Source organism: Ascaphus truei, chromosome 5 (assembly GCF_040206685.1).
Source record: "Ascaphus truei isolate aAscTru1 chromosome 5, aAscTru1.hap1, whole genome shotgun sequence".
Lineage (NCBI taxonomy): Eukaryota > Metazoa > Chordata > Amphibia > Anura > Ascaphidae > Ascaphus > Ascaphus truei.
In genome coordinates, this window is record NC_134487.1 from 265,244,662 (window position 1) to 265,533,019 (window position 288,358).

At 44.1% G+C, this 288,358-nt stretch overlaps 3 protein-coding genes and 1 long non-coding RNA gene across 8 annotated transcripts; all 4 read right to left on the reverse strand.

Moving 5' to 3' along the window:
- Positions 1-69,525: 69,525 nt before the first annotated feature.
- Positions 69,526-191,350, reverse strand: DIAPH1 (diaphanous related formin 1). 2 transcript variants are annotated; one of them, XM_075601987.1, is made up of 17 exons: positions 190,858-191,350; positions 106,275-106,301; positions 103,414-103,569; positions 101,039-101,140; positions 98,124-98,254; positions 97,285-97,362; positions 91,445-91,508; positions 90,544-90,683; positions 89,837-89,945; positions 89,030-89,140; positions 86,581-86,699; positions 83,657-83,773; positions 80,685-80,800; positions 79,671-79,735; positions 72,174-72,353; positions 70,568-71,179; positions 69,526-69,663 (listed from the first exon to the last, which is right to left on the reverse strand). In XM_075601987.1, exons 1-17 carry the CDS (start codon positions 190,984-190,986, stop codon positions 69,541-69,543), a joined length of 2,379 nt encoding a protein of 792 aa, XP_075458102.1. In that variant the 5' UTR covers positions 190,987-191,350; the 3' UTR covers positions 69,526-69,540. The 2 variants fall into 2 exon arrangements, with proteins under 2 accessions (XP_075458102.1, XP_075458104.1); XM_075601989.1 differs by lacking the exon at positions 106,275-106,301.
- LOC142495896 (uncharacterized) lies at positions 157,545-161,217 on the reverse strand. The gene is made up of 2 exons (XR_012801845.1): positions 161,137-161,217; positions 157,545-157,716 (listed from the first exon to the last, which is right to left on the reverse strand). It is a non-coding gene; the product is annotated as an uncharacterized LOC142495896 (long non-coding RNA).
- Positions 191,351-226,145: 34,795 nt separating the features above from the next.
- Positions 226,146-252,976, reverse strand: HDAC3 (histone deacetylase 3). 2 transcript variants are annotated; one of them, XM_075601993.1, is made up of 15 exons: positions 252,840-252,976; positions 250,607-250,689; positions 249,150-249,292; positions 247,410-247,491; positions 246,774-246,830; positions 246,636-246,691; positions 245,783-245,916; positions 244,786-244,866; positions 244,525-244,598; positions 242,845-242,909; positions 239,848-239,937; positions 235,547-235,605; positions 235,031-235,110; positions 233,724-233,881; positions 226,146-227,656 (listed from the first exon to the last, which is right to left on the reverse strand). In XM_075601993.1, the coding sequence occupies exons 1-15, from the start codon at positions 252,892-252,894 to the stop codon at positions 227,587-227,589; spliced, it is 1,287 nt and encodes a 428-aa protein (XP_075458108.1). In that variant the 5' UTR covers positions 252,895-252,976; the 3' UTR covers positions 226,146-227,586. The 2 variants fall into 2 exon arrangements, with proteins under 2 accessions (XP_075458108.1, XP_075458107.1); XM_075601992.1 differs by having other exon boundaries at positions 252,825-252,976.
- Positions 252,977-253,741: 765 nt separating this feature from the next.
- On the reverse strand, positions 253,742-272,866 carry LOC142495898 (protocadherin gamma-A4-like). 3 transcript variants are annotated; one of them, XM_075601996.1, is made up of 4 exons: positions 272,753-272,866; positions 262,805-262,863; positions 260,797-260,885; positions 253,742-257,731 (listed from the first exon to the last, which is right to left on the reverse strand). In XM_075601996.1, exons 1-4 carry the CDS (start codon positions 272,753-272,755, stop codon positions 257,517-257,519), a joined length of 366 nt encoding a protein of 121 aa, XP_075458111.1. In that variant the 5' UTR covers positions 272,756-272,866; the 3' UTR covers positions 253,742-257,516. The 3 variants fall into 3 exon arrangements, with proteins under 3 accessions (XP_075458111.1, XP_075458110.1, XP_075458109.1); XM_075601995.1 differs by lacking the exon at positions 272,753-272,866 and adding an exon at positions 271,087-271,460; XM_075601994.1 differs by lacking the exon at positions 272,753-272,866 and adding an exon at positions 268,837-271,460.
- Positions 272,867-288,358: the final 15,492 nt, after the last annotated feature.

The following is a 288,358-nucleotide window of genomic DNA, read 5'->3' on the forward strand; positions in this document are numbered from 1 at the left end:
ACTAAAAAAGAATAAGGCAGACTATGGTAGACAACCAACAGTGTGTAACTAGAACCCACAGCAAGACTAAAAACAAACAGAAAAGTTATAATTATAGTGGAATTTAATATTCACTCCATGGGACATGGTGCCCCCAAATATTTACATTTCCTTATGTCATCCCTCACTCTGTAGAGTAAGCAAATTACAGCGAGTTATAAACTGTCATCAGTAATCACAGAATTAATCAAATGTGTTCCTCAATAAGCAGGGGCAAAAAGAAACTTCAGTTATACAGCAGTTTCAGGAATGGATTAAATGAACTCTATTAATTTAAAATGCCTTATACATGGACCATGCTGGGAACTATGAATTCAAGCAGAAGCATGTGTTTGCCTGTCCTACATACATGGGAATCCTAGGCACTTTCTGGGCATGAAATGTTCTGTAGAGCGGTGCATTCCTAGGGCACTTTACATTTTCCACTCACTCCGTGCCACTCCCATGATAATGGTGCATATTAACAACTTTAAAGAAGCTCAAACAAATACGGGCAACTATTGCCCACAAGGTTTTAGTACCATTACAGGGTATCAAGATCATATTATCCAGTCAGACTTCCATATTCACTCAAGAACCCCCAAATATTCTGTTAAAATAACATGTTTATTGAATCTCTCTCTCACAACAAAATCACCCATGTGTCCAACTTGCATATCTTTTTTTATTTCTGAACCCATTTCCTTTATGTTCCTAGTTGATCCTTGATCCCCTTGGATCAGGACTCTCTTAGAAGGACCTCCTCACTCACTGCATCATTGTACTGTATGTACAGTATGTGTAATACAATTGTGTCAAACATAGTATAATAAAAACAGGGATACCATAAGTTAATATATATATTTTATAAATCATACAGGATTCAGGTGGATACTATGGAGAAAAACTATCTTGGATATCAGGAAAATGTATGTACAAAAAGATAGTATAGTCTGCAGGAGCCAAAGAGAGCTAATCCCAGAGTACCATTTAATACAAAAAGTAACTAACAAGAGAGATCGCTTACATTACAAATTTGAGATATCATTGGTGATAAAATACCCCAACTAAATGAAAAACTCCACCTTCAAGATAATATCTCTTCACTATAACAATAAGATCTACAATAAAACTGAAAGTCAATATTATTTCAGTTGGTGAGGACAGAGCTAGAGAGTGTGTGTGTGTGTGTGTGTGTGTATGAGTGTGTGTGTGGATGTGTATTGAGTGTGTGTATGGATGTGTATGAGTGTGTGTGTGGATGTGTATGAGTGTGTGTGTGGATGTGTATGAGTGTGTGTGGATGTGTATGAGTGTGTGTGGATGTGTATGAGTGTGTGTGTGTGGATGTGTATGAGTGTGTGTGTGGATGTGTATTGAGTGTGTGTATGGATGTGTATTGAGTGTGTGTGTGGATGTGTATGAGTGTGTGTGTGGATGTATATGAGTGTGTGTGTGTGTGGATGTGGATGAGTGTGTGTGTGTGGATGTGTATGAGTGTGTGTGTGGATGTGTGTATGAGTGTGTGGGTGTGTGTGTGTGGGATTGTGTGTGTGTGGGTGTGTGTGTGTGGGATTGTCTGTGTGTGTGGGATTGCGTGTGTGTGTGTGTGTATGCATGGGTCTGTGTGTGTGTGGATGTGTATGAGTGTGTGTGTGGATGTGTATTGAGTGTGTGTATGGATGTGTATTGAGTGTGTGTGTGTGGATGTGTATTGAGTGTGTGTATGGATGTGTATTGAGTGTGTGTGTGGATGTGTATGAGTGTGTGTGTGGATGTGTATGAGTGTGTGTGTGGATGTGTATGAGTGTGTGTGTGGATGTGTATGAGTGTGTGTGTGGATGTACATGAGTGTGTGTGTGGATGTGTATGAGTGTGTGTGTGTGTGTGTGTGTGTGTGTGTGTGTGTGTGTGTGTGTGTGTGTGTGTGTGTGGATGTGTGTGTGTGTGTGTGGATGTGTATGAGTGTGTGTGGATGTGTATGAGTGTGTGTGTGGATGTGTGTATGAGTGTGTGGGTGTGTGTATGAGTGTGTGGGTGTGTGAGTGTGTGAGTGATTGTCTGTGTGTGTGGGATTGTGTGTGTGGGATTGTGTGTGTGGGATTGTGTATGTGTGGGGGATTGTGTGTGTGTGTGATTGTGTGAGATCAGGGCTGCCAACAGAAATCATGGGGCCCAGGACAAATGAAAGGAGCAGCCCCCCCCCCCCCCACCCATAGCGCACCACCACGGACATATTTTATTAGCGCGTAACTTTTACTTAACCCCCCAATACATACAAAAACACACCCCACCCCCCAATACATCTAAAAATACCCCACCACCCCCCCAATACATCTACAAATATACCCCACTCCCCCCCAATACATCTACAAATATACCCCACTCCCCCCCAATATATCTACAAATATACCCCACTCCCCCCCAATACATATATAAAATACACCCCCAATACATATACAAATCAGGCTTGCCTTGGGGATTATCACAGGGTGGTTCCGGTGCCTGCATGGGGGAGGGCGGTGTGGCGATGGGGGTGGCTGGCGACTTGGGCGGTGGCGAGGGCCCAGCGGCTGGCGGGACTGCGGGGGGGGGGGTGTGGCGGGGCCCGGCAGCTGGCGGAACGAACTGCGGGGGGCCAGTGGGTGGCGGTAGCCCGGCGGCTGGAGGGACTGCGGGGGGCTGGCGGTGGCAGGGGCCTAGCTGCAGGTCACAGCAGTTGCTGCCGGCCCTGCCCCGCTGCAGGCACCTCTCAGTCCCACAATGGCTGCTCGTGTGTGCACCGGGCCTCCCTCTCAAGCTTAGCCCAGCTGATTTCCGCCGCTACCGACCTAGCACCGGGTGCAGCGTTTTATTATTGGTGTTGTATTTTTATATGTATTGGGGGGTTGGAGGTGTATTTTTATATGTATTGGGGGGATATGTAAAAGTTGTACGCTAAAATTTGTTTTTCCGTGGTAGGTGCGCTATGGGTTGGTGGGGGGGGGGGGGGGGGGCTGCTCCTTTCATTTGTCCTGGGCCCCATGATTTCTGTTGGCGGCTCTGATTGTGTGTGTGTGTGGGCCCCATGATTTCTGTTGGCGGGTGTGTGTGTGTGTGTGTGTGTGTGTGTGTGTGTGTGTGTGTGTGTGTGTGTCAAGTAAAACACACTATATGAACAACTTTAAAATAGTAAATTCTCCCGTAATTTAAAGTAAAAGTACTGTAAATTCAGCATACAAACAGAAATTACAACTCCTCTCCATTTCAACCTTCCCCCTTGCTCTTGTCCCCACTCCTCTGCCTTCTGTCACTCCCCTTGTAGCTAGAGACGTCTCCCAAACTCAAATTACAACTTTCGCTTGGGCTACGGAGACGGGAGACATCATCCGTAGCCGTAGCTGGCACTATAAGCCCAGCCTAAGACACAGATAGCCATAGCAATGTGTTTTTAATAAGTAACAAAGAATAACACTTAAATGCAAATCACATCCCAATCTGTACTGTACTTCAGAGGCACCCAGGCATGAGTGCACTCAGTATTTCCTAATTGTAAGTTTAGGATCTCTACATTAAATAATTATTTGGTCCTCATGGAACATTGCATAGCCTCTTGCACTGTATTAAATGCTTCAGGGCAACATTAAAAAGTGACTCCATTACCCAAACAATTTTGGGTCGATTTGGGGTAGTGGCAGATCTAAGGTACTCTTGAATATGGAGCTGTATGTGTCCTTTACTAATAAACAAGTTAATGCTGCCACTGTGCAGTGACCCTATAAAAAGAATCCATTAGTTGTGTAAGCAGAAAAGTTGAATACATGGATATAACAATATCAAATTAGTATTAATCATGCAATTTAGTATATAGATTTTTCTAATTTTGCTTGAAATGGGGAATGTTTTTGGAGCTTAACTGCAGATTTCTCATCAACAGGAAACCCATGGTCCAGGAGAAATTCACAGTACAGAAAGTGGCTACCAAAATCAGTTTTAATGTCTCAAAAAAAAAACATACAGAGGTCACTGCTACATTTCTTCTGAACCTTGAATCTGTGTGTGAATAGAAATCTGTGACTCTGCTCAGTGGAACTGCAAGGTTCAGATAACATAAAAATGTTTATATGCACAAAAATTCCCCATCCTCTCAAAACGTGTGTGGATAACTTCTCTCTAAGAATAAATGGCATGAAACAATATTCCACAGCTGTTGAAAAATAACCAATGGGTAACCAGGAAATCTGCAGGATCAGTTCTGTACAATGGTAGGTGAAGGAAAACTTTAAGTGATATGCTATAAATGGATTGCTGAGAGGATGACAGCACATACATAATTGACATAGCTTGTAATTTGTGAAGCAAATTATGTCTTTTTCACTTATGAATTAGACGATCCAGGGATGCGATTCCACTCTCATATTGATTTTACTTGTGTATCTTACACTCCCTTATAAAACAATGTTGTATACCACTTATTAAATTGCTGAGTACGGCAGCAGTGCATTGTAAACACTATTCGAATTAAACGATTAAAAAAAGAGTGCTCTTTGAAAATGGCCTTCAATTTCCCTCTTACGTCAACCAAACACCCGACTGTCAAATGCCTTGAAACTCCGCCCAAGTAACACAACTCTGAGATCAGAACATCTTACCTCATTTACAGTAAGTGTGATTATTTAATAAAGCCCCGAGAAAAGCAGTACGTTTTATAAACTCTGTGGAACGTATTCTTGTTGCTTCAGAAATTAGGCTTTTGGCTTTGATTTTCTGAAGTTTTACAAAAAGATTGGAGCGACTTGCTTTGCTGCTGGGTTTCAAATCTTAACAAAGGGGCAAGTAATACCCAAGCAAACAATGCTTTGTACAATGTAACCATAAATAAACACAATGGAAAATGACCATGTGATTGCAGTAAAACGGTATGCTGCAGCTAATCGATCTTGGAGAGAGGGGTTGTGCACGTCTAGCAAACAAGATTTAGGGTTTGAAAAATTGCTTCCCTTAAGTTTGCTCATGTATGTATGTATGTATGTATGTATGTATGTCTTTATTTATATAGCGACATTAGTGTACATAGCATTTCACAGTAGTAATACACGTGACAATCACATAAATAACAAATAATATAAACAACAGATCATGGGAATAAGTGCTTCAGACATAAAAGTAACATTTCGGAAGAGGAGTCCCTGCTCCGAGGAGCTTACAATCTAATTGGTAGGTAGGAAGAATGTACAGAGACAGTAGGAGGGCGTTCTGGTAAGTGCGTCTGCAGGGGCCAAGCTTTATGCATCATGTGTCTAGTATTATCCATGGTGCTACTCATATGCTTCTTTAAGCAAGTGTGTATTAAGGTGGGTCTTAAAGGTGGATAGAGAACACTTAACACTGAAAGCCTAACCTTCAGCACACTGCTGCTTTTACAACATGCAAGTAGGGTGCGGGGTGACTGATTCTTGTGAAATACATATGTAATATGCATCATGATGTATAGCTTTGTTTATTTTCACAATACTATTATCATCAGGCATTTGTTTATGATTCCTTAGTCAGGGCCTGTCCTCTGCAGAGATTATAGGACATGCTGACATGTTGACATGCTCTCCAGTCTCTGGGCAACTTCATTGTGAAATCTGTTTTATTATCTGCGTCATTCACTCAAAATGGAGAGTATCACTAAAATGGCCCAGTGCAGTATAAAAACAAAAAGCTCTGCAGCACAGCTCAAGTGCACACCCCTGCTGCTTAAACAGGGGAAGTGCATGCAGCTTTCTCCCTCTGTATATCTCTCTTCCTGATAGAAATACAAGGCTTCTTTTCTTCATTTTCTATTTACAGATCCTTGTCAGAAATCAAGGGTAATTGAGATATGACGAGAATAAGTAAGAGCCTTAGGTTGTGTCCAGTAGCCCTGAGGTTTGGCATATTGCAGAAGTAATAAAAATTCCCCCAAACTATTATTTGGGAGCAGGCATTTAGAAACAATGCCGTGTTTAATCGGAGAAGTGTGTGTGACAATTCAATGAAACAACCCCAGAGGGAATCCCCTTCATGAGACAGATTGTTGGCTGTCCTCCAAGTCAATGTGCTCTGCTTTAATTCTCCTAATAACTATATCTTTTCTTGTGCACCCTAACACAGCCCTCCTGTTGTCTACAACAGACGTATAAATGGTTGCTCTCCAAAAAAAACCCTAAGCTGCTGAATTGGTCAAAATAGAATGCCAACATTTGTAAGTATCTAGTACCTCGTGACAGAATATGTTTAGTTTACAGGCATTCTGTCAGCTCCAAGTTATATTATTTGTGGCTATACATGAGACACATGCTTCAGTAAAAGATACAATTGGTCACAAGTATAATATTAAAGTTTTAGTCAATTTGTAGAGCTATGTTGCTACTTAGTGATTGCCAAAATGATTATCCCATCCCTGCTGGTCCGCTAAGACGAGGCCTCTAAAGGGCTGTAATATACAGCATGCTGCCGTGCGTTCCTATGCGAACGCGCGTGCACGTGCCGCATGCTTTTCGTGTATATAGTGCCGGGAACTGCAGGTAAGGTGTATGTGTGTGTATGTGTATGTGTGAGTATATGTGTGTGCATGGGTTGTGTGAGTGAAAGTAAGTCCTAGATAAGTTTTTTTTTAAAGAAAAAAAAAACGTTAATTTTTTTTTTTTTACTTCTGCAGTTATTTACGCACGCACGCACGCACACCCATCCATCCATACAAACGCACACCCATCCATCCATACAAACACACATCCACGCATACATTCATACACACACACACACACACACACACACACATTTGAGCGCAGGTACCGGCGCGAAAAGATGAATTTCCTCATCTTTGCCGCTGTCTGTCGGCTCCCCTCTCCCTGCCGTGCGCACGCGGCCCTTCTATAGAAAGGCTGACTGACGTCAGCCAACTAAAAAAATGCGCACGCGCCCGGCACTATGGAACGTGCCTAATGCTTTATGCAACTCCTAGAATTTTTAAACCATCCGCATGTCCACTGTAAAGCACTGTGTACATGGTTAGTGCTATATAATAATACAAAATAATAAAATTAGTAATCATGTCCCAGAGAAAAAAAGGGGATAATATGGCCTCACGCAGTCCTAGACACAGTTGCAACCCAGTTTTCTGTTTTTTTTTAAAATAACTTGTGAACGTCCTGGCCCCACAGTAACATTTGTGAAACACTGTCCTTAACAAAAAAAGTGTTTACTCATTGCTTGTTCGGAGATAATCGTTAGCATGCTTTCCTAGTTAGGCTTTCAGATTTCATTTGCGGAGCTATAAAACACATCCTAAATTATAAAACCACAAAACAACTGTTACAAATGGTAAAGCTGTTACATGTCTGAGTGCCATCATTCTTTTACATCACCAGCAGACATTGCTGTGGGGAACTACATTATTAAGGTGGAGAATAATGCATAATGCATAAACTTTATTGACACGTGACCCAACAGCCTCACACAGTGAAGAGGTTAATTACACTTAGAAGTTCCAACAGAACAACAACTTTAAAGACTACTGAGAAAAACATATCCAAAGTCAGTGTTTATGCCCAGAAGTGAGATTTTACAGAACACACAAACACCCAGGCTTTAAAGCATAAACTATTTATTAGAGCTGACAGCAAATACGTACACAGACACCGTGTTTTTGCTGCAGTCCTTTTAGGAATGAAACCGTGCAGGCAGAGGATATAATAAAATGATCAGGGAATCCTCAATAATTACTATGTATGTATGTATGTATGTATGTATGTATGTATGTATGTATGTATGTATGTATGTAGTGGCTCAGTGAGTAACGACACTGACTGGCCCTGAGAGTGTGAAGCAGGGGAGCCTTGTTCAATTCCCAGTATGGGCTCCTTGTGACCTTGGGCAAGTCACTTTATCTCCCTGTGCCTCTGGCACCAAAAACATAGATTGTAAACTCGACAGGGCAGGGACCTGTGCCTGCAAAATGTCTCTGTAAAGCGCTACGTACAACTAGCAGCACTATACAAGAACATGCTATTATATAAATATGCACACACACATATAAAGCAACTGTAAATATTACTGTATATTCATTTTACAGTTGCTTTATGCTTTACTGTGGAGGGTTTTTGTCACTTTTTTACCCACCATAACATACATACATACATACATACATACATACATACATACATACATATATATATATATATATATATATATATATGCAACTGGCAACACGATCATTGATAAGTGTTCGGTAAAGCAGTGTAATGGAAGGGTGTGGAACACAAATCAACAAATGGTTAAACCTGAGCCTAAACCTCCTTTCTTTCATTACCGTACTCTCTTTACACAGGAAGGTTGATTTTTTTTTTTTTTTTTTAATGCTATCTGGTTTCAACGAAAACCATCAACTCCGGTTGCCTTGCAGCACACACAGGAGCAATTTCTGTATTGCTTTTGTTTTAATAAAGATAGATTTCAGTAAGGTTGCCATCAGGAAAAGTGCACGGTTACACAATAAAAACCTTCTGTTCTGCAGCTCAAGTAGCTCCGTATAATATGCTTGAAATCTAATCTGAAAGGATCGATTCATACCCACAAAAAAACAAAACCCTGCACTGCAAAAGCATAAGAAAAGAGAGCATGTGAGGTTTTAGAAAAGAAAAAATTGTTTTAAATGAAAGATTGACAGCTGGGAAGGCACCGCAGCCTTCGCCGGCATTGTAAGCTGCTGTTCAGCATTCATTGTTTTTGTTATAAACATGGCGCCTTGCATTCCTCCTCTCTTTGTCTCTGTGAAGGAGGAAGGGAAAGGGTGGGGATCAGAGAGAGGGGGGCGAGCTGCTCGGTGGAAAGTAGGACGGGCAGTGACCTTGGTTACAGAAAGTCACCTGACTTTCCCACCAATCACAAAGTGCTGACCTCACCGCAGTAATCCGAGCCAAAAGTAGCTCAACTGCGCACATCTGGTGGCTAAAAAGAAGTAATGCAGGGTTAAAATAAAATCTGTGCCAATACTACAAATATACAGCAAACATTGAAAGAATAACACATTTTTCCTTCACAAAACACATATTTCTTTGAAAAACAAATTGTACATTCGTCTTTGGCAAAAGATCAATCCAGGGGAACATACTAAAGAATATAAACATTGTAATAAAATGTAAACAACTATGCAATTTAATATGCTTCAAATTAAAATAAAAAAAAAGCATTCCAGGTATGGTTAAAGAATGCAGAATATGTATAGGAATATATATATTGTATAATATTATTTAGACCTTTTTGTGATTAATTAGAGTTATAATAATACATACTGGGATGGATAATCTATGAAGAAATTACAGAGAACTCTTACAGAGCACACCATAGGACCAACTAAAACGTAACATTTACTTATTTACTTATTAAAATATACCATAAACATGACCAACAAAAGTGCTTTACAAAATAAGAGAGAGGGAAGGAGAGGCAGGCGAAAAGGTGCAATGTATCCCAGTCTGGGAAATTATTTAAATGTTCTGGGTACAGATCTAGAATAGTTACAAGGGAATTGAAAACACACCTACATAAGTAGTAGAGGCATATAAGGTATTCCTGCATTTACAGATGAGGCACTTACATTGTACAGATCCCTGAGCCCGGTGTCTACGGCACTATATAGAGATATAATCCCCAAAGTATAGCCAATACAATTTTAAATCAATATATGCAAGATGTGTTGTATTTAGGCATTTTGAAGTGGCTAATTTAAAAGCAGGGGAATGCTCATAATAGAACTATTGTTCATGCCTGCAGAAAGTCCAGCAAGGTAGAGACAGAAAGTAGAAAGATTGAGGAAATCCCCTGAAAAAGCAGACTACGCCAACTGTCCCTATATACGGAGCTATCTTTAAATCAATAAGGCCAAGAGCTATAACTTCAATGACTCTGCTTGAGAAAGGACTTTCAATACTAACCAGTGAGTGCTGCAGTTCTTTTGGATTTTTGTGGATTATATATATATATATATATATATATATATATATATATATATATATATATATCACACACACACACACACACACAGAAAGGGGGAACATTATATTTCACAGATTTGCACAATGAACAGGTAGAAAAATGAAATCTGTGGGAAAACAGGTAGAAAAGAGATGTGAAGGAGAGAGATGCGCAAGAGAGCGACAGGTAGACTAGAGATGTATGGGGAACCAAAAAGGTATGTGGGGAAACGGGTATTATTCAGAACAAGATAGCAAAAGGCAGTATGTATGTACATCTGTATAGCGGCGTCCATGTACATACCGTTAACCGCAGTAATTCACTTGACAAAATAATAGAAGACATAATGAGAATAAGTGCTTCAGACAGAAAAGCAATCTTTAGGCAAAGGTGTCCCGGCCCGGAAGAGCTTAAAGTTTAAGAGGTAAGTAGTGAGAACTTACAGAAAATAAGGGGGGTGTTATAGTAAGTGCATTTGCAAGGGGTCATGGTAACTGCATATGAGATGTATAGTACTTGCCAAGGGAGCTACCGAAATGCTTCATTAAAGAGATGTGTTTAAAGAAAGGTGGAGACAGTGTGTGCTTGTCGATAGAAACATTAGGACCATCAGGATAGTGATGATTGGTGGAAGGGGGAGAATGCCATGCAGGTTAGAGAAGTGTGGGGAAGTCTCAGGTAACCCCCATAAATGCAAGGAACTCCAGGTACTATAGAGATTGGCTAATGTAGCTACTGTACGGAGGAGTCTGGTACCAATTCTGTCAACAGGCTCTGCACACTTGAAGATGGATGAAGAGAGATTTGCATGAAGTACTTAGCTGAAAGTTGTGGTACCTATACAGTCTAACTATATGCACTGTTGTAATTATAGGAATGTTGTATGTATGCTCATCTAACATCTATGTATATTTGGTTCTGGAAGTGGCATTGTAGTGGCATTGTGTGGGAGAAGGAGTGGTTCAGTGAGTAAAGACACTGACTGACACTGAGATTGCTGCAGGGGAGCCTGGTTCAATTCCCGGTGTCGGCTCCTTGTGACCTTGGCCAAGTCACTTCATCTCCCTGTGCCTCTGGCACAAAAAAAACCCATAGATTGTAAGCTCTACAGGGCAGGGACCTGTGCCTGCAAAATGTCTCTGTAAAGCACTGCGTACAATTAGCAGCGCTATACAAGAACATGCTATTATTATTATTATGTGCAGTAGCAGGGTATGTGATGACATTGCAAGGAATTTTTTTTTATACTGTGTAGCCACAGCCAGTACTGGATCACTCTGGGTTCTGATTCAGCCTTATAGGGGGGTTGTATTGAGAGGAATATAGACCGTCTAATAGCAATGCTGTGTTTGTGAGGTACTGGTATGGCTACAATCTCTTCATTCTGGCAGAAAATAAATGCATGCACAGGGCACACAGCGTATGTCAAAAGTGATTAAGAGATATTATATCAGTAAATGGGACTGATCAAGACAATATCAGCAACGTCCATACAATGGTACGACAAGCATTGAAGTGATGCATGTGAAAACCCTGGTCCTATCTGCAGATGTTCCATGCACATGACAATTTGTATGCAGGAATGTATAATTGGAGACCTTTGCTGCGCAGCTTGGTAGCACCAGTTCAGCATAGTCACTGTTTGGCCAATAACAGTGGGTGACATTCACTAAGCACCGATGTGGGGTATTGCCTCCTGATTCGGCGTTAAGTCAATGGCGGTTAATGCCGCATCGGCGCTTCGAGATTCCCAGTCGAGGTGTTTGGAAGTAAAGAGTGATATTACTCTAATACTCAGAGACGTGCCGTCTCAAATTAGAAAGCATAAAAAACATCCGTACTAGCACATAACATCTATAATGATTTTGCTGCAGACAAATAGGTTTTTGAGTATATAGAATTAGCACCTATGTATTTGTTGGCTCTAGAGCGGGTATTAGTGATCTATGGGTGTAGTTGATATCACCGACAATAGCATTAGCCAATAAAACATTTTTGAAAGGCAATGTTTAGAGTGAAATGGCTGCCACCAGATTCAAATGTACGTGTCACTCTCTTGGTTCAAGATTAACAGTATTGACATACAAGTGCTGTCTATAGAAAGTTGTACATGACCATTTGGGTAAACCCCATCAGTACCTATACCAGAACTACAGCAAACAGTATATGAATAGGATTATGGCTGCTGTATTTGTAAATACGGTGTGCGCAGAAGCAAATCTGTCTTACTAGGAATGTGCGTTAATAGATGTGGTATGGAGCCTGTGCAAATAAAAGAACATGACAGTTTACCAACATGTATACTATTTGGACATAATGTACCAAAAACATATACAGAACCAATTCTGCCAAATATAAAAAGTTACACCTATGGTACTTATACAGACAGGTATGACCAAAGCGCTGCTAAGCCTAAAGCACCCTATGCCCGGTTTACTTTAATGGGCCATAAGGTGCCTTGTGGATTTTGTAATAATTAGTAAATATAGCCCGTGGTCCTGTATGGGCCAGTAGAAATCTTGTTCTGGAATTACATAGAGAGTCGGCAGCACATGTGGCTATTCTGAGATGTCTATGGAGTAATATCCGTGACTACATTCTAAGTATTCAATTCAGAACCACTACTGGAGACACACACACACACACACACACACACACACACACACACACACACACACACACACACACACACACACACTTGACTGTGTGTAGAACCAGTGCTGATTCTACTTTTGTTTCACGTATTGGTAGTATTGTTTCCAGTCTTTGTATTTTCATTGCTGGGAATATAGAAATGTATGATTGCAGATCTGGCACAAATTCTGTCCATGTGTGTCATTGTTTAAGGTATTTAGTCTTATTGTGCTCTCTATATAATCATATTTAGCAATATTGAGAAAAGTGGGCACATAAAACACAAGTTCTGCTTATGTGGTTCTGCTGATTCCATGATTAATAAATATATTGTGTGTCTTCGTGCACTTCAGAAGTCCAATTACTAGATAATTCCCCCACATTAGCTTTGTCTTTTAAAACAACCTCCTGTTAAATCCTGAGGCAAAATGGAAGAGAAAAAAAAAACTGATGCGTGTTTCATCACTCCTGAGTCACAGGGTGGGGCGCAGGATGCAGAAGCAAGTCATTGCTCCACCTGGTGTTAAAAAGGCAGAACATCAGGCACTGCTTAAAGTATCATTTATATTTTGTTTATGTACACATTTAAAACATTTTAATAACTTTATGGTTTATTTGTCCTAATTGCACTCATCTTTTTTAAATAGTTAACCAATGAAGACATATTCACAAGAGACGTTATGTAGTATCGGACAGTCCTCTGCTTTCTTCTCCAGACCAGACTACCAAAAGTCCTCTCTCTGTCCACCAAACCTATTAGCCAGCAGCAGAGACCCTTCCCTGTGCTCCAGTATAATCTACTATCAAATTCTGCACACGGCTTTTAATTATTTTATTATTTGCTGAATTTGGCACAGGTTATTTCTATTTTTTATTTTACTAATTAACTCCCAGTTTTAAACTGCGACACTAATAAATTAGAATCTACAAATGAGAATTTCTGCTTACATAAATATATTAAGTCTTTGCATTTTGTGCGTTTCTTTCAGATGGTTATGTTTAATTTATTAGGACGTAGATATAATGCAATAGCACATATCGAGATAAAGGCCTATATATACAGTAGATATATTGATGTACACACACATAGAAATGCAGCTAGTACACAAAAGGTTACTTACTAAGCTATTAAACTAAAGGTTTAAAAGGAAGGGATATACACGTATCCCCCATAGTATGTAGTTTTCTAAAGGGCTGCATACATTGTTGGCACTGTATAACAACTTATACATGTGTTAGGCAAAGAGCCAGTGTGGTTCGAAATGTCACGTTATTTGATACCTTTTGGATGGATTAAACTGATATTTTACTTCTTTACTTGGAGTGCAGTGGTCCTCTTGTATTTTATTTTTTTGGTATATTTTTTTGGAACTGGTGAGGTTTTCCTGGTTCGTCCGCTGGCACCCCACTAAGATGAACTGGCACCCCACTAAGATACTGGCACCCCACGAAGATGAGCGGTGACTTCTTTTCTCTTATTGCGAGAGAGAGGATATCGGTGAAGTAAGGCACTCTATGCAATAACCAACCCAGGTGCCACAGATGTGAAAGGATGGGCATCAATTCAGAAATAGATCCAGCATTCTTGAGACTTTCTTTTAATAAATATTGAATGTGGTGATTGGCGTTTCAGTCCCATTGGGACCTTTGTCAAGACTGAAATGTCGATCACCACATTAAATATCTCTTGAATGAAAGTCTCCATGAGTGCTGGATCTATTTTTGACACAGACACACACAGACACAAACAGACACAGACACAGACACAGACACAGACACACACTTAGTGTTTCATTGTTGCATAGAATAATAATGTTATAAAATAATCTTAATACACTTGGCGTTTACAGATATGGGATGTGTGCGTTAATCTTGTCCTGTATTTTAATTCCAAACATGAATATGATGTAAGATACTCTCACAGTGCTGCACATGGTACGTATGTGTGAAAGATTCTGTGTATATTCTCCTGGTATGTGTTTGGTCAGTCAAGCAATTTACTATGATATATACATAATCAGAAGGGCCATTCTTAGACCAGAAAAGTCACCTGTTAACCCCTTCACAAATCCAAACACAAGCACAAACAAGGGCATGCTTCATACATCGCGCTCTGTATGTAGCTTTACAGAATTGTGTGTGCACAGGAGGTCTTGGTTTCATTATCCCTCAATTACAGTCTCACAGCTGGACTATGAGCAGTGCTCAGAAACACGCTGAGCAATGTTGATCAGTGTCAGTCTTCACCCCCTGCTCTTCCCAACACACAGGTTTCTAATCAAACAGCACAACGCGGCAGGGGAGTTATTGATGCCATCATTCCTCAGTTTTAAAGCTTGGGTAAAAACTGCAGGAGTTTGATTAATATCAGATAATCGCCCTAAACGGAGGACTGATTGTAACAAAAGTTTGTCGTCTCAAAGCAAAGGAACAGTGTGTGACGCAGAAAGCCGGCAGTCAGGGAAGAGTTAATGCTGTGCCTGAGAACAAAGACAGATTATACGAAGAACAACGCTTTATGGAGTGTGCTTTACATTAAACACACTCAGATCCTATTAAAAAATGCCTACGTCAGCCTAACAGAGACATGGGTTAAATCTATAATTAAATACATTGTTTTCATCACTGTTGAATCATCTTTAGGGTGGGGATGCAGGCGATGTAAAGCCATTACTGGTATCCCTGCGCCATCTGGTGTTAAGAAAGCAGAATGGCAGACTAAGCTTTATGAATAGTTTCTGAAATCACTAGCAAGAGTATTTATCAGTTCACATGTTGTACTACAGAAATAAACCTTTGTAAAAATATCGTCAACATTTATTCATTTTTCTAGGAGATAAAATTCATGGTGGCTACTTCCCTTCATTAATTGAGATCTGATTTTGCACACTTCACAATGCTTCTTTTTTTTTTTTTGATCCAGTGCAGACTGTGCATATACTAATCTTAGTTTTTAGAAGGATGCATCTGATGTGTTATTAGCACATCAAATCAGTAAAGTAAACCAGTAGATTTACTTTAGTAAAACTATGAAGACACAAAGGCCAATATTTGCTACATAGTCTTCTGCCATAAAACACAGTCCAGCTCTGCAAGGCAATTTACAGCCTGTTACAGTCAATAGGCTGTAAGGTATCTTCCAGTACTGGAAGGTGACTTATGGCAGAATAAATTTGGCCCTACTTCTGCTATCATTAAATGATCGTCATGTATCCTTCAGAGACTTGCAGCAGTTAGGGGGTTTTCCACTCAAGGTAATGTCTTAGAAAAAGTTTCCGAATGTTTGTAGTGTACATTTCAAAGTTAAGAGATTTGGGTCAATTGTTTTTAGCCAACTTTAAAAATTAATAAAAGTGTTCTAACTAATATACCAAAACCCTCTAAAAACAGTTGTGTAAATCAAAAACTAAAGCAAACATGCCATCTTGTGGTTATATGTATGTACTGCATAAAAGCTCTAATTCTTACAACTAACATTCAAACACATGCAGTAATATTACAGTAGAATAAATATCAAGTTCTTATTTAATCCAATTGAAAACGCCATGCTCTGGGTATACACATGAAATTAAGCAGTGATAGCTTCTTCCTCTTTTTTTTGGACAGAATATCTGTGTGTGTACAAGTCTTTACAGGTGCCCAAATCTGCTCCATTTATCCCTATATCACATCATACAGCGATTAGGCTGCAGACAAGGATTATGGGATTCATTTATCAGAGGCCGCCCTAAAGCTTAAGATTTCTGCTGCACCAAGCCGCCTGTCCACCCATGCCCAGCTTCAGAAACGCCCATTAAGAGATCAATTCCTGGCATTTGCTAAATGAATTAGTTGTATGATATCTGACAGACATGCATGCACTGTCTCTCAAGGACTTTATCAGTTTAGTCCACCTCAACCTTGCTGTATCTTGTTTGCAATTGTACACCATGTTCAAAAGAAAGTAAGCAACAGATTATACCTAAAATAATTTAAGTAGCGGTATATTAACCTTTAAAGTGCCCTTATGACAGAGGTAGGTTTTTTGCTCATTTTCTATGGTAAGATGGAGTTCATTGAAATGGAAATAGATGGTACAACATTTCAGTAAATCAACGGGCTAGCCACAACCACGAATTCGCTACCGAAGCGATCACATGGACGCAATCCCTAAAGTGGCACTCGGTGCTGCTGGACTTCCACCATCGTAAAGTTACGGTGCCTAAGGGGTCAAGGGCTTATTGTTTGGCATTTTAAAATGGCTACTCCCATTGGCAATAACCATAGGATATTTTCATGTGCATATTATAAAGTGGAGCCTGCAGAGGATTACACAGTAAAAACAAAATACGAACAATTAATGTGAAAATCGTGCAAATACCTTAGACATTATCTAAAAGAAATTAATATAATTTTTTTTTAAATATAATTGATGAAAAAGGTTTTCCTTCTAATAAAGTCCCAATGTAGACAATGTAACAGTCACAGGGAACAAGAGTTATTTTGATTACAAAGTGCCAAATATATTTTACTTGTACATGTCAAAGTTTCAGTAACGACTCCCATCTTGATCAGGACTTCATGTCATAACAAACCGACATTGCTCCATCTCATACTCTAATGCAGGGGTGGCCAACTCCAGTCCTCAACGGTCATCAGAATGACTGGGCCACTGATAACACCTGGCTGGTGGCTCTTGAGGACTGGAGTTGGCCACCCCTGCTCTAATAATATGTTCAAATGGCTAACTAATGTATCCTAGTCCTCCCTCTGCTCCCGATAAACACACCTTCTTAGTACAGCCCCCCAACCCCCCCCCCCCCCCCCATCTCTATCTCCAGTATATTGTTCGCCCTCATTTACCTGCCCTAGTTAATTAAGCCTTACTGAAATCTGCAAGATTTAGTTATGGTTGTTGAAATTATAGGACCATGGACATAGCGTCAAAGCAAAGACAAATATCTTCAGTCAAGCTGAACGCCCCCAAAATCATGAATATGCCATCATTGTTCCCCATAATCTTTCGAGGGTATGAGTGGAGTGGGGGTAGAGAAGGGGTTTAGACTCAGGTCTTAGGAATTTCAGTGTTGTAAAAAAAACTACTTTGTGCCTTTGTCTACTTTTTTTATTTATTTAATAAAAATGAATATAAACCGAAATTGCCTCACTGCTGTTTTTTAAATTTACTTCCCTTCTGTTCGTTTGATATAAATACACTGAACGTTTTCAAACTGATGTCTGAAGAGCTTTGCCCTCCTGTTTAAGAGGCTTGAGCACATCAAATTCAATAAACGAATTACTCTTTTTTTAGACTCTACAAACCAGAGGGACCATCAATTGTTTTTAGCCCTCATGCCTATTATGATTAAGGCACGTTCCATAGTGCCGGGCGCGTGCGCGGATTTTTAGTTGGCTGACGTCAGTCAGCCTTTCTATAGAAGGGCCGCGCACGCGCACGGCAGGGAGCGGGGAGCCGACAGACAGCGGCGAAGATGAGGAAAATCATCTTTTCGCGCCGCTGCCTGCGCTCAAATGTATGTATGCATGGATGTTTGTGTATGGATGTGTATGGATGTTTATGTGTATGGATGTGTATGGATGTGTGTTTGTATGGATGTGTATGGATGTGTGTTTGTATGGATGTGTATGGATGTGTGTTTGTATGGATGTGTATGGATGTTTATGTGTATGGATGTGTATGGATGTGTGTTTGTATGGATGTGTATGGATGTGTATGGATGTGTGTTTGTATGGATGTGTGTTTGTATGGATGTGTATGGATGTGTGTTTGTATGGATGTGTATGGATGTGTGTTTGTATGGATGTGTATGGATGTGTGTTTGTATGGATGTGTATGGATGTGTGTTTGTATGGATGTGTGTTTGTATGGATGTGTGTTTGTATGGATGTGTATTGACGTGTGTTTGTACGGATGTGTATGGATGTGTGTTTGTATGGATGTGTATGGATGTGTATGGATGTGTGTTTGTGTGGATGTGTTATGGATGTGTGTTTGTGTGGATGTGTATGGATGTGTGTTTGTATGGATGTGTGTGTGGATGTGTGTGTGGATGTGTGTGTGTGTGTGTGTGGATGTGTGTGTGTGTGGATGTGTGTGTTTGGATATGTGTGTGTTTGGATATGTGTGTGTGGATATGTGTGTATGTGTGGATATGTGTGTATGTGTGTGTATGTGTGTGTATGTGTATGTGTGTGTGTGTGTGTGTGTATGTGTGTGTATGTGTGTGTATGTGTGTGTATGTGTGTGTATGTGTGTGTAGATGTGGGGGAGGGGGGTGTAAATAATTGCAGAAGTAAAAAAAATAAAATATTTATTAAAGTTTATTTTCTTTAAAAAAAAAAAAAAAAACTTATCTAGGACTTACTTTCACTCACACAACCAATGCACACACATATACTCACACATACATACACACACATACACATTACCTGCAGCTCCCGGCACTATATACAGGAAAAGCATGCGGCACGTGCACGCGCGTTCGCATAGGAATACGCGGCCGCATGCGGTATATTACAGCCCTTATTAGAAACATTAAATTAATGACTATTTCTTTTTTGAATCTAATATACAGGGAGAAGGAATAGAATAGTGCTATGGTCACTCTATATAAGGTTATGTCCCTGTGTTTTGGGCACCAGAAATTAGATGATAAACTCAAGGTGGGAAGAAACAGAAAAATACTTATGCAATTCTGGGCACACAACCGAGCTATATCATGGGGGGGGCGGGGGGGGGAGGGAATGTTCAGTACACTATACTTCGCCATCATTTGCAAGAATTTTTGAGCCATGGTTTAGGGCATTGGAATCTTGTTTAAAATATGCTATATAAGACTAAGATAAAAAGGAGAGAGATAATGACTTACTGCACCCTCGCTTCCCCCAACTGTCTGCTCTTTTTTCCGGTTTCTAATCAGAGAAAAGTGCCCAGCCTGCAGCTAAATGAGAGCCCAATTAATTAAAACTGATTGTAAGCAGAGATTGTAACGAGCAGAGATAGCAATCTCGGTAAGCAGTGTCTGGCTTCACCCCTCTAACTGTCAGGCATTCTAGCAGCCTGCAGGGGTGAAGGAAACATTTTAATCAGAGAGGAACAATCAGCTTTTTGGAAGAGATCACGCTCACTGAACTTCCAAATTTGCTGAAGAAATTAATACGACTGAATAAACCAATCGCATACTGAGCGGTTACCTGGGCTTAGTGACCGTGATGAGACGTACAGTACCTAAATATTTTTAAAGACCGTGCTGAAAGATACATGAAAGTGTATCAGAAAACAGATATGGAAACGAAGCCCAAGCTAATGCCACAAAGTATGTACTTCTGGACCACCACAAACCTGCCGCCTTCCTTCGTGTCCACCAAGTGTTTCAAATTGTAGCACTTGGAGAAGAGGACATGTTTTTGCTTTTACAAAACGAGTAGGACTTGGGGGAATTACCGAAAAATACAAACTAAACAGAAATCGTTCTGATCCTTCCCATGTCAAATCAATGGTGCCACTCTCACTACTACAAAGGAGAAATCAAGAACAAAGTTGACATATAATTTAGAATGTTTCTTCATGTGTATACAGATAACTACCTACATACTCGGGTCACTAGCAACCATCCAAACAGTGGTGCTCCTATGCCATGCAATTACTGGAATTAAGAGATATAGCCTCTAAAAATATGATTTTGTTGAGCTCAGTATAGAGAGTATATACTGCCTAGCTATAATACAACAAGCCTCCCATAGTGAAAAAAATGGCGACTCATAGCATATAGTTCCAGGCCCTGAGCGTTTGAACAGCTGTATCTCTGACCCACGATCAGCAACAGTCCCCCTCAACATACAGAATGCAGAGTACTGTACTTGGGGGAAAGTTACACTAATGCTTTAAACATGTCCTGTCAGAGGGAGAGATTGAAGTTAATTATGTCTTGGCTGAAGTTAATAAATATCCTGATTTACCTGGGATAGTCCCAGTTTGCAGAGGTCTGTAGAAAAGCCCATACAGGACTGTAGACTGCAAAAAAATAATAATAATAATGCTCGTTAATCCACCAAAGCTATGTTTCCTGTACTGTAAATGAAAGTATCACAGATTATATTTTTAGAGCATTCCCCTACTTTTATCTGCAATATACTACTGGCTCACAAAAAACTGTCTCGGTTGACTCATCCAGAATTTGGGCAGTTTTAGTCTTGGAATCTATGAAAACTAATTACATTTCACTATGTTTAGTGACCTGAGAGATCTTTTGGGCCAGAAACATTTGTGCCAGCCACATGCTGGGCTGTTCCAGGGTGTATTACATTTTAACGATTATTTCCAGCATTTATTTACAAGGGCCCAACATACTCTGCAGTGCAGCAGATAACATACAAAATACACGGTAAGGTAGAACAAAAGATTACATTAATACAAACTGGTACAATAGGTAAGCGAAGTCCTTGCTCTAAAGAACTTCAAAGATGTAATTGTACACTAGCTTTCAAAACCTCAGAAGTCTTTCATATCTGAAAGTCCTTTGATGTTTTAAAAGCTTGTTTACAACTATATCCACAAGGAACTCTCCTTTAAGTACATTGAAATGAATGATCATCAGAGAAGAAGTCAAACTCTTTCTGGCCCAATGCAGCTACTAAGCCCCCCCCCCCCCCCCTCCTCCCGCCCTCCTCCTCCTCCCCTAAGCTAACGGTTCCCAAATAATGTTCAGCATACTAAAGTAAACATTTTCATTTTGCTACAATACCTGCATATCAGTGTTTTATTATTTTTTTGTGTGTTACATGGCAGATCAATGCACTCACGCCACTGTTATGTTATCTCAGCCACACTTAGATTGTAAGCTCTTGGGTGCAGGGGATCCCTTTCCTAATGTTACTTTCATGTATGAACCGCTTATTCCCACTATGCGTTCTAATATTATTTCCTGTGTATTACTGATGTGAAGTGCTATGTACCTGGATGACGCTATATATTTAAAGATATACATACATCTCTCCACGTTTTTCAATATTCTGATCGGTCTTTGTTAAATTCAGCTTTATGAAACCTTAAATATTAACAACCATACTATTTTCTGAAAATAATCTGAAAATATTTTGAGAGATCTATCCTTAGTATATGACACCCTCACTAATATCATCAAAATTACTGAAACTGTATGTATATAATCTTTGTAAGAATACCTATCCAATTAAAAAAAATAAACATGTTCAATCCTGATCAAAGAGCACCACCTTGTGGACAGTTGATGTAAATATGTAGATGTTAAAGAATATTTTTTCTTGTTCCGTGTGTAGAAGTGTTTTTTTGGGGGGTTAAGGTACCCTATAATTATATTGTGAAATTCTGCAGAATCTCAACCCTCTCTAATAGCGAGTGAGATCATATGCATTTTAAGGAACCCCAACCCTCTCTTAATAGAGTGTCAGAGATCAGATGAATTGTAAATTCTTCATTACATTATCTGAAAATTGCAGGGAACCCTTTAGAGATGCTTGGGGGGAACCGAAGGGTTCATAAGAACCCCTGTAGAAAAACAGATTAAGTAGTACTACCCAATCTCACACGTACACAATAATCTATGCTTCCTAACATTATTCTCAAGGAACTCCCATTCAGGCAGTGTGGGAGGGATAACCACTATATTACAACTATATGTCAAATAAATGCCTGAATGTTTACTAATTCCAACTTACCAAACTGAAAGTACAATCAAATGAATACACTCACATTTTCTACCACTTCTGTCAATCGTTTCAAAATATCCATGTAATGTTCTGCTTTCCTTAGGTTCCCAGACATTACAAGAAATCAATGTCCAAAGTTAAGAGAACTGAAGTGATCTAAGCGGCTTTAAAACAAAATGAAAAATATATTTTTTTTTAAATGGCTTCCACGCGAATATATTTTCAGATCAATATTTCTCTAAAACAGAAAAATGTCACACTTAAAGCTGCAGTTCAGTCAATAATCTGCATGTGTGTTTTTTTTAATAAATCAGTTCTGTAGTAAGAAAAAATACTTTTAGCATTTTCTGTTTTTAAAAAAACAACTTTGAAAGACCAATTTTCTTGTATTCTATTTTAACAGCCATTTGCTAAGGCACTGCCCCTTCATGTCCTGTCACAAGCCCTGGCACACCCCTTTGTCAGCCCTGCCCTCCCTCTAGCACATGTCAGTGCAGGAGTGCTCATGAATATTCATGAGCGTCCACTGACTGACAGAAGCCAATAAAAACATATGCCAGCTCTAATTATGTAACCAAATTTCGCCTATCAATACATGGAGAACGAATTGACCTGCAGCTATACAGTTCTTTAGGTAATTAGAGATTGCACACATGAAACTATTGAAGTAAAAATATAAATTAAAAAAAAAAAAGAACAAAAAGACTGAACTGCAGCTTTAACAAGGACGTGGGATAAAATGCAAAGTCCCAAAATAGCTCTTTTGATTATTCTTTACGTTGCGTGTGCCTGGGATGCGCCGAGGATCGATTGGAAAAATGACTGCTTTAACAAAACTATTAGGCTGGGTCCATGGTGAGCGCGCGCTACTATGCACGTGACGTCACCCACGTTTTAGCTGCAACGATTTCTGCCCTGGATAGATGTGACGGAATCGGCGTGTCGGCGGCGTGGCCGTGACATCACGGAGCTGGTTCACCCACATTGGGCAAATCGCTCACGTGACCTGGCCGTCGCAGAATCAAATTCAACCGATTCTTTGTGCACCAAGCGCCCCACCGCGCTGGCGCATGCCGGTGCATGGTCGTGATCATTGCCTTAAGGCATTGTGATCGCGCTGTGCGCTCCCCCTCTTCCGTGCGGTCTCGCCGACCATGGACCGGCCTTAGAGGCGACTGTTTAAAGCAACATGTTACATGAACATAAAGTTGCGTGTACAAAAAGGTTACATAAATTCGGGTTATAGTTCCATTTTTTCTTCACCACAAGAAATATATCAAAAGGCTATTTGGCGCCAAGTGCCATGTAAGTCGACACTCAGACAAACTTCAAAAGTGAAGCAACAGTTGATGTGCTGCACCTCCGTACCATTAATAACCAAGTAGGAATACATGCATATCCCGGTTTAAGGACACTCACTTGAAGTACATTCGCAAGTAAGTACATATCGCCCAATAGGCAAACGGCAGCTCACGCATGCGCCTGTCAGCACGTACTGAACAGCAATACCGGCTCCCTACCTGTACCGAAGCTGTGCGCAAGCGGGGAGACTATAGAGCCTGTTACAAATGCGTTTACATCAGTTCTGCACGTATATGACGATTGCAGTACGGTACATGCATTGATAAGTGGAAAAAAGGTAGTGCTTCACTTTAAGTACATTTTCGCTTTACATACATGCTCCGGTTCCATTGTGTACGTTAATGCGGGGTATGCCTGTACACAAATGCAACTTAAGTGGTGTGCACAACTACTTGCCCCCAATACGGTGTCTCAAAATGCGCTTCAGGCAGCTCCTTCCTGATGGCACAAGGGCTTCTCTATTACTGCATTCAAATCGCTGGCGAGAGTGGGTGTAATAAATCTGCTTTTCACATCCAAGTCTAGTACTGTACATCGATAATTATCAGAAAGGGTGGCCAGTCTTCCACACACCACCACAAAAGAGCCTCGCCAGTTATAAAAGCAAAGAAGTCGGTTTAAAGAACTTTGTTTCCTAGGTAGTTATTTCCTCTAACTCAGACTTTTCCCCCTGCGCACCCCTGCCTGCTCTCCTTACCAAGATGCACCCTCCATCTCGTCTTTGGTGTCAAATGACGCCGTGGGTCACGTTTCCATAGCAACCTGACCTCACGTGACCCCGCGGCGCTCTGCATGCGTCCGTCATGACGGTGCGTTATGTTTCCGAGGGGCGTGGCTTAGCCCCGATCCTGACAGTACCCCCCACTTCAGGGGAGACCTCGAGGGATATTTGCGGTGGAAGGCCTGGATTAGCCTTGAGGCGTGTACTTGTTCCCGGGAAATCCACTCTCGTTCCTCATGACCGAAACCTTTCCAATGTACAAGATACTGAAGTCTTACCCTTGAGATTCTGGAATAGAGAATAGCCTGGACCTCGAACTTTTGTTGACCCTCCATCAAGATAGGTTGAGGAGGTGAGTCTCGAATCGGTGAGTAGGGATCTTGAATGAAGGGTTTCAAGAGAGACATGTGTAACACAGAGGGAATTTTCATAGTCAGCGGTAGTCTCAACCTATATGCGACAGGGTTGACCCATTTTCGTGATGAACCTCGGTGCCAACTTGGGAGAGGGTACCTTCAGGCGGATTTTCTTAGTTGACAGCCAGACCTTTTGTCCAGGTGTGGAAGTCTCACAGCGATGACTGTCCGCTTGTCTTTTCTGTATAGAGACGGCGTTTCTAAGGCTTCCTTGTATTTTCTCTCAGGAGTTCTGGAGGTATTGAATCCTGTTTTCAGCAGCAGGATCCCCAGATCTGGAAACTGTGGTGGGGGGAGCTGAAGGCTAGAAACCATAGTTGGTAAAGGATCGATTAGGTGGGAGTTCCTCGGCTTGAGCCTTGTCGAAGACGTCCCAAAATTCCTTGTAAATCTATGGTAGTTACGCTTTAACCTGCTCCGGTAGCGATACCCCCGCTAGACCTTTGAAAGGAATCAGACACTTATCTTGACATTGAGGACTCCAGGAAAAGGGTAGGGACTCCGTCCAAACAATACGGGGATTGTGTAACTGGAGCTAAGGTAGACCCAGAATGACGTCTACTGACGGCATATGGATGGCGTCCAGTTGTATCCTCTCAGAATGGTCCTCGCCGACTTGTAAGGATATTGGTACGTTTTGCAAAGATATAAAGGCGGGTTGCAGTGGGCGACTGTCTATAGCTTCGAGCCCTACGGGGCGATCTTTGTATATTAGGGGTATCTTGTTCCTCTCTGCGAACCCCTGGTTGATGAAGTTCCCGCCTGACCCGGAATCTAGAAAGGCCTGTGTTGTGGTTCTGAAGGTGTCTCCAAATAGGACGATGGGAACGAAAATCCTGGCAGAGAGTTTGGGAGGAGATGAAGATAAGGTTCCCAGCATGATCCTCCTGGCTGTCACTGGGCTTTGGTGTTTCCCGACTTTAGTGGGCAGACGACAACCATGTGTCCAGTATCACCACAATACAGACATAGGCCCGCGCGACGTCTGCGCTGTTTTTCGCCAGCTGATAAGTGGTTACCTTCCAACTGCATAGGCTCCTCTACGACCGGAGGCGAAGGATCCATAGCTCATGCAGGACGAGTAAGGAATGATAGCATACCTCGTTGGCGTCTCCCTCTCTCAATCCTTCTCTCTAAGTCGTTGGTCCATGCGTAAGCATAGGGTCACGAGATCCTCTAATCCAGCGTGACGCTCTTGAGCAGCCAATTCATGCTTGAGGCCCTCGGACAACCCTTGCCAGAATGCTGCAGTCAAGGCTTCGTCATTCCAGCTGATCTCGGCGGCGATGGTGCGAAATTCGACCGCGTAGCGGGCCACAGAACGGTTACCCTGCAAAATATTTAAGAGAGATGACGCAGCGGTTACCTTGCGCCTGGGGTATCGAAGACTCTCCGGAACTACCTGATGAAGTAGTTAATGTCGCAGGTCAGATCCGGTGTTTGCTCCCAGAAAGGTGAGGCCCATAAAAGAGCGTCGTCTGCCAATAGTGACACGATGTATGCCACCTTAGAACGTTGAGAAGGGAAGCAGGATGATAAAAGTTCAAAATGGATGAAACATTGATTCAGAAATCCCCGACAGCCCAAGGGATCACCTCCATAACGATTAGGGGTAGGTAACCGAGGCTCCGAAGCCGGGGTCAAAGGGATGGGAGCAGGAGCAGCAGCTGCTTGTGGAGCAGTAGGAGAAGAGAGGCCTTTGATCTGGTCACTAATGGTTTGTACTGAGCGTTGGAGCAATTCCATTCACTGGTCATTTTGTGCCACAAAATTCTCCACTTGCTTGAACATACCGTCGTGTTCATACAATCCTCGACCCACCTCAGCGGGGTCCATGTTTGTTGGGCTGAGCATATTGTAACGTGTGCTCACCACAATTGGGACTATACCGCGGGGCTGAGGTGGGGATGAATATAACCACCGCCCTACAACCAAGAGACCAGGTCTGGATTGCAGAGTCAGGGTCGTGTAGCCAGGTAAGGGTGGGAGAGTTCGGGTAAGTCGTGGTACTTGCCGTAGTCAGGGGTTGGAGAGGAGAGAGTAGTCGTAATCCGTAGTCGAGGAGAGAGCGGGAGTCCAGAAGCAAGCTGAGGTCCAGGGGCACAGAGAGAGAAGACCAGGTACGAGCAGGGGTCACAACGAAGGTCAGACAAGGCACAGTAACAGTAAGGAACAGAAAGCAGCAAGCACGGATACGAAACAGGGGTTTATGCTCAGCCAGTAGCCATAAGTCTGACTGAGCCTAAAAAGGAATGAGGGTCAAAAGGAAGGTAGCCAGAGGGAGGGATTACACATAGGTTGTGTGTTGATATGTGGAAAGGTAACGGTATCAGGTGAGCAGCAGCTGAGGTTTATGTTGTTTACAGCGCAGCGTGCATGTGCAATGCGGCGTGCATGTGGAATGCGGCGTGCATGTGGAATGCGGCGTGCATGTGGAATGCGGCGTGCATGTGGAATGCGGCGTGCATGTGGAATGCGGCGCCCGTGTTACCGTTGGGGCTGTCCCCTGAGGTTGCATCACGGGAGCAGAGTGTAGAGACCGCCCCTCCAAAGAGCCGTCTCCCTGCAGTGCGGCGTGTTCGTGAGGACGGTGCTCTGCGCGCTTCCGCCATGACGGTGTGTGACGTGTCCGAGGGGCGTGGCTTAGCCCAGATCCTGACAGTGTGTGTGTGTGTGTGTGTGTGTGTGTGTGTGTGTGTGTGTGTGTGTGTGTGTGTGTGTGTATCTATATATCTGACTGAACTGGGGGGGCACACACAGAAAAGTTTGCGCACCCCTGGGATACATAGATACATATACAATATACATATATAATGTACAGCAGGGCCCCGCTTCTCGGCGCTTCGCTTTTCGGCGATCCGCCAGTACAGCGGCACCGAGAAGGGGGCCGCCATCTTTGATTCTCCGTCGCGCATGCGCAGAACGGACGGTTGCGCCCTGCGCGCATGCGCAATCCGGTGTCTGCGAGCGCAGGCCATAGGTCGCGCATGCGGAGAACGGCGAAAACGCCGTTCTGTGCATGCACAGAACTGAAAATCGTCGGATCCGCTTTCCGGCGATTTTCACTATATGGCGGGCCCCTGGAACGGAACCCGCCGTATACCCGGGGCCTTACTGTATATGTATCTATGTATCCCAGGGGTGCGCAAACTTTTCTGTTTGCGCCGCCCCAGTCAGCTCTCCCCCCTGCTCCCGCCCCTTCCCTTACCGGCTCTGAGCTCGTGGCATCATATGACATCATGACGTCACCGAAGAGGCAGCTCAGACCAGGTGAGAGAGATTTACAGAGGATTTAAATGTCTGGGGGAAGAGCGCAGGGCCTCTGTAACCACCGCGCACACACCCTCCCCCCCGAAAATCTGATGTATCCTATTGCGGCTTATCTGGACAAATTATATTATGTAAATGTATATGTGAGCTTGTATTACATGTACAATGTATCTGTGCTTGCTGTCTTTGTTCCCCGGGCATGCTAGGCCCAAAATAGGTGATACACTTAACCAGCCTACATGCCCAGGGATGCGGGTTTAGCTGGTTCCACGAGGGGATTGTGGACAAAGGAGAGTGAGGATAGGCGGGCCTATCTGGGAGTAAATTGTGTGTGTGCGCGTATCTTATGTCTAGCACGGCTTTGGAAATGAGTGACAAAAGTAAGAGCTAAGAAGGGTAAAAAAGCAAAAATGTAATTTAAGATACAGATCTACACGGTGAAAGAAAGGCAGCATTGCACTTTTGCAGCCTGTAATCTGTTCATAGGAGAGAGAGACGGAAGGGACAGGATGACACAAAAGGATTTAAACAGCTTAGAGATAAGAACGGATATCAAAGGACGAATGCCAAAACCCAGGCTGAATGCAACCAACTATTCCTTTAAAGGAGCAATACGCACAAAAAAATAAAAAAAAATAATCAGGAAACTAAACCCCTCTTTTTAAATACCTCATGGAAAAGATTTCATGAAGGGGCATTGGAAAAATCTATTTCCATGAGAAAAAAAGTAGTATTTGTTTTTACAGCCCAGGAGAATAGAACAAACATCATTGATCAGATCTTTAAAAACAAACAGAACTGGGACATGTACTTCTGTTCTTAGAGGAGTCTGAGATGGGTACGCTACAAAGTGCCACATTGCTCTATTAGAAATACAGTAGACCCTTTCCATTGTGAACTATTGTAGTAAATCCACTGTGTTGATGCAGAGTACATTTCTCAACTCAAGTCTTTCTAACATACGGTAAGGGGGAACAAATATGACAAACAGGATTCCAACTATTACAATCCATTTACACTTACTAACCAACCACATTAGGTGAGATGGGGGGTGGGGGGGGGAAACCTGTTAACTCACCATTCAGTTAGCATAAAGAAAATAATTCACTGCGTAATGCAAATGTAAGATATAAGTGGTCGAAAATATGGTTATGCACTCGCTCTCGGATTTGCTTTTTCTATGCTTCAAACACAAATTAGGATGGAACCTGCAGACACTAATGTCCCAAACATAATGATCTTTTCTTGTAGAAAATAGGAACTTCACAGTAAAGTATCAACTCTTTCACCAAAGGTTAATGAGAAGTTGCATTAGCAAAGCTGGTATTAATTCTTTAGCAAGGATTTGTTTCCCCTTTGTTAATCTACTTCCTACAGTTGCTTTCTGGCACATGTGGGAACGATAATGCTGGCAAGTTATAGTAGAGAATGCCTTCAAAAAAAAAAAAAAGAAAAATTACAATCCCCTTTATTAATTATTTAAAATGGAAATGAGCGATTCTCCATCGCATGCATGGTGATTAGAGACTTGCTACTTCAGCCTTAGATGTGTTATTAGTAAGATAAGCAATAGGGAAATTAGAACACAGGCAGGAGGGCAAAGTGATCCATACATGCCTCCACATGGAGTTGGATTTAATATAGGTCAGCACAGTGGAAGGATCACCGGTCGCTGCAATAGCCCTAGTTCTAGCCCTCAACTTCTTTAAAAACTGATGAAATCTAAACTCTGTGTTCAACTTGGACAATTACAGCACCAAGGATTACCACACACGGGAGTGTTTGGGCTGCTTTACTATTGTCTTAAAGGAGGACACCCGTTTTCAGATTGGATGCATAAAAAATGCTCCCCATCATGCAGTGTTCATATTTCCATGAATTGCAAAAAGACTATGGCTACATCACTACTTCATTCCCTCCACTCAACTGTTACAGCCAATTCAGGCAGTGAAGAGGTTACATATACATTATGAAGTTATATCATCTTCTACCCAATCATCCACCAAATCGCAGATATAGTGTGGGTGCGGGGAACTCAGTGTTACCAGGTGTGGTGCTTTACCTGTTAGGCTCACAGGAGGGCTGAGCTTCCGCCACGGGGAACCTGGGGCAATTATATAGAGAGTAACCCTGTACTCGGTGCAGCGCCTCCACCTGCGATGGTTCCCAGCAGAGCGGGAATTGTTCCTCGCAGGACACATACAAATAACCACATACACTGTATGTATAATAACGAATACATTTACTTGGGAACAGCATACAACACAAATACTGTCAACATAGAATAACGGGTGTCCCTCTCTAGAGGCGACACGGATTACGGCGTCGCGCAGGACGCTTCCCCAACACCGGATGATCCCACCCCATGTCCATAGGATCCCCACCCAATGTCCCGCACTCTTGCAGAGAGAGAATATGGGTGACTGCGCAGTCACTATTAAAGCTAATGGCCAGCTGGTGCACTTGTGACTTTCAAGTACCTGCCCGAGCACTCCAGTGCTCAGATCAGCAACGGCTTCGCAAAGGATCTGTCGCTCGGTGATTCCGTCTGATCCCAAGCTGGTTCCTTGCACGCGGACCCCAGGGGCGATCCCACCCTGGAGATAGTCTCTGTGGGCCCCGACTTGAGCCCGAACCTCTTCACGGGAAACGCAGCGTCCGCTGTGTCCCTATCTAACTCTAGCGCACTGTGACAGGGTCCCTAACCTAGGGCCTGTCCCTGTAGCACCACAAACTGGGGAGTGAGGACCTATCTGGGACCTAAGGGGTTAATGGCCTGCTCCGTTCCCCTAGCTCTTCCCGGTCCTGACTAACTGATAACTAGCACTCGCAGCCACGCGCTACAACCTACTGGGTGCGTACAGCAAACGTGCTGCACAACCACTGTGCCTTCTTGTCAGACCTCACAGCACTGACAGCCGTGACCCTGACAAGACAGCACACACACACTCCCTAAGGGCAGGGTCCCTATCTGGGGCCGTCCCTTAGCAATTACCCACTAATCTGGTGGAGAGTTGGGGCCTACCTGGGCTGTGGGGGACCTTACGCGGTGCAGGAGCTTCACTCGCTCCCTGCACCCTTCCTTCCCCTTCTGCTCCCAGCTCCAACTAACTAACGTGGGCTCAGCGCGCGAAATGTATCCACTTGCCTGCAGGGAGATCCTAAGCCCTATTGGCTCCCTGGCATCACGTGGGGCGCGCAGAGGCTCATGGGACCCGTAGTCCCTGCCTAGAGCCTTCCCTGGTAGGTTAGGGTTTCGTGGGCTCTCCTCACGCTCCCGGCGCCTGACTATCACTGCGCATGCGCAAGCTATTGCGAAATGGCGGCGCACTCGCCGCCCGGCTTCAAGAGCGCCGGGAGCCTTGTGACGCGATCGCGGCCTTGACAACCGGCCGCACGCGTCCCCGGCAACCCCCGAGCCGGAGCCTGACCGCCCTCACCCCTGTGATCGTCTGGCGGGGCCGCCCTTGGACTCGGCAGCACCCGCGATCGCCAGCTAGGTGAGGGGGGTGCTGACAGGCAGGGGAGACCTGGCTACATCCTCCCCCTGGTGAAAAACCCAACGACCCCGCTTGGGGAACGACATCACACAGCATAAGTTTACACAATAAAAAATTGCATTGCATAAACGGTACACTTAGCAGGTTGACTATAACATCACTGAAACAGGACATATCACATAGGATAACTGAGGTGAGCTGAGACCATTTGTGGGGTGCCCCTAACTGATCATGTGGAGGTACCTCACTTTTGTGTCCGTGAGATTCCCTTGGGTGAATCTCTTGACAGTCATGCTCAGGGGTGACTGTCACCGGTTCCGTACTCATTCCTCCCCCTGGTGGAAGGAAGAGTACAATGTCTCTTAACCAGGCCTTTACCTGGCCATCCGCGGCATGGATGCGGTAGGCCAGGAGGCTGGGACCTTTCCCGCGGTCCACCACATGGTGAATGGAGCGCTCCTTTTTGGTCATAAAGGAGGCAACTTTCCCTGAATCCCTCTCCACACAGTCTTTGGCCCTACATACTTGCGAGGCTTCCACTGGGAAGCGAGCAATGGACAATGTCTCTCTCCTCAAAGTCTCTGTTTCACCTGGCAGGGAGTAAAGGGTAGATACCTTACCACTGTGGTGATTCACGGTGGCCAACAGGTCCTCGGGGACGCTGTCAGTTCCCACCTCGGCTGTCTCGGGACCTGCCCCCGGCACTTCTGGGGCAGTACTCTTACTTGCGGGAAACTCGGGAGCGTTGGATCCCAGTCCTGGGACCATTTGGGTGGGCGCGCATGGGCTCACACTCTGTTCAGTTATAGTGACACACGGATGTCCAGCTACGTTCTTCTGCTCCGCATGAACTTTAGTTGGGGCCTTTTTCACTGCCACTTCCACCGGAGCCTGTGGGGAGTAAGGAGGTTCCCCACCACTCCACTGGCTTGCGATGGGTTCCTCTTCCTCTGGAACACTGTCAGGTACCCTCTGTGCTTCACTGGACACCACGATGGGACTGACGACTCTCTTCACCTGGACGATAGGCGGTAGGTACTGGTCCACTCGCACAACTGGACAGCTATCTTCTAAGGGAGACACCTCCGCCAAGACGCGATGCCGAGTGGAGCCATTCGCCCTGGTGGCCAGACTTAAGGAGCTATTGTGCTCCGCGGTCACCTGGAGGCTCACACCCGACAAACCTGGGGCAATCAACTCACCCTTGTCTTCGTTAGGTACTGATCCCAAGCCTAGGACCGACGGTACCATCATCTTAGGCCGGACTGGCCGTAGTAGGGCACACGGACCCTCCACAACCTCTTCTTCGGAGGTAGGTGGGCTAGCAGCGGCGTTGACTACTGGGGTGGAGGCATCAGGCGCCTCTTTCTCCACAGGTTCCGCCCTCAGAAGTTCCTGCTCTACCGCTAGGACGTCCCCTTTGAGAGGGTCTGGAACTGTGGGTAGAATGCTCAATTCCTCCGAAATTTCTATGAGAGGGGTAGATTGGTTAGCTATACGGACCGTCTCCGTATTAAAGTCGACCGCTTCTTCCCCGGCTGCTTCTGCAGGCTGCAACAGCACAGGCTTCATGTACTGCGCCCCGCAGTCAACACATCTGTCTCCCCAGTCCAATGTACAAAGGGGACAATCATATCTGTTACAGACACACCGTATGCACCCGTCCTCGCTCACCCATGCCACCTTGTGTGCTATCAGTCGCTTGAATACATCATACTCCATACCACCAGACGTAATAAGGTCTTCTTGTAAGCACTGACACAAAAGAACGGACACATCCCCGGCCTTTGCCCGCCAGACTCCAATCTGTAGAGGGGGTATTTCACAGCATCCGGTATCTCCCTTATGGTGAGCAGAAGTTACTGGTTGGGGATCACTGGGCTTGTTCCCCCTGGTGGAATGTAAAGGAGGGGCGATTCACTCTTTCAAGGATTGTTTCTGGTTCTGCACTAAGTCACTCAATTGGCGGGGTTGGGCTTAGGTTTTCCCGCCACTCCCGGACAGTTTTCTGCAAAGTCATTCTGTGCCTTGAGCGCGGTACCACGTGTACTCTGTTCACTTGGGGAAAGTTGCCATGGCGCTGGGTCAGTGAATACTAAAGGGTAACCCTCAGAGGGGCCCCCGGGCATAAGCAATGCGGACGGTGCCTCTGATAGGCATATACCCCCTGAGAATGTTACCACAAAAAGCAGCGATCTCCACGTGGACGGGGAGTAAGGATCTATATCTAAAATAATGGCGTGCTGCCACCCGGGGATTTTATGCATATGCTCATAGATCTCTGTCTCCAATATAGTGGCGGGAAGGCTTTCTAATACCACCACACGGCGGGGATTTAGATTCCTCCTCAAGGCCCAAGTGAGGACCTCGTGTCCAGACTTTACAGACATGGTGAAAAATATGAATTGGACAATTTTGAAAAAAAAAAATGGAACAGGGCACCCCAGGTCTATCTCAGCAGCGCCTCCAAATGTAACGGGTATTCCACTCCACCCAATCGCAGATATAGTGTGGATGCGGGGAACTCAGTGTTACCAGGTGTGGTGCTTTACCTGTTAGGCTCACAGGAGGGCTGAGCTTCCGCCACGGGGAACCTGGGGCAATTATATTGAGAGTAACCCTGTACTCTGTGCAGCGCCTCCACCTGGGATGGTTCCCAGCAGAGCGGGAATTGTTCCTCGCAGGACACATACAAATAACCACATACACTGTATGTATAATAACGAATACATTTACTTGGGAACAGCATACAACACAAATACTGTCAACATAGAATAACGGGTGTCCCTCTCTAGAGGCGACACGGACTACGGCGTCGCGCAGGACGCTTCCCCAACACCGGATGATCCCACCCCGTGTCCATAGGATCCCCACCCAATGTCCCGCACTCTTGCAGAGAGAGAATATGGGTGACTGCGCAGTCACTATTAAAGCTAATGGCCAGTTGGTGCACTTGTGGCTTTATAGTACCTGCCCGAGCACTCTAGTGCTCGGATCAGCAACGGCTTCGCAAAGGATCTGTCGCTCGGTGATTCCGTTTGATCCCAAGCTGGTTCCTTGCACGCGGACCCCAGGGGCGATCCCACCCTGGAGATAGTCTCTGTGGGCCCCGACTTGAGCCCGAACCTCTTCACGGGAAACGCAGCGTCCGCTGTGTCCCTATCTAACTCTAGCGCTACTGTGACAGGGTCCCTAACCTAGGGCCTGTCCCTGTAGCACCACAAACTGGGGAGTGAGGACCTATCTGGGACCTAAGGGGTTAATGGCCTGCTCCGTTCCCCTAGCTCTTCCCGGTCCTGACTAACTGATAACTAGCACTCGCAGCCACGCGCTACAACCTACTGGGTGCGTACAGCAAACGTGCTGCACAACCACTGTGCCTTCTTGTCAGACCTCACAGCACTGACAGCCGTGACCCTGACAAGACAGCACACACACACTCCCTAAGGGCAGGGTCCCTATCTGGGGCCGTCCCTTAGCAATTACCCACTAATCTGGTGGAGAGTTGGGGCCTACCTGGGCTGTGGGGGACCTTACGCGGTGCAGGAGCTTCACTCGCTCCCTGCACCCTTCCTTCCCCTTCTGCTCCCAGCTCCAACTAACTAACGTGGGCTCAGCGCGCGAAATGTATCCACTTGCCTGCAGGGAGATCCTAAGCCCTATTGGCTCCCTGGCATCACGTGGGGCGCGCAGAGGCTCATGGGACACGTAGTCCCTGCCTAGAGCCTTCCCTGGTAGGTTAGGATTTCGCAGGCTCTCCTTGCGCTGCCCTGCGCATGCGCGAGCTGTTTGGAGTCTTCCCAGCGCCTGACTATCACTGCGCATGCGCGAGCTATTGCGAAATGGCAGCGCCCTCGCCGCCCGGCTTCGGGAGCGCCAGGAGCCCTTTGACGCGATTGCGGCCTTGACAACCGGCCGCACGCGTCCCCGGCAACCCCCGAGCCGGAGCCTGACCGCCCTCACCCCTGTGATCGCCTGGCGGGGCCGCCCTTGGACTCGGCGGCACCCGCGATCGCCAGCTAGGTGAGGAGGGTGCTGACAGGCAGGGGAGACCTGGCTACATAGAAAACAAAGGAGGAAGGGTAGGGAGTGATCAACTAAACCATACTACTTGTGATATGAAAAAATAGTAATTTGCAATCGCTAATTGTAAATGAAAGTAGGTGCAACTGTGAACTGAAGTGAAACAGAAAAAAGGTGAGGGTACACAATGATTGTACTCCAAAAGAAAATTCACTTAAATGCACACTACCAATTAATAAAATATAACTTTTAATACTATATACTTAAAACATATATTACCGAAGAACTAGTGTAATAAACAATAAAAATGAATTAAATAACGTAACGTATGCACCAAGAATCACCTCTCATGTATAAATACTCCAGTGTATAATTAAAACTGAAGTCTTAGAGGTGCAAACAGCCATGGTGAGCATACGTTACGTTATTTAATTCATTTGTATTGTTTATTACACTAGTTATTCGGTAATATATGTTTCAAGTATATAGTATTAAAAGTTATACTTTATTAATTGGTAGTGTGCATTTAAGTGAATTTTCTTTTGCAGTACATATCATCTTCTACTTAAAATTTGATGGGTGTCTGTTACTACAGATCCTCCAAAAATTCGATCAGCTGTCAAAATCCCCTTAATCTCCTCCTCCCCTCTCAAACCCATATGGTTATTATTTGCTTGGATTAGAGAATAGAGGTGAAGAAAGAAACATTTAAAATCAATCATTTAGGCATGCATGCAGTGCAAACCATTTTTTTTATTCTACTTCTTTACTAAAGATGTACAATACTCATCATTATACAATGTAACATGTTAAACTTTTAAGGAGCTGCAGATTTAAACCCCTCACACCCTTTTAAGCATGTGTCATTTTAATTTAATAATCCAATATTTATTTCGGATGTTATTATACTTGTTGTTCCACTGTATACCGAATAATGACCTTACAAATTAGCCTGGCTAAGAACAGAACCACAGCGTTGCCATTTGCACATACCGTAAAACAATCTTTAACTTCAGTACTAACAGCTGAGCTCATAGGAGTGCATCAATTAGACAGTGACCCCTACAAAGAAAAGGACAAAGCAATAGACAAACGAATGGCTTCTTGCAGACAGTCCTTGCAAAGTCTCAGTCAGCTCACCGTGAAATATAACAATAATAACTCAGAAACACACATTAGAGGCCTTATCTGAAAAGACAAAGCTGCTTCGCTGAGAAGGCACTAACTCTGCCCTTGGACTGGAAACTGCCGCAGTCGTACAGGACTGGCATGGACAGAATAAAAGATGAGCTACAGTAAAAAAGGAGAGGAAATAATTCAGGGGTTGAGGTGACCCCCATAAACATTGCGAAAGATGCTCACACCACTTCCATATGAAACACTTCCACTTGTCCTTCACTGCTTTTTGCATCCGTTAGATGTTTGCAGGACTGAAATTCAGTGGAAATGTCACATTTTGAAGATAATCATGGTTATGGTACACACAATAAAAGGTTCTATTAGGAGGACTTTGCCAGGTGCTGAAAGCATAGCAAGCACTTTGCAGTGCTGCAGGAATATAATAAACGAGAAATAAAAAGCTTAGAAAAACCAGATGGCAAAGGCAAAGAAAACAAATTTAAACAGAAAAATAGGAAATGAATTTTTGAATGTTTTAAAGACATCCATTTCATTTTCTCTAGATTTCATGCTATTCTTCTATTGGTGCATATTTCTGAAGCATTTCCTAGTGCCTGCTGAGCTTTTGAGTTACCAGCAAGTATTGCCTTACTGAATTCTAATTGTGTGCAGCCTGGCCATGGTTTTTAATGTGACATTTCCAGCTGAATTTCATTCAAGCACACAACACATCTAACACCCAATATAAGAGACTGGGGGTGGGGGGGGGGGTGTTCTCTTTTGAATTTCACATCTTACTTTTAAAACACAGATCAATTTATTTGAAGTTGCCAATCAAAAAATGTGTTTTGCAACTGTATTCATTTGGTCTATCAACGTAACATGTTTCCTATCATCTTAATAGTTGCTTTATAATTGCTTTGCAAATTCATATGCGACAGCCCGACTCCGAATGAGGTCTGAAATACCACCAACTATTTAACTTAATCAACAGTCTTAGGGGTTTGTTGGATATTATGGTCAATATGAAAAATATTTATGCTAGACTCGCACACTACAAAACAATATCTTAATACAAGACATCACAGCTCTTTGGGCAATATTCTAAAAGATTTAGGGATGCAATAATGACACAGGAGCAAAGTTGATGATAGAGGCAGATATTTGATAAGGATAAACAGGTAAATAATTCCCCTTGAAATCCAGTTCACTACTACAACCCCTCTATAATTTGCTCTGTGCCCCAAATACATTTCTACACAAGACTTAAAATGAAAACCACAAATACACAGAAGAGAAATGAAGAAAAAAAATAAAATTCTTCCACATAGATTTCATTTGGAAGGTGCAATCTCACCTAAAATGTTTACTATGAAAAACGGCCAATAACGAAAACTACCCCAAATCTGCTTAAATTACAAACATCTGTAGTTTTTAGGGTCACTAGTCAGAAAGCAATGCTATGGGGCAGATTCACCAGGTGCCAGTATGGTTTAGTGTATTCCATTGGGCTTCAACTCCAATTCAGGTCAATGAGCGTTAACAGCACATCAGGTCCGCTAACTGCTATTGCCGCTTGATGAATCTATCCCTATGGTGCATACAGTATATAGCAGATTTCTACGATTTCCTCTCCCAGACTTCTTTGTCTCATCTGTTTGTCGCTCTTCCAAGTGATGGCAACAACCATATTAGACTGGAACTAACGCTTTATCTCGTTCTATTCTGGCAAGCTGTTTTATTACAGGCAGCAGGAATAAGAAAAGATCAGGGAAGTTTAAGGGGATGAACCTTTACTAAATAGATGGCACCCATCAACACCCTGCCTGTCTCACTTGCCAGCCACCTCTTCATAGCTCACTCCTCTCTTGAAACACATACATAAACACATATATCCCCCTCTCACCGACCTTTTCCCACACACTTTCCATTGTTCCTCCCCAAGCCCTTTTTCTACCAATATTAAATTTTTTAGCAAAATTTAATCTTTAAGCCTCAGTCTGCTATAAAGGACAACAAACAACCTAGTGTAAACTATTTAATAATCTAATCAGAGGCCATAAACTTGGCTTTGTTTCTCTGGAAATTAATTGCACATGGCATTTCTCAGTGGCCCCTGAATGAGGGGAATGTTTGGCAAATCAAGTTTCACCTTCACACCGTTTGCTTATTAGAAAACCAAAAACAGAGGGGGTGGGTTTCTCTACCTGTGCAAACTCTTGTTGAGCACAAAGTGCCGTCAGATAAAAAGGGAGTAGCCAGAGGAAATCAAACCCTCCCAAGTCTTGGCTCACCATATGTACAAAACAACTATAAAAAGGATTTAAAGATACATAGATGTGTTTTTTTGGGGGGGAGAGAAAGGGCATCAACCACCCAGATGTAAACCCTTAAACATTTTACCGCCACTTCGGTCGTATGAAAGGATTGCCCTATAAATAAGCCAACAGTCATAATAATAGCAGAATTAATAGAAATCAGAGGAATATTTGTCTGAATTTAAACAAATGATATTGTTCACAGCTATTGTGGAGTCACCCCAGTATATCATTGTGACGGTAGGGGGTAACCAGGCTCTCAAATAAAGGTTAAGCCTGTTTTTGGTAACCCCTGATCAGAGTTTAAGGGTTCAAGAGTTAGTTCTTGAGCCCAGTAACATTGCATGTTTAAAATGTACTTTGCGCAATGAAACTATTTTTTGTTTTTTCATCTTTCCAGGCATGTCAGCGAGCAAGGATTGCTAGGGGATGAGTTTCAAGGGGGATTTTGCGGAGGAATCATGGTCACAATGTGCCTAGGTAGTCGGGGTCCGGAGTTGTCGGTTCCCCATAAAATGTACTCCCCGGGAGTAGTAGAGAATACTATAAGAAATGTCTGAGCCAATGAGAATTGACATTCCCAGTAGAAAGACAGGCTTTTCAAAGTTGTCTTGCACGAATAGCCGAGCAACCGGCTTCGATTTCAAGCCAGAAAAGCCTGCCTGACAGATTGTAACTCCCGACTTTTGCAACCAAGTTCTCAAAATCGAATGTAGCGGTCACGGCTGGGATTTGATGCCGATTTCGGTTCCAGAGGATCGGTGGTAGCTCGCAGTCAAGAATCTAGGTTCTCAGAAGAAGGGAGCGGGTGGCATGTGGAACTTCATGCCGATTTGGGAACCAGGAGATTCCGGGCTATGTCCCGGTCAGGATAAAACTCTTATTTAGAGATCCCTGCACCTAGGAGAGTCTAGTTTTTTTTTACCCCAGACCCAGAGTAAGTGTGTCTTTTCGTCTGAATTTTGTGTATCATAGTGTATAAGCGAATTTGTGCGAATAACCTACAATTTATTTCATTACCTTGTTTTGCTCAGTGAATGATCCTGATTAAAAAAGGAGTAAACTGCCTGGTCTCCCATGACAATCATTAGTGCTGAAAGTGATATGTGACGAGCAAAGGGGGAAATCCCTATTAAAATTACTCTTTGTGACCTTTCAAGTCCCTATCAGGAGATCAGAGATGAACACCAAGCACAGCTGTCAGCTGGGAGAATGTATTAAGGTTACCACAAAGTTTTCTCAGCCAACAAAATCACTTGAAGTTTGACATTTGCAGAAAATTGGAAGGAATACAACATATTTTTTAAGGCTGTTCTATCGAGAACAATAGATTCCCAAACTTAATTAAAAGGTCTTTTCAATATGTAGCAAAACAAGATTCAATATAGAAAATGGGACCTTGGTTGCCAAGGACAGTCAAGAAATATGAAAACATCAGAAATATGAAAAATCAAACAACAATACAGGGCGTCCTTGTGACAGAATGTGTATGTCACTTGTGTTGTAATCCATCCTGAGACTCAACAACACAATATGAGCATCCCATATTCTGTTGTAATGGTAATGGAACAGGCTTTGAATTTGAGCATGTACGCATATGTTAGTATATGGTAAACAAAGGGTGGCCAACTCCAGTCCTCAAGGTCCATCCAAGGGTCAGGTTTTAAGGATATATCTGCTTCGATACTGGTGGCTCAATCATTGAGCCACTTATGCTGAAGCAGGGATAGCCTAAAAACCCTGACCTGTCCGTGGCCCTTGAGGGCTGGAGTTGGCCAACCCTGTGGTAAACCCTTTGGCACAAGTATTCATTGCACTTTTTTAGTTATATGCATGTTAATGTATTCCCTGTCTGCGCTATTGAAAAATACATTCTTAGAATCCCGTCCCTTCTTGATGATGGTAGAGAGACTTTATACTCGATACCAACCCGTCGAAAGAAGACCATCTACGAGAGATGTTATACCATTTGGCCCTAAGTATTTTTCTATTTGCGAACAGTATTAAAAATACCCAAAATGTGTGAACAGACTTTGCAAAGTATATTTAGTTTATTTTGCTTTTCTATTGACAATAATTGGAGTTCAGGACACACCAAACAGATTTTACTAGCAGAACCTAAAGGTATACTTTGATTTGCAGGAACAAAAACAGGGATTCATGAGTCAGTTAAAAGCCTCCAAATTATTGTATGGATTTTGTTCTTTGGATTGTTACTGGATTAGCAGGGAGAAATTCTTTAAACGGTCTACATAAAGATGATAAAGGCAGTAGCCATGCTCAAACAAATTCCTAAGGGGAATGAAGAGGTGGGTGGGATAGTGTCTTAACAGCCGCTGAAACATTTAATAAGATTGGACAAAACCCTCCTGTCCAAAACCACTTCCTGCTGCAGTGCTACCTGGACAACCGCTGTTTCAACAGTATCTCATCCGCAGCAAGCTGTGAAGCCTCATATAATAGATTTCACTTCTTTACAGCTACGTCTGCAATTACTTTGGAACTTCATTTAGAACCTGCCACAATGCCCCTGTTATCCATCATATGTTCACGCACATCTCAAACGAACATGACCAGTGTTTGTGCCCTACATTGCAGGTGTTGACTGCTGCTTTCTTTATAAACTGTAACTAAACTCAGACACATTTTCTCAAATCAGTATGCATGTAAGATCACATACAGTATACGCTTTTACAAATGAAGCGCACCACAGTACTATAGTAAACACAGCAGAATAGTATTAGATTCGTGTTTGAGAACCAAGCTGAAAATGTACTTGCAGCATCTTAACAAGTATTGAGAATACCATTAAAAAAAAAAAAAAATCTCCCTGCCAGCCTGGACATTACAAGCTAGTTTATTTTTTGCTTGATGGCAAAGCATACAGAAATACTCCATATAATTACACAGTGCACACTTTTTCAGAAGAGCAGAGAAAATTAATTATCTCAACCAAATATGAAATAGCGTTTTAATACAGCCCCACACAAAAGAATTGTCTGACAACTTTGATCATAAATGGTCTTATTATTTTGTTAACCGTGCAAACCCGTTTAGCATCATTAGGTTTTCTGCTTAAACCATTTTCTCATTGTTTAAACAGTCCATTTGTATAAAATTGCCTAACACAAACATATTTAATGTCACAATGTATTGTCTCTCTTGTATAAATGTTCCAGCTTCTCTTTTTAATGTATGCTGAAGAAGCTACCAAACTGGTCCTGAAATTATTCTTTATATATTAGACAAAAAAAACGCATCACTTCAAGCCTACATGTGTTATATTTCTCAGAAAGGTTAACACAACACCTTATTTCAGTGCGTTGCAACTTTTTTAGGGGTTAAGGAACCCTATAATTATATTCTGAAAATCTGTGGAACCCCAACCCTCTCTAATAGTGAGTCTGAGATCAGATGCATTGTAAAAAAAAACCAACACTCTTGATCAGATCAGATTATAAATTCTCCTGTATTTGGCACAATTTTAAAATGACCTCAGATTATAGTGGCCTCAGGAGGTTCAAGAGTGAGGTGTCCCTGGACACTTCATTTCCTGCACCCGGTCACTATCGGCACAACGGGCCCCCCGCCCTGGGTGAGTCTAATCCTTATAATTTGAAGATTTCATTGTGTCCAAATGGCGAATTGCTACATACTTTTAGTGGATTGAGTTTTTTCCCTACACTTTATTATACTTGACTTTGGCAGCATCAGTTGTTTTGGGTTCACTCCCATATTTTCTGGCACCAGGGTAAGTGTGCTCGGGTGGGAGCGCGTGTCTCCCGCGTGGCGGGTGGGGGCTCCGGCCGTAATCGGGGGGCGGGTGCGCAGGTTCCCCCCGAGCGGTGCAGCCTCCAGCACAGCAGGAGGGCTGTGGTGGTGTGTTTGGGGTGGGTGGCGCCGGGGGAGCCTCTGACTAACGGCCTACCCACAGGCCCTTCGTGCCGGGGACCGAGGTGAGGGGGGGGGGGGGGGACACAAGCACCGGGACAGAATAACGCTAAGCCCACACCACTCACCGCTCACAGCCGCCCCACACGCACACAGCCACTCTGTTGTTCTCCTCCTCACCCCGCGGGATGGGACGCCGACCGCCGCCGACCAGGGTGAGGTGGGTGAACGGTCACGCGCGCCGGAGACCGAGGTGAGGGAGGGGGGACAAGCGTCAGGAACATTTGCGGAGCGCCGCCTTCTCCTCCTCATCCGCGGGACCGGGGGGGGGGGGGCGAGGAGGGGGGGAAGGAGTGCCGGGGACAGGGTGACCCCAGCGCCGGAGAGAGGGGGGTGGGAAAACAAGCGCAGGGGACAGGGGAGGGACAGTGATGAGGGCCGCAGGGGGGGGAGAGTGATGTGGGGTGCAGGGGGGGGGAGAGAGTGATGTGGGGTACAGGGGGGGGAGAGTGATGTGGGGTGCAGCGGGGGAGAGTGATGTGGGGTGCAGGGGGAGTTCAGGGGGGGGGGGAGTGCCGTCTGGTGCAGGGGGGAAAGACTGATGTAAAGTGTCCCGGGGGGGGGGGGGGGGGAACGGAGCTTAACGGGGGGGGGGGGGGGGGAACCGAGCTGGGAAGGGGGGGGGCAAATAAAGCTAGGAACGGGGGAGGGGAGCGGAGACAGAGGGGGAGCGGGAAAATGTACTCCCGGGCAACGCCGGGTATATCAGCTAGTGTATATTAAAAAAAGAAAAGCGTAATACAAAGCAATACAATAAACAGGGGGGGGGGGGGTAGTTAAATAATTAGAAATCAAATTAAAAGCATCTTTTTAACCACAGCTGTATTTTTTTGTAGTTATACCTTGTTCCCTAACAAGAAGAGAACATGCACACTTTTTGGCCTAAAATTTGAAAAGCGATTAAACACTTTAAACTCCACTTAATATTAAATATGGTCGAAAATGTGTTATTAGGTTTTAAGATTTTCCCAGCAATGAGCTGAAGGCAGTAGCGGTGTTATAGCTACAAACAGTTAAACATGTCACTTCTTACTGAACTTCTAACACTGAATGCTTGTCAGGTTGGATTAACCCAAACCAGCCATGCTGAGCAGGAGAGGGACAACAGTTTCAGTTCAGTTGGGGCCTGAGAGGCAAACCTGCAGACGGTTTGAAAGCGGCTTTAACCCCAGTGGGGGTCAGGAGAGCTCAACTCAATGGCGTGTGAGGATTGGAGAAAAACAAAAATCAAACAAAAAATGGTTCCAAGGATGGCAGGGAGGTGGAACAGAGCCACGCAGATAAGTGTAGGCACTCCCAACACACATTAATTTTTAGGCAGGTTTTTCACAAAGGTGATTTGCGCTACATGTGTTTTCAATTACAGTTCCCCATCTGCAGAGCTGGAGGGGCTCTGAACAGAAATCGTGCGATAGGCCATGCGTAAGCTACCAAGATGGAAATGCACTTACATATTCATCCCACAGGCAGAAGTTTAAAACATACCTGGTTAAACTCACAAATGTCCTACAGTATATACGGCACAAATTAAAACAACATGCACAAAACTCTTATAAGGCGCATACAGGAATCTCTTTTGCATGAGGGAACATTGCTGTTTGTATTTCAGTAAACTGAAATAGGTTTTCATGTTCAGGGCCAAAAAAATTAAAAAGAAGTGCGCTGCACAGTATTATTGTATTGAGGATATTTATATACGTACAGATACCAAGCTGCTACTCCTCCTTACAGGAAATATAAAACTTACAGTAACTCATCCAGTGCTACATAGGCATTAAACTAGCACCAAAACAATCTACAATGTTGATTTGTTTTTTGTTTTTCCGAGTTGTTTCTCTTGTTGGTGTTTAGAGAGTGTTATGGGGCAGTAGTTGGTAGTGCGTTTACAGCTCTGGAGTGAGAAGCCACAACAGGTACAATTCAGACAAAGTCAGACAGAATCCTTTCATCATCGTCGTCGTCTTTTAGATTAGCGTTTTATGGCAGATGATTAGCCTTTAATGCGACAATTAATATATTGGGAGTGCAAGGTTGGCGACAATGTTCGTTCACTATTTTGCTTTATCTTAATGTCCCTTGACAGAAAATATATTTATCAAGCACAATGATGCCCTGCTGCATAAAGCTTTTTAGATACTATGTACAGGGCTAAATACTGTACATTACCAGCGATAAATGAACATAAAAAGTGGCTCATTGAGTAAAGACACCGACTTTGAAAACAATGACACAGAGTTTGAATCAGGGCAACCTTGTTCAATTCCTGGTGTCAGCTCCTTGTGACCGTGGGCAACTCACTTTATCTCCCTATGCCTCAGGCAACAAGAACAGATTATAAATTCCTCCGCAATATAACTAAGATACGCCCTTTCCTCTGTTGCTCGACTGCTAAAACTCTAACTCAGGCCCTCATTCTCTCCCGTCTTGATTACTGTAACCTCCTGCTGTCCGGCCTTCCTGCCTCTCACCTGTCTCCCCTACAATCTATCCTTAACGCTGCTGCCAGAATCACTCTACTCTTTCCTAGATCTGTCTCAGCATCTCCCCTCATGAAATCCCTCTCCTGGCTTCCGATCAAATCCCGCATCTCACACTCCATTCTTCTCCTCACTTTTAAAGCTTTACACTCTTCTGCCCCTCCTTACATCTCAGCCCTAATTTCTCGTTATGCACCATCCAGACTCTTGCGTTCTTCTCAAGGATGTCTTCTTTCTACCCCCTTTGTATCTAAAGCCCTCTCCCGCCTTAAACCTTTTTCATTGACTGCCCCTCACCTCTGGAATGCCCTTCCCCTCAGTACCCGACTAGCACCCTCTCTATCCACCTTTAAGACCCACCTTAAGACACACTTGCTTAAAGAAGCATATGAATAGCACTGTGGCTATTCTGAACACATGGCACATAAAGCTTGGCCCCCTGCAGACGCACTTACCAGAACTCCCTCCTACTGTCTCTGTACGTTCTCCCTACCTACCAATTAGACTGTAAGCTCCTCGGAGCAGGGACTCCTCTTCCTTAATGTCTAAAGCACTTATTCCCATGATCTGTTATTTATATTATCTGTTATTTATTGGATTACCACATGTATTACTGCTGTGAAGCGCTATGTACATTAATGGCGCTATATAAATAAAGACATACAATACAATACAATACAATAAACTCATCTGGGTAGGGACTTTCTGTAAAATTTCTATGTGCCGCCTACCGCATGCTATACTCCAATTGTGAAGCTCTTTTTGTCCCATTGGGATTAAAACGCTATATGAAATAAAGTTGTGATTATTACCATTATACAGAATTATTGAATAATACAAACAGTAGTATCACACAGCTGGAAGCATGAAGCCATACCCCTTAGTATTGCAACAGGTTTAATTTGAAATATAATTTACAAAAACCATGCAAGAACTCACTTTTGAATGTAATACTAACCCCTTTTGGATGTTCCTCTACCAAACAAAGATCATGGACATGAGAATGTTAACTCTCTCATGGTTAGATCTGTTAAACAAGAATAACATACCACCTTGGGCATGGATAAACAGAGAACCCAAACTCGAAATCCCTGGAGAAATAAGTTCTACAGTGGAGTGATTGGGATATGGAGGGTGAATTGACATTTAGAATGATGCCTTCTGCAATTATGTGTGTTAAGGCAAGTTCCCCGACAGAGCATTAATGAGATGGAAACCCAGCCCTGGGGTTTTATACAGTCAGGGAAAGCAACTTCTCCAACACTTCTAACCCTGTGACCAATCCTCTAGCACAAACTGAAATGGAATCTCTCTAAAAACATTTCCTTTATCTCTAATAGCAAGCCAGTGACAGTAAACAAAATGCCTGTATAGTAAATATATCATGCAACCGAGACTCTCCAGCACTGCTACATGTGCAAGACGTGCAAACTAAATAGCGGTTAATGTTAATATTAAAATAGCATTTAAGGATATGTTTACTAAACAGTGTTATGCCATAAGACACATCGCAGCCCATTTGCTTAAAATCGTCCATAAAGGGTCTTACCGTGTTGCACCACTTAGTGAATAAAGGCCTTTGTATTTGGACGGAAAGGGATTCACTAATCATACTAATCATACTAAGCATCTCCAAATAATTCTAACCTCCCCACTCTAAAGACTTCTCAGGAACAGGAATACCCATCCACACAACAATGGTTTCTAGGAGGTATTTTAGAGGGACACCATGGGCATTAAGGGATAGCAGTAGGACAAAAGCTGCATTATGAATGTATAAAGCAAGGTTGCATAGACCATTTTCCAGTAAGAACACAGTGAAAATTAATATATAAGGTGAAACATCACTGCCTAAAAGCTTTTATATCAGCTAGTTATCATTCAGAGGACATTTTCACAAGTGGTTTCTTGCTTTGCTACACTCTCCAACTGTCTAATCAAACAATAAGGATCAACACCTATTACCAGGGGTTGGCAATTATTTTGGCTGGAGGGGGCACTTCCCTGAGCTTTGGTAAACTTTGGAGGCCCCCCCAATGTAGATCAAGTGTGTGGCCCCAAATGTTGCCCTCCTCACCAGCTTCTGCCCCACATGCTCCCCTTACCCCCGTCCCTTTCCCCAAACCACTCTCCCCTTTTATCAATATGCTCCTACATGGTTTTACAATAGTAGAAAGGCATGTGACCTAGAGCAGCCAATAGGAGCATATTGTAGTAGCTGTGAGTTGTGCATATCCGTGTGGTAAGAGCCCTTTCTCTTTCTGTTCGGATTTGCAGGGTTTTGGTATTCTGTAAGCTTTTTTGCATGTCCAAACTATGCAGAAAAGGATTTTTTAGAAGCAGTTTTATTCCGGCGGTGCAAATCGGACAGAAATTAACAAAAAGGCTGAAACGCGCTTGAATTGTAGTATTCCATTAAGTGCAAATGGTTAAACCGCTTTAAACAGATTTTTGAAGTGAAACTTCCATGCTGGCACCTACCAAATGAAAATTGGAGTAAATTGCCTTGTTGGTGACGGAAGTGCAGTCCCGGAAGTGACGTCACTGCTGGCAGAAGAGGCCATTATGGCATTAGGCGTGGTGCACACGCACCACAGGCGCAACGCACAGACAGAGAGAGAGACACACACACAGGTGTACACACAGACACGCCTGCGCAGTAGCTGCCGACACACACACACACACACACACACACACGAGGAATTCACAATTACTATACATATAGAAGTACAAATAGGAAAAACAGAGGGTGTGTGCCGCGCATGCACGTTCTAAATCAATCTTCTTTGCTTTTCAGCACTGAAAGTGATGTTTTTAATTAAAAATCAAAACACAATTTCACAAATACAATTTCTGCTACAAAATAGTTGCAAAACACAAAGAATTTTCACTTAAAATGCACGTGCGCAGCACACAAACACTTTTTACGCCACCTCATGTAGGTGAGGTTGGAGGGGAGGCGGCGGGGGTGGTCGGGGAGGCGAGAGAGGGAGGAGGGAGAGGGGGCGAGACGGGGCAAGAGCGATCTAATTTAGTAGTTTTAAATTGTGTGTGCCCAAAGAAAGAGGAACGAATTACTGAGGCGTGAACCACAAGAATTCGGTATCTTTAACTTATCTTCTCATGTACTCTCCTCATGTCACATCTCCCTACAAGCTAGGGCCTTTCATTTTCACCTACTAGTAAACCAGAGGTTCGATTTATAGATCTCAATCGATTTATTCGCAAGATCACTTTGAGGAGGCACTTTTCATTAAGAGACTTAAGGGAACAGCCCAATCCTCAATTTAATACACAAGAGGAAACTTGTATCCAGGGACTCACTTCCCTGCTGTTGGAGTCAGATCCCATGTAGGGCATACAAGCGATCTCTGGTCCTATGGAGTCACAATTTTTTAATCAAGGTTCTTTATTGGCTCTGGCCCCATCTGTTGGTTTCGCGTCTACATAAAGTTCTCCCATGCAGTCTCAATTCTCAGTTCATTCGTCCCAGGAAGTCTCTACTTTAGAGATCATACATTCACCATTTGGATCTAAATCCCTGTATTTTCCGTACCAGTCATCGGGTGGCTTCATTGACACCTTTTATACACTGGTACTATAGGATCTGAAAAATCTTTGTTCCAAAGCTCCTGGCAATAGGAATAATTTATCAGGAGATGAATTGGTGGCCCTAAAGGAATTTAAAGATCTAGATCACATCATCAGGCAGGCTAATAAGGGGGGGTTATTATGGTCCAGGATAGGGATACCTATATTCACGAGGCAACTAGACTGCTTCAAGATAGTGCATCCTATCAAATACTAAACTATGATCCCACCAATGATTTTCAAATATTGTATTGTGGACATTTTCTACATGCCAGAGAGATGGGAGTGATCACTAAGCCCGAGTTCCTATATCTCTATTTGGAGCACCCTAGAATCCCCATGTTTTATCCCCTCCCCAAGGTACATAAATGTTTAATGAACCCTCCAGGTAGACCCATTGTCTAAATGTCTAAATATGTAGATCATTTTCTACAGCCACATCATCAGACTGAGGTCCTATCTGAGAGACACGCTGCATGTCATAGACTCCATCTCAGGGATATATTGGAAGAATTCTTATCTATGGGCTGCCTGCGACGTTTCGTCGTTCTATGCCTGCATAGACCATCAGAAAGGTCTAAATGCAGTCCAATATTTTCTGGATCGAGACAGGTCATTACTTCTAACACAGAGGGATTTTTTTTGTTATCCAGCATCTTGTTTATTTTACAACATAACTATTTTCTTTTTGAAGGGTAATTTTATTTACAGATTTGTGGAATGGCCATGGGCACTGGGTTCACCCCCAGCTATGCTAACCTCTATATGGGGTTGTGGGAAGACCTTCATGTGTGGGGTAATGCTAGGCTGTGGGCTGGCCTGGTGTTCTATGGCCGTTTCATTGATATCATTTTGATCCGGGATGTTGAGGTTGAAGAACTATCTGGGATTGTGCCCTCTTTTAGTGATAATGATATGGGACTCAGGTTCACTTCCATGATTTATTCTACATATATAACATTCCTTGATCTTGAACTTTTTGTTCTAACAGGAGATTCTAGGGTACATACTAGAACTCATTTCAAGAATGTAACAGTCAACAGTTCATGCCTCTAGCAACCACCACCTCAAGTAGTTGGAGAATATACTGCACCTAGAAGCCAGTTTTTCAGAATTAGAATAAACTGTACTTCGGAAAAGGACTTTCTTGAACAAGATGCTGGTTCAAAAGTTTGTAGACACGGGCTACGATAGGGTAGAGTCTCTAGGGCCTTTGATTAGGCGAGGTTAGCAGATAGACAATTTCTATTAGACAAATTCAAAACTAAACATCTATCTAACACTACTGGACAGGGATCTAGACAGGCGAGGGACTTTCCCAGATTCATTACTCAATACAACCAGGCAGCTCCCTCCATCAAGGTGGTCCTCAAGAAACATTGGAATATATTATTGAGTGACCCTATACTGGGTCCAATGATGCCTCCAGCAGTCTCAGTATTTTATAGGAAAGCCAGAAACATCAAGACTATGGTAGCACCTAGTAGACTGAAAACAAAGGCCGGTCATTCCTCCAGTGGTTCATCTTGTGGCAATTCTGTTAGGGGTTGTTGCCGGACCTGTAAACATCTAATTATATCGGATTCCTTTGTGTCATTGTTTTCAGTCAACCGTCTGTCCTCATATGTGGTTTACATGATATTATGTTCATGTGGAACACAGTATGTGGGCCGTACGATTCGTTCTCTCAGCACCACATTCTTGGTACATCGGCGTAATGTTATAAATGGGAACATCAAACACAACAAGGACACTGCCTCACTCACCATTATGGGACTTGAGCATGTCCCCCCATCTCTTTTGGGGGGGTGACAGATTCAGGCGACTCTGTACGAGAGAAACGTATTGGATTTATACATTGGGAACTCTCGCCTGGGGGATTAATGAGTGCCTAGATACAACTACACTTATACAATGTAGGACTGTTTCATCTCCTAGATCTTATATGCCTCTAATCTGGTCATACTGGTTTTGTTGTTTTTACCAGTCTTGTTGTTCGCATCACCATCTTGGTAATGGTACCCTAGTGTTTTCCAGGAGCCTGCTTCCCCTTGGGTAGTATGATCTCTCTGTGTTTTCTTTTTACCCTTCCTTTAATATTCACACTAATTCATTCACTATTTAATAAACATTCCATGTTTTTTTTCTTAATTAAAAAGAAATTCACTATTCTAATCACATATCGTATTGAATCACATCACGCATAGTCACTTCACCTTGTTATACATTGCTCAAGTAAGGGGCTGTGGAACCTGACCTGTGAAGCAGAGATACCAGAGGAAGCTATAGGCAGTTGCGTCCCTTGGCCTGTATCCGGAAGTGGTTCTTCCAGGAGTGGTGTTCCCGGCTCTGGTCTCCCTCATTTCCTGATTTGATGGCATCTGGATCTGTCCTGTCTTGCGCTTATACCAGCAGCGTTTGTGAGTTGCTGGATTTTAACTATTTAAACTATTTTTATACAGAATCACGCTATGGAGTGCGCGCGCACACATACACATGTATCTCTCTCTCTATATGTCAGCCAGTCAGACAGAGTCAGCCAGTCAGACAGAATCAGACACCTCCATCCAAATAATATAGGGGAGAGACACCTGTGCTTAAAAGGGAGCACAGCTGAAGGTACCTGCAAGATATTCTAAAGAGATGAGCAAAGTATATTTAAATGAGTAAAACCCATTAGGCCAAGGTGGCGCCTCTAAAGTTCTTACCATCTCCTGCAGCATCACAGCATTAAAATGATGCTGTGTACTCACATGGTGTCACTTTGCCATGGCATTTGACACTGCAACGCTGAAGGAGGATGGTGGTGGTGCTGCAGGAGGCTGCGGCCCGGGCGGCACCAAGATACGTGCCTATGAGCGGCGGATTTTTAAATTCGTCACTTGCCGCACCCCACACCCCATAAAATATTTCAGTAAGACCGATACTGAAAAATCTAAGGCACTTTGTGATAAAGGAGGTACTAGTGTCAGGCCCAACAGGATCAGAACCCACAACCTCTTCTATTTTGGGCAGCAGCTCTACCATTGAAAACCAGATGCTGGAAGCGCTCTACTGCCCCCTCTCCCCGCCCCCCCCCCCCCCTCCTGGATGGAGGTGCGCACCACCTGCACGTCATTCTATATCAAAAGCAAGCACAATCCGGGTGGATTGGCCGTTTAACCGTGCGGTTTATCACTTTTTATAGACGCAGTTTAAACAATGCGATCTGCAATACGGAATATGGCTAGTTGTCAAATTTTATTCCATGACTTATGACCATGTCAAACTGTGCGATTTTGCAGGGACAAACATGCAGCTACTAGAATATGCCCCATAGAGTGTGAACCATATAGTAATAGTACTTTAAAAAGGGGGGGGCATCATTTTACACCCTGTGAGTACCAATGTCCTCAGGTGGGTTTTTGATAAGTGACAAAACCAATCCCAAAAAAGAACAGGTGTGGCCTGGTAATACCGGATACCAGAGTGTGTGAGATAGCCATCTATGGGGAACTGGAGCAGGCATCACATCTGTTCTACTTGCTTCCTTTGACTTCTTTTTCAATTTCATTTATTTCCAGTTGAGCTGCTGTTTTGGGTCTCTGCATTCCCAGGACGAGTAATGAGGATGTGCCGAGATGAAGTACCATGTCTTGTGAAATGTGCCAGAGGTTGGAAGCCTCTAAGGATGAAGTAGATCAAAAGGAGAAAGGGGGGGGGGGGGGGAATAGTGGCTGCCAAACTGATATTGCTTGTAACATTAACCCTGTGAAGACCAGAGGGTCTGCAACACATCGACAGCACTTATTCCTTGACCTGTTGTCTCTGTAAGTTCCGCTCAAACCTTAGATTGTAAGCTCTACGGGGCAGGGATTTCCTTTCTTATTGTCCGATTCTGCTGCAATTATTGTATTATAATTCCCTGTACTGTATTCTTTGTGAGGTGCCGAGTACACTTTTGGCGCTATATAAATAAAGACATACAATTACAGTGAAGGTCTCTCTGGCACAGAATCATTTCCATATTCCAATAGTTTTACTTACATAAGATGTACTCACTTGGTAAAACGCGAACAATAACTTATATTTTATCATCTCTTAAATGTGAAATAGACATTTAACCATGCACAGACTGTTTGGGGATAGTATATTAATGACCTGGAGGTACACACTTATTTGTTCATTGATCTTATTCGCAAGTCCACAGAGAGACGCCATTGAGTGCTTAGAAGAAATGCATTAAAACTCAGCACTCGTCCCAAAAACGTTGCAGTTACTTTCTCTATTAGACAAGAGCCACTACCAAACTATTAACAACAGTAGCATGTAGCAAGTATACCTTGATCTGAAGAGCTACTGTATTCATTTAAAATATAGCTGTACGGTTTTAAAATGCAATTTAAAAATATGTGAGTACTGTACTTTCACAATGCTGCAACTCCTGTGTATGCAACCAGCCTTTACAGTACTAAGAGCACTTCCCCCTACTTTAAAGACAAATGTAACTCAGCTATCATCAAGGCATTAGTTAGATCTCATAGTTGAGGAAGTTCAACCCTTTCAACTTTCTTTCCTAAGACCAATTTCTTTAGATCTAGAAGATGATAGCTTTACTGTTCCCCGGTCTCTGATTCAAAACTTCTTTCCTCTCTTATCTTCTGATTGTCAAGAGAGAGGGAGGGGAGGGGGGTGGAGGAGGGGGTTGGGAAGAAAGCCTGTATTATTTTCCGGCGCCAAGGTCTATTATTCTGTATGTATTTATGTAAAAACAAACACAAATATTAATTTTTCTATGACAAGTAAACAGAAGAGACACATAAAAGAGAACATGGAGTAGAATTAATAAGTAAAAAGGAACAGAAAAAAGGTAGAAAATTCCCTATGGTAGAACAAAATCTGAAACTCATGTCAATGGGGCTGCATCGGAACATCGATATAATGGCTTGTAATGAAGAACCTTTGAAAACTCAGCCCATCCATATTCAATGTGTCACCTTGTGCTGATTAACGGTGGAATGACATTCCGAGAGTCACTCTGGAAACTGCTGTTAAATGTCAAAAGGTACACGCTTTTGTCCCTCTTAGGAGCTGGTCGTTCCAACGCTCTTACCTTTTTTTTCTTAAGTGATATTAAAAATAGGCACTCAACATTTAAATAATTGAACTGTCACCATTGGTTTGATGGACTAATTGAAAGAAAATCTGGTCGAAGTTGGATCAGCAGCATGAAACGGAAAGAAAAATTAGGGTGAGGCTGACATTTCATTTTGCTTCTAATTTAAATGAAAGAGTGAATGAAAGAGAAAAATGAAAATGAAAGAGGAAAAGAGAGAGTCTGGGTTTCGTTTACCCTCTAGACAAGAGAAAAGAGGGAGAGAAAAAAAAAAAGATATTAAAACTTTGAAATAAAGTACTATAGTACTGAAGTTAAAAGCAGCAACTCCATGGAGTGCTGCTAAGGGAAAAATATGGCTGAGTTAAATAGTTTTCAATGCCTAGTGCAAAGAAGCTGAATAGGTTGAAAGAGGAATAATTGTAAGAAGGAAGAAGGGGATAAGCAAGTATGATTGTACCTTCATAAAAGACAGAAAAAGCTTAGGAGCAGGTAGGTGTATATTATAATGTCTCTTAACAGTGCAAAGATCAGCAAGGCTACGGCGTTAATATGGAAAGCTGATTAAAAAATAAAACTACAACTCTCCAGGCTAAAAGGACAGCTACATATGGAACATATATATGCAGACTGACCGAAACTATCTTTATGCGGGGAAGCTTAAAGCAGACAGACTTCGCATAATAAAACCCCTGAGCTTTCTCTGATCTAATGCAATATTCCTTTTCATACCACTTCCAGACTACTTGTGTTCCCTTGACACTTCTTATGCTTTTTTTGTATGAATTTGGCATTCATTATACAGCTTATGGGTGTACTATAAATGCTTTTAAGTCTAGCTCTTCTCTCATAGAGAATTATTTTAAAGCAGACACAAGCAACCCAGCATTCATTTGTGTACAGATAACTCAGAATGCAGTTCAAATAAACAAACAAACATCAACATACTGTATCCCCGGTTCTCTTATATTCCCATACCTTTCCTTGGTATTAAGTACATTTATGTAGTTCTGCTTTTGTTTGAAACTCCATAGAAGTAATACCCCAGTACAGGGGTGCGCAAAAGGTTTTTTTTTTTGCGGGGGGGGGGGGGAGGAGGGGGTAGTTACAGAGGCCCCACACGATCCCCCAAGGCATTTAAATGAAAAGTCGGGGGACTGTGCAAGGCCTCTGTAACTAACTTACCCTGGCTTCCAGCGACGCGTCATCATGGCAACCCAGCATCAAATGACGTTGCCTTGCCATGGCAACGCGGCGTCACATGACTACGCGGCACCGGAGCCGAGCGGGGGGGGGGGGGGTTATGGGGGAGGAACATGAGCAGGGGAGAAGAGAAGGCAGAAGGCGCAGGGGAAAAGACTGCGCACCTCTACCCTAGTACACAGAAAAAGAATGCAGGAGAAATATCGAGGCAGTCTTAAAATATTTAACATTATACAATACTTCACTTTCTAGATGCTCTTAAAATGAAAAAAGTTATTAGAGAATGACAGTTCAAAAAGGATAGAGTACTTTTACTTCTTGTTCAAAGAAAAAAAATGTTTTATGAATCTATTTAAGTGCCAAATGTTTTTAAGAACATAAATATAGAAAATATGAAAATGAGGCCGAAAGCTTTATGCTCTCCTCAAATCAAATACAGAACCACAACTTTTTGAAGTCCATCGTCTAACCCAGTTGTTTTCAACTTTTTTTGTTAAAGGAACCCTATAGTTATATTGTGAAATTTTGCGTAACCCCAACCCTCTCTAATAGCGGGTCTGAGATCAGGTGCATTGTAAGGAACCTTACCCTCTCTAGTAGCGTATCTGAGATCAGATGCATTTTAAGGAACCCCAACCCTCTCTAATAGTGCGTCTGAGATCAGATGCATTTTAAGTGTAACGGATTTTCTGGCCTAGCCTGACCCACCCAATCTCACATTGGCCCCTGTGGTCTAACCAGTCCCCATTACAGTGTAGTGTCTGGTGGTGCACCTGTTGGCAACAGGATTCCTGAGTCTCCCGCATGATGGTGTGTGGGGATTGCCAGCCCGGACAGGCAGCTGAGGTAGTGTGCATGAGTCCCACCTATATCCAGTGCAGCGCCTCCACCTCATCAGGATCCCTGCGTCCGCATGGGGATGATTCTGATGAGGAACTCCTCTGTGGTGCCATCCTCGGTAGAGTAATCCCAGACTCACACACGAAGATATGTTTGAATAAGGTCATTCTTTATTGGCATGGTGATATGGGCCAGCTGCCTCCTCATCAGTACTATATCCCCTATCCTCATCAGTGGAACCCATCTCAAACTCAATTTCTCCCTCCCTTGGATGGTGGAAATAAAGTAACAGCTTTTGGCGATCCCTGGCAATTCTTGCCGACACTGGAGGTACATAGGGTGTTCCCCGGGCAATAGGCACAACACGAGCAACTTTACCCAAATCCCCAGACATCCCACTGGTATGAGTGTGTATACCATAACGATTGACTTCCCCGTTAGCCACAGGCTTGATTACAGTAGGAATCACCCCAGGAGACTTCACTTAGGTTAACACTTCCCTCCCCGATCTCTCCTCGGATGTAAAGCAATCACCCCAGTCCAGGTTCTCCCCAGTCCGTTCATCAGCGCTGCCCTGTGACTCCCCAGACCAACCTTGGCTCGATCAGAACCCACAGTAAAGAGTGACAGGGGCAGGGGCTTTAACTATGGCCGGGGGTTGGGCATAGGGAAATACTGCCGGCATACGCGGTGCTACGACCCGCAACTTTTCGCTACCTTGCCCGGTACCATCGGACTGGCACTCCGGTTCACTCGCGTCCTTGTTCCATCCGGTTCCGCTGTGCCCACCGGAAATGATGTCATGGATTTCGCGGGATTCGCCGGCGCCATCTTGCGTTGGGCTCCCAATCGGAACCTCTTCCTCCAGAACGACATCCGCCGCCGGAAATGATGGTTCTGCTCTCCGTTCCGGTTGTCTCCGCACAGGCGATCTTGGCACCTCGAGACTCCGCTCCGCTGCGACACAGGTGAGTGCCTATTCTTTTCCAGTACCGCTGTAGTGGTCCGCCGGTAGGCGCATCACCACCGTCATTAGGGTCGCTTGTTCCTCTTTCGAGGAGCCGAACTCCGACTCGGGGAGTGGCACTCCCGCAGGGGACCGACGGTGAGGTTCCCGGGTTCTCACCGCGGTTGCAGGCCCCTTTCTCTCTAGGCTGCGTTGCAATCATTAGGAGCGATCCCCATACTCCGGGATCAACAGGTTCTTTCCGGACCACGCACGGGGCTTCAGCCGTCAGCATGGCTGTGTCCGCTCCCGCCTCCTCGGTCTGCCCTGGTACGAAGGGCTGCATGGCCCCTAGGTAGTGGGTGCCACATTGGGGACACCTAGCTGTTGTGCTAGCTTCTCCGCCGGGTAACCTGCACTGCATGCACAGGCACCGCAATGCCTCTTTGTCCCCAGCCTTGACTACCAGGAAGCCTCCTGGCAATGAATAGGGATATACCCCAATGTCCATCTCGCTCTTTGTAGTGCTGGTTACGGGAGACACTTTGCGCAGTGATCTCTCCTGTTCACCAGCTCCTCGCACTTGAGGAACAGGAAGCTCACATCCAGCTCCTCCCTCAGACAACTCGGGCCTCGCTTGGCAGAGGTAGAGACCCCTCCCCCTGGTGAATATTTGGGGAGGGTCCCACAAGTTAATTGGATGCCCCGGCACAGGGGCTGAACTTTTCACAGTCCTGGGAAGCGCGTCCTCCGATTTCGCGCCACTACCCCCTGAGCGTAACTCCTTATTTGGCGCCAATCCCGGCCAATTTCCTGCAGCCACCTTGCTTGCAAAATCCTTGTCTTTCCCGCATACAGCACCATTTGCAGGAACTACTTTCTGTAACAGCACCGCCGGCTCACCAGCTCCTTGCTCCGCTGGATTCATGACCACGGGGCATAATTGGAAATCACTCCCCCTGGTTGAGATTAGGGGGAGGTCCCATAGATTTATCGGGTGACCCAGCACTGGGGCTGAGCTGGTCATAGTCCAAGAAGGCGCGGCCGCAGCTTTCGCGCCATACCCCTCATCAGGGCGGGGTTTTCCTGTTGGCGCCACTCCTGGCCAACTCTCTGCAAGTCCCGCATTTGCAGAATTTTCTGCAACTGGCCCACGCGGTCTCCCAGGGAAGTTGGAGCCGCCATTTTGATTTGCATCGCCAATCTCTTTAGCAACTGAGGTAGCTTTTTGTGTGTTGTACGCTCACTGGCAAGCAAATTCACCATTCTCCCCACACATTACGACAATGTCCTCCTCGCTATCATCCGGAGTAATACTCCGCGGCCCTAGGCAGGACCAGAACGGCGCGGCCACAGCCTTAGCACCACTCCACAACAGGCTCGTGAAAGTCATTTCCGTAGCATGCTCTTCACCCGCACACACGCCATGTGCGCTCTCTCCATTAGCCTCCGTCCGCCATCTTGGACCTTCCGCACCGCGCGGATCCTCCATTCTAGCGGTCGCCATTCTTTCACTGTACTTAGAATTATTGTACATGGAGCTCCTCTCTGCGGGGCAGCTACCACACCGGTACAATAAAGATTGCCTTGATGCACCACCTTGTGTACCTAATGTAGGCTGGACTCGTGTTTGCACTACCTCAGGCTAGGCTCACTCTCTCTGTGTCTGCTGTATCTCCTTCCTCCCAGTCTGTGCTCCATCGGTAAGTGGTCTGGAATGGGCTAGAGTACTCTGGCTCTTCCATGCAGTACTTGGGCGTCTACCTACTGTTGGCTAGCCTAGCGCAGACCCTCTCCAGAATTCCTGACCACGTTAACAGGCTATCCCTTTAGGCATCCTACCAACTAGCACTGCCTCAAGGTGACTAGGACAGCTATAGCCCGGCTCCAAACCCCCAACTCCTTCCAGGCCCCTAGGTCGTCCCTGCAAACTGACAAACTACATCAGCCCCCTGACTACCCCTAGGTCCGTCCCAACACAGCACAAAGTGGCAGCAGACACTCTCCCTGTTTCCCAGTGTGCCTAGAAAAAGCCTGTCCTGTTGACAGGTCTCTCAGCAGTGCCTCCAAATGTAACGGATTTTCTGGCCTAGCCTGACCCACCCAATCTCACATTGGCCCCTGTGGTCTAACCAGTCCCCATTACAGTGTAGTGTCTGGTGGTGCACCTGTTGGCAACAGGACTCCTGAGTCTCCCGCATGATGGTGTGTGGGGATTGCCAGCCCAGACAGGCAGCTGAGGTAGTGTGCATGAGTCCTACCTATATCCAGTGCAGCGCCTCCACCTCATCAGGATCCCTGCGTCCGCATGGGGATGATTCTGATGAGGAACTCCTCTGTGGTGCCATCCTCGGTAGAGTAATCCCAGACTCACACACGAAGATATGTTTGAACAAGGTCATTCTTTATTGGCATGGTGGTATGGGCCAGCTGCCCCTCACAGCTATCAGCTTAGCTGCTCATTCCTTTGCTGCACTCCATCTGGAAAGTTCCTCCTTCTCCTAATGGAGTTGCTTTCCACCTCTCCCCTTAGGGAGATTCAACAGCTTCTCTGTCTCTCTGCTCAGAGCTGCACAGACTCACAGCTAGCATGAGACTACTGCAACACTGTTGCAGACCTTCACGTGCCTCTCACTGAACAGAGGCAGCACAACACAGGAAACTGAACTCAACTAACTTTAGGCAGTGCTGTGTCTTATATCACCTAGGAACAGACACATCTATGATGTCACTAAGGGTGGACACCAAGCATGTTGTCCCTTCCTTTGGGACATATGACACCTCACCAGGGTTTAAGGGCAAACCTCCATGATGACTACTGGCAATCCTGCATACTTACCAGGTTTACTGCCAGCATGAGAAAGAGATATGTACACCAATTTTACACATGGCTACATAAGGAACCCCAACCCTCTCTATTAGCGCGTCTGAGATCAGATGCATTGTAAATTATTCTGTATTTGGTACAATTTTCAAATGACCTGAAAATTGTAGGGAACCCTTTAGAGATGCTCGGGGAATCCACGTATTCCTAGGAACCCCTGTTGAAAAAGACTGGTCTAACCCAGAACATACCCATCTCAAATTTGATAAAACATGGGAAAAACAGCAAGAATCCTTTGAGAATGTACATAATACGAAAATTAAAAATGTGGAAATAGGTTAAAATTGATACAAAGAGACAAGTTGGCATATTCTGCCAAATAGATAGTAATATGGCAGTTAAGCTTTTCTGCAATTACCATTGAGACAAATAACCCTAAAAATAACATGGTTTTTTTTCACCGACTACAAGGACAAGATGCAAAATGTGTGTTACTCTAGTTAATGGGAGTCTAAGAGGTTTACAACAGCCACAACAGTTTTTAACACACACTTTAAGAGCACTTGTGCAGTCTTTTGTAGCCATTTCAACTTCTTAGCATTTAAATGCAAAGCAAATGTCAAACTACTACCATTAAAGTTGCCTAGGCAACATCCAAGGCAGCACTGCTGATTAAGGGTGCTCTCCAATAGCAAAAATTATATTTGCATATCACTAGTCTGAAAGGCAGTCTTAAATCAGTGTAATCACTAGAAATGAGGCACATCTGGCCAATGTAAAGGGATATTAATACATATTGTGTGGAGATACTTAGCATGTCTCTTTCTAAACAGTTACAGTCATTTCCCAAGCCCTGAATGCATATAAAGTATAACAGAGGTGGGCAGGTTTTTTGTGGGACTTGTACTGTACCATCCATCCTCATAGCTAAAGCTGCCAACAGTCCCTGTTTACACAGGTACGTAAACCTGTCCTGTTTGAGCCTTCCAGAAACTTGGTAGCTTTTTAACTAAGGTAATAACCAACAGGGGAGTCCTTACCTACAGTATGAATTCTCACTCCCCCCCCCCCCCCCCATGAGTACCTGAACCTATTGCTAACACGCAGTCTTCTAAATTGCTCAGAGCTCCAAAATAAGTGTTATTTGGCCAGTGATTTAAGTATTTCTATTTAAAAAAATGTTTATATACATCGTATATTTTACTGCAAGGCTGGTCTCTTTAGTTTAGTCTAAGACGGTTAGCAACACACAACAGCAATTGAAAGGGTTAATTCACAAGATACGGGACCACCAGCTTGTTATGTACCAGGAAACTTCAATGATTGTGAAGTTATCAAAGAGACAACCTGTCTACAAGAGGGGGGCATGTACTACATACACTACAGTATATCAGTAACATTAACTCCAGGCTAATTATTTTGCTGGTTTCACACATCACAACCAGATAAAAGACTTTGAAATGCAGATCTTCGTTAAGTAAATACTCCTCAGAGGTAAGCAGACTGTGCTTCAAGTTACTTAGATGTTGAAGAGTTTGGCCCACTCCAGTCTCCTCTGAGGAAACGTTGGCAGAGGGAAACCACAACTTATGCCTACTTGTCCTAGAAAAACAGATTGTTTTCTTCAGTCTGCCGAGCTGAAGCATTTAGAAGATTAGACATTTATGCAGCTGCCTGCCCTGAATTGGGGCATCAGCTAGCCCCTAGAGCAAAGGCAAAATCCAAAACATAGAAGGATTGAAACTGTTGGGTATTACTGGATTAGAAGAAGTGCCTTGAGGTCACATATGCCATCACGAACACATTACTGTTTAGTTCCCCTTCTCCCTACTCACATTACTTGAGGTACTTTCAACCTAATTATCACCTCGTAACAGCAATCTAACCTCACTACTGCATACTAATTCAGCATCTGCACTATGTTGTACAAATTTAGAACAGAGATATAGAATTCTAACACTGCTCCATAGCTGGAAACTTTGCAATGGAGTTAGAGAGGATGGGGAGGGATATTTATATAAACCCATATTTTGCAAGGTTTGTGCCTGTGTTATTAAGACTGTTAAAATAATTCTTAATAATTATTAGTGATGCCCCTTCTGTTGGTATACCGTACATTGGTTTGCATACTGGTGCTACTAATGGTATTAACCAGCTACTTTGATGTACCATTCTTAGTCTCGACATGGGCTCATTCATTTTTGTTCTTTGTTTTTTTAAGACTACCTGAACGGAGGGCTTTCCTGAAGCTGATCTATGGTCCCACGACATTTGGGGATCCCCAGTTCTCAAATCGCTGCAGGGTCATGGCTCGCTTCAGAAGCCAATGGAAAGTTGCAACGTCATCACAAGAAGCAGCCATATCTGTAGCTTTTTTATGCTTTAAAACTAGCACAAAAACATCTCAGGAACCACACAAAAGTATGTCCTAAAATAGAGTTTTTGTAATAAACAGAATACATAAATGTAGGTCTCTTAAACCGACAAAAAAGTGATAATGAGCTCTTAAAATCTACTGGCAAGTTTCCAATATCCCAAAATATTTTCCAGAAACTGGTTGAAAATGCATTGCTTCCTAATTCTAATTTTGTATAGAAGCAACCAAAATAACACACTCGATCTGATCAGGGTTCCTTTTTTTGCTCCAGCCCCCCCAGGGTGGTTATAACATTTTACGGCTAAAGTAGACCAAAATTAGAACCTTCTCAAGCTGCTCAAACATTTCCCACAAGTATGACAAATGCAGATGCCGGATTTTCATTTTCTCGTGTAAACAGAGTGCCAAAGTTAGGCTTGTTGGAAATTTGCAGTTACACGGTCTTGCAAGGGCGTTGCATTAATCCACTCAGCCATGGAAAGACTGAAAATATCCTATTACTCCTGAGGCCATACAAAAGTGAAACAGAACATTTACCAGAAAGTGTTTTCTTTTTTTTCTATTCAAGGGGAAGGGGGAGAAACCAGAAGAGAATTTGATTTCCTCAATAACACATGCTATTTTTATAATCAGATATCAATATATAATCAGATCTCAATAAATATTTGCCACCACATTCATGATGCAAAGATCTATAATGTAACATATTTCCATAGTTGCACTGCTAATTGTAGGTAGTCTTTACATACACATTTCAGTTCACCCCCCAAAGGAGAAAAGCTATAGCCATAGAGCATCGTTATATCTATAATGCTCTAGCAATAGAGGGAGGAGTGGCTCAGTGAGTAAAGACACTGACTGGCACGGAGTTTGAAGCAGGGAAACCTGGTTCAATTCCTGGGGTTGGCTCCTAGTGACCTTGGGAAAGTCACTTTATCTCCCTGTGCCTCGGGTACCAAAAACAAAGATTGTAAGCTCCACAGGGCAAGGACCGTTGCCTGCAAAATGTTTCTGTAAAGCGCTGCATAAAACTATATACAAGAACAAGCTATTATTATTATTATAGACAGACAATAGACATTATTATGATATTTGACAAAATAAATTTGTTCATGGCTGTCCGTGACTAAAGAGCATGAAAATGGGCCTCACGTATGCGAGATATTTGCATGAGACCCCTCAAACACAAATGGAGCAGCAGATCCAGCTGGAGTAGTGTCTGACACACCAGAAGGTAGGGGGGTGAGTGAATGACATTTGGGGTGTGATCCACGGTGTTATGATTGGGGGTGCCTTAAGACTGAGACAGCACAAATTATGTGAGACTTGACAGGGCTATTTAAGGCGAAATATTATGTTCACCCAAGAATATAACCAATAATTCAAGCAATATAAATCAAAAAGTAATGTCCTTCAGGCTCTTCTGGTTTGGAACGGGTTAATTGCTTTCAGTTTATTTGAAATATTGCCCATAACATTGTTTTTTGTCTGTCCTAAAAGCTGTGCTATAACATTCATAATCCAAAATAGTTTGGTCATGACAATTCACCTGCAATTTAACAACTGCTTTCTCAAGTCAATGCCTTGAGAGGGAAATGAAATGTATATGATAGCAAAAGCACACAGATCATTTTCTTGTCCTAGGAAAATTAGACTCAGAAGGTTAAGCACTCCGAAAACCTAATAGATTTAGTTTACATTACACAGTGTAATTTGGTTTACATTACGTCGCATTCCGGTCACGATTGAAGGGGGTGAATATTTAAAGACGTCTATTTCACCCTGAAACATGTTATTTCTCATATTCCCCCCCCCCCACCCCAATAACACAATGTGTGTGTATCACACATGCACTGCCGTCACAGTGACTAAGTTGAGTCAAATTTCTCTATGTATACAGTATATAGATACTAGCTGATATACCCGGAGTTGCCCGTGATGTAGTTTTCCCGCTCCCCCTCTGTCTCCGCTCCCCCTGTCTCTCCGCTCCCCCCTCTCTCTCTCCCCATTCACTTCTCTCTCCCCCTTCCCCTCTCTGCCCCCTCTCTTTCTCCCCTGTTCACAGCAATCCGGTCCCCCCCGTACATGAATGCGGCCCCCCCTCCCTTCACAGCTCCGGTTTCACCCCCCCCCCCCCCGGTTCACAACTCCGTTTCCCCCCCTCCCCACGTTCATAGCTCTATACCGCCCACCCCCCCCCCGTTCACACCTTCGCAGCTCTGTTCCCAACCCCCCCTCCCCCCCTCCCGTCACAGCTCCGGTCCCCGTCTCCCCCTTCACAGCTGCGGTCCCACGCCGGTCACAGCTCCGTTCCCCCCCTTCACATCTCCGATTTCTCCCCCCCCCCTTCACAGCGGGGTATCTCCCCTCTCTCTGTGAGTGTATATAATATATGTATCTCCCCTCTCTCTCTGTGTTTTTAATAACGTCACAATGCCTTGCACTCAGAGACCTCGAGAGCCAATGACAGCCAAGGCCCGCACTGCAGTCAGCCAATGGGAGAGCTTGACAGCCAATGACAGCCAATGAGAGCAAGCACAAACCCACAGACAAACATCTTTTGAGTTTTATATATATATATAGATAAGGGTTGAAAGCAAGATGTAGCCAGACTTCTATTTCTTGTTACAACAATTTGCACAGTGCAGGAAAAAGCCCGACAATGGGAAAGCTGTAGCAATATGGCACATACATTTATTTGCAACAAATGTTAAACAGGTGTCCTCTTATCTACAAATGTCTGCTTCATAAAAAAAAAAATGTATCCTAAGTTCTTGACAAAGGCCCATGTGGGGGCCAACTAAGGCCTCGATTATACTTTCTCCGGCTGAGTGCGCGCAACCTCGAGACGTCACGCACATGCGAAACCTGCACTGCAGGCTGGCAGTATCGGCAGGCGTGGCCATGACATCATGAGAGGTTCGCCCTCATTGGCTGAGTCGCTCATGTGACGCGTCCGTCGTGCGGCAGTATCAACTTCAGATGCCTGCTCAAAATTTGCGTGCTTGAACGCGTCGCTCGCGTGCGCTCAATTGAAAACATTCATTTGTTTTGGCGTCGCAATTATAATCACGGCCTTATTCTTGACAAAGGGGCTGAAACGTAGAAAGACATGTTCACCTTTTGCACAAGTCCACTGGTTGCGCCTATTTTGGGAGGTATTTCTCTCAGTATTATCACAGATTTCTTTGCCATAGCTCAGGGGAAGTCACGTTTGTGGTTCGGTTTCTCTAGAAATTTCCAACACATTTATCTGTGGGGATTAATCAACCTCCCCTAGGATTGACTAATAAACAGAGCATGAGGCAAATTGGACAGAAGAACTGTAATCATTCCTGCATTCCCTATTATTGGCTCTCCACAGGTTAATTCTGCATTCAGAGGCAAGGATCTAATTTTTATACTTTGACAGGAATTAAGAGGAGCCGGTTCCAGCTGGCGTTTCCGCACAACATCATCAGGAGATAATTACAGAAAGGAGGACGGCACACACCTTTCACTGCAAGACAGGTCTGAATAAAACACTAATGAAAAGGAGGCGAAAAAAAGAAAAAGAAATAATTCCTCCAATGCAGGACCATTAACAGCACATTCATGTTATGCAAATGTGTGAATCACTTCCTTCAAACTGCCTGAAACAGCTCTGAGCCTGTCAGGCTTTTTATTGAAACAAATTAAAGAGCAGCCCATTGCTATCAGATCAGCTAAAGAGGGAAAATTATAATGTCCATAAATATGCTAATTCCACAAAGGGGGAGAGGAGGAGGGAAAAGATTGGAGTATTCTGAAGCTACCCTTATTAGTTTCACTCATCGGGGGGTTAGATGAACATCTAAATAAAACAGAAAGAAGCAGAAAGCAGACAAAATACTCATTTATTAGGAAGGCGGCAATTGTTATCTCGTCTCAGTCTCAAGATATCACAAAGGGAGAAAGTGGAAATGAAGAGTCCTCTTTAGAAATAGATCAGGCTTTACTGGCCAACTTGATGCATAGCCAAACACAGAAGGCTATACACAAAAAACACAATAAGATGCAGTTCAGCTTTTATAGTCAAAGCTCTAAATCGGAGTTAACGTAATAGCAAAAAAGCGGTGCACTGCTGATCGGTGAATAATAACTTACCCAAGCACAATTATTCAAAAATAGAACATGTAATGTGCAGTAGAATTACACATCCCAACAAACTGACGCGTTCCGTTCCAGTGTCAAATCGGAGTTCACGGCCACACAAAACAACTTGTTGAGATGCTATTCAACAAGTAGAAACTTTCTATCTCCTGCTGTGCTCGACAGGAAAGTACTTTCAGAAGACCTTTAGGCTACGCTTATAGTGCCGGCGACGGAGACACGACAGTCAGGCGACGGTCGCTGGAAAATCAAATAGAGATGACTTCCGGCGATCGTGACCAATTCGTCGCGCCGTGCTTACTATAAGCGCACGCGACGGCGGCAATGCATTTGTTTTGCCGCGACTTTGCATCGCTGTCGCCGGCACTATAAGCGCAGCCTTACGGAGGTCAAACAATGATTTCTACAATCTGTCATCACTACTAGACACCCTGCAATCTCAGACACACAGCATTGTACGGTAAAGCACTGCCCCTATCTGCAAATTTCTTATCAAAATCGGAAGGCTTACTGAAGTAAGCAAGGGGAGTACCTTCTAGAGAAAATACTCAACAATCCTTTCGAATCTCTGCAAAGCTTAAAGGAGTAGATGCTGCCCCCCAAAAATGTTTTTTCTACCCCTAGGTGGGAATCAGGGGGGTCTACAAAGATGAACCGTGTTGATTTCAGCTCCAGAGACCTCCTGCTGCCTGCGATACTTACCTCCGTAGGTGATGCCGGAAGCAGCTCTGCAGGTTTAAATGTCCTGGTCACATGGGTCAATAGACAGCCGCAAGGGATGACATCACAGCTTCCTACTGGCTCGCGTGACGCAGGAGCTTTAAATCCGCCAATTCCAAAGCCCAACACAGAGCAGCTAGAGCTGCTACCAGCACCCGCTACAGAGGCAAGAATCTCGAGAAGCAGGGGGTCCCTCGAGCTGAAATTAACACAGTTCAGCTCCCGAGATCCCCTGCTTCAATCCTATAACTATACATATTTTTTTTAAAAACGCAGGATTGCTGCTTCTGGTCCCGTGTTTTTTTCTCCTGTAGCCTTCACAAAGCACGTACAGTATGTCTCTTTATAGCCTGTGCATGAAGCAGGGAAGGTCCAATTAAAAATAACTAGCCAATTTTCAAATTTGTGGGAGTAGCACCAATATTATCCTAATGAGATGTGCAAGAATGCCAAAATGCTAAACAAAAGTGGTATCTTCACTCACGGTCACGTACGTCATCATTGTTTAAACAGGATGCAGAAACCTACATAGTATAGGGGAATCATTTGCTCAAAACGGTATAATATAAAGCTTTTTGAGGGCTGGAATAATTTATGTTATGCTTACTGGCCCCCTTAAATCAACTAATGTTCCCCCCAAGAGCTTTACAGAGCACAGAGGGATAAAAGGAGAGTGGAGATCTACGGAGAAGTAAACTGACTTAAGTACTTCAAATTTCATGGACACCTAGAGGGCAAACTTTAAATTACAAAGCACTTTAAGAGTGCCATTCTCTGGAATTTTGATTTCTACTAGCATGTGTGCAGGGCCCTCTGTGTATTCTGTAGTATGCCATGTTTTCAAGAACACCTTCCTCTTGGGAATAATGTCACTATCTCTGCAGTGTCTTGGTAAAAGTTCAAATCCGAGGCACTTACCCTTGGTAGCTGTAGACGAGACCGGAAATATTCATACAACATGCCAAAGCAAAAGGAAACAAAGCAAAAATGTTAACATTCATGAACAGTCTGCATTCTATCACTGTAATGACACTGAAGCTGAATATTCCAATGCAACCAGAAATCTTAGCAGTAATACTACCACCCGGAGATGTAATACATTGTTAAAGAAGCAATTTATGCTCAGGGGGAACCTTCCTTCCCTTGATATGTTCTCTCTATATGGTAAAATGAATATTTAAATTAGCAACCACTGTCTCCTAAATGTTCTGCAAGTTAATTTTAATTGGTGTATGACCCGGAGATCTTTTTAACCTGGGGTGACAGCAAATAGGGAAGTAAATCCCAGGGTAATGGCTTTCTTTTTGCTATTTAGAGGCCCATGAGGGGTATTTGGAGGGCACTGGGCTGAGGCAGTAGTTGTACGCCTTGAAAGCTCTCTGTTTCTTTTTGTCTTTAAAACACTTCCAAGTCAAAAGCCAGACTATTAAACAAAAAATAATCCAGTTAAGTCAAATTAAACAGAGAGTCCATTAACCAAAGGGCTTTGGCAAACATAGTTGATTCTCTGTTTACCAAGCTTCTAAAGGGGAAGAATATGTAGTGTCAGAATATGAAGCCATATGGCCCTATTGCTTTCCCCCCAATATTTTCATATTCATTTGGTGGAAAAAAGGGATGAGGTCCAACATTAACTGTACTTTAAAAGCTCATTTTCAGATTTTCTGTAAATTAAAATGGATACCCTCTGAATAGAATATGTTGCCTATGCCGACTCGTGATTACATTGGTAGTATAAATCACTAGTCCCTTAAATATTTACTCTCATAAATCCCTCCAAACTTCTTTTTTTTCTTCCCCATACATGTCTATGCTGTATGATCTTCCACGTTTCCTCTTCTCTATCCCTTCAAAATCTGCTAAATAAAGTGCTACAAAAAGATACAGTACTTCCTAAACACAAAGATAGCCAAGTGTCGGTATGAAGAGAGTAGATGGTGGGATATCCTGCCCCATAGATGTCCTGTTCTGTCTTCTCCTTAGACAATTCCAGTGTTGACCACCATTAGTACAAGGATGCTGGGCTTGACAGGCTCATTTACTCTGATGTAGCAGAGATAGTGCTTATGTATGGGTGTCAATAAATGACAATCTACACTCCACAAATTATTAAGGGGAGCAACAATAAAAATAGCTTTTTAGTTGCTTCAATACACTAATCAAATGTAGTTTCCTCATCATTAAACAGATCCTTAAATGTTTAGGAACGCTTCGCTTTCTTATCATGCAACTTTTCTGCCTTATTGACAGTCTGCAACTAAAATCAGCATGGACTAATGCTTCCCCAGTGAGCTGCCAATCAGAAGCCATGTTCAAAGGAAAAAAAACACCTTAGATCACTCACACTTGGTCTGTGCAGAGAAAGTGAGGGTTATTTTTGCCAACAGCTCGTCTTTTTCAAATCTGTCTTCTTTTGCCTGGATCCAAAAACATTTCTCCGAGAACTCTGTAGGAGTAATCTGAAAAAGCAATTATATGTTACTTTCATGGAACAAGTACAGACTTCAAAATTTGAATTCCTTTAAGAACTTTGCCATGTGAATGACTGGTAAAGAACTATTCTTTGGATGAAAGAACAACGGAGCACATTACGGATTAGGGGTGTGGGAATGTGTGCATGTCAGTTCTGAGAAACCAGTGCTTTGTTGGGCTTAAGGAAGCTGTGAGAAGCAAGATATTAACTATGATTGTAAAATAAAGTGGAAACGACTGGATATTTGTGTGTGCCAGCCAAGCAGTTCCCATACTAAGATGTTGCTAGTTCCTTGGAGTGTGACTGCAGGATAAGGATTCCAGTGATATGCACATTAATTATCTTTGTCCCAGTTCTTTATAAAAAAAAAAAAAAATGCAATTTAAATGACAAAAAGAAACCAGTCCTTTTTACAGAGGTAATTATCCACCGCTTGCATATTTTAAATGGAATGCGATTATTAAATTGTGCGTTACCATGGTGCTGGCTTTAAAATACTTCCTACAAGGCAGAGGGCACAAAACATTAAATAAATAATAAAAAGATGAAATTAAGTGAAATTAAATACGAGAGTCCATTAATCAGGTGCTTCAGGCGGAAAAAAAAAAGCAAGCGTAGGAGCTTCTCTGATGTTTAACAATCCCAGATCTTTAGAACTTCACTACAAAGTAAAGGAGGAGAATTCTGGAGCACCTTTGACAGAATGTTCTCCCTAAATGGCTCCAGTGTATTGTGTATATTATGCACAGAAAAAAAGGAACCGCTGGAACTTCAAGCCGGAGTGCCACTTCGTCTCTATTTTGATAAGGAATAAGGGAGACAGTAGGAGGCTACGCCAATCATAGAGGCAAAACAGAGAGCGTATGCGGCTTGTAGGTGACTCCACATACCTTTGACCAGTTTGGCCGTTTCAGTTGCACCTCGGGCTTGTATACCTTCTTTGGAGCTAATCCATAAGGTAGGACTGGAACTGAAGGTACACCCCAGCCTCCAAGTCCTGGTGGAGGAGGACCTCTCATTCCTGGAGGAGGAGGAGGCACTCCTGGACCCCCAGGGAATGGTGGAGGTGGTGGTGGAAGGCCTGGACCTCCAGGAAATGGTGGTGGTGGAGGAATCCCAGGTGCACCTGGTAGTGGTGGTGGAGGGGGGATTCCAGGTGCACCAGGCAATGGAGGTGGTGGGGGAGGTGGTGGAGGACCAGTAAATGCACCTGGGAGTGGAGGAGGTGGAGGGACCCAAGAAGCACCAGGGAGAGGTGGAGGAGGTGGAGGAGGAGGAATGCCACCACCACCCATGAAAGGAGGAAGTGGAGGTGGGGGAGGGGGGCCTCCCCCTAAACCACTTGGAAGTGGAGGAGGGGGAGGAGGTCCAGGGGCAGGCAACACTGCCCCTGGTAGAGGAGGTGGTGGAGGGGGATGAGGTGCAGAAGTTGAAATAGATGAGGTTGAAATAAAAGCCATTTCTTTTTTCGTATCCTCAAGTTCCTTTGACAATTTGTTAACCTGCAAAAATGTGAACCAGAGCAATATAATGAACAATAAGGTTTAAAGTACATAACCCAGACCTAAAATAAAAGTACCAATGTACAAGATACCCAATACAATTATAAAAACTACAGAAAATACATCCATGAAAAGGCAATTGTGTATATTTGTTTATCTGCAGCACATTTCAACTTTTTTTTGTTTTTTTAATAAATGTTGGAAACTTAAAACACACTCGTGCATTTTTTTTGTACAGAGATTCACTCATTATTAATGCTGTAGCATTTGAAGGAGCTCAAATGTTATTATTAGGGTCATTACACATTATTAATTTATTTCACTTTAAACTATGATTGTTCTTTCTTTGTACAGTCTAAGAATATTATGATATAATACATAATATTACATACACATACGCGACACCGGAAAGAGACATTTTCATTTAGCCGTCTCGTCAGAAGCTGTAAAACGTTTTATGACATTATGGAAATCCATGTGCACTAAAGTTGGAGGCTTTGCGGCTAACTTAAATAATTATTATTACTTCATTTCAAATGGAGAACACAGGGCTGGATATTCTCCAGAGTGCTTTTCTTTTCTTTGCTGCTCTAAAAAATATTTGGGGAGTGATTTGTGCTTCAGAGTTTTAAATTGAAATTGTTATAAAGGCAGAATTTTTGTAATTATATTTCTCTCAAGCATTGCATCATTACACATTTTAAGCCTTTAGTAGCAGGTCAAGGTGAATGGTTTGTACAAATTTTTATTCCCATCTTCTCATTATCAGCTACTGACATAAATGAGTAATAAAGATTCAAGAATAAGGAAGAGAAATCTATGGGGCCTGGCAGTATATTTTTTCTTTTTTTTACTTTTTTTAATTTAAGCAATTCACGGAATTTGACGGAGTGCACCTTTGCAGAAATTAACACCCAAGGACAAAGTTGTCATTAGTGGCAAGTCTATACCACCTCCCAATGGGCCCCTTTTCCAAAGTCTGCCCAACTGTTACCTCATCTGCTAGTTGTGTGACTTCAGTCTCAAGTTTCTGCTTCTCTGTGACAATTTCCTTCTTTTCAGAATCTAATACTTGTTTCTCCCCCTGCAGCAAAGTTAGCTTCTGCTCAAAGTCACTCTCTTTGGTTTTCATCTCCACCTGGAGCTCATGCCGTGCCGATAGCTCTGAATCCAACTGTTGAAAGCAGAATTTCAAATTAAGAGGAACCTGGCTGTGAGAGGCCAAGGTGAGCAACAAAAGTATGAGAAACGTCATCAAACCATGCTATGGGGGACAAGGAAACAGATCTGTCCTGAATTTTCTTTATCTGAGTAGTAAAAGATATGGAGCCAACTTATTTTGACAAAAGCAGATTGAAGAAATCAACATTACAGTACTAGAATTCATAGTTGCCATGTAAAACCTTGTAACATTGCCAAAAGAGTTGGAAGCCTTTACCTATAGTTACACCATCATGGCTTCAAATTCTCTTGTGCAGGATGATACTCCATTGTGGACAATTAAATTGTGCCAAATGGAAGCAGGTACTGTATGTTCAAAAGTGGTTTTCAACCTTTTTAGATTGTGAAATTCTGGGGAACACACGCTCAGACAGAGAGACAGACAATCACGCCCAGACAGAGAGACAGACAATCACGCCCAGGCAGAGAGACAGACAATCACGCCCAGGCAGAGAGACAGACAATCACGCCCAGGCAGAGAGACAGACAATCACGCCCAGACAGAGAGACAGACAATCACGCCCAGACAGAGAGACAGACAATCACGCCCAGACAGAGAGACAGACAATCACGCCCAGACAGAGAGACAGACAATCACGCCAAGGCAGAGAGACAGACAATCACGCCCAGACAGAGAGACAGACAATCACGCCCAGACAGAGAGACAGACAATCACGCCCAGACAGAGAGACAGACAATCACGCCCAGACAGAGAGACAGACAATCACGCCCAGACAGAGAGACAGACAATCACGCCCAGACAGAGAGACAGACAATCACGCCCAGACAGAGAGACAGACAATCACGCCCAGACAGAGAGAGAGACAGAGAGAGAGACAGAGAGAGAGACAGAGAGAGAGACAGAGAGAGAGACAGAGAGAGAGAGACAGAGAGAGAGACAGAGAGAGAGACAGACAGAGAGAGAGAGAGACAGAGAGAGAGACAGACAGAGACAGACAGAGACAGACAGAGACAGACAGAGACAGACAGAGACAGACAGAGACAGACAGAGACAGACAGAGACAGACAGAGAGAGACAGAGAGAGACAGAGCGAGACAGAGCGAGACAGAGACAGAGCGAGACAGAGACAGAGCGAGACAGAGCGAGACAGAGACAGAGCGAGACAGAGCGAGACAGAGACAGAGCGAGACAGAGCGAGACAGAGACAGAGCGAGACAGAGCGAGACAGAGCGAGACAGAGCGAGACAGAGCGAGACAGAGCGAGACAGAGCGAGACAGAGCGAGACAGAGCGAGACAGAGCGAGACAGAGCGAGACAGAGCGAGACAGAGCGAGACAGAGCGAGACAGAGCGAGACAGAGCGAGACAGAGCGAGACAGAGACAGAGCGAGACAGAGACAGAGCGAGACAGAGACAGAGCGAGACAGAGACAGAGCGAGACAGAGACAGAGCGAGACAGAGACAGAGCGAGACAGAGACAGAGCGAGACAGAGACAGAGCGAGACAGAGACAGAGCGAGACAGAGCGAGACAGAGCGAGACAGAGCGAGACAGAGCGAGACAGAGCGAGACAGAGCGAGACAGAGCGAGACAGAGCGAGACAGAGCGAGACAGAGCGAGACAGAGCGAGACAGAGCGAGACAGAGACAGAGCGAGACAGAGCGAGACAGAGCGAGACAGAGACAGAGCGAGACAGAGACAGAGCGAGACAGAGACAGAGCGAGACAGAGACAGAGCGAGACAGAGACAGAGCGAGACAGAGCGAGACAGAGCGAGACAGAGCGAGACAGAGCGAGACAGAGCGAGACAGAACGAGACAGAACGAGACAGAACGAGACAGAGCGAGACAGACAGAGACAGAGCGAGACAGACAGAGACAGAGCGAGACAGACAGAGACAGAGCGAGACAGACAGAGAGAGCGAGACAGACAGAGAGAGCGAGACAGACAGAGAGAGCGAGACAGACAGAGAGAGCGAGACAGACAGAGAGAGCGAGACAGACAGAGAGAGCGAGACAGACAGAGAGAGACAGGCAGGAGAGAGAGACAGGCAGGAGAGAGAGACAGGCAGGAGAGAGAGGCAGGCAGGAGAGAGAGGCAGGCAGGAGAGAGAGGCAGGCAGGAGAGAGAGGCAGACAGAGAGAGAGACAGACAGACAGAGAGACAGACAGAGGCGCCCAGGCAGAGACAAGCGCGCCCAGGCAGAGACACGCGCGCGCCCAGACAGAGACACGCGCGCGCCCAGACAGAGACAAACGCGCCCAGACAGAGACAAACGCGCCCAGACAGAGACAAACGTGCCCAGACAGAGACAGACGCGCCGAGACAGAGACAGACACATCAGAGACAGACGCGCCCAGACAGAGAGAGACAGGCAGACAGACGCGCCCAGGCAGAGAGACAGACACACGCGCCCAGGCAGAGAGAGACACGCGCCCAGGCAGAGAGAGACAGACGCGCCCAGGCAGAGAGAGGCAGACACACGCGCCCAGGCAGACACACGCGCCCAGGCAGAGAGAGACAGACACACGCGCACAGGCTGAGAGAGACAGACACACGCGCACAGGCTGAGAGAGACAGACACACGCGCCCAGGCAGAGAGAGACAGACACACGCGCCCAAGCAGAGAGAGACAGACACACGCGCCCAGGCAGAGAGAGACAGACACATGCGCCCAGGCAGAGAGAGACAGACACACGCGCCCAGGCAGAGAGAGACACGCGCCCAGGCAGAGAGAGACAGACACACGCGCCCAGGCAGAGAGAGACAGACACATGCGCCCAGGCAGAGAGAGACAGACACACGCGCCCAGGCAGAGAGAGACACGCGCCCAGGCAGAGAGAGACAGACGCGCCCAGGCAGACACACGTGCCCAGGCAGACACACGCGCCCCGGCAGAGAGAGACAGACACACGAGCACAGGCTGAGAGAGACAGACACACGCGCACAGGCTGAGAGAGACAGACACACGCGCACAGGCTGAGAGAGACAGACACACGCGCCCAGGCAGAGAGAGACAGACACACGCGCACAGGCTGAGAGAGACAGACACACGCGCACAGGCTGAGAGAGACAGACACACGCGCCCAGGCAGAGAGAGACAGACACACGCGCCCAGGCAGAGAGAGACAGACACACGCGCCCAGGCAGAGAGAGACAGACACACGCGCCCAGGCAGAGAGAGACACGCGCCCAGGCAGAGAGAGACAGACACACGCGCCCAGGCAGAGAGAGACAGACACACGCGCCCAAGCTGAGACAGACATACACACGCGCCCAGGCAGAGAGAGACAGACACACGCGCCCAGGCAGAGAGAGACAGACACACGCGCCCAGGCAGAGAGAGACACGCGCCCAGGCAGAGAGAGACAGACCCGCCCAGGCAGACACACGTGCCCAGGCAGACACACGCGCCCACAGACTAACCCAGACACACACCCACCTACCCACAGCCCTACCCACAGACACGGCAGAAGCATGGAGTAGGTACCCACAGACACCCACCCACCTACCCACACCCACCTACCCACACCCACCTACCCACACACACCCACAGACACAGACCCACAGACACAGACCCACCTACCCACACCCACCTACCCACAGACACCCACCCACCTACCTACAGACACACACACACCTACCCACAGACACACACACACCTACCCACAGACACACCAACCTACCCACAGACACACACACACCTACCTACAGACACACACCCACCTACCCACAGACACACACCAACCTACCCACAGACACACACACACCTACCTACAGACACACACCCACCTACCCACAGACACACACCAACCTACCCAGACACACACACACCTACCTACAGACACACACACACCTACCTACAGACACACACACACCTACCCACAGACACACACACACCTACCCACAGACACACGTATTTTGTCTTTAAGGGAGCCTGCACTCGCTCTGATTTTCCTCTCTCTCCTGTCAGCCGGAAGTTGACGGCAGAAGCATGGAGAAGATAGTCCAGTGAGCTGCCGGCTGCTGCTGCCGGGTCACTCCTGTGTGGGGGTGCCGCCGCGCTGCCGGGCCAGGGACAGCTGGGAAGAGTTATCCCAGCTCTCCCCCTCTGGCGGCCGCGAACCAGGGTTGAAAATCACTGTTCTATCCGAAGATCGCAGCGGGTGTCACGCAGATATCTGAGCAGTCGGGGATTTAGACAAGGGACAAAATACCTCCATTGCAACAATAGGTTATATTTGCAGAGACTTAAAGCTATCTGTCCCCTCTTCAGTCCTTGGGGGGGGGGGGGGGGGGGAAGGCGAGGGATTGCAAAGTAATTAAATAAACCGAAAGACATGTCTAGAAGATCTAATTCACATACAACTGTTTAGTGCTATTTTGTGGCATAATCGTTAACCTAGTGGCGGTACGAGCAATGTTTGAAGTTGGTTTGAAACTCATTGACAGCCACCAATGAAAAGCCCTTTTAACCGCATTTTTGTACCTTCAATTTAAGGCTATGCTTATAGGATAAATCAAATTGAGATGACTTCCAGCGATCGCGACCAAGCCATCGCGCTTACTATAAGCGCACGCGACGGCAGCAATACATTTGTATCGACGCAGCGGCGTCGCGTCAAAACAAATGTATTGCCGCCATTGTGTGCGCTTATAGTAAGCGCGACGGCTTGGTCGCGATCGCTGAAAGTCATCTCAATTTGATTTTTACAGCGACCGTAGCCTGACGTCGCCGTCACTATAAGCACAGCCTAAGGGGGTGGGGGGGGGGGGGGGGAAGAGAGGTTGAGGCAATCAAGACGTACATGATCCTTTTCCTTGCAGAACAGCAGCACATTGAAATGACTTCCATTACATTGGGATGATCTGGTATACAGCACTTACCATAGTTGCATAAAATTGGCACGTCAATGTTTGTGCCAAATTAGTTATGATACAATTTTTCTATGGCCAGAGGCAGTGTGCCTAACATAGCTGAAATGTGTATTGATGCATGTCTCCCATTTTACAGGCTGGGGAGGCTAGTGCCTTAGTACCCAAGTTACCACTTAAAATAGCCTCATTATTGCAATATGGGTGTTCGAAACTACACTTTACATGTAGAAATGGACATTTAGTAGAAAACCAATTTAGAAAACGTTCCGAGCTGCTTGCAAACCAAAAAACATTATTTGTCCAAAAGTGTGTGTGCAAGACAAACACCAGGCAGGCTTGCTGACATGCAGCTGGCCTTCTAATTACATCCCAGTCACAACTTCAATTATCCCCTATCAGCCTGGGGCCTGGAGGTCACTATCAGCCCCATCGTGCTTGGGAATGAAATTTCCAGGGTGAGGCCACCCGACAGCTCGGCCACAGCACTATCTCTTCTCACGCTGACAGCTAAATTATTTTTTTTAAATTGAAAAAGTAAACATGTGGGCTCCGTTCTGCTGATAAGGGTCAAAAATGCTGAGCTGCCAAGCTAATAAACACTGCTATTTGTGAGCCTCGCCAAGAGAAGGGAGAAATAAATAAATAAGAGAACAAAGGTTATGAGGTGAAGGTGTCCTAGACAGGACTAGACTTTTATTCCAAAAGCATAGCCCTGTCTAGGAGTATAAAAGCTTGTTCATGCATCCCGGTTACGGTCACTCCAATTGACCACTGGAGGGGGCTCATTACACTACAGGCATACCCCGCATTAACGTACGCAATGGGACCGGAGCATGTATGTAAAGTGAAAATGTACTTAAAGTGAAGCACTACCTTTCCCCACTTATCGATGCATGTACTGTACTGCAATCGTTATATACGTGCATAACTGATGTAAATAACGCATCTGTAACAGGCTCTATAGTCTCTCTGCTTGCGCATAGCTTCGGTACAGGTAGGGAGCCGGTATTGCTGTTCAGGACGTGATGACAGGCGCATGCGCGAGCTGCCGTTTGCCTATTGGGTGATATGTACTTACTCGCGAGTGTACTTAAAGTGAGTGTACTAAAAGCGGGGTATGCCTGTAATGTGTACTGCTCCCTACATTTGCCTGATGCACGCAGGCCGGGACTAGGCATTCTGTGAAAACTTCTAAGACTCCAATCAGCTAATTAAGAAAAGCTTTGCATTTGGTAACAATCTTTACAGATTATACTACTGTCAAGGGTCTGAATAAAAGTGTCAAATTGTTGTGCTTTATGTTTCAATTATTACTATTTCAATGTACATACTGTAGGACTTTTTGTCAAATTGACATCTTTCTGTATGTTTTTCTTCCACTGCAAATCCCTAGATGGTGTTCAGCACAACCAGGAAAATGCTAAACTATATTGTTCACAGCTTAGATTGGCTGTAAAAAAAAAATTTTTATAAGCACATTATTTATTTTGTTATAGTGTATGGATTAAAAATAAAAACATAAGTCCCATCCCACTATTCTCACTGTCATACACTTTTGTTCTCAAAAACACGAGCTCTGAAATCACACAAGTTATGTGTTTTCACAAACATAGAGCTTAAAAACTTTTAGAAGGGGCCTATGTTGACCGAAAAGGCCATGTATAATATTAATCTACAAGAAGGGAGAAAAAAAACGCTTTCTGCAGGATCAGTAATCTAGGTCCAGCCACCAGTTCAGCTATTTGACAGGTGGGGGCTACTTTCAATGGAGAAGCTTGAAGCTTTTGTGTTTTTAAAGACAGAAATGTGAAAATACAGTATAGCTATTTCATTAGCATGTAGGTGTACTAGAATAAAACTACCGAGCTCACACAGGTTACAGAATTGAAGATTTTGCAAGTAGTACAGTATGTGATCAGAATGCAAAGGAAAAAAAATATCTAAGAAAATGAAAAAAAATGTATATAAAATAATGGTGTCTGGACTATGTGAGGCAGCATCTAAAAATGGCAAGAGATAATAATGCATTATAATGATAATTTGACTGTGAATCCAACCTAAATAATAACCCAGCAAAGAAAAACGACGGTTTTGGTTGTGCTACTGAATCCACCCGTTTCCTTTTTGCTCTTTATCTTACCTTTCACTGGCTTATTGGCTTATAAACACCATGGCCCTTATTCTGTAAACTGCAATAGGATGCTATCGCACGGAGAGCACCATTGACTGCAAACTGTCGCAGTTTACAGAATAAAGGCCTACAGTATGTCAAAGTCTCTCCTCCATATACTTATTTTATCAATGTCTTGTACTGTAAATTATATAAGAACGGGAAGGGGTGGAAGAGTTTTGAAAGCTAAAGTAGTCAGAGGAATAACACACAGCCGGTCACAATCAATAAATTCATTGATAGATTTCTTATCAGTCTCTTACCTTCTTTTCCAAATCTCTTGCTTTGGCCTCACTTTTTTCTACTTTCTTCTTATCAATCAAATGATCTGCATTATAACAAAGAAGGTCCATAATGCTTTAAAAAAAACTGTCTGACTTATACAGCACTCTTCTTTTCCATTAGATATATACGAGATATAGGATAGTAACTTTTTCAAAATGGTATATGTAGATATATATAGATATATAGTGCCTTCTTTTGCCATCCCTGCGGGTGGTAATATATATATATATATGAAAAACTGTATTGGGCATCTGAATAAAAAAAGATAAGTCACCCAATCCGACGTTTCGGTCCTGGAATAGGACCTTTCTCAAGGGGGTGCTTGAAAGGTCCTATTCCAGGACCGAAACGTCGGATTGGGTGACTTATCTTTTTTATTCAGATGCCCAATACAGTTTTTCATGATTACTGAACCGAGTGCAGTCTTTCTTTACCGGACGAGAGAATGGTAATGTTGTTTTTCTATTATTTGAGACTAGCACCTGTCTATATGAACCAGTACATTGAGTGCAAGCTGTGATGTTTGTTTTTATATATATATATATATATATATATATATATATATATATATATATATATATATATATATATATATATAGTTAAACTCAATCTTTTATAATTCAGAGACAAGCCTTAGCAAATCTAAAACAGTTATCATTTGTTATATGTTGTTAGAGTAGACTACCCTAAATGTACTCCAAAAACTATACTCTGATCTGTACATAAAGAAATACAGAACATACTCTGTAGGTTACAAAAAAGGAAAAGCCAAAATGTAGGTGTGATTCCACCTTGGGTGTTTTTGTGCGTTTGTTTTAATTGGTATAAAAGCAGGGGGTCTCCAAAGCTGAAGCTCATTCATTTCAGCTCCTGGGTCCCTCTGTTTCCAAAGATACTTGCTTCCGAAGGTGCCCCCCGTAGCATCCCCGGCTGGGTAAACAATAGGGAGGTTTAAAGTTCCCTAAATCTATAGAAAATACTGGATTACTTACCTATCAAACCTTCAATTTCTATGCTTAAATGCTTGCATTTAAAGTCAGGATCAGCTCCATTTTTGTGAAGGATGACCTGCGATACACACTCATCTATCAGCTTATAGTACTGGGGTCTACAATGCAAAAAGATAATTTATTGAGAAATTAGATTAATACTGTCCCTGTGGCCACTGTGCGAACACACACACACACGTATGTATGTGTATATATGTATGTGTATATATGTGTGTGTGTGTGTGTGTGTGTGTGTGTGTGTGTATACATATATACATACTTGTGTGTATACATACGTGTGTGTGTGTGTGTGTGTGTGTGTGTGTGTGTGTGTGTGTGTGTGTGTGTGTGTGTGTGTGTGTATATATATATATATATATACACACACGTATGTATACACATAAGTATGTATATATGTGTATATGTATATATGTATATACACACACACACACACACACACACACACACACACACACACACACACACACAGTTCAAGTGTACAATTAAAATTCGATCAATTTTGTGCATACACCATGTAATAATAATAATAGTTTATTTTCATGGTGTAATCTTGTCTAAATCATACTACGAGCCAAAAATCTGCCTGATGTCCAAGATTTGAACATTTCTCTCCCAACATAAAAAGGATGTTACATCTGTGTGTATATTGTGCATATATTGTCGTTGTAGACGTAAAAGTCATTAACTACATCCTTTGAGTACTGAGGAAAAGGCCAGTGCCGTCTTAACGCATGGGCACGCTGGGCAGTTGCCCGGGGGCCCCACGAGCATAGGGGCCCCATGCTAATCTATGCACACACCAGAATTTAGCACAAATTTTTCCGATCACCCGTCTCAACATTCAAATCTCCCGCTAACTCGGTAGAAGGAGAAAAATTACGACTTGTAGCGGAGAGTTGGCATGTCTGCATTCACGAGATAAATTTTGCAGGGCCCAATGCACTGCTTTGCCCGGGGGCCTATAATGCTGTTAAGACGGCCCCGGAAAAGGCGATTACATTTTCTTTTTGACAGGAAAAATTCTGTATTTAGAAAAGGAAGGTATAGTGATATGACAAATTCTGAAGATTAGGTGTCTTTAAGTTTACTCAGGACTGGCCCAATTTGCACTTTGTCAACAGAAGATTACAACTGGGTCAGGAATAAGTGTAGAAAACATCAAGACCCATATATACTAAGCAGTCTTCTGCCAGAAGACACCTCCCAGCGCTGGAAGACACCTTACATCCTATTTGACTTCAAGCGGCTTCAAGGCGTGTTCCAGTGTTGTTCCAAGTGTCGTATGACAGAAGACTGCTTAGCAAATATTGCATAAAATGCTTGTATAAAATCGCCAAACCCATAAGTATCACGTTACATTTTGAGACCTGCCCTCTTCTCCGTATTGAGTATAATACCCGTCCCGGTTTAGCCTTCCAAAAATTTGGCAACTTTAATATCAAATGTAATTACTTTTTAATGTGAAAGGATAGAGGAAACATATGTTAAATGTAATCATTTTCACTTGATATTTTGTTAAAGATAATATGTTCTAAATGCTGGAAGAACTTCAGTACTGAATAGGTATAAAATGGAAAATGTTTGGAAATTAACACGTGGGCCGGGTTAAAAAAAAAAAAGAACAACAAAGCAAGACACTAAACGGATATCGAAACCTTCTTCAACTAAGTCATGCAAAACAGTGTTTAAAATGGCAATTGTGTAATCTTGCCACTTCGATCTAACATTTTGGATAAAAAATACCATTATTAAGACCAGAGTTGGATCATTAACTACGCAACAATCCAGTTTGTGTAAGGATTTTATCCCTCTACAGCAGTGGTTCTGAACTCCAGTCCCCAAGATACCCGCCCGGCCGCCCTTTTCTCTCCCTCCCCTCCCTCCCCCCGCCCCCCCCCCTCCCCACCGGATCAGGTTTTAAGGATATCCTTGTTTCAGCACAGGTTGCTCAGTCACAGAGCCTGCTTCAGCACAGGTGGTGAGCCACCTGTGCTGACACAGAGAAATCCTCTAAACATGACCTGTCAGGGGGGTCTTGAGGGCTGGAGTTGAGAACCCCTGCCCTACGGCATTACCGAATTAGAGATCCTTTACATGGGAATTTATTTTTTAAATAGCCAACTCAAAAGGTTAGTACATGATTCTGAGTACAGTACATGTACAGCTAAGACAAACCCTAGAAGCAAGCTTATTGGTGGAGTAAGAGTGACATCTCCTGGTGAAAGAAGGATTTCTCTCTAGTAGCTGTGTATATGCTATTATTGGAGATGAGAAGTGTGAACATCAGTAAGTTTTTCAAACCTTACTTTTCTTTGCGGCATGAATATGGCCACAAGACTATTCTCTAGATCAGGGGTGCGCAAAGTTTTTCGCGCGTGCCCCCCTGCCTTTGAGCTCCAGCGGGTACTGTTCACCAGAGATGAACCACCTTGAAAACCCTGATATCTCTCCACAACATCGCGTAGCAACTCAGAGCCTCCTGGATTACCAACAGGTATGCACAGCACCAGAAATACACAGGTAGCTACCCTAATCTCACATAGGGTGGGGGAACAGGTGCTACAAATTATTATTATTTTCCTCCTAACAATGTCAAGGAATTACAATTAAACTTCTGAGTCTGTGGGCCATATTTACTTTCACTTGAATGGACCATAAGTTGTCCTATAGCACTGTAATATGTCTTACACACTGCCTATTACATATGGATTTAAGTCTTCTGTGTCCATCATCTAATACAGTGGTTCTCAAACCTCTCCTCGGGTCCCTGAGCCAGGCCCGGTTTTTGAGACAACCACATTCTATACATAAGCATTTACTGCATTCAACTGTGTTTAAGTGCAACGGTTTATTACTGAAGCCTGGTGCGGCAGATTGCCCCCTACAAGGAGTTTGAGAACCACTAATCCAATGTGCTCATTTATTTTGCCCTCAGCATGTTGGCAGGGTCCTACCTGGCCTCATAATCATTCCGGATTAGTAGAAGATGTTGTAGGATGGAGAGAAAGAACGGTTCTGCCGTGGAGTCCTTCACCGTGTTCAGAAGAATCTGGAAGACTTCATTGAAGTCAGTAAGTTGGAGGTTAAGGGTAAAACATGACAAACAGAAATTTACAAATATAAAAAGAAAATGGGTAGTGTGCTACTAATGCTATCACTTCCCAAGAGAGAACAACAAGTGCATCAATATAGATGGTCCAACTTCAACTAAAATCCAAATAAAACATCCTATATAGTAAACTGCCAATCAGTAGTCATATGGCTACCAGAACTCTACCCTAGACTAGGACCGGCCTTGGGCTGCGGTCCCACTAACTACTACATTGCACGCCTCGGCGTGCGCTGTGCGATCAAGCCCCGCCCCCCCAGTTCCTCCAGTCCCAGTTCCTACCTTGTCACGCACCTTTCCCCAGCGGTGCGCGACAGGTTCAGGCAGGCAGGGGAAATTGAGATTGGCATTTGCGACGGAGGCAGTTCAGCCAATGAGGGCGAACCAGCCGCGGGACGTCATGGCCACGCCCCCGCAAACCTACCGCCATGCCCCCCGCCATGCCCCCTCCCGTCGCAAACGTTCTCTCTCCCCTCAGACTGCAGATCGCAGTGTAGCGCTGTGCACGCGCCGCCCCCCCCCCCGCCGGGCGCGCGTGCCACAGTGCTGACTGGGGACTCAGCCTTAGGGTGAGGCGAGCAAGGCAGCCACTTGGGCCCCACATCTTTGGGGGCCCCGTGCTTCCTATTTCCCTCCTGTCTGCGCCATGATCCAAGTTTCACCCGACCGGAGGGGGGAGCTGGAGGAGGAGCGCGGGGCCCCCGGTCCAGCAGAGAGGTGGTGCGGGGTGTGTGCACAAGCCCTCTTACCTTCTCCGCAGTGTCGCGTTGCAGTGACGCTGCCAGAGGAGGGCTGCTAGTCTAGGTAAATCCCATGTATTTTTTGCCTTTTTTTACATGGGGGCCCCACTGCCAACATGACGCCTTGGGCCCCGCAAAAAAGGCCAGCCCTAGGTAGCCATAGAAACATTAGTAAAATGTTGACACAAAATATAGGTAGGACATACATGCACACATTTATTACTGCAGAACACATTTTAGAATCTTAAAGGCAAGCCTATTGTGCCACCTTGTGGTAAAATTGCAAATTAGAAGAGTACTATAACTAACACCAATACTAATATTTTGTCACTCAAATTGTTTCTGCATAATACGTTTGGAGAACAAAGCTAATTTTAACAAGTGAGCTTTATTGCCTGTCTGAACATTTTTCCTCAAAGACAACTATGGAAATGGTAACGATAATTGTGATGATAGGCCCCATCTATTCAATGGTCTACCACTTCGGCACATAAAAGGTTACAAGTTATATCTTAATACTGTACATGTTTTGGTTTATTAACTTGAAACTATTTTTGGGGTCAGGACAGAATGACTCTAGCCCATTTTATGTATTTATCTAAAAGTGGGGTTATCATATCATTCATCTGAAAATTATCAACCAGAGCACCAGATCTTAACCTAGGATTATTATTAATGGCTCACTAAAGTGATGTGTATATTATGGAGGTCTAGTGACATTACCCAGACCTACCAGAGGCCCTGGGTGTCATCCTCAAAGGGGAGCATATGTTCCTGATTCACAAGAAGAACGAATATATATTTGTGATATTTGAAATCAGACAAATTAAAGGATGCTAAACAATCGGTGATTGGGTGCAAAGGTCAGATTGTTTGCTCTGTCAAGATTCATCTCTACATCTGCAGCAACCTCCCCTGCACGCAATAAGGCGGGTCCCATTTTTTCAGTTATTATAGAAGATTATGGGGTAATTGTTTATTCAAAAAACCATTTGTTCTCCCTAATCCTTTAAAATGTCAATAGGGAGTGATGAGGGGGAGTTAATGACATGCCCCAGAAGACGGGCTTATTCAGTTCCATTGCAGTATTTTTTTTATTTAATTTTCTTGAGAAAAGTCATGCATTTGGGACATGAACTTAGAATTCAACAGAGGTGCATTTGATGCCAACAAGATACGTGAATTCTCTTATTTCCAAATCCACAACCTCTTGGAGGATTCTGATATTGTTATGGGGTAACGTACAAAGATCTTCTGTTTTGATCCCGGTTATTTTGTGAAATATATTATACTGTACATTTGTTGCAACATTATTTTCTGTAACTACTTGTGTATATTAATTCTAAAATGTAATAAGTATTTTCTTTGGGCTCTAATTGAACTTTGCACACGGAGAGTAACTGCATTTTGCTACATGTTGCTACAAAAGGTTTTTGTGTGATGACATCTTTTTCTTAGTACACAGAGACCAAAAACCCTGCAAGTAAAACATGATACTGTACTATTTTTGGTGGTGGCAGCGATTTAAAATATATATATATATATATATATATATATATATATATATATTGTGTCGGATTGAGGGGAGATATTAATAATTGTAATACATCTCCTGTGTGGAGATGCAAGTCAGCTGGATACAGGTGCGCCGACGAGTATTCTAAAACTTGCCTTGGAAATTCCGGGGCAATATCCAGGTAATGCTACTAACATTTCAGTGAAATTAGTGCAGACAGACTAATGGCCCATCGGATTAAAACAGCGGAGGTCCCAGGCAGTCCCATTCAAACTGAATGGGACTGCCTGGAACCCCTGCTGGGCCATTAGTTTTTCTGCAGAAATGTCACAGAAAATGTTGCAGCATTACTGGGGTATTGTTGGTGATTGCCCCAGATTTTCCAGGGCAAGTTTTAGAATACTCGTCCTCGCACCTGTAGCTGTGTATCAACCCTCGTTACATACACAAGTCACGTGCCGTTCATGACAATTAACTCCTCATGCATTGCACATTTTTACAGTGTAAGGATATTCCATCTCAATGCGAATGTCGTCCAAGCGCCCCCTCAAGTCATCAGAGTCCAACTCGCTGTGCTCATCAAATACACTGAGCTGTAGCTTTAGCTCATCGTTCTCCATGCCATGCAGTTCCTAAAGACAACATCTTGGGTTAGCAAACATTTCCCCAAGTAAAGACATTGCATCCCTTCATAAGACGACAAACAAGTCATTTCCTAAACGTCATGAACTGGCTCACGTAGTAGGCTGACACGGTCATCTTCTAACACACACATATTTTATGTCCTATTGACTTATAATATTAATAAATATATGCATTTAAACTAAATCAGAGAGTAAAACATTCTCCGTGGCCATAGGAAACTCGCCCACCATAATCTTAAGAGACACTTCTTATATGTGCATTTGAAACACAAAAATGAAATATTTAAGCGCACACAAAAAAAAAAAAGGCAGCATTAACAATAAAAAAATATATTACGAACAGTTATGCCTCCTGTTGTGTTAATAACTGTGAGCACTCATCAATCTATCATCTTCCTTTCCTATCACAGACAGACTCAAGTTGTAAAAAGCAGCGGGGAGCAGAACTTTGGACTATACTAGAGATTAAGGCCCAGATCCACAAAAAGGGTGCCAAACGTTAGCATGACTTTACTCCCATTCATATGAATGGGAACGAGTTGTGCTAAAGCTTAGCAACCTTTTGTGGATCTGGGTCCAAGTGCACTAATTAAAGGAGGCTTCATGTGACTATCAGGCCTCATGTTTCCCATCAACGATCTAGATCAGTGGGTTTCCAACCTATTTTACATTACGCACCCCATATTATTAAATCGTATTGCCTATGCATCAGATTATTGCAAACAAAACAGGTGTCCTGAGCTCGTAGGGGAAACACACGCTTAATAAGGCCCCAAACTGCACCTCACTGTGTAAAGACAGCATGGGTGATATAGCTGTCAATTACGACAGGAGCTTCCAAAGTCACGCTCCACAATGCCTTGTCACTGTGGATGCACAGCATGGTGGGGAACGACTTTGGAAGCGCTTGCTGTCATTGACCGTAATATCACCCATGTTAAGATGCAGTTTGGGGCCTAAGTGTGCAGTCCCACCATAGGCTCAGGAACACACTTGGCATTCGTGTCTGAAACGCGTAGGAGGCTTTACACCTCCATAGGGTGATGTTTTGTATTCAATAAATATTCTTTACTTTCTTACCACCTGACCCCCGGGCAGTGCGCTGCTTTCTCCTTTTTTCTACCATTGGATTTCTTTATCAGCGGCTGGACACGCCACTACAGACTTATTAAGGCTCAAGGAGTGGGTAAGATTTATTCAAGATATCCAATATTGTGAGTTATGGACTATTTGATTACCAGTGTTTGTCATGCTTTCTCCAATGAGGTTACCTCAAGGTGACGATCAGCATTTTTGATTGTTCCCTTCAGTAGAGGTAATATTCATCACTGACTGGTTACTCGCTTATTTCACACCCACTCCATACTAGAGTCATATGAGTCTCACATATAATTATTATTGATGATGATAACGTTCGGATATTCCATTGTCACTGGAGCACCCACTCTTTACATACATCAGGAACACAGTATACTGCCTGGGATCCACCACCATATTTTTTTTTGCAAACGTCTCCAGAAACCCTAGGGGCTCCCGAACCCCCTGTTGGAAATCACTGATCTAGACTATATTTATCATAGCTTTGAAAGTGAAAGTGTAGCAAATTATGATTCGTAAGAAGTAGCATAAAAGATTATAAAATAATCACTCACAATAAAATTACTAATATAAACATATGAAGGGAAGTTCTTATCTCCACGCCTCATGTGACTCTGCTCTGACTGCCATTTCAGACACATGTCGTCATCAACCAGCACTCAGGCAGCCACCAATAGTCAAAGTGTTTCACAAGATGCCTTCATTAAGGGGAGAAGTGCATTGAGATACTGTTGGTTACCAGTTGATGACCTCAGGTGTCTGCGATGGTAATCAGGGGGGTGGGGAAGTCACGTCGGGCATGGATATACAAGTTTCACTTTATGGTGAGTGCACATTTTATAGGCTTTTATGCCACTTGTGAATAAAAGCTTTCTATACAATGAGTGGCCTCAGGGGTGCTTCTGCTTTGTAAGGCCAAGAGAGACTTAAATGCAGAGGCAGCACAGAGCCACCAAACACACCGTTGAATTATGGAGAGCCAACTTCAAAAAGGTGCTTGAGGCTGTGTGATATCAGGAAAGGACTCTATCCTAAGCTTCTAAAAATACCTTTTGTCGAGAGACTCAAATACTTTTCTGTTATATTTACTATATTCCGGCCAAATGCTGCTATGGAGGACTGAAACACTGAAAAAAATGATGCTTTATGGAGTTAACATGTTTACTAATAACCTTTTTTTGCGTGTGGAAATTTAAGAAAAATAAATCTTAACTAGTTACCTTTAGAATGTGACTCAATCCAGAGCGCATCAATTCACTGCGAATGTGAACTCGGAAATCCAATTCTTCTCCTTGGCTGATCAAAGCGTTGATTAACAGCAAACAGCTCACCTAGAGTACACAATACTCCATTAGTTAAAACTATTTTTCAAATTCCCCATTGAAATTATAAGCACAGATTATACACAACAGTTTAACAGAACATGGCATATTCTTAAATCACTTGGCTTTTAAAAGATTCTGTGATGTCATAAGGATAATTGTTAATTAACTTAATTTTTGGGTTTCTGCTAATAAATAATAAAAAGCAGTGCAGCATATAGCTGTAGATCTTTATTTAAACAAATAAAAGCATAAAAAAGAAATAGAAAGAAATGGATTAAGATAGACCACACCATAACATATTGGGATATTTAAAATGCCGATGAGTTAATTTAAATAAACGGTTTATTTTCTGAGGTTGGGAGCATATTACTATGCTGCACAGTATTATAATAATAATCTCAATGCACATACAGTTCCACCACTGTATCCCTATCACACACTGCCATGTTGGTGATGGCCTGTAATATCTAATGTCCCTCGCTCGGTGATCAAGAGCATTGTGATGGCACTAGGGTTAACAGCTGGAATGTTTCACATGGACTACTGACTTTTTTTTTATTGCGCTTGTCTCTAAATAGTATCCCCAGATGCTTTACAAGGGGTGGTCATGAACTGCTGCTTTATACAACCAAGAAAAACAAATGGACCCTTAAGGACACCAAAAGTAAGAACAAAACCATTTTAAGAAAGATGGAACAATACCTTCAGTGCCACAGGAGTTCCACTTTTCAACCCATCCAGAAGAGGTTTAAAGCGGTCCATTTCATCCATCTCTGCTCGCTCAGTCAGTGCTTCAAGAACACGCTCGTGCCTAAAAGGACAAACAGTCAATAACACACAAAATGCAATCTGGACATTAATGACTAATAAGGTTAGTTCTTGCAATCAAGTGGAACAGATTGTATCCGTGTTTTAACAATCTGACTTTGTTTACATGAAATACAAATTACGTACTTTATTTAATTTCACTTAAGGCACATCATTTTTGTTTCTAACTGGAAAAGAAAATGTTCATCTGGTGCACCTTGGGTACCATTCATTTTAAAGCAGCTGTAAAACTTACTAGACAACTAAAATGTGTTGGGTATGTAGGTTTCGAGCACCTGCTAATAAGGGATCAACTAAAGTGCACAACTCGGAAATGTTATCTATCTCGGTGCATCTCAACACCAGATGCAAATGTTAGTTCTTGTAGAACATGGCTTAAGACACAAGCGGATGCTGGCAGCAGTTGAATTACTAACCAAATAAATGTTATATGTTTTCATTCTGCCTCTAAATTTGATAAAGCTTAATATGAATGCAATATATTAACAGGGTCTAAAAAGGGACTAATAAATTAGATATATACAGTGTAAAAGTGGATGTGTAATTGATACACTGTACAAAGGAGTTGCAAAATATCCTACATGTCCTCTGGTTGCGGCAGGATGCACAGCGCAGAAAGCAGTCTCAAGGCGTCAATCATCATGGCAGGAACAGAGGGATCCACGGCCCTTGCCAATAGCACAACCCCATCTTCAGTGCCCAACATTGTCTTAATTCCAAACTAAAGAGGGAATGTGAAAATGAATAGTGAATACTTAACTCAACACTTCCTTCGGCATGTCTGTGTGTAGTAGTAAAAAACATCCAATCCAAAAAAGAAATGACTTGGTGTGCAAAATGTTTCTTTATCTACAGGTACCTTCCAGTAAATGTGGAGTCCGTACCTCTGCCCTGTTTATATTTTTCCCTAATTTATGGGTTCTAATGTCAAAGCAAGTATTGTTTTAATTTCTCAACAACTTCAATTGTGAGACTGTCATGTATCTGAAGCATTACTATTATATGCCCCTTACATTTGTCCACCCTCCTCTCCACCATGCAGATTCAGAGCATGGTTTCTGGTTCTGGAATATCTTTCCATGGCTTCTCTTCTAGGCATACCATTAAGTTTCTTGAAAGTCTCAGTCAGTTCCTCTCTTCTCCCAATATGTGAAGGTGTTCTTAACTACGTACTATTTTAGCTGCTCTTTTTGAACCACCACCACTCTACAGGATGACAGTGACCGAGTACCATCAATAATAGCAATGATATGATCAAAGGAAATTAATCAACCCATAAAGAGGCAATGCAGTTTGTTAAATTTCTGTGGTCGCTTTCTCTGTTGCCCCTTCTCATTGCTGGGTATATTCACGAAGGTAGACCAACTGTTGACATTGGAATGCCCATTAACGAATAACATCATGATCTACTTAACTTTAGGAAATATACCAGTGATACTTCATTTGTACAAATGAAAATACCAGCAAAAAACATTTACTTACATTGTTATTCATGAAAGCCTTCAAACATCGGATGATCTCATGTTGGCTTCTGGTATCACGGGATCTAAGATAGAAGCAAAAACCATCAATCAATAAATGTATTTTGAAACCTTTCCAAACAAGAAGAGGACAGTGGTATCAGGAATGAAATAAGTCAAGCACAAGAAAAATAAAAATGGTTGTGCTATATGTAGGATCATCTAAATGTCTAACAAGTGCAATAATATTTAAGGAAACAGGTGTACAACACCAACCAGTACTTTAAAAAGTTAAATCGCAACTTTGTCTAATGCAAACTGCCCAGGAAATCACTTGGTCAAGCCTACTTCGACGACTTAATTCCTGTTAAAAAAATACTTAAATTGATCAAAATGATATAGTGTGTGTGGAAGAGTGAGTGTGGAAGAGTGAGGGAGTGTGGAAGAGCGAGTGAGTGTGGAAGAGCGAGTGAGTGTGGAAGAGCGAGTGAGTGTGGAAGAGCGAGTGAGTGTGGAAGAGCGAGTGAGTGTGGAAGAGCGAGTGAGTGTGGAAGAGCGAGTGAGTGTGGAAGAGTGAGTGAGTGTGGAAGAGCAAGTGTGCATAATTTGTATAAACTGTTTTGAACAGAAAAACAATGGGAAAAAATAACTAAAGGGACTTATTGTGAGATGCATTTTATTCCCCCACATACTTTAATCATAATTAGGGAAAGGAAAAAAATAAGTTTGTCGTACGCTAATGCTTATACAGTATATAACTATTAGTGTCTGTACAGTATACTGCATGTATGTGTTTGGGGGGTGTAATATTCATGCATGTGTTGCGGCTCTCTGAACATTTTGGACAAATCATTTTTTTAATAAAATGGCTCTTCTTCCTTGAAAGGTTGTAGACCCGTGGGATAGGATAATATACTGCATTGCACGTTCCATACCATGGCTCCTCTACAGCCATCATTCATTTAACAATTTTACAGTTTTGAAAATCTTTGTAAAAAATTATTAACACTCAATGAATCCAGTTAAAAATAAGCAGAGTGGTATCGATGTTTTATGGTATATACTCCGTAAACGACATTGCTTCATCTTTTATGCGTTGTGGAGGCCAGCGGCAGGATGTTCAATACATCTAGTGATTCCGCACCATTGATCTCGATATAGGGCGGCTTTTTGGGCTTCGACTACTGTGAAGTGGAGCGGATTAAGATCTTGCGTCACCTGGTTCGACCATGTTTTCTTTGGAGCATTTCGGTCCACTTTCCAGCCTATGGGTCATGTGGTGTTGAGGCGCTGATATGGTAGTCTGATGATGTCCATACGGCAGACGTGGCCAAAACGTCTTTGTCGCTTAATGTACTGGTCGATTGTGGATTGGTTTTGACAGGCTAACCATACATCTTCATTTTTCCCATCCGTCTCGTGGCGTAATTTGGAGTATGTTACCTAGACATCTTAGTTGGAATGTTATATGTTCAGGGAAATTATTTGTGCTATTTTGTCAAGATTGCTTGACAAACATATAGTGTTTTTAAAATGAATAGTCTAATCTCTGTACTGCTGATTGCCTTAAATATAAATGAATTATATACAGGTATAATGTACACATTAGCCCACCTGTCTCGATGCACCGATGTGTTCTATTCAGATGTACAACTGTAGCCAAGTCACTGAATTATCTGGGGAATCTGTGATGTCATGATATACATTGCAATATGTGTCCATGACATGTGGGCTTATAAAATGTGTGCCTATGTCTTTCATTCATACAGTATACATGTGCTCTTTCATCTACTGGCAGTACCATCACGTGTTACTGGTTGATCATAAGCAGTGTTCGACAATTCATTATAACTACACGCCCGTGGCGGGTGGATTTTGGCCGCTGGCAAGTAGTTGCTGCGGCTCTATGAATTCCCCTGCTCGCGCCAAATTTTTTTTTTTTTTTTTTACATAAATAATCCCCCTCCCTGATTGGGTTAACTCTCTCCTCTCCCTCCTGATCTCCTCCCCTCCCTGGGGTGTCCGCCACCTGGGATGCGGGAGATGGGGGAGGGTTGTGTTGCGCGGCTGTGCACGTGGGTGGGGTGGTTGTGGTTCCCGCTCCCATGCGGCCCTTTCCCGTGTGCTGCCCGCTCCCATGCGCTCCCCTCCCGTGCGGCCCCCTCCCGTGTGCTGCCCCCTTCCGTGTGCTGCCCCCTCCCGTGTGCTGCCCGCTCCCGTGTGCTGCTCCCCTCCCGTGTGCTGCCCCCCTCCCGTTTGGCCCGCTCCAGTGGATGCACGGGGTGGGATGCTTCCCCCGTCCCCCTCCACAAACGCGACCAAGAGCCGGGAGCAAGATGGCCGACACTGCTCCGTGAGGGAGGGTGAGGTGCCTGTGTTCCTCCGGAGCTGACACCGGCTCAGGGGAACCCCGAGGAGAGGCATCATCTGCTCCGGAGATACGGGGTGAGTGATGTCATCAGCCCACCAACATTTAAAGCACCACTCAGTGTGTGTGTGTGTGTGTGTGTGTGTGTGTGTGTGTGTGTCTACCCAGTCAGTCAGTCACCTACCCAGTCAGTCACCTACCCACCCAGTCAGTCACCTATCCACCCAGTCAGTCACCTATCCACCCAGTCAGTCACCTATCCACCCAGTCAGTCACCTATCCACCCAGTCAGTCAGTCACCTTCCCACCCAGTCAGTCACCTACCCACCCAGTCACCTACCCATCCAGTCAGTCAGTCAGTCACCTACCCACCCAGTCAGTCAGTCACCTTCCCACCCACCCAGTCAGTCACCTACCCACCCACCCAGTCAGTCAGTCAATGTCACCCACCCAGTCAGTCAGTCAGTAACCTACCCAGTCAGTCAGTCACCTACCCAGTCAGTCAGTCAGTCACCTACCCAGTCAGTCAGTCACCTACCCAGTCAGTCAGTCACCTACCCACCCAGTCAGTCAGTCACCCACCCACCCAGTCAGTCAGTCAGTCACCTACCCAGTCAGTCAGTCAGTCACCTTCCCACCCACCCAGACAGTCACCTATCCACCCAGTCAGTCAGTCAGTCACCCACCCAGTCAGTCAGTCAGTCATCTACCCAGTCAGTCAGTCTCCCTCTCTCTCCCCCTCTCCCCCACTCCCTCTCCCACTCCCACTCTCTCTCCCACTCTCTCTCCCACTCTCTCCCCCCACACTCTCCCCCCACACTCTCCCCCCACACTCTCCCCCCACACTCTCCCCCCACACTCTCCCCCCACACTCTCCCCCCACACTCTCCCCCCACACTCTCCCCCCACACTCTCCCCCCACACTCTCTCTCTCTCTCTCCCCCCACACTCTCTCTCTCTCTCCCCCCACACTCTCTCTCTCTCCCCCCACACTCTCTCTCTCTCCCCACACACTCTCTCTCTCCCCACACACTCTCTCTCTCCCCACACACTCTCTCTCTCCCCACACACTCTCTCTCTCCCCACACACTCTCTCTCTCTCTCAACCCACACTCTCTCTCTCTCTCTCTCTCTCTCTCTCCCCGCACTCGCTCTCTCTCTCCCCGCACTCTCTCTCTCTCTCCCCACACACTCTCTCTCTCTCTCTCTCCCCACACACTCTCTCTCTCTCTCTCTCTCCCCCCACACTCTCTCTCTCTCTCCCCCACACACTCTCTCTCTCTCCCCCCACACTCTCTCTCTCTCTCCCCCCACACTCTCTCTCTCTCTCTCTCTCTCCCCCCACACTCTCTCTCTCTCTCTCCCCCCACACTCTCTCTCTCTCTCTCTCTCTCCCCCCACACTCTCTCTCTCTCTCTCCCCCCACACTCTCTCTCTCTCTCTCTCCCCCCACACTCTCTCTCTCTCTCCCCCCACACTCTCTCTCTCTCTCTCTCCCCCCACACTCTCTCTCTCTCTCTCTCCCCCCACACTCTCTCTCTCTCTCTCTCCCCCCACACTCTCTCTCTCTCTCTCTCCCCCCACACTCTCTCTCTCTCTCTCCCCCCACACTCTCTCTCTCTCCCCCCACACTCTCTCTCTCTCCCCCCACACTCTCTCTCTCTCCCCCCACACTCTCTCTCTCTCCCCCACACTCTCTCTCTCTCCCCCCACACTCTCTCTCTCTCCCCCCACACTCTCTCTCTCTCCCCCCACACTCTCTCTCTCTCCCCCCACACTCTCTCTCTCTCCCCCCACACTCTCTCTCTCTCCCCCCACACTCTCTCTCTCCCCCCCCCCACACTCTCTCTCTCCCCCCCCACACTCTCTCTCTCCCCCCCCACACTCTCTCTCTCTCCCCCCCCACACTCTCTCTCTCTCCCCCCCCACACTCTCTCTCTCTCCCCCCCCACACTCTCTCTCTCTCTCCCCCCACACTCTCTCTCTCTCTCCCCCCACACTCTCTCTCTCTCTCCCCCCACACTCTCTCTCTCTCTCCCCCACACTCTCTCTCTCTCTCTCCCCCCACACTCTCTCTCTCTCTCCCCCCACACTCTCTCTCTCTCTCCCCCCACACTCTCTCTCTCTCTCCCCCCACACTCTCTCTCTCTCTCCCCCCACACTCTCTCTCTCTCTCTCCCCCACACTCTCTCTCTCTCTCCCCCCACACTCTCTCTCTCTCTCTCCCCCACACTCTCTCTCTCTCTCTCCCCCCACACTCTCTCTCTCTCTCCCCCCACACTCTCTCTCTCTCTCCCCCCACACTCTCTCTCTCTCTCCCCCCACACTCTCTCTCTCTCTCCCCCCACACTCTCTCTCTCTCTCCCCCCACACTCTCTCTCTCTCTCCCCCCACACTCTCTCTCTCTCTACCCCCACACTCTCTCTCTCTCTACCCCCACACTCTCTCTCTCTCTACCCCCACACTCACTCTCTCTCTCCCCCCACACTCACTCTCTCTCTCCCCCCACACTCTCTCTCTCTCTCCCCCCACACTCTCTCTCTCTCTCCCCCCACACTCTCTCTCTCTCTCTCCCCCCACACACTCTCTCTCTCTCCCCCCACACTCTCTCTCTCTCCCCCCACACTCTCTCTCTCCCCCCACACTCTCTCTCTCCCCCCACACTCTCTCTCTCTCCCCCCACACTCTCTCTCTCTCCCCCCACACTCTCTCTCTCTCCCCCACACTCTGGATCTGGATCTCTTATTTACCCTATATATCTTAACTGCCCTATACTACACCGAAATAACCTATACTGCTTTCTTCCAGATCTGACTCAAGCTTCACACGGAAGACATCAGAACCCCCCTAACCCAGAAGACAGGTAGGGAACACATCCCCTCCAATGTATAACATTGCGGGAATGAGGGTACCTGGACATTGAGGGACTGCGGATCAGGTAAGATCCCAGGTGGGATTGCTGCTTTAGATATTGTGAAGCGGGGACGTCCAGACACTGGTTAAGGGGTTCAGGAAACTAGTCATTCACACCTGGCTTTTATTTCTAGATCCAACATTTACAAACACACACACACGTAACAAGGACTAATTGTAGTATAATGTAATACAATAAATACATTTGTCAAAAACAAATATTCTGACTAGGAATTTATTACATGTATTTTATTTATATATTTTATTTTAAAGCGGGGTTGGGGGCGGGACTAGGGGCGGAGTTGGGGGCGGGACTAGGTGGCGAGTAGATTTTTTGGTTGGGCGAGTAGCTTTTTGGGTGATTTGTCGAACACTGATCATAAGTATATAATCAATACCCCCCACCCATTTAAACTTTGTTGAATAACAACCAAAGAATAATGTACTACCTTAAATCAAGTACAGCTGTATAGCCATTTTTAGAAACATTTATCTTTGAATGGTAAAAATGTACTGTATTCATATGCATTCAAATATTCCTATAATCCTAGACCATTCCCAAAATTAACCCCTTTAATTACATTGGCGGTTCTTCCTGCAGTCTCCGGAGGATTTCCAAAAGGCACGAAAGACCCTCCGCACCGAAATTCTGTACCCAGCTGGAATCAAAACAAAGTAAAACAGAAAATCAGCAAAAATATGCTTTCCATTAATCATCTTTGTTTCGAGAAATGTTGACATTTTGCAATTCTAATAACTAAATAAACAGAACAATATATGCAACTACAGCATTTGCCTGCAACATGGTCCGCGGATCGCTACCCTGATCTTTCAGGGCACAATATTAATGACCAATGGGCGATTCATCAAACCTGAAAATAGGTGAACTAAAAACTTGTTTTGCTACAGCTACCACAAGTTTACTGTGAGGCTTTCTCCATCAAAATCCTCTTAGACATGTGGGCGTTAGATTGGCCTGATTTTAAGAACATTCAGGGAAAACCTAAAATAATTTTGACACTGACATAAACTTTGTTTTCCCGACATTTAAATTTTCTAATTCCACTATTTTAGTTATCATTTAAATAAATCCAATCTTGATATCTTGATGTCAATTTTATTTTACTACTATTGACCCAACTGCCAAAATCTAATAACCCAACTGTCGGCCGCAATGTTTGCTTAAACCAACATTTCAACAATTAGGTGACGTATCTATTTTTCCTTAAACTGTATTATATTATGAGCGCTTTCTTAATATCTGCTTCGTTTTGGCAATTTGAACAGCAACGCTGCGGACCATTTTCGGTCCTTCTTTGGTATTCAACAAGCGCAAAGATTTTATGGTTTAAAAGATATACATGTGGCTTCCAAACTGACGTGTGAAGTTCACACCTTTTCATTGGACACAATAGTTTACCTGACAGGATTGTTATTGAGAGACACTCGTAGGGACTCTAAGCAGGCAAGGAGATTTGCATCTCCCAACCCAGATTTGAGTTCGTGGATGTAGATAAGTGCAGACCTGGAACTCTCCTTCTTGTTCATCGCCTAAACTCCAAACAAGGGAAATAAATTATCAACGGTTTGATATAAAGGGCTAGCAGTCAACGTATGACTCTACAGGGAAATCTATCATCGTAAAATAGACGCCAATAGAAAATTAAGAGGAAAAGTATGGGGGATCCTCAGGCGCGTCGTTCTGCTTGGAGCTCCAGGGCATATGTGGAGGTAGAAAAGATAGGGGACCACAATGAGGAAAATTTCAACATAGATAGGTGCCTTTAATCTTTGGGAGGATAAATGGGGAAAAGGAGACACACTCACATTAAATATTTGGTCTTGATCAGATGACTGATCCTCTAGTGTAGATGGGGGGGAGGGAGGGGAGGGAGGGGGAGAGGGGGGGAAGACTCCTCTGATGATACCTCAAACAGGGAAAAGGAAAAATAAGGGGAAAATAGTGTAATACCGTTTATTAATATAAAATAAATAGAGATTAAAAACTCACAAGCGGCCAAACAATATTGGCATGAGAGGAGATATGTTCAGGCTTTACAGAGCGTCCCCCTAGGAGATGGGTAGTCTTGTGTGGCCTGGATTTCAGCTGGTAGGGTCTTTGGATGGTGCGTGGTGTTCAGCAGATAACAGGGAAAGTTCCCACGAGCCAGTGCACGGGCTGGGTCCTCCTCTGTCTGCTTCTCTCCTTACACACTTCCTTCACGGCTCCCGTTCCGTTGCGCATGCGCATGCGACCCAGGCGAGATGTGTACCAAGCTGGAAAAACTTCACTTCCTCACTACGGTGGCCAAAGCACTGTGTACAAAGGCAGCCCTCCAACACACTGGCAGTAACTTGTTACCAAAGCCAACCCAGCAAAGAAATCACGTGATTTCTATGCTGGGTTGGCTTTGGTAACAAGTTACTGCCAGCGTGTTGGAGGGCTGCCTTTGTACACAGTGCTTTGGCCACCGTAGTGAGGAAGTGAAGTTTTTCCAGCTTGGTACATATCTCGCCTGGGGCGCATGCGCAACGGAACAGGAGCTGTGAAGGAAGTGTGTAAAGAGAGAAGCAGACAGAGGAGGACCCAGCCCGTGCACTGGCTCGTGGGAACTTTCCCTGTTATCTGCTGAACACCACGCACCATCCAAAGACCCTACCAGCTGAAATCCAGGCCACACAAGAGTACCCATCTCCTAGAGGGACGCTCTGTAAAGCCTGAACATATCTCCTCTCTATGCCAATATTGTTTGGCCGCTTGTGAGTTTTTAATCTCTATTTATTTTATATTAATAAACGGTATTACACTATTTTCCCCTTCTTTTTCCTTTTCCCTGTTTGAGGTATCATCAGAGGAGTCTTCCCCCCCTCTCCCCCTCCCTCCCCCCCATCTACACCAGAGGATCAGTCATCTGATCAAGACCAGATATTTAATGTGAGTGTGTCTCCTTTTTCCCATTTATACATATCCTCCCAAAGATTAAAGGCACCTATCTATGTTGACATTTTCCTCATTGTGGTCCCCTATCTTTTCTACCTTCACATATGCCCTGGAGCTACAAGCAGAACGACGCGCCTGAGGATCCCCCCCCCCTTTTCCTCTTTCTACAACAATACAGAGGTTGGTGAATCACCTCTGAGAGACTCAGGCAGCGGGACTGTTTTGTACGAAGGACTGAAGCTACGAACTTTACAGGAGGACTTTCGGCGCAACTATTCCATTTCTTTTAAACAATAGAAAATTAAACCTGCACAAATTATTGAATGGTCTGCTTATGGCCCTCTCTTTTATATGCTATTGGAATTTCTAAAAACAAAATCTGAAATACAGTACACAGAAACGGGAACAAAGAAATAAATGATCTACAACCAGAAGTGGAGATAAATTGCTGTTTGTCATATTCGTTACTTGTCTTTATTAAGTGGTTACGTGCATAATTCTATTAAAAATAAGAACAATCTTGGAACGTATACCCCCAAAATTGAACAAAAAATAGAAAATTAAGTTACATTGTTCAACTATATTGTTCCACTAGATTGTCCCAGCCACACTACATACTGAAAACGTTACTGAAGCCTCTTTTGTTGAGTCAGCAGTAGGCAGAACATGTGCTGCATTTCCTGGGTTCCAGTAGCTTTCACTGCTCTATCCGCCATTGATTAGTAGAGCGCAAACTGTCCTATTTCTTATCTTCTTCAACAATTTAGCTAAAAATTATGTTACAGAAACAATGAACCGTAGCTATAAATCCCGAATACAGGAGATACCATTGAATAAACAACCAGAAAAACTATGACCAGAACTAAATTATAATTTAAATGGATTTCTAATACACCATACAATGTTTTGGACCACATCGACATCTCACTTATTCATACAACTCGCATGAGGCCCATGTTGATGGTGGTAAAGGATAGGGTTACCAGATGACTTCTCTAAAAATACTGAACACAATGGCGAAAGGTGCGAAGTGCTCGAGACACACACACCTCACCCCGCTCCATGCGGTTTCCTCCACTCCTTGGCCCCACTCCCAGGCTCCTGATAGGCTACTGCTGGGTAATGCAGCCAATCCGAATGGAGTCAACTGCCCAGGCCCCTAAAAACTGCCCTACTCTCTCCCTGCTCACGCAACTTCCGTGGCCCCCAAGCCGGTCAGGTCACTATGCCCAGAGAGGTAATACCGGACACATACATGCCCAGTATTACCTCTAATTTTTTACTGGCCAGAGTATCCAAATACAGGACAGTCCAGTTCAATACTGGACACCTGGGAACCCTAGCACGGACACAGACATCATACACATCGGCAGTTAAATGCAAAATTTACTTACAGCTTTGGAAGTGTGAAGATACTGAGACACCATTTCCCTTTTGATACCGATGTCTTTTGACCGCAAAGGTTGCTGTTTCTCCTCATTGAGGTTCATGTCAACCTAGACACGTGCATGGAAGACAACACATTAAAAGCAGTACTAATCCATTTGAAAAATTATTTTGTTGAAAATTACAATTCTACAATATATATATATATATTTTTTTTTTAACAACTCATCGTCCTCTTATGTTAATATGGGAGGGCCACAGAAACATTTTCTAATGGAAAATTAAGTTAGGACTTTCAATGCCTAAACCAGGGGGGAAAAAACTTTTTATTAATAGGAGATACCTTTGTTTTGTGCCAAAAATATATAAACATCCAAAATTAAAAATGTACTAGATAGAATAAAATTGTAAAAAATGACCTTATTGTTTTAATGGAAACTTAATGCATACAGCAAACAGTTGACAATACAGCTGTTCAAGGGACTGCATTTACACAGTTATCCAAAAAATTAACTGACTTCCATATACGTTTATTTAGGATGAAGACACCTGACAGCACGACATTGGTTGACCAAATGAATTATATATGCCCCCCCCCCCCCCGCTTGGGATTACCATATGGGTTTAAGGGGTTAAAGAGTTTGGAAGAGTTGGATATTGAACACCTGCCCCCTCAAATATTATGTTGCAAAGAGACCAGGCAGGGGCCTGGCCACTACCTGTTGCTGTGTTGGTCACCTGATCTAAGGTGACTCAGCAGAAGCCTAGCTCTGTCCCTTTTGTGCCTGGAGATAGGAAGAATGGGGATACGCTATAAATGGGGGGGGGGGGAGAGAGAGAAGAGCTTCACCCTCAGATCCCTGGAGGGGAGACAGTGGAGGGGTCTCACCTGTATATAGCAATGTAAATTAGTAGCATCGGGTAGGCATCCTCTTTATTTTATACATAGGGAAGTGCCCTTTGAAGTAAGGCTCCCTAGAGGTGAGAAGAGAAATACCGTCTCCCAGATGGGAGGTCTGTGTCCCCTAGGGGTTACCCAAATAGTAACCCTGTGACTAGCATGGTGAAGCAGTAACTTGGAGCCCCCTTGACTCATTCCTGTGGGGAGTATCCGCCGGGAATAATAAGTGGGGCACACTTAAAAAGGATCTATCCCTGCCTCCCCAGCACTGAAGCATGTATATGGGAATGGCAGGACACAGAGCAGAAATCCAGTCCTCTTTAATAAAGAGAGGGAAGCCCAAGGTAGGGACCCAGGAAGTAGTAGAATAAGAATGCCATAGGATGTTTTATAGCCAAGCAACTAACCAACTGTTCAAAAAATGTGCCTCTCCAGGAATGCAGTAATGCATCTGGGAGAACAATCTGTATTACTATGAAGTGTAAATAAAGACCGTCCTGTTTATAAATATAAAATTCCTGGCGCCCATCTTTTCTCCAACGCCACCCAGGTAATACACTGATAGACTATCCGATGTAAACTCCCTAGTAGCCGGGCAGAGAGGGTTACATTTATTTTCCAGTTTCCAGATGTTCTCTGTTACAGGTGGTGGCAGGTGTAGGCTAAGTGGGTGGGAGTTCCTATGGCTGTGTATGTAGAGCTTCCAAATATTGGGGCAATAGGTAGCTGCAACATCACTTGAGGTTTCCTATTGGATGGCCATTTAAATCCCCTTTAAAAACTAGGAAGTAATGCCTGTAACTCTGGCTACAGGGGCCCACTAGAGCGGAAAATACTATCCCTAGTTCCAATCCTATTAAATAGGTTAGTTAGGATGGATTGTTCCTTTAAAGTTCTTATGGGCCATGTAGAAGGCTGTGTGTGTTTTGGATCACTTTTTCTTAACCTGTAATCCTTTAAAGAATTGTGCAGATTGCTTTACTCCTTTACTCCTACATCTATATTGTATCCTGCCTCCCCAGCTCTTTTTTCCTCACTATTTTTTATTCATCTCTTATAGCACAACTCTTAAAACAATTTACAAGCTTGACATATAAAACTCCACAAAGGAGTCATTTCAAACAGTCATTTCAAACGGTTAAATGACATTTGCACTTATGCTTCCATTTTATTTTTCAGAGGCAATTTTTTGATGCTTCAATGTAAGGGATACAAACTGAACTCTCACTGTTTTGCTGAATATGCTAATTCAAAATGCAATAAAACATTGTTTTGTCCCATTATGATTGACTTTAGTTCTCGTTGTTGCTCTATTTTCTGCAACTAGTGGTAGTAGTAGCACAGAGGGCAATTTGTACTAAAGAAGGATGCCTCTCTTTGCGAGGCAGCTGAAGAAGACTACAGGAAGAATATGGATTATTGAGAGTCACATTTGTATAGATGTGTTGGAAAGGTAAACTGCTCTGCAAACTTGTAACTTACCAGCATTTGTTCAAAAAGCACCAACACATTTTCATCTGGGAGGTCGTGCAGAGTTTGAGCAGGATTGGCCAAGTCTGGGTAGTTGGCAGAGTTTCTGTGTGACATGTGAGGCTTTTCCTTTTCCTTCTTTATCCTCATACTGGTAAATCGTTCAAGCTGAAAGACAGAATATATGGATCATCTCCACCCCACTTTCACTTAACAATTGTAGAGCTCTTCTGCCAGTGACTAATATTCCTGAAAGGTATTTTTAGTTTCAATATCGATGTACTTCATCATACTACAATCCATTCAAACAAGTCACTTCAGCAAGCAGCACAATCATTTTAAAGCAGGCTTCATCGGTTGCATATGACCTCCCCACATGCCAAAGCTCTTCTCCCCAGCAAGTTATTACAGATCGCACAACATGATTTACTTTACTAGTAGCTAAATTAACCGGTAAAATGTAAATGTAAAAAATAAAGTTAGACGTTCCCATGTGGTCTTCTACAGAGATTCCTCCATGACGGGTCACATAACACTGAGACAATGTCCGCATTTCATGAGGAACCTCAAAAGAAAAATGTGTCCTGTAACATGTCAAAATGAACTGCAACTGCATCACGGAAATGTGCATGAAATAAGGAAATCTCTTTACTGAATTCAGGAGAGGTCTATGTGATCTATGTGGGGGGTTGCTACATAAAATGTTTTAAAGTGTAGAATGTGCTTAATAGCAACTATTCACAATTTTCCTTTTTTGTTGGATTTTGTAGCCAGGTTAAAAGTAGAAAAAATAAAATAAAAAATAAAATATTTTTTTCTATGTGCATTGCAATAAAGTTGTTAATGTTTTTTTTTGTTTTTTTTAAATCCATTCAACACTGCTTTCGAGATCCTTCGTTATTCATGGGAGAGCAATGTCAGTGCCTGCAGTCACCCTGAAACCGGAGTTTAGTACTTTGCAGTTGCACAAAGCAGGTGATATCTGAGCATTAAAGGAGCAATCCAAGCCGTTTTTTAGTTTCTTATTTTTTTTTTACCTAGGATGAAAGGAGTGGGTCTCTGGAGCTGAACCCCGTTAATCTCAGCTCCGGGGACCCCCTGCTTCCAGAGATACTTGCTTCCGAAGGGGGTGCCGGTATCTCCTGCAAGTTTAAAGCTCCAGTGTAACGTGGGCCCATAGGAAGCGCAGCAGATGACATTACGGCTTCTATTGGCCTGCAGACCGCAGGAGCTTTGAAAGGCAGCCTTTATGTGAGCCCTGGTAGCCAAGCTGGAGTGGCTACCAGCACCCCCTACAGAGGTCTGTATCTCCGGAAACTGCGGGTCCCAGAGCTAAAATGAATGGGGTTCAGCCCCGCTTCAAACCTATGTTAAAAATATAAATAAATAATGAAACATAATGGGGACAAAATGGGCAGCTTGTATTGCCGCTTTAACGCAGACAGTGCCAGAGAACCAAGAAAGGAAAGTCATTATGAGGCATTGGTTAGTAAACTGTAGGAACGACTCTATATTGTAGCATTGGTGAGAAATCACACTGGAAGACCTCAAAAGGTCTTAGTAGTAAAGGGCATCCTATAGAGGGTTAAAGCACCAAGCAGCAACAACACAGCTTTTGACAAGAAAGACTACATTTAGGGTTATATGGTGTCGTGTAGAACAGGGGAGCTCAACTCCAGTCCTCAAGCCTCCCCCCACCCCACAACAGGTCAGGTGTTCAGGATATCCTAGCTTCAGCACAGGTGGCTCAATCAGAGGTTCAATCATGGACTGATTGAGAAGGGGCTGATTGAGCCACCTGTGCTGAAGCATGGATATACTGAAAACCTGGCCTGTTGGGGGCGCATGAAGAGTGGAGTTGAGCACCTCTGGTCTAGAACACACACACACGAAAATGTGGTTATAGGCTTAATTGCCACACAAATGTAAACCTTATAAATGCAGCTGTTAAAAGGAGGCTCTAAGATCCTTCTTTTGTTGGGTAAACAGGTTATCGCTTTAAGGAGTAGATGAGAAACAATCACACGACACTGTGTAGGGTTTTAAAGAACAGCTGACATATTACGGTAGGTTACAATGCTTGTTCAACATGTGTTCAAGATGTGAAGTATGCAGAACGGTGCTTTGAACAAGACACTGTTATAATAGCAGGGGAATAAATGCTTAATTGTTAGCTATACATATCCAATGGTTGAAGTGTGATACTGACAAATGTATTGTTATCTCTTATGTTCTAAAGAGAATGAAACCTATTGTAAAAGTGCATTCATTCATAGGTTGAAAATTAATCATGCGCATATGATCTTGAGATCATTCACTTTATTTGTTACAGAATGAATGCCAATACAATATTTTTTATTAAAGTGCAAAATGCATACTCCTTGGTCATATATGTGATTTAAATTAAATATACGCGCTAAATCTCCTAATTTGTTTTCTGGCCTTACTTTTTTTAATTTCCTGGTAGAATCAACAGACTGATGGAGATACATAGGATTGCAGGAGTAAGGTTGGAGTCACTTTTACTCACAATATGCTTTGTTTGCCCTCATATTATCTCATTAAAAAGAAAATCATGGGAGCCAGAGAGATTTTATCAGTCAAGCTCAATCTATACTTGGAATGAATACACCCTTTTAGAAGGATTTCACTTTTATTCCTCTTTGGATGCAAATTTCAAATGGTTAATATGCATAGTACTGGTCTTTTGATTAACAGTACATTTCCCTGAAATTAAACTCAGAACCCCACATATTACAAAATCACACTTCGACCAATGTATGAATCTCACGTGCTTAAGATTGCCCGGACAATGAAAGGTAGGTTACACGAGAAGAAACCAAATGACAAGACCAAAGAAAATATGTTCTTACCTCATCTACCATCAGCCTCTTAAAGGTCTGTTATAGATTTAAAAAAAACGGAGAAAAAGAGAAGGAAGAAATCAATTGGAGAACAGAAATCACCCACAGATTACACCACATGAACAACACATTTAATGGAAAGAAGAGGTCAATTAAATTAACTGAAGATTAAAAGTAAACCCAAGATTGTGACAGGGTTGTGGTCATGCGGATAGAGCTTAAAGTATAATTATACAACACAAAGAAAAAATATTATTTGAAAGTCTGTGAAACTGTAACCATATGCAAAAGGAAGTGTGTTTGTGGAAGAGTATTTTAAATGGTAATTAATAGCAGAAGTCTATTCTATTAGGATCACATGTTTATAACTTTGGAAATGCCAATAATGTTGCAGAAATTCTGGATTCGAATACTAGATAAACAAATTACTTGATACATTTGAATAAAATCACTTTTCGTTCTTTATAGTCTTCTACCTGTTTTATAAGGGGGAGAGAAATCAACCGTAGCGAGGCGCAGGCACTGAAAATTACAAACACTTATTGGTTGATAATCCAATGTACATTTAATCTAAAGGTTGGAGGTACAAAATACATGACATTTAATGAAACGTACAAATTCATTACAAACTACTAAACCTGTACACGTATCACGCAACATTGGAGGTTGGCTAATAAGACTGTAGAAATAAAATCGCCAGCTGTTATACTGAACTCTTCTCCTTCCAAAGTGTGACAACTTTTATGGAACCAATGTGATCGCTCTCCATAGGTGCACTTTAAGTGTACAGAGTTTTAGAAACGTTGCAGGTCTCTTCAACTTCACTTTCAAAACCTCACATCAATACACTCATAGCCGACTTGATGGCCCTGCCATCTGTGCAGTCACACCGAGCTCCGCGCTCACCCACACGACATTTAAACTGTTGGCCTGAGGGAGAGCTCGGGGGTCTCTGTAAACTCTGGCATCTCCTCCTGCTCATCATCTTCTCCTTGCAACTCCATGATAAGATGTCAGATGACGCAGTATCACAGTGACATTGCCACAACGTCACATGATGCTGCGATGTCCCGACAACGTGGCTTAACTGGAGTTGCCGGAGATGAGGAGCAGGGGAAGGCAAGAGGTCACGCGCTCTCCCCCGGCACAAAACCCTGTCAAACTCCTAGCAGTCCCCAAGTACACTGGAAGATAAGTCAGGTTTTTCAAAATCTCTGTAAGACATTTCAACCTATGAAGAACCCGCAAAAGGCTTCACCATCAACAACAAATCTACATTTCTCCAGGGCCAATAGAGCTACAAGGACATGTTCTTTTTTTCTCGCTTGTAATGAGCAATGAATTCCATGAGAGGGCAGACAATAGCCACTATCAATATTCGGATGCAATGTTTAGGGAATAGCAAGATACTGTACATTTCAGAAATTAATTTTGCAGCAATAATGTTTTTTGCCAAGACGTCTGCACTGTTATAGAATAAACAAAGTTGAAATCTAAAATCAATGAAGAATTTTACTTATCTATATATTTTGAATAAAAATCGAGGCTTACTTATTTGAGAATGATTCCCTAAAATAGCTGCGAACAAGAATAAAAGAATATGGCCATCAGCTATTTCCAGGATGTGTCTTTGAAATTATACTTTGTAGGCTATTCTTCTTATGTCTTTATAATTATCTAGAGTACACTGTTTGGAAAGGGACTAGCCATCATTTACACGTTATTAGGAATCTGGAATTTGGCATATTACCACACTAGTGTTGTACCGAGTACTGAGGATTGTCGGGTACCGGGTATATGGGGCAATTTGCAGGCTTGGTACCTGGTACCCGGCCGTGTAGCATTGGCTTACCTGCAGCCGGCGGCGGAGGGTGAGCAAGACCGTGGCGGAGGGTGAGGAGGACCACGGCAGCATCGTTGGACTAGCAGCAGACGTTCAGCCGGCGGTGGAAGCAGCAGAAGTCCTTGTTCAGATGGCAGGAGCAGCAGAACCCAGTAAACAGCTGATTCTGGTGGGAGCAGGGGAACCATGTGACCAGAGCAGGAGCGTTCCTATTGGACAGCTGGGGAGCAGCTCCCACCAGCATCAGCTGTGTGCTGTGTTCCACTGCTCCCGCCTGCTGAACAAAGAATTCTGCTACCGTCACCGCAACCAGGACGTCGTCTGCTGCTGCTCCAACGATGTCGCCGCGGTCCTCCTCACCCTCCGTCGCTGGCTGCAGGTAAGTGTTGAAGTCTTTTTCAGCTGCTCTGAAATTTCCTGGTGCCGGTTCCGACCCGGTGCTGGTCCCAGCTCTCTGCTGCCTGGTCCGGTTAAGTTCTGGGTAGCTGAAAAACTGCCTAGTTAGGCCTTGATTATGCAATGCAAGGCGGCAGCGCTATTCTGTGACGTCACCCAGCACTGGCGCAAAGCAGCATATTCATCTTGATTATACCGACCGTCGCCAGCGGTATGAGCAGTTTCATTGGATTTCTGCAACTTGTTTTGGCGCTGCACGCATTTTGGGTATAATCACGGCCTTAGCCAGGTACCGGGTAATTGGTACATCACTACACCACACAGTTTCCATCCATTTGATCTACAGAATAGATACTCCAAACACAACTGTGGTTAAAACTTCCAACACTGACTGCTTCTTTTGCATCCTACCTTATAAAAAACACAAAAGCAGTTTCTCCAACCTTCGCCTCAGGATACACAAGCTTGGTCCTTGGTTTGTGAATAACAATCCGACCCTCCACAAATGCTAGAATCTCTATATTTTCCTACCCGTTCCTTTCCAGGGACTACTAAGAAAAGAGGGTAGAGCTGTATTTTTCAACCCTTGGGTTCCCCCGGGAATCCCTAAAGGGTTCCCTGCCATTTTCAGGTCATTTGATGATTGTACCAGATACAGAAGAATTGACAATGAATCTGATCTCAGACGGTCTATTAAAGAGGGTTGGGGTTCCTTACAATGCATCTGATCTCAGACGCGCTAGTAGAGTGTGCTGGGGTTCCACAGAATTTCACAATATAAATTATAGGGTTTCTTATCCAAATGTATTGGCTAGGCTACGGCATGGGCTGTAACATTGCACAAAAGTAGTTAAAACCCCTTCCAAGGTGTGTGTGTGTGTGTGTGTGTGTGTGTGTGTGTGTGTGTGTGTGTGTGTGTGTGTGTGTGTGTGTATATTGCAAAGCAAGTATAAACCAACCTCACACTGATACCCATCAAGGTTGAAACATGTATGTGAGTGGTTTGACTTGCTTTGCTAGTCCCATGCTGTGCTTAAAAGCTGTGTGAACAGTGATGCATTTGCTTAAATGGGCTCCATGTGAAGGGATATTCCAGTCAAATGTGGCACATTGTATGCTCATTTGCATTTCATTTCCCAGAATCCCTTGCTGCAGTGGGAGCACTGTATGCTAGGTGATAATGGTTGCAGATCTGTCTAAGATGTGCTCACAAGTGATATTCTTGGATGGATAGATGGGATAGATGGGATAGATGGGATAGATGGGATAGATGGGATATCTAATACTTTACCATTCAGCAGAACAGAAAATAAAGAGGCAGCACTCACAGACAAGTATCCAAAAAAGTGTATTAGAACAGACTCACAGTCTAATACACTTTTTTGGATACTTACCTGTGAGTGCTGCCTCTATTTGCTGTTCTGCTGAACGGTAAAGTATACGCTACATTTTTATGGGACTAGCACCTTGCCTTACGGATTTTTTTACTTTGAGTGCTTGAGATATAGATGTAGAGAGAGATAGGTAGATAGATACTAAGTTGCAAAGCCAGTACAACCAACCTCACACTGATGAGACCCACAAGGTCGAAAGAGTCGGTCTGTGAATGGGTTTATTGGCTTTGCATCTCATCCCAGGCAATGTTTAAAAGATGTGTTTAAAGCAGCATTCATTGGCTTAAGGGTTTAACCATACCATGTGGTCTTGAGACAAAAGGTGGCACTGTGTGCTCATTTGCATTTCATTTCCCAGAATCCCTTGCTGCAGTGGAAGCACTGTATGCTAGGTGATAATGTAAAGTAATATTTTTATATGCTATATAGATATATAGTGTTGCATGCTGCGCTCTCCACTCATTCCTCTGAACGCCTCTGGAGGAAATCTCACACTCTCGAAGACTTCCTTCACTACAAATTTATGCTATCCTGTTTCAACTCTGCTTTCTCTCAGGCTAAATAACCCTACGTTACTTCACTAATCAACACACACAAATCTAACCCACGCCGACTCTTCTGTCTTTGACTCTCTACTGAAACAACCCCCAGCTGCCTCGTCTTCCTCCATTTCACCCCAGGACTTTGCTGACTATTTCAAGGAATGAATGTGTAAGGAGAACAAGAACCAGGTGCTGGCACTCAGTGCCCAAAATGAATGTTTTGTGAATGAAATTAAAAATATCTTTAATAATCATCAATTTAAAATAATGGAGTTTAAAAGAAATCCAAAATTACAAACACAAATTTATTCCTATGTTGAGTGGTTAAGGCACTCGGGATTATATATGATGGGAACTAGCGAGTGGAATTAAATCAATGTTCCCTAGGGAGCTGATATGCAGTTTCCCTAATTAGGGTGTAATTTTTGAACAACAGGGATAGGGCAGAGGAGAGGAATAGGGCTAAACATGCACTTATGTGGTCGTTGTAGTGTTAGACCTCCTATAAGTGCCAATCCTATTATATAGGTGCGCTGGTTAAGTAACAATAATGTCGATTGCAGAGACTGCCACTGCACGAGTTAGGCTGCGAACCCGCTGTGGCCGCGGGCCACCAGACCCTAACCCGAATGGTCCTTGCCCCCGCTGCCTCCTTCCGGCAGGGCTGACTACGAACTGTGACGCATCAGCCTGCTGGAGCTACAACCTCCTTGTGCTTTTCAGCGCTGACGCGTCACGTGGTAAGCGAGTCAGCCAATGGGGAGAAGGAGAGGGAAGGAGCTACTGATGGGAGGCGGCTTGGGAGGGGAGCAGGGAAGGAGCTGCGGGGAAAAATGTGTGAGTGTATATGTATGTGTTGTGTGTATGTGTTGTGTGTGGGGGTGGTGGTGGAGTGGTGGACGTCACCACGATCTGGCAAAGTTTTACCACGCCGCCCCCCTCCCGCTCCCTACAGACCGCATATCGCGGTCTGTGCCTGTCAGCAGTGCGGGCGCGCTGACTGAGGAAGCGGGGCCTTAGCCTAAGTCAAATCAGTACTTACTGCATCAGTAGTAACAGTGGATGAGTAGAATACAGTACCCATAACGTGGTGTGGCTATTTGGGTATGCCTATGCCCATATTCATGAATGGGCTCAACAACCAGGTACTAATTTAAGCTACTTAACAAGTCCCTATCCGTATGCAATATCATGAATGCCAGCAGTACACTGCTACGGTGTGGTCATGTGCTTGCCTATGTCCACATTAATGAGTGGACTCAACCAAGCAGTGTACCAAGCCCAAACCTATGCTCACTCGCCCCTACCTACTGTCTGTCAAGTAGAATCACCTTCGCTCCTATGCAAAATTCACTGCACGAACGCTGGGTCTGGCTGCTGCTCGCAGTGCGAGACTCAAGGCTGCCACGTGAGTACTGACCCTGCGCGTGCACGTATGTGGGGCCGACGCGCGCGTTTCGCGTAGGAAACGCTTTCTCAAGGCTGTAAGGAGAGGGGAGGTCCCATAGATGCAATCCGATATTTATGTGCTGTAGAGTGTTTCTATTGGTCAATTAACTCACTCCCATAGCTTCCTTCTGTGATGTTCCTTTAGTGTATGTCTAGAACACCTATTTTGAATCAATTTAATAACAGGGGTGGCTACAGAGCAGAAGTGTATATGAACTAGTTAATACACTGCTGCACTTGACTGGGATACATATAAACGATGTTCACACAGTTCAAAACAAAAGTGCTATATTGGGTCATTAACGTATTTTAAGACCCTTTTGGGGAGAATGGTACTGTCACACACTCTCACAAGATGTGAGTGAGTATAGATATATTTTAATATGTGATGATCACTATATTCCACTATGGTATTTATGTGGAGTTAAGGCAGATACATAATCTGCCCTACGTGGATTAATTCATCCACTATAAATGACATTATAATTAATTTTTACAGGTAAATGAGATGGCAGGAGTATAGCCGTCCTGATAGCTATTTCCTATTTCAAGGAAAAAGTGGAATCCATTCGTCAGAACATCACCTCTGTTTCCTCCTCCCACCCTATACTGCTTCCTAACTCTCCTCCTGCCTTCCTTGACTCTTTTTCCGCTGTCACAGAGGAGGATGTTACTGATCTCCTCTTCTCCCTCTACCACTTGCCCTCTTGACCCCATTCCCTCCCATCTCCTAAAACATCTTGTTCCTACTATAACCCCTACGCTCACACACATTTTTAACACCTCCCTCTATTCTGGTACCTTTCCCTCCTCCTTCAAACATGCAACAGTTATACCATTACTCAAAAACAGCAAGCTTGACCCTACCTGTCTTTCTAACTATCGACCGGTCTCCCTCCTGCCTTTTGCCTCTAAACTCCTTGAACGTCTTGTATTCTCTCGCTTGCTCCACTTTCTCAACACCCATTCTCTCCTAGACCCTCTGCAATCTGGCTTCCGCACTGCTCACTCGACTGAAACAGCCCTCACTAAAATTACTAATGACCTCCATGCTGCCAAAGACAGAGGTCATTACACTCTGCTCATATTACTCGACCTCTCTGCAGCATTTGACACTGTGGACCACCCCCTTCTCATCCACATTCTCCATACTCTTGGTATTCATAACAAAGCTCTATTCTGGATCTCCTCTTACCTCTCCCATCATACTTCCATTGTCTGCTCTGCTAACACCTCCTCCTCCATAGATCTCTCTGTGGGGGTGCCGCAGGGTTCTGTCCTGGGACCTCTTCTCAATTCTCTGAACACACTTTCTCTAGGTGACCTAATCACATCCCTTGGGTTTAAATATCACCTCTATGCCAACGACACACATTTACTTTTCAACCCCTGACCTTACACCTGCTGTACAGACCAAAGTTTCTGAATGTCTCTCTGCGATATCCTGGATGGCCCTCCGCCGACTTTAACATGACAAAAACAAAGCTCCTCATACTTCCTCCCAAACCTGACCTTACTACTTCCTTCCACATTACTGTTGGAAGTACCATCTTTCACCCAGTAGCCCAAGCACGCTGCCTAGTGGTCACACTCGACTCCTCTCTCTCACATTCTCCTCTCACATTCAAAACATGTCCAAAACCTGTCACTTTCCGCAATATTATAAAGATTCGCCCTTTCCTCTGTTGCTTGACTACTAAAACTCTGATTCAGGCTCTAATTCTCTCCCGTCTCGACTACTGAAACCTCCTGCCTCTCACCTGTCTCCCCTACAATCTATCCTAAACACTGCTACCAGAATCACTCTACTCTTTCCTAAATCCATCTCAGCGTCTCCCCTGCTGAAATCGCTCTCCTGACACATGCAATTCTCCTCCTCACTTTTAAAGCTTTCCCCTCCTTACATCTCATCCCTAATTTTTCGCTATGCACCATCACGACTCTTGCGTTCTTCTCAAGGATGTCTTCTCTCTACTCCCTTTGTATCTAAAGCCCTCTCCCGCCTTAAACCTTTCTCACCGACTGCCCCACCACTGGAATGCCCTTCCCCTCGACACCCGACTAGCCCCCAGTCTATCCACTTTTAAGACCCAATTGCTTAAAGAAGCATATAAGTAGCACCGTAGAAATTACTAGACACGTGATACACAAAGCTAGGCCCCTTTCAGAAGCACTTACCAAAATACCCTCCTACTGTTTCTGTACGTTCCTCCTACATACCAATTAGATTGTAAGCTCCTCGGAGCAGGGACTCCTCTTCCTAAATGTTACGTTTGTCTGAAGCACTTATTCCCATGACCTGTTATTCATATTATTTGTTATTTATATGATTACCACATGTAATACTACTGTGAAGCGCTATGTACATTAATGGCGCTATACAAATAAAGACATACAATACGTGTCTCATATCTTGTAGTAGACTGAAATCTTTTGCAGCCATCCGTAGGAGCACTCCACAATCTCCAAAATAGTGAGCCCCCCTCCCCCCACACCCCCCTCGCTCCAAGGGAGCTCACAAGGCAAACAAAAACAGAGAGCACACTGAGTTTCAGTATATGAGTATATATTTTTAAAAAGGCCCTGCGTGGGGACCACACAATGTGTGCAAAATGCACAACATGCAAAATATAAACAAATGTAAACTTACAACTGTAAAATCAAGTGCGAGTATGGAAGAGGAGATCTTGAAAGTTAGCTGGCAGAGTACATGAAGCAGGTCCGGACCCTTGACCTCTGTGAGCACTCTGAATTCCCGCTCTCTCTATAGATCCAATACTCCACCAATAGCAGCTCGCGTAGCAACTCCTCGTGAACTCTACGCGTTTCGCTTAGTTTTTAACATCTTTAAAAAATCAGTTTAAAAAATTATTTGAAGAGGGGAAAAAAAAAACCTTCTAGGTCTCCGATTCCTTATTAAAAAAGAAAAAAAATCTCCTTACTGCAATGGGGCTTTCTGTGCTATAGTGCCAGATCAAGACCCTTAAGGGCCTGCTTCATTAAAGCTGCAGTTCAGGCAATATCCTGCATGCGTGTTTTTTTTAATAAATCAGTTCTGTAGAAAGAAAAAATACTTTTAGCATTTTCTGTTTTTAAAAAAAAACAACTTTGAAAGACCAATTTTCTTGAATTCTATTTTCACAAGCATGCTTGTTCCAATAGCAACGATTTACATTCCCCATATTTAAAGATGTCGCCAAACTTTGCCGATCAATAGACGGAGAACGAATTGACCGGCAGCTATGCAGTTCTTTAGGTAATTAGAGATTGCCCACATGAAACTATTGAAGTAAAAAAAAAAACTAAAAAAAAAAATAGACTGAACTGCAGCTTTAACCCTTTGGGTGATCACAGCATCCATTAACACCGGAAACAGAAGAGGAGTCCTTTTCAATTTCCCTGCATTACAGGTGTAGAAAATGAGCAATCTAAAGGAATTACGTAGCCCCTGGGGAACCAGAAACCATGACTTGGTGGCTACGTCTTGGAGAACTGAAAGGGCTAAAGGCAGGCTACACCCTAAAATGTCAACTTTATTACAGCCTAAAATTAAATGTGCAGACCCAAAGATAAGAATTATTGGGACACACACTGAATGTTGGTCAGATTCAAGAGACATATTACAAAAACATTGGCCGATTCTATGTACAGATAGTGATCTGAAATTAGCCTTAGGAGATACAGTAAAACTAACAAGCAGGCGTTCCCCAAATCTTCAGGATAGGCTAGTATAGCGGTGCGCAAACTGGGAGGCGCAAGACTCAGTGTGGAGGGTGCGGGGTCTACAGAGGTCTCGCGCGCTTCCCGAAGGCACTTAAATTAAGTGCCGGGGGAGCTGCTGGACCTCTGTAAACCTAACTTACCCCCGTCAGCTTCGCACACGCGTCACCATGGCAACGCGGCGGAAGTCATGTGACGTCACGACGCCGGAGTGGGGGTGAGAGGGGGCGCTGGGGTGAGAGGGGGCGCGGAAGTGACGGGGCCGCCGGGGGAAAAAAAAGTTTGCACCCCCCTGGGCTACTACATAGTCATTATGTCCCACATAAATCCAACATTCTATAATATTGGTTATTTTATGAACTGCAAATCCAAAGGTGTAATTTATTATTTAACATGTCCCTGCAAACAAATATATATTGGCATGACAACAATAGAAGTTAAACAAAGAATATTGAAACACTCTAGAAATATTAAGTTTGCTCAGAGAGATTTAGACTTTCAAAAAATATCACCTCTGCTGCCAGGCATTTTTTCATAAAACATGATGCGGATAATACTTTGATGCTTGCTTTTGCTATTGACAGGGCATCTCTGGGAAACAGAGGTGGTGATTTGGAGAACATTTTGCTCCAAAAATAAGGCCGTTGGATAGTACAATTAAACACCATGTTACCTTTTGGGCTTAATGACTCATTAGGTTTTGCAATGTTTCTTTAATAGTCTATTCATTGTTGTTTTATGTCACTCCTGTTGTAGTACAGCTAAACCCCGTTATAACGCGGGTCTCGGGGTCCACCCCGAGACCACCGCGTTACTAACGGGGTCGCGGAAAAAAAATGGCCGCCGCGCTTTAGCGCATATTCATCCCGCGGGACAGGAGATGGGAGCGGGCATGTCCCTCCGCTCCCCGCTACCCCCTGTCACCGCGGGACAGGCCGCGGGGCAGGAGATGGGAGCGGGGATGTCCCTCCTGTCCCCGCTTCCCACTGTCACCGCGTGACAGCCCACGGGGCAGGAGATGGGAGCGGGGATGTCCCTCAGGTCGCCGCTTACCTCAGATCCCGCTGCCTGCATGGAGGTGGTAGCGGGGGGTTTCTTCTCCCCACCGCTGTCCCTGGCGCTCCCGCTGCCTGCGCGGGAGGAGGGGGGGGAGCAGGTGGTGGTGCTGGTCGCGGCCTTTCCTCTGCTCCGACCCCACCCCCCGTCTGTGTAGAGTGAGAGAGTGTGTGTGTGTATGTATATATGGGAGAGAAAGTGTGTGTGTGTATATGGGTGTGTGTGTGTGTATATGGGTGTGTGTAAGTGTGTGTGAGTGTGTGTGAGTGTCTGTAAGTGTGTGTGAGTGTGTGTGTGTGTGTGTGAGTGTGTGTAAGTGTGTGTGAGTGTCTGTGAGTGTGTAAGTGTGTGTGAGTGTGTGTGAGTGTGTGTGAGTGTCTGAGAGTGTGTGTGCGTAAGTGTACAGGCAAAATACATCTGTTAAAGTGCAGTTGTCTGTTTATTTCTATATAATAATTGTGTGCAGTGTGCAGTGTGTGTGCAGTGTGTGTGCAATGTGTCAGTGTGTGCAGTGTGAGCAATGAGGAGTGTGTGTGCAGTGTGCAGTGTGTGTGCAGTGTGTCCAATGAGCAGTGTGTGTGCAGTGTGCAGTGTGTGAGCAATGAGCAGTGTGTGTGCAGTGTGTCAGTGTGTGTAGTGTGAGCAATGAGCAGTGTGTGTGCAGTGTCAGTGTGTGCAGTGTGTGTGCAGTGTGTGTGCAGTGTGTGTGCAGTGTGTGTGCAGTGTCAGTGTGTGCAGTGTGTCCAATGAGCAGTGTGTGTGCAGTGTGCAGTGTGTGTGTGCAGTGTGTGTGCAGTGTGTCAGTGTGTGCAGTGTGAGCAATGAGCAGTGTGTGTGCAGTGTGTCAGTGTGAGCAATGAGCAATGTGTGTGCAGTGTGCAGTGTGCGTGCAGTGTGGCAGTGTGAGCAATGAGCAGTGAGTGTGTGCAGTGTGTGCAGTGTGTGCAGTGTGTGCAGTGTGTGCAGTGTGTGCAGTGTGTGCAGTGTGTGCAGTGTGTGCAGTGTGCAAAAAATAATGTAAAAAAAAATTTTTTTTTTTTTTTTTTTAAAACGGGAGCCACGGGAAAACCGCGTTATAACCGAATCGCGGTATAACGAGGCGCGTTATAACGGGGTTTAGCTGTATTTATTGTTTTAGCAATTTATTATTATATCTATATAATTGTTTGGTGCTAACTAATATCTAGTCCCTCTTTTTCTTTTATGTATTAGGTATATGTATACCTCTTGCTTAAAATTAATTACTATTCACAGGTTATCCTGTTCAATATATCTTAAAATCGACATGTACAGCATCTATGCTACAAGTGAATTGGGCTGGAGTTATGATGATATATATGTATGCAGATCTGCTAGACGTCTTTGTTGAGATCTCTATGGCAACATTCTGGTCAAGTCCTTGGACTATACGCTGTACTGCCGATGATGTCAGCAGGGAGATCGGTGAACCCTGCATAACAGCGGGGGTGATATCTGCAAATTTGCAACTACATCATTGCAACAGCTGTGGAACGCCTCACATTACTATTTTGCCTATTGAGCCTTTAATTTGTGCCGCTAGCAGCTGTGTTAGCAACCATCACACGTCATGTGATCCCACCGGTCTGTTTGATTGGTTGTGGGAAAGTGGGCGGTAGCCGCGGCCGATTTTAATTTTTGTATTTCCTTTCGCCTCGTCTTACTTGCACACTATTCACTCCGGGAAGAAGTCCACCCTATGGGCGAAACGCGTTGTGTATCGGACGCATGCGAGACCTCCAAAAGGATTTTTCGTTACCAAGAATTTTTGTGCCATTTTTGGATATAGTGTGAAGCAGGATGATTTCCTTTACAGGATTTACGAAGGACTTTATTACTCAGCAGGGGTAATATACCATCATGGACTCCTAACTATTTTTACTCTACATCAGCTTTTGTGTTTATCATACCAGTTTTATAGGTGGATTTGCCTGTGTGCACATTTATATGCCTGGCCTGATATGGTGGCTTTAATAGGGCAATGTGTATAAAATACAGGCACATCTCTTTGATATATCCCAATTATTAACCTTTATTGGCTGTTGGGGGTATAACACTTTATTGTTTATTTATATTTCCATCTATTGTTTACCCACCGCACCCCTTGATTCATGCATAAGTTGTTATATATTTTTGATGCATACCTATAAGCTTATTTGGTTATATCTTTGTTGGTCAGTTATTTTTCTGACCATAGAGTATATGGTATCGTTATGTAGCAGCAGCATTCACCATTTCTCTTAGGGGGTGCCAACTATAGCTCAACCTGATACCTCAAATTAAAAAAAATTATAATATCTTTACCCCCTTTTCTCTCCCCTTGCGGACATGTGCTAGTGGTGTGCTAGTGGTGCTATTTTCCCCTATATGTTTAGGTACTTTTTTAATATCGTTTTCTTTGGAGGTTCTCTGACTGGTCCGTTTTTCTGTATGTTTTTTAATTGTTAGTGTTACTTACTTTTGTGTATAATTAAAATCCATTTGTTTTCTGATTCCGACTTTGTATGTCTAATTACTTTGGTGATTACGGTTATTATTGAGTGCTTGAAGGGTATTTGGTCTGTTTTTTGTGGACACACACACACACACACACACACACACACACACACACACACACACACACACACAACTAAATGAATACTCCAGCTCTTAAAAAAGGCCAGTCCCACACAGCAGGCCAAACAAAAGTTTTTTAAACAACTTATCAGTTTAAAATCATCCTTTAATCATCCTTTTGGTGGTGTCCTAAAAAGCAAGTTTATATATTAGACTAGTTTAGCATCCTGCCTACTTTACAGAGAACAAAAGGAAAGGGGAGGGGGGATAACTTTACATATTCTAGTCCCGATTGTTTTTATTCTTTTAATCTTTTAAGGACAAACTTCTAAAATCCCTCAAAAGCTTAAACATTAAAAATGATAAAATATTTGCAAAGACTTACAGCTCCCCATGTAACCTACTAACACAGTTAGTTTAGTCTGGTTCTATGTGAGACTGCCCCTTTAAAAAAAGAAATATTGATCGAGATTTGTTGTTGATCAAAACATACTTTTATTTTTTTTAGATCAGTGAAGTATAAGTGATTTAACATAGCTAAAAGGTCAACACCATATGCATCTGACGAGGACAGAATTTCATCTTTCAGAGGACACAAATACATAGAGAAGTTGTTTACATTTCTATTTTGTTTTGTCCACTACATGCGACTGCCTCTTTAAGGGCAGTGACTCATTGAACATGGGCAATTCTGCTAGATACAGATGGTAAATTACCAAATTGACCCTGTTCTAAATAAACATTCATTTCCTAACATACTCCCTATCAAGTTGTGTCTACCACCACACAATCTGCTATTGATATTATACAAAAATAATCATGTCAGGATCATTTGGGGGGAAGGGAGGGGGGTGGAGGAAAGAGAGAGACTACGCTTCTCAAACTCTTCTGCAAGAGAACATTGTACAACCAAGTTTTGCATTACGCCTCCAGATGTTACCCAGAGTAGCAACTGTGTGAAAGATGTGGGGTTTCCACAGGATGTAAAGGGATAAACCTGGGAAAGATGCTACACTACACAGACTAGAATATGGGATAGGCGTGTCAGTTACTATTACTGACTGCTATGTATAACTGCTCTTTTAGGACGGCGAACAAGAAAGAGGGTGCAGTGTATAAGCCCCTCAGAGCTTTCAATGCTAAAATAGTATGAGGTGTACAGTTTACATCTTCTATAGAAGATTTATAGCTAGTTTAGAGGTTTCACCATCTTCCTGGTGCTCCTTTCCTTCCCCTGAAAAGTCATACCCCTCCATAAATCTTTACTAAATCTCTTCAGAGACAGGCAACCTATATATTTCATTTCTGCAGCTCTTTTGAAGGAGGCTGAAAACTTCAGACTTTGGTTATATGGGTGATGACATGAAAAGGGCGTGGAACCAAAAAAAAATTCAAACAGGAAGCAGAGCTCTACTTCAGTGACTGATCATTAAATAATGTAAAGCATGTCCTTAATGTCAGAAAGCCTATAATCAACAATTCCATGAATTCCCCCCCCCCCACCCCCCCAAATTGTGCCAGATTATTTTTTTCCTTTTTCAGTGAAGTCATTTTTATTTTTGCTCCAGTGAGTAGTTCCCAACTGTATACAATTATGTAAAGACATTACACTTACTAGATGTATAACATATCAAATCCTGGTCTGCAGCTTAACCACAGAATGTTACAACTAGTGCAAATTTAGCCGATTTGAGGGATGATGTAAATTTGCAAATGTAAACGCACTCATGGGCAGGGTTGGAAAAATCCCCTCGTCCGGACAACTGGAAACTCGGGGCAGACCAGTGATAAAATGTAGGCTCCTTCTCATTGGATCATATGCTTAAAGGCACCAAAAATAGCATGTGTGCAGGCAGCATGGCTGTCATTCACCGTCAGAGACTCCAAATAAATGCTTTGCGAATGCCACTGCAGTGGGGTGCCTTTACGTACAAGGCATATGGGGTATTAGTGTCGAGGCTCCAGTGGCAATTGACAGCCATGCTGCCCCACAAACCCCCTGCAGTATGCAGTCCAACTAAAAAGCTACATTTGTCACTTCAGGTTGGTTACGTTTGCACTTGTTGCCTCTGACAGTTGTAAGGGCAAAGGTCTTAATTACTTAGGAGTGGAAAAGTCTGTGGACATCATGGGAGATAACGGGTCTGTCTGGTCAGAAGAAAGGAGTCTGTGTAGGTATGAGGGTGTGAACGATTGACTTTTTACCTTTAAAATGCGAGTGATATTTTTCCAGCCCTGCTTATGGGTAATCTATATGCTGTATTTTGTATGGTAGAAGGTTTTAGTCACTTTCAACTCACCAAGTGTGCCCGGTGAACAATACTCACCAAAAGCCCACTTCAGTTCATTAGCTGCATTTTAGCAAGCTCAGATACTAGGAAAGAGTTCAATTTCATTACATATGATGTAATACATCATTACCGTCTCATCAAAGCAGACGTGGGGGCTCAGGGGTTCCCAAAAAGAGCTTGCTGGGATTTTGTGTGTTTTGTTTACCTATTCTCAACTACCTTATCATATGGCAATGTGGTCTCGGGTAAATGGGGGAGAAATAATGCAGCTCGTAAATGATAGGATTCGCCAGCACAAGGCTGCTATACACAGAAAAGATGGTGATGCACCAGTAGCACACCACTTTGTGCAGGCAGGCCATAATCCCATCAAAGTATGGTTCCAGGTCATGGATGGGGTACCACGATTGTGGAGAGGGCGTAACAGATCCAAACGGCTCTTACAAAAAAGGAGGCCAACTCGATAACAACGCTCAACATGTTCATCCCGAATTGGATGAACAAAGAGCTTGACCTCAATTGTTTCCTCTGAAGTCACATCACACGACCCTTGGACTTGGCTCCACAACCAATTGGCATCCCGATATTGGAGGACAACAGGTGCCACCTGGTTGGACCAACTGAATGGGATTCTATGCGTCCTGAAAGAAGTAATGGTCGGACCACAGATTAACCTGTCGCTCTTCACTACATTTGACGTGCAGAGACACCAGAGGATGTATAATTTGCCTTTATCGCCTCAGAATTATGTCCCATTGATTGACGCATGGACCACAGCTGTGATCCTCATCCTTCAAATTTGGATCCCCCACCTCTATCCCTATCAATATACCTTTGTTTGTATGTCCTCAGTATCCCCCCGATATCCTCTTTCCCTCCTGATATCTACATACACCATGCAAAGGCAAGACCTTTTATCTAAATAGCCTATACCATGTAAAACATGGATTTCTTCCAGACATCTGGATTTTTGACATATATGAGCACTTTTGTTTAGTAATACCATGGAACCTTTTGTGAGGTTACCTAGTCATCTTTTGTTCTGGGGTTAACACAGGTTTAGATGACCCCAACATCGCAGCTTGACAATCAACCGCAGAGGATGTATTCAGTTTTGTATTTCACTTTGAGAATGCAACATTGATCTTGCAAGGATTACTTTGCTTCTAACCTATTTTTGTCTTGTTTGTTTTTATATGGACAGCACACCACAGACCCATACGAGACACCAGCAGTACTTACAAGTCTCCCTGCGTTCAGTCCTTACTGCCAAAGGAGACCTACAAACCAGGTTACCCACAGCAGCTAACGTAATGTACCTGACGCTCACCCAATAATCTTAATTAAAGAGATTTGCCAGGTGCATAAGGGAATGTGAGAAGAAAATAAAGTGCGCAACTACTAATTGAGTGACGTGATAATTAGTGATTAAATAAAATTACGTGACCTTGAACAGAGCGTCTGCAGCTGCGATGGAGGGGGGGCTCAGGGACCCCCTAAGCTAACAGATAAAAACAGAAAAGACACAGCGCACAACGCTCATAGTGCATTAAACAATATATTGACATAAACAATAAGGTAGGGTGAGTAATGTGCGTACATCAAAGTGATTAATCATAAGCAGTTTTGGGATAATGTTACCCAACGCCTCAGGAAACCGGAACGAGTGTCCTCACAAGGGTTGTGGCGCTGATATCTCGGATGCAGGATCCTGTTGGTAGGAAGGTAAGTAGGAAGCCTCTACGAGTTCTTTCTCCCCAGAGCACGAGTCAAACGTCAGCTGCTGTCCCATACAGTGCTTTGCCAGAGCGAAGCTCCACACCGGCTGTATTCTCTCACTCCCCTCCGTGCGAAGCACTTCCGGGTCGATGACGTCACCGCGGGGGAGATCGCTGGTTATGGCGCCGTTCAAACTCGATCAGCTCGCGTGGTGGGGTGATAGTTAGAGGTAGAGCTCTTGACCAGTCATCCAACGCGTTTCGAAACCCGTGGGTTTCTTCATCAGGGAATGAAGAAACCCACGGGTTTCGAAACACGTTGGATGACTGGTCAAGAGCTCTACCTCTATCACCCCACCACGCGAGCTGATCGAGTTTGAACGGCGCCATAACCAGCGATCTCCCCCGCGGTGACGTCATCGACCCGGAAGTGCTTCGCACGGAGGGGAGTGAGAGAATCCAGCCGGTGTGGAGCTTCGCTCTGGCAAAGCACTGTATGAGACAGCAGCTGACGTTTGACTCGTGCTCTGGGGAGAAAGAACTCGTAGAGGCTTCCTACTTACCTTCCTACCAACAGGATCCTGCATCCGAGATATCAGCGCCACAACCCTTGTGAGGACACTCGTTCCGGTTTCCTGTGGCGTTGGGTAACATTATCCCAAAACTGCTTATGATTAATCACTTTGATGTACGCACATTACTCACCCTACCTTATTGTTTAGGTCAATATATTGTTTAATGCACTATGAGCGTTGTGCGCTGTGTCTTTTCTGTTTTTATGCATAAGGGAATGTATTGACTATATATACAAATTTGATGAAAAAGGCAAAGAGGATTTTACATCCAAAAGAATCCCTTGATAGATGCACTCATGGAAAATAGGTAAGTATGAGGATAGTGTTATCCAGGGAAGAAATATTCCAGTAGGGCCATTCTATTGAATAATGAACCATAACAATAAAATAAAAATGTTATCAACATCAAAAATTGGGACATAGGGTTTGAGGAGATCTAGATATCTATAGATATATAAATGAGTGAATAAAATATTGAAGGTGGTACTGTAGTTGGAGTAGAGAGTACTCGGGATGTGGTATAAGCAGAAATCGCCCCACAAGGAGTTAATACTCTCGAGTAGAAATATCACTCCACGAGGTTAAGCAGTCAGAGACATTATGTTCAACCACAGACCTCACAGATAGTATGTCTAAATAAAGTGTATCCACGTATACTACTGTATTGATGTAAATTACTCAGTGATACTTTCTGAAAGAAAACTATTCCGTATTGGCAACAATATCTCCAATTAAGATGCAGGATGCAGACAGACAGCAATGTCCTCACATTCAGTGCGGTATATACTGTGGTTTAACACATATATCAAAATGTATAATTTCATCTATAACCTAGTCCCTATAAAATATAGCTGTAACTTATCTAGTATAAGGCGTTAATAACATCACATAAAATATACAGATTTAACATAAAATATAATAGCGTTTTGCAATGAAGACAGATCTGGACACATAACAGACTTGGTTAAGTCTCAACAGGTGAAGTATGTATGCTGTCCACTACACTGCGAATGTAACCACATGTCCAAATCACCTGATGAAAGGTCCATATGGGACCTGAAACATGGTTTCTCCTCTGTTCTTGGCTGTTACAATAAATGTAGAATTGCATTGTGATCAGAGTAGAGCAGGGGTGCACAAACTGGGGGGCGCAAGATTTTCTAGGGGGGACATGGCAGTTACAGAGGCCCTGCGCCCTTCCCCATGGCATTTAAATTAAATGCCGGGGGAGGCGAGGCCTCCAACATCCCTTACCTACTGCCAGCCGGCTCTTCGGCGACGCAACGCGGGGTCATGTGACGTGTTGTCATGTCAAATGACGCTGCATGGTCACGTGATGTCACATGACCCACAGCGTCATTTGATGCTGAGTCGTAGGAGCCGCGAACGCTGGGGCTGCGAGGCAGGGGGTCCCGGGTCAAACACTTTGCGCACCACTGCAGTAGAGCCCTCCTTTGTACCTCTGTCCTGGAGGAGACCTGCATTTTGAGGAATTTCTTTATCACTATGGCAACAACATGTCCGGAAGAGACCACTTTCTGCGTGCAGACACACACTGACGCACCTATAAAAAGCACAATTTGAGCTCTCTGCATTAGGAGTTACAGTCGGAGACATCAATACACAGAGCAAGAAGCAGTGGCACACTTGATAACACGGAAAAGCAACAGATTTTTCCTGTACGGCGTCTGTAGGCTTTAAGGCAGACTTACTCAGGGAAGTACCACTTGTCTTTCACATTGTTTGCTAATGGGCCAGAAGAAGGGCCAAAAACATTAGCTGGTGGATTTATTTTTGTGACTTTGCTTAACTGGATTACTCCAGTTTATCAGGAACTTTGTCCTATAGTTTTTTTCACCCTTTCACTATACCTGACCCACTTTAGACTTTGCCTCTCACATATTGTTTTGAACATTTTTTGCTTCACCTATAATCCACGTATAGGAGATCCATGCGCCACAACGTTGGCTTGTAACAGCGACTGACTTTGTGCCTTTCAGCAGGCTCAACACCAACCTCAGCCCCATTCATAAAGACACCACTTGTGCACTTGTAGTCATGCAGCAGCTTTTGGAAATGTTGACTATTACAAACTGGATGTTTGTGCCTTTAACTAAACTTCCTATGTTTGTCTGACAAGACCTCTAAGATTTGCACCCATTGGTCAGTTCTGAATATGCGCTTATTAAAATACGCAACTATTTTGAATCAACTACCTTTGTAAAAATTATTTGAGTGCTGGGACCCCACACTTTTCTATAGATTTCTTTTGGACCCAGAGATGAGGGGGGTGGGGTGTCCTTGGTCCCATGCACCATTACTCCTATTATTGTGCCCAAATAAATTTAAGCTAGATGTGCTGTCTGACACACTAAATACAACAGAATAGATATTCAATTTTACATCAATTTGTCAAAAGACCCATCTATGTAGTGTACCTCCAAAAAATTTATAAACACACACACACACACACACACAGTATTCGCCCCTAGCAATGTCACATTCTGTTGAATTACAAATAATGTATGCACGTTTTTTTTTCTCAAACAAACTTTGTTAATTCTAAGCTACAATGCACTGTTATATGAGGAGGAGGTTGTCAGCAAAGGAAATGTACAAAATAAAATGTACTGTTTGCATAATTATTCCACCCGTTAAGACAGCACCTTTTGCAGCAATTACTGCTACAAGTCTTTTCGAATAGTGCTCTACTAGCTTTGCACATAGGATGGTGACATTTTTGCCCATTTCACACGTTAAAATTGATCCAATTCTGATAAATTTGCTGGGGGATCCTCAATGGACTGATCTTTAAGTCCCGTCATAAATGTTAAATTAAATTAAAGCCAGGACTTTGACTGGGCTACTCAAGAACATTAATTATATTCTTGTTCAACCACTCCAGTGTGGCTTTGACTTTGTGCTTCGGGTCAATGTTCTGTGAATGAAATGAAACTATGAATTTCCTCCCCAGTTTCTCAAAGTTTTGGTCAACTCAAATACCTTTCCTCAAGGATTCGCCTGTACTTTGCACCACTCATTCTCCCCTCTATCCAGACCAGCTTCCAGTCCCTGGGTGATGTGCAGTGTTGATCTCGTCTGACCACAAAACCTCTTTTCTCACGTCTGCAATATATATATATACACTTTTTCGCAAACTCCACATGTGATTTATGAGTAGTCCAAGTAATGGCTTCTTTTTTGCCACCCATCAATAATACAGGCCAGCTTTGTGTAGAGACCAACTTATTGCTGATGTGTGAACATGGATTCCCACCGCAGACGCATCATTTTGATGATATCAAGGTCATTGTTGGCTTCAGAGTGACATTTTGAACCAGTTTCATGCATGTCCTGGGAGGGAGACCCGATATGGATAGTGTCTTGGTAGTATGATGTATCTTCCACTTCTTAATGATGGACTTCACTGTGCTGAGAGGGATAATCAGCACCTTTGGTATTTTCTTGTTCCTTTCTCCTACTCTGTGCGCCTCTACCACTTTATACCTGACTTGTTTCAAAATTCCCTTGGTCTTCATGGTTGCTTTATTGAATCACTATACTGTGTGCGTGTGTGTGCGTGTGTGTGTGTGTGTGTGTGTGTGTGTGTGTGTGTGTGTGTGTAGGGCCCGGCGGGTCTAAACCGTCGCCCGGAGACCCCCTGGTCTGCACCTTGTCTCCCCAGAAAGTTTGGATATCGATGTACCAATTTAAAAATTTATATTTTTAGCGATAGTGACACCTGGATCTTAGATTATAGCGGAGGAAGCCCCACGCAGTACACACACTGGGTGAGGTAGTCCAATGGACGTTAGGATAATCTACTTTACTTTTGAAAAGTTGGTTTGGAAGACGTCTGCTAGTACTGAGGAGACACAAGGTATGCTTTGAAGAACAACAATATATTTATTCAGATCTACATACTGGACTTTACGTAAAGAAGAATGTGAAATAGGTTGCTGTTTCTTTTTTTTTTTTTTGTTAATCTTAACTGAGTTTTTTTAAAAGTATATTTTTATAATTTGTATTACCCTATTTGTTTGTTTATATTTCTTAATATAATTTTTTTAAATGTTCATTTGTCTGAGCTTTTAAACAAATTTAAAATAAGTGGCTATGGGCTAGTTGGAATAAAAATCTGAGTGCTTCATTCCTTTATAAATATAGACACCACACACATACGGGGCTGGAAAAATCCACTTGTCCCCTCGTCCAGAATGATTGGAAATTTGGGGCAGACTATTAAAAAAAATAAGTAGCTGCCTTTTAGGGTAGAATTACTAATTTCTCAGATTACAGAGCTGTGATTAGACTACGTGCTTTAAGGCGCCAAAGTGCAGCACACATAGCTGTCATTTACCACCAGTGCCTCCATTCGTTGTGGGGCGCTAGTTTAGAGGCTCTAGCAGTGAGTGACAGCCACGCTACCAGCATGCTCTGAAGTTTGGTGCCTTTACACAGTGTGTGTGTGTGTGTGTGTGTGTGTGTGTGTGTGTGTGTATGTATGTGAATGTGAATGTGTATGTGTGTGTGTGTATGTGTGTGTGTATGTATGTGTGTATGTGTGTGTGTATGTGTGTGTGTGTATGTGTGTGTGTATGTATGTGTGTATGTATGTGTGTGTATGTGTTGTGTATGTGTGTATGTGTGTATGTGTGTCTTGTGTGTATGTGTGTCTTGTGTGTATGTGTGTCTTGTGTGTATGTGTGTGTGTGTGTGTGTGTGTGTATGTGTGTGTTGTGTGTGTTGTGTGTGTTGTGTGTGTTGTGTGTGTTGTGTGTGTATGTGTGTGTTGTGTGTGTTGTGTGTGTTGTGTGTGTTGTGTGTGTGTGTGTTGTGTGTATGTGTGTGTGTTGTGTGTATGTGTACGTGTTGTGTACGTGTTGTGTGTGTGTTGTGTGTTGTGTGTGGAGGTGTGTGTGTTGTGTGTACGTGTATATGTGTGTTGTGTGTACGTGTGTATGTGTACGCATGTAGTGTGTACGTGTGTATGTGTGTGTGTTGTGTGTATGTGTGTGTGTTGTGTGTATGTGTGTATGTGTGTGTGTTGTGTGTGTGTTGTGTGTATGTGTGTATGTGTGTGTGTTGTGTGTATATGTGTGTATGTGTGTGGTGTGTATGTGTGTATGTGTGTGTGTGTATGTACACACACACACACACACACACACACACACACACACACACTGTGTAAAGGCACCAAACTGCAGAGCATGCTGGTAGCGTGGCTGTCACTCACTGCTAGAGCCTCTAAACTAGCGCCCCACAACGAATGGAGGCACTGGTGGTAAATGACAGCTATGTGTGCTGCACTTTGGCGCCTTAAAGCACGTAGTCTAATCACAGCTCTGTAATCTGAGAAATTAGTAATTCTACCCTAAAAGGCAGCTACTTATTTTTTTTAATAGTCTGCCCCAAATTTCCAATCATTCTGGACGAGGGGACAAGTGGATTTTTCCAGCCCCGTATGTGTGTGGTGTCTATATTTATAAAGGAATGAAGCACTCAGATTTTTATTCCAACTAGCCCATAGCCACTTATTTTAAATTTGTTTAAAAGCTCAGACAAATGAACATTTAAAAAATATATATTAAGAAATATAAACAAACAAATAGGGTAATACAAATTATAAATATATACTTTTAAAAAAACTCAGTCAAGATTAAAAAAAAAAAAAAAAAGAAACAGCAACCTATTTCACATTCTTCTTTACGTAAAGTCCAGTATGTAGATCTGAATAAATATATTGTTGTTCTTCAAAGCATATCTTGTGTCTCCTCAGTACTAGCAGCCGTCTTCCAAACCAACTTTTCAAAAGTAAAGCAGACTATCCTAATGTCCATTGGCAGTGGTTGACAAATCACCAAAAAATCTACTCGCCACACAAAAAAATCTACTCGCCACCTAGTACCAAACGTGTGCTGCCTGGGCCAATATTTACTCGCCCGGGGGTTAAATCCACTCGCCCGGGGCGAGCAAATGTATAGGTTTGTCGAACACTGTCCAATGGACTACCTCACCCAGTGTGTGTACTGCGTGGGGCTTCCTCCGCTATAATCTAAGATCCAGGTGTCACTATCACTAAAAATACATTTTTAAATTGGTACATCGATATCCAAACTTTCTGGGGAGACAAGGTGCAGACCAGGGGGTCTCCGGGCGACGGTTTAGACCCGCCGGGCCCTTCTTCAAAAAAAAAAAAAACACACACTTGATTTCAGCTCCGGGGGCCCCCTGTTCCCTGAGATACTAACATCGGATGGTAATGCCAGTTTCTCTTGCATGTTTAAAAATGTCCCAGACCAATAGGAAGCCGCAAGGAATTCGGCTGCGGCTTCCTATTGGCCGGCAGGATACGGGACTTTAAACAGAAATTCTGTGCCCAGACGGAGCTGCTACTGGCATCACCCGCTATAAAGTAGCTCGGCAAGCAGGGGTGCCCCAGAGCCACAAGAGGTGGCACCACTTTGCCTTATTAAAGGGCAGCTACATTTATCACAGGCCTCATAGACCGAGGTAAGGACAGGGAGTCTTTTTTTATTTGGGGTGAGGTGGAGGGGTCTATGTGGGTTGTATGTGGGGTAGATCTATGTGGGTTATATAAAGATGGGCAGAGGGCTGTGTGGGTTATATAAAGGGGGGGGGAAGCAGGGCCGGTATTTAAGTGTACTGTATGTCTGTAATTCATGTGTAACTTGTGGACTAGTCCAGTCCTGCTTTTATTTTTTGTTTTAACAAAGTAGTAACAAATACAGTGTCTTACAGTGTAAAAATATGCAAGTCAAAACATGCTCTAAGGCATCCAAGGTGTAGTTCATTTGCTAAAGAAGTTGGACAAATGTGAGGATTTTAAGATAAAGTGATATGTGGAGAGGAAGTGGTGTTTTAATGTGTAAGGGTTAAAACGTTACTTAACGTGTGTTGGAAACAGAGGTGTAAGATACAAAGTTACTTGGCGACATAGACCAGAGTCTTCCTTCACTTGTAAAATAAGCAAATTTTCATTGGGAATGCCAAATGTTGAAATTGTGTTAGCGAGGCCTACATTTATAAAATTAGGACATGGAAAAATAATTTGGAGGTGTAATTTATCATATAATAATGCATCAGAAAGAGGTGTGTTGCAGATCACACACACTTAGGTTTACTGTACTTAGTATGCCCAACTTTTCTGCTTGATCTTAAGTTTTTATTTCGTATTAACACTGCACCCATCTTCAGGTTTTTTTTGAGGGTGGGGGCCTTAATACTTTTTTTTTAATAACTCAAATTTTATTGAAGTTTACCATCAAACAACAAAATATACATTTGTCTTCATCTGAGGTAACAATGTTATGCCATTAAACATGTAACAAAGTGCAAATAAAAAAATAAAACAAAAAGGGGGAGGGGGAGAGAAAGTCTGTCTGCCCTCCTCTCGATCCACATCTTGTTCCTATACAGAATGATTTCCTGTTTCCGGGGCTCTAGTTGGTTCCCTCTGCGTGGCCCGCTCCTCTGCTTTCTAACCGATTTTTTTTTCTTCTTCCCCCTAGGTCTCAATTGTCTCTTTTCCGTCACCTTTGGGTCAGCGGAGAACGTGCTTCTAATACTATCATAGCAAAATTGTAGTACCATTCACTGGGGAGATGCCTGCCGATTTTGGTTGGACGGCTGTTTCATGAATCCCGTAGACCGGGGGCCTGCAACCTTGCAAGAAAGAGGATTTTTTTTTTGTTTGTTTTTTTTCTTTGACCAAAATATTTCAAAAGCTGCAACACATGCATGAATAAGAATACACCCTCACAAACACATACATATATATTGCACACACACACACACGTATAAATCAGTATTAACATACAGCAAAAAAAAAAAATACTTAACCCCCCCACCACCACCACCACCCCTCTCCTTCCTCCTCCCTTCTCACAGTTAATTCTCTCCCCCCCCCCCCCCACTCCCTCAATCCTACCCACACACCACACAAACCTTAAAGCAGCACTACTGCAGACCCTCTATGTTTTTTGCAGCTCTGGAGACGCCGCCCTGCTTCCAGACATACTTGCCTCCGTAGGGGGCGACACCATCTCTCTGCTTTATAAATGTTCCACGTCACGTGGGCCAATAGCAAGCCAGAAGAGATGATATCACAGCTTCCTATTGGCCCGCAGGACGTGGGACATTTACACCTCCATTATGTTAGCACCAACTAGCCAGCCAGAGCTGCTACCAGAACCCCCTATGGAGGTATTTTAGGATGCAGGGGGCCAGGGGAGTTGAGAAACACTGCAATAGGATAAGAAAAAAGTAAAAATCGAGTGATATTAGTGAGAGCCTCCTCTACGTGAGCGACAAACGGCAGGGTTTATATATTTCATTTCAGTTTTACGAGTGAACCAATATTTTCCCACCTTACATAGTAGATGAGGTTGATAAAAGACATATTGTAGGTCCATCTAGTTTAGGGAATACTTCCGAGCCGCATGCGGCTCTTTTCACACCTACCTGTGGCTCTCCTCCACCCACAGGTTGCCGCTCCCCAGCAGCTGCCTCTCTCCCTCACTGTCCTGCGGGTGGGCCCAGCTGGTGCTGATCGGGCCTCTTGTTGCCACCGGGCATCTCCCCAGCAGCTGGCCTCTCTTCTGCACTGTCCCACCCCGGGATCTGATGTAGGTGCGCGACACAACTTCCGGCGGATGCAGACGTCACAGAGAAGTCAGGCGTGGGACAGTGCAGGAGAGGGCCAACAGCTGGGGAGAGGCCCGGCGGCAACAAGGGGCTCGACCAGCACCGCAGCCATACACCCCCCCCCCCCACCCCCAGTCACCAACAGGGCAGTGAGGGATAGAGGCATGCCCAGGGTAAATGTGCGTGTGAGTGTATTGGGGGTAGTGTATGTAAGTATGTAAGAATGTATATACAAATACATACACTGTTTTGCACACAAAAAACTATGAAAGACTTGTTATTGTGAGATGCATTTCATTCCGCCACATTTTTTCCTTTTCCAAATTCTGATTGAAGTAAGTTTGTTATATGTAATGCTTATACAGTATACACCTATTACTGTGTGTACAGTATGTGTGTTTGTGGGGGTGTAATGTTCATGCATGTGTTGCGGCTCTCAGAATATTTTGAACAAACTTTTTTGTATAAAATGGCTCTTCCTTTAAAGGTTCAGGCCCCTGATCCAGTTCAACATATTCAGGTGCATATGAATTACACATATCACCAAATTCATAAATAAAAAAAAAATAAAAAATACCAACTATACATCTGTCATATGTTCAAAGGAATTCTTAACATTCCAAATATTCTACTCATTTGAGGAAGCGCTCATATTTAAAAAAAATTTTTTTATAATAATGTGAAAAGCTAAAATAAGAATAGAACAACTATTGAAAATTTAAAACATCACTAACCTCCAAAGTTTACATTTACTTATGACTTTGAACAGTTAAAAAAAGGTCTAAGCTTCCTTGGCAACACGAGGAGACAAAAGTATACACAGGAAACATGAATGAGTAACTATGCATCTCACTTATCTCTTACGTCTGTTTCAATCACTAAAGCAGACATGCAAACAAGTATGAGTACCACTTTTTAAACTTCCACACTTGCCATTAAACAGTTTTCTCCTTAAATCTACATAGCTACAAAAGACTCCATTTTGATCTGCAAAGAACAATCATTTCTTGAAGGTGCTTCTAATTTGTCCCAGAATACTACTACTAGAACTCTGCGTTCCAATAATAAAACATCATTGAACAGGCCACTAATCCACAGGGCGGATGAAGAGTAGATTTTGTTGCAGTCCAAATGCTAAATACGTATGTTTCATCCATCCCCAACACATTGTCGTTTGCTGTGGAATGCGCTGGAACCGTACAAATAAAATATAATAATAATTGGCAACGTTTTCTTTTGACCTCCACCCATATTGACACAGCTTTGGGCAGAGAGTTGTTCCTCTGAATCAGCAGGGTGGAACTTCATGCACACGGCTCTAATTTCACCTTTTGGCAGGGCAGCTGGGTGTCTGCATGACCCGTGAAGAAGTTTATGTTCCTTTTTTGTACCTTATAAATCTCTGCAGCAGTGACTGCTAAGATGCACAGCAAGGCAACCCTGGAGCCACGAATCACAGACAGTAGAGAAAGCAGACTCCTTGTTCCACAGAGGGACAGAAAATGACAGAGCTGAAAACAAGACTATTTGCACAGCAGTTTGGTTTAAATCCAGCTTTTAGTCTGAGCAAAAGCCAACAAAAGGAACATGGTCACTTTGTATCCTTTTATATGACCATCAAATGTGTCTCCTCCTCATCTATTAGTAACCACCTTAAATCTTCTTTATTGCATTACGACTTCATATCCTTCAGAATCATTTAGAAAAGTAAATAATCATCACACATCCATTGCTTTTTCTCCGCACTTTCATTTAAAGCACAGATGCATGAATACATGATGTAGTAACAAAGGAGGAAGAGGAAGGAGGTGCCATGATACCCTTTATTGGAGCAACAAGTAGTTGATATGTTACAAATTTTCAAACCTCTCAGGGCCCTTCATCAGGCTCACGTGAGGCAAGAGAGGAAAAAAAAAACATTACCTATGCCCTAAGAAACAAGTGCTCTACAGTGTGCACTTGACGTAATACCATTAAACACTTGCAATTAAATGAAGCTCAAATTGGAGACTTCAGTCGCCATTTAAAAAAGTCATATACCAGGAAAGCTTACTGTTGGGAAGTGTGTGTGGCTGAACCAAGCCATTTTGAAGCCACCAAATAAAAATGATGACACTTTAATAGCAGAGGTGGTGTTAAATAGCTGAATGCTTTAACTCTTTTGCAACTTTAATGTATTGCATCAAGTGAGAGAGCCTTTAAAATGTGGTGTTTATTACACACTGCAGCTTTAAAGTAGCAACACGTGAAATCTTATTGGATTTTTATTTATTTTTTAAGGATAAATTAGTTCTGTAGTATTAGATTTCTCTAGCAGGTTTTAGCCCACCTCCCAAGCAGTGCAAGATCTTTGCAACACTTTCCTCTTTGTGAAAAATGTGTTGCCAATATTCCAGGTAGTTTGAGCCGTAAACTGTAACAATAGATAATGTTACCATAGTACTATAAGGATACATTGTAGCTGCTGAGTTACACTGACTGAAGCAGCCATTATGTTAGTAACACCATAAGGATTTTTACAGATTTATAACAGGAGCACCAAATGATTACCAACTTAGATAAGAATGTAGAATTATAAATTGATTTAGAATTATACTTTGTCACATGCTTTACATATACAAAGGAGGGGGGAAGGGGGGAGAATGTAGTATTGCTGCTTCAATACGGAATGCTACATGAGACACCGTTGAGTCGAAACGTGTACGGTTTTTGACCATGTAAGGACACTGTACCAGCCAGCCTGACTCCACCTTGGGATTCCGCACTGAGTGCGCGTTCAGGTGCGGAAGTTACCATACCGCCAACAAGGAGTGGAACGAGACCGCCCTGAGTGGTACAAGTGTACCCTTAATACACTTACTGCGCCTCATGGACTGGGAGAATGTCAGTGTTATTCCCTACGCTCCCTGGTCTGTCATTTTATTAAATTATGTTATGCCATGTTCTCCTTATGTTTCCTTTTTGAGGAGAACTCCAGTCTGCAGTTCTACCAATGACCATATGCAGTAAACGAATGGTGATTAGGCCATTACTAACCTGCCGTGAGTGCTATATTCCTTTATTGAACACTGCACATGATTATTTATACACTTATTTGTGCCTTATTTTCTGATTCACATGAGAACCTACACACTGTTCCAAAAGGGATACTTCTTTTCATTACATAAGATTGTTTCCTATGTAATGTAAACAATGTATTCAGGGCTGTATATAGAATTTTTGGAGGCACGAGTCCCTGCTCCCACGAGTTTGACGTGACATGTGCAAGGTCACAGGGAGTTCTGGAACATGATGTTTCAAGACATCAAATGTTACCTCCTTCCGATGTGGCCCTCAAAGTTTATGCACTAACTACATATATAAGGCACACTCAAGAAGGTCCATAATAAAGTATCAGGTCCTTGAGAATGAAAAGGGTCTGTTTTCTCCATCCAACATAAAAAATTACAACTTTGCACTATATACTTGATATACAACATCTGGCTTTCCAATTCATTCATCATTTAACAGCAGTCTACAAGGTTCTATACTGAACGCCCTATTTGGGTCAAACATTCTCTCAAGCCTGTTGCCACTCAGGGGAACTCCATGTCACCACTCAATATGCTGTGAAGCTGTTTTTCCTGCGCTGGGGGAGATTCGAGACCTATCCATTTAAATGCAGATAAACTTCCAGCTGCGGGAAGCAGCTTCACAGCATATTGAGTAAGAGATTTAGTGACCAATCTTCATCATTACTGTATTTGTGTAATGGAGAGCTGGCATTACAAGTATACTCAAAGGGTTAACTTCCAATATGCTTGAATTAGTCAGCCTTCCAAGCCAGGAATGTTTACTGCCCTTTGCTGCAAGAGCGAAACTCCAACCCAGATGCATCTCATCTCACCTGAGGAACTCCCTCTCTTTACCACACCTTGACCCGACACAGCAACCTCCCCACTATTTCTCTCCACTACTCTCACCTCTGTTTTTCTAAACTCTTCAGGGCAGGGATCTCGCTTCCTATGGTCTCATATCGTACTTAAATGCACTATTTATTTAGATTCTTGTCCTCACTCCCACAGTGTGCTGTATGCTGTTTAATTATGGGGTAAGGCAGATTTTGGGCACCTGCCTAACACATGTTAAATGGGCTCAAAAGGAGGACGCAATCATTAAAACAAAAATAACATTGTCTCAAACTAAAATGTGCTACTGTAGAAAAACAAATACGTGTTGCAATGTACACCTGTGATCCTATTGTTAAAAGGTGTAACCCCATGTAGCTGGCTCCACTACCTTCTGTAAGGAATTGAACAAATACAACCATAGCAACAATTTGTATGTTTACATTTTTTTAGGGGCTGCTTAATGGGGAAGTGTTTATCAATCAAGTTTTTTACTTGACTTATGGCCCACCATGTCCTTATCAGAGCCAATACATATAAGTGGAGTGGGAAATAGAGGGCTCTGGCTGTTCAAGTACTTGCTGAACACACAGTGACATCAGACAAAAGGGAGTAGGAGAAGCCATAACAAATCAAGCCCCTCCCAAGTCTCGGTCTTGGCTCGCCATAATTACAGACTAACATTAAACAATTATTTTTAAATACTTTAAATTAAATACAGGGATGGAATTTTACCGGGTCCTAAAATTCTGTTGCATGGCACCTATATGCAGAGCTGAGTGACCGGTCAGTCATGGCCACCAACAGCACGCTCGATCCTGCTTCACTAGCGCAACATCAAAGCGGGAGTGGGTGCGCCGAGAGCAGTGGTGACCGACAGGTCTGTCATTGCCGCCGCTGAGTGTACAGGGGAGTGAACGGAGAGGGGGCAACAGAGGCGTGGGACGGATGGAGGACGGTGAGAAGCAGAGAGTTCCCGGCTTACAGGTGTCAGAAGTAGGTGGAAAAAGGCAATCACCCAAATGTAACTCCTTAAACAAGTTACTGTCATCCATACACTTTGGTACTAGAAGAGATTGTCCCTTTAAACATAAATGATTTTATTCAGTAAGACCTCCATCAAAGCACCATTAGCAATAACAAAATAAATAGCAAAGGATACGACAACTGTCAGACCACAAGTTCACAGATCTCCAATAGATCTTCTCATTAGGCCACCAGAAGAATCCAAAGCGCATTGGACTTTTTGGACGTTGGAGGCCACCGTACCAGCCCACCGGATTTCCAGCTTGCTGATGTCAGACGTCCCTAACAGTCTGCCAGTGAGAGTAGCAAATGGAAGTGACTACACGCGGGTAACCGCGTAGGACGGGCCAGACGAGCAGCTGTTAATACCGGAGAATGGTTGGAGTGCACCCCAAGTCACTCCTTGCTTATTACAAAATCGGGGTTATTGCGAGTTGGCATTTTCCCCTTTGTGTTTGTTTATGAAGTAAAACGTTAATGCACCATCTTTTCTGCATTTGTGTTTCTTCCCTACATGTGATCCACCATGGAGGGTTAACTCAAGATGCCTCGTTCAACAGAGTTGTTTGTGACATTTGATTAAGTGTTGGTATCATACATTACCTTTATTCACTTATGGTCACACACTTTATTTAATCACTATTATCAGTTTGCGCCACAGACACCACTTCATTCACTGTTACTTTATGCAGTTTGGATACTGCTAGTGTTTGGCTGCACCTGATCTGTGTATTTTGAATTGCATTTATGTTAAATTGTATATGCTCATACGAGTATATACATATGAGTATATACATATGAATTTGCATTGTCACCACTTTATAAGTTTGCGCCTTAACACATTCACATCTGCACCAAGTTGTGTGCCCTACAACAGCGGTGCGCAAACTGGGGGGCGCGACCCCCAGGGGGGCGTGAGACTGCCGACGGGTGGCGCGGGGTTTACAGAGGCCCCGCGCACTTCCCGAAGGCACTTAAATTAAGTGCCGGGGGAGCTGCAGGGCCTCTGTAAACCTAACTTGCCGTGGCTCCGGCGGCTTCCTCCCTGCGTCGTCATGGCAACGCGGCGTCAAAATGACGCTGTGAGGTCATGCTATGGCAACGTGACGTCATTACGCCGGAGCGCGGGTAAGTTGGGGTTGGGGGGGGGGAGCGCGGGAGAGAGGGGACAGCCGGCAGGGGGGCGCAGGGGGGCGCAGGGAAAAAAGGTTGCGGCCCCCTGCCCTACAACTTATTCAACAGAATAAAATAAACAGATGGCAAAAATAAAAGAACCACAAAATCAAAATAAGCATAAGACAAGCACAATTCAAAACAAAATGATCACAATCCAAGCTCAAAAAAATATGTGAACCTGAGTTTAATGTAATTTTGGTCTGAAACCACATCCAGCAGCCAAAAACTGGGATGATCTGGAAATCAGCATAACCGAAGCTGTACACTCTCAGCCGGGAAAGTTCTTATCCCTCTCTACAGAATGGTTATCCAATTAGAGAACAATGTGGCATTCAGGCTGAGATTTCCACTTCACCAATGAAAGAGTCAGCTGACAAAAAGCTTGCCCTACTTAAATGAAAACAGGAAAGCAATGATCATCTCCAAGGATCAACATCTCCAACGCCAGAGAGAGGAGCATAAAAAAGTAATCTTTCCACAGAAATGACCAATGTAACTAGACAGCAAAAAAAGCACAAGAATTCTGATTACAATAAATTAAAATAAAGTACATTTAACGAATATGGAAAAGACCAACATCAATGCACAGAAAGTAGAGGTTTACTTAATATGACACCACTTAAAACAGCCATGACCACAGCTTTTGCTGATGCGCCTGCTTACACACAGCGCTTCCTCAGTCACTATCCTCATGTATTCTGGTTATACAGGTAAAGTAATCATTGTCATGCGTATTCAGAGCATGAATGATTTCCAAGCGACCTTGAACGTTTTAATTTCCTGTACGCGTTATTTATCTTCCAGTGAGGAAGGTATGCCGGGCTACAAGATCAAGAAGAATCACAAAGGACTTCAATTGTTGAACAGATTGATCGCCCACTGTATATTCTAAGCAAAATATACCTTTTATACAGTATGTTAAGGAGTTTCTTGTTGTTTCAGCTAAATGGTCTGCAGACATTTCAACATTGAGGATTCAGTTGTTTTTCCTTTTGGCTGAAGCATGGAACGTTTAGCTAATTAAAGCAATTGGGCAATTAAGGTTATTCAGTCTCTGATGCCAGGCTGAATTCACGCAAAGTTCACATGCAGCAAAAAAAATTATTTCAACTTGCAGAGGGGGATTTTTTTTTTTTTTTTACGAAACCCTGTATATTTCCTGTCGTGCTTATTGTGTCAGTTAGCAAATAAGAAGTTGGAATAGATGAAACCTAGGGAAGGGCAGAACAAAATGGCTCAAAAGGCTTTTATATTGCATCATACATTATTATGTAATCATTATTACTAAAGCCGATTTTAAAACATAAGTTATCTTCTTACACAATGTTTATTTGAATGTCGACAGACTTGGGAGTACTAGTTCTTTAAAAAAAAAAAAATCTATCAACCATTGTTCCTCCTGCACAAATGCTCATCAACTTCGAGATCTGCACATCTCACAAAAACATTCCTCCATCCTCAGGAATGTAAGCACCTTGGGAGGCTCAGCCAACCCTCAGGCCTTCACTGAAGTATGCTTCCAGTTGCAGTAATATGAGCAGATTTTTACCTGGGCTGGCGGTCACATAGCACCAACAATCTGAAAACACAAGGTCAACCACTGTAAGCTATAGCTCCACAAGGGGAAACTACATTTTATAAGAGAATCCATATAAAACCGAAACGAAGGCAGGCAGCTGAAGTCTTTAATACCCATGCGACAGGTTAGTATTTTTGTTCTCAACCTTATCCGTAATTAATCCCAGCCACACTGAATTTGAAAAGCATTGAATTAGTACAGGTGAAGTACAGTACTCCCATTTACATACAAATTGAATAATGTTTGGTTTCTCAAAACTTGATCAAGATGGGGTTAGATGTCCTTTAATTCAAAGCATAGAACAACTTCATAAATCGTTGAAGGTGTAGACACAAGGAATCAAAGTGAATGGATGACCATAAAAGGTTTACCCTTTCAGTGCCATATTGACCAGCTCTGGAAAATACTCATCCCTTCATATAATTCCGAATTACTCAGATTACGGAGTTATGATAGGACCGCGCACTTTAAGGCGTGTGCAGACAGAATGGCCGTCACTTACCACCAGAGCATCCAATCAAGTGCCCTGCAATATCATGCATTGTAGGCATTGTGAGGCACTAGTTTGGAGGCTCTGGCGGTAACTGCTTCGCTGCCTGCATGCTCTGCACTTAGGTGCATTTACACGATCTCTATGCCACACCCGACAAACATGTTGCTGCCTTTTGGCTGATTAAGCACACTCAAGTCTCATTGATAGAGGTAAAGACAAGGGTCTTTAGTAGTTGGGGTAGAAGGGTCTGTGTGGGTTATATGAAGGGGGCTGGGCAGTCTTATACTGTATGTAGGCTACTAATTCATGTACAACTTGGAGGACTAATGACTTTTTCTTGACTGGTTAATCTTAGTGGGATTTTTCTAGCTCTGCTAATGATGTACCAGGCAAATAATGGGGAAACGCTCATTTTTTTCCGAGAGGCTGATTGGACAGACATGATTAAAACAGTGAGCCATGGCGGTCATGTAATTGCTGTTATTTTTTAATGAAAATAAAGTTTATTTTTTAAATATTTTGAAACACTAACCTGAAGTTTGTATCAGAGAGACGTTTTCATTTTTTTTTTTTTTTTTAAATATCCAGAGCTTTTGAAAAACTAGTTGAAGAGCTCAAGTCTATAACACTGCTCCCAGTCTAAAAACTGGGTATGGTGAATGTTACCCAATCACGCTTAAGTACAGATGTTCCCTGCTTTCCAAGATCTGCAAATCTAATTTAAAAAAAAAAAAAAATACATTTTTAAATGAAGATAAATACATTGAGGCATTCTGAGATTGTCAATCCATACAATGGCCCTAGAGAATCTCTCTTCCGGTTAAATGAAGAATAATGAGATTTATTTTAAACAACTATTTCTGCATGGATTTGCCCAAAATACATTGTAATGCTTCTTGGAACTAATCCAGTCATGAAAAAAACGTGAATGTTTAAGACTGCAAGGTCACGATTAGGTGAGGGAGTTTAAGTCACTGCCTGAAAAGAATCATGCTGGATAACATGACAACACAGACTTCCAAAAGCATACTTTGGCTAAGAACTATAACAAAAGTGAATAGCAGCATAGCATGTTTAAAGCACCAATCCTGCCTTCCTTTTTTAAATATAGTTATATTGAAGCAGGGGGTCACCAGAGCTTAAAGGTGTTAATTTCAGCTCCGTGGACCCCGTGCTTCCTGAGATACTTACCTCCGTAGGGGGTGCTGGTAGCAGCTCCGGCAGGGCTATGTGAGGCTATCGACATGGTGGATTTAAAGCTCCCACTTCCAATCAAAAAGAGCCTCCATAGTACCTAAAAACGTTAACGTTTTTTGATTATGGTTACCCAATTTAGTTTGTGGTACGACTGGAAGCCATTTTTGTATGCGCAGGTAAATTGTTGATCCAGATTCTTCTTCCCCTCACCTCCTCGCCACACTATGCATTCCGAGAGCTTAGCCTCAGAACCCACCATCCCCTGCCCACCCAGCCACAAGTTGGCATCAGGGACATAGCCTCAGAGCTCAACACCTCGCTCCTCCATCCACCTTGCCAGACTAAATGGCGCAGTGCTGACAGACCTGTCAGTCACCAACGCAACCGGCATCAGCGCTTCCAATCATGCTTTGCCATATTAATGTTGTGTTGTGTCTGCTCCTTCTGCCATCTACAGTAATTAACAATGGGAATACCCACCCTTACGTGTGGTTCCTTCAGGGTCCACTAGGCACTGGTAGGCATTACTGTAATTTGGTTTAAAAGTTATTTGGGAGGTTATAATATTTTGTGAGGTCCCTGCTTTTCAAATCAGAAATACCATTCAAACATGGTAAAGTTATAACCCTTTTAGGTTGCAAAAGGTTAATTTTCAGGAGGAGATCTTGAACATCAAATGCGGTTTTAATCCTTGCGCATGAAACTAGTCCTACCAGCTGTTTGATGTATCACAAATGGATACTATATCCACCCACAGGTAAAGACCAAAGAGAAACCAAAGAAGGCAGGATGGATATTCCAAGACAGTTCAAATTTCACTCCCTTATGGATAGCAGGTGGAACAGCTAGTGGCAAGGTTGAGGTGTGACTAATAGAACCTCTTAAAGGATCTTCAATTATTAAAAGGTGAGAGAAGTTTCAAAATGCATATATCAGTTGTCGGTATCGAATGCTTTGCAGAAAGGCCATCATTTTCTTCCAAGTCTTTACAAAAGGGGACGTGCACTGCACGGATAGATCTATGCATAAGGAAATGGTCTGCCGCAAGTTACTTCCATCATGCTCACATCAATACAGCATTCAGCAGCTTATAATGACCAAATTACCCAGCTATAATGTATCCGCTATCCCCAAAGCTCTTACGTTATACTTGAAATCATTACAATCGAATAACATTGTCAAGAGATCCCCAAGGTGCTATCAACAAATGATTTATCACTTAAATCATTATAACATTTGTGAGAGAAGACATTAACCAAGAATGAAACCGCAGTCTTGTTGAAATATGAACGTGTAGAACTAGTGCCAGCACATTTAATCCAGTGCCGGTACGGGTTATCGCACCCATTCTGGCATTAACTCCCATTGAAGTCACTCCAATTGGCACAATTAAACATATAAATATTGAACACTGTGGGTCTTGGTTTTGAGTTTGCCAAGATTGTGTATGTCTACACCGGAACGAGTGCAATAACCCATACAGGCACTTGATAAACATGCCCCAATGTGTGATGCTACACAAAGTAATGGCTAGCAATTAAATTTACAGTGCAGCATACGCTAACTGAAAGGTTTGAAAAAATATAAATATTTTTTTATTTTATTTATTATTATTATTATTAGTGTGCTTTGCTGCTCCAACTGCAGAACACTGCCCATTAAAAAGTTTGCAATAAACGCCAATTATAAAAAAAAAAAATTTTTTTAAAAAACATGCTCACCTTACCTAATCTTCCCATCTCTCTATACTAAACCAAAGTCAAAAGTTGTTATCTGAAGACTTCCTTCCCTGTGATGCTGCTTGGAATTTATTATACCATTAGAAATTGACAGCCACCCGTATTCAGAGTTGGGCAATATAACAATATGATAATAATACTGAGGCAATAAAATGATGGTGTTAAGTCGATTTTCCATTTTTTTATTATAACTGTGTTCCCACCTGTCAGACGTGAAAGTCATTGATGTTTTAGGGACAGTTGGTGACATGCAATTTAAAAGACAGCAGCTTCGAAAAAGACTGCCAATGTAAAAGGGATCTTAACACCCCTTCTTTACACTTCTATCCCTCAAGGACAGGGGTACCCCTATTCCTCCAGGTGATCGGCTTGCCACATTCCTCTTAAAGGATCAATCCAGCTCCAGGGTCCCCCTACTTTCGGAGATACTTACCTCCGTAAAAAAATAAAAACCCAGAGATGAGGGTTGGGATCAGATTAAAGGAGCAATCCAAGCGGTATTTAAAAAATAAATAAATAATATATATACATATATACATATATACAGTGGTTGACAAATCACCAAAAAATCTACTCGCCACCTAGTACCAAACGTGTGCTGCTTGGGCCAATATTTACTCGCCCGGGGGTTAAATCCACTCGCCCGGGGCGAGCAAATGTATAGGTTTGTCGAACACTGCATATATACATATATACATATATATATACATACATACATACATACATACATATATATATATATATATATATATATATTATTTTTTTTTTAAACATAGGGTTGAAGCAGGGGGTCTCCAGAACTGAACCCCATTCATTTCAGCTCAGGGGACGACGTGCTTCCCGAGATACAAGGGGTGCTGGTATCTCTCTGCCTTTTAAAAGCTCTAGCGTAACGTGGCCAATAGGAAGCCGCACTAGATGACGGTACAGCTTCGTATTGGCCCGCAGGGCGCTGGAGCTTTGAAAAGCATCCATTATGGGAAACCCGCTATCCAGCCAGAGGAGCTACCAGCACCCCCTACTGATATATGTATCTCTGGCAGACGGCCCCCAGATTAAAAATTAACGGGGATCAGCTCCAGAGACCCCCTGATTCAAACCGATGTTTAAAAGAAAAAAAATATGATATATTCCGCTGGTATTTAACCTGGACAGATTTCATACAATGTATAAGAAAGTCTCCCCAAACTGTTTCTGATGTTGGACAAAGAGGGTTAATGTCACATATATGGTGGGACTGCCCAATGATAGCGGGTCTATGGACAGAAATTGCAAACCTAATAAATAGACTCCTAAATATTACAATGAGACAGCATCCATGGTCAGCCCTTTTAAATGAGCCCCCTTTGAACTTGCCATACCATGATTACAAACTTACTTTGCACATTTTGGCGGCAACCAGGGGCGTGATAGCTGCATCCTGCAAAGGTCCTATACAGAGCATAAAATTATTCAGTCGATTTTAAATTTAAAAAAATGTAATAAAAAATAGACCAAAGAGAGATGATCAAACCGGTTTTGTATTATAGCCAACACAGAATGTTATAAGGAGCATTTATATGATACATAACTGTGTAATGTTACCATGCAACTGTTGTACCTTGCCCCTAACCACCCCCACCCTTCCCATCATCGCGCCCCTTTTATATTATTTTTCTGTACTCCAACACCCCCCACCAATAATATCTGAATATTTGAAACTTCTGTAATGTTATTTACAAAATAAATCAAAATATATAGTTTAACGAACAATAATAATAATAATAATAATTTGCCCGCTTGGATTGCCTCTGTAATACCCTCCCAACCCTCATCTCAGTGGCTTTATAGCTCTATTAATATAGTTAAGCGCGATAAATGTAAATATAGATAATGTAAGAATTTGTGGATCATCGCCAAACCCCACCCAATAAAGATTTCACAATTACAATATTATGTTCTCTATATTTTAGTCTATTCTGTGGTTCAGGATCCAGCAAGGGCTTGCACAAAGCAATGTGTTCTCAACTAATTCAGAGCCAAAATGTGTACTAAAAAGAAGTAGTATGGCATGATCCTAGAAATGATGATCTCGAAAAACAGGGAAATATAGGCTCACTGTAGTCTGTGATGGCTTTTAGGGGAGCGACATCAGGGTCCTTTATAGATTAAAATAGTGTACATATAGTGTACAGAGCTTTCAAACGCCTTAAGGTTTTTTTTTTTTACCCCCAAGAGTACTACAGCTCAACCCCCTTATAACGCTATGCTTGGGGTCCAAAGAATCACATCTCGCTATAAGCGGATCGTGTTAGAAATAATGTACAATTGTATGAATTGTACAATAAAGTATTTAAGATGCCTATAATCATGTTCTAAAGTATTCATAAATACAAAAATTGGGAGCCACCCTTGCATCGCATTATAAGCGGATTTGCGTTGTAACGGATCGCGTTATAACTGGATTGAGCTGTACCAGTAGACTTGAAGACGAAACCTGTGAGGTTTACTTGACTTATCCATTTACACAATCACCAGTAAAACATATATTGTAGGGTCAGCTTTTTAGACTGAACAGACCTTACTAATTACTTGAAGAGGGAAACTGAGAAATGTGACATCTAGAACAAACGAACGCACGCGCGCACACACACACCTTCCTGCAGTATGCATAGTAACCATATTGAACTAAATTTGTTTGCAAAATATTCCAGCTAGCTAAACTTTAATAAATCCCATGTTGGTCATTCCTTAAAAAAAGTGTCTTACTTCTTAAAGGAAATCAAAATATCACTTGTCAGTGTATTCACATCTCAGACAGGTCTGAAACCCTGCTTTTCCCCATTATCTCTTAGCATACAGTGCTTCCACTGCAGTCAGGGATTCTGGGAAATGACATGCAAATGAACACATCGTGTTCTTCATGTCCATTTTAACATGGGCCCCTTTAAGCTTATGCCTGCTGCATTACACAGCTTTTCAGCACAGCCTGGGTTAAAAGAAGTGCATAGCCAGTAAAATATACTTACTGTCAGCTCGCAATCCACCCCAACTAACCTGCAATTTATTTTACAGGATTGCAACTGGCGAGTCCTCCAGAACACTATTTTCAGTTCCCTAGAAACCCCGGGTTCCCGGGATACACTTACTGGTGAAGTTACCAATAAGTATCCTTATTAGAAAAAGGTTTTATTTTGTGGGTCATTAAATGTTTTTTTTGGATACTCTATAGTGTCATGCTTTTCTCCTTATGTCTCAGTATATTTGTGGGCCACACAGCATAGTCCTTTCCAGCATCGAGGCTGTTGCATTACTTAATTTGGGGACTTTAGCAGTAGGCCTGAATTAGTCTTTCTACACATCCAACAGGAAGCCAAAACCACTGTTACAGCGTTTCATTGGCCCGAAATATGACAGACAGAACTTCACCAAGTATTTTGGGAACCAGGTGGTCACCAGTGCTGAAAATAGTGGTGTTTGGCTCAGGGCAACCCCAGCTCCCACTATGCAAGAAAAAAATGGGGGGGGGGGGAATAAATAAATAAATAAATATACATACATACATACATACATATAAAATCAGGAAGCTGTTCTTCTTTAAATTATGTGCTTTCACTAAAAGGTGGAGAAATAATATTCTCAATACATGCTACTCTTAGTCTGAATCATTACATTGATGGGGTTTTTATAGTATGCCTCCAGTTTTACTCCAGCAACCTCCACAATGACTAAGATCCAGTGAAACTAACATACGTGCTAAGCGATTATTCTGAAGAGGTCTTCACCGAGGTATTTCTTGACTAATTGAACACAGAATTGGTGACGCCTCAGTCAGAGAGATTTGGCTGATGTTTATTAATGCTGGAATTCTGTTTACTGGTATCCCTAGAAACCAGATAAAGTATGAGCGCTTTATCCTGCTCACAAACAGCTCACACTACTCTTCCTGTTAAATTAGAAGTCACACCCCAAGGGTTTGCATACATTTCCTGCACTGTAACAGGAAATTATTGCAGTTAGCTCTCATAAGGGGATCTGTTGTGGTTTATTAGAACATCTGCAAACAAAAAAGGCAGTAGTCCTGTATCTTTGCTCAGCAGACAGCTTGATGTACAATTCTAAAGGGAGCATTATTTAAACGAATGATCTTCACTGGTATTTGATAGAGTCAGACCATAAGTGGAGGAAACTGGCCTAGTGGTAATAAAAAAAAACAGGGAAAGAGGCGAACAGGTACTTAGCTGATATAACTTCGTACTGGAGATCTGTTCCTGTAACAGAACTTCTCTTTGGTTTGTTTTTTTCATTTGGTTTTACTAACTGTTGGAATGCTTAGAGCTTTTTCCGGCTAAATGTAGTTAAAGCCCAATAGCTAGTTATAACTGCTGGGGGATTGATGGTAAGCTACATATAGTTTTGATCAATAACAGTACCACATCCCCCCGCCCCCCAATAAAAAATTAGCATTGTATATTTTGCATTATTATGGGATATGTGATCGCCATTAAATACATTTATTTTCACAAGTTTCTGTAGAAAACAGCTGGCGTCTGTTTGGTTACAGTGTCTGGGGTTTGTATGCTTTTTATTTTTGTTTGTTTTTTTTTTTTTTTTGCTGATTTTTTACTTTCTTGTATATGGAACAAACTGAAACTTTTACTTTCTTGTATATGAAACAAACTGAAACTACATTATATTCCTTATAAGCAACAAAAAAACAAAAAAAAAAACAAAGATGCCCAAAGCTACTTTCAATGTGACAAAAATACAGTGCAATACCAATATACGCTCTTGAAAAAGGGTAATTTAGTTAAACACTTTGGCCAAAGCGTCTTAAGCCTGCTAACCAACTTCAAGGTTGAACTAAATGACCCTTTGTCAAGAGAATATGTAGGTATTGCACTGGTTTTTTGTTTTTTCCCCTCATTGGAAGTAACTTTCGGCATCTTTGTTTGTTTTCTGTTGTATACATTTAGCCACGCCCACTAGCACTCCTTTTGACACTTATATACATACATTATATATATATATATATATATATATATATATATATATATATATATATATATATATATATATATATATATATATATATATATATATATATATATATATATATATATATATATATATATATATATTATGTTGCAATGTTTGGGGTTTCTCAGAGCTTGTTGGGCATCTGTGTGTTTATTAACTATGTGCAGCTGGTCTCAGCTGTTTTGGGGAGGTTAGTGGCCCCTCCCCCCAATGTTTAAGCTCACCCCTGCCCACTTTCCAAGTTGGCAGGTCAGTTTCATTTTGCTGGGTAACGACAGATCCAAATGCTGATCATTTTTCCTGTAATTATACAGGTAAATAAAAAATTTAACTCAGGGAGTGTTAGGTCATGGCTTATGATGCTTTGGCCAAAGGGTTGAACTAAATGACGCTTTTTCAAGAGAATATATATAGGTATTGCACTGTGTATTTTTGTCACATTGGAAGTAGCTTTGGGCATCTTGTTTGTTTTTTGTTGTATACATTTAGCCACGCCCACTAGCACTTTTTTTGACACACACACATTATATATATATATATATATATATATATATATATATATACACACATATAGATATAATTTATATTTATTATGTTTGGGCTTTCTCAGAGCTTGTTGGGTATCTGTGTATACCTTATATAGATCTGCTATAATATTTAGTCTGTGACTGTTTTATTTTGTTCTAGATATAGAAGAGATACATGGGTTGTGCGGTGTATTGGTGCATCACCACAAAAAGCTCAAGTAATATAACTTCCATATGTATGAATCCAGAATCCAGGAACATTGTATGCAAATACGAATAAACCTCCCAGGGTGAAAAACAGGGACTTGGTGGTGCCCACACGGCTACCCTAAAACTTCGTCTCCAATGGATATATATTCACCCCTGGGGTAACGATGCAAATCAGTCCAGCAAAGGAAGGTTAAATATAATGGGCTATGCCCTTTACCTTCCTGATGTAGTTCCAGGTAAGTGGGTTCTTTGGCGTGCAGTCCTCGGAAGGGAAATCCAAGACAGTAGAAGGGAAGAGGAGCACAGCTCACAGTGTACCAGACGGGGATAAAATATAAATTAGCCGTAAAATGGTCAGTTGAGGCACAAAAATAGGACAACGCACCTATGCGTTTCATCCCTCACGGTGAGAAAGTCCTGAGGGACGAAACGCGTAGGTGCGTGGTCCTATTTTTGTGCCTCAACTGACCATTTTTGTGCCTCAACTGACCATTAAAGGCTAATTTATAATTTATCCCCGTTTGGAGTTGCCCTTATTTCCTGTGTCTGGTACGCTGTGAGCTGTGCTCCTCTTCCCTTCTACTGTCTTAGATATAGAATAGGTTATTATGGGTGCCTCTTGAAAGATGCCTGCCAAATTAAAAATGTAGTTTCAACAAACATATCTTGGTGGGATCATAAAGTGGATACTTAGACTATAGAACACATTTTCTATGCTTATACCAGTGTTTTCATAAATTAAAGATACCTGCAGTTTACATGAGGCAGAAGTCAATGTGAAAATCAGAACAAATAGTACAGAATAAACAACTTGTTTCAACTATTAACTCAACTAAATGTGGATAGAATGCAGCAAAAATTCCCACACTGCAGTCATTATGCGATGTTTAGGAAATCCCATGGTGATTTTGCTTTGGATTCCCAGAGAAAAAAAATGGACATAGTCCAAATATAGAATAGAAACTCAATTTCATAATGAACATATGTGGAGTTAAAGCAGCAAATTCCCCAGAAGCCCATCTGATGTTAGGATCTTTCTCCCTGAACAAATTCTAGTAATCAGAAACAAGATTTTCTTTATCTCTAGATCCAGAAATTACCATGGTAACCTTTAGATTGCAATGGGCTCAGGGGAGAGCTGCATTTTAACATCCTGAACACGTTATATTTTGAATCCTTACAAGTCCTGAACAGAGGATCAGATTTAAAAAATAAAAAACAGTAATGGAAAGGACAAGAAGTGGCAAACAAGAATGGCAGAGTGCAGTCTGCTGCTTTAAGGTGCACAATGTGCATAAGTGTTCGTCTTGCGCTTATCACACAGTAGCAGCCATTGACATTGGATTATTGCTCTAATTCAGCTTGGCGACAAGCTTGCTGCAGAATGCTTGAGCCCAAAACAAGTCAATATTTGCTCACATGGAACTTGATGCACCTGTTTCACAGCTCTGTGCCTCGTGACTGAAGAAGGTTTATAACCTAAACTCTTGTTAAGCAATAACAAATTTCCATACTGCAAGCATCTTAATATCTTGTTGGATGTGAGATGTCATATCTTGCTGAAGAACTGTCAGGGAAAAGGAAGATTCAAAATACTAATGTATATTAAAGCAACAACGTTAAAAACAACAACCGCTTCCCTCGAATTAAAAGGGCAGTCTTACCTAGTCAATACAAAGTTGTGAGTGGGTTGTATACACACACATACTAGAATTGCCTTTTTGAAGAAATGGTGTGAAATATTAATGTTTTTACCCATGTGCCTCGATTTCTGCCATATTACTCTATCAATTCAGAAGAGCAGTATATATTGTAAATGTTATTCTTGTGCGTTTAGGCTCTAAATGTGAAAAGCTAAAATAAAAACATGCCATATTATATATTACGTGTTGCAAATGGCACAAGAGACAGCAAAGTGCTTTCTCTTTATTTCAACTCGAAAATATACAAGTGGGAATGTACCTTTGTTAAGAACTACAATAAAATAAAAGAGATGGGCTTGTTTGGTCTTAGATTGTAAACAAAGCTAAAAACATTTAAGTAGATGTAAACCCAATCAATTATAGTACTCAGTGAAGTTCTGGAAGTCAAGAGGGCTAATGTTGTTTTCAAGTGGCTAGTTTTCAGTTACTGAGTCATACCACAATTATGTGCAGCAAAATAATTATATTATGATGTATTTTATACTTGCACCATAAAAAAAAAAACAAGGACAGAAAACAAACCACAATAAATGTTTTCTAAGAGCGAAGGCTTGTCCACCTAGCAACTGAAATTACATGTAGCTTTAATTGCACATGTGAAACTAAAAAGGTGCAGTCCCACTTGTTACCAGACCAAACAGAAAAGATCATTTTATTACGTTAAATGAATAAAGACAACATTTCCTTTATATTACATTTTCAGTCGTGATACTGGAGACGGGAGCTATTAGTAATATTGTCTGGTCCACCCAACTGATGAAGTAAGAAAACGTATGGCCACCTACTCCGTGTGAAAGATCCACTTAAAACAGGGGATAATTATTGCAGGGGGAGGGAGGGATTCTGAAAACTGCATTTGTACAATGCCCAAAGACCTTCCAGTTCCAATTTTATTTTACAAAATGTATTTACTCCTTTTCAAGATGGCTGCTGGAAGCTCTCTGCCTTATACCCAATATCGGTCCAACTGGCTTGCAGGTAATTTTCCCGTCAACTACCATTTTCTGATCCCCAAGTCTGAGGTGAGTATGTTCTAAACTGGAGGGGACAGCAGCCCCATAACCAAAATGCCCCATGGTTAAAAACAAACATATACATAGAAGTTTTTGCCACTTTTTTTTACCCACCAATAACTTATCTAAGTGTGGTGAAACCTATTCTAAGCTTAATTTTGCAAAGCCAGTATAACCAATGTGGGTGGGTTTACAGGCTATGCATCTTAACCCAGGCTGTGCTCAAAGCTGTGAAATGCAGCAAGCAGAAGCTTACAGGGGACCATGTTATATGGGTTTGAAGCAAAAGGTGGCACCGTGTGCTCATTTGCATGTAATTTTCAAGAATCCCTTGCTGCAGTGGAAGCACTGTGTGCTGGGTGATAATGGTGAAAGGCGGGGTTGCACACCTAAGACATGCAAATGAGCATACAGTAATATTTCCATTTGAATATATATATATACATATACACTACAAAGATACACCCTTTCCTCTGTTGCTCGACTGCTAAAAATCTGACTCAGGCCCTCCTTCTCTCACGTCTTGATTACTGTAACCTCCTGCTGTCCGGCCTTCCTGCCTCTCACCTGCCTCCCCTACAATCTACGCTAAACGCTGCTGCCAGAATCACTCTACTCTTTCCTAAATCTGTCTCAGTGTGTCCCCTGCTGAAAGCTCTCTCCTGGCTTCCGATCAAATCCCACATCTCACACTCCATTCTCCTCCTCACTTTTAAAGATTTACACTATTCTGCCCCTCCTTACATCTCAGCCCTAATTTCTCGTTATGCACCATCCCGACTCTTGCGTTCTTCTCAAGGATGTTTTCTCTCTACCCCCTTTGTATCTAAAGCCCTCTTCTGCCTTAAACCTTTCTCACTGACTGCCCCACACCTGTGGAATGCCCTTCCCCTCACTACCCAACTAGCACCCTCTCTATCCACCTTTAAGACGCAGCTTAAGACACACTTGCTTAAAGAAGCATACGAGTAGCACCATGGCTAATACTATACGTGTGATACATCAAGCTTGGTCCCCTGCAGACGCACTTACCAGAATGCCCTCCCACTGTATCTGTAAGTTCTTCCTACCTACCAATTAGATTGTAAGCTCCTCGGAACAGGGACTCTTCCTAAATGTTACTTTTAAATCTGAAGCACTTATTCCCATGACCTGTTATTTATATTATTTATTTACGATTGTCGCGTATTACTACTGTGAAGCGCTACGTACATTAATGGCGCTATATAAATTAAGACATACATACATAAATAGTTCTTGTATAGCGCTGCTAGTTTTACGTAGCAGGGGAACCTGGTTGAATTCCCGGTGTCGGCTCCTTATGACCTTGGGCAAGTCACTTTATCTCCCAGATTGTAAGCTCTACGGAGCAGGGACTATGTCTGCAAAATATCTGTAAAGCACTACATAAAACTAGCAGCGCTATACAAGAACTATTATGTATGTATGTTTATCTATATAGCGCCCTTAATGTATATAGCGCTTCACAGTAGTAATACACGTGACAATCATATAAATAACAAATAATAAAAATAACAGGTCATGGGAAAAGTGCTTCAGACGTAAAAGTAACATTTAGGAAGAGGAGTCCCTGCTCCGAGGAGCTTATAATCCAATTGGTAGGTAGGAAAAACGTGCAGAGACAGTAGAAGGGCATTCTGGTAAGTGCGTCTGCAGGGGGCCAAGCTTTATGTATCGTGTATAGTATTAGTCACGGTGCTACACGTATGCTTCTTTAAGCATGTGTGTCTTAAAGGCGGATAGAGAGCGTGCTAGTCGGGTATTGAGGGGAAGGGCATTCCACAGGTGTGGGGCAGTCAGTTAAAAAGATTTAAGGCGGTAGAGGGGTTTAGATACAAAGGGGGTAGAGAGAAGACATCCTTGAGCAGAACGCAAGAGTCGGGATGGAGCATAGCGAGAAATTAGGGCTGAGATATATGGAGGAGCAGAAGAGTGTGAAGCTTTAAAAATGAGAATTGCGTGTGAAATGTGGGATTTGATAGGAAGCCAGGAGAGTGATTTGAGCAGGGAAGACACTGAGAAAAATTTAGGAAAGAATAGAGTGATTCTGACAGCAGCGTTTTGGATAGATTGGAGGGGAGACAGGTGAGAGGCAGGAAGGCCGGACAGCAGGGGGTTGCAGTAATCGAGACGGGAGAGAATGAGGGCCTCAGTCAGAGTTTTAGCAGTTAAGCAACAGAGGAAAGGGCGTATCTTTGTAATATTGCAGAGGTAAAAGTGACAGGTTTTAGAAATGTTTTGAATGTGAGAGGAGAATGTGAGAGAGGAGTCGAGTGTGACCCCTAGGCTGCGTGCTTGGGCTACTGGATGAATGATGGTACTTCCAACAATAATGTAGAAGGAGAAGGAAGTAGTAGGGCCGGGTTTGGGAGGATGTATGTTCCATGTTAAGTTTAAGTCAGCAGAGGGCCGTCCAGGATGATATCGCAGAGAGACATTCAGAAACTTTAGTACAGCAGGTGTAAAGTCGGGGTTGAAAAGTACATTTGTGTGTCGTCAGCATAGAGGTGATATTTAAACCCAAGGAATGTGATTAGGTCACCTAGGGAAAGAATTTTCAGAGAAAAGAGAAGAGGTCCCAGGACAGAGCCCTGGGGTACCCCCACAGAGAGATCGATAGAGGAGGTGGTAGCAGAAGAGACACTGAAAGTACGATGGGAGAGGTAAGAGGAGATCCAGGATACAGCTTTGTTCCGAATATCAAGTGTATGGAGAAGGAGAAGAGGGTGGTCCACGGTGTCAAATGCTGTAGAGAGGTCAAGTAATATGAGCAGAGTGTAATGACCTCTGTCTTTGGCAGCATGGAGGTCATTAGTAATTTTAGTGAGGGCTGTTTCAGTCAAGTGAGCAGTGCGGAAGCCAGATTGTAGATGGTCTAGGAGAGAATAGGTGTTGAGAAAATGGAGCAAGTGAGAGAATACAAGACATTCAAGGAGTTTGGAGGCAAAAGGCAGGAGGGAGACTGGTCGATAGTTAAAAAGACAGCTAGGGTCAAACTTGCGGTTTTTGAGTAATGGTATAACTGTTGCACGTTTGAAGGAGGAGCGAAAGGTATCAGAGTAGAGGGAGAAGTTAAAAATCTGTGTGAGCGTAGGGGTTATAGTAGGAGCAAGAGGTCTGATATTCATGGACAAAGTTATATTCACTACATTGCTAGAACTCCACTCTAAATCTGGTTAAATTACAAGCAGAAATTACAGTAACATAAAATGCTTTTGATGAGTTAAGATTAGAGATGTGGTAGAAAATGACTGAAAACACAGCTGCTGATTTAGCAATGGCAAGATGGTGTTAAAAGTTTATTAAAATTTATTAAAATTGCTAACCATAAAAATACGGGAGAAAAGTAAGCTCTAGGAGACAGAAAAGTTGGAGTTCATGTCAAATTTAAAGAGAAACCAGGAAAGAACAAAAACCCACAAAAAGGGATGAAACTGCAAACGTGCTGCCTTGATAATGTATATCTAGGTTCCCCAACTGCCATATGCCGTATGACATTGCATGGTACAAAGAACAGGAAATGCTTGTAACTCAAGGTCCTTGCACTAAACCACCAAAGCTAGAAACAGATATATCAACTGTAAACCAAAGGGAAATACACCCACTTTCGGGGGGGGGGGGGGGGGAGGGAGGGGGATGGTTCGGAGGGGTATAAAAAAAACACACCCATATATACGCAAAATGTATATACACATTAAGTGTACATGTATGTTGAAAAATACTCAAGGTGCCATTAGGAAACAAAATGATATAGAAATGGCTCAAATGTATATCACAGCGTAACTGTTACATGTATATTTTGTACATTGCAGCCTTTAAGTTTGCCTTTATATGTGAAATTAAAACAGAGCCCCAGATTTCTTCTAATTCTTAAATGAAAGTAATAATAGGCTGTAAAGACATTATCTGCAGGAGGTATGAACAGTACTAACTCATATCAAACAGCGGCTGTTTAATTGATAATTTGCCGTGGCAGAGCATCTAATGGATTTTACCTCAATCCACAAGTAACAATTTTAATATTCTGCTACCAAACCGAGGCAATAGAAATTTGTGCAAAGAAAGGCACAGAAGCGCACCAAGGGGTAAGATTTATGTATTAAACATAAAAAACAATTGCAAGTAGTAACTTACATGTACAGTATGGTAAAATTAATCTAGAGAAAAGTGCAGACATCTTGATATTGGACACAGGGGTAGACGCCGAGGCTCACGAATCAGTCCCGCGCGCTGGGACCAAATGGCTCGGCAATACTCAGATGGCACTTCCGGGTTGCGTCCTCTCGCGATACCCGTAGGGAGTAGTCCACCGCAATCGCCGTATCTCTACAGCTACAGCTCCCATTCTTTTCTGTTTACTACTAATACACCTTATACCAGTAATTTACCTAATTAACATTCACTGTGGAGTTAGAGTACTTAAGGCCCCCTATAGGTGTCTCAAACTACTGCCTGATGAAGCACCGGAGTGTGTGAAACGCGTTGCAGAGTTTACTCAGTGCAAGAAAGACATTCAGACACTCAGCTGTCAGCCTTCCCACACAGCTCTGAGCCGCCTCCATCTGGCTCCGAATGGAAGTAGTGCTGTAGCTGTAGACACACGGCGATTGCGGTGGACTACTCCCTACGGGTATCGCGAGAGGACGCAACCCGGAAGTGCCATCTGAGTATTGCCGAGCCAGTTAGTCCCAGCGCACGGGACTGATTCGTGAGCCTCGGTGTCTAACCCTGTGTCCAATATCAACCTGTGTCAGATGTCCCTGCACTTTTCTCTACTGGATTAATTTTACCATACATGTAAGTTACTACTTGCAATTGTTTTTTATGTTTAATACATACATTTTAACCCTTGGTGCGCTTCTGTGCCTTTCTTTGCATGATCATCCGTCGGAGTTCTTCCGCAGCGGATCTTGGTGAAGGAGGGGTGCCTTCACGTTACAGCAGCAGCTAAATGGGAGAGTGGATCTACTTCAAGATCTCCATTTTAGGAAGAATGAGCGCGGATTGATTGACTTCTACTGGCAATAGAAATTGTGTCTAACAAATATAAAGTGCAGCTACGAAGCCGAAATAAAACAAGGACATATATCTCCTTTGTTCTTTTTATTATCGTTTTTTTCCCCTTTAATATGTGCATCAATACAATCCACACACTACGTAATTAGCTAAATTACAGCTCGATCGGTGAAGATGTGGCTCGGGGGTACACTAAATGTCGGTCAGTGCAGCAAAAGAGGACCAAAGTTCTGTGGGGAAGATCATGTGACCAGACAGTCACTAGATACAATTGATGCACTGCTAGAGAGAGGGCAGGGCTCAAAAAGGGGTGTGTCTGAGCCAGTTTCAGAAGAGGAAGGGGATGTGACTTTGTAAATGGTTGCTATAGAAACAAAAAATGCTTGTTACATTATAAAACATTAAAAAGATCATTCAGAGTTGTTTTTAAAAAAAAATGCTACAAGTATTTTCTCATAGTACAGAACAGATTTATTAAAAAACGAAACAAAAAAAAAACCACATGTATGATATTGCTTCGTCTGCAGCTTTAAAGCAGCAATTCAATTTGTAGGATGATCTAACACCAGATATTCTCCAGCTGCACTTGTCTAAAGGTCTACGGGTACTTCTACTCAAAGCTGCAAAAGAAAAGAAAGAAGAACTAGGTTTAGATGTTATCAGGTGTATGGCCACTTTAATCCAGAAGTTTGTGTTTGGAACCACACCCTTGAAAATTACAGTAGTATGCGGGTTTCTGAAGCAAATACTGTATAAAATAACATACGTTTAGCTGCCTTTTTAATTAGAGAGCAAGGGCCCCAAATATTCCCATTTGATTGTAACAACCACCAGTCAACCATTGGATACCTTAACCCCTTCACTGTCAAAGCAGCCCGCAGCAACTGTTTTAGGACGAGGCCCCACTGTACACCCGCCTTTCGACCTGGCGGCACGTGCAGAGCGATATACCGTGATCTGCAGGCGGCTTGGCCAAAACGGGCTCTGTGGGCGTGGCCATGATGAGGGAGCAGGGCCACAATGCCAGCCAAACTATATATATAAAAAAAAAAAAACACACAACATGCCACACTGCCACACTGCCACACCCGCCCCCCCATCGCTCCCGCGCCTCTCTGATTGGCTCCCTGCCACACCACGTGACGTGTCGCCGCTCAGGATCACAATCCTATTGTAGCCCCTGCCGGCTGACGTATCACAGTGCGCAGTGAGCCTGGGAGCGAGCAGGGACTGAGGACAGCTAGGGAGGAGGTAAGGAGCTGGTGAGAGGCGCGCGCACGGCCACACTGGGGACGTAGCCTTAGCTAAAATCTCAGAGATTTGATCCCTATAAATGACTTGAAAAATCTTCCCCTTTGCCCACTAATTCAACAACAACCAAAATCAGAAGGCATAAAAGGCTAAAGTTGGGGCTCAATATTTTTCACTTTCCTTTCCAAAGTTAAAAAAAAAAAAAAAAAAAAAAAACACGTACTAGTACAAGAGGCCTGTAGTCACACCCAATAGTGCTTTCATTTGGAGTCAGGGTGCTTCCAGGATTAGAGAACTCGCCCAAATTCCCTTCTATATTTCAAGTAAACTTTCAGATAAAGTTTGACAATTTATAAAAGTTTGTTCTAACTTTTTCCCTTAATAAACTCTGTTGAAATTGATAGTCAAAATTGAAAGTCGAAGTTAGCTACCCTGAAATGTGTGTTTTTCTGGAGAGAGAAGCAGTGAGGCAGAGGCGCAGACCTTAGGCCTGGAACATAGTGTGTTTAAGCGCGCTGAGGCGCGCTCCTGCTCTGCCTCGTCTGCTGAAAATGGGGCTTTTCCCTGTCCTTGCAGGTGAGGCAGTGTGCGCGCTCTGGGGGCGGGGCGCGGAGGCGTAACAGGAGGCGGAGCGGGAGGCGGGGCTAGTGCCCCGCTCCCATTGGATGGGAGCGGTCACGTGACCGCTCCTCCGCTTCCCCGAGCAGCAACTTTCAAAGCTGCCTGTCTCGGGAAAGTTTCTCAGCCTCCGCGCGCATGCGGAGGGAGAAACTATAGCCGCGCTGATGACAGATGCAGGGGCTTTGTGAATGTGCTCAGTGCGGCTCAGCGAGCTTAAAACTCACTATGTCCCAGGCCTTAGGCTTTGAAAAGTTTGCATGTCAACCCACAAGTGGTATTTTTATTTGCTGTACACTGTACGGTGCAGGGTTTTTATCACTTTTTTTTACCCACCATAACTTTTTTTAAACTTTTTTTTCAAAGCCAGCAACCAACTCGCACTTATGAGACCCAAAAGGTTGAAACAGCTAAGAGTAGATTTACTAGCTATGCACTTCTTGAACCCAGAGCGTGCAGAAATGCTTTGTAATATAGCAGGCATACGCTTATAGGGATCCATGTTAAAATGTACATGAAGCAGAAAGGTGACACACTGCGCGTGCTCATTAACATGTCATTACCCAGAATCCCTAGCTGCAGTGGAATCAGTGTATGCTAAGCAATAATAGGGAAAGACAGGTTTGCAGACCTGTATGCGACATGCAAATGTACCCACAAGTACATTTTTTATTTGCTATGTCTATCCAGGAGTGAACATCTCAATACACAAAAGTATGCAGTATTGTTAGATCAGTGTTACTTTATTGAATTATAGTGGAAAAATCAAATTGAAGTGACTTCCAGGGATGGCGACCAAGCCGTCGTGCCGCTCCTACTACAAGCACACTCGACGGCGTCAATACATTTGTTTTGACGCGACGTCGCATCACTGTCGCAGGCACTATAAGTGCAGCCTTAGAAAACAATGCTTCCACTGCAGCCAGGGTTTCTGGGTAATGACATGCAAACGAGCGCTCAGCTTTTACTTCATGTCCATTTCAACATGGACCCCTATAAGATTATGCCTGCCATATTACACAGCTTGTTCAGCACAGCCTGGGTTAAAGAAGTGCACAGCCAGTAAAATCCACTCACAGACAGCTGTTTCAACCTTTTGTCTCTCTTCACAATGCAAAGCCAGTATAACCAGCTTCAACTGAAGTTGCAATACGTTTGCACCATACTGTACATTCTCCAAGTTAAACGATAGTACAACTTATGACTTTCCAGGACCAATATGAGTAGTAGGGATTTAGGATTCCACAGCTCAGTGCATAAAGCTTCATTAGTGGACTGGGAAATGACATAACGGGGTGGTCAGATAATGTCAGTTGCCTATCCAGTGATGCTGAAGGTAGCTCAATGACATCAAGGGGTGCTTCTAGTTACATCCGTTAAAATGGTTTAAACAAGGTTAGTGCCCTAGTCTAAAATGTTTGCAATAATGTTTTTCCCAGAAGATAAAAGAAATGTACTTATTCCAGCTTTGTAAGTCTAGATCACATGCAATCACCTTTCAGCAAAGCCTCTGCCGATACCAGCAGGATGCTGCCAATACCAGCAGGATGCTGCCCACTATGGAAGTCATTGCGGGATTTTGAGTAGGAGACAAAATCAAGGCATGCATGCTAATAATAGAAACAGCCTGTGCCATAAAGAACATGTTTCTTATGACTTTGAGGTTTATTGAAGTGAAACTTCTTAGCGGACTGTGGCTCATTGGAAAATCTCATAGGGTAAAATGGATTGATTTATAACTTTCTATGAAACGGAAGTTGCATACTGCGCATGTGCAGAGTGGGGCTGCAGAAAAGAGGCTTAAGTTCTTAGCAGCTCTCTCTGCGCTGAGCGAACAAAACAGAGATCAGGAGCGTATGCGTGCCATGCACGTGCTCCCCCGTGCCACTAACTTCAGCCTCTCGCTCTCCTGTACACTGCTCGCGCGAAAGTGCAATGATTTTGTGCATGCGCTGAAACCGTATCAATCAGTATGCATGCACACTACTCATTACGCCGTGGGACACTGCAGGAACAACAATGGCACTGGCTGTGGCCGCCTCCCAGGGAGCACAGTACCGCTAGCTGTGACCGTCTCCCTGGCTTACTGTCACCAGCTTCCAGGGACAACAATACCGCATCCAAATATGCAGTGCAGCACCGGGCCGGAGCACCACCACGATAGGACTAACCTGCAGGTGACAAGTGCCTGCTCCGACATGCTGATCCTGGCCCTACACACTGTGCGGGAGACCGTGTGCCAAACAATACACACTTCAAACTTAAAAATTAAACACATAAAAAAAAAACATTCAACAGTGCGTTAACATATGACATTAATTAATATAATATATTAACTGTCAATTTTTACTAAAACCAAAATTTTCCAAAAACTGCATAATCATGGGTGTTTTGTTTTTTAAATAATAAAGATCACAAGTCATTTAAAGTCTCCAAAAAAAAAAACTCCCTATAAATTTCTAAGAATTCTTAGTACGTTTAGTGGTATTCATGCAACATTGGAATCATCTTAACTACATTTTTTTTCAAATCCTTTAGCAGCTCTGCAATAAAATAGGATATATTGTACACTGTGATATTTGCTATTTACAGATAGACTTTTAGGGCCATAATAAAAAATAGGTTTTCAATACACTTTAAAAAATTTTCAGATGTTGTAAGGCTCAGAGAAAGGTGAGGGGTACAGGGGCCTGTACTCCAAAGGAAATTCACTTAAATGCACACTACCGATGTTTACAATTTAACCTTTAATATCATATACTTAAAACATATATTACCAAAGAAAATGGGATAACTATTAAAAATAAATTAAATAAAGTAACTCGTGCAGCTGAGACAGCCTCTGATATCTAAATACTCCAAATAAGCCCAACACTTCACTAGTTAGCCTAGTAGAATAGTAAATATAGTAGTGGCCGTTGATATCATATCATATATCTTACTGTGGGCAGTATAACCAACTATATAGGTCCAGACCACTCCTGGAATCATCAACAATTTAGTTGATCACTCCCTAATCCCTTCCTTTTTGTTGTAAGGCTCAATGCTTTTATATGTATACATTTCATGTGTGTATATAGCGTCAACAGTATACGCAGTGCATTACAAAAATGACAGTATAACCATAAATAAAGTACAATGCGGATAAGCGCAACTTGTAAATGATGACATAATGCAAAGGGAGATTCTGCTCCGAGGAGCTTACAATCCAAGGGCTTACTTTATTGGCACACCAATATATCAATTTGATTTGCCTTAAAGAAGTCAGTAGATGAATTGAAACTTTTCCAGGCTTTTTCTATAGATAATAGGAAATAGGCTAGACAATAAAGCCTATGATTTGCGAGATAAAAGAGATTATCCAAGTGTCAACATAAACAGTGCTCTGTAATTACAGGGCTGTCTAACAAACCATTGTCTAAGTTATCCACAAGATGTTTAACACAAAATCAACATAAAGACCAACTCCAATACTCTGATAAACTAAAAAGAATGTAACTATACATCAATAATAAAAAAAACAAGAGACTATGGCGTCAAGGCTATATGTGTACATTCTTATAAAATGTATACACAATGCTGAATTAACCAAAATATAAAAAGGAGTACTATGGAGTTTACAAACATTTTGTAAATAACCTAAAAAAGGTCCTGTATCCATAAAAGTACATTTTTGTTCCCTCTAAATTTCTTAGAAAAAGTTAGAGATTTTCTTTGTAGTGGAGATTCGAAGGAGAAAAATATCTGTCAAGGTTTGCTACAACCTTTGCACGTTTTGGGTCTTATTCAATATGCTGTTGTGAAGACGATTCCCTGTGCTGGAGAACACTTCAGCTCCAAAATGAATGAGACTAGCAGCATCAACATAATGAATAAGGACCATGGAATCAAGCAGAATGTTGGCCAGGTTCTGCTCAACATACAAACAAAAGCGTAGTTTAGACCAGCGTCGCGCAAAGTGGGGGGGGCATAAGATTATTCTGGGGGGGCGTGGTGTTGCAGGGGCCATGCGCTCTTCACCCAAGGCATTTAAATTAAATGCCGGGGGGATCGCGTGAGGCCCCTGCAACTATAAACTTACCTTGTCTCTGCCGGCGTCAGGACTTGCGTCTTGTCACACGCGTCAAATGACGTCGCGGGTCACGTGACATGACCCGCGGAGTCATTTGACGTCGTGCGAGGTAAGGGGGGGCGCACCACCGGAGCAGAAGAGGCAGAAGGGCGCAGCAAAAAAAGTTTGCGCACCCCTGCATTAGACAAATCAAATCCATCCCATTTACAGGTTCCCTTGCGTTTAAACAGAACAATTATTTGGAAATTAATAGTTGTCTGATTTGTAAGGCAATCAATCAAACAGATTAAACCCCTTAAGCACATCACTGCTCCTATTTCACTTAGTTCTTCAAGGGAACAATTACAGCCAAAACAACATTTTCTGCCCACTGGGTACTTTGTCAAGTATTGACTTTTCTTTGCCAGAGAGCAGCAGTATAATAATATGTCGAGCCTTTTAAAGAACACAGAGGATGGATCACATCTCTATAAATTATTGTAGAACCATAAAATTAGTCACAAAACATAGCAGACTCCAACAACAGATTATAGAGCAACATTACAGGGTTTCTGTGGCTGGCATTAAACGTTACAAACAGGGTTCTAGATGCACTAATTTATGCAGTGGGACTAGTTTACTATTATGGTCAACAACAATACTTATGCGCCAGTGAGAGAGCAATTGCCCATCCTCTTATTCTCAGATAAACTTGGATGTTTCTAAGTACAGAGAGCTAGTATACGGGAGGAAAAGCTGCTCCATTCATCCATGGCATACAATGTATCAAGCACAACTATCAGCTTGTTCTAGCACTCAAAGCCAGAAGTACAAATGATATGGAGAAACATTAGTTTCATGATAAGGTCTATCTAAGGGAAAAAAAATGGTGCATCAGGAATAGGTACACATACATTCATTAAGCGCTGTAGGCATCCAATAAACCATGCATTCATCTCGTGCACGCTCGTTAATTTAATCCAAACATGCATTTATATTTTCATTCAGTGTACAAGGGGAATGATTGAAAGCACAGGAAATGAATTAATACGCAAGAATGAGTACTAGATGTATAGGTAAGTTAATATTCCTAAATGGCACCGGCATCAAATAAACTAATTTAGAGTCTACACCAGATAATTCATTCTTTTATTAAAAGTCTCCACAAGGTGAAGAAATGGATAAATATCATAATTGGATAAACGTTAAGTATTGTATAAGTATGTAAGTATGGTGTAGAATGGATGAGAGATATCAGTGTTTTGTACTGGCATAATGTAATGGCCCATACTCACTAAAGGGTGCTATGCTTCAGCATGCGCCAACTCCCATAAAAATGAATGGGCATTAAGATGTGCTAAACCTTAGTACCTTTTAGAGTAAACGTGGCCCTTGTACTAAAAGAGCAACCCCAAAATATTTTTGTAAACAATTAAAGAAGCTCCAATTACCTTTCTTAAAGCAGCATTTCCTATTGCCTTTTTTGTTTTGTTTTAATAAATGCAGTAAATATTAACAGAATTTTGAGTAAAATGTACTAAAAGCTGGTTACTTTTGTTTCTTTAGAAATACATTAAAAATTGCATTTCTCAGAGGCCACTGATTGGGGAAGGGTTTATCAATACTGTCCTTAATAGAGAGCCAATGAAGACAAGAGGAGAGAGAAAGAGCAGGTGTTCCGGCTATGCAAACTTGTTGAAAACACAGTGAAATCACACAAAACGGCATAGCCAGAAGAAATAAAACCCTTCCCAAGAAGCAGCTCACCAAGTTTACAAATTTATGAGGGGGTAAAGGGGGGGGGGGGGATTTATACAGATTGCTGTATAAAAAGGCATCAATTCCCAAGTTGTAATCCCTGAAACGTCACTGGCATTAGTTTTCTTTGGTGCCGTGAGAGCTTGCCCTTTAAAATTATGTTTAAAGTAAAACATCCTGCAAATGATCCAAACTATATGCCTTCAATTTGGTGAATGATCCATCTTATTTAATCTTGCCAAATGTGGTACAAGTCACTACTTTTTAGCATCTTCCATTGGCCACTGTGATAATAAAAAAATGTCACACTGCAACTCACAATGTTAGATTTTCCATAACGCTTACATAACCCAGAAGAAGCCTTGTGTGGTGAGGGGGGAGAAACACACGTTGGCAGTTTTTTGGGGGTTTTTTTGCACCCGGGCAGTACGTTCAGACCTATGCAAAATGAATTCGAACAGACGAAAGAGCGATTGAGAAAGGATGTCTAAAAAGTAGGATATTGGAGATTTTACAGCGCTAAATAGCAAACTCGTCAACATCAAATCGTATGAATATACTAGAGTGCCAGGAAGATTCTTCGGGCGTCTGTAGAATCCACAGCAGCAGCACAAGTCGGCCACCCACATGTGGTCTCTAACTAACCCACGCAGTTCATCATTTCTGTATTTGAGGGAGTGAAGCAGAAAATATGCCAATGTGTGGATATAAATTAAATCCATACGATGGATGAGTAGATCCTGCATTTCAATATTTTTATGAAATGTAATGCAGACATGGTTTTTATGTGCTGATCTCATATCCTCCTAAGCATCATCTATAGCGCCTGAACGTGAATGCATACTGTAGGTGTGGCCTCTTGCAAGTCACAGGGGACTTAAGTGTTGGTATGGCTGTTAAATTGTTTTTAATTTTTCTTAAATGTTTTATGTATTTCAATATGTCTAGTTGCTCACTGTATTCATATGTGGGGGGATGTCACTGTAGATATAGTGGAGCCATAACTGTCTGGGCTAAAACCCTTTAGAATATATTTTTGATACACTATTTTACAATATATATTAATATGTTTGATATATTTGGAATATTACTTTGAGTTCCTCAGCTTTCCATTTGATCGAGTATACTTGCATAGTATATTACACCATATTATCCAACAAAGGTCAATGGCATTTGCTACATTTTTTTATTTTAATTATTATTTTAGGTCCAATTTTTAAATATTGGGGTATTGAACAAAATACCAAAAGAATGTCTAGTTGTTCTGACCATATCTAAATCCTGAGAACTTGCACACCAGGCTCACATAACTACGATTAGATTTATGACATGTAGAATTCCAGGCCCAGATAAACAAAGCTTAATGTTCTGACCTTTGACACTTTTGAAAAGCATTCCTGTATGCAAAGATAGAGAGATCAGTACCCAAACATGGGGAATTTTGTAAGGATTGCATAAAAAAAGTTCTGTCATATCATTTAACATTTCACTTTGGGTAGCAGCTCCTAATAATTTAGTCAGCCTAAACTGCTGATTTAAAAGGTACCCGGATTAAATTTGCATGGCCATCTCTAAAACTTTAGCAAACCTGCACCAAGGCATTCAATATTACTGTAGGATAACATTGGTTTTAAAATACCTTTAAAATATTGCATATTGTGACCCTCACAAAACATTTTTTTTTATAATAAATTATATCCAAGCTAGCATGTTAATTTCTTAAAAGATCAATTAATTGGAAGCGGGTAAATTAGATTATCTGCTCTATAGCTCATATGTCGTATATATTTACAGGGGTGCGCAAACTGGGGGGCGCAGCGGTTACAGAGGCCCCGCGCTCTTCCCCAATGCAATTAAATTAAATGCTGGAGAGGCGTGAGGCCTACAACTCCCTTACCGGTTCTCTGCCGGCTCTTCAGCGACGCGTCACCATGGCAACGCGGCGTGAAATGACACTGCACTGTCACTTTACCTGACCCACGGCGTAATTTGACGCAGGGTCCTTGGGAGGGGGGGGGCGCAAATGCAGCGGCTGCCAGGCAGGGGGGCGCAGCTCAGGAAGTTTGCGCACTTCTGGTATATACCATAGTGCTTACTGTTTTACTGCTTTCAGTAAAAAAAAAAGCTGTGTGTGCTGTGCACGCGCATAGTAAGTGAAACTTCTTTGACTTTTGTCACAGAAATTGTATTTGTATTGGTGATGTTTTAATTAAAAATCAAAATACAATTTCATTGACAAAACGCAAATAAATTTGACTTAGAACATGCGTACACATCCCTTGTATTTGCACTAAGCGTGAATTCCTCGTGTGTGTGTGTGTGTGTGTGTGACTGTGTGTGTGTGTGACTGTGTGTGTGTGTGACTGTGTGTGTGTGACTGTGTGTGTGTGTGTGTGTGAGTGAGTGAGTGAGTGAGTGAGTGAGTGAGTGTGTGTGTGTGACTGTGTGTGTGTGTGTGTGTGTGTGTGTGTGTGTGTGTGTGTGTGTGTGTGTGTGTGTGTGTGTGTGTGTGTGTGTGTATGTGTGTGACTGTGTGTGTGTGTGTGACTGTGTGTGTGTGTGTGTGTGTGTGTGTGACTGTGTGTGTGACTGTGTGTGACTGTGTGTGTGTATGTGTGTGACTGTGTGTGTGTGACTGTGTGACTGTGTGTGTGTGACTGTGTGACTGTGTGTGTGTGTGTGTGTGTGTGTGTGTGTGTGTGTGTGTGTGTGTGTGTGTGTGTGTGTGTGTGTGTGTGTGTGTGTGTGTGTGTGTGTGTGTGTGTGTCTGTGTGTGTGTGTGTGTGTCTGTGTGTGTGTGTGTGTGTGTGTGTGTGTGTGTGTGTCTGTGTGTGTGTGTGTGTCTGTGTGTCTGTGTGTCTGTGTGTCTGTGTGTCTGTGTGTCTGTGTGTGCGACTGTGTGTGCGACTGTGTGTGCGACTGTGTGTGCGACTGTGTGTGCGACTGTGCGACTGTGCGACTGTGCGACTGTGCGACTGTGCGACTGTGCGACTGTGCGACTGTGCGACTGTGCGACTGTGCGACTGTGCGACTGTGCGACTGTGCGACTGTGCGTGTGACTGTGTGACTGTGCGTGTGACTGTGTGACTGTGCGTGTGACTGTGACTGTGCGTGTGACTGTGCTTGTGACTGTGCGCGTGACAGTGCGTGTGCGCGTAACAGTGCACGGAGCGCGCGACTGACTGTGTGCGCGACTGACTGTGTGTGTGTGTGTGTGTGTGACTGTGTGTGTGTGCGTGTGACTGTGTGTGTGTGCGTGTGACTGTGTGTGTGCCTGTGACTGTGTATGTGTGCGTATGACTGTGCGTGTGTGCGTGACCATGTGCGTGCGTGTGTGCGTGACCGTGTGCGTGCGTGTGTGTGACCGTGTGCGTGACCGTGTGCGTGACGTGTGCGTGCGCGTGTGACCGTGTGATGTATGCGCAGCCCCCCTGCACCTCACACATCCCCCTAACCTATTCACCCCCAATACAGCTCCATGATTCCCACCCCAATACCTATAGATAGTGACGCTGTCATGCGCTTCCGTGTACTAAGGCAGATACACCCTCAGGGTGTCTCCAGGCAATGTAGCTATGTGGGAGGGAGCTGTGCGTGGTCACTGAATTGACCTGTGCAGGGGGATGTCCTCTTACCTCTCCTGCACTCGTTGGTCTGGGACCCGCTCTCCTCCCCAGCTACTGCGTGCCGCCGTCGGTGAAGATCAGGAACGAAGAAGTGAAACGGCGCTACTGCGCATGTCTGAAGAAATGAAGCTCCCGGATGTTCTTCTGAAAAACTTTATTGACCACAACACATGCGGTGTAGCCCTTGTGTTGTGGTCAATAAAGTTTTTCAGAAGAACATCCGGGAGCTTCATTTCTTCAGACATGCGCAGTAGCGCCGTTTCACTTCTTCGTTCCCACCCCAATACCCCCTGCCCTCCCCCTAATGATACACCCGAATAACTCCTGTCCCCCACCCCAAATGATATAGCCACACCAATACCCCCTGCCCTCCCCCTAATGATACACCCCATCTCCCCAGTCTAGGCACGCACTCACCGGGCGGCAGGAAGAGGCTGCTCCGGACCCTTCCCTCCCGCACCGGGCTCCGTGTCACCTCCTCAAGCATGAAGCTCCTCTCCTAGGCGGCCGTGACCAGCAGGCGGCCGGACGGCTAGTCTGCACATCCCTCCGGAGCAGCTTCCTGAAGGGAGTCCACGGCTGCAGGGACCACAGGAGCCCCTCGGGCTCTACCCCACAGAAGCTGCCGCCCTGCAGGGACGGGGAGAGGCTCAGCTCCAGCTCCCCGCCCCGGTACCGGCCCAGGGAGGTGAAGGTCTCCCCGCCCTCACCAGTCACCTCCTGCCCGGAACTCAGGCCTGAGACCCGCAGCGGCTCATCCCACAGGCAGCGGCCAGGGGAGGCCTGCAGGGACACGGGCATGCACCGGGAGGAGAGGCCGCAGGAGATCAGGGCCTGGAGCAGTGTGGGCTGCAGTGTCCCTATGAGAGCCGTGGCGTCTTGAGTGTCGCCATGACTACCGTGCTGGGGCGTGTGGGGGGAACGGCGCCGCTGGCAGCCGCATGCGTCTTTCCCCAGCGTCCCCATGACTACTGCGCATGCGCGGCCTGGCAGCGAACTTGTTGGGGGAACGGAGCCGCTGCCAGCCGCTTCTGCGCATGCGCAGAAGGCCGTAGTCGCCATTAGTTATGCGCATGCGCGCCATTGCAGCAGACGTATGGCGGCCGTTAGGAGCGGCGCCGCATATGTGATCGGCCGTGGGGGGGCGCGGCGCCCGTTAGGAGCGGCGCCGGCGGCGATACAGCAGGCGCATGGGGGGAGTGGGATGGGGAGCCGTGACGTCACTTCCGTTTCATATTTCGCCCCTCACTCTCCCGATTTACCCCATCAGAATAGGTGCCACTAAATAAGTTTCACTTCAATAATAAAAAAACCGCAGGGAGGAGTGGCTCAGTAAGTAAAGACACGAAGTTTGAAGCAGGGGTTCAAATCCCGGTGTCAGCTCCTTGGACAAGTCACTTTATCTCCCTGTGCCTCAGGCACCAAAACACAGATTGTAAATTCATCTGGGCAGGGACTGTGTCTAACAATATTATGTGCTGTGTACCGTGCACTATACCAGGGGTGCGCAATCTTTTTCCCCTGCGCCCCCCTTCTGGCTGTCCTGCTCTCGGCGCGCCCCCCTCCCTCCTCCTTACCGTGGTTCCCGGTGCCTGGGGGGGCATGACGCCGCGTTGCCATGGCGACGCGTCTCCAGATGCTGGCTGAACCACGATAAGTAAAGTTTACAGAGGCCTTCGCCGGCACTTAATTTAAGTGCCTTCGGGAAGCGCGCGGGGCCTCTGTAAACCCTGCCCCCCCCCAGTCTGCGCACCGCTGCACTAGGCTATAAGGCTGCGCTTATAGTGCCGGCGACAGCACGTAAAAACAAATGCATTGTCGCTGTCGTCAGCGCTTATAGTGCACGCAACGGCGCAAGCAAGCTACCAAAAATTTGGTAGCCACTGTTATTTGATTTGTTTCAGTGACAATCTCCCCTTGCGGCCAATCAGAGAGCTTCTCCGTCCCTCTGCCTTCCCCCTTTCTGACGACACCGGCCTTGTAGCCAGCAACGTCGCCTAAAAACTTACATTACAACTATCGCAATGGCGACAGCATCAGTCGCGTCACCGGCAGTATAAGCACAGCCTAATTGTGAAGTGCTACATGAAAAAGTTAAACACACTTTATATTTTTTTTATATATATGAAATAAAGCTCTTATCAATAAATGGTTGAGAAGCCATTACCTTGCTGAATAGTTGCAATTCTAAATGACTGAGGGAATACACTTTAAAGGGTTAGAAGTCTGCATTCTTCTATCTAGTACTTATTCACTAGAAGAAAATACCTGTGATATAGTATCAGCAACCTCTCCTCAACCCACATGCTTCAATCTGTGTGTTTCTTCTTAACCAACTAATTCCATTGGAAACTTCTCTTCTTTATCGCCCCAGCAAACATGACCAAGGTTTGTTAATATAAAATTCCTTATCAACTTTTTTAATCACTCTACTGCCACTGGAGCCAGCAGTGCATTTCAAACTTATTACAGTATCATCCAAACTAATGAAATCTGATCCATTTTAGTAAGCTTTTGCGTAATCAATAATTTGGTGACTAACAAAATAATACTTCGGAAGCTGCTGTGAAAGTGGTACAGCTGCATGCTTCAGAATGTTCACAGTGCTTTATTGTCACATTAATAATCCTTGGAATATCAACACTGATTGTCCAGGCACCACTCAAAATACTTGCTTTGCAAATTTCCGATTCACCCACGCTTAAATTAAAGCAACATTGATCGACATTTTCTTTTGCATGCGATTGTCTTTTTACTTTTAGCTATCTCTTCTTACCATTTTCCACACTTATCTTCAAAATCGGATGCTTCGTTCATGAGATAAAAGCATTTGAAATATTTGATGTCTGGGAGTTTGCAAAGGCCTCCGGGGAGAACTTCATTTTAGACTAAACGGATACCGTGGCAACCTCAGAAGCTAGCCATTTAGAAAATCATTATTTTAACACTAAATAATATAGTTATTATAAAAATGAAAAGGGCAGGATATTCTCAGGGGGACAGGGGCAAAATACTAACATTATAGGAGTTAATCTCAAATAGGCTTCTGGAGGGGATTGTCATTTTAAAAAGGAGCAATCCAAGCCGTATTTTTTTTCTTTGAATTAATTTCAGCTCTGGGACCCCCTGCTTCCAGAGATACTTAGCTCCAAAAAGGTGGTGCCGATATGTCTCTGCAGTTTAAAGATCCTGGTCACATGGGCCAATAGGAAGCAGCGTCTGGTGACGTCACAACTTCCAATTAGCCTGCAGGGCCCAGGATCTTTGAAAATCAGCCATAATGAGAACCTTGGAGTGGCTATCGGCACCCCCTATGGAGGCACCTCTGGAAGCAGGGGGTCCCCGTGGCTCAAATTTATGGGGTTCAGCACTAGAGACCCCCTGCTTCAATCCTTCAATAATACCAAGCAGCATATAAAAAAAAATGAAACAAACAAAAAACGCTTTGATTTCTTCCAACAACTTCAGTGAAATTGATTAATTGAGTTTAATTATCCTCAAGTAACTTTCTACTTATTTGCATCTTGTGAAAAATAAAATATGTATTGTTTATAGTCAGGGGCAATGGATTCAAGCCTATCAGCTACTTATTTGACTTGACTACTGTGAGGATTGCCCGACGGTCCCGCCCCTGTGACTCGCGCCGTGTTACCAGGTTGGGGGACACGGCACGTCCTGCGCTTGGCCCTGCCCCCGTGACAAAGCGGGTGACGCACGCCACTACCAGGCTGGGGGACACCGCATGGATCTCACTCAGGCTCCGCCCCATGTCACGGGAAAGGAGTACCACGCGCAAGCGACGGACTACCATGGGCACACAAGGGGTTAACTCCATCTCCAATTACCCTTCACCTGCACTTCTCCCCGCTCCTGCCTATCAGTGGACTGAATATGCCTAGGGGGCGGGTTTCATTCATTACTCTGCAGCTGTGTGCTGCCCCACCATTGGCTGCCACTTCCTTTAATTCTCAGCCAGCCCTACTGCCAAACTGGCTGAACATAAACCCTGTTTATGTACTTATGTTTGCCTAAAACACCCTGCTGCCTTGTCTTGCGTATCCTGTTCCTGTTTTGACCTCGGCTTGTATCTGGACCTCCGCCCCTCTGACCCTTGACCTCGGCTTGCTATTTACTTCTACCTTCTCTACTCCTGGACCCCGGCACCGCACGACGACTATCCGACTTCTCCAATCCCTGACCACGGCGAGTATATACGACCATTGTAATCACTCCTATTCTGACCCAGCTCCACGACCTTACTCTGCACTCTGGACAGGGTTTCACGGTTGGAGGTCGGTGTATTCCAACATCCCTACCTCAGCCTCACGGACCCGTCCTGTTTGTGATGAGCACTCGTTACAACTACTGATGGCACCATAATTACTATACAAAAAAGAGCAAAGCGAACCATTGATCTGGTGCTTTTGAGGACTTACAGTCTTATCACCAAAAGACACTAGATAAACTGTAAAGAAAATATTTCAAAGCTTTTGTTTCCACCATGGATATGTTCAAAGTTTAATAAAATATTACAACACAGAAGAGGGATCACACCGCTCACTTAATCAATATTAATGAATGTTTTTTACAATTAATTTAAGACATAAATGGGTGCTACCTATGTACTTAATGCTAATAGTATTAACAATTGTTAATACTTTAATAAAATATTGACAAACTTTGATACTTTTTTCTTTTAACGGACATAACCTACTCTTAAAGCAGCCATCCCTGCTGCTTACCTGAAAGGGGGGGAGGGGGGATCCCAAAGGGCTGAACTTTGCCCCTGACCGCTATAGTACCTTTCGCTCTTGATCACCAAAACTATTTTCTTGCCCGAAGGACACAAAATGATGGCAGGGTCAGTGCTCCTTCCTGCTGCCAATAAAAATCAGCAACGTAATCCATTCACTCTCCTCCTAGACAGTACAGCCCCTTTAATGAATAACAGAATTCCGTTCCATTCATATTTACATCAGTATAGTAAGTAGCCTGCAACTTGGATATGGTGTCCTGGTCTCTAGTTCAGCTCCCTACATTGTTTGTTTGCACTTCTAGAAATCAATTAACTAAAACGTCTACGGCCGAGTTTATAGTAGGGGCTACAGCAACACGACCGCATGACGTCAGCCGTTGCTGTTCCTGCACTCGTGCAGGAGACCAGAGATCGCGACCGGGGTGTGTGGCGGAGGTGTGGCCATGAGCGGTTTCGCCCTTATTGGCTGAACCGCTCACGTCACGCGGAGATCGCTGTTGAAATCAAAATCCTCTGAATTCCAGCGATCGCGACCGTGTGACATCACCCGTCGCCTCCATTATGGGCACCCGTGACGGAGTGCATGTACTTACTACGGTGCTGCACAACGTTGCAGTCGCAAGTACTATAAACTCGGCCTAACACGGCAATACCTTCTGGCTCCCCATGTTTAAAACGCTCTGCTCCCAGCTTATTCATCAACTGTTTTGCTATACTCATTCACACCAGTTTGATGTGATCAGACATTTCTGGACATACTCAGGACTGAAGATGTAGAGCTCACATATTAAAAAGGGGTTAAACATCTACTATATATTTTGTAACGTTTTTTGTCTGTTTGCTATGCATTTGGACACATCTAAAGATATCCACATTTTGCACAATGGTTCCTAAGATTAAAGAGCAAGTATTTGTCTATGTTTGGATACAATTCAAAAATTACATCACATATGACATCCCATCACACAACCCTCAAGCTACCACTTAAAAGCAGCAGTTCAAGCAATATCCTATATGTGTGTATTTTTTTTATTTTTAATAAATCAGTTCTGTACTATGAGAAAATACTTGTAGCAATAAAAATAAAAAAATGGTTTGAGACATTTGTAATGTTTCTAATGTAGGAAGCATTTATAACATGACAGCCCCCTCTGGCTCGAGCCCCGCCCTCTCTCTAGCAGTGCACCAATTGAATCTAGTAACTGCCCAGTCCATCATATTCCAGGACTACATTGCCCAAAATGCTGTGCAAGAACTGAATTAAATAACCCGGAGCAAGCGATCGATTACAGGAGAACAGATCGATCTGCAGCTTAGCTAATGACTTGTCAATGTGCAGATTGTATTGATGCACATATTGAATGGGGGGGGGAAAGATATTTTTTTTTCTACCAGCAGCTTGAACTGCAGCTTTAATCTTGGACACACTGAAAATCCAATTTGCAACATTAGCAAAAATACAGGAACAGCCAAAGTTCTTCAATAGTGCGAGGTCATTGTTTGGGAGGAGGATGTGTTGTTTTAGCAGGGGATTTCGCATTAAGAAACTACAAAATTAAATTATCCATTTATAAATCTGAGTATTGTTTGGTTTGTTAGAATTACCGACCAACATCAGTCACTTCAGAGAATCAAACAAATATATAAATCGCCGCGCTTCTCCATGTAAGGAGCATGCAGCTGGCGAAGGGATTCGCCATACAAATGTGATAGACCGTGAATCCCTGCGGTTCTCCCTTTGGGATAGCAATAAATGGGGAATATATATAGTGTAAAAATCTATATGATAAAGGAGACTTTTGTTTTACATCCTTTGATCAAATAATGCTAAGCCTGCTAACCCCATCAAGGTAAGTGTCTATAGCGGGTCCCTACGCTAAATGCATACTAATGTAAACCCAGAAGGGGTTAATATACCCAAGCATATGCTTATATAACATAGTGCTGTTAAAAACTGGTATACACCAGTGAAGATACTCACATGTCTGCAAGTAATCTTCACTGGTGTATACCAGTTTTTAACAGCACTATGTTATATAAGCATATGCTTGGATATATTAATCCCTTCTGGGTTTATTTCACATAACATTAGTTTGCATTTAGCGTAGGGACCTGCTATAGAGACTTACCTTGACGTGGTTAGCAGGCTTGGCATTATTTGATCAAAGGATGTAAACCAAAAGTCTCCTTTATCATATAGAGATATAGACATAGACACACACACACACACACACACACACACTTATTGCTATCCCAAAGAGAGAAGCGCAGGGATGTCTGTACTTATTATTATTTTTTTATTATTATTATATTTATTCCCATAATGCCAAGGGGCAAAGTATTAGTCATAATTAAAAGATATAGGCAACTATTTATATTGGAATATAAAAACACACAAACAGAATAAGCATATTGAAGAATTTTTATGGATTAACTGCCGTCTAAACCAGTCACAAAATGATTTACCCAATATTGCTATTTAACTGCAGTAGGAGATTTTGACTGCATACTGCAACATGCCATAAACCAGGGGTTGGCCAACTCCAGTCCTCAGATTCTGACAGCCACCTGTGCTTAAACACGGATATCATGAAAACTTGGCCTGTTGGTGGCCCTTGAGGACTGCAATTGGTCACCCCTGCCATAAATGATCAATTATTTTCCAATAAAAAGAGTCTACTAGCATAGCAACTTTGCAGAGATTTCTGAAGCAGAAACCCCGGCTCCTATTTCCCCCTCCCCAGCATTGGAACTGAGGGATCCTGATGTTTTAGCTCCAGAGACCCCTGGGTCCCAAGATACTTACCAGTATAATTACTGTTATTCTCCCTGGCCATTGAACGCATGTCCAACAGGAAGCTGCAACAGATAACGTTGCGCTATACACTGGCTTACTTGACCACTCCTTATTGAACTCCAGAAAGAGAATTCTGGCAACTACTCTGCTAAATCTCTCTGGATCCAGGGGCTTGCCGGAGCTAAATAATAAGGCATTCAGCTCCTGCTGAGCCCCCCCAGTAGCAATGCTGTAAAACAAAAAACTATTAAAAATCAAGCAGCCGGGACTGCAGCTTTAAAAAGGTCCGGATTGGAAAATATAGATTCACTAGCTGAGAGACCCGGCGTTGCCCGGGATGTAAATGCGTAATAGGTAGTATTATTTATAAATGGTGGAACAATAGGTGACTATTTGTTGTAAAGGTTGGATAATAATGTTGAAAAGAAAGATGGAAGAAAATGTAATACGATGTTGTATAAAAATGGTTTATTGTAACCACACCACAGTACAATGTATATTTTGGTGCCATAAGTGATGTAAAAATCTGAGTCGTGTGTCCTGCTAGGGTGTGAGGCGGCGGGTGGCGCGTGGGTTGTGAGTGCTGTGTGCGAGTGGGGGTCCTGCTAGGGTGTGAGGCGGCGGGTGGTGCGTGGGTTGTGAGTGCTGTCTGTGAATGGGGGTCCTGCTAGGGTGTGAGGCGGCGGGTGGCGCGTGGGTTGTGAGTGCTGTCTGTGAGTGGGGGTCCTGCAAGAGTATGAGGCGGCGGCTGGCGCGTGGGTTGTGAGTGCTCTCTGTGAGTGGGGGTCCTGCTAGGGTGTGAGGCGGTGGGTCAGTGATGTCGGTGCGTAGGGGCGGGAGGCAGCAGGTGTGTGTGGCGGCAGGTATGTGTCGAGTGTGGCGGGTGTCTGTTGAGTGCGTGAAGCGGCTGTGAGGCGGTGGGTGAAAGGCAGAGGCGGCCGGAGTAAGGGCGGGTGAAAGGCAGAGGCGGGGCTGGGGAGGCGGTAAGGCGGGCATGAAGGCGAAGGGCGGCGGGAAGGGGAGGAGGAGGGGGGCAAGGGGAGGAGGAGGGGGGCAAGGGGTGGAGGAGGGGGGAAGGGTTAGAGGAGGGAGGGGGGAAGGGTTAGAGGAGGGAGGGGGGAAGGGTTAGAGGAGGGGGGGAAGGGTTAGAGGAGGGGGGGGAGGGTTAGTGGAGGGGGGGAAGGGTTAGTGGAGGGGGGGAAGGGTTAGTGGAGGGGGGGGGAAGGGTTAGAGGAGGGGGGGAAGGGTTAGAGGAGGGGGGGAAGGGTTAGAGGAGGGGGTGGAAGGGTTAGAGGAGGGGGGGGAAGGGTTAGAGGAGGGGGTGGAAGTGTGGGAGGGGGTGGCGGGGGAAAGGGGAAAAAGAGGTGGAGGGGGGGGGAAGAGGAGCGGAGGGGGGGGTGGAAAGGGGAGCGGAGGGGGGGTGAAGGGGAGCGGAGGGGGGGTGAAGGGGAGCGGAGGGGGGGTGAAGGGGAGCGGGGGGGGGGGAGGGGAGAAGTGGTGGGAAGGGGGAGGAGGTGGGAAGGGGGAGAAGGGGGGAGGTGGTGGGAAGGGGGAGAAGGGGGAGGTGGTGGGAAGGGGGGAGGTGGTGGGAAGGGGGAGAAGGGGGAGGTGGTGGGAAGGGGGGAGGTGGTGGGAAGGAGGAGGAGGGGGAAGGTGGTGGAAAGGGAGAGAAGGGGGGATGTGGTGGGAAGGGGGAGGAGGGGGAAAGGGGAGGAGGGGGGAGGTGGTGGGAAGGGGGAGGAGGGGGGAGGTGGTGGGAAGGGGGGGAGGTGGTGGGAAGGGGGGGAGGTGGTGGGAAGGGGGGGAGGTGGTGGGAAGGGGGGGAGGTGGTGGGAAGGGGGGGGAGGTGGTGGGAAGGGGGGGAGGTGGTGGGAGGGTGGTGGTGGTGGGAAGGGGGGGAAGTGGTGGAAAGGGGGGGGGAGGTGGTGGGAAGGGGGGAGGGGTGAGGTGGTGGGAAGGGGGAGGAGGTGGGAAGGCGGGGGGTGGGAGGCGGTGGGAAGGCGGGGGGTGGGAGGCGGTGGGATGGCGGGGGGTGGGAGGCGGTGGGATGGCGGGGGGTGGGAGGCGGTGGGATGGCGGGGGGTGGGAATGGAAGGGGGGGAGGGAGGCGGTGGGAAGGGGGGGGGAGGCGGTGGGAAGGGGGGGTGGGAGGCGGTGGGTAGGGGGGGGGAGGCGGTGGGAAGGGGGGGTGGGAGGCGGTGGGTAGGGGGGGGGAGGCGGTGGGAAGGGGGGGGAGGCGGTGGGAAGGGGGGGGAGGCGGTGGGAAGGGGTGGGGGGAGGCGGTGGGAAGGGGGGGGGAGGGGAGGTGAAGGGGGGGTGGAGGGGAGGTGAAGGTGGGGGGGTGGAGGGGGGTGGTGAAGGGGGGGTGGAGGGGAGGTGAAGGGGGGGAGTGGAAGGGAGGTGAAGGGGGGGGGTGGAAGGGAGGTGAAGGGGGGGGGTGGAAGGGAGGTGAAGGGGGGGGTGGAAGGGAGGTGAAGGGGGGGGGTGGAAGGGAGGTGAAGGGGGGGGGTGGAGGGGAGGTGAAGGGGGGGGTGGAGGGGAGGTGGTGAAGGGGGGGGTGGAGGGGAGGTGGAGGGGGGGAGGTAAATGGGGAGGTGAAGGGGGGTGGAAGGGAGAAGTGGAGTGAGGGGAGGTGAAAGGGGGTGAGGGGAGGTGATGGGGGGTGAGGGGTGGGTGAGGGGAGGTGATGGGGGGTGAGGGGTGGGTGAGGGGAGGTGATGGGGGGTGAGGGGTGGGTGAGGGGAGGTGAAGGCCGCTCACTCACCCGTCCGGCAGGTCCCACGTGGATCTGAGGCGGGAGGCAGCGTGTTGTGGCCGCTCTCCCGCTGTGTCCCGGGCGCTCGCTCGCTCCCCCGCTGACTGTAGCGGCGCCGGGGGGGGGGGTATCGGGGAGACACTGACACTGGAGGGGAGGGGGGGTGGAGGGGAGGTGAAGGCCGCTCACTCACCCATCCGGCAGGTCCCACGTGGATCTGAGGCGGGAGGCAGCGTGTTGTGGCCGCTCCCCCGCTGTGTCCCGGGCGCCGCCATCTTGGGCACTCGGCGCCGCGAGGCAGCCTGCCTGGCCACTGGCTATTCCCCCGCCGGGGAGGGGTGAGTTGTAGCGCCGGGGAGGGGGGGGCATGTATATGTGTGGGGGGGGAGAGGTGGGAGATATAGAGGGGGGGTCTCGCACGGCCGCTGACACTGGGTGGGGGGGGGGGGGCGCTGAAGGGGTAATAATAGTGTGTCCGTCCCGCTGAATGTAGCTGCGGGGGAGGGGGGGGGTCGGGGTGAAAGCGCGGAAGACACGGGGAGAGGAGGAGGTGCGCGCGGGTGCTGCTAACTGTGAGCCCCGCTAATGTATGTAACACTGTGTGTGTGTGTGTGTGTGTGTGTGTGTGTGTGTGTGTGTCCCTGTGTGTGTGTCCCTGTGTGTGTGTGTGTCCCTGTGTGTCCTTTGGCCCGTCACTCCGCCTCAGGCCAATGAGAGGTGTGCGGGGGCGGGCCAAGGGACCAATGAGATTTCCCCTAGGGACACCGGACATCCAGGCAGGCAGGCAAACATACAGTGCTTTCACTAATATAGTATAAGATTTGACAAGATTGCCGCTTTAAATGATTGAATACATTGCCAACGTGCCTCTGTGATTTCACCGTTTTACATTCCAAATGTATTCATTATAGTTCTATAGTATTCTAGTAGATAAACAATGGCATACGCCAAGGGACTGATATGAAATAATGTATTTTCATTATCAAAATCTGAACCATTTATTACCACGAGTAGCTATAAAAAGAAGTTCTTCCCGGCCACCTAGCACAATGTATACTAGAATGGCTCTACTAGTAGATAAATTAAATTAAAAGGGTGTAATCCTGGACAAGTCTATTTTGAAAAACACTTTGCTGTTAATAATACCTGCTTTGTGCAACATGCACTGCTTGTATTTGTTAGGGTTTTGACCTAAATGTTTTTTGTTTTGTTAAAGTGGGGGTGGGAGGGTGCTGCTCTTTTTACCAGAAACAAGGAGTTTATTGTAATCTTAATATACCAACACTACAATAGGAGTTTGAAGTTAAACATGTAAAAATGATAATAGGAGTAAGAGTGGTACGTTTTACTGCCTCTATCAAAACGGTATTCTGTGCAGGAAGAAACAAATTCTAAGCATATAAGGTGGGCAGCTTATGTTTGCGATCACCACCTAAAAAACAATGCAAAACCTAGACTACACACGTCTAACTGGCTAAAGCCTCTTCTACCTCAAAACTGGCCAATTACTGCAGCTAAGCACTGAAAATAATCTACTTACAGACCAGACACAAACTACATAATGAGTGCTTCCAAATCACGTGCTCTCACCATTAGCTGCTCCTAAATCCATCATCTGAACACCCGGAGGAAAACCACTATTATGGGAAAAGACTTTCCTGCACGAGTTTGCAATAGCCTGCAAGTCAGATGAAGCAGGCACCAGACAATAACATTATATCACCCGGCAAAAGTGCAATGTGTGTTAAACTGCTTTAAGTTATACCCCACTTGAGAAAAGCAATGTCCAGGGACTTGAATTGTCTAGAGATTAAAGCACAGTACTACAATAATATCGTTTTGGGTTCTTTTTTTAGTTTTAGCAAATAAAAATACCACTTGTGAGCACGCATATCTCAGACAGGTCCACAACCGTGCCTTTCGCCATTATCTCTTAGGCTACCAGATGCCGCCGGGCGGTAGTGCGATCCGGTGATGTTACACTCATGCTGCTGCCGAGCGGCATCTTGATCATGCAGAGAAGACAGAAGAGGAGAGAAGCAGAGGAGACAGGGTGGCGTGGCCGTGAGCAGTTCGCCTTCATTGGCTGAACCGCTCACATGACGCAGCCGTCGCCTGCTCAAAACAAATTCCTTTGCCTCCTCTCCAGTCTGCCGCCCTGCAGCTCCAGGCGGCGCGCAACGTCGCTCGAGGTATGTATACTTCTTTTACCATTTATACCATTTTGTTTTTGTGCCGCCGCTATTTAATATAATCACGGCCTAAGTATACAATGCTTCCACTGCAGCCAGGAATTCGGGTAATGACATGCACAAACACTCAGGGCCTCATGCAGAGAGCATCGTTATTTCGAAATTCGCCATTTTTTGTACAATTTCGCGCAGAAACCGGCAGAAAATGGCGAGTTACGAAAAACACGCCATTTTGTTTTTTCTATTGCTAAAACTCGCCTCGCGGCTGGCGAGAACCTCCATCTCGCCATTTTTAAAACTCTCCGAATGCAGAGAGGTGCGAACGGCATGGAGCGGCTGTTCGCGCCAAGAAAATGGCGCGATTCTCGCATTTTTGCCGCGCCAGGAAAAGATGGCAAGATGGCGCTCGCCGCCTATAGTAAAGGGGAAAAAAAAGGCGCGAATTTGTTTTTACACGTTTCTGAAGCGCGCATCTCGCCAATTTAAACTCGCCACACGCATCCATGTTAAACATAGCAGAATTCGCACTTTTCTGCATATGGAGAATAAAACTCTCCAAAAAAGCTACTTTTTATGAAATTCGCCAATTTTAAAATTCTATGCTCTCTGCATGAGGCCCACAGTGTCAGTTTCTGTCCATTTTAACATGGATCCATATAAGCTTACAGTATGCCTTGCCATATTACTCCGCTTTTTCAGCACAGTATGGCTTAAAGTAACGCATAGCCAGTAAACCTTTTTCGTTTATGAAACTTTTGTCACTAGGAACATAAAGTGAATGCATATGTACAGTAAAAGTGTATTGTGACATTAATATGTGCTGTCTGTGGTACCTGGAGGATATTGATGATTAGCCATTTCTGAACTTATAACAATGACATGTATAAATCATCAACTTTTTGTCCAATTTACATTGTTTTTATTTTTTCATTGCAAAGCTGGCATTAAATTGTCTGCCTAGACATTTTCAGTCAAATCTTTGAAAAGACAAGAAATGTATTTGAGGAGAAAAATGACCAATAACATTGGGCAACATTAGCACAATTTAAAACCTGATACACAGCCCCAAGTGATTTTATATGTTCCACCATAATCTTTTTGATGAAATAACAAAAATACTGTAGTTGCTCAACCACAACATATACAGACTGCAATATTTTTGTTCATTCCATTATGGACACAAATAACAAAATATTTTTAAAGCTGCAGACCAAGCAATATCCTACGTGTGGTTTAAAAAAAAAATTAAAATCAGTTCTGTACTATGGGAAAATACTAGTAGCTTTCTTTTTTTTTTTTTTTTTTTTTTTTTTTTTTTTTTTTTTTTACAATGCTGACATTTTTAATGTATTATAATGTAACAAACACTTTTTTTTCCCTATAGCAACCATTTAAAAAGTCACAGATACTGAGTCAATACTCCTCTGCAGTCATTTAGCGAACCCCCGAGCCGAATTGTCGCTGATCGACCACAGGAGAACGAATCAATTGACAACTTAGCTAATTACTTATCGTTGTGTGGATTGTATTGATGTACATATGAAAGGGAAGAAACAAACTGGCAGCTTAAACTGCTGCTTTAAAACATTAAAAGTGTAAAAGCTATTTAACCATTGATACCACTTGTTTTTAAATTGTATTTTTTAATTAAATTGTATTACACTATGGGCGTTTTGTGCGCTTTATTTCTACATGTGCTGAAGCAGGAGTGGAAAACCTCCAAAAGAGAGCAGCACACGTCTGATCTCTCTCTTACCAAAGGATTGGGACTTTTTTTTTTTTTAACCCAAGACTTTATCTTTTTTAATTGAAATTATTTCCACTCATGAACTTTATAAATCGGTTTTTGCACTAACACAATTTATATTTGCTTTTTAATGCATTGTTGATATTCATTGCCCTGATTGGATCATTATTAGCCCTTACTTTTATATTGATTTTACACCACTGCTTTGCACTATTCCTTCTCCCCTAACAAGGCCTGTTTAACTGCATGATTTTTAAAAGCAAACAGTTTCAGCTCTAATAATCATGAAAACACAACCAACAACTGCCAAGTCAGAAACATGACAACATACAGCTATTACTATGGCTAAAAATAAAGGAAAAAAGCATGCACATATTTTAAAAAGGTGCTAATATTTAGTCAATCAGACATTCAAATATCAAAACAGCAATAAATCCAACTGTTATAACTTAAAAGTATAACAGGAACTGCCTTTAAAAGGCTTTGGTTAAGAATAAGGCTGCGTCCCCGCTAGCGCTGAGCAGGTAGGGCTTATTTACATATATAGATATATGTAAGTCCCCGCTCACGCTGTGCGCGCTCAGATAAAAAAAAATTATACTTTCCAGTGCGCTCAACTACCTGCAATGCGCGCGTGTACATGCAGGACACCCGGTGCTCATGCTTGCAGCCCTCTCCAAGCATGAGCGCGCTCAGCGCCAGCGGGGACTCAGCCTTAGGCCTCGGGCATGGTCAGCGCCCGTGCTGAGGCGTGCTGGTGCTTACCAGTGAGCCCCTGCAGCCGCAATGAGAGCGGCTTTAGCAGGGGCTCGCGCATGCTTCCGCAAGTGTGCGGAAGCGTGGGTCTTATGAGAATTTTAGTTTCAAGCGCTCAAGGGAGCGCAGGGCCGGTCACGTGAGCGGTTCGCCCAATGAGGGCGAACCAGCTCCGTGACGTCACTGGCCCGCCCCCCGACACGCCCACGGACGGCGCGCTAACCAAGGCCAGGGAAAGCACCCGCTTTCCCTGAGCGCGCCTCCGTACGGCTGCTGCAACCCTGGATGCAGCCTTATGCAGGGTTACCAGACTGGCGACTAGAATTATCCTTACTTTTGTGCAGGCGATTGACACGGGCCTCATTATAAGTATGTCAGTCACCATGAATCAGGACAAGTAAAGTCATGTGAAGGGGGAAAAGAAAAAAAGAAAAAAAGGAGGATAATGCTAATAAAGGGGCAGTCAATATCATCTAGGGGGAAAGAGGGAAAAATGTATTTGTGAAATGTTGTACCAGGAAATAATACATTGAGAGTTACCTCTCGTTTTCAAGAATGTCCTAGGCAAAGGAAAGTGACATGTTCAATAGGTTAAATGTAGAATGACGCCCTTTAAAAGGTATTTTCTTTTATTTAACAACAGTTTCTTACAAAAGTAATGCGCTGGAGAGTTTTAATAATAAATATTTAATGTATTTGGGGGAATTCTTGTTCGTCAGTCCTCCACCCTGCTTGCAAATTAATAACAAAGCCATCATTAGTCAAACATATAAACGGAAGTAGCTGATAGGCTAGAAACCAATTTTCAAACAGAGAAATGCAAAGCATATAGATTTCACCAAAAGGTACAACTAAATAAAAACAGTTACTTGAAGGGTAACAATCTAAGTAAAAGGTTACTCTGCTAAATTGCTTTAAAAATAATATTTTTTGGATCTGCTATGTATAACTGCCACATCAACGGTTCTACTACCCCAATATAAAGAAGACTATGGGTAAACATAGTAAAGCCTCCGACTGGAAGCAAAGCACTGAGAGAAGTTAAAAAAAAAAGGGGGGTTCTGCGGTCGCCGGGCGGCGCAGCAGCACCCCACGTAGCAGTGATTCGGCGGGTCCCGAGATCAGCAGCAGCAGCCACCCGGTCACTGCTATTCTTCCTCTCCCTGCTCCTGTCGGCGCCTGAAGTCACGTCAACTTCCGGCTGGACAGGAGGGAGAGGAAGGATCTGGTAAGAGCGCTCCGTCAGCTTCCTTAAAGTGTGTGTGTGTGTGTTAGATTCCTTTAAGTGTGAGTGTATTAGCTCCCTTAAAAAGCGAGAGTGCACGTGTAAGCGAGTGGGAGAGTAAGGCTGTGCTTATAGTGCCTGGTGACGACGACGGGACGTCGCTCCAAAACAAATGCATTGTCGCCGTCGTAAGCGCTTATAGTAAGTGAAACCAAAAATTTGGGAGCCGGTCAAATTTGATTTTTCAGAGGCTGTCGCCACATGTGAGAGCCTGTGAACCAATCAATGGCCAGGCCGCTAGCGACGTCACTGCAAAGAGAAATTCAACTTTTGCGGGTGACGTCATCCGTCGCGGGCACTATACTCGCGGCCTAAGTGTTTGTGTGTGTGAGTATGTGTAAATGTGTAAGTGAGAGGGGGAGAGAGAGTAAGTGTGGGTAGTGAGAGGGGGAGAGTGTGAGTGTGAAAGGGAGAGAGTGTGAGGGGGAGGGCGAGAGATGGGAGGCAAGGGTTGGGGTTTCCCAGAATGTCATAATCAAATTCTGGGATTCCTTAACCACACCAATCAGGAGAAACTGGGGTGAGACGGGTCAACGGAACTAATCCCCAATGCGGTATATTCACTAAAGTGTGATTGTCAGTATCTATATTAGTAGCCATTAACCATCGATAATTGCTACTGCATGTCAGTGAATAATCCTAGTTAGTCACTTATTATCAGTGTCCACTTTTTATTTGTTTGCGCCTGTGTTCACTTTACCACTATACAAGTGAATAATCCTCAATGAATAATAAAGGATTCATTTAATAACCACGTCCAAACATGAATTGTATGAGAATAAGTGCACGCAACTTTGCAAGGAAAGTTGGGGTGTAAGTACAGTGATTGTACTTCCTACCTCACACACGAGAAATAAAACGTCTGTACCAATCATCGCACTCTTCAATAACAGGCAGAACAGGAAATAATAACCTATCATCTGCCATGAGAAGAATAGATCAGAGCAAGAATACCCAAAACAAAGAGGAAAATATGTCCATATACCCCCAAAACCAGAAAAAGATTACTGCCCTCTTCTCTCTTTAATCATGTTTAAGAGGTGATATGGAATGTGTAATTACGACTAGAAAGGAAGCGATATCAGAAATACTTTACCATTAAGGAGAGATGGCATTGGTGCAACTATTCCAGGAAACAGACATAAGTTGATGATACAACTCTTCACAGAAGACGTACCCTTCACATCATAAGGGCAGGCTCTCTATGGGACTTATGATACACAGGGTACACATTCAATGAATTATAGTTTTCTAGATCGTGTTCGCGATTCAAATGAAGCAGTGAACGCGAGCGGATGTGGTGTATCACCCACTTCTGTTCACGTTGTGGGGGCCTACATCAAGCGATCACGTGGTTGAGTCCTGGAACATGCCACTGATCTAACACTCAAAAGGTTACAAACAACATTCTCTGCCAATAATTTTATGCCCATTTTATCTCTTGGTATATGATTGAAATTGTCTGTCGAGTCTTGTTCAATAAATGGAATAAAAAAAAAGCTGTGTGCTGTGCACGCGCATAGTAAGTGAAACTTCTTTGACTTTTGTCACAGAAATTGTATTTGTGTTGGTGTTGGTGATGTTTTAATTAAAAATCAAAATACAATCTCAATGACAAAACGCAAATAAATTTGACTTAGAATGCGCGTGCTCGGCACACATCCCCTGTATTAGCTATTTGCACTAAGTGTGAATTCCGCGTGTGACAGTGTGCGTGTGACTGAGAGTGTGCGTGTGACTGAGAGTGTGCGTGTGACTGAGAGTGTGCGTGTGACTGAGAGTGTGCGTGTGACTGAGAGTGTGCGTGTGACTGAGAGTGTGCGTGTGACTGAGAGTGTGCGTGTGACTGAGAGTGTGCGTGTGACTGAGAGTGTGCGTGTGACTGAGAGTGTGCGTGTGACTGAGCGTGTGCGTGTGACTGAGCGTGTGCGTGTGACTGTGCGTGTGCGTCTGAGTGTACGTGTGACTGAGTGTGTGTGACTGAGTGTGCGTGTGACTGTGAGTGTGTGTGGGGGTCTGGGGGGGTCAGTGTGTGGGGGTCTGGGGGGGTCAGTCAGTGTGTGTGGGGGTCTGGGGGGGTCAGGCAGTGTGTGTGGGGGTCTGGGGGGTCAGGCAGTGTGTGTGGGGGTCTGGGGGGTCAGGCAGTGTGTGTGGGGGTCTGGGGGGGTCAGGCAGTGTGTGTGGGGGTCTGTCAGTGTGTGTGGGGGTCTGGGGGGTTCAGTCAGTGTGTGTGGGGGTCTGGGGGGTTCAGTCAGTGTGTGTGGGTCTCTGGGGGGTCAGTCAGTGTGTGTGGGGGTCTGGGGTGGTCAGTCAGTATGTGTGGGGGTCTGGGGGGGTCAGTCAGTGTGTGTGGGGGTCTAAGGGGGTCAGTCAGTGTGTGTGGGGGTCTGGGGTGGTCAGTCAGTGTGTTTGGGGGTCTGGGGGGGTCAGTCAGTGTGTTTGGGGGTCTGGGGGGGTCAGTCAGTGTGTGTGGGGGTCTGGGGGGGTCAGTCAGTGTGTGTGGGGGTCTGGGGGGTCAGTCAGTGTGTGTGGGTCTCTGGGGGGTCAGTCAGTGTGTGTGGGGGTCTGGGGTGGTCAGTCAGTATGTGTGGGGGTCTGGGGGGGTCAGTCAGTGTGTGTGGGGGTCTGGGGGGGTCAGTCAGTGTGTGTGGGTGTCTGGGGGGGTCAGTCAGTGTGTGTGGGGGTCTGGGGGGGTTTGTCAGTGTGTGGGGGGGTCCGGGGGGGGTCAGTCAGTGTGTGGGGGGGTCCGTCAGTGTGTGGGGGGTCCGGGGGGGTCCGTCAGTGTGTGGGGGGTCCGGGGGGGGGGTCCGCGCGGGTTGCGCCCGGGTTTTTGTACCACCGCTTCCTGGGGGGCCCGCAAACGCCCGCGTCACTGGAGGGCTGAATGGCGCCGCTGCCAGCCGCTTCTGCGCATGCGCGGCATGGCAGCGGTAGTGGAAGTTAGGCGGGCCCATGTGTGGGCTGGGAGGGAGGTCCCATTCGGGTTAGGAAAGGGTGGGGGGGTGGGGGCTGTCCCTGTCGGGCGGTCTCTGCTGTACCGGGCAGCAGACGGGTAACGGCAACACATGTCAACAGCCGTGGCAGCGGGCGGGGAACGGCGCCGCTGCCAACCGCTTCTGCGCATGCGTGGCTTTCCTCCAGTCCCCTTGATTACTGAGCATGCGCGGCTTGGCAGCGGATGTGCGGGGGGAATGGCGGCCGTTAGGAGCGGCGCCGGCGGCTATCGCCGCCGCTGCATATGTCATCAGCCATGTGGGGGGAGCAGCGGCCGTTAGGAGCGGCGCCGGCGGCTATCGCCGCCGCCGCCACATCTGATTTGTGGAGCGGGTGTGATGTCAGTGTTGGGGTCGGGCTGAGCCAGAACACAGCCCGGCCTCAACTGCCAGCACTGACGTCACATCCGTTTCATTTCTGTCTCCACAATCCATTTTTGCCCCAGTTCGAATGAGGTGCCACTAAGGAAGTTTCACTTCAAAAAGATTGAAGCTTCCAGTAACAGTAAAAAAGTTTTGCGTAAATCTTGAGCATCGTCCATCGTCACCTGCAGAACCTTTCTGAAACCATGGCTATAGCGCACAACCAAACCATCCATATCTATATCTACACATATATACACACACACACACACACACACACACACACACACACACACACACACATCTACAGTGAACCAAGTATCATCTTTGCATCACAGTGGCCAACAGTCACAGAAGGCTCTTTAAAACAAAACAACCGTGGGAATCTGGTATAATACATTTCTTGCTTGTAACTGTCACTAAAATAAGAGTTAGAAAATATTTTACTGCATTCATTTGGATGGGGGGGGAGGGGAAGGGGCGGGGGAACATTACAAAGGTTGAGTTAAATCACGCTACACAAATGAGTTTTACAATCAAGCTGTCGCCAGCAGCAAATGGGTTAAATTAACAATATGAAAGTAATGTGGAACATGCATCTTACAGCATTCATGCACACAGAGTCTTTAGGTATATTTTGGACCGATGTATGTATGCATGTATGTATATAGCGATTCACAGTTGTAATACACATGACAATCATATAAATAACTACAAATAACAGATCATGGGAATAAGTGCTTGAGTCATAAAAGTAACATTGTAGAAGAGAAGTCCCTGCTCTGAAGAGCTTACAATCTAATTGGTGATGTTTAGAAACTTTCACCCAAAGTTACGAATTAGGAGAAATTTGCTCATTATCAGCAGCAGGGGAAAAATAAATAAATAAATAAAACTCACAACCTAGTCAGATTCTGCAAGTGATTCACCAAACATTGACTAAATGTGCATTACAATTTCACCTCAGATGCGAATTTGATATTCTCTTACATCGCTTAATGCCGACTATAAATTAAAAATATTGTGACTGCATTTTACATATCTCTATTTGCCACTCTTTGAAAAGGTAATGTACGTCACGCAGTATGAAAACGTTATGCATAAACGATAATTGTTCGCTATGTGTCAATAAAGGTCGGAGACTGCACTTATGCGTCAAAACGAACAATGCCATTAGTCAGTTCCCATGGTGGCATTAAAAACTAGAAATTCCTAGTTATGGAGAGAATCACAGCCTTGAGAGATGTGCCACAAACTCCCTTTGGTTTGGGAACCGTGGTTCACTTCTGAAGGTAGAGCAAGGTTGGGGCCTGAATTGGTTTAATTGCAACATTGTCTTGGAGGTGACAGGATGGGAACCTGGGGAAGTAGCAGTGCCCGGGTCCATAGGGCGTGCACCCCTAGTTTCCCACCCCACGATCATAACATTCAGTCATTTAACTGTTGTGCATAACATATTTTGTTCTATTATGTATATTTGTCCCCCATAAGTTTTGTGCGGTACAGCACAAAGCATATATCAATTAAACAGTTGGGAAAGATAAAAAGAGAATTTCTAATTTATGTCACAGGCTCCTTACAACAGACGCCAACAAGGAAAAACATCAAGGCAAATTTCAGCAGCTAATTACATAGGGGACATTAACTAAGCTGCTATAAACGTCAGCAGTGGTTTCAACAACATAACCCCTTCAACACCAGAAGGACTTGCAATGCCTTGCTGCGTCTGAAGGGGTTAAATGTCTATTACTCAGAGTAAATCCCAAATCATCCGAGCAATAGAAAACATCATATGCCCTTTATTAAAGGATCTTAGAGAAACAACTTTTGCCCATCAAGTGACAATCAGTTACGCAACCCTAGTACTCATTCCTTTACTTCACTGTAGTTAACGTCTCATTTTAGATTGTAAGCTTCTCAGATCAGGGACCTCATCACCTATTGTTTTCATTATGTTTTAAATTGCACGTATTTCTTGATTGCTTTCAGTCCTGGCTCCCACATTGCACTGCCCTGCAGCATATGTTGGTGCCATTTAAATATCCTTTTTTTTTTTCTTCTAATAGTACTTTTCTGTCTGAAGAACTTATTCCCATTACGTGTTATATTATTACCTCATGTGTATTACTGATGTGAAGCGCTATGTACATGGACGGTGCAAAATAAGTAAAAATATATACATAATAAAAGGTCCCTGCTCTGAGAAGCTTACACTCTAAAAAGGAGACGTTTAACCAAAGTAAAAGTTGTGCCAAAAAGGAAAGGAGGACCTGGGTTGTCCAACTGATGAAGGTCACTTGATGGGCAAAAAGTCGGTTCTCCAAGATGCTATAATAGATGGTATATAAGGCCGCACTTATAGTGCCGGCAACGCGACTGATGACATCACCCGCCGCCGCCGTCGCGATAGTTATATTTCAAATTTAGGTGACGTCGCTGGCTACAAGGGGAAAGGCAGTGGGACGAAGAAGCTCCTGGTTGGCCGCAAGGAGAGACCATCACCGAAAAAAAAAAAATCAAATAACAGCGACTACCAGATTTTTGGTAGCGCTGTCGCTCCGTACCGCGCACTATAAGCACCGCCGACAATGCATTTGTTTTGACGCGACGATTGCGTCGCCGGCACTATAACCACAGCCTAATATTTTCTATTGCAGGAGTGCTTGAGGGTTTACTTTGAATAACAGACAATTTTACACAGACAATGCCCCCCTCACAGCCCCAGCAGTCATCTATGGTGAACTAGCAACAGAATCAGGAAGCAGTGGCCATGCACCAACCACAACTGTCAACAGGGGACAGGACACACTCACAAATTTCTTCGACTTTCCATCCCCTCCTGCGCCTCCTTCTTCCTGGTTCTTGAGCTTCTTCTTCTCCTTGGTGCTCTTGTAGGGTCCTGGAGGCCCCCCGCCGCCTCCTCCTCCGGCTGGCGGATCCATGCCGCCGCCTCACACTGCACACAGCAACCGGCTTCCCTTCCCCAGGCCTCGGCAAAACGTGTTAGAATAACGTGGCCCCTTCGCCAGCGGTACGACCCTCCTTGCTTGACAGGACTCGATGTCCGCTGACCCCAGCACGAGTGAGGGCGGAGGGTCACCAAACGTCTCCTGACCCCGCGAGGACACTGCACCGCGAGCCACTCCGTAGACCTGCTCACTCTCGCACACACAAACCACGGTCAGCCAGTCTCATTAGCATATAATATGCATATTCATGAGCACGCGCGCAACAGGCGATACCCATTCACACTTGAGGGCGGAAGAAAGGGCAAAAACTCCACTTTCCAAGAACTTCTTCCTCAGGACTTCCGGGTTTGGAATGTACCATCGGGTTTAGGGGGCATGTAAAGAATAAGGTTTCTATTATTTGGTATGGGGGTGTGGTTTCTCAGCGGTAGCTATGCCAGGTTGGTGGAGATTTATTTACTAGTTCTCTAGCTGTCGTGGTGGGTTGAGTGAAAGAAAAGAGCGCTTGTTGGGAAGGCTGGAAGATACCATTTCGTAGCCCTGGGCATGTGCTCAAGTGGGTGTGCGCACCATCCATGTGAGCTCCGAGAGCGCCATCTGCTGGCTACCTAGATATGTCGCTCTTATGAATGGTGCATCAATTATGCTGTTCTTGATATAATAAATATATATATAATATGTATATGTAGACCCCTTTCCCTATGAATAAGGTAACTACGCGTGCTGATATACCTGTTTGCTCACAGGAGGCCTAAGCCCCCGCCACTGGGAGCATGGGGTGAGCTATTTGACCTCTCGGTACAGCGCCTCGACCTATGAGGGATCCCAGCGTTGGTGGGATAACCCCTCACAGGATACAATGCAGTAAAGAATAATACACACAGGTATGTAACTTGTATTTACTGTAACACACTATAGCAATATAACAACAACACAATTCATATATCACAGCAATGCAGCAACACAAGGTGATAACCCAATGTCCCCCCCCCAGTACGGAGGGTACCTACGACCCAGTGTCCACCCCAAAGTGTACGCAGGTAGCGCTACCCTCCCTGACGTGGTGGTGCACGGTGGTATCTTCCAAGCTGCGACCAGGGTATTATGGAGATCCAGGGTTAGTAGGGATGCATCCGTGGTCCCACAATGCGGGGTCTGCAAAATCCCCTCTCGCCTTACATGTGTGATCCACCTCATGGGGGAGCGCCATCAGGAGTGTCTCCCGAAATGGCCCTGGCCTGGTCCCAGACCACAGGATACCGTGTGGCCGTCCGGACACCGGTGTGATAGTACCTATATATACTAATGGGAAGCGTCCCTATGCTGGGGCCTTCCCTACAATAATTAGACTGGTGGCTCAGGGCCTATGTGGGGTCTGTGGGGGAAGTCTGTCCCAGTCTAGGGGCTACTGGCACCCTGGACACTACCTCTTCCCTTGCTGTCTCCTTCACGACTGGTGCGTTGGCGCCAAATTATATCCTGCTTCTCCTTTCTCTGCTAGGAGTCCTATTGGCTCTGACTGCCCATGTGGTAGGTCCTCCCCCTGAGGACTCTGGGACATGTAGTCCCTCACGGTGACTTGCGGGGCCACCTAAGATGGTGGTGCGCAAACTGGGGGGCGCAAGATTATTCAGGTGGGGCGCGGGCGGTTGCAGAGGCCCCACACTCTTCCTCCGAGGCATTTAAATTAATGCTGGGGGATCGCGTGAAGCCTCTTCAACTTCACTTACCTTCGGCAATGCGTGGCATCAAATGACGCCGCAGGGGGTCATGTGACGTCACGTTGGCATGGCAACGTGACGTCACGTGACCCCGCAGCATCATTTGACGCCGGGAGCTAAAGAGAAGGTAAGAGAGGGGGGACGCGAGCAGAGATGGAAGCAAGGATGGAAGCAAGAGGGGGGGGGAGGTGAGTAGAAAAGATTGCGCACTGCTTACCTAGCATACAGTGCTTCCACTGCAGCAAGGGATTCTGGGAAATGACATATTGTGTTCATTTGCATGTCATTTCCCAGAATCCCTTGTTGCAGTGGAAGCACTCTATGCTAGGTGATAATGGTGTAAAGGCAGGGTTGCAAACCTGTCTAAGACATGTGAATGTGCTCACAAGTGATCTTTTTATTTGCTATACATATATACATATATATATATATATATATATACAAATATATATATATATATATATATATATATATACACACATATATATATATACATATATATAATCACATGATAAATCTGGTGCTGTTTCTAAATATCACGGTAGTGACCAGACCCGTCCCTTTACTGAGGTGGGACGTATAGTAACACGCACCCGCAGCAGAGGAAGCGTGTCCGGAGTGTGGTAGTTTGCGTAGACAGGCCAGGAGACTTAGTAAGGGTATCAGTGGTACCTGCCAGATCCGGAGTAGAGGGCTCGTAGTCGGTTCCAAAGCCGCGGGTCGAGGAAGAGAGAGGTCCGGGAGGTCGAAGGTCAAGCCGAGATCGAGGGACGAAAGAAGCAGCGTAGTGATGGGGAAGCCGGGGGTCGAGAGCCAGGAGAGGAGCCGTAAGCCAAGCCGGGTCAAAACCTAAGAAGCACAATAACAAGCAAGAGGATATCCACACCAGGTAAGCAGAAGCTATGCAGAGCAATGATTCCAGGGAAGGACTGGGGTAATAAGGGTGGGAGAGCCAATCAGAGAGGTAGGTGGAGCAGAGGTGTGCTGTGGAGCATAAGCTGATAGGTGGGAAGCAGGGGGGTGTGAGTACGGCTGGAGTGAGTGCTGGGGGCGTGACGGAGCTGCCTGTGCAGTGAATAAATTATAGCCGGGAGCGTGCGCGGTGTAAGACCGTCCCGCACGCGTCCCGGCCAACATGGCGGCCACGTGTGTCAGCGTCGGCTGACACGGAGCCTGGCTGCAGAGGGAATACCTCTGGGGAGAGGAAGGGAGAGCAGGAGCAGTCCCAGGCAGGGGTAAGGAGGGGGTGTGAGAACCCTTCTTCCTTACAGTTCCTTCCCTCCTCTCCCCCCCCCCCTTGAGGTTCGCCCCAGGGCGATCCTTCCAAGATTTCAGTGGGAACTTATTGCGGAAAGAAGAACCGGAGCGTGAATGTGTCCACGAGGAAGCCAAGTGCGCTCTTCAGGGCCGTAGCCCTTCCAATGTACAAGAACCTGGACTTTCCCCCTGGAGAGGCGGGAGTCAACTTTGGATTGGATCTCGTACTATTCGTGTCCTTGGACCGATACAGGATTGGGTCTACGGAGCTTATCCGGAAAAAGAGTACTTCGCACAAATGGCTTTAACAAGGAGGTATGGAAAACATTAGGTATCCTCATGGCTGGAGGAAGCTGGAGGCAGAAAGCCACAGGGTTGATTTGCTCCAGTACGGTGAAGGGACCCAGGAACTTAGGAGCTAATTTGGGAGTAGGAGTCTTTAGATGGATGTTTCTTGCTGAGAGCCAGACTTTATCCCCGGGCTTATATCTGGGGGATGTTCGGTGACGTGGATCCGCCTGGAACTTAAACCTTTCTGCAGACTTCCGGAGAACCGACTGGATCTTAGTCCAAGAGTCCTGGAGTACGGTAATCCGTTCGTCGGCAGCCGGAACTCCTGAGGAAGGAATGGAGATGGGAAGATGACTGGGATGAAATCCGTAATTTACGAAAAATGGGGATTCTTGAGTGGACTCTTTTTTCGAGGAATTGATGGCGAATTCAGCCCAAGGTAGCAATTCAGACCAGTTATCCTGGGTCTCGGACACAAAACAGCGCAGGTACTGCTCTAAGGTCTGGTTGACTCTCTCAGTCTGGCCATTCGTCTGTGGTAGCCTGAAGAAAAAGACATAGAAATGCCGAGACTCTTGGTAAAGGCTCGCCAGAACCTGGAGACAAACTGGGAACCCCTGTCGGAAACAATAGAACTGGGAATACCGTGAATGCGATAGATCTCTTTTGAAAAGATATCAGCCAGGGTGGGTGAGGACGGTAGACCCTTGAGGGGGATGAAGTGTACCTGCTTGGAGAAGCGATCAAGTACCACCAAGATGGTATTCATGCCCTTGGATCTGGGCAGTTCCACAATAAAGTCCATTGAGATATGAGACCAGCGGCGTTCAGATACAGGTAAGGGCATGAGCAAACAAGATGGTTTTTGTCGAAGGGCTTTACTTTGAGCACAAATGGGGCAAGCGCTGGTAAACTTCTGAATGGTCTTTGCCATATTAGGCCACCAAAAGGTGCGTTGAATAAGGTCAAGGGTCCTCTTGAAGCCAGGATGTTCTGCAGAACGGGAGGAATGGCCCCATTCCAAGATCTTGGGGTGAAAACTGGAAGTAGCGTAGAGCCTTCCCTCCGGTACCTCTAGACCACTCGGAATGTGTTTCTGAGCGTCGATGATCTTGTCCAGATTGTCGACCGAGGCAGCTGAGATGATTTGTCTTCTGAGTAGAATGGTCCCGGGGACTTCTTCAGACTTTTCCTCCGGAGAAAACTGTCTGGAAAGAGCGTCGGCTTTCACATTTTTTGTGCCTGGGATATAAGAAAGGGTGTATTTGAACCTAGAGAAGAATAGTGCCCAGCGGGCTTGGCGGGACCCCAGGCGACGTGCAGACTCAATATATAAAAGATTTTTGTGGTTGGTAAGTATAGAAATTGGCTCTCTAGACCCCTCCAGCAGGTGCCCCCACTCCTGAAGAGCCATCTTGATGGCCAGTGGTTCTGTTGCCCACGTCATAATTCTTCTCAGCTGAAGAACATTTTTTCGAGAAAAACCCACAGGGGTGTAACTTATCTTGAGGAGAAGATCTCTGGAGAGTACCGCCCCTGCTCCACAATCTGAGGCATCAACCTCTAAGACGAAGGGTAAGCTGGTATCTGGATGGCGAAGAATGGGAGCCGAGACAAATGCTTTCTTTAAAGTCTCGAAGTCCGAGACTGCCTCAGGAGACCAGGCCGAGGGGTCGGACCCCTTTTTAGTGAGGGCTGTAATGGGAGCAATAATAATTGAAAAACTTTGAATAAACTTCCGATAGTAGTTGGAAAAATCTAAGAAGCATTGAATGGACTTGAGAGAATTAGGTTGCGGCCAATCGAGGACAGCTTTAAGTTTCTCGGGGTCCATGGAGAATCCTTTATCTGAAATGATATATCCTAAGAAGGATATGAAAGTTTGATGAAAGAGACATTTCTCCATCTTGGCGTATAAATGATTGGCGCGGAGGCGGGAGAGAACGAGCCTGTTGTGTTGGATGTGATCTTGAAGGTTCTTTGAAAAAATGAGGATGTCATCCAGGTATACAATCATGAAAGAGTTAAGTACATCTCGAAAAATTTCATTTATGAAATCTTGAAACACAGCCGGGGCGTTACAGAGGTCGAAAGGCATTACCAGGTACTCATAATGACCGCTGCGCGTATTGAAAGCGGTCCTCCATTCGTCACCTTCTTGAATACGGATTAGATTGTATGCCCCTCGAAGGTCCAGTTTCGTGAAAAGCTTGGCTCCCTGAAGTCTGTCGAAAAGTTCAGAGATGAGGGGGAGAGGGTACCGATTCTTGACCGTGATCCGATTGAGACCTCGGTAGTCAAAGTGTATTGTCCTTCTTTTTAACGAAAAAGAACCCGGCCCAAGCGGGTGAGGAAGAATTACGTATAAATTCCTTCTCGAGGTTCTCGCGTATATATTCATCCATAGCTTCAGTCTCGGGGAGAGAGAGAGGATACGACTTGGATTTGGGGAGTACAGTGCCTGGAATTAGGTCGATCGGGCAGTCGTAAGGCCTGTGGGGCAGCAGTACTTCGGACTGTGTCTTGCTGAAGACGTCCAGGAAGTCGGAGTAAGGCTCCGGGAGGTCGGATCTCGAGGGAGGTGGCGCCGTAACTCCTGCGTGTAGTGTAGGAGAGGTAATGACCGGTGTATTCGACTCTCTCGATCTTGATCTCCATTGGATAGGCGTGCGTGACCTCAAGTCAATACAGGGGTTGTGCTGTTGCAGCCACGGTAGCCCTAGAGTAACGAGTCCCGGGAGAATGAATGACGTCCAAGGCAGGGGTCTCAGTGTGACTGTCGAGAGAAGACAAGGTGTGGGGAACCGTTTCGAGGGAGATGAAGGCAGGGTTCAAGGGTCGACCGTCGATTCCCTCCAATCCGATGGCAACTTTCTTCCTGGTGAGTGGAATGTTGTTACGTACAGAGAACTCCTGATCCACAAAGTTCCCTCCTGCTCCGGAGTCAACGAAGGCGGAAGTGGAAGTATGGAAAGTAGGCCCAGAGAGTGAGACTGGAATCATAAGTTTCTTGGGAAGCCCTTCTTTGGGAAGGGGGCAATGAGATATAGCACCCAGGGAGAGCCCCTTTCTACTCACTGGGTGTGGTTGTTTCCTGGACAGAGGGGGCAATTCCTAATTAGGTGTTCCGGAGATCCGCAGTAGAAACAGAGCCCTCGGTTCCTGCGGTGTTGCTGTATCACGGAATGAGTCTGTTGGACCCCAAGTTGCATAGGTTCGGGTGGTTCCAGCGCTGGTAACAAGGATGGGAGCGGTTTAGGAACTGAAGGGGTCCTAGGAAAAGGAGTGACAAAAGGTACAAAGCGAGGTCGTTGACGTTCTAAACATCGTTCCTGGAGGCGTTGATCTACCCGAGTGGCTTGAGAAATTAATTCCTCCAACGCTCCTGGCCTGGGTTGAGCGGCAAGTTCACCCTTCACGGAGTCCGTCAAGCCCTTCCAGAAGACGGCGATGAGTGCCTCGTGGTTCCAACGTGTCTCCGCTGCTAGGGTCCTAAATTCCAGGGCATATCTGGCAACAGACCGGCGTCCCTGTGATAAATGAAGAAGAGAGGAGGAAGCCGTGTCCTGGCATGAGGGAGTGTCGGACACCTGTTGGAACTCTTGTCTGAAGCGAGAATAATCTTGGGTTATTTCATGGCGTTACTCCCACATAGGGGAAGCCCACGCCAAAGCATTACCAGTTAAAGGAGAGTATACATAAGCTACCTTCTTACGACCCGAGAAGAACTGAAGGGGCGCTGTGACAGGATGAATGAACGTCACAAGCTCTATGCCTGGCAGACGTATGTGTAGGTATGCAGTGCAGGAGTGACAAGGTTAACTTTCAGCTGGGAAGCTCCTGACAATTAGAGTGCTCCCAGCTGCATAATCAAGGTGTTTTAAAACCCCCAGGCTGCACACACATGAGGCTGTCTGATCAAGAGGGACCACTGAAATGCTGAAGTGAGATTACTGCTCAAAGGTCTGTCTTCTAAGTACATGTTTGATGAACTGTCTGTTTTCCTGCATGCTGAAAAGAAGCTGTTTTGTTTTTGTATGCTGAAGAGAAGCTATTTTGTTTTTGTGTGCTGTATTTTTAAAGGCTCAATAAATAAGCCTTATCAAGAGAACCCGTGTGTGGTTGCATGTACCCTGCAACAGGCGCCATCTCAAACTGGATCTCGCACTGGTTGAGGAAACCACGGCAGGCCTGGGGATCTCCATCGTAGGGCTTTGGCGCGGGAATCTTGGGCTCCGGAGTGGCAGCACCCGCAGGTTCCGGCTGGGATGGAGGAGGAGCACCCAGTGGTGGTTCCCGGAGAGAGAGAGTGGTTATTTGTCGGGTTAATTCAGTGATTTGACTAGACATGGTTTGATTCTGCAGGATCAGGGCCGAAAGGATTTGGTCCAAAGTGGGCTGATCTGCGCCGGTTGGGCTCTGCATAATGTCACTGTAGTGCTGCCCGCAGAGCAGACCCGTCCCTTTACTGAGATGGGACGTATAGTAACATGCACCCGCAGCAGAGGAAGCGTGTCCGGAGTGTGGTAGTTTGCGTAGACAGGCCAGGAGACTTAGTAAGGGTATCAGTGGTACCTGCTAGATCCGGAGTAGAGGGCTTATAGTCGGTGCCGAAGCCGAGGGTCAAGGAAGAGAGAGCTCCGGGAGGTCGAAGGTCAAGCCGAGATCGAGGAACGAAAGAAGCAGCGTAGTGATGGGGAAGCCGGGGGTAGAGAGCCAGGAGAGGAGCCGTAAGACAAGCCGGGTCAAAACCTGAGAAGCACAATATCAAGCATGAGGATATCCACACCAGGTAAGCTGAAGCTATGCAGAGCAATGATTCCAGGGAAGGACTCGGGTAATAAATGTGGGAGAGCCAATCAGAGAGGTAGGTGGAGCAGAGGTGTGCCGTGGAGCATAAGCTGATAGGTGCGCGCTGTGATCCTGAAGCGGCATCAGCTGGGAAGCAGGGGGGTGTGAGTACGTCTGGAGCGAGTGCTGGGGGAGTGACGGAGCTGCCTGTGCAGTGAATAAATTATAGCCGGGAGCACACGCGGTTTAAGACCGTCCCGCGCGCGTCCCGGCCAACATGGCGGCCGCGTGTCAGCATCGGCTGATACGGAGCCTGGCTGCGGAGGGAGCCTGGCTGCGGAGGGGCTGGAGAGAGGAAGGGAGAGCAGGAGCAGTCCCATGCAGGGGTAAGAAGGGGGTGTGAGAACCCTGCTTCATTACACTAACCAAATTTATTTTTTGCATTCATATAGTGGCACTATAATATTTTGTAGTTTACAAGTACTGGTGCTATAAAATATATGAGAAGATATGCGTTAATGCGTGAACAAACATTTTATGCATGTTGAAAAGTGGGGCGACAGAAAGCGGAGGGTTTTAGCAATGTTATGGAGGAAGAAGCATCACGTTTCAGCCAAAAAATGGAGAAGGACTAGGAGGAGTGACAAAGAAAGGGGATATTGGAACAGGTTTAGGAGGAAATATGAGAAGCTCAGTTTTAGCCATCATAAGTTTGAGATGGAACCTGAAACTTGGAATTGGCCAACAGCTGTGAGTTTAGGACTGGATAGATATATCTGAGTATCGTCTGATAGGAGATCACCCTTGAAGCCAAATGTGTTTACGAGGTCACCAAGTATTGGATTTTGTGTCAAAAACTAGAGTTCATTAACATGCACATCTTTAAACACATTTGCTCTTTCTATATTAGGTGATTACATAAAAAAAAAATAGTATCTGTTACATATATGTACATTTTTGTTGAATTATTGAATCAATTTGTCTGCTTTAAATCAAGTGTGAGATTTGCCTGATCAATACAGTTAGTAACGAACAAAATAAAAAATGACTGACATTTTGTGTGTGTCTGGAATGAGCACATAAGGGTAGTATATTATGTGCTTTCTGATTCAGTGTCATTTATTGTGAGTGCTGGCTTACGTTCTGATTTAATCTACAGGAAGGCGTGGGAGGAGAATGGCACACATGAACACAGATCACAAGGAAATAAAGGTTTCTGCGCTTCATGCCTCATATGGGAGAGCAGAGCGTGTGTTAGCATGGCCGCCAAGTTACTAACTCAAGGTCAACAATGAGATCATGATCCAAGCCAGTTCTTTCTCAGAACATGCTCTATTATACCAACAGGCCAGCAAATGGTAATGCAAAACCAGGACTGCATCACTATCACAATCCTGACATGGAGTTGGCAAGTACGATTTAGCATGCTGGGCCACTTATATAACATGTCACTTAGAGACTTCATATCTTTGTATAGTCTGTATAATATCTTCACCCATTCAACACTTCCACTTTGTCATTTAGGCATTTTGGAATTGATCCTTTTCCCACCTATTCCTTTAAAGGCCACAGATGGCCATTAACAGCTACAGAAAAGCACAGTGCAATCTGTCAGCAAGTTGGCCACATCTATTACTTCAATTCAACAGAAAGAATAAGGTTGGCAGGGATGAAATCAGTTCACTTCTATCTGGCAGAGAACCTACCAAGTTAGTTGATTCAGTAAGACTCTTCAGTGCATTTAACTCCAAAACAATCTCTTCAATGCAATGCTAAACTCACACTCTTTTGTCGCACCCACAAGTTTGAGTAACTCTGGAACATTTTGTGTAATGTCTATTTTTGTTGTTAATTTATCATTTTTTACATACTGGGCAGCACTAAAAATAGTGCAGCATATACGTAGGTTACTTGGCACCATCTCTCATCCCAGCAAAATTAGCTCAATAAGAGGTACAGTATGCTTTAACTTCTAGCATACTTATTGATGGTTAAAAGATAATTGGGAACAAAGATGCATGGGCGATTGATAATGTTATGATTATGCGGTTGATAAAAAACTTTGAAATGTCTGTCAAACATGTAATCTGTCAATAAAATTTGAGTTAAAAAAAAAGATAATTGGACTCAGAAAACACAGTTATGTATTCTTAAGAAAACCAGGCAGAAACCAAAATATTACACTGGCTACTGTGTTAATTACATATATACATCAGATTTTACATCTTCAAGTGCTCTCCACAATACTTGAAGAATAAATCTGTAAGGTTTTGTACATTATAGTTTCATGAAGCACTGTCACGTTGGTCTATTAATAGATGCAGTAGTACAAACTACAGATATATATGCGTGTGTAAGTAAGTTTATGTAGCGGTCATGTAAAATGGCTACAGTCATCTCTCCTGCTGACAGTAAGGCCTGGTAAGTGTGGGCATGCCAGCAGTAATCATGGAGGTTTTCCCTCACACCCTGGTGGGGTGCCCTGTGTATGGATGGGACTGGTCACATGCTCTGACTCCATGGTTAGTGATGTCAGAGGTGTGTCAGCCTCAGAAGTTACATAAGGCACAGCACTGTGTCTAAGAGTTAGTTGAGTTCCTGTTGCTGTGCTGCTGTGTTCAGTAAGAGGCAGATGGAGGTCTGCAACACTGTTGCAGTAGTCTGAATGCAGAGCTGTGAGTCTGGCAGCACAAAGCAGACAGAGACAAACTCCATGGGAGACTGTGTCCAGGGACCTGGCACAGGGCAGTGATTCCTGCGGGAATAGTGAATCCCTCATCTAGGTGACATACCTATCAAAGGGGAGCACGGGCGAGATGGTCGGCTAAATACACCCCATTGTGGAGGGCAGCTATGCCCACCGTGACAATAAAGATGGAGCTGATCAGAGAAACCCCTGTGTGTGAGAGTCCCATGATTATACAGGAGGTTGCACCACCGAGGAGTTCCTCGTCAGGATCATCCCCATGCGGACGCAGGGACCCTGGTGAGGTGGAGGCGCTGCACTAGAACTAGGTGAGACTCAGCACACTACCTCAGCTGCCTGTCTGACGGGTCCTCCCCACACACCATCATGTGGGAGACTCAGGAGTCCTGTAGCCAACAGGTGCACCATCAGGCATATCTACACTGTAATGGGGTCCGGTTAGACCACAGGGGCCAATGTGAGATTGGGTGGGTCAGGCCGGGCCAGAAATACCGTTACATTTGGAGGCGAGCTGCTGAGATCAGATCTGTCATCAGGACAGGCTCTAGCTAGGCACACTGGGAAACAGGGAGAGTGTCTGCTGCCACTTTGTGCTGCGTAGGGACGGACCTAGGGGTGGTCAGGGGGCTGACGGGATATTGTCAGTTCGCAGGGACAACCTAGGGGCCTGAAGGGAGTGAGGGGTCTGGAGTCGGGTTATAGCTGACCGAGTCACCTTGAGGCAGTGCTAGTTGGTAGGATGCCAGAAGGGATAGCCTGTTAACTTGGTCAGGAGTCCTGGAGAGGGTCTGCGCTAGGCTGACCAAGACAGGTAGACGCCCCAAGTACTGCATGGCAGAAGCCAGAGTACCTAGCCCATTCCAGACACTTACCATAGGGAGCACAGACTGGGAGGAAGGAGTCACAGCAGACACTGAGAGAGTGAGCCTAGCCTGAGGTAGTGCAACATGAGTCCAGCCTAGATCAGGTACACATGTGGTGGTGCATCTGAAGCTAATCTTTATTGTACTGGTGTGGTGGCTGCCCCGCAGAACGGAGCCCCATGTACAGTAACAGCAGCGAGAAAATGGCGACCGCAAGAATGGAGGATCCGCGCGGTGCGGATAGTCCAAAATGGCGGACGGAGGCTAATAGAGAGAGCGCACATGGTGTGTGTGCGGGTAAAGAGGACATGGAACAATTGATGAGGCGGTACTACAGTCTTCGTCAGAAAGACGGAGAGGAGCTATCTGAGTTCCTCCTGCGGATTGGTGCAGTCTTGTGGGAGATGCGGAGAAGGGATCGTATCACGGCCACCGAAGTGGATATGTACTGTTGTGATCAATTTCTGAGAGGAGCGATGCCTGACCATCCTGTTGTGGTCATGATGAGGTGCTCTTGGATGCGGGGTGACCCCCTTTCCTGGAAGTGGCTAGTGGAGAAGATAGGGAAACACGAAGTTACAGCTGCTGCTAATATGGATAGCAGAGCGACCCAAAATGGCGGTTCCCGCTTCCCTGGGAGACCGCGTGGGCCAGTTGCAGAAAATTCTGCAAATGCTAAAATTGCAGAAAGTTGGCCGGGATTGGCGCCAAAGAGAAAACCACACCCTGCGGGGAGGTATGGCGCGAAAGCTGTAGCCGCGCCCTCAGAGACTGTGACGGACTTAGAGCCAATTAGGGGCCATAACGTGAAAGAGTGTGCCGCCCCTCCTTTAAATTCCACCAGGGGGAGCGAGAGTTTTGAGCAGTCATCAGCCATTTCTGTTCACCAGGAGGAGGAGCCGGGACTCTATATCAATATGAGTACGGCTGAAGTTCAGGCTGTCTTCAGGGAGAAGTTACTTAGTGCCTCCCATGACCAACACCCAGCTGTGGTGATGCCCCAGCCGGCGGACCACACCAGTGAAGCTGGAGATAAGGAATCACCTGCCCCGTTATCTGTGGAACAGGAGAGACCACTGTGCAAAGTGTCTCCCGTAACCAGCACAACAAAGAGCGAGATGGACATTGGGGTATATCCCTACTCATTGCCAGGATGCTCCCTGGTAGTCAAGGCGGGGGCGGACACAGCCATGCTGACGGCTGAAGCCCCGCGTGCGGCCTGCACCGAACCAGTTGATCCCGGAGAATGGGGATCGCTCCTAACGAGCAGAACGGAGCCTGAAGAGAAAGGGGTCTACAACCGCGGTGAGAACCCGGAACCTCACCGTCGGTCCCCTGCGGCAGTGCCACTCCCCGAGTCGGAGTTCGGCTCCTTGAAAGAGGAACAAGCGATCCTAACGACGGTGGTGATGCGCCTACCGGCGGACCACTTCAGCGGTGCTGGAAAAGAACCGGCACTTACCTGTGTCGCGGCGGAGCGGAGTCTCGTGTCGCCGGTGCAGAACCAACCTGAGAGGCGGAGTCCCACGGCCGTGGTGACTTACAGTGCGGAAGGAGGAGAGGATTCCATCCCGAGCCGACGGAGCGGTGAGATACATCCTTACCCTCCCCAGGCGCCGGTGGTGGCAACGGCGGAGGAAGGCCTAGCCCAGGCCCGAGCGGAGCGGAGAGCAGAACCATCACTTCCGGCGGCGGATGTCGTTGTGGAGGAAGAGATCCCGCTTGGGGATCCATCGCAAGATGGCGGAGTATCCGGTTCCGGTGATGACGTCACTTCCGGCGGAGGTAGCGGAACGACCAGAGAGAGAACCACAACGCCTCGGCGATCGGGCAGTGCTTCCCGATCACCTGTGTCAACACAGAGCTGGCAGGCTGCGAGGAGAGCTGAGACGGGTGAGGCCCAACCAGCGGCACGTCCGCACAATGATACGGGACTATCCGAAGGCAGAGAGCGGGTCGGAACCCCGCGGGTGCCCATTCCCTGTCCCTATGCCCAACCCCACGCCCTAGCTAATGCCCCTGTCCCAGTCACCTGTACCCGGGGATCATCATCCAGTTTGGGGGTGTCGGAAGGATCTTTGGGGGTTGGTGAGAACCGGACTGGGGAAAGACTGAGCAGTTTTGATTCCGGGGAGGGCTCAAGGGAAGGAGGACAATTGGGACAGGTATCTAAGTCCCGGTGGGTGCCGGAAGAGGAGGATATACCTTCTGGTGAGGCCCCGAAACACGAGAGGTGGTCCAGGCCCCGTTCTGCAGGGACTTCCGGGGTATGCTCCTGGGGGAATACAGAGGAGGGGGACTCACTAGAGCGGGGGCCTGGGATATTATCTGACCCCGTGGACACAGACGAGCCCCTGTCATGGGTGTTGCCAGGGAGGGCAGGGAACGCAGAGCTGACTAGGAGCAGCCGGGCCGAGAGGGCTATTATAGCTAAGTACAAAGCGCCCCACAGGTTGGAGTACCTGTATGTCCCTGAACCCCTCATGGAAGGAGAAATTGAGTTTAAAATGGGTTCCACTGGTGAGGATAGGGGATATGGCACTGATGAGGAGGAAGGATCAGGGGAAGAAGATTGGGATCCTGGCGGGTTACATGAGAAGTGTCACCCAGAGGGTTACAGCATTGCTGCTCTAAGCCCAGTGGGCCATGCTGTGCGCAAGCCACCGTAAGAGGGTATGGTAGTACCACTAATGGATACTCCATAAGGGAGTAACCCTGGTTGTTATACATCTATGTTAGGATGTATCTGTTATGTTATGATGAAGAGATGTACTGTAATGTTGTGACTAATTATGTGTGATCCATTTTACAGTGCTTCCTGGAAAGAGGTATACAAATTTAGGTCCCAGCGAGGACGGTGGGATTCACCAGGGGGAGAATGTAGCGGTCATGTAAAATGGCTACAGTCATCTCTCCTGCTGACAGTAAGGCCTGGTAAGTGTGGGCATGCCAGCAGTAATCATGGAGGTTTTCCCTCACACCCTGGTGGGGTGCCCTGTGTATGGATGGGACTGGTCACATGCTCTGACTCCATGGTTAGTGATGTCAGAGGTGTGTCAGCCTCAGAAGTTACATAAGGCACAGCACTGTGTCTAAGAGTTAGTTGAGTTCCTGTTGCTGTGCTGCTGTGTTCAGTAAGAGGCAGATGGAGGTCTGCAACACTGTTGCAGTAGTCTGAATGCAGAGCTGTGAGTCTAGCAGCACAAAGCAGACAGAGACAAACTCCATGGGAGACTGTGTCCAGGGACCTGGCACAGGGCAGTGATTCCTGCGGGAATAGTGAATCCCTCATCTAGGTGACATACCTATCAAAGGGGAGCACGGGCGAGATGGTCGGCTAAATACACCCCATTGTGGAGGGCAGCTATGCCCACCGTGACAATAAAGATGGAGCTGATCAGAGAAACCCCTGTGTGTGAGAGTCCCATGATTATACAGGAGGTTGCACCACCGAGGAGTTCCTCGTCAGGATCATCCCCATGCGGACGCAGGGACCCTGGTGAGGTGGAGGCGCTGCACTAGAACTAGGTGAGACTCAGCACACTACCTCAGCTGCCTGTCTGACGGGTCCTCCCCACACACCATCATGCGGGAGACTCAGGAGTCCTGTAGCCAACAGGTGCACCATCAGGCATATCTACACTGTAATGGGGTCCGGTTAGACCACAGGGGCCAATGTGAGATTGGGTGGGTCAGGCCGGGCCAGAAATACCGTTACATTTGGAGGCGAGCTGCTGAGATCAGATCTGTCATCAGGACAGGCTCTAGCTAGGCACACTGGGAAACAGGGAGAGTGTCTGCTGCCACTTTGTGCTGCGTAGGGACGGACCTAGGGGTGGTCAGGGGGCTGACGGGATATTGTCAGTTCGCAGGGACAACCTAGGGGCCTGAAGGGAGTGAGGGGTCTGGAGCCGGGTTATAGCTGACCGAGTCACCTTGAGGCAGTGCTAGTTGGTAGGATGCCAGAAGGGATAGCCTGTTAACTTGGTCAGGAGTCCTGGAGAGGGTCTGCGCTAGGCTGACCAAGACAGGTAGACGCCCCAAGTACTGCATGGCAGAAGCCAGAGTACCTAGCCCATTCCAGACACTTACCATAGGGAGCACAGACTGGGAGGAAGGAGTCACAGCAGACACTGAGAGAGTGAGCCTAGCCTGAGGTAGTGCAACATGAGTCCAGCCTAGATCAGGTACACATGTGGTGGTGCATCTGAAGCTAATCTTTATTGTACTGGTGTGGTGGCTGCCCCGCAGAACGGAGCCCCATGTACAGTAACAGCAGCGAGAAAATGGCGACCGCAAGAATGGAGGATCCGCGCGGTGCGGATAGTCCAAAATGGCGGACGGAGGCTAATAGAGAGAGCGCACATGGTGTGTGTGCGGGTAAAGAGGACATGGAACAATTGATGAGGCGGTACTACAGTCTTCGTCAGAAAGACGGAGAGGAGCTATCTGAGTTCCTCCTGCGGATTGGTGCATTCTTGTGGGAGATGCGGAGAAGGGATCGTATCACGGCCACCGAAGTGGATATGTACTGTTGTGATCAATTTCTGAGAGGAGCGATGCCTGACCATCCTGTTGTGGTCATGATGAGGTGCTCTTGGATGCGGGGTGACCCCCTTTCCTGGAAGTGGCTAGTGGAGAAGATAGGGAAACACGAAGTTACAGCTGCTGCTAATATGGATAGCAGAGCGACCCAAAATGGCGGTTCCCGCTTCCCTGGGAGACCGCGTGGGCCAGTTGCAGAAAATTCTGCAAATGCTAAAATTGCAGAAAGTTGGCCGGGATTGGCGCCAAAGAGAAAACCACACCCTGCGGGGAGGTATGGCGCGAAAGCTGTAGCCGCGCCCTCAGAGACTGTGACGGACTTAGAGCCAATTAGGGGCCATAACGTGAAAGAGTGTGCCGCCCCTCCATTAAATTCCACCAGGGGGAGCGAGAGTTTTGAGCAGTCATCAGCCATTTCTGTTCACCAGGAGGAGGAGCCGGGACTCTATATCAATATGAGTACGGCTGAAGTTCAGGCTGTCTTCAGGGAGAAGTTACTTAGTGCCTCCCATGACCAACACCCAGCTGTGGTGATGCCCCAGCCGGCGGACCACACCAGTGAAGCTGGAGATAAGGAATCACCTGCCCCGTTATCTGTGGAACAGGAGAGACCACTGTGCAAAGTGTCTCCCGTAACCAGCACAACAAAGAGCGAGATGGACATTGGGGTATATCCCTACTCATTGCCAGGATGCTCCCTGGTAGTCAAGGCAGGGGGCGGACACAGCCATGCTGACGGCTGAAGCCCCGCGTGCGGCCTGCACCGAACCAGTTGATCCCGGAGAATGGGGATCGCTCCTAACGAGCAGAACGGAGCCTGAAGAGAAAGGGGTCTACAACCGCGGTGAGAACCCGGAACCTCACCGTCGGTCCCCTGCGGCAGTGCCACTCCCCGAGTCGGAGTTCGGCTCCTTGAAAGAGGAACAAGCGATCCTAACGACGGTGGTGATGCGCCTACCGGCGGGCCACTTCAGCGGTGCTGGAAAAGAACCGGCACTTACCTGTGTCGCGGCGGAGCGGAGTCTCGTGTCGCCGGTGCAGAACCAACCCGAGAGGCGGAGTCCCACGGCCGTGGTGACTTACAGTGCAGTGCGGAAGGAGGAGAGGATTCCATCCCGAGCCGACGGAGCGGTGAGATACATCCTTACACTCCCCAGGCGCCGGTGGTGGCAACGGCGGAGGAAGGCCTAGCCCAGGCCCGAGCGGAGCGGAGAGCAGAACCATCACTTCCGGCGGCGGATGTCGTTGTGGAGGAAGAGATCCCGCTTGGGGATCCATCGCAAGATGGCGGAGTATCCGGTTCCGGTGATGACGTCACTTCCGGCGGAGGTAGCGGAACGACCAGAGAGAGAACCACAACGCCTCGGCGATCGGGCAGTGCTTCCCGATCACCTGTGTCAACACAGAGCTGGCAGGCTGCGAGGAGAGCTGAGACGGGTGAGGCCCAACCAGCGGCACGTCCGCACAATGATACGGGACTATCCGAAGGCAGAGAGCGGGTCGGAACCCCGCGGGTGCCCATTCCCTGTCCCTATGCCCAACCCCACGCCCTAGCTAATGCCCCTGTCCCAGTCACCTGTTCCCGGGGATCATCATCCAGTTTGGGGGTGTCGGAAGGATCTTTGGGGGTTGGTGAGAACCGGACTGGGGAAAGACTGAGCAGTTTTGATTCCGGGGAGGGCTCAAGGGAAGGAGGACAATTGGGACAGGTATCTAAGTCCCGGTGGGTGCCGGAAGAGGAGGATATACCTTCTGGTGAGGCCCCGAAACACGAGAGGTGGTCCAGGCCCCGTTCTGCAGGGACTTCCGGGGTATGCTCCTGGGGGAATACAGAGGAGGGGGACTCACTAGAGCGGGGGCCTGGGATATTATCTGACCCCGTGGACACAGACGAGCCCCTGTCATGGGTGTTGCCAGGGAGGGCAGGGAACGCAGAGCTGACTAGGAGCAGTCGGGCCGAGAGGGCTATTATAGCTAAGTACAAAGCGCCCCACAGGTTGGAGTACCTGTATGTCCCTGAACCCCTCATGGAAGGAGAAATTGAGTTTAAAATGGGTTCCACTGGTGAGGATAGGGGATATGGCACTGATGAGGAGGAAGGATCAGGGGAAGAAGATTGGGATCCTGGCGGGTTACATGAGAAGTGTCACCCAGAGGGTTACAGCATTGCTGCTCTAAGCCCAGTGGGCCATGCTGTGCGCAAGCCACCGTAAGAGGGTATGGTAGTACCACTAATGGATACTCCATAAGGGAGTAACCCTGGTTGTTATACATCTATGTTAGGATGTATCTGTTATGTTATGATGAAGAGATGTACTGTAATGTTGTGACTAATTATGTGTGTTCCATTTTACAGTGCTTCCTGGAAAGAGGTATACAAATTTAGGTCCCAGCGAGGACGGTGGGATTCAACAGGGGGAGAATGTAGCGGTCATGTAAAATGGCTACAGTCATCTCTCCTGCTGACAGTAAGGCCTGGTAAGTGTGGGCATGCCAGCAGTAATCATGGAGGTTTTCCCTCACACCCTGGTGGGGTGCCCTGTGTATGGATGGGACTGGTCACATGCTCTGACTCCATGGTTAGTGATGTCAGAGGTGTGTCAGCCTCAGAAGTTACATAAGGCACAGCACTGTGTCTAAGAGTTAGTTGAGTTCCTGTTGCTGTGCTGCTGTGTTCAGTAAGAGGCAGATGGAGGTCTGCAACACTGTTGCAGTAGTCTGAATGCAGAGCTGTGAGTCTGGCAGCACAAAGCAGACAGAGACAAACTCCATGGGAGACTGTGTCCAGGGACCTGGCACAGGGCAGTGATTCCTGCGGGAATAGTGAATCCCTCATCTAGGTGACATACCTATCAAAGGGGAGCACGGGCGAGATGGTCGGCTAAATACACCCCATTGTGGAGGGCAGCTATGCCCACCGTGACAATAAAGATGGAGCTGATCAGAGAAACCCCTGTGTGTGAGAGTCCCATGATTATACAGGAGGTTGCACCACCGAGGAGTTCCTCGTCAGGATCATCCCCATGCGGACGCAGGGACCCTGCTGAGGTGGAGGCGCTGCACTGGAACTAGGTGAGACTCAGCACACTACCTCAGCTGCCTGTCTGACGGGTCCTCCCCACACACCATCATGCGGGAGACTCAGGAGTCCTGTAGCCAACAGGTGCACCATCAGGCATATCTACACTGTAATGGGGTCCGGTTAGACCACAGGGGCCAATGTGAGATTGGGTGGGTCAGGCCGGGCCAGAAATACCGTTACATTTATATCAAATACACCAAATACAGGCACAGGCAAGGATGAAATAAAAAAAGTGGATTTATTTATTCCATAGAACACAAAAGTATCCCGGCGTTTTGGTCCACTGAAGAAATCTTTCTGGTGACCAAAACACTGGGGTACTTTGGTGTTCTATGGAATTAATAAATTCACTTTTTTTTTTTAAATTTCATCCTTGCCTGTGCCTGTGTAGCCCCCTTTCCCCATGACTAAGGGACTACGTGTGCTTGATACCTGTCTGGTGTACAGGAGGCCTGATCCTCCGGCACTGGGAGCCTGGGGTGATTGCGTTCTCTCTGATTACAGCGCCTCCACCTGAGAGGGATCCTAGCGCAGCTGGATAACCCCTCACAGGATCCAATCAATTAGCAATAAGTATACACACATTGGTATATTAAACTTATCTTTACTGACACACATATAGAGAACCATATAACCACGGTAGTAACACAAGGCCTCACAATGCAACACCTACACCACAGTAGCACCACCCTGATGGAACCCCCAAAATACTGAGGTGCCCTGGTCACCTAACCACCCGTTGTCCGCAGAACCATGCCCACCCCAAAGAGTGAGTAGCGCTACCCACTGTGTATGTGGCCGTTGGTGACGGTGAAGGGGTACCCAGGCTCACTAGTAAAAGTTAAGCCCACTGGGTTACCCCTGATCCGTGTGTTGAAGTCCTAGAGTGTCAGCTCTTGGACCTAGATGCCGGAAATACATTGCTTTGACTGTGTGCAAATTATGCGACATTAAATATTTTTGTGTGTTTTGCCTTTCTCGGGGTGCTGTGATCAGGAGATTTCAAGGCTGTAAATTTCAGGGTGGGTTTGCCGGAGAAAGTCTTCACAGAATGTGTCTATGTATCGGGGTTACAGGATACCCCAAAAGTTGGATCCGGGAATCAAGTGAGATTCTCGGATAAAGCCAAGCACATTGCTCCGGGCAAACTCCTACCCTAAAAACGTTCTTGCGACTCACCGCCAGGATTCCTGCTGCAGCATAATCCAGACAAGGGAAACGGGGCATGAAGGGGTTAATGCATACCTGCACCATACAGGGGGTCCCTAGTATAAGGAGGGATGCCCAGGTACCCTGAACCTAGTATAGGGGTTCAGGGGATGCTCCAGCTATATGATAAAGCTGTGAGTGGTTTTTGTGTGTAAAAAGTTTAAAAGTAATTTCTAGAGTGTGGCAAGGATGAGGCTAGTGAGTGTAGGCAGTATATCCCCTTACTCCATCACTGACACCAGAACAGGGACTTGCACATTTTTATCATACAAGATACAGGGACCAGTATCTTATTAAAGAGTTATGTTTAATAGGTATATGTACTGATAACCTATGAATGAACTATGGGATTTCTGAGTTCTGGATTCCAAGAGACCATATGGCAGACTGAGAAAAGGTGCCCACCGGCTTTACGATACCGGCAAATCGGTGATTGGCTGGCAGGAGAATTCCCACGCTCTGATAGGCTGTAGCTGTTTGTGAATGGGACACTGAAACCCATAAGAAACCTTGCAGCCAATCAAGACGGGAGATTCCAAGCGCCAAACCCTCAGCGGCAAATTCAAAGATGCTCTGTACTGAATAGACGTGAGCCAGCTTCAAAGATTTTGAGTCAGAACATTTTCTAAGTCCCGCTTTTTGAGAACGTAGCGGTCGTGCCTGGCATTACATGCCAAAATCAGTTACAGGACTTTCGTGAGTACCTCCCGGTCATTGGAAAGGGCTCCTACAGAGGTCATTTTTGTGAATTTCGTTTAAAGGACAATTTTATTCGTTAGCCACAATCCCAGATACTGTGTTAACAGTGTCAATTGTGTTACTTTGTGTGTATGTCAGATGCTGGAATAAATGACGATTTATTTTACTGCTGTGTCTTGTTCAATCAACTGATCCCAGTAGGAAAAGGTGTTGATAACCCTGGTCTCCTGTGACAGCCATTGGTGCACGTTGGGTAACTTCCTGGTCTTAGGCCAGACCAGGCCGACTGGTGATAGTGGATCCGCCAAACCGCAACATGGTCCCTATCGGATCCTCTCCTGTCCGTTGGCGTCCGCCTCTTGAGGGAGCTCCAGCTGGAGTGTGTCCCTTTATGTCTCTGGTTTCCTGGGGTCTGTCCCAGAGCGCAGGCTGCACCTCACCTCGTGGCCGTTCGGTCACGTATGCAGCACTCTGACACTCTGTCACTAAGTGTTAAGGTGAGCATCCCTGTCTGGAGGGCCTTCCCTATAGCAGCCACAAAATGATGAGTCGGGGCCTAGCTGGGATCTATGGGGGATATCTGACCTAGTTCAGTGGCCACTGGCACCCTGAACACATTCTCGTCCCTTGCTGTCCCTGCTCCGACTTGCGTGGTCCTTCGTGAGCCAAAAGTATATCTTCCTCGGCGTAATTCCTGCAGCCCTATTGGCTGTTGTGCAGCAAATGGAGAGCAGCCCCTGGGGCTGCTGGGACTTGTAGTCCTTTGTGGCGCCTGTCTAATGGCTGCCGCAGTAACTGTGTGTAACGGGTACTCACCACAAACAATACGGGACCGCGAGGCTGAGGTGGGCATGTTAGTATAAACCGACTTCCAGCCGCGTGAGCGCGTCCGGAGTGCAGAGTGATAGTCGTATAGCCGGGTCAGGGTTGGAGAAGTGAGGATAGTCGTAATACTCACCGATGTTAGGGGTTGGAGAAGTCAGATGGTCGCAGAGGGTAGCCGGGGTCCAGGGGCGGAGAAGGTAGGGGTCCAGATGCAAGCTGGGGTCGAAGAAGAGAGGACTCGGGGATCCAGGTACAAGCCAAGGTCAAAACACAGAGACAAGACAGGATCAAGAATGCACAAGGCAACAGGACAAGGTAACAGATGCTTGAGGTAAGCACCACGTTCAGGAATGAATAATTATGCTCAGCCAATTTGCCAGAGGGCTGGCTGAACATATAAAGGGCAGGTGACAAATGAGCACCTAGCAAGCAGCTGCCAGAGATTAGCATGAAACGCCCACTAGTAAGCAGGCGCCCAATAGTAGAGCGGAGGCGGAGTGAGCTGCAGGTGCAGGTGATCCTGGGATAGTGTGAAGTTAGGGATTAACCCCTCGCGTGCTCTCCGTGATGCGGCGCCAGTGCATGGTTTCCTGCAGGCATGATGCGTCACCCGCATCGTCACAGGATGCGATGTGGGGGCGGAGTCTAAGCCCGAACCTGGAGGGATCCCCCTATCTGATGATGTGGCGCCTGTGGGTAGCTTCTCTGGTCTGCAGAGCGTCACCTGTGTCATCACGGGACCTGACGCGGGGGCGGAGCCTAGTGCCGATCCTCACACTGTGGAACTGCGCATGTGCAACATTCAAGATGGCGGCACCTTGTAGCGGCGTCCCACCACGGAGCTCCGGCGCACCTGCAGCCTTCCCTGCACCCGCTACGGATGTACTGTATTTGGTGTATTTGATGTACACTTACCCTTTTCTGTGCAATTCTCTATTTACCTGGCATGGCTACCAAGCCCTAAAAGCTTTTTTTCAGGAGAGTGCGGCATTTTGAAACTTTTATGTATGTATGTATTTATTTATATAGCGCAATTAATGTACATAGCGCTTCACAGTAGTAATACACGTGACAATCGTATAAATAACAAATAATACACATGTAGCCATGCTGTAAAATGGCTGCAGTCATCTCTCCTGCTGACAGTAAGGCCTGGTAAGTTATGGGCATGCCAGCAGTAATCATGGAGGTTTGCCCTCACACCCTGGTGAGGTGTCCTATGTATGGATGGGAGTGGTCACAGGCCCTGACTCCATGGTTGGTGATGTCAGAGTTGTGTCAGCCCCCAGAGGATACATAAGGCACAGCACTGATCAAAAGTTAGGAGTTCAGAAGTTGTTGCTAGGCTGTAGGAGTGATTATGTTATACGCTGCGGAATTATGAGACTGTGACCAGGGACCTGGCACAGGGTAGATATCCCTACGGGGATAGGGAATCCCTAATCAAGGAGAAATATACCTTTCAGAGGGAAGCCGCTGGACAATCATGTGTGGCTAAATACACCCATTGTGGAGGGCAGCTAGCCGCATCCAACAATAAAGATGTTCCTGTTGAAAGATACCCTCGTGTGTAAGTGTGGAGTGATTACGCAGGGGGCTGCACCACAGAGGAGTTCCTCACCAGGACCATCCACAAGCTCAAACTGGGATCCTGATGAGGTGGAGGCGCTGCACTGGATATAGGTAGGACTCAAGCACACTACCTCAGCTGCTTGTCTGGATTGACAATCCCCAAACACCATCATACGGGAGACTCAGGAGTCCTGTTGCCAACAGGTGCACCACCAGACATCACACTGTAATGGGGACTGGTTAGACCACAGGGGCCAATATGAGATTGGGTGGGTCAGGCCAGGTCAGAAAACCCGTTACACACATAACAGATCATAGGAATACGTGCTTCAGACATTAAAGTAACATTTAGGAAAAGGAGTCCCTGCTCCGAAGAGCTTACAATGTAATTGGTAGGAGGAACATATAGATACAGTAAGAGGGCGTATTGGTAAGTGTGTCTGCAAGGGGCCAAGCGTTATGTATCAGGTGTATAGTGTTAGCCACGGAGCTACTCATATGCTTCGTTAAGCAGGTGTGTTTTAAGGTGGATCCTAAAGGTGGATACAGAGGGTGCTAGTCGGGTATTGAGGGGAAGGGCATTCCAGAGGTGTGAGGCAGTCGGTGAGAAAGGTTTAAGGCAGGAGAGTGCTTTAGATACAAAGGGGGTAGAGAGAAAATATCATTGAGTGGAACGCAAGTGTCGGGATGGTGCATAGTGAGAAATTAGGGCTGAGATGTAAGGAGGGGCAGAAGAGTGTAAAGCTTTAAAAGTGAGGAGGAGAATTGAATGTGTGATACGGGATTTGATAGGAAGCCAGGAGAGGGATTTCAGCAGGGGAAATGCTGAGACAGAGTAGAGTGATTCTGGCAGCAGCGTTTAGGATAGATTGTATATATATAATCCTTATCGCATTACCTCAAAGTGTCTGGAAGGTGGCAACAGGTGTTCAGGAAGAAGTATAGTGGCACTTGTGCTGGGAGGTTTAACCATACTATGAAAGCTTGAACAATATATATGGCTAAAGTGGGAATGGTACTTGCCAACATGCAAATGAAGCCGGCATAGAAAGTAAGGCCTCATCCCCCAAATCTGAAACACACCAATAATCAATGGCCCTCAAGCTCCGGAGGCTGGATTGTCGATGGTCTTGGCAGTGTTCAAGAAGAAGACATGAAGGCGAAGGGTGCTAAGAATCTCCAGAGGTTAAATAAAAGATGTCATTCATACCTAAACCTGGCTATCTACAACTGCCGAACTCTCCAGTGAAGCAGCACTGAAAGAATTGGAAGACGAACTTGAAAATATTAAATAGGATGCTGTTAGCCTTCGTGAATATAGAAGAAAAGATGAAGACCTCGTTGAGCTCAAAAGTGGACACCTATTTTATTACATAGGTACAGATAATGTAATAATCACTGGAGTAGGCTTCATCATTAACAAGAGAGAAATAACATAGTGGAGTATGAAAGCTCATTAGAAAGAGTATCCCTGTTGAAAAAACTCTCTCTAAAATCCAGCAGGGATCTGGTTAAGTGCAGCAGGCACTTAACCAGACTCCACCTGGCCAATTAATTCTCTTAGAAAAGCCTCCTGTTTCCAACAGGAGAGGGTTTCCTTAGCTCACAAGGGAGCTGACCAAGGAAAATAAAGACTGCAGAGATTTCCTTAGCTCACAACTAGGGCTGACCAGAGGAACAGATGTCTTGAGCTGCAGAAGGACTGTATGCTGATAGCAAGGCAAGGGGACCGGACCTCTATACCTCGATACAGACATTGCCATAGCACACAAGGGAGAGCCAGGAGAGCCATAGGACACAGGAGAGCAGAGAAGCCTTTCCCTACAGCTACAACAAACAGATAAGAGACTTTCTTCTTGGTCTGTTGTATATCTATATGTATATATGTTTGGCGGTGGTAACTAGCTTAGCTACCCACCCGGTTGGAGAGGGACGGAGTAAAGGTTTAGATATTCTCCAAAGCGGAGTATGCCTTTATTTTGTTTATTTTTAATGTTTTTGCTGTGTTAAAGGAACAGGCACAATAAAGCCTCATTTTAGTTTCACCTTTAAAACAGTCTCCATTGCGTACCCTTGCACATATCTCCTACAAGTTGACAAAGAGAAACAGGATACAAATAATCCAAGTGTATGCACCAACATCAAGTCATGCAGACAATGAAGTGGAAGACTTCTACCATGAAATAAACCAATTTACCAACAAAAGAAATTGTTACCTCAAGATCATTATGTGAGATATCGATGCAAAGATTGGTGCCCATCAGAAAGACTAGGCATCAGTAACAGGAATGAAAGTAGGGGCAGATTGGTAGAATTTGCAGAATGTGAAAACTTCGTCATGAATTAGTAGAAAAGGAAATGCACGCTGGTTCTGTCCCATATAAAAATCACAACTTGATATCACGTGCAGTCTTCAGTAGGAGAAGTCCAATTAACTCCCACGGAGTGAGCTCCTCTAAGGGAGCTCACAATGTGATACAAAAAACAAACAGAAAACACACAGTGAATAAGTATAAAGTATATATGTATTGAAAAAGTCCTCTGTAGGACTACATTATATTCTAACTGTGCAAAGTACAAGTGAAAGGACTTACAATGTGATGATAAAACAAAATGGTGATAACCAGGGCTGGGAGAAACGGATGCTGCTGGAGTAGATGCTGGGTCTGGACCACTTTGTCTGTTTGCTATGCCCAAAGTCTCTCCTTGCCGGTAGGGTCCTCCTCCAAAGGCATGCAACAACCCCACGTGACATCTACGCGTTTTGCACTGCGTGCTTTGTCAGAAGATCCTTTGCACTTTTGGAATATCATGTTGTCCTACACAGGACTTTTTCAATACATATATACTTTATACTTATTCACTGTGCGTTTTCTGTTTCTTTTTTTTTATCATGAATTAATTCTTAAAAAACAATCCAAATAGAAAATGCACATGGAATGGAACCAATTGAGTCAGAAATGAAATTGACTATATCCTAACTCAGCGGTGCGCAAACTGGGGGGGGCGAGACTGACTGCGGGGGGCGCTTCCTGAAGGCACTTAAATTAAGTACCGGAGAAGCGGTGAAGGCCTCTGTAAACCTCACTTACCTTGGCTCTGGCGGCTCCTTAGACGCATAGCCATGGCAACGTGGTGTCAAATGACACCGCACGGTCAGGTAACATCACGTTGCCATGGCAACGTAACGTCATGACGCCGAGGTAACGGGGGGGAAGGGGGGCGCAGAGAGAGGGGAACTGCCGGCAGTGGGGGCGCAGGGAAAAAAGTTTGCGGTCCCCTGTCCTAACTAACAAGAAACATGTGATTAACGGCTGCACAGTCCTTAATCGTTTTGGCGCAAGGAGTGATGACAGTTTTTCTGCAGTTTACATCTGAATGCAAAGTAGGAAGAACAAAACAGATTAAAAAGAAGACCAAAGCAATCAACGTCAATAACCTTAAGAATAAAAGCAGAGTATTTCAATTAGAGCTGAAAAACAAAATGCATGGGGGCACTTTAACAAACGATTATGAAGAACATTTGAAGATTGTAGTTGAAAGCGCAGAAAAGCTGGAGGAATCGCCAACAAAAAAACAGATAAGAAAATATCTGATGAGGGAAAACAATTAACTAGGAAACAACAAGAAATGAAGCAATCCCAAAACGCAAGAATTTAATATGCAGAGTTGTGCAAGACAATCAGCAAACATATAACTGAAGATGTAAGAAAATGTAACTGTGATATGGTGAAGAAAACTACAGTAGAAGATAACAATAGCTTAATGAAGACAAAGCAGTGACTTATGGTTGGAAAGAAGCAAATCATTGCACTCAAACAAGATGATGGATCAACAACAAAGGACCATGCACTTATCAAAAAAGAGAGTTGGGGACTTTTATGTGAAATTGTATGTGAACACAGATAACCCAGGGCATAATCCAGCAGAGGATAAGAGAAAAGAACCCACCATTGATCTACCATGGGTCCATCCAGAGGAACTGGAAAAAGCAATAAAATCCATTAAAAATAGGAAGGCTCATGTGGAAGATGGAATTCCAACTGAAATCTTGAAAGAAGCTGGGGAAGTAGAAAAAAATCTGTGCAAAATGTTGTACTTGCTGCTTGAAGAACAAGACAATTCCAGAGCAATGAAATCATGCCATAGTTTTCCTCATCCACAAGAAAGGAGACAAAGAAGACCACAAGAAATATAGACCAATCAGTCTGCTTCCAATCACTTACAAGATATTTACGAAGATACTCAACTAATCAGCTACAACAGACCCTGGACTTTGCAAAGCCTAGAGAACAAGCAGGATTTCACAATGTATATAACACAATTTACCGTATCCAAGTCGTACCAGAAGTGATTTCCTGAAGCAATAAATACGATCTACCACTCACCTTAGGTTTCGTAGGTTACAAAAAAGCATTTGATTCTGTCAACACCTCGGCGGTTCTAGATGTACTAAGAAGACAAAATGTTGAAGAAGCGTGCATTGAAATTCTAAAGAACATTTACGAAAATGCCACATCAAACATTAAATTACATGCAAGATAAGGATGAGCAAGCTTTTCAATGCAACACTTGAAGAACTGTTCAGGACATTAGACTGAGAAGAAAAAGGAATCAAAATCAACGGTGAATATTTGAGTCACCTACAATTTGCAGATTACATTGTTATTTTCCCCACAAGTCCAGTAAACCTTCAGCAACAAACTGTAGAACTCGCTAAAGCACGTAAGAATGTGCGCCTCTATATGAATAGAACAAAAAAAGAAGAAAAAGATCCGGTTTAAGGGTACTGTACTCTGAACCCCTTATTTTCAAATGGGGTAAAGGTACAGATACAGGAGTAAACACAAACATAACCTTTATTTACACATAGTTAAAATAAGGTGTGAAATACAGGGACTACAAATGTCTGCCCCTAATAATGAAATAAATAATGAGTTGTCTGTCTCCTCGTTGAATGTGACCTCAAATAAAGACCAACCCTCAATGTATATTGAGGTTCATATCAAGTATAGGTTTGATCAATAGTATTGTTAGGCATGTAACAGATTTAGACCAAGGAATTTGTCTTAGTTAGGAACAAGCCTCAGATGCACTTTGTATGTAGTTATAGACCATATAATATGGTAACATAACATTTACAAAATCGAATTATGTTCGTCCCGCCCCCCCAACCCCCAAGGCTTAGTATTTTAAGGGATTGCCCTGTCTGATATAGAGTGGTATAGCTACTAAATAGTAGCTTTGTGGTCTATTTGCCGATCAGAGGAACATAAAAAAACGCTGTGCTGAGGGGTAGATTGAGCAGGAGACTAAGTCCATTCATAGCATCAGTAAGCACCGTTTCTTAATTGGGCCGTAGAAGCCTGCTTAAAAAATGCATGACAGCTAAGGTATAGACACGTTAGGTGCCAAACAGCAGCAAGAAAAGCTCTCTTGTCCCCACTAGGAGAAGAAAAAGAAGATTTAACAGGAGAGTAGAAAAGCAACAGACATATTTAAGCGTCTATCGGCTGGATGAGAGCGTGATGTCACGGACCAATATGTTTGAATTTCGTTCTCCCTAACAACAACATCAAAGGACGTCTAAAGGCGAGGAGACAGACAGCTCAATTTTAGTTTAATTATTAGAGGCAGACATTTGTAGTAGGTTATTGTGAGTCCCTGTATTACACACCTTATTTTAACTATATGTAAATAAGATATTTTTTAGTTTACTCATGTATTTGTACCTATTCCATATTTGAAAATAAGGTGGTCAGAGTACCCTTAATCTGGGATATTTTTCTTCTTTTTTTGTTCTCCCCAGCATAATCTCAGTTGAGCACCACCCTTATACATATTTCAGAGGCAAAGCGAGGGTATCTTTCCTGTTGTTTGCATACTTCCGTATGAATATCAACTAGACCAAAGTGATGTTCAACAAATGTCAAGTCTGCGAAGATTGAAATGAATAGAAATAGAAGAATAGACGACTATGTGTACTGTGGCAAGCAAATACCATGGGAACCTTTTGAATGAAATGAATAGGGGAATGAAGATGGGATGGAGCACATTTGGACGCAATAAGACAATATTTCAAGGTAACCTACCTTGTTCCTCAAGAAGAAAGTTTTTGACCAGTGTATTCTCCCCATGCTCACTTATGGATGTGAAACTTGTGAAGATAATTCAGAAGCTTATGCAAAGAATTATGGAAAGAAGTATGATGGGTATTACCCAAAGAGACAGGAAAAAAAATAATGGACTTGACACCTGTTACATCTTCAGAAGGGTGAAGAAATTAAAATTTACTTAGACTTTGTTTGATTTCATACCCATTCATTATTTTTCTTGTCTCCTCAGAATATTTAAATTGATTTTCACAGCAACACTTGAAGAATTGTTCAAGATATTGATTTGGGAAGAAAAAGGAATCAAAATCAACGATGAACAGTTCAGTTATCTACAATTTGACGCAGCCCAGATGTATATATCTATATATACAATAGTGTGTATGTGTATAATATATACATATATATGAAACATTGATATATACAGTACTTTTCATATCTCATTAGCATATCACTCAGATGCACTCGTTTTTGAGCACAGGTATCTCTCCCTATGTTATTTGAAAGGAGGTTTGAGGGGATATATATAGAACTTGATACATTCGTAAAATAGGTATGTCTTCTATTTAGTGAGTGAGCAACAGGAACCCCCACCATAAAAGAGGATACATCATTGCAGCACACATTCCATCCTTTGTTGTGAAATATTTCTGTCCTGCAACTTCAGACCCCTTCCAAGGTTTGGTAACTGAGACACAAAGAAATGTGGTTATTCATCATGCTCTATTACAGGTTAAAGCCCTCCCAGGTGTGTTAACTCCCATTGATGTGGTGTGTTATCCTGTAGGTAAGAGAGCAAGGCGTCACACAAGCTTCAATGGCATTAGCAATAAATGTCATTACACCAACCAATTACCTCCTAAAGAGGCAATCCAAGCAACCCTTTAAATATATATATATATATATATATATATATATATATATATATATATTTTAGTATATGCAGCTTTTGGTTACCTTTATTGGAAACAATTTAACTAAGCTGCCAATCAATTTGTTCTCCTGTAATAGATCAGCAAAGATCCTCCTTGCAGGGTTAACTAAATGGCTGAGTCCCCACTGGCGCTGAGCGCGCTCATGCTTGGAGAGCACTCCAAGCATGAGCGTCGGGTGTCCTGCAGGTACGCACGCGCGCGCAGGGGGCATTGTGGGTAGTTGAGCGCGCTGGAAAGTATAATTTTTTTGTTTACCTAAGCGTCGAGCATGTGTGCTCACGCACGAGCGCACAGTGTGGACTTACATATATATGTAAGTAACCACCGCAAGCACTACCCACTCAGCGCTAGCACACAGGACACAGCCTTAGGCTGAGATTATAGTTTGTGCAATGGTGCTCACGCGACAAGAATAACAGGCAGAGTCCCTATGAGGCCACCGCTAGTGCACGACAGAGCAACTGCATTTTGAAAATACAACTTTTTTTGTCTTTTCAAGCGACGGCTGTGTCACATAAGCGGGTCAGTCAATCACGGCGAACCAGACTGGTGACACGTCCACAACACCTCCCCAATCGCTGGAAGCTGAATTCCCCCATCGCTTGGGCGAGATACACGCAACGGCATGCGCACGCACGGACTATAATCTCAGCCTAACTCAGCAGCTGCAATGTATTCTTAAATTAAAAAGGTAACCACATTTATTGTTACAGTTTGCAGCTCAAACTGCTGAGAATGTGGGCAACAAATGAACACACACAGGAAAGTGTTTGAAAGACCTTGCACTGCTGGGAAAGTGGGTGAAAACCTTCTATAGAAATTAAATGATGCTCATTAAATTAAAACGCATTCAAAATGGCATTAAGAGATGAATTACATTTTTATTATCAAATACTATAGAACTGATTTATTTAACATATAAAAAAAACCACATGTAGTATATTGCTTGGATTGCTCCTTAAGTGACAGGACCCTGCAACATATGTTTTTAGCATAATGGGGTTAGAGATTGCATCCAATATAATTGTGTAAATATCTAGATACATCTGCGGTTCTCTTAGAGATAGCCACTCATCATTGAAAATGTACTATTGTTCCATCTCCTATATGTAAATACAAGGTGTCAGAAAGAAAAGTAGATTCTGTCCTAAACATTTTTCCTGTGTTAGTCCATCCTCTCTCTGGACCTTTTTGTGTTTATGAAAGGGTTAAAATTACTAGTCTGAGTCTACCTCCCCCATAAATAAATATTGGTTCAGGCACCAAAGAGGTAATCAGCCTTTACAATGTTTGTGATAACTGCTACAGTAGGTAGGAAACTGAATAAACATCTTTCTAGCCTAAATGAAAAACATTCATACACATTCTTTTTGAGCAACAGTGCATGCATGAAGGAGTTTAGTTGACTTAGCTATTCAGTAGTGCAATCTGTATTCCAACAGTCTACTGATTCCCTACACAGAACCTAGCAGCAATCATCTTAAGTAGAAGTAAAATACATACACTGCAGTCTAAATATTTTTTTTATGTAGAGGTGCACTCTATTAATGCTTTGAAAGAGCTAATTCAATATTTCACATTAAATTGGAACATACTTATTTCATGCAGTTTTGCAGAAATGGTAAACTATAACACAAGTAAACCCAGTTGTGGGCACTCGGTCCCCCTAGTGGATGTATTGTGACATTATTAAAAACACATTTATTAGCATAATCTTCTTAAATAAATATTGGGTAAAACGACGCAGAACAGATCCCTCACCACCCATGTAGTTAACACCTACACGGGTGTTGAGGGATTCGTTCTGCGTCATTTTAGTGGTGCCCACAACTGGGTTTACTTGTCTTCTTATAGTTTACCATATACTCTTTTACCCAGAGGAGCACCGTCTCCCTATACATTTACCCTTAGCTGAGCGGGGGCTGCCCTGTTTCCTTGAGTTGTGCAGAAATAAAAAAGATTATAGATAGGTATAGAGCAGTGCCCCATGTATTTTCACTTCACTAAAAATGTTCTTAAAACAAAAGTTGAATGGAATGAGAATGTTAACTAGCAGGGAAGCTGCATCTTGTTGTGATGTAAAGGTTTGTGAAAGCAGACAAACTTGTTTCTCTAGTAAGAAATTGTGTAAATAGTTAATGACTGGGAGACAACAGATACACCTTACACTATGTTAGCTGATCGTCTCTTTTTACAACAAATATTCATCCAATAACTTCACTGGAAATATACAGCATTCTAATCTTCCATTAGCACACGGATGATGGGTTTCAGGCCTCATGGGCCCTTCGACAGGTCAGTTCTCACTCCCAGTGATCATGAAGTTATATCTATTTTGACATTAAAATGGAATTTAAAAAGCGCATCAAGATACTCATGATTTCAGGAGTGGCTATATGCAACAGTAGAAGTAAACCATTTAACATAAGTTTTACAAAATAATATCTAAACTCAAGTGTCTGACAGATGTTATCCTCGAAGGACATAAATCAGTGAGATCTGGGTGTTGCTTTGTATTCAGTGATACTCCACCCAAGTCTATGAAACAGCTATTGCTACAAATCAGTGAGAGCTGACTGGTTAGGATTGAGATACAGGCAGTCCTCGTTTTACAACGAATGACTTATCCAACGCTATGCAATGCATACCTATGTTCATTTTTACAACGTCAAAACAGCTTATCCAACGCTTTGCAAAGTTGTTTATGTGTACATAATATATATATTATACTATATATTATTTATTTTTATATTATATATTATGTTATATTATATATATAATACGGTATATGCACTATATAATTTATGTGTGTGCTGCATATCTTATTGTCTGCGTAAAATATTTTGTGTATTTTAGCATCACCTTTCCTGTCTCACCCTCAAATACTTTCTGGGCAAGCTACCCAGCTACCTGAACAAGCTCCTCACCCCTACCACATGCAGCACTTATCACCTGAGATCTGACTCCAAAAAACTATTCATGGTCCCAAGGCTCAACAAAGTATCCGGACGTTCCTCCTTCTCCTTCCGTTCACCCCAAAACTGGAACAACCTACCAGAGACTCTCATATCCACCACCAGCTTAAGTTCTTTCAAATCTAAGGCTGTCTCACATTTTAACCTGGTCTGTAACTGTTTCATACGCTCATAATATATATTTTCTTTAACTGTGCATGCAATGTCTTGTATATAATGTATACCCTGTTCATTTATGTACTGTACTTGTAACCATGTATTATTTGTTTTACTCTGTGCCCAGGACATACTTGAAAACGAGAGGTAACTCTCAATGTATTACTTCCTGGTAAAATATTTTATAAATAAATAAATAAATAAATAATTAAAAATGCCTTCAGGAACGGAACCTTTCATTTAAACAGTGGTCCTATGGGAAAATGTGTTTCGCTTTACAACGTTTCGTTATCCAACGCCATTTTGAGTAACGCATTGTGTCGGATAACCGAGGACTGCCTGTATTTGTATTTTTATCTCTGTAATCAGAAGGCAGTCGTCTTTGATCTGTGATGTCATTTATGAAATGCTATCAGACTCATTGCTGATCCCTTCAGCTCTTGCGTCTTCTGGACACATTTTCTAGTCCCTCACTGCTGCTGTCTAACATAAATTAATACTAAGACGAGAAATAAGCAGGTTTGTGCTGTTCCAGAAAAAGCTGAAGCCACAGGGGTTATCCAGAACTTTAATAATATAGAAGAGAATCAAAAAATAGCAATCCTCCTAGAAGATCAAACCACAGCACATTATATCATCACGTCACAGGCTGTGAGACACCCAATGAACCCCACCACCCTGTACGTAACCGTTACCCACGTACTGTGTAAATATTATACCCTACCTCCTGTTACTCATTCTTTGGCAATACTGAAATGTTTTTCTATACTGCCAATAAAGTTTTTTTGATTTGTATAACTCTCGCCTTCTGTATACAGTACAATGTACATGCACATATTTCTATTTATTCACTTGGCTAAACTGTTCCTTTTAGTGATACAGTATACAGGCATACCCCGCTTTAAGAACACTCACTTTAAGTACACTCGCGAGTAAGTACACATCGCTCAATAGGCAAATGGCAGCTCACGCATGCGCCTGTCAGCACGTCCTGAACAGCAATACCCTGCACCGAAGCTGTACGCAAGCGGGGAGACTATAGAGCCTGTTACACATGTCTTATTTACATCAGTTATGCACGTATATGACGATTGCAGTACAGTACGTGCATCGATAAGTGGGGAAAAGGTAGTGCTTCACTTTAAGTACATTTTCGCTTTACATACATGCTCCGGTCCCATTGCGTACGTTAATGCGGGGTATGCCTGTATTGCACTGTAGCTTTCCTCTGTCTTCGGCCATTGGAGGAATAATGAATTATAACCGTTTCTGGACAAATAATATAACTCAGATTCCCAGATTAGCTTCACGTCACACTTGAATACACAAATCAATATTGACAGAACAATATAGAAATAATACACCAATACGCACTGGACTCAAACAGGATATAAAAAAATGTTTGTTTTTTTATTTTAAAAATATTGGGGAAGAGACCACAGGAATTGAGGAAATAGAACTGGTCATATGTTCCTACATTATGAGGACATACCATCATATTTCACATGGAAACATTACATTGGGCACTGATTTCTAGGTCTAAATTTATATAAAGACAATTTATCATGATGCTAACCCTATCTAGAAGGCCCTTTTTAAGAAAATTGCAAAATTTTAAATGTTTAAGATAGCAGGGCTGGTGTTGCTGTGGACATTTCTATGCTTTTAACAGTTTTGAATGTTGATGTTTCTTTCAGGAAAAAACAGAGTGCTGAAATAGATAATACATACATATATATATATATATATATATATATGTATTATCTATCTATATATATATATATATATATATATATATATATATATATATATATATATATATATATATATATATAGATATATATATAGATATATACACACACACATACACTGTTTTCCTACAAACTTTGATTCTTCTTTTGAGGGACCGATGGATGAAACTTACTATAAAAAAATCAACTGCTGTGAACACTGATGGGATCTCTTTCTCAACCTCTCCATGTATGATCACCTCCTTATAGTAATTTATCCTCTGAAGTGTGAGAAACATCTTAAACGCAAAGCTCCCCTTCGCAGGGAAGAAAACATAATCAAGTAAAATTCATCTTACATCGAACGCAAGCAATGCAGATGCAGCTGAATGCAAAATCAGCCATGTTGTTGATATTGAAATAGTTAACAAAGGCATTCCTCCCACAGTGATTATATGTTACTTAAACAACTCAATGACTAATGTACAACTATTTACTGCGCTGAAGCTCAGGATGTCACAATAACAAAAGCAACTGCATTAACACAGCCTTGTGTTTGTAACCATTCAGAATAATGCGAATTTTAACCAACCTGAGAATATTGTAGGCAAACCAATACAATTTGTTTTGTAATCAAAACAAATACAATACAGCCCTACAAAGGAGCTGTGGCATCATAAAAAAAAAAAAAAAAAAAAAAAAAAAAAAGAAGAGGACCGTGGCTATGACCAGCTTTGTGAAAAGGTCCATGAATGGTGTCGGATAAAAACAGCAATTTGGGACATCCCAGTATATTGGTGAGTCTGGTCAATGGAACGGGCAAGACAGAGAATCTCAGTCATACTGGTATGCCCAGGTTTCTGGCAATCTGGGCTGTGATGTCAATTCTGGCCATTATGAGAGAGGTGTCCACGTGTAAGCTGGTGTCTTCAACAGAGCTTCATCTGGCAACAGAAAAGCTCGCTGGATCCATGAAACAAATTACACTGGTCCAAAAAAAAACGTCACAGGGATTTCTGTGAACATGAGCCATAGTATGGCAAAGCAGCGGCTCAAAGACTGCAAGGAGTACAGTTGTTTAAAATCAAAATGGTGTCTCCATTCAAATTTCAACATCGCTTTCCTTGTCGTTGTCATGGTCACCATCGTAAAATTCATTAGAAGCTTCAGGCCTAAAAGAGAACCACAAACAAATTGTACTTGTAAAACCTGTCATTGCAGATAACATATTTATAAAAAAAACCATCACAGAAAATGTTCTTGCAAATCAGGATTGATTTATTTAGTATAAAACAAGAAACAAAGAAGTCCAGAGCAACATCCAATGTGACAAAAATACACAGTGAAATACTTCTATATCTCTTGAAAAAGGGTAATTTAGTTAACCCTTTTAATTTAGTTAACCCTTTGGCCAAAGTGTCTAAGCCTGCGAGCAACTTACAAGGCATGACCAGTTCGCAGGACCTAACACTAACTGATTAAAATCATTATTTACCTCTATAATTAGAGGAAAGATGGTCCTGGCATTTAACTTGTCACAACTAGCTGCATGAAAAGAAAACCGGCTACTTGGAAAGTGGGGAGGGGCGAGCTTAAACCCTGGGAGGGAGGAGCCACTAACCTCCCAAAACAGCTAAGGCCTCGGACATAGTGCACTGAGCATCGCTGAGCAGTGCTCTCGCTTGATGACGCTCGCGCTACCAGGAGCTTTTTGCTGTCCTGACAGAGGAGACAGCAAGCGCGCTAGGGAGGCGGGTATCAGTGTGTGTGTGTGTGTGTGTGTGTCACTTGGTAGCTGTCAGTGTGTGTGTGTGTGTGTGTGTGTCACTTTGAAGTGTTCTGTGTGTGTGTGTGTCACTTTGAAGTGTTCTGTGTGTTTGTGTGTCACTGGGGAACGTGTGTGTGTGTGTGTGTGTGTGTGTGTGTGTGTGTGTGTGTGTGTGTGTGTGTGTGTGTGTGTGTGTGTGTGTGTGTGTGTGTGTGTGTATATTATATAATATTTTAAAAATTAAAAAAAAAAAGACATGTGGTGAGAATAAATTATTTATTAACATTGTGCAACTTTGATACACACACACACACACACACACACACACACACACACACACACACACACACACACACACACACACACACACACACACACACACACACACACACACACACACACACATATATACACACACATATATACACACACACACACATATATATACATATATATATATACAGTGCTCGACAAACCCGGTCGCCCACTCGCCAGGTGCGAACGGAAATTGGCCCGTGGCCAGCTACTTTTCCCCCCTGCTCTGCGCAAATTTTAAAAAAATTAAAAAAAAAAAATAACAAAAAAAATATCCTCCTGGCTGATTGGCCAATTGGTCGTGACGCGGAATGGAGCCCTTCTCTGCAGGGGTAATGGCTTCTCCTCGCGCGCGCGGTCCGTCTCCGTCTCCTGCCCGCGCTTCCCTCCTCATCCCCTCCAGTCTCCGCTCCTGTCGGGCAAGAGATGACAGCAGGGGATTTCTCCCCCCATCTCCCCCCCCCCCCCCTGCCCCGCTTGCCCTCCGGTTCTGCTCCTGTCCCTGTGGCTGCTCGCGCGGGGCAGGAGATGACAGTGGGCGATGTTCCCCCGTCCCGGTTGCCCTACGGTCCCCGCTTTCCCCCAGTGCCAGTGGCTGCTCCCGATGCCAGCAGGGGTGTTCCCCTCGGTCCCCGTGGCTGTCTCCGCTTCCCCACCCCCCCACAAATTTAAAAAAAAAAAAAAATAACAAAACAAAATATTTTCCTGGCTGATTGGCCGTGACGCGGTCGTGACGCGGAATGGAGCCCTTCTCTGCAGGGGTAAGTAATGGCTGCTCCTCGCGTGCGCGGTCCCTGTCTCCTGCTCGCGCTTCCCTTCTCATCCCCTCAGTCTCCGCTCCTGTCCCCGTGGCTGCTCGCGCGGGGCAGGAGATGACGGCAGGGGATTTCCCCCCCACCCACTCCCCGGTCCCGCTTGCCCTCCGGTTCCACTCCTGTCCCCGTGGCTGCTCGCGTGGGGCAGGAGATGACAGCGGGGAATGTTCCCCCCCCCAAACCTGCTTCCCCTTTGGTCTCCGCTCCTGTCCCCGTGGCTGCTCGCGCGGGGCAGGGGATTTCCCCCCCCTGTCCCGCTTGCCCTCCGGTTCCACAGAGTGTGTGTGTATGAGAGTGTGTGTGTGTATGTATGAGAGAGAGTGGTGTGTGTGTGTGTGTGTGTGTATGAGAGAGAGTGGTGTGTGTGTGTGTGTGTGTGTGTGTGTGTGTGTGTGTGTGTGTGTGTGTGTGTGTGTGTGTGTGTGTGTGTGTGTGTGTGTGTGTGTGTGTGTGTGTGTGTGTGTGTGTGTGTGTGTGAGAGAGAGAGAACGTGTAGGACACCAAAGGTACCCCCCACCCCACCCAGTCAGTCATCCCCCCACCCCACCCAGTCAGTCATCCCCCCACCCCACCCAGTCATCACCCCACCCAGTCAGTCATCCCCCCACCCAGTCAGTCATCCCCCCACCCCACTCAGTCAGTCATCCCCCCATCCCACCCAGTCAGTCATCCCCCCATCCCACCCAGTCATCCCCCCATCCCACCCAGTCAGTCATCCCCCCACCCCACCCAGTCAGTCATACTCCCCCCCACCCAGTCAGTCATACCCCCCCAGTCAGTCATACCCCCCCACCCAGTAAGTCATACCCCCCCCACCCAGTCAGTCATACCCCCTCAGTCAGTCATACCCCCCACCCAGTCAGTCATACCCCCCCACCCAGTCAGTCATACCCCCCCAACCAGTCAGTCATACCCCCCCAACCAGTCAGTCATAACCCCCCCCACCCAGTCAGTCATACCCCCCACCCAGTCAGTCATACCCCGCCCACCCAGTCAATCATACCCCCCCACCCAGTCAGTCATACCCCCCCAGTCAGTCATACCCCCCCACCCAGTAAGTCATACCCCCCCCACCCAGTCAGTCATACCCCCTCAGTCAGTCATACCCCCCACCCAGTCAGTCATACCCCCCACCCAGTCAGTCATACCCCCCCACCCAGTAAGTCATACCCCCCCCACCCAGTCAGTCATACCCCCTCAGTCAGTCATACCCCCCACCCAGTCAGTCATACCCCCCACCCAGTCAGTCATACCCCCCCACCCAGTCAGTCATACCCCCCCACCCAGTCAGTCATAACCCCCCCACCCAGTCAGTCATACCCCCCACCCAGTCATACCCCCCCACCCAGTCAATCATACCCCCCCCACCAAGTCAAACATACCCCCCCACCCAGTCAGTCATAACCCCCCCCACCCAGTCAGTCATAACCCCCCCCACCCAGTCAGTCATACCCCCACCCAGTCATACCCCCCCACCCAGTCAATCATACCCCCCCCCACCAAGTCAAACATACCCCCCCACCCAGTCAGTCATAACCCCCCCCCACCCAGTCAGTCATAACCCCCCCACCCAGTCAGTCAGTCATACCCCCCCACCCAGTCAGTCACCCCCCACCCAGTCAGTCATCCCACCCCCCTGCCCAGTCACCCCACCCAGTCAGACAGTCAGTAATCCCCACCCAGTCAGTCAGTAATCCCCACCCAATCACCCCACCCAATCACCCACCCAGTCACCCCACCCAATCACCCACCCAGTCACCCCACCCAATCACCCACCCAGTCACCCCATCACCCCACCCAGTCACCCCATCACCCCACCCAGTCACCCCATCACCCCACCCAGTCTCCCATCACCCCACCCAGTCACCCCATCCCCCCACAGTCACCCTCTCTCCGTCTCTCACCCTCTCTCTCTCCCTCTGTCTCTCCCTCTCTCTCTCCCTCTCACCCTCTCTCTCACCCTCTCTCCGTCTCTCTCTCACCCTCTCTCGGTCTCTCTCTCACCCTCTCTCCGTCTCTCCGTCCTCTCTCACCCTCTCTCCGTCTCTCTCTCACCCTCTCTCCGTCTCTCTCTCACCCTCTCTCCGTCTCTCTCTCACCCTCTCTCCGTCTCTCTCTCACCCTCTCTCCGTCTCTCTCTCACCCTCTCTCCGTCTCTCTCTCACCCTCTCTCCGTCTCTCTCTCACCCTCTCTCCGTCTCTCTCTCACCCTCTCTCCGTCTCTCTCTCACCCTCTCTGTCTCACCCTCTCTCTGTCTCACCCTCTCTCTGTCTCACCCTCTCTCTGTCTCACCCTCTCTCTGTCTCACCCTCTCTCTGTCTCACCCTCTCTCTGTCTCACCCTCTCTCTGTCTCAAAATCTGGATCTGGATATTTTATTTACCCTGTATATCTTAACTGCCTATACTACACCGAAATAACCTATACTGCTTTCTTCCAGATCTGACTCAAGCTTCACACGGAAGACATTGGAATCCCCCGTAACCCAGAAGACAGGTAGGGAACAAATCCCCTCCAATGTATAACATTGTGGGAATGAGGTACCTGGACATTGAGGGTCTGCGGATCAGGTAAGATCCCAGGTGGGATTGCTGCTTTAAACATTCTGAAGCGGGGGCATCCAGGCACTAGTTAAGGGGTGCAGGAAACTAGTCATTCACATCTGGCTTTTTTTTCTAGATTCGACATTTATACACACACATACACACACACAAAACAAGGACTAATTGTAGTATAATGTAATACAATAAATAAACTTATGTCAAAAACGAATGTTCTTACTAGAAATGTATTAAATTTATTTCATTTATGGTTTTTTTTAAATGCGGGGCTGGGGGCGGGATTAGAGGCGGGGTTGGGGGCGGGACTAGAGGCGGGACTAGGTGGCGAGTAGATTTTTTGGTTCGGCGAGTAGATTTTTGGGTGATTTGTCAAGCACTGTATATATATATATATATATATATATATATGCGCACGCATACACAGGCACACACAGGCACACACAGGCACACACAGGCACACACAGGCACACACAGGCACACACAGGCACACAATGCACACAATGCAAACACACACACACATGCATACACATACACACACAATGCACACAATGCACACACACATGCATACACATACACACACACAATGCACACAATGCAAACACACACACACATGCATGCACATACACACAATGCACACAATGCAAACACACACACACACACATGCATACACACACACACACACACACAATGCAAACACACACACACACATGCATATGCATACACACACACACACACACACACACACATGCATACACAATGCACACACACAGATGCACACACAGACACACACACATGCACACATGCATACACACACACACACACACACACACACACACAATGACCACACATGCATACACATACACAATGCACACACACAGATGCACACACAGACACACACACACACAGATGCACACACACATGCACACATACACACACATGCATACACATACACACACATGCATGCACATACACACAATGCACACAATGCACACAATGCAAATGCAAACACACACACACACACATATGCACACACACACAGACATGCATACACATACACACGGCACACAATGCACACACAGACACACACACAACACACACACAGGAGACAGGGACCGGAGCAGAAGGGGGGCAGGGACCGGAGCAGAAGGGGGGCAGGGACCGGAGCAGAAAGGGGGCAGGGAGCAGAAGGGGGGCAGGGACCGGAGAAGAAGGGGGGCAGGGACCGGAGCAGAAGGGAGACAGAAGGGAGACAGCGATCGGGGCATCACCCTCTGGTCGCGGTGCTGACAATGGCGGCTCTGTAGGGAGCCGGCTGCAGCCCCATTGGATGGGAGCGGTCATGTGACCGCTCCTCCGCTTCCCCGAGCACCAAATATCAGTTTGGAGCTCGGGGAAGAGTTTCTCCTCCTCAGCGCGCATCAGCAGGGAGAAACTATAGCCGCGCTGATAGCAGATGCAGGGGCGTTCTGCATCTGTTCAGCGCGGCTCAGCCCGCCTCAGCACGCCTGAGTGCTCTATGGCCCGGGCCTAAGACCAGCTAGACAAAGTTAACAAGCACACAGATACCCAGCAAGCTCTCAGAAACCCCCCAAAATAACATATGTATATAAGTGTCAAAAGGAGTGCTACTTGGCGTGGCTAATTGCTCTGGACTTCTTTGTTTCTTGTTTTATACAATTAGCCACGCCCAGCAGCACTCCTTTTGATTTGTGTTTGATTTATTTAGTGACTTCTTTTCTACCCAAACACCACAAGATTAAAGGAGGGGGGATGTACTTGCCTGTTGTAGTTGTCTTCTGAGCCCCTCTCATCAGGATCTGGCTCATCTGTGCGGTCATAGCTCAGTAGGTCTGATGGGACATCATGGATCTGGACACTGGGTGCATGGTTCAGCATCTTCAGGTTCTCAAAAATGGTCTGTCTGATTTGATCCAAATACTGTGAAGGGGTATTAAAAAAAACAAAAAAAAAACCAAACTGCAATATCACGGCATTTAATGAGACTGGCAGATTGAATGGGGGCCCCCCATTTTTTGGGGGGATTCTGAGCTGGAAATCCTACCCACTCATGTAAACTACTTCACTGGAAACAAACAAAAGCTCCAGTTGGATCTAGAACTTTTTGTTGATTGTTACATGTTCTATTGAAACTGTTCTCACATTTTATTGTAAGGACGTATGTTCGACTGCAATTATACGGACTTGTGCACCTCCCACTTGAATCACCAGAAGTCTGAATGTTTTTTCACTTTATTAAAGCTGTGCCATGATCTCCTGCTAATAAATAAAAAACTATACAATACCTACACTACAAACCGTGCTTTAGTCAGGTGACATTTATAAATATCTCGGGATGGTAGAGCAGCAAAGACGTATCTTGGTATTGTCACTATATTCTAAGGGTGGCCCATCCATAACAGATTTGCAAAAGTGCTTGTGTCTGGTTAGTAAATGTAGGCATTTGTTGTGTGTGTGCGTGTATATATATATATACATATATATATACATATATATACATACATACACACACACACACACACACACACACACACACACACACACAAATACATGTGTACATACATACGTTATGGTGAGTAAAAAAAGTGACAAAAACCCTCCACCGCAAATGGAAATATTACTGTATGCTCATTTGCATGTCTTACAGGGGTTGCAGACCTGTCTACGACATGCAAATGAGCATACAGTAATATTTCCATTTGCGATTTATATATATATATATATATATATATATATAGTCTATTATATTAAAACAAATAAAACGTTCGCTGGCTGGGTTGAACAGGACACAGTTAAGCAGATAACACATTGATTAGATTTCCTCCCCATGTAGGCTAAAAGTTAGTAGCAAGAATTACAGTACTCTGGAAGTCTTTCCTATGGGGATGGTTGAACCAAGCATTAGAAGTGATTAATAGTTTACTTTATTTTGGATAATGTCATTTTGAGGAAGCAGCACAGCTGTTTTGCTCTTATTTTCAGCTGCCAATAAGTCAAACCCTTTTGTTGTTTGTAGGAATAACTGAAATAGAAGGCCACATTCTGGTCAAGACGGAGCAAGGGTCTTACCTGCCTGGTGTTTTGGTTCTCAATTCTGGTGCTGACATCGGGATGAAGGGTGAAATCTGGAGCAAAGTATTCAAAGTACTCTGTGGGCCAAAAAATTACACTGATTTGTTTCTTTATAATAATATATATTTTTATATAGCAATGCACGTGTATGCACATAGAATTTTGCAGGTGCGATTAATCCCTGCCCATAGACCTTACAATGTAATTTACATTGCTTTGAAATTTGGAGCTCAATGAGATTTTTTTATTTTTAGGTACCAATCACAGTGGAGCCAATGAAAATGAACGAACGAACACGCACGAACACACGCGCGCGCGCACACACACACACACACACACACACACACACACACACACACACACACACACACACACACACACACACTTAAATGCAAACCCTCCAAACACTGCTTAACTGAAGAAAGAGCCCTAAGACATTTGTTTCATGACTGTGGTAAAGTAAATTAGAATATACAATGGAAATCTATTTGTACTGTACATAGTACCACTTACCACTGTAAGGAAGCTCCTCACTGATCGTCTCATCAACCAGCAATGAGGTTTCATAAGTCCTAAAACACAGAAGAGCAGATAAAAGAGGGTTCCATAAGCCATAAACCTACAGGTTTTAAAAAAAGATAATTGCTTCTTAAAATAAAATAATACGTGTGTTTCTTGTAGCTCCGATTAGTATAGTGAAGCAATGCTTTCCAGCACCCTCCAACACTGAGTGGCTTACAGAAGAAAGTGACTAAACTCACTGTTCAGTGTGTATACATAGAACCCCAAGTGTACAAACCATGCTGAAAAAATGAGGATCAGGTATTCTGAACACCCAGAGATGCAGAAAACAATTGAAGCCGCGAACAGCCAAACGGAGCCAGGGTCAACTTGAATAAAAAAAAATATCTTTTATTATGCCATGGATAAAAAGGAGGCAGAAAAATCCTCCAACGTGTTATGCATCGGTTGGTGCTTTATCAAGGTGTGTTAAACCTTCATAGTTTAATAATCGTTATAATCCCCTACCATCAGGGCATCCCGTATTTATACTCTCCAAACATCCTGGCATCCCGTCTTTATACTCTCCTAACATCCGGGCATCCCGTATTTATACTCTCCTAACATCAGGGCATCCCATCTTTATACTCTCCTAACATCCGGGCATCCCGTCTTTATACTCTCCTAACATCCGGGCGTCCCGTCTTTATACTCTCCTAACATCCGGGCGTCCCGTCTTTATACTCTCCTAACATCCGGGCGTCCCGTCTTTATACTCTCCTAACATCCGGGCGTCCCGTCTTTATACTCTCCTAACATCCGGGCGTCCCGTCTTTATACTCTCCTAACATCCGGGCGTCCCGTATTTATACTCTCCTAACATCCGGGCGTCCCGTCTTTATACTCTCCTAACATCCGGGCGTCCCGTCTTTATACTCTCCTAACATCCGGGCGTCCCGTATTTATACTCTCCTAACATCCGGGCGTCCCGTATTTATACTCTCCTAACATCCGGGCGTCCCGTATTTATACTCTCCTAACATCCGGGCATCCCGTATTTATACTCTCCTAACATCCGGGCGTCCCGTCTTTATACTCTCCTAACATCCGGACATCCTGTATTTATACTCTCCTAACATCAGGGCGTCCCGTCTTTATACTCTCCTAACATCCAGGCGTCCCGTATTTATACTCTCCTAACATCCGGGCATCCCATCTTTATACTCTCCTAACATCCGGGCATCCCGTCTTTATACTCTCCTAACATCCGGGGCGTCCCGTCTTTATACTCTCCTAACATCCGGGCATCCCGTCTTTATACTCTCCTAACATCCGGGCGTCCCGTCTTTATACTCTCCTAACATCCGGGCATCCCGTCTTTATACACTCCTAACATCCGGGCATCCCGTATTTATACTCTCCTAACATCCGGGCGTCCCGTATTTATACTCTCCTAACATCAGGGCGTCCCGTATTTATACTCTCCTAACATCCGGGCGTCCCGTCTTTATACTCTCCTAACATCCGGGCATCCCGTATTTATACTCTCCTAACATCAGGGCATCCCGTATTTACACTCTCCTAACATCCGGGCATCCCATCTTTATACTCTCCTAACATCCGGGCATCCCGTATTTATACTCTCCTAACATCCGGGCGTCCCGTCTTTATACTCTCCTAACATCAGGGCATCCCGTCTTTATACTCTCCTAACATCCGGGCGTCCCATCTTTATACTCTCCTAACATCCGGGCGTCCCGTCTTTATACTCTCCTAACATCAGGGCATCCCGTATTTATAATCTCCTAACATCCGGGCGTCCCGTATTTATACTCTCCTAACATCCGGGCGTCCCGTATTTATACTCTCCTAACATCCGGGCATCCCGTATTTATACTCTCCTAACATCCGGGCATCCCGTCTTTATACTCTCCTAACATCCGGGCGTCCCGTCTTTATACTCTCCTAACATCAGGGCATCCCGTATTTATACTCTCCTAACATCCGGGCGTCCCGTCTTTATACTCTCCTAACATCAGGGCATCCCGTATTTATACTCTCCTAACATCCGGGCGTCCCGTCTTTATACTCTCCTAACATCCGGGCATCCCGTATTTATACTCTCCTAACATCCGGGCGTCCCGTCTTTATACTCTCCTAACATCCGGGCGTCCCGTCTTTATAATCTCCTAACATCCGGGCGTCCCGTCTTTATACACTCCTAACATCCGGGCGTCCCGTCTTTATACTCTCCTAACATCCGGGCGTCCCGTCTTTATACTCTCCTAACATCCGGGCGTCCCGTCTTTATACTCTCCTAACATCCGGGCGTCCCGTCTTTATACTCCCCTAACATCCGGGCGTCCCGTATTTATACTCTCCTAACATCCGGGCGTCCCGTCTTTATACTCTCCTAACATCCGGGCGTCCCGTATTTATACTCTCCTAACATCCGGGCGTCCCGTATTTATACTCTCCTAACATCCGGGCGTCCCGTATTTATACTCTCCTAACATCCGGGCGTCCCGTCTTTATACTCTCCTAACATCTGGGCGTCCCGTCTTTATACTCTCCTAACATCCGGGCGTCCCGTCTTTATACTCTCCTAACATCCGGGCGTCCCGTCTTTATACTCTCCTAACATCCGGGCGTCCCGTCTTTATACTCTCCTAACATCCGGGCGTCCCGTATTTATACTCTCCTAACATCCGGGCGTCCCGTATTTATACTCTCCTAACATCCGGGCGTCCCGTATTTATACTCTCCTAACATCCGGGCGTCCCGTATTTATACTCTCCTAACATCCGGGCGTCCCGTCTTTATACTCTCCTAACATCCGGGCGTCCCGTCTTTATACTCTCCTAACATCCGGGCGTCCCGTCTTTATACTCTCCTAACATCCGGGCATCCCATCTTTATACTCTCCTAACATCCGGGCGTCCCGTCTTTATACTCTCCTAACATCCGGGCATCCCGTATTTATACTCTCCTAACATCCGGGCGTCCCGTATTTATACTCTCCTAACATCCGGGCGTCCCGTCTTTATACTCTCCTAACATCTGGGCATCCCGTATTTATACTCTCCTAACATCCGGGCATCCCGTATTTATACTCTCCTAACATCCGGGCGTCCCGTCTTTATACTCTCCTAACATCCGGGTGTCCCGTCTTTATACTCTCCTAACATCCGGGCGTCCCGTCTTTATACACTCCTAACATCTGGGCATTCCGCTCTTTATACTCTCCTAACATCAGGGCGTCCCATCTTTATACTCTCCTAACATCCGGGCGTCCCGTCTTTATACTCTCCTAACATCCGGGCGTCCCGTCTTTATACTCTCCTAACATCCGGGCGTCCCGTCTTTATACTCTCCTAACATCAGGGCATCCCGTATTTATACTCTCCTAACATCCGGGCGTCCCGTCTTTATACTCTCCTAACATCCAGGCATCCCGTATTTATACTCTCCTAACATCCGGGTGTCCCGTCTTTATACTCTCCTAACATCCGGGTGTCTCGTCTTTATACTCTCCTAACATCTGGGCATTCCGCTCTTTATACTCTCCTAACATCAGGGCGTCCCATCTTTATACTCTCCTAACATCCGGGCATCCCGTCTTTATACTCTCCTAACATCCGGGCGTCCCGTCTTTATACTCTCCTAACATCAGGGCATCCCGTATTTATACTCTCCTAACATCCGGGCGTCCCGTCTTTATACTCTCCTAACATCAGGGCGTCCCGTATTTATACTCTCCTAACATCAGGGCATCCCGTATTTATACTCTATAAATACAGGATGCCTGGATGTTAGGAGATTATAAATACAGGATGCCTGGATGTTAGGACTCTCCTACATCCTGACATCCTGTATTTATACTCTCCTAATATCCGGGCATCCCGTCTTTATACTCTCCTAACATCCGGGCACCCCGTATTTATACTCTCCTAACATCCGGGCGTCCCGTATTTATACTCTCCTAACATCCGGGCGTCCCGTCTTTATACTCTCCTAACATCAGGGCGTCCCGTATTTATACTCTCCTAACATCAGGGCATCCCGTATTTATACTCTATAAATACAGGATGCCTGGATGTTAGGAGATTATAAATACAGGATGCCTGGATGTTAGGACTCTCCTACATCCTGACATCCTGTATTTATACTCTCCTAATATCCGGGCATCCCGTCTTTATACTCTCCTAACATCCGGGCACCCCGTATTTATACTCTCCATTTTGAACACCCAGGACTGGTCTGTCAATGACCACTTTTTGTCCTGAAGATTAAAAATGAAACCAATTACTCACCAGCACCGTGCTACATTGCGCACGGTGTAACCTCCTCCTCCAAGCACGAGCAATGGGATGTTGAAACTTTTCACATACTGGACACAATCCCTAGGGAAAGGCAAAGAATGTCAAGGCACTGCATGCCAAGGTACTGCCAAATGCTTCTATCCCTGACAATAAGGAGATTGATCCAACTGTAAGGGCCCAAAATGAAAAGGAGTCCTAACAGAAACTCAAACTCCAACATTTGTTTCAATACTTAAACTATGTTGCCCAACTCTGAATAGCACAGCAACTAATGCTGCAACATATTCAATACATATTTATTACAGGTTAGTTAGGGCTCTCCACATAACCCAAGAAAACACTGTATATATAAAAGGTAGGATATAAAATTAGAAATAAATGTACCAAAGATGCACAAAGACACCTATTTGTAAAGCTGCCCTCAGATGGGTTAATAATAAAACAAGAATGGAGGACAAGGGTGAGATGAATGTGTTAAAAAACTTAATACACAATTTAAAATGTAGTTGCTGAACACAATTTACACACTAAATAGTAGATAAAAAACACACAACTCTAATTGGTTGGTGGAATAGGTGCAGGGGGTGGGGGTGTGTGTGTGCGAAGTGTGTAGGGTATATTCCCCCCAAGGCTGCGCTTATAGTGTCTGGCGACGCGACGTCGCTCCAAAACAAATTCATTGACTCCGGCGCAAGCAGGTGACTGTCTCCAAACCAGTCAGAGAGCGCTGCCCGCCCCCTTCGTGACGTCACTGGCCTCGTTGCCAGCGACGTCGCTGAAAACTAAATTATAACTTTCGCTAGTGGCGACGGGTGACATCATCGGTCGCGTCCCAGCACTATAAGCGCGGCGTTAGATACCTGGTCACCTAGCACCGCTAAACATACTGGGTGATATACTGTGCCTGTCAGTGACCCCCACTAGCATTCACTGGCGATTTAAAACTACATGCTGTGACACGCTGCATCATTGGGGATTATCACTACTTGATCCACTCCCCTCACAGGCACGACTGCCATTTTAGCAGCTGAGGAAAAGGTGGGTTACTTTGCCTCGACTTGTTACTTTTACCTTATCTCATCCTGTTCACCAGTTACCTTAGAGGGAATATACCCCCCTACCACTTCACAACTCCCCTCCCCCCCTGCACCAACCAATTAGAGAATAAGTTAGACGTGTGTTTATGGTTACTATTTAGTGTTTACATTGTGTCATGTCACTACATTTTAAGTTGTGTATTAAAAGTTAAGTTTTTAAACACATTTCACCCTTGCACTCCATCCTTGTTTTATTCTTAACCCTTTTTAAAACCAGAGACAGAACATGAAACACAGACAGAGCTCATTGCTACATCCATTGACACAAATACACGGTACAGTGCTGATATAGATATAGATATATATATATATATACACACACAAACAAAAGACTGCGCCTATAAATGGGTGTACATATTAGACAAATGTTATACGTATATATAAAATAATTTTAGAATGGCCCTTGATAGTATGGGCTATTAAATATAATAACGTGAATTCTAATAAGATGATGATTTAACTATATGGATAATATATATAAATGTCAAAGAATGATATAAGTATGTCTATATATTGCTAATGTGTATATATTGCTAACTGAAAATATATGTGGCCATAAATAATATAAAACAAAATGAACAAGGGATAATATTGAATAAAAATCAATGTAAATGCATGAACCGTAGGTAAAAGTCCAAAAAATGAATAAATCAATAGTTTGATGACACTGTAGTCAGGATACTGGCAGCCTTCCACAAAGAACCAACGAATTCCAAGCAGATCTGTACAAAAAACACAAAAAGAAAGCGCCCGATCCTAGTGCAATAAGTCCAAACAAATACACATTTAATATCATAATCGAAATTAAATGTGTATTTGTTTGGACTTATTGCACTAGGATCGGGCGCTTTCTTTTTGTGTTTTGTGTGTACGTGTGTGTACGTACGTATATATACACACATGAATATATACACGTACACACACGTGTACATACATATACATATACACACACACACACATACATACATATATATATTGAATAAAATGGTCTTTTAGTTTAACATTTTGGCCAAAATGTTGTAAGCCCTTGAGCCCCTCCAAAGCAGACCACGTCTTACACCTATTAAAGTCTACCTCCCCCACTAGGGGATAGTGTGGGTTTCATTATTATACGATTCACCAGTACTGCAGTAAGTTTCATCCTGAGCGCACTATTTCCACATTGTGGAAGTTGTGTTGCTAGAATATAAATTTATATTTAGAAAGTTCACAACACAGGTTATTTAGTTTTTGTTCTACAGGAGTAGTTGAATGTCGATGATCCATCTAGCTGCAGTCAGCAAAAACTTTCCCTGCGTGCCAATTTAACATATCGCAGCACATCTTAGATTTGTGCCAACTTCGTACAATAGCGATGCCTTGTGGCAACTTAGGTAAGACCAAGAGGGCTCTATTCCCAAACACATTTACAAAATGAAGGGACTAATTCATGTTAATAATTTAGATGGAATTGCAAGATCCCAGACAGATACAATGTGTACACATTAGGCCTCGTCCAGAGTGGTGTTGAGCGGGCGCGCGCGCTCACGCTGGACACGTTGTGACAATGCACATGGCCTGCGTGAGCGCCTGCTCGGCGCTCAGCCGATTGACGAGCAAGCAAAATTGATTTTGCTGCTCGCAAACACGTCACGTGAGCGCTTCGTCCAATGAGGGCAAACCAGCTCCGTGACGTCGGGGCCTACCTGGACGAGGCCTAATATTACAGCACGATTTAAAATGTGTAATCAGAGATCAACTCCTGCTTTAGAGATATACCTGGAACAGTGATGTAGTAAACGTTCAATTGTGCCAAGCCATGCCATTTGGTGCACCCTCATTGAAACATCTCTGTGTAGGTACTAGCAACATCAGTGTGACATGAAGCATACAGATACAGTTCCTAACTTACCCATGTCCTCTTATACTTAGGTTAAAGCAGCCCAGCCGGTCACAGCCAAGCGAGTCAGCCCCACACTGGAAAGAGAGACTACAATTACCAAATAGTTACGCGGGCACATCATTCCTTATGTCATCCCCACAATATTCCGAAACTACGGCAGGCAAGGGTGCAACGCCTCAGCTGGATTTATTAGTGCTGCTAAAGATATCAAGGTAACTCAGACTCATATTTCCTAATTTCCAATAAATTGTGAGGAGTGTAGAAGTCATTGTGCAGCATTTGGTCAATTCGGCACTTCTGTTGGCCTTATTAATTAAGCTGCAACACTGCAGCATTCACGTTACTGGCAGCTTTCCCACAATCACACCTCAATTAGCAGTATTGTAGCTTAATGAGTGAGGCTCTGGGAATATGTCACAACAGCACCAACGTACAAAGTGAAATCCTTTCATCACTGGTTGGGTCCCTATAGCACTAAAGTGTTTCTTTAGTTTATCCTCTCCATGTTTTAACCCAGGGGTACTCAACTAGTCCTCGAGCCCCCCCAACAGCTCAGGTTTTCAGGATATCCCTGCTTCAGCACAGGTGGCTCAATAAGTCCCAGCTTTAGCACATGTGGCTCAGAGGCGTTGAGCACCCCTGTTTTAACCTATTCTACAAACTAGTTTCATATCACCACTGTGCTATAGAGGCTGTAGGGTGCCAATATGCGTAGGTACTGTGTTAACCACAGCTATAGTTTATTTTTAAACAAAACCATTTGTTGATTCACTGTGTTTCATATCAATATAAATATTTGTAAAATGAAGTGAACGTTTTATACTTCAGCTCTGAAGTTTTGTACAGAAAACAACTTACCTGATCCTCAATTAAATGCAAAACAGGTTTTAGGTTTTGTTTCAAATAGCTTTTTTTTAATTTAAATATGTTACGGGTAAAGTCTATAAAATCATAATCCCATACTTTTTGGGGTATTTTCTCAAGAGAAATACGGATGCAAAAAACCCTTATTTTTGCAGACGCCTAAAAAAGTTTCCATTGTGATTTTCTAGTTAAAAAAAAAAAAAACATAACATTTAAAATCTTTTTTTTTTTAAATTTAATTTAACACTAATTATGTCAGATTTGGAAACTGCAACATTCTTCCATTGATTAGGAACAAGACTTCAAAAGCAATGCTAATGTATTATATAATCTATGAGGCAGCAAAAACAGATTGTAAACTCATCTGGGCAGGGTCTGTGTCTAACAATCCTACATGCTGCGTACCGCGCACTATACTGTCATTGTGAAACGCTTCGGGACCCATGGGGAGAAAAGCGCTCTATGAAATAAAGTTATCACTTAAAATATCTTGAACATTGACAGCGTGTATGCACAATTTATTTGCCAATAAGAGACTTTGGAAACTAGCAGGCTTAACAAAAGGTGGTATGCTGCACACCAAATAAAGAAGCTATATATACAATTCACTGGTGCTGTTGGTTCAATGGGAGACCTGTCATGGTAATCCAGATCTAAGATATAGGAAAAAGTAGATTCAACGCACTACGGATTTGCTGAACAACAAAACAACCTGAGGCTAAAATAAATGCTCTTGTTCAGCAAATCCGTAGTGCGTTGGATCTACTTTTTCTTTAGGAAACTAGCATGCACCGTTTATTTATTAACATATAGAATTACTCTTACCTGTAAAACGATACAAGTGGGCTGATAAAAATCCACCACCTGTTTGATGACGGGCTGGAATAGATGTCTGTAACCTGGAGGCAAAAGGAAAGCCGTCTTCAGAAAACTGGGCCAGTGACTGTACATTATGTAGTTAGAATGCGAGTGTATTTATTTGGTGATCCATAACTAGAACTACTTAACCCGGGGAAAACTTCAATCAGAAAGAAAAAAATAGGATTTTTGAAGGCAGGGCTGATTTTTTTCGGTATTATGACTTACTTTGATCATCTATGCCATCTCTCAGAGGGACATTCAGACAGTAATATCTCCCGCTTTCAGCGCCAACCTCATACATGTCACCTAAATCAGGAGAGACATGAGAACGTATATCTGAAAGTAACCAGCATCTCTGCTCCTTCCTCATCTATGAATAATCTATAGGATTATTACAGCTATGATATATACAGACAAAATCACCAATCACTCTCTTGTGGGACCATGATGAGCTCATGGTGATATAATAATAATAATAGCATGTTCTTGTATAGCGCTGCTAGTTTTACGTAGCGCTTTACAGAGACATTTTGCAGACACAGTCCCTGCCCCGTGGAGTTTACAATCTATGTTTTTGGTGCTTGAGGCACAGGGAGATAAAGTGACTTGACCAAGGTCACAAGGCGCCAACACCGGGAATTGAACCAAGTTCCCCTGCTTCAAAGTCAGTGCCAGCCAGTGTCTTTACTCACTGAGCCACTCCCTCTCCTATTAATATGTAAAATGCATTTAATCACGGTGACCGAGTTTTATTCTATCAATGTTCCGGTCCTGTTTAGGACCTTTATCGTGGGCGGGCAGGATATATAGATATCTATATCTACACGTATGTATGTACAAACACACACACATTTACAATGACTCAGTGTTCCTTTAACTGAGTGGTTTTATGAGTGCAAAAGGCTCATGCCTAATGGTCTCACTCTCTCTTTCTGTTTTAGTGCTGTATATGGTTGGCCCATTCACTAGTAATGGAGTTACGTGCATTATTATGGAATGATACACAGTAGAATGGACTATTTCTGTTGAAAGTAGAAGACAGGTTAACAGTTAAATGAAACAAATGTAAAAAAGAGAGAGCCTCTCTCCCCCAGAAAGCGGCCTGGAATAACTTCCACAGTACATGCTGTCCTCTTTTAATTAATCTGGCTGGAGAATTAACCCACAGAACTCAAAAAATCCAGCAATCAATCAATGTAGCACACAACAGTACTCTGCTTACCTGTGCCAGGGAAAAAATAGTTCCCATATTTGTGAAAAGAGACAGTCATGACTCGGTCGGTGAGGTAGAATGCTTCCTGCACCCCGTCTCCATGATGGATATCAATATCTATGTAAAGAACACGTGGGTGATACCTAAACAAACAAAGGTGAGCTTTAACTGTGTTTTAACACAAGGAGATGAAAGATTACATGACCATAATGGCGTATTCACTCCAAAATTTATGATATCTGGAATCAAAAGGCTCTCAGAGGTATGGCAGATATAGTGACACACTAGGAACGGGTGTAGAAACTCTTTAACATGACACAAAATGGGCCAGTTTTGGAGCTAGGTTGCCAATCCTCCAAGAATCTAAGTTTTAACGTGAAAATGGTTAAAAAGTAATTAACTTTGAAAGGGAGGGATGTGCAGCATCAAAATTAATATGCCCACTTATCATTTTTACTCATATGAAATAAAACGGGTGCAGGGATTGCTTTAAGTATAGCAATTCTTTAATCTTCTAAACAATTTTTAGAGTTCAAGTGTAATTGTTTACGTTGGGTTGTTAATATAAACCTATAATACCCTCGAACTATAATTTTAGAGAGACGTTTCCCACAATACACACACACACACACACACACACACACACACACACACACACACACACACACACACACACACACACACACACACACACACACACTTTCCCATTTGCACAAAATAATATTATATAGTTGTTCATGAATTACCTCAAAGAATAATGGTGTGGTTCCAATAATAATAATAGCGCTTGACGAAGTAATAACTTTGCCCAATTACAAACATATAAGCCCAATTGTTTTATTAATGTGAGAAAGGTCCTTACTTGAGTAGCTCCAGAATGCCGATGACAATGTCATTGACATAGCAAAATCCGGACGCCTGTGATGAAAGCAGAGACATGCAGTATAAAATCGCAAGAAAATCAAGTATTTTGCATTTAAAATATAAACCTGAAAATTACCTCAAATTTTTTTGCATGGTGCAGTCCTCCAGCCCAATTAATTGCAATGTCGCAGATCTATGAGGCAAAGCACACAGTAGCGCGAATTATTTTATAAAATGGAAAAAGTATGTTGTAATGCTAAAGGTTTCTACATAGAAACTGGATTCCTTTGTTTTTAACTGAACCAACAAAAAAAAAATACTACAATATTCATGTCCCTTTCATCGGGGCTACTAAGAAGGTACGTGTGCAAACTAGGAAACCATCATACGTTGCATCATCTTCATATTGGTCCACTGCATGATGTCACTTGTTTATTTCATTCATTTAAAAATTTTATTCTTTGTAAGCTGTTAAACCTTTGTCACATTCATATCCGTTGAATCATGTATTTGAGTTGAGCTTAAAATCATGTACGCCCATACTCCAGATGCCATGGGAGAGTCCTATGCTATAACTAGCTACAAGCATTAAGATGGCACTCTCATACTTTAGCTCCGATAAGGACTATCAAGAGCTTCAAAAAGGTCAAACAGCTTTTCATCTGCTCTGTACCAAATGTTAAAATGCACGTGCTTCTGGGCAAGCCAAAACTATACAGCATTGCAGCAAAATATCCGGCATTGGCAGATGTATTTAAAATGTGTCTATGACCTTGTTGTTTAGCTGCGTTGCTCCCTGAAGAGAGGCTCCAGTGTAACGAGAGCAGAACTCAAAGAGGCCGGGAAACACCGGGCTGCAGAAAAGGAGAGGGAAACACAAATGGAAAAACTTGAGACTGCAGTAGCCACAATAACCCCTTCAGTGCCAATGGTGGAGTGTACCTGTTGTCCTATTGTTCCTTAAAGAGGTCAACCCCTCACCTGCCATAAAGCCTGTGTACAATATCGTCACCATTTAGAGATTGCTTTGGGGTTATGGTACGATTTTCTGCATGTCTTTATTTGATTTAATTATTAAATGTTTTACCAAGAAGTAATACTTCCCCAGTTTCAAGCTGTAGTAACCACATGGCTCTTCTGAGCAACTTTTCTTATAACCAATTTAAAATTTGTCTCTCCATAGGTTAGTTACATTTCTATTGCAATAAGTATGCAGACCTACAGTATAATATATATAATATATATATATATATATATATATATATATATATATAATATATTATAGATAGTATGAATGTCGTCCAATTCGACAAACTAAATCAGAGTGGGGAGGTTGTGAACTTCAACACAAACCTCTCATTTTGCTACATAGGGGCTAATGTAATAAAGATTGAAAACAAATACACAAATTCAACACTCCTCCCAAATGGACTTGCAATTTATTAGTACATCAGTAAACAAAACGGATCAGCACTCAACTATACATCAAGTACGAAAATAAAGAATCATGTAACTAAAGCCAATTTTAAAACAGCCAAGTCGCTGCTATTTCATGAGTGTCCCTCACAGGGTATGCCAAATAAAACAATAACTCAGCAGGGTCCCATGGGATATTAACAGTTTGGACACATACTTACAAAGTGCAATGTTTCTGGGCCCGTGGCCCTTTCCTGAGGCTTGAGAGGCTTTGGCTACATGATTCTTTATTTATTTTTGTACTTGATGCATTGTTGGGTGCTGATCTATTGTCTTTGCTGATGTGCTGACTTTTTGATGCCTAGTGGTAGGGGCATAGGATCCGCGTACCAACTGGACCCAGGTGAGGTCTCTTTCTGCATTATATCTAAAATCCTCACATTTGGCGAGTGCATATTCTATTTTTGCAATTAGTGAAATTCTACATTTTGATCCTAAGTCTAATAACAGAAGAGCCATTTAGTTACATCTTTTCATCAAAAAATGATTCTCTCTTTTGTTTTCAGTTTGGAAAAACAATAAAAAATACAAGTTATAAAAAAAAAAAAAAAATGATTCAAGCCTGCTAACCCTGCCATGTTAAACTCCACTTTAGCAGGTAACTATACTAAATGCATATTCTTTCTTATTGTCCTGTGGGCTGAACTTAGCAAAATATGTGAAAGTGCCTAAAGGGTTAAATGAATGAAGCATAATGCTATCTGTAACTCTGTGCAATAAAAAATGTAATCAAAATGACTTGTGCAGTAAATATACAGCAGCAAGATATTGAATCTATAACACAACTCTTAAAAAAACAACAAGATAACAGTGCCACTGCTTTTTTTGCATTGCTATAAACTAATGGGTCGTTGCAACAAAAATGAAGAAACTGATTTTCAGCATACACTTAAGAGGACTACGTGTTATTTTTGTAGCTCTTAAAAAAAGGATGATGTTTTGCTCTGCAGAACAGACATTCAGTACACCATTGATCACATGCTCTTTCTACGGCTAATGCCAAAAGGCAGGTTCCGTCACCTGTGCAGACACTCACCAGTCATCGCCAACGTTGAAGGCATTCAGGCTCTTGGTGAAGCCCTGCATGTTGTTGGGACTCACTCTCTGCAGGAAGTCAATGTAGTCCTCAGAGTGGAAGCGGCACATGTCGTGCTGCGACGCCTGGTAGGGCTTAAAGACCTCAGAGACAAACATGGAAAACATTTGATGGCTTTCCTCCAAATAACACAGAACATTTTACGTATATACTAATTATGTCACATATTATACTTTTTTTTAATCAAATAACATTAAACTTGTCTTTGAGGAGAGCCTTTACCATGAAGGCAGCAGAAGAGATTGTCTCCAAAAAATACAATCTGCTTAATTAAAAACATATGTGGCCCCTGCTACCAATGTGCATATATACTGTGAACAATACAGAGTTGGTCTGCTCCTCTCACCTCATGGTACAATGGGGAATGGGGGACGCGGCCCTTGTCTGCCTGGCAACATATGACAGGAGATGTGGGATTGGATAAAATGTTGTAGCAGGCTGTCAGTTTGAGAAAGACACAGAAAAAGTCCAACTGCCATTCTGAGACAAAGAGACAGCCTGACACTCTCAGAAGTGACAGAAGAGGACTGTATGAGACTGCTAGCTAAAGACAGAGAAAGTGTGAGACGGTAGCAGACACACATTCTCTACACACACACACAGACACCGAGAGAGAAGAGACCAGAGCAAGAAACTTGCCAGGATGTCAAAGCGCGATGGGACTAACATCCAGGAGCCCTGTTTCTGCAACTTAAGTATCCTTCTATTACACACATACACAAATGTGTCCCCGTTAAAAGGCATGCAACGTGACTACACGCCATGTTGAGAACATGACCTCCAACGCAGTGCAGGCAATAAAATTAGCACTGGGACTAGTATAATGGACAATAGCGCAGCGTCCTTGTTTACAGCGAGTTGCATATTGTATTGTTTTTGTATAAGAGGTAAGGGCCATCGGGTTAAGGTTCACTAGTAAATATATACACAAGTCTCGTCTGGTTTAATTTAATAGGTTAAATTATGGTTTTCTGTGGGAGGACTTAGGGCCAGCAACAGCACATATAGATTGTGGCAATAGTGGGGTTACACATCATAAGGCAACAGCTATTCAACGTTCATCTAATGTCAAAGCGTAAAATATAATTTTCTCACACAGCATCTCAAGTAGTTTTGGAAGCATCAAATAATGGTAACAAATTCATTGTTACCATTGTCAAGATAAAGCCTCACCTATTGCCCTTACTTACTTCATGCAAGTAGAAAAACAGACTCGTCTAAATTATGCAGCTGATATCTACTTTAAAAAAATGAGTCCAGCTCAAGAACATGATACAGAGCCACTAGCCACCATAGCCCTGTATGGATAGGGGATTTCTGGAGCATTTATAAAAATAGTAATTTGGTAAAATGTTTCTACTAAAAAATCTCACTAAAATATAAAGCTTCACACTTACAATCATCTTCTTATAAAGCCCATAGTGGAGAACCAAACTGTGTGTCAGAGCCAGGCGGTGAGGCTTCATGGGATGACCTGTCCCTAGGAGTTAAGGAAAACATCACGTTACTTGCTTTTAAGTCCATTTACAGGACTCTTTTCAGGGTTGCAAATCATTTAATTCCCCGTATTTGTTGCTGTTCTTGTCAAGGTTTAATTCTATTGTGTGGGAATCTCTCCCTCTTTCTTTCACCTCAGCCAATTTCTCTTTCCCCACTTGCTATATTCATTTGTCACTGTTTGCATATTTCAGCTATTTGGTAACTTCCCTGACTTTAATGCAAATGAACCTGATTTAAATCCCAATGTTATTTTAACAATGGAAAAGTACACTTACATAGCAATAGGAGGCTCAATGCTCTGCACATACTGTATGAATAATAGGAGGGTCATAGCTCTGTGTATACTGTATGTATAATAGGAAGCTCAGTGCTCTGCGCATACTGTATGTATAATAGGAGGATCAGTGCTCTGCACATACTGTATGTATAATAGGAGAATCAGTGCTCTGCACATACTGTATGTATAATAGGAGGGTCAGTGCTCTGCACATACTGTATGTATAATAGGAGGGTCAGTGCTCTGCGCATACTGTATGTATAATAGGAGGGTCAGTGCTCTACACATACTGTATGTATAATAGGAGGCTCAGTGCTCTGCACATACTGTATGTATAATAGGAGGCTCAGTGCCCCGCACATACTGTATGTATAATAGGAGGGTCAGTGCTCTGCACATACTGTATGTATAATAGGAGGGTCAGTGCCCCGCGCATACTGTATGTATAATAGGAGGGTCAGTGCCCGCCCCGCGCATACTGTATGTATAATAGGAGGGTCAGTGCCCCGCGCGTACTGTATGCATAATAGGAGGATCAGTGCTCTGCACATACTGTATGTATAATAGAAGGGTCAGTGCTCCGCGCATACTTTATGTATAATAGGAGGGTCAGTGCTCTGCACATACTGTATATATAATAGGAAGCTCAGTGCTCTGCACATACTATATGTACAATAGGAAGTTCAGTGCTCTGCGCTTACTGTATGTATAATAGGAGGATCAGAGCTCCGCACATACTGTATGTACTGGAGGGTCAGTGCTCTGCGCATACTGTATGTATAATAGGAGGGTCAGTGCTCTGCACATACTGTATGTATAATAGGAAGCTCAGTGTTCCGCACATACTGTATATATAATAGGAAGCTCAGTGCTCCGCACATACTGTATGTATAATAGGAAGCTCAGTGTTCTGCACATACTGTATGTATAATAGGAAGCTCAGTGCTCCGCACATACTGTATGTATAATAGGAAGCTCAGTGCTCCGCACATACTGTATGTATAATAGGAGAATTAGTGCTCTGCACATACTGTAGGTATAATAGGAGGATCAGTGCTCTGCACATACTGTATGTATAATAGGAAGCTCAGAGTTCTGCACATACTGTATGTATAATAGGAGAATCAGTGCTCTGCACATACTGTAGGTATAATAGGAGGATCAGTGCTCTGCACATACTGTATGTATAATAGGAGGGTCAGTGCTCTGCACATACTGTATGTATAATAAAAGGATCAGTGCTCTGCACATACTGTACTGTATGTATAATAGGAGGATCAGTGCTCTGCGCATACTGTATGTATAATAGGAGGATCAGTGCTCTGTACATACTGTATGTATAATAGGAGGGTCGGTGCTCTGTACATACTGTATGTATAATAGGAGGGTCGGTGCTCTGTACATACTGTATGTATAATAGGAGGGTCGGTGCTCTGTACATACTGTATGTATAATAGGAGGGTCGGTGCTCTGTACATACTGTATGTATAATAGGAGGGTCAGTGCTCTGTACATACTGTATGTATAATAGGAGGGTCAGTGCTCTGTACATACTGTATGTATAATAGGAGGGTCAGTGCTCTGTACATACTGTATGTATAATAGGAGGGTCAGTGCTCTGCACATACTGTATGTATAATAGGAGGCTCAGTGCTCTGTACATACTGTATATATAATAGGAGGGTCAGTGCTCTGTACATACTGTATGTATAATAGGTGGGTCAGTGCTCTGTACATACTGTATATATAATAAGAGGGTCAGTGCTCTGTACATACTGTATGTGTAATAGGTGGGTCAGTGCTTTGTACATATTATTCACACTTCAGTCTGTATTTACCCGTGCAGTTCTCACCGTAATGGAAGTTCCCCACGTCCGGATCATAGAAATAAGCCACAGTCTTCGCCATATCTGTGACTGAGCAGCGGAACACAAACACTCAACCCCCCCTTAATTTTTCCCACACCGGTCACACACACCCCTTCCTGCCGGCGCTCCGGAAATACGTAACCCTCTCAGCAGCATCCCCAGCAGTGCGCCGCCAAAGCGACTCCCTCACCCCGCGTCACTAATTGCCAGGTGAAAAGCAGGCAGACTTCAGCAGGCTGCATGTGTTACAGCGGCCACTAGAGGTCGCAATAGATACTTAGTGTCCATACAGATGAATGAGGCCCAATCCAAAAATAGACACAGCGTCTGCTCTGCAGATATTGCTGGGTTATAGGATCATCCGTTTTTTGGGGGGGCTGCTTCTTTGTCTATTCAATTACTTAGTATTTTCTATCTACCCTAAAAGAGATGACACAATAAAATAATACAATGCATTTGCAGATGCAAAGTTACTGGAGGTTAATTTAACAAAAGCACCTGCCTCCCTACCTCCTTTTTCAAATGAGATGCATTATTCATCCCTTGATATCATGCTGTTCTGAGTTAGCCATTTGGAATTCATTTTTTATTTTTTAAAGTTTGTTGAAATATTCTGAATAAAACATTTTAATAAAAATGGTAGGAGAAGTGTTTTATGGCGGAGAGCGTTCTGTCATTTGTGGGTATGTAGTATAGAATGTATTGTAGCATTAATTCAGTATATCCTGCTCCTATTATCCTCTTTCTATCATTTAAAACGATCTGGGTGTGCACATCATATTTTATTATAAAGCTCTACATGAAGGATCAAAGACACAATTATTTTGAAGAAAACATTTTATTTTTTCCCCAGAGGGGGAAAAAAAGCAATAGAAATATTAGAGTATAAAACTTGCATGTAGTACAATGAGGATGGTTTACATTGAGGGTGTAAGCATATACATATAATGTATAAGTAGAGTTCATTTTAAGACACACTGAAAGTACAGGTGCATTTTTTGTTTCATGTAGATTTACGTCACAAGCCACACAGTAAAATTGAGAGGAACTCAGGATATTGCCAACCACAAGCTCGTTTTTAGCACAAAAAGAAAAAATCACGACTACACAATGGTAGCAACACTACAATACAGGTTTTGCTTAAAAAATTTAAATAAAACCATAAAATATATTTACTGCTAAACTACCCACATGACGGCCTTACTTACATTGCAAACAGTTTAAACTGTTACTATTACAGTACCCTGGGGGAGGTGATGGGGGTTGGTATATTTTTTCCATAGACTGGCCCTATAGAGTTAACACAGTACAACATACACTAGTGTAAAATGCTTTCGTGAATAAAATTATAGGCTGGGCTGCTTCATTGTCCGGAGCAGCAACCTGGCAAATACACAACTTTGATGCTGTCGGAGGGGTCGTCACGTACCGAGTATGACTTTAAAGGTCTCAAAAGCCACTAATCTCAAGAAAGCTAATCACATAAGTGGAAATGTTATTTTACTACTGTTTTCTAGTCATTTTCCTACTAGCTCATCCTTTGTCTTTTCCTCCTTTGCTGGCATACTGAAGAGAGGCACTTTAAACGTCTATAACTGTAATACAAAAGATGGTAAATTTTCCGTAAAGAAGAGCAATAGGTAAAGTTTGTGCAAAAGTTAACTGTAACTGCCTTATAAGCAATAACAAAAACAAGGTAATAAAAAAAACACAAGAACTTGATTTAAAAAAAGTGCAGTTTTAGCAAAAATCTTATTCAACCCAATTCTGGAAGGGATAGGGTGACTTATTTTAGCCATGTATGTGACTTGACATGTAGGTCCTGTTGGATAAGCATATCTACCCATTTTGGACTATTTCATCAGCTTAATGCTCACCTACCACGCATCCTTCTACAGATTAGATGTATGCATAAAAAACTGGTTGGCTTAATCACTACAATTGTCAATGATATAGGTCAAATCATACATGATTTATTGATCCTACTATTTGTTTACACACCCCATGGTTTCTTTTTACCTAGAGATCTCAAATAAAGTTACAGGCTCAACTCGGATATAAACTTAGTCCCATATTTGCAAAGGCCAACTCAGAATAAGGTATGTGCTAGATCAGGGGTGCGCAAACTGGGGGGAGCGCATGCTGAGATTTTCATGGGGGGGGGGACGCGGGCGGGTACAGAGGTCCCGCGCTCTCCCCCTAGACATTTAAATTAAATGCCGGGGGACTGCGTGGGGCATCTGTAACTTCTCCGACCAGGTCTTTGGCGAAACGTTGCCATGGTAACCCGGCGGCAGGTGACGCAGCGGGGTCATGTGACGTTGCCATGGCAACGTGGTGTCACATGACCCCACGGCGTCATTTGACGCTGGAGCCGAGCAGAGGTGGGGGGGAAGCTGGCGGGGGCGCAGGGAGAAAACTTTGCGCATCCCTGTGCTTGATGATAAACCATAACCAAACCAGTCAGCGACTCGACATTCCAACATAATGCTGTTCTGTCAAGTTATTCGGAGTAGATTTCACTCTGTAGTGTTCCCAGTATCAATGGTCTTTCAGATTTTCACTCTTTAAATTCAGCTTTATTTAACCGTAATATGTTACTCATTTACATACTTCTGACAGCCACGATAGTGGAGACAAATTACCAGTAGTGTTTATATACAACAGCACAATAGAGGCCCTCCTCCACTTAATCAAATATTTGTTTTGTTATGGTAGCGGAGGGGTGCAACTGTGGGAGAAGTTAAACACATACACGCAATAGAAAGCACCCTATGTAGCGCACCCAAGGGGGTCCATCTTTAAGAGTGCCCTACATAGGGTTCTGTCTTTCGTGCGTATGTAGAATAGTTTATAGAATGTACTGTAGCATTATTCTTAATGTCTTGCTTGATCTGCATCCACTTCCCCATGTCAGTGTATGAACTACGTACCTATCCCTTGTCCTGTATTAAAGCGGCTCATGTATTTGCCACTCTATGTAGAGAACGAATAACCCCATGCTAGATTCTGGACATGCAAAAAAAGGCTCTAGTTCCAATGCAACTGTGAACACTATATGAATTTTCTGCATGCAGTTCTCTGTACAGTTATGTAAAAAAAAATCTCCAGATAGAAACAGGCTGACTGCTTTCACTTTAGACACAATATGTAGTATTCTTTCCAGATCTTAGGCGATAACTCCCAACACACTAATTGAGGGCTCCAACTTCCAATCATATTTTTATACTAGAAAAAGATCAAAACATCAAAAAAGTACACTATTTATACCCTGCCCATCACTAATGCATATTTGACACATTTGAGTGGGTAAGCGCAATTTCCTCACTTTGAATCCTCTTCTCAAAATTGCTTATCTTTGTTTTTTTGTCGAGTTGATGCTACTTATTCTGCTATTTAAAAAAAAAATAATAATAAACAAACAAAAACGCTTACATTTCTTTCTTTAACCGTTTTAACTATCGAAGGAGCGTATGATGTATTTCTGTAAATGAAAGAGTAGGCCTCTCGGATACAGATGAAAGAAGTTAAGGGGATTATTTCTGTCGATAGAACTTGTGCTCGTCCTAACTCCATATTAAAGCTGCAGTTCAGTCAATATCCTGCATGTGTGGTTTTTTTTTTAATAAATCAGTTCTGTAGTAAGAAAAAATACTTTTAGCATTTTCTGTTTAAAAAAAAAACTACTTTGAAAGACCAATTTTCTTGTATGCTATTTTAACAAGTATGCTTGTTCCTATAGCAACGATTTACATTCCCCATATTTAAAGATGTCGCTAAACTTTACCGATCAATAGACGGAGAACGAATTGACCGGCAGCTATGCAGTTTTTTTTTTTAGGTAAGTAGAGATTGCAAAACAGAAAGTATTGAAGTAAAAAAAAAAACTAAAAAAAAAAAAAACTAAAAAAAAAAAAAACGGGAGCCTGAACTGCAGCTTTAACTCATAACTATGTCCATAATTATACAATTTGACACTTCAAAGGTCTAGAAGCTGTGTCGGTCCTGAATAAATGCAGATTTGTTGTAGGTTATGATACCTTTTAGTGGACCAACAGAGTTCTTCATCGATGAAATTCTAGTGTATAGAGTTTTTGAAACCTCGTAGGTACCGTAGCCCGTAGGTACAGTGAAGTTCCAAACCTCTGTACACTTGAAGAAGATACCTACGAGGTTTCGGAAGCTGTGTACATTAAAATTGAATCTACTGTATGAAGAACCCCTAAAAGACAATACAAAGAAAATACTTGGTTTCAGACCTAAAGAAAGTCCTAAGAATGTTGAAAAGCTGATTGACATTTCTGAAATGCTTATAAATTGTATTTGACATAATACGCATTTTAGAAATAGGAAACCCCTTTTCAGTAACAACTTCATTCTTTAAATATACAGTATATACCATCCACTATGCAATTACCACTGCACAAGTACAAAACATTGGCTTATATATTGGAGACCAGGGCAATCATTTTTAATTTCTACTTTTATGTTGCCGTCATAAGTTCTATTTGCAGAAACAAAATGCAACCCGCTCTTTTAATGACAAACATGCTCCTAATTCATATTCTTTTTCTTTGCAAAGATGACAGCCAACAGGGGATTTTTGGCTGGGGGTCAAACAATTCCGCCCTGATGGTGTAAGCCGCCCATTGCTATAGATTGTTATTTCTTCTTCTTTTTTCCAGACTTCTTCTTGTTTCCGCCTGCAGGTGCCTTTCCATCAGGCTTCCCAGCAGCATTGGTGAGTGTAGCAGTTCCCGGAATGTAGATGTTTTGCCTGTAGTCTGGGACATGTTGCAGGGTGAACTGAGGTCCATAGCAGGCGCCAAGACCCATAGTACCTGTTCCTGCTCCAAGGTTTGAACTTTCAGCAGCTTCTACAAGTTAACATGGCAAAAAAAAAAAAAACATAGGAGGAGGATTTCATTGTTAACAATAAAAAAATAACTGGGTGACAGAACTTGGATTATCATTGCAATGCAAATGTTACATTTTCCATGAAGGAGTTATGAACTGCGAAAGTTAAATAAGTTACAGGCGCCGTTGCTTAACATATATTTTTAAGTCTGATAATGATCATTGCCTTTCTGATAGGGTTAAATGTTCTTTAGATGCGGCAGTGTTGTTCGTATTAGAGATGGGTGAATGCGCCAAAATTCATGTCGCAGGTTTTTTGTTTAATTTGAAAATAAATAAATTGGAATTGTTGTGAATATTGAAGAAACATTAAAAAAAAGTTATAGCCACGTACAGCTTCACGTTGCATAGCCAGCAACCAACTTAACACTGATGAGATCCAAAAAGCTGAAAAAGCTCTGTGAGCAGGTTTACTAGCTTTGCACTTCTTTAACCCAGGCTGTGCTGAAAAGCTGTGCAATACGGCACAAGCTTATAGGGGTCCATGTTAAAATGGACAAGAAGTACAGTGACTCCCTATGCTCATTTGCATGTCATTACCCAGAATCCCTGGCTGCAGTGCAAGCACTGTTTGGTAAGCGATAATGGGGAAAGGCAGGTTTGCAGACCTGACTGAGACATACAAATGTACCACTGGTGGTATTTTTATTTACTGTGAACATTGAAGTAACTTTCAGGATCAAAAATGTGAGTGACATGGTCCAATGTTGCCGCACAAACTATTTGCTGCTTTTGTTCGCGGCGATAACGCTGCCTCGTTGTTTTTTTTGAATATTTTCAAAACATTTCTTTTTCACATTTGTTTTTTCGTGTTTTCTAATATTTGCTAATTTTTACATTTGATAAAAACATTAACGGTGGTTATTTTAGAACTCTGGGGATTTCACAAATGCCAAATTTGGTGAGAAGCTGGTACGTGTGCAGGTTTCCAAGCATCTTCATTTTTAATCAGTTCTTCACAACAGTGTTAAAAAAAAATGGCAGTTTTCCCCTCTCTAGTTTTCCTCTCACTGATTCTTGAAACTGTGTATTTTATTCAAAAATGTGCCAGAAACCTAAAATTAATATGGCTGCAAAGCTCCTCACACCTAGAGGTCTTTAGTAGAGCAGGGGGTGCTCAACTCCAGTAATCATGCCCCCCACCCCCCCAAATAATGTTTTAAGGATATTCCAGATTAAGCACAGGTGGCTCAATCAGTCCCAGCTTCAGCACAGATGGATCAGTCAGTCCCTGCTTCAGCACAGGTGGACCAGTCAGTCCCTGTTTCAGCACAGGTAGCTCCGACGTTGTTTTCGATTGAGCCACCTGTGCTGAAGCAGGGATATCCTGAAAACCTGACCTGCTGGGGGGGGGGGGGGGGGTTGGGGGGGATTGAGGACTGGAGTTGAGCACCCCTGCCTTAAAGGCTGGAATAATTTACTAAATCTGCATTAACTGCCATTGACTTGGAATAGCAGTTAACGCCGGATCAGGGTGCAATATCTCGCACTTTTAAATGACTGACATTTAGCTGCAATTAATGTTATTTCACTGACTGTACCCTACTGAAGTGAACAAACGATGCATGTGCAGGCACAGCTTGAAATAGTAATATAGTGAAATAGTGGCTTTGAAATAATATTATAACAAATCAGGCATCACTAAAAACTGAAGGGATTTATTGGAATTAATAGTTTGGTTGCCTCTGTGGGATTACTTCCTGGAGGGCCTGATAAAGGACTGCAAAGTTGATTATACTAAGCACGCTATCAAGATTGGCTATATGCATCAAACTGAAGATATATGCACCTTGATATAGTGGAGGGATAGTCTCTTTCATCAATTGACACTGATATCAAAGGAGAGTTGCTAAATAGATGCCGAGTAGAACCAATATACAGTACTTTCAAACTTTGAACTAGCACTACACAAAGTATCTGCAGCTTTAACGGCTTCAGTGATCTGCAGCAAGGTCCATCGGTACCGAGTGCAGGCGGCTGCAGCAGGGCCGCCAACAGCTTTACCATGGCCTAGGACTACAGTGTCCGCTCTCCCCCCTGTTGACGGCCCTGAGAGTTTTCCCTCTCCCTCATACATACTTCCTCTCTACCCCTCTCTCACACACTTCCTCCCACCCCTCTCTCTCACACACCCACCCCTCTCTCATACTTGCCCCCACCCCTTTCTCTCACACTCCCCCGCCCCTCTCACAATGCCCCTCACCACTCTCTCTCACTCCTGCCCCCACCCTTCTCTGTTACAATCTTCCCCCACCGCTCTCTCTCATACTTTCCCCCTCACCCGCCTCTCTCTCTCCTCCCCACCCCTTTCTTACACTCCCCCCGCACCCCTTTCTCTCTCCCATTCTCCTTCCCCCTCTTTCTCTCACTCCCCCACACCTCTCACACTGCCCCTTACCCCTCTCTCTCACTCCTGCCCCTCACCCCTCTCTCTCACTCCTTCCCCCACCCTTCTCTGTCACAATCTCCCCCCCCCCCCCCGGCTCTGTCACAATCTCCCCCCAACGCTCTCTCTCTCATACTTTCCCCCTCACCGTCTCTCTCTCTCCTACCCACCCCTTTCTTACACTCTCCCCCCCTCACCCCTTTCTGTCTCCCACTCTCCTTCCCCCTCCACCCCTTTCACACTCTCACTCTTCCCCTTCTCTCTTTCCTCTCCCCCCCTCTCTCTCGTTCTATCCCTTCTTCCAGTGGGGCCCAACTTCTATGTTCGGACCGCTGGTGCAGGCCTCCCTCTGCCGCTAGGCCCAGTACAGATATCCCTGTGCTCCCCCTGTCGGCGGCCCTGTACTTAATGTCTAATCCTGAAACCAACCATGTAGAAAACACGATGCTAAAAATGTCAACAGAACAGTAATTGTACAATGTAAACTGCATTCTGCTTTCTACAACTGCATTGTGGCATCATTGCTCTGATTTCAGTAAGTAAATACATTTCTGGCTTAATTTGACAAAGTTTTGTTAAACTTATCATGCAAAATGGTATAATTCATGTCTTCCACAGTTCCTGCTTTTGAAAACTAACCGTTTGCAGATGCTAAGATCATCGCCTGAAGTCTCTCTGTTTCAACCGGGTTGTTTGGCCACACTCCAGCTTCCTCTGCAGGTTGGACCCTAAAGACACCCCATTAACATAACAATATTTCCAATAAAAAAAACAACAAAGCAAATAGGAGAATACAATATGTGTAGACTCATGATTTAAAAAGAATGTATGTGTGTGTTGTGTTGTATTGTGTGTGGAGACTTCATCTACCAGTTGTGTCTCTTGCAGGTTCCGGCAGAAGCAGGGACATCCTTAATTGCTTGCAAGGGGTATCTCAAGCAATTGGTGAGGGAGCCCAGTCGCAAGGAAGCAATACTGAACTTAATACTTACCAATAGGGACAGAGTATCAGATGTATTTGTGAGTGAGAACTTTGGTTCTAGTGATCATCAATCAGTGTGGCTTAGCATAAAGACAGAGGATGATTTTGACATGACATCAGACATGGGAAATGATTTAAAGCAGCATTTCAAGCAATATCCTACATGTGTGTTTTTTTTTTAATATAATCAGTTCTGTACTATGAGAAAATGTTTTAAAGAAATTTTTAATGTTTCTAATGTAAGAAGCATTTCAAACCTAATTGATTTTTTTGACTGGGTGACTACGATATTAGATCAGTGTGGAGCAGTAGATGTATCTTACCTAGAATTTAGTAAGGCCTTTGACACTGTTCCAGATAAAATACTAATGTCCAAGTTACAATGCTAAGGATTGGACTCTAAGTTAGTGGAGGGAATAAGACATTGTTTAAAGAATAGACGCAGAGAGTTGGGGTAAAAGAAGTGCATTCAGAGGAGGGGAAAGTAACCAGTTGAGTACCTCAGGGATTTGTACTGGGACCAGTGCTCTTTAATATTTTTTATTAGTGACATTACAAATGGTCTGGAGGGGAAAGTAGGCCTCTTTGAAGACGACACAAAGATCTGCAACAGGGTTAATGCTCCAGGATGGATAAGCATAAATTTGAATAATTTAGGTACATTTGAGCAGTGATTCCCAACAGGGGGTTTGTGAGGTGTCTCCAAAAAATGTAATGGCGGATTCCAGGCAATACAGTAGGTTCCTGAGCCTGAGAAGACTACTAAGATAGTTTACGAATGGAAAGTCAAGAATCAAATAAGGAGTGAGCTTTTATAGTAGATCGGAACATGGGACAAGTGTTTCTTATCTGCTGTCAAATTCAATTGTCATGTATTGGCCATATTTAGAAATGTTATTCTGATTTAGATTTGGTAAATGTGACCCATTGTGCATGGCAGGAGATATCTACCTGAGACTCTCAAAGCCGCCACCAGTCTAAGTTCTTTCAAAACTAAAGCCATCTCACATTTTAATCTGGTCTGTAACTGTTTCATACGCCTATCACATATTTTATCCTTAACTGTTCATGCAATGTCTTTATATATAATGTATAACCCTGTTCACCTAATGTTACCGTGTATTTGTAACCATGTACCTGTCATCAAAACTCTGTGCCCAGGACATACTTGAAAACGTGACGTACAGTAACTCTCAATGTATTACTTCCTGGTAATACTGCTTGACTGCATTTGTTTATGATATTTTACTTCCTGGTAAAATATTTTTTTTTATAAATAAATAAAATAAATATCTAAACTGTTACACAGTGATACAGTCTATAGTCCCCATGCTATGGAATGTTGTATGTTAACTGGAATGTTCAAGCTATGGATGAAACAACATCTAAATACAGTTAGTCCTCGTTATCCAACGTTTCACTTTACAATGCAACCCTATGGGCTGTTTTTCGACGCCTGAATGTGTTATCCAACGCTCACCGCCACTGATTAACATGGGACTCACTTTACAACGGTTTCATTATCCAACGCTACTATAGAACGGATGCCGTTGGATAACTGAGGACTGCTGTAAGCAGCTTTTACAACGAACAGCACACACAGCAATCTGCAAATAATTATATTACATCCATGTGATCATTAAATTAAAATCACTATTTACTTACCCACTGGGCCCGGGTCGTTGCGCCTGTGAGAAATGCCAGTCCACGTTAGCTTGTGCCTGCTGAAGGATACAGAATATGATTTTGTTTAATTGTGCTTTTGTATCTACACACCAAGGAAACACATTAAGATTGGCTCCTTTTACTTTTCATAGCTTCTCTTTTCTTTGTCTTCAATCCAAATGCAAGTAGAGGAAAAAGATAAAATAAATAGAATAATGATTTTTCTTCATGCTTGTTTAAAAATAGAAAATGTCTGGGCTTACACATAGACTAGAACAGCGGTGCGCAAACTGGGGGGGGGCACGAGATTTTGTTTGGGGGGGCGTGGGTGGTTGCAGAAGTCCCGCACTCTTCCCTGAGACAATTAAATTAAATGCCGGGGGACCGCGCAAGGCCTCTGTAACCTCTACTTACCGAGATTCAGCCGGATTCGGGATGCGTGACCATGGCAACGTGGTGTCAAATGACACAGCGGGTCGTGTGAGGTCACACGACCCCACTGCGTCATTTGACGCTGCGCGAGGTAAGGGGGGGGGCGCAGGAACGGAGGGAGCAAGGCAGGGGGAGTGCAGCAAAATAAGTTTGCGCAGCCTTCGATTAGAATACATTCTTGACAAGCAACAGAGTAAGCATTTAAGCACAGTGCAAAAAAAAAAAAAAAGGATTTTCAAGAATCAAGTAAGACTTTTGTATTAATGTACATAATGAACAAGTCCTTTTTTGTCGCTTCTGAAATAAAATAATTGTTCAGTCCTCCTGCCTAATAAACTAATAATAGTCCTTCATATTTGTAAATTAAACAAATCCATAACCGTCCGAATATGTGTGGAGTTTGTTTTGGGAAAACTATTTCATTGGATGCCAAAAAATGCAATAATAAATAAAATTGGGAATCAGGCAACAGATGTTTAACAAGAAAATATAATTATCAATCATTTTTATAGTTTGAAGCGGCAATCCAAGCAATTTTTTTTTTTTTGCATTCATGTTTTTTTGGTTGTTTTTACAAAGGATTGAAGCAGGGGGTTTCCGGAGCTGAACCCCATTAATTTCAGTTTTTGGGACCCCCTGTTTTTGGAGATACTTACCTCCATAGGAGGTGCCGGTAACCACTTCGCTCGGCTACCAGGGTTCCCATTATGGCTGCATTTCAAAGCTCCTGCGTCATGCAGGCCAATAAGAGGCTGTGACATCATCTGGTTCGCCTTCCTATTGGCCCGCCTGACGCCATAGCTTTAAACTTTAAACCCCGGCTAGCTCAGCCGGAGAAGGCTACTGGGACCTACAACCGAGGTAAGTATCTTCGGAAGCAGGGGGTTCTCATGAGCTGAAATTAATGGGGTTCATTTCCGGGGGGGACCCCCTTCTTCAATCCTGGATAAAAAAAAATTAAAAGTGCTTGGATTGCGCCTTTAAGACCTTTTTAGACTGAATGAAAATAAAAGATACAAGAGTTTGTGAGGATCCATAAAATTAAAGCAGCAACCTTCTCTAATTAACCCCCCTCTGATTTCCTGGTTTTTAAAGAGGATTTAAATAGCTGTACAAGCAATAACCTCCCATTCGCCCGAGGTTTGTATACACGGGTATAGACTTTATGCTTTTAATGACCGACATTGACATTTTAGTTTAAGTTATTTTCATTGCATATTATGGACTTCAGCTTTAAATATCACACCTAACACGTTATGTTTCTGCCTGTATTGCCCCGGTTCTGCATACTTCGATTAACCTCTCCCTCGCCAGGTTTTTAGCAAGTAGATGTGCAGAAATTAATGCAGATTGTTTCCTACAACATATTAACTTGATGCAGCTTTCTACTGTTCAGAAGTCTGTCACATTGACATACAGTATTTATAAGTAACTGTTCATTAAAGATAAAGCGTGTTTACAGCTGCACACCTACGTTCTTACAATGTGTCCAAGCTGCCAATCAGAGCAAGATATTACCATGACATAACCACATGGTGGAGATGTAATAAGATAAGTTATCAATTGATCAGGATAATGCTGGGTATAGTAAAAATATACTGGTGTAATAAATCCTTCCGGAACAGTCAGCAACCTAAATGTTTAGTAAATGAAACATATGTAAAGTAGATAAAGTCATTTGTCAGTTGGGTGACAAGCCATGATCTGCTACTTTATGGGAAATTGCCTTACACACAAGAATCCTCCCTCTTATTGAGAACTTACATTTCATGCAGTGAATTAGGTATTATAATGTAATGGTTCATATTTACCAAGCAGTTCTCTGCCACAAAAATACATCTTACAACACCAGAAGACTCATTCTATCCCGTTCACTTGTATGGGCTGTAAGGAGTCTTACTGAAAAATCCTTTGTGGCATAACACCGTTTAGTAAAGTGAATGAACTGCGGTACACAGCACAAGCATTTTATTAAAGGATGACCATACCATATAACCACCAGCAAATACTTTGTAAGACCCGATGCTAGCGTAAGAAAGAAATATATATGGACGCTAACGCTGTCATCATATGGCTTCATGTGGTACTGTGCTCTATCTACACCAGAACCAAAGCTGCAAGAAAAACATCTTAGTTTGTTTCAAGTAAACATTGTCTCTCCATGATCCATTAAATACATAGACAAACTTTTAACAGCAAATATTTTCATAAGAGATTTTGATTCTAATCTAAAACTATTCTAGTTGCATTTGTAGGTGGCAAATTAAACAGAATCCTCTTTACACATGTAAACATTTCTTCTAACTAAAAGACAAACATTTATAAGACTTATCTTCTTTATAATACACATAGCAAACATGCACCATTGCATGTATCCTAAACAATTTAAGGTTGGTTTAGCGAACCAATTTATAATTTCGCTTTTCGATAACTGTTTATTTCCGATCGCTACATGCCTGTGGCCTATTTGGTTCTACTCTCATAACACCTGCAGACGTTTCATGTAGTAGGCTCTGTTACTATTAAGTTACTACTTAGTTACTTTTTTCTAATGATAAATGGATTGCAGCAGTATTAATGTCTAAAAAATAAATTAGAGATGATGAAAGGAATAATGTCACACACACACACACACACACACACACACACACACACACACACACACACACACACACACACACACACACACACACACACACACACACACACACACACAAACACACACACACACACACACACACACACACACACACACACACACACACATCTCTACATCTGACACAAAGAAAAATAATGTGAAAATGCTTTATTATAGATGGATGGCACATAGAAATGGAATGTCATTTAAATCACATAAAAAAGTGTAAAATGAATAATCACATGAATCACACATTTCTTACCCCATCAAAGGGTCTTCACAAGATGCTTGTACATTTATCTGGCTTATAGACTCAACAAAAGGATTTACAAATATAATGTCTCTATACTCCGATATAGGGGACATCAAATCTTATAACAAGACACTGAAAACAGTGGCAACTATTTAAATGTATTTCATAAGGCCACTTTTATTTCACATTTCTGGCATTTTGCTGGTGCATTTTCCTCAAATTCCCCTGTGGATACTGCATTTTTTTAAGGCACTTAATAAAAGGGGCAACAAATATATCAATTGGGGATAGGGACTAATCAGGCAAAGAATTAAGTGTAAAGAACATTGCTTGAGTATGTTCCAGGACCTGACAAAGTCTGGTAATCTTTCATCCTCTACTGAACCTCCATAGCTGCAGAGCCTGCAGTGCAACGTGGACCATTGCCTTACTACTACTATTCCTACAAGTCTGTGTGCTGTAACTTTCAATGTGTTATTGCTCATTAAGAGTTTCTAATTTGCACAGATGGAGGATCCATTTTGAATGGGTTACAATCGCTCAATGTTTTAATGTTCGATGGAGGATTTCTTAAGTCTTTCACCCATACTATTATCTAAAATATGTTTCATAGTCAATACACTACATAATGTTTATTATTCCATTTTTGTAACTAGTGTACAATAAAGCTTAACGTGGGAAGTCCCGGTGCAGTATGACATAAGAACGTTTAGACATTGCCCACGTCAGGATAAGAAGCTGATAGACAGAAGATCTTGGTTTATTATTTTCTGGGCCATGAACAATACTGATGTTCCTGCATTTCCATGTACATCAAACATCTGGAGAAATATATATATTTCTGGGTAGGTAGAGTAGGACATGCAAATTGTGTTGCTTGTCAACAATTGTGTTGATGTCATACTCATGAACCTTTCTATAATCATGGATGACATCACTGAAAAGTGAATGATTATTAAAAGAAGGCTGAAGCTTAATTGTATACAAACAATAAGCTGAAAAGAATATATAGGCGCTCCCTGTACAACCAACGTGATAGAAGCAGTGATTCAAGTGACATAAAATTATATGTGACTTTATATAATACACATTGCAATCAATGAATAGTGCAATAAGTTAATACGAAATAACAGTGTTACGATGCTCCCCCTGGATCTAGAAGAACACTTGAGGCTTAATTGTGACATCATTCACTAGGTGGAGTTGGCCTTCCCAATTTGATCCAGCGTCATTATTCTTCACATTTATTAATGGCTTCACTGTCCCAGAAGAAGAACGGTGCTTATATTGACATTAATAATTTCCACTTTAATTAGACCCTCTGTCTATAATCAGTTTAACTTTAGGGTTAGTCTCTCCTGTGTTTTTATTATTCATTTAAAACAAATACTTAAGTTCCCATCTGAACCTTCATCTACATCAATAGCATATCATTGGATTATTACAGGAGTTTTTATAAAAGGATATGATTTTTAGCAATGTAGTTATATGGGTCACAAACTGAGAGACTTATAATAACGTTTAGGATTTTTAGCTTTACCAAAGATTCCCTGATTTGGCAGGATTTCCACCATTAGCAAATAGACAGCTATTAACCCTCTATCAAAAACTTTCTCCATAGCTATTTCAGGCAAAGAAAAATGGGCAACTTGGACTAACAAATTCAATTACCACAAAGGTTGTTGTTTCAAAACAAAAGGTGAGTTATATCAAATATTTCAACTTTAACAAGATGTAACTCTAGCAGTCTTTCCATAACCAGCTGGAGGCTCAGCAAACAAATGGGAATCAATCTATTCATAAACAAAATCTCATCAACCAACTTTAGCAGCTGCAAGCGGACACAACACACACACTGCAAGATGAATATTTGAAAATGTTCTCCATGAATGATTTGTGATCTTCACAGATGGAATGTTGATCTTGACCAGAAAGCCGACCCCTTAATGAAAGGTAACGATTTTACGTCTGATTTCCCACCCATACAGTCCATGGCTAAATATACAACCAACTAACTGCATCTTCTTAGTGCTTTTTGTCAGCATGCTCTGTCCTGAACGAACTCTTAAAGCAGATCTATACGAAGAAAAGCTTCTGTTTCCGTCCTAGATTTCTGGCCTTTTTTAAAATATATTTGTAGCAAATCCAAGTGTTTGGCGGTTACTTCTGTTTGTTTGATCATGAAAAATAATAAGATTGCTTGGTAGTAAAATAAGCAGCATTCCAAGCTCAAATGGACCAGGTAATAACTCACTAGGTAGAGATACTGTTATCACCAAAACAAATAAGTCAAAACTGGCCTTGGTTTTTACCTACAGTACAACATTCTGTGGACAACAAAATTGTTCTGCAAGGAAATCAATATTATTCCCTATATTTGCTGGCTAATATAAATTCAGTTCAAAAGCTTAGGATCCAGTTTGTCTTACAGTACATACATGACTGAGTGTTTTTTCTAACATCTCAGCAGGTAAAAATATGGATCACCACATAAATGCGTATGTCGTAATGTTTTTTCCCCATAAAGTGGACAGCATGATTTACTTTGCATTTGTATGGCATAATGATCTGTAATGATAGAATGGGCTGTAGGTACAGTATGTTCATCACACTGTTCACAGATGCCGTGAAAGATGAAATATTGAATATTTAACTACATTGGTCTTGCTTGACTTTGCTGTCATGTAATGGCAAATTCTGGGAGCTCACCTCATTGGGCCCAATGGAGAAGTTAGGATCTGGAACCAGTATTCCTGGGGAAGAGGAGTTAGTAGTGACATGGGGTGGCCTCATGAACATAAACTCACTAATATCTGAGACTGGGGAGAAACATGTTCTGACCCTTCGATTAGATGGGATATTTCCAGCACAATCCACTCGTACCCCAATTATAGTATTACAAAGGCTTGGGTGTAGCTGGAATGTTCCCTGTAGTTTAGTCCCTGTAACCATTGTCTTCCTTTGACTTTGCCGACAGCAGATTGTAAAATTCCTGTTCTCACATTTGTGAATTTTAATTCCAAGAGCTGCCAAACCAATCAATGAAATCACAGAAATTACAATTAAACACACGATCAGATACAAAGTTAGACTGGAAATATTCCTCTTTTTAGAATGGTCTTTTACTCCTTGGGAGATTTCTAGATCTTTGTGTTCCAGCGTCATCATTACTGTAACAGAGGTGGACAAACAAGGCTCTCCAGAATCTTTTATGAGAAGAAGGAGCTCATGAAGCGTAGGATCAATATCTTGGATAGCACGTTTAGTCTTTATTTCTCCAGTTCTCAAGGCAATGCTGAACAATGTAGGATCTGTTGCTTCAAGTACGTTGTATGAAAGCCATGCATTCCGACCAGAGTCATAGTCTACTGCTGATATCTTGCTCACCATAACATTTTGTCCAGTGGAACGTGGGATCTTACATTGTGCAACTGAATTAGATCCAACTAAAGGGAATACAACTAGTGGGGCATTGTCATTTTGATCTAAAACAAACACATGCACAACAGTCTTATTTTTGAGGGGTGGAGAACCAGCATCTGCAACTTCTACTTGGAACTGGAAGTAGTTAATTCTCTCATAATCAAGAGGAAACTTCAGGTATATCTGTCCATTTTCTAAATTGATGTAAATATGAGATGAAGAAGCGTAATCTTCTTTAGGATTTTGCAAAATAGAGTAAGAAAGGAGGGAATTCTGGTCCAAGTCTGGATCCAAGGCCGAAACAGTACAAAGTAACTCCCCAGCTTTATTATTCTCTTCGACAAAGACTTCATAAACTGGTTCAACAAACTGTGGTGCATTATCATTCACATCGGAGACTACAACTGATATAACTTTCTCAGTGGAGAGTGGGGGATTACCCGTATCTCTGGCTGTTATTGTAATATGGTACTCAGAAACACTTTCACGGTCTAAATGATCACTGGTAACCAAGGAAAATTGGTGTTCAAAATCTTCCCTTACTGAGAACGGGAGATTTTTGTCTAGTTGGCAATGTACCCTTCCATTTTCTCCATGATCTTTGTCTTTTATAGTAATCACGGCCACCACTGTCCCAGCTGGTGAGTCTTCTGGAACAGAACTGAAAAACGCACTTATAATCATCTCAGGAGTATTGTCATTTACATCAATAATATGGACAATTACACTGCAGTGTTCTTCCATTATAGGGCTCCCTTTATCTCTGGCTTCAATATCAATTTCATAAACTGAAAGCTCCTCAAAATCCAAATTACCAAGTACCCGAATTTCTCCAGTTTCTTTATTAAGTTGAAATATATTACTTAAAGCTTCAGAATTGTGGCTGCTGAAAAAATATTCAATTTCTCCATTTGGCCCTTCGTCTAGATCTGTTGCATTCAGTTTTATGACAAGGGAGTTTTTGGGGGCATTTTCTTTCAATTGGACATTATAAAACGGTTGATCAAATGCGGGGTGGTTATCATTGGCATCTAAGACAATAACAGTAATTTGCATAGTGCTAGATCGGCAGGGCACGCCACCATCCTCTGCTTTCAACACCAGATGGTGGACAGCTGTCTGTTCCCTATCCAGAGCCTTTTCAAGAATTAACTCTGGAAATTTACTGCCATCAGTGCGCTTCTTCACAATTAGAGCAAAACTCTCACTGGGACTAAGATGATACTCTTGCAAAGCATTAGAACCTATATCAGGATCCTGTGCATTTGGAATGAGAAATCTAGCACCAGGTGATGCCAATTCATTGATTTTTAAAGTGAGCTCATCGCTCTGAAATCGGGGTGAATTATCATTTATGTCCAATATTTCAACTTCAATCCGATACACTTCCACTGGATTCTCAATAGCAAATTTAAGATTCAATACACAAGTAATGCTCTGCCCACAGAGAAGCTCTCTGTCTATTCTGTCGTTCACCAATATGGCCCCATTGTTTACATTTACAGAGAAATATTGGGAATCAGAATCAGAAAGTACCTGGAGATTGGCAGCCACTAGTTTTGCTACATCTGTTCCAAGGTCCTTAGCGATATTCCCAACAATTTCTCCCCTGTTCAGTTCTTCAGGGATAGAGTAACGGAACTGTGCATATGTAAGATGTATAAGCAGCCACAAAGGGAAGAGATGCAGTATTCCTACTTGCAGAACACGGTAACCTGCTGGATGAATCATTGCAGAAATGCCTGGTATGAAAAGACGTCTGCTTTCAGCACATATTGAACGCTGTGCTGTAGTGCTAATCCTTAGGAAAAAGGATGCAATCCTTGTTGTTTTGTAATTTCCTTTTCCATCAGACAGAGAAGCTACAGTATGGTAAAAATCTATCTGGCAACAGAAAGAAAATGAAGGAGGAGCGAATACATATCAGCCATTGCATTGCATGCAGCCCTGCATTGGCTATGGATATATTTTTGTGTATCCAATCACTGGCTGTTTTCCCTTAAAAAATTATTTTCTACGTACCAAAATAAGTCAAGAGATATTTCATGTAATAAAACTCCGGCATATACACTGCTCACTGAAGATTTAAGCAAATACTGATAATTAGCATACTGTGCATTATAAACACCTTTATGACCTATGTTTTTTTTAACTACTCTTAAAACATCCAGGAAATATAGAATCAAGATTTCCCTTTGTTTTAACCAGGACACTCTCTAATATGTTTTTATTGTAGCATACCATTAAAAAAAAAAAAAAAAAAAAAAAAAAAACCCCTTATCTTATTATAGACAATATACAAGATAATAATAATTGCATTAATGGTCATAAACTAAACTATTATATGAATTAAAAGTGGGGTTAGGGAGTTTATGATTTAGTATGTGTTATGACAACAGAAGAAAATATTACTCCCACCACACAATCTGTTGTTATATGACAGAATGTTAATTAAAATATACTTTGACAAGTGGCAGTATTGTAACACACTCCAGATCTCTACTTGCCAGCAAGACTTTGGCACCAGGAACATGTACAGTAGAAAGGAAACAACCCATACAGGCACTTTTGCAATAATAAAATGTACAGCAAAAGTAATTTACTACAGAGTGATTTAACCCTTTCAGCATCTGTACCGAAAATAAGAAATGTCATCTTTTTTTATTGTCATGCATCAAAACAATCCTACAGCTACAATATAATGCAAGTATTAATGCTACACGAATAATGTTACTAGAATAATATCTGCTAACATAATAGAGAATTGCTCAGAATAAAGGAAGGCTAATATTGCTTTCACATCCCAGAGAACAAAGTACTTTGTGTAGGGGTGGGGAAAAATGTGGAGATGTCATTTCTAATGTATCTAATTGCACTGAGAAAAACAGCTTAAATGAATTGGAAGTAATAGCCATAGCTACTGTAGCAGGTACTTGATAAGCTTTCTCTACATATACACAATCTGTTTATTTACAAGCAGAATATTGTATATCTGGATTACAGCAAAACACCTGCACTTTTTTTGTTTCATGGTCCTCAACCCAAGCCTGCAGTATGAAATATTTGACACATCAGATCCCAAATCATTATCTTCAATCCCACAAATGTCCCAGGCAGTATGATCCCTTAAAAACACAACAGTGACATTTCAAAGTACTCAAAACCAAGCACGGCCATACAAGAATATATACACAGTACTTGCCATTTTAAAGCTTGCTTCGACCTTAGGGGATCCATCTCCTTAATAATACAATTATAAACCAAATAATGTTCAGTGTAAAAAAAAAAAAAAACTCCCCTTGTAATCCTTAGCAACACACCGTGGTTATGAAGCAGGCTGATCAATTCTTTACTGCTGTGTTTAAACAGCTACTATGTTGCTCTGGAACAGCTTATTCTTTCCAAGAATGAAGACGGGAGGGGGAGGGAACCAGCTATTCACTGCAAAAAGGGGAAGGGGGGGAGGAAACAAAGCTATGGACAGATCTATACAGGGAGCAGAAGAACCAGCTCACCTCTATCATTCAATGCGGTGCACTCCTCTTAAAATACACAGAATCAACACAAATCAAAACAACGAATTGAAGTCAGCCATTTAGAAGTTATAGTCAAGAAACAAAAATTAAATATGAAACATGATTTCACCCAAAACAGGAACAATATTGCAATGTCATATATTGCATATATTTAGGAAATTCAGAAACAGAAGGGTCTCCTTTCCTTGTTTTGCATTGTTTTCTATTTGTTACAGAGAGAGAGAGAGAGAGAGAGAGAGAAGAGACAGAGAGAGAGAGAGAGAGAGAGAGAGAGAGAGAAGAGAGAAGAGAGAGAGAGAGAGAGAGAGAGAGAGAGAAGAGACAGAGAGAGAGGTAGTCCACAGCATTCTAGAGGAAAAAAAATAGAAAATATTTAATCAATGCATCAAAGCAGGTACACAAAGCAACAGCGACGTTTCAGACCGCACAGGGTCCGACGAACAGTTGAACGCCCCATACCAAGATGGTGGCTTGAGTTCCGCAGCGCCGGGATCTAAATGATTATGAGCTAATAAGACGATTTACCGCCTGATCTAGAGCACTTCCGACACCAATCCCGCTCTGACCACGACACTGTTAGATGTCGGCTTTTTGTGTGAAATGTGTGAGTTTCCTGCCTCCTATAAATATGCAGTCCTCTGGCGCTTGAAAAAGGACCCTGTGTGGTCTGAAACGTCGCTGTTGATTTTTGTACCTGCTTTGATGCATTGATTAAATATTTTCTATTGTTTCTACTCTGGAATGTTATGGAAATCCTCTGTCCTCTATATTACATCTTGATCCGGTTTTGTTGAACACGGATTGTCCTACCTGCACCCAATTTAGAAGCTAAGTTTGCTCTTATTTACTGTATAGGGAGTGCCTCTATCCAATGTTTTCTATTGTGTATATCGGAATTCTTGGTGTATCTATTAAAGTGTCCATGCGGGTTGGCATATGTTGGGGAGACTATAAATAAAGCCAAAAAATGTATCAGTCAATTCGGTGCAAAGTGCTGGACCAACCTGTGTCTGCGCATTTCCTACAGGCTGGGCATAGTGTAAGTCAGCTACGTTTCCAAATAATTGAGGTGGTACCTAAACCTCGGAGAGGTGGCAATAGGTTGCACCAACTGAGGAAAAGGGAGGCCTTTTGGATTCGGGAACTGGGCACTGGCACGCTACATCCAGTGGCCTGAACAAGGAGTATGACCTCACTAATATAGTGTGATTTACATTTCTTCAGGTGGAGCCCGGGATGGACTTTTCCAGTACAGCGTACAGCATCCTGGGTGAGTGTCTGGTGCCGGAGGAAGCCTTTTGGCTCGATCCTGGCACTGTTGGTTCCTGTGCCGTCGTGGCCTCCCTTCTATACCTCTTTCTGTGAGATAATGTTATACCTATTCTATTGCCTCATCTCACTGCAGCATATTACCCATGGTTTACCGGAAGTCTCAGACGATGGCTCTTGGGCTACTTTCGATGCACCAGAGAGGATTACCTGATCTGTCATTATGCAAGTACATGGGTGTGCAACAAGACGAGGAGTATCTAGTACTGTTATTTTGGCTTAGTGGTTGACACTTAGATACACTATATATTGACCACAACAGACGTCACTGGGTACCTGCCACCCTAACTGGTCCTCCCTCTATCTGGTAGGGACTTGGATGGTCACCTGAACTCCAATAAGTTATATTCCCTGTTGGATATGCTAACTAGAAAGGACTATCATGATGGGTTTCAACTGGGATGATTATGTCATACTATTTCTACTTTGATCTCTGGATATGTTTTTCTTTCTAACAGATGACGCAATGCAGAGTATTGTGTAATGTTCAGTTTTATTCAGTTAGTTATACCATTTTTAAGAGTACGCTTTTGTAGTTGTGTTATGTACAGGTGCTCTACAAGGTTTTTAATATTGTTAATTTTTTGGTTGCAATCTATTGATTGTTGGTTCACTTAGTGGAAGGTAATAGTAGTTATTTACAATGTAATATGGTACTAGGTATGCTTCTCTTTTGTTACAGGGGATATGCCCAGTGGGAGTTCTAACATAGGCTACAGAGTCAAGGAGTACTTTGATGTAACGTGTATATGGGCTTCAGCCTCTGCCGCCCACCACATCCTGATTGGCTGCCTCACTCTCAGGACTAGGTAGTCTCCCATAGCCCGAGTTCGTTTACTGTTGTGACTGCATTAGCGCATGCGAGATGCAGTACTTAAGTTGTATTGCGCAAGTGCGGACATCGCATTATGATGTTTAGAACTCCATGGACTATTTCATTATTAAATACATGACGCATGCACACCCGGCTGAGATCTATGTTGCTGTGTTTGAGGGACGTGTGCCGCATTACGCATGCACACATGGTGTATGCCTGCAGCAGAGGCGATTTGTGGCCTAGGGGGAGATGCAATGGGGAGGTGTGACAGAGGTGTGGCGGTGATGTCACGGAGCTGGTTCACCCTAATTGGCTGAACCGCTCATGCGACCCGGCTGTTGCGAGCCAAAATAAAAAAAAATTGTCTCGCGAAAAAACAGCCGCGCCGTCACTCACATGCATGTGTGCGCGCTCTATGGACGTCTGCATTGACTGCCTGTGTTCTGTTTGCGGTGCGCGCAATGTCATGTGTGCTATCTCACTTAGCATGGACGCGGCTTAATGCAGTTCAGCTCCGGAGACCCCCTGCTTACTGAGATACTTACCTCTGTAAGTGATGCCGGTAGCAGCTCTGCAGGTTTAAATATCCTGGTCTTGTGGGCCAATAGAAAGCTGCAAGGGATGATGTCACAGTTTCTTATTGTAGTCCAGAAGTATTGGGGAGTGCAGATGTATGCAAAATAAAACACATACAAAATATAGTGCAATATGTTAACACAATAATAATAGTGTGAGTGTTCGGTTCTGTGCAGTGGGTACTCACAGATTCCCAGATCTTTAAAAGGGTGTCCCAATAAATATTGGTGTAAAGCTGTCTGTGTGTCTTCTCTCTCTGAATGCCATGCGCCTCTAGAGTCGGGTTACCTTTCCTGGTTAAATGAACAAACACCACATAGTGTATACTGCTAAAAGATTTTATCTCTCACGCAAAAGTGAAAATACACTCACATGGTTTCATAGATCAAAGAGCCTTAAAAACAATAGCTGGAGCTGTGACCAGTCAGGATCTCCGGGCGTTTTCTCTGCCCTCCGCTCGGTCTCCACTGCTCCCACCCGTCCCATGCCTCCGCAGAATGCTCCGGTTTGGTCTTGGGCGGGTGTGCTGATCACATCGCGTACTGCGTGATGCACGTCTCCAACCAGGTATCACTCTACGCGTTTCACCGGGCTTGCCGGTTTCATCAGACTCCCAATTATATTGCAGCCCTTCTATTTGCTGCCTGGCCGAGCACTGACCTGCCACCATATTGTGTCCAGCGGCCTTAGCATTTGCAGTGCCCAAGACTTCAGACTGGAATCCCCTCTGGTGGAAGTAGTCACAAGCTGGCACCAACTCACCATCAACCCTGGGAAGTATAAGGTAACCGCTGAGCTAATACCCCCTTGAACAGGTCTAAAACCTGTCAACGCTCACAAAGACTGTGTTAAAGGCAGTGGTGGGATTCAGCCGGTTCGTGCAAACCTGTTACTAAAATGTCACAAGTTCGCCGAACGGGTGCTTAATTCTCTTACCTGTGGCGGCGTGCGGCGTCTACCAGCATCTTTTCCCTGCATATCTTCTAAATATGGCTGTGCGGCGTCAAATGGAGCCGCATTGCCATGCAAACGGGAACACCACGGAGAGGTGGCAATAGGTTGCACCAACTGAGGAAAAGGGAGGCCTTTTGGATTCGGGAACTGGGCACTGGCACGCTACATCCAGTGGCCTGAACAAGGAGTATGACCTCACTAATATAGTGTGATTTACATTTCTTCAGGTGGAGCCCGGGATGGACTTTTCCAGTACAGCGTACAGCATCCTGGGTGAGTGTCTGGTGCCGGAGGAAGCCTTTTGGCTCGATCCTGGCACTGTTGGTTCCTGTGCCGTCGTGGCCTCCCTTCTATACCTCTTTCTGTGAGATAATGTTATACCTATTCTATTGCCTCATCTCACTGCAGCATATTACCCATGGTTTACCGGAAGTCTCAGACGATGGCTCTTGGGCTACTTTCGATGCACCAGAGAGGATTACCTGATCTGTCATTATGCAAGTACATGGGTGTGCAACAAGACGAGGAGTATCTAGTACTGTTATTTTGGCTTAGTGGTTGACACTTAGATACACTATATATTGACCACAACAGACGTCACTGGGTACCTGCCACCCTAACTGGTCCTCCCTCTATCTGGTAGGGACTTGGATGGTCACCTGAACTCCAATAAGTTATATTCCCTGTTGGATATGCTAACTAGAAAGGACTATCATGATGGGTTTCAACTGGGATGATTATGTCATACTATTTCTACTTTGATCTCTGGATATGTTTTTCTTTCTAACAGATGACGCAATGCAGAGTATTGTGTAATGTTCAGTTTTATTCAGTTAGTTATACCATTTTTAAGAGTACGCTTTTGTAGTTGTGTTATGTACAGGTGCTCTACAAGGTTTTTAATATTGTTAATTTTTTGGTTGCAATCTATTGATTGTTGGTTCACTTAGTGGAAGGTAATAGTAGTTATTTACAATGTAATATGGTACTAGGTATGCTTCTCTTTTGTTACAGGGGATATGCCCAGTGGGAGTTCTAACATAGGCTACAGAGTCAAGGAGTACTTTGATGTAACGTGTATATGGGCTTCAGCCTCTGCCGCCCACCACATCCTGATTGGCTGCCTCACTCTCAGGACTAGGTAGTCTCCCATAGCCCGAGTTCGTTTACTGTTGTGACTGCATTAGCGCATGCGAGATGCAGTACTTAAGTTGTATTGCGCAAGTGCGGACATCGCATTATGATGTTTAGAACTCCATGGACTATTTCATTATTAAATACATGACGCATGCACACCCGGCTGAGATCTATGTTGCTGTGTTTGAGGGACGTGTGCCGCATTACGCATGCACACATGGTGTATGCCTGCAGCAGAGGCGATTTGTGGCCTAGGGGGAGATGCAATGGGGAGGTGTGACAGAGGTGTGGCGGTGATGTCACGGAGCTGGTTCACCCTAATTGGCTGAACCGCTCATGCGACCCGGCTGTTGCGAGCCAAAATAAAAAAAAATTGTCTCGCGAAAAAACAGCCGCGCCGTCACTCACATGCATGTGTGCGCGCTCTATGGACGTCTGCATTGACTGCCTGTGTTCTGTTTGCGGTGCGCGCAATGTCATGTGTGCTATCTCACTTAGCATGGACGCGGCTTAATGCAGTTCAGCTCCGGAGACCCCCTGCTTACTGAGATACTTACCTCTGTAAGTGATGCCGGTAGCAGCTCTGCAGGTTTAAATATCCTGGTCTTGTGGGCCAATAGAAAGCTGCAAGGGATGATGTCACAGTTTCTTATTGTAGTCCAGAAGTATTGGGGAGTGCAGATGTATGCAAAATAAAACACATACAAAATATAGTGCAATATGTTAACACAATAATAATAGTGTGAGTGTTCGGTTCTGTGCAGTGGGTACTCACAGATTCCCAGATCTTTAAAAGGGTGTCCCAATAAATATTGGTGTAAAGCTGTCTGTGTGTCTTCTCTCTCTGAATGCCATGCGCCTCTAGAGTCGGGTTACCTTTCCTGGTTAAATGAACAAACACCACATAGTGTATACTGCTAAAAGATTTTATCTCTCACGCAAAAGTGAAAATACACTCACATGGTTTCATAGATCAAAGAGCCTTAAAAACAATAGCTGGAGCTGTGACCAGTCAGGATCTCCGGGCGTTTTCTCTGCCCTCCGCTCGGTCTCCACTGCTCCCACCCGTCCCATGCCTCCGCAGAATGCTCCGGTTTGGTCTTGGGCGGGTGTGCTGATCACATCGCGTACTGCGTGATGCACGTCTCCAACCAGGTATCACTCTACGCGTTTCACCGGGCTTGCCGGTTTCATCAGACTCCCAATTATATTGCAGCCCTTCTATTTGCTGCCTGGCCGAGCACTGACCTGCCACCATATTGTGTCCAGCGGCCTTAGCATTTGCAGTGCCCAAGACTTCAGACTGGAATCCCCTCTGGTGGAAGTAGTCACAAGCTGGCACCAACTCACCATCAACCCTGGGAAGTATAAGGTAACCGCTGAGCTAATACCCCCTTGAACAGGTCTAAAACCTGTCAACGCTCACAAAGACTGTGTTAAAGGCAGTGGTGGGATTCAGCCGGTTCGTGCAAACCTGTTACTAAAATGTCACAAGTTCGCCGAACGGGTGCTTAATTCTCTTACCTGTGGCGGCGTGCGGCGTCTACCAGCATCTTTTCCCTGCATATCTTCTAAATATGGCTGTGCGGCGTCAAATGGAGCCGCATTGCCATGCAAACGGGAACACCACGGGATGTAACCGCACCACGTGACGTCCGTTGCTATGGCAACGAGATGCTACATGACGTCACAACGTTACGTGGCGTTGCGTTGTCATGGCAACGCAGCCATTTTGAGAAGATATGCAGGGATTAAAGCGAAACACGTTTTCCCATAGGAACACTGTTTAAATGAAAGGTTCCGTTCCTGAAGGCATTTTTAATGCTAAAATACACAAAATATTTTATGCAGGCAATAAGATACGCAACACAGACATAAATGATATAGTGTATATACTGTATTATATATATATATATATATATATAATATAACATAAAATATAACAATATAATATATTATATACACACACACAAACAACTTTGCAAAGCATTGTAAGAGCGTTGGATAAGCCGTTTTGGCGTTGTAAAAATGAACATAGGTATGCATTGCATAGCGTTGGATAAGCCATTTGTTGTAAAGCGAAGCGTTGTAAAACGAGGACTGCCTGTACATGGCGTATGACTATGTAGCCAGGTCCCCCTCTGCCCGTCGCCCTCCCTCCCTAGGCTGGCGATTGCGGGTGCCGCCGAGCCCAATGGCGGACCCGTCGGCGATTGCCAGGATGAGGGGCAGACGGGAACCGGAGCGGAGGTTGTCGGGGACGCAAGCGGCTGGTAGATAGGGCCGCGGGCGCGTCGCTAGGGCTCTCGGCGGCTCCCCGTGCAGGGCGCCGCCATTCCTTATGTGGTTGCGCATGTGCAGGGAGTCCCCGCATGCGGAGGCAAGCCAGGGACATTGCGCATGCGCAGTTATAGCGCGGGAGAGACAGCCAGTTAGCAGAGGGCTCTTGGAAGGGACTACAAGTCCCATGAGCAGCAGCAGCGCCCCATGTGACGCCAGGGAGCCAATAGGGCTGAAGGGCTGCCCTGCAGACCAAAAGAGATACATTTCGCGGGGTTTGGAGGAGCACGTTAGTTGGCGCCAGGAGAAGCTAGGGGAAGGAGGTAGGGTGCAGGAGTCAGTGACTCCCTGCATTAGGCCAGCAGCCCCCAAGGCCCCAGCTAGCCCTGAGTCACCCAGTAGTGTGAGTTGTGTCAGGGACAGCCCCCAGGTTAGGGACCCTGCCACTTACTATCTAGAGTTAGTTAGGGGCCCAGCAGACGCTGCGCGTCTGTCCAGAGGTTTGGGCTCTGGCCTTTGCTGTTGCGGCATCAGCCATCCGGGTGTGATCGCACCAGACGGTAGTTCCTGTGTAAAGTCGACATCAGGATCCTTTGTGAAGTTCCTTGGCAGGCCCGGGCACCGGAGTGCCCGGCAGGTAATCTACAAGTGCACCAACGAGTCATATCACATTCACAAGGGACATAGTGGCTGCGCAGTCACACATATCTCTCTCACTTGAGGGTGGGGTAATACTGTATGGGGTTACTGGACACTGGGTGGGATCATCCGGTGGAGGTGGAGGTAGCGTCCTGCGAGACGCAGTAGTTAGTGTCTCCTCTAGGGAGGGACACCTGTTATTATATGGAAAAGTACGGTTCCTATGCTCACAAGTAAAGTCATTGGTTGTTTTACATACTGTGTGTGGAGTGATATATATATAGTGTCCTGCGAGGAACCACTCCCCCTCTGGTGGGAGCCATCGCAGGTGGAGGCACTGCACCAAGTACGAGGTTATTCATATTGTGTCATGCGTGCCCCAGGCTCTCCGTGGCGGAGGCTTAGGCCTCCTGTGAGCCTAACAGGTAAAGCACCACACTGGGTAATGCATATAGATCCCCTCATATACACCCTATCTGCGATTGGGGGGGGGGGAATATGGGTTACATTTGGAGGCGCTGCTGAGATCAGACCTGGGGTGCCCCAATAGTTGTAGAGTAACAAAAGTACGCAAGGAAAGATGTTACCAACCACAAGCCACGAGGTCCATATCTGGGCCAGTACGGTTCGGGGGCTGTATAGCAAAGTGGAGGCATTGGGGAATGGTCCCGCTCATGAGGAGGGGAGTGCCCTTCTAGAGTCCCTAAAGGAAATCCTGGGCTTAGACGGAATGTCGGCAGATCAGGAAATATGCCGGGCAAATGCCTTACCAGAAGGCTACCCCCTTATGTATGGAAAGAGCCCTAGTGTAGTTGAAAGGACTGTAATCAATATGGAGGCTCCATCAAGAAGTGCTAACAGTGAGTCACACCAAAAATGGCGTCTCCCGCCAAGTCAGGGGCGTGCACCTGTTGTATGCCACCAGCCTGCACAAAAATGCTTTGCAACAACCTGTCCGGGTTTGGCGCGAAAGCCAGAGCCCTGCCCCCGCAATGTGAGTGGATCAGCACTGAGACAGAATACCCCCTTGATAGAATGTGTCCCTCCTTTGGATTCCACCAGGGGGAGGAAGCACAGTGATCCCCAGTCAGTAGCTTCTGTTCCCCGTAAGAAAGGTAAAAGCTGCCGCAAACAACATCCTCAGTTGTATGGAGTCTGGAGAAGAAAGGGAGGGGATGTATCCTTTCTGTTGTGCCCATGTGTCCAAAAAGACTTGAAATTGTCTGGTGGTATGGATTTTGACCCCTTGAAGCTACCAGCCGAATATCAGGTGGCAGAAGTGGATGATGAGGGATGCATACGATGTGTCTGTAACCAATGTGACTTCCCAGGTGACAAATTGACCTGGGGACCCAAGTGTGCCTGCTGCGGAGCACAGTTCCTGAAGCCTGTGCTGCTGCGGCCTACGGAACCCTCCAAGGAAGAAGCGATCAACTTCCATACTGGACAGGTCAATCCAGGTAACCAATCTATCTCCCTCACAGATGTTTCGGAGGACTCTTGCACTCTAACCGTGGTTCCAGATCCGGTTCCAGAGTCGTTCCCAGAGCCAGAACCCGCAGAGGAAGATGCAGTTAACCTCTCTACCTCAACCACGGAAGATTCGGAGGCTCCACGTACTGTAACCACGGTTCTAGACTCTGCTCTAGAACCACAAAAGTTTCAAGCTACATTGCCCAAAATGGACAACTGCAATGCAGTGGTCGCCCCGAGTCAGTGGGCTGCAGTAGGTGTTCCAGGGGGTCCGTGCACCCCGGTTCTAGATTCGGTTCCGCCATCAGGACTGCAGATTCCTGAACCGCAGATTCCGAAGTCACAGGGTAAGGTGTCTCTACCCCCCTCCTCTCTTAGTGATGTCAGCGATCAACAACCAGCCGTGGTGATGGGCCAGCCGGCGGACCACCCAAGTGAAGCTGAAGCATCTGTTGCAGACCCTGCTGTGGGCCTGCTGCACAGCGACATCCCTTGGCAGCAAGTGCTGGTGCGGCCGGCGCCGCAGAAGAGTCCCATGGCCGTGGCGACTCCCAGTGTGTTGGAGGGACATCCGGAGGAGGAGGAACACGTCGCAAGCCAGCGGAGTGGTGAGGAACCTCCTTACTCTCCACAGGCCCCGATGGAGGCGGGCGTAGAAAAGGCCCTAACTAAGTCTCATGATCTTAGTGTGAGCCCGTGCGCTCCAACCCAAATGGTCCCAGGACTGGGAGCCAATGCTCCAGAGGTTGCAGAAAGTGAATGGACTGCCCCAGAAGTGTAGCGGACAGGTCTCAAGACAGCCAGGGTGGAAACTAACAGCATCCCCGAGGACCTGTTGGCCACTGAGAGTCAATGCAGCGGTGAGGCCCCAACCCTTTACTCCCTACAGGATGTGATGGAGATATCCGGTGAAGAGGCCCTGCCCGGTGCTTACTTCTACGCAAAGGATCACCACGTTCGTCTGTCTCAAGACCCAGAGCTCATGATGTATCCAGAAGGCATCACTTCAGAAGTGACTAATGGAGGGACAAGGACTGTGCTGTGCCAGCTAGGGTAATCATTGCCTTCTTCCTGCGCAACATGGAGCACTTTGTTCATCATGTAGTGGACAAAGGAAAAGGTCAGGACATCCCTGTATACCGTATGTGCGAGGCGGATGACTGGGTAAAGGTCTGGCCAAGAGACATTGCACTATTCCTTCCACCAGGGGGAGGAAGTATTAAGGAGCCAGTGACTGTTACCCCTGAGCATGATCTTCAAGAGATTATCACGGCGGAGGCTCACAAAAGTCAGAGTGAAGTACCCCCATATGATCAGTTAGGGGCACACCACCATTGGTCTCGGCAAACAGCAAACACTCAGCTGGCCTCGGGTATTATGGTGGTTGTTATGTGGTGTACCAAGTCATATAAAACCCATGTGATAAGTTGTATATTCTATGTACTGCATTTTGATTATATAACGTTTGTGTACATGTTGAGTTGTGTCCCAAGCTAGGACGTTGGGGTTTTAACCAGGGGGGGGTGTAGCCATGTCCCCCTCTGCCCGTCGCCCTCCCTCCCTAGGCTGGCGATCGCGGGTGCCACCAAGCCCAATGGCGGAACCGTTGGCGATTGCCAGGATGAGGGGCAGACGGGAACCGGAGCGGAGGTTGCCGGGGACGCGAGTGGCTGGTAGTCAGGGCCGCGGGCGCGTCGCTAGGGCTCTCGGCGGCTCCCGTGCCGGGCGCCGCCATTCCTTATGTGGTTGCGCATGCGCAGGGAGTTCCTGCATGCGGAGGCAAGCCAGGGACATTGCGCATGCGCAGTGATAGTGCGGGAGAGACAGCCAGTTAGCAGAGGGCTCTTGGAAGGGACTACAAGTCCCATGAGCCCCAGCAGCGCCCCATGTGACGCCAGGGAGCCAATAGGGCTGAAGGATTGCCCTGCGGACCAAAAGAGATACATTTCGCGGGGTTTGGAGGAGCACGTTAGTTGGCGCCAGGAGAAGCTAGGGGAAGGAGGTAGGGTGCAGGAGTCAGTGACTCCCTGCATTAGGCCAGCAGCCCCCAAGGCCCCAGCTAGCCCTGAGTCACCCAGTAGTGTGAGTTGTGTCAGGGACAGCCCCCAGGTTAGGGACCCTGCCACTTACTATCTAGAGTCAGTTAGGGGCCCAGCAGACGCTGCGCGTCCGTCCAGAGGTTTGGGCTCAGGCCTTCGCTATTGCGGCATCAGCCATCTGGGTGGGATCGCCCCGGACGGTAGTTCCTGTGTAAAGTCGACATCAGGATCCTTTGTGAAGTTCCTTGGCAGGCCCGGGCACCGGAGTGCCCGACAGGTAATCTACAAGTGCACCAACGAGTCATATCACATTCACAAGGGACATAGTGGCTGCGCAGTCACACATATCTCTCTCACTTGAGGGTGGGGTAATACTGCGTGGGGTTACTGGACACTGGGTGGGATCATCCGGTGGAGGTGGAGGTAGCATCCTGCGAGACGCAGTAGTTAGTGTCTCCTCTAGGGAGGGACACCTGTTATTATATCCAAAAGTACGGTTCCTATGCTCACAAGTAAAGTCATTGGTTGTTTTACATACTGTGTGTGGAGTGATATATATATAGTGTCCTGCGAGGAACCACTCCCCCTCTGGTGGGAGCCATTGCAGGTGGAGGCGCTGCACCAAGTACGAGGTTATTCATATTGTGTCATACGTGCCCCAGGCTCTCCGTGGCGGAGGCTTAGGCCTCCTGTGAGCCTAACAGGTAAAGCACCACACTGGGTAATGCATATAGATCCCCTCATATACACCCTATCTGCGATTCGGGGGGGAATATGGGTTACAACTATGTAATTGAATAAAATAATTACACAAATTGAACCTGTTGGAGTGCTGGCAGAACCCCTCTTCATTTTCACCTTGTGATGATTTGTCATTTACATCTCAATTTCAATCTTAAGGCGATGTAGTTCAAGTGCATTTTCAATTCCTATCTCTACTAGTAAAACATATTTTGCAATGGAACAAGGCTCCCTCTAACTATCTTTTCATTTACCTGTCATAGAAGCATTCCCCTAGTTAACGGCTTTCTATCATCTACTAATGTCTCAAGTTTTAATTCCCTGAAAATAGAATAGCAAAAGTGTGCATGGACCCTGTCTGCAAAGGAGGAAGAAATAAAGCTACAAACCGTTGAAGCACTTCAGAAATCCATGTCCAAAAACCCGACGGGTCAACTCTGTAATTGTTTGCATCATGGCTCCTATAGGCATCAACAGAGTTTGATTTAAAAAAAATCACAAATTTTCCATGAAAACACATTTGTTTGGACCACATACTGTATCACCGGTTTTAGCCCATGGAAGATGCCATCTCTGGAAAACCTTTCCCTGATCTGCAATGTATTAAAGACCATTGAATCATTATGTGGTTTGTCTTATTTACATAACTATGTCTTCCCAGGTGATTAAAACATGCACAGGTTTTACCTTTGAAAGCAATGATGCCTTCTATGCAAAGCTGGATGGAGATGCACTCATTAAGTGTACCGTGGAAAGATGGCAAGTGCAGATCTAGCAGATCTAGATAAACCTCTGCCCTCTTGTGGTCAATGATGCTAACTCCATATATTTCAGCTACAGCTGTGCTCATAACGTTTGATCCACAAATGCGATCCACACATTTGGTCGTTTTGTAGATATTTGGGGACTGCATTTTCCCCAAGTTTCCTGAAAATCAGGTTGGTAGCTTTTGGTAATCAGTTTACTAAAGACAAGTCAGTTTCAGGAGACAATTAAGGTGTTTTGTGATGCTTGTAGTGACAAAATGGCACAACAGACCCCCTTTTAAATTCCCAAAGCTCTAGGTAGAAAGTGATGTCTTATATTTGTGAAGTTATAAGAATTTTCTTTTTTTGGAGGAATTCTGACAACACAATATAGGGTCCTGAGCACACTCCGTAGACTTCGAGAGTTATTTTTGTTGTAGCTAGTATTTCCAAAGTGCTGAGGCAGCTGCCGCCATCTTTGTCATCAAAACTGTGAGGAACTGTGAGAGGCAATGTAAGTACTTCCATGTTTTTGGTGTCAGAATTAAGGTCGTCGAGGGAGGACAGCTGTTTAAACAGATTATTTTTCTTAGTTCTTGAATCTTGACAGGATGGTGACAACTCACTTTCTCAGCATCTTCAGACAAAAATCTCATCAAATAGACTTTGAGTGCACATAAATGAAAACACAGAAGTTTGGGTGTACAGAATTGGAGCAGATATACAAGTCAGATTCTATTGTGCTGTGTTTTAGCAGTAACAGCTTTTCAGGGAGTGAGCTGGAATGGGATGAGGGAAATTAAGAAGTATGTTGTTTCACTGCAAAACATGGGAGGAGAACATGAAGGATATGATGAGTAGATCTGCACAGGGAACTCAGTACATGACAGGTGAGCCATTCATCACACCAACAGCCATTGATAGAAATGCTAAATAAAACAAACAATGTCAACACATCATCTTCCCTAATTTATTTAATACTGTATAACCATAAATCATTAAGTATTTCTTGTTTCTAAATTATATTTATTATATTGCATAAAGTCTGCAATGAGATTGTGAATTTGCGTAAAACAAAAATCCTAGGACAAAAAGAAAAGCTTTCTGGAAATTACAGAGAAGAAAGTTGACTGGAATTAAACAAGCAAATCTAGTTCCAATGCAAATAGAAAATCAAGAAAAGGTTTTAATGAATGAGTAGGCATTGATTCATTTAGCGGTTAAACAGTATCCTGTATGTTATCTTTGAGAAGAAATTGACCTGTGTCATTCTAATTTGATAAACGAAATATATTTCACACTTTCACCATATTACCTATGTTTTCTAAATAACTTTGTAGAGAGTTATTGGAAAGAGTGCATGACAGGTGTATGAGAACATTTCCCCAAGAAGCTGTCTCTTTGATAGTGGATAATGCAATATCATGTAATCATATCATATTACATCTGCAGTGGCTTTCACATTCTATATTACATACAGTCATGTGTAAAAGAAAGTACTGTACATCCTCTTTGAATTCCATGGTTTTACATATCAAGACATAATAACAACCATCTGTTCCTTACCAGGTCTAAAAATGAGGTCAATACAACCTCAGATGAACAACAACACAGGACATATTACACCGTGTCATAATTTATTTAACAAAAATAATGCCAAAATGGAGAAGCCATGTGTGAAAAACTAAGTACACCTTTTGATTCAATAGCTTGTAGAACCACCTTTAGCAGCAATAACTTGAAGTAATCGTTTTCTGTATGACTTTATCAGTCTCTCACATCGTTGTGGAGGACTTTTGGCCTACTCTTCTTTACATCTGCTGAGATCTCAGACCTGGGGTGCCCGAGTTAATAGTAAATTAAAGTAATCCAATTTCCCAATATGTTTGTGCCCTTTAAGCAACAGGTCCACGACTGGGCCTTAGAATATCGCGTACCCCCGTTTCACGTGATCGCAGTGGGAGGAGTCCCCATCCTTACGTCTATAAGTTCCATGAGGGACCACGCAAGAAACTCCCCGGGTCTTGCCAGTGCCAGGAGCCTAGGTCGCAAACTTGGCCCCACTTTCCTTCCAGTGCCATACTACTGGTAACCGACCACGAGATATGCCGGGAAGATGCCCCTCAGACTTAACAAGCCCCAGAGGTCCCACCAGAGGGCTACCCCTCATATATTCTGATTTACCAGAGATTCGAGAAATGTTCACCTCAGGATCCCCCTCAGTGGTCCCTTCCCAAGCCGAAACGTCCGCCGTCTCCCATCTCACCGGGGCATGGCCAACTACTGCCCCAGTTTCAAGTACTCCCAACGGGGTAGACGCACCCCTATTACGAGTAACCTTCACCCCGAGTACCCAACAAGGGTCTCGAGCTGGGCCAGGAGCCCCCCACCTACACCTAACCCAGGCCCTAGTCCAAGGCCTGCCAGTGATAGTCGCTTATCAAGTGGCAGCTCCACCCTGGGGGTGACCCTACCGCAAATAGTGGAGGCCATAACTATGTCGTCACAGTCGCAAAATTACAGAAAGCTCAAGAGGACCCT

Coding starts and splice junctions, on each gene's coding strand:
- LOC142495898 (XM_075601994.1), bottom strand. CDS start 271,281: ATGATTCATCCAGCAGGTTACCGTGTTCTGCAAGTAGGAATACTGCAT. Junction 262,864..268,836: donor TCTCCATTGGGCCCAATGAG/GTGAGCTCCCAG, acceptor TGTATCCTTCAG/CAGGCACAAGCTAACGTGGA. Junction 257,732..260,796: donor GATCTTAGCATCTGCAAACG/GTTAGTTTTCAA, acceptor GTTAACTTGTAG/AAGCTGCTGAAAGTTCAAAC.
- HDAC3 (XM_075601992.1), bottom strand. CDS start 252,894: ATGGCGAAGACTGTGGCTTATTTCTATGATCCGGACGTGGGGAACTTC. Junction 249,293..250,606: donor GGCTTTATAAGAAGATGATT/GTAAGTGTGAAG, acceptor TTTGTCTCTGAG/GTCTTTAAGCCCTACCAGGC. Junction 227,657..233,723: donor TCAGAAGACAACTACAACAG/GCAAGTACATCC, acceptor GTTCTCTTTTAG/GCCTGAAGCTTCTAATGAAT.
- DIAPH1 (XM_075601987.1), bottom strand. CDS start 190,986: ATGGATCCGCCAGCCGGAGGAGGAGGCGGCGGGGGGCCTCCAGGACCC. Junction 103,570..106,274: donor AGAGGCTGATGGTAGATGAG/GTAAGAACATAT, acceptor TCTGTCTTTCAG/CTTGAACGATTTACCAGTAT. Junction 89,141..89,836: donor GAACTCCTGTGGCACTGAAG/GTATTGTTCCAT, acceptor TGTGTACTCTAG/GTGAGCTGTTTGCTGTTAAT.